This window comes from Sus scrofa, chromosome 7 (genome assembly GCF_000003025.6).
Source record: "Sus scrofa isolate TJ Tabasco breed Duroc chromosome 7, Sscrofa11.1, whole genome shotgun sequence".
In the NCBI taxonomy this organism is placed as follows: Eukaryota; Metazoa; Chordata; class Mammalia; order Artiodactyla; family Suidae; genus Sus; species Sus scrofa.
The window spans coordinates 47,783,440-48,047,577 of NC_010449.5; the positions used below are offsets into that span (position 1 = coordinate 47,783,440).

General features: G+C 49.2%; 5 protein-coding genes, 1 long non-coding RNA gene and 1 other non-coding gene across 11 annotated transcripts; 5 read left to right on the top strand and 2 right to left on the bottom strand.

The window, feature by feature from the left end:
- CIB2 (calcium and integrin binding family member 2) lies at positions 24,367-29,961 on the top strand. Its single transcript, XM_021098837.1, is given in 5 exon segments — positions 24,367-24,415; positions 24,418-24,470; positions 25,896-26,043; positions 28,640-28,835; positions 29,288-29,961. Coding segments are annotated over 5 exon segments (432 nt in total). The 5' UTR covers positions 24,367-24,402; the 3' UTR covers positions 29,310-29,961.
- On the bottom strand, positions 29,557-41,487 carry SH2D7 (SH2 domain containing 7). Of its 2 annotated transcripts, XM_001925115.4 has the most exons (6): positions 41,144-41,486; positions 39,650-39,739; positions 36,185-36,350; positions 35,700-35,909; positions 33,456-34,121; positions 29,557-31,809 (listed from the first exon to the last, which is right to left on the bottom strand). In XM_001925115.4, the coding sequence occupies exons 1-6, from the start codon at positions 41,317-41,319 to the stop codon at positions 31,759-31,761; spliced, it is 1,359 nt and encodes a 452-aa protein (XP_001925150.2). In that variant the 5' UTR covers positions 41,320-41,486; the 3' UTR covers positions 29,557-31,758. The 2 variants fall into 2 exon arrangements, with proteins under 2 accessions (XP_001925150.2, XP_013844437.2); XM_013988983.2 differs by lacking the exon at positions 29,557-31,809 and having other exon boundaries at positions 32,077-34,121; positions 41,144-41,487.
- On the top strand, positions 55,941-143,848 carry TBC1D2B (TBC1 domain family member 2B). 3 transcript variants are annotated; one of them, XM_021098841.1, is made up of 13 exons: positions 55,941-56,337; positions 80,773-80,926; positions 90,741-90,906; positions 112,967-113,130; positions 116,808-117,040; positions 118,822-119,217; positions 122,931-123,041; positions 124,046-124,239; positions 125,966-126,460; positions 129,517-129,634; positions 135,134-135,319; positions 137,077-137,198; positions 140,578-143,848. In XM_021098841.1, the coding sequence occupies exons 1-13, from the start codon at positions 55,978-55,980 to the stop codon at positions 140,771-140,773; spliced, it is 2,895 nt and encodes a 964-aa protein (XP_020954500.1). In that variant the 5' UTR covers positions 55,941-55,977; the 3' UTR covers positions 140,774-143,848. The 3 variants fall into 3 exon arrangements, with proteins under 3 accessions (XP_020954500.1, XP_020954499.1, XP_020954501.1); XM_021098840.1 differs by having other exon boundaries at positions 55,945-56,337; positions 140,108-142,185; XM_021098842.1 differs by lacking the exons at positions 135,134-135,319; positions 137,077-137,198 and having other exon boundaries at positions 55,946-56,337.
- Positions 135,959-211,089, bottom strand: ADAMTS7 (ADAM metallopeptidase with thrombospondin type 1 motif 7). 2 transcript variants are annotated; one of them, XM_021098839.1, is made up of 24 exons: positions 210,699-211,089; positions 200,586-200,941; positions 198,107-198,272; positions 196,853-197,043; positions 189,212-189,295; positions 188,699-188,823; positions 187,461-187,610; positions 186,183-186,326; positions 161,654-161,798; positions 161,015-161,107; positions 160,491-160,636; positions 159,030-159,199; positions 158,640-158,773; positions 157,563-157,683; positions 155,868-156,112; positions 155,439-155,580; positions 153,359-153,485; positions 152,758-152,971; positions 151,110-152,447; positions 149,994-150,146; positions 149,404-149,577; positions 149,176-149,322; positions 148,174-148,336; positions 135,959-145,982 (listed from the first exon to the last, which is right to left on the bottom strand). In XM_021098839.1, exons 1-24 carry the CDS (start codon positions 210,796-210,798, stop codon positions 145,825-145,827), a joined length of 4,986 nt encoding a protein of 1,661 aa, XP_020954498.1. In that variant the 5' UTR covers positions 210,799-211,089; the 3' UTR covers positions 135,959-145,824. The 2 variants fall into 2 exon arrangements, with proteins under 2 accessions (XP_020954498.1, XP_020954497.1); XM_021098838.1 differs by lacking the exon at positions 135,959-145,982 and adding an exon at positions 145,992-147,247 and having other exon boundaries at positions 210,699-211,063.
- Positions 208,056-219,320, top strand: LOC110261542. Its single transcript, XR_002345766.1, has 3 exons — positions 208,056-210,418; positions 217,357-217,415; positions 218,368-219,320. It is a non-coding gene; the product is annotated as an uncharacterized LOC110261542 (long non-coding RNA).
- Positions 227,236-230,099, top strand: LOC100624250 (relaxin-3 receptor 1-like). Its single transcript, XM_005656264.2, has 2 exons — positions 227,236-228,381; positions 230,061-230,099. The coding sequence occupies exons 1-2, from the start codon at positions 227,236-227,238 to the stop codon at positions 230,097-230,099; spliced, it is 1,185 nt and encodes a 394-aa protein (XP_005656321.2).
- On the top strand, positions 260,150-260,222 carry TRNAK-CUU. Its single transcript has one exon. It is a non-coding gene; the product is annotated as a tRNA-Lys (tRNA).

The following is a 264,138-nucleotide window of genomic DNA, read 5'->3' on the forward strand; positions in this document are numbered from 1 at the left end:
AGAGGCATAGGGTGAGGCCTGGGAGGGTCCCAAGCAGATGAGCTTCTGTCCCTGTGGATCTGGGCTGTGTTCACCAAGCTGGTAACTCTGCAAACCCCACACCTTTCAGGGCTTGTAGAGAGGCTTTATATCATAGGCATGATGGACCTATTTACTCCATTTCCAGCCCTTTTCCCTTCCAGAGAATGGGGAGCAGGGCTGAAAAATCCAGCTCTTGGAGTTCCCATCGTGGTGCAGCGGAAACGAATCCGACTAGGAACCACGAGGTTGTGGGTTCCATCTCTGGCCTCACTCAGTGGGTTAAGGATCCGGCGTTGCCATGAGCTGTGGTGTAGGTCACAGATGCGGCTCAGATCTGGTGTTGCTGTGGCTGTGGCATAGGCCAGCAGCCACAGCTCCAATTCAACCCCTAGCCTGGGAGCCTCCATATGCCGCAGGTTCAGCCCTAAAAAGGACATAAAGACAAAAAAAAAAAAAAAAAAATCCACCTCTTGTTATGGGGCCAAATGCACAATTCAGCTGAGTAAACTGGAAGATCTAATTGGCTCTATTCAATGATTCATGAACTGGGCAGCATCTCATCTAGGAAATAGAAGGAAGCGCCACTGCTGATCACTCTGTCAGGTCAGACTAGAGATGGAGTCCTGCTCCCTATGTCAGAGGAGCCCCCACCCCCTGAAGGTTTGGGCAGGTACACATGTCGCCCCGAGACACGCACCTGTACCGTGAGCCTCTCAGCCCCTGTTGATCTGTCCATCCTTCACAGAGATGCTCGCAGTGTTTATGGACCAAACATGCATTGACACTCTGCTGCACTTCCCACTCTTCAGTGGCATTTGGAAAGCAATCTGGGGCTGCAGAGCCACTGCAACTCAAAGCTCCAGGGCTCTCCAAACTTATACAACGAAAATTGAGCTCATCACTCTCTCCCCTAAACTGCCCTCCCTCCCGTGTTCCCCATCTCAGCCAAGGGCCCTAGATGGCTGCCTAAACCTAAATCAGGGTGTTACCTTCAACCCCTTCATCATGCAAAAAAGGTTCTCTGTGCATCTACTATATTCCCTGGCTAGGCACAGGGGAGGAAGCTGAGACAGGGAAGGAAGTCTCTGCTCTCTGCCCTCTAGAATCTTACAGTCTCAACGCTGTCAGGTAGGACCTCCTTCCACCTTTTAATACATTTTTTTTTTGTCTTTTTGGGGCCACACCTGCAGTATATGGAGGTTCCCAGGCTAGGGGTTGAATCAGAGCCACAGCAATGCCAGATCCAAGCTGCATCTCTGACCTACACCACAGCTCATCACAACACTGGATCCTTAACCCACTGAGCAAAGCTAGGGATCAAACCCGCATCCTCATGGATACTAGTCAGATTCATTACCGCTGAGCCACAACGGGAACTCCAATAAATACTTCGAATATCTGGATAATAGAACCTACTTATACATGCAATGAAAAGACTAAATCAATATAACAATTATATCAATCAATATAAAAGGGGGAAAAAGGAACAATTATGTTAAAATAATATGTGTTTCCATCTGCAAATGCTCAGGCCTAAGGCACCAGCAGACATAATAAAGTAGTCACATGCTTGCACTACTTAGAACAAAGACATTTGGATTTAAGAGAGGTAAGATGATATTCAGGCAATACTTCACATTTGACGTTTGGAAATAAAAGCTTAAAAAGTAAAGTTTTATAGGAGTTCACCAGTGGCTCAGTAGGTTCAGGATCCAGTGTTGTCATTGCTGTGGCATGGGTTTGATCCCTGGCCTGGGAACTTCTGCCTGCCACAGGTGCCACCAAAAAAAAAAAGGGTAGAGTTTCATATACCATGAGTCACTGCTGTAGCTCCAGCTGCTGTGGCACAGGTTCAATCTCTGGCCTTAACCCGCTGTGCCACCTGGGAACTCTGAAAGTGTATTCTTTTAAAGACTGTTGATGCAGTATTTGCTAAAGACCTTTCCCTAGAGCCTGGCAGTAGAACCAAATGAAAATGTGGTGCCAGTGTCCTGAATCTTAGTGTATGAGAGGTAATACTCCCTCTGCTTTCAAAAAGCCCCAGCTATGTATTCATTTATCCACCAAATATTCATGAAGAATCCTGGATCTCCTGGAGATCCAGGAAAGTTACCCGACAAGCTGTTCAGTGCCAGAACACAGACTGGATTAAAAAATGGGCTATGAGGCATCTGTGGGTGTAGGAGATGAGGCCAACCAAGTGACAGCTCACAGAATATAAACAGCAGCTGTGTCAGGGGAGAGGCCAAGATAAGCACTCTCTAGGGAAAGATAAGACTTCAGGAAGTACTGATATTAAAATCACCCCTAAGATAGAGAAGACTCAGGTAAGCCAAGATAGCTAGCAGGTCATATTAGCAGGTGGTCTGAAACTGCTTAAAAAAAAAACAAGAGGTAGCTTAGCAAAAGATTTGCGTGTAGAACTGGAGAGTGACTCATTGAGCCCATGGGCCTGCTAGAGGGAAGACTTCCTGTAGGAGGTGTCCCCACCCAGGCCTTGGCCCCAGAGCACTTCATCTCTGCCATCACTTAGGGAGTTCCCACTGTGGCACCTTGGGATCAGCAGTGTCTTAGGAGTGCTGGGACGCTGGTCCAATCCCTGGTCCAACACAGTGGGTTAAGGATCCAGCATTGCCAAAGCTATGTTGTAAGGTGCAACTGCAGCTCAGATCTGATCCCTGGCCTGGGAACTCCATATGCCGCAGGGTGGCCAAACAAATAGAAATAAGTAAAATTTAAATTAAAAAAAATAAAATAAAGGTCAGCTTAGATTCTAAGTCCTAGACTAACAATTTGTAGATCATGATGTTTCAGTGGAGGAGAGAGGGCTTTGAACAGAAATTAACATTTTATTGTATTTACTCAGACTCTTTACCTCCTATCAGATTCAGTCCTTGGGATTTCGGCATCCCCGTGGCACCCTCAGACTACCCCTCGTTGCCACCTCCTGATGTTACATCATTTACAAAGACTGCCACTGCCTAGGAGTTAGCCCCCTTTAAACAGCAGTAACCACATGTTCCCCTGCCCCTAGGCAGTGTGATCAAGACAGCCAGGACCTAGATTTAAATCTGCCCATCTCCGGCTGCGTGACTTTGGGCAAGTCATCTTTTCTATTTCCTCATCTGTGAAAGAGCAAAATAACACCAAACTCCGCAGACTTGAGAGGTGTTCGTGGAATAATCACATTCAGTAAATGTAAAGCATCCAACCCAATCCTGGGCACAGCGTGGGTAAACAACACTTCTTTCTTCTCCCTCTGTCCACCCTCCCTCAGACAAACACACCCAATGTCTGGAAACAGCAGAGCACGATTTGGAATCAGAACGAGGTGAAGAGTTCTGTTTTGGCCCTTCCCTGCTGGGTAGCAGTGGGTAAGTCACTTTGCCTCTCTGAGACCAGGATTTCTCACCTGTAACCTAGGAATTGTACGCCATGCCCCTGTCATGGCATTGTTGTAATAGTTCAAGAGAGAAGGGCTCATGCAGGGCAATGGCAGTAGCAGTCCAAAAGGATCTGGGGGTAGTTCCCGTCGTGGCTCAGTGGTTAACGAATCCGACTAGGAACCATGAGGTTGCAGGTTCAATCCCTGGCCTTGCTCAGTGGGTTAAGGATCTGGTGTTGCCATGAGCTGTGGTGTAGGTCACAGATGCAGCTCGGATCTGGTGTGGTTATGGCTGTGGTGTAGGCTGGCAGCTGTGGCTCTGATTAGACCCCTAGCCTGGGAACCTCCATATGCTGCAGGGGTGGCCCTAGGAAAGGCAAAAAGACAGGGAAAAAAAAAAAAAAAAAAAAAAAGGATCTGGGAAGGGGATATTCCAGTCAGGCTGGTTGCTTCTATTTATTGCTTGTGAGAGGAGGGACTCCCAGAACTGAAAACAGTCTCTTTGTAGAAGTTCTGGCTTTTCTGCCAAGAATACCTTGCATGCAAATGAGCAGCATGTTAGCAACTGTAAAGGAATGTATCAGAGCAGGATCTGAACACACAGAATTCCAGCATATTCATGAGCAATGTGGAACTTAAGGTGTTTGTGGTTAGCAACTGAAGGGTTTGGAGAGGGCTTCAGTTTCCCCAGCTCTAATGTGGGAGAAAGGGCAGGTACAGAATCTTATAAAGACCTGTCTCTTCCCTAAAATTCCACATTCTCACAATCTCTGGTCACATAATGCTGGAAAACCCCAACCTCTGCCAAACTTGGACGCTTGCTCCTACTGAACCCTCACCCTGCAGCCTAAGCCCAGAGGCCAGCAGCATCAGCATCACCTGGGAACTGGTGGGCTGCCCACATTCTGGGAACTTAATCAGAAACTCTGGCAGATGGAGCCATCCCAGAACTAAATCAGAAACTCTGGCGGATGGAGCCTCCCAAGTGATTCTGCTGCATTGCTCTCAGTGGTTAAAGAAACAAGCCACCTATTCTGAAGCATAAAGCCCTGACCAGGTGTGGGCTGAGCCAGTGCCGGAGTCCAGCTCCAGTTCTGCCACTTCCCAGCTGTGTAACCTGGGACAGGTTACAGAACGATTCTCAGCCTCAGTTTCCTCACCTGTAAATGGTGATAATACTTAGAGAATCAGCTGTCCTGGGGTTAGAAATAACAAATACGGGAGCTGGACCCCTAAAAATTATCTAGTGATTGGTGGCCCCCCTTGCTGCATGAATAGCATTTGCTTAAAAGACTTGCCGGAAGACGTCCGGCAAGTCTCTGGACACAGTAAATCATTTAAATGTTCTCAAGTTTGTATCCAAGGGCTCAAAGAAGGCAAGCAAACACTATCCTCCTCTGCAAGAGACCCAGAGGGCCTGAGGTACTCTGCCCAGGTAGCAGTCAAAAGCAGATCAACCTCCCGGGCCTGGCCCGGTAGGGGGGCCTTAGAGGTCATCTTGATTGACCCTCTCCTTTTCCGAGGAGGTCGCGATTGAGACGCTAGCAGAGCTGCCCCGGCTCCATCCCCGCGCTCATAGTCCAGGGCTCTCCCCTTGCTCCTCGCTGACGATCCCCGCCCAGGTCAAGGGGCGCCAAGCATGCCTTAGCCTCCACTGCACCTTTCGAATGGATCTGCCGAGGTGCACACTCTCAGCCCGCGCCAATGGGGCTCTGGCGGCCGGAAGTTCCTGGGTCCGCCCAGCCGACGCAGGCACTGGGCTAGACCGGCCGGGCAGCGCCTCCCGCGCCAGGACGCCCCCTGGCGGTCCCTGGGCGCGCTCCGGGGGGAGCCCGGCGCCCGCCCTCTCCCGCCGCGGGGCGGAGTCGCCGCCGCTCCGGGCGGGCTCCCCGCCTCCCGGCTCCGCCCCGCCCCCTCTGGGTGGGCAGCCGGGCGCGGCGGGGCGGGGTTGCGGGTCCGGCGGCCGTCGAACGCTGCCCGCCGCGGGGCTGGCAGGGCCGCGGGCGCGGGGCTCCGGCGGCCGCTGATGGAAGGCGGCGCCCCGGCGGGCGAGCGACGGCGCCGCGGCCACCATGGGGAACAAGCAGACCATCTTCACCGAAGAGCAGCTGGACAACTACCAGGTGAGCCTGGCTGCCCGGGTCCCCGAAGCGGCGCCCCTCGGCCCCTCCCCTCTTTTCCCGTCGCTTGCCGAGGCCTCCCGAAAGCCAGTTCACGGGGTTCAAACCTTGCTTCTGCCCTCCGCTCCACGCGTGACCTTGGGCCGGTGACTTCTCCGAGCGAGCCTCAGTTTCCCCACCCGAGGAATGAGAGTGCTTTCCAGTTAGAAGATTCTAGCGTGCTTTGTTCTTTTCTCTCTCTCTCCCATTCAGACTACTTGCTCTTGGCCGCAAGCCGGACGCGAACCCCCCCCCCCCACCCACTCATCCCAGCGCCCACCTTGGCGCAGAGATGGAGTCATTACACGTAGGCTGGAGGAAGGACCTCTCCACCCCCCAAAGTCTGGGAAGCAGCCCATGAGCTTGATTCTCTGTAAAGCAGAAATGAGCAGGGTTGGCAGTGAAGTGCATTAGCCCTTCTAGATTGGGGGCATCTTGTTATCCATGGGGGTGTCACCCTCTGGCCCCAGCATGGAAATAATTGGAGCAAGAAGACAAGTCAGGGAGTTCCTGTCATGGCACAGAGGAAACAAATCCGACTAGGAACCATGAGGTTGCGGGTTCGATCCCTGGCTTCGCTCAGTGGGTTAAGAATTTGGCGGTGCCCTGAGCTGTGGCGTAGGTCAGAGACACAGCTCGGATCCCACGTTACTGTGGCTGTAGTGTAGGCTGGCAGCTGTAGCTCCAAGTAAACCCCTAGCCTGGGAATCTCCATATGCCGCGGGTGCTGCCCTAAAAAGCAAAAAAAAAAGACAAGTCAGGTACCAGTCTTACATGGTCACCTCTCCAGGCTCTCTTGGACCCCCAGCAGCCACCCCTTAGACCCTTATAGGTCCCTTTGGCTCCAGAGCCAGGCAGCTGTCCAGACCTCACTGTCCTCCCACCCATATACAGACTCTCTCTGGTTGCAGGATGGAGCCCAACCTCCTGCCCAGACCCCTTCCGTGCACCATTCACTGAGCCACCCCAGAACTGTCTGTGGTCCCTTGACACACAGGCTCTTTGCTCCCTCTCTTTGCTGGTGCTCTGGGAGGCCACTCCTCATTCTCCAAATGATCTCACTTATCCTCCGGGGCCTGACTCTGATGCCTCTTTGTAGACTCTGCCAGGCAGAGGGGCTGGATTATGTTGTCACCCGTGTGGAGGGTGCTCGGGACAGATGAGCACCAGCAGGGTGTCCACAGCTGCCTGTTGCCATTGTGAATATTTATTTTGGAATCAAGCTTGAAGTGTGCGTCCTCTGATGTGGGCACAAGTGAAATAAAGACCCTTCCAGGAGAAAAAGGGCCTCTCGGAAGCCCTGGTTGTCAATAACACAGGTTTCTCAGCTCCACAAGAGGCTCTAAGAAGGAATGGGGGTGCCACATTCACGGAGCGCCTTCTGCATACCCAGCACTGTAACGGGTGCTCTCTATGTGTCAACTCCTTTGATCATTACAGGGAGGTGGATTATTAGCCCCATTTTACAGTACAGTAAACAAAGGCTGAGAAGCCATTCAGTGCTGTGCCCAGGCAAGGTGAATCCGAGGCTCACTCCTTTTGTTGAGCGTGAGGACTGTGTGTGCTCTTTGTCCTCAAGGCTCTCACTGTTTGCAGAGACAGACCCTCATCTCCAGTGAGAGGCAGGGGGTGAGTGTCCTCTAGGGGAGGGTCATGGGGGCAGTGGGTGGCCAGGAGGGAGGGGGCTTTGCTTTGACTGGTAGTTCAGAAACAATGCAGCCGAGTTCCCACTGTGACGAAGGGGGTTAAGAATTCTACTGCAGGAGTTCCCATTATGGCTCAGTGGGTTAAGAACCTGAATAGTATCCATGAGGATGCGGGTTCAATCCCTGGCCTTGCTCGGTGGGTTAAGGATCCAGCTTTGTCCTGAGCTGTGGGGTAGGTTGCAGACACGGTGTTGCTGTGGCTGTGGTGTAGGCCAGCAGTGGCAGCTCCAGTTTGATCCCTAGCCTGGGAACTTCTGTATGCCGCGGGTGCGGCCCTTAAAAGACAAAAAAAAAAAAAAAAAAAAAAAAAGAATTCAACTGTAGCAGCTGAGGAGGTGCGTGTTCCATCCTCAGCCTGGCACAGAAATAATGTAGCACTTGCACAGTGCCTTGAAAGATAGGTAGGATTTTGCCCATCAGGGCCCAGGTCCAGGCGGAAGGGACAGCTTGGATAAAGGCTTGGAGGTGGGCCCAGGCAAGCAGGTAGACCAGGCTCAGAAGTGTAGCCCCGTGTGGGTGGGGAGCCTGGGTTCCCACTCAGACAAGTCTGGCATTGAGTTACCCTTCGGAATCAGGCCCAGTGCTGGGTTCTGATCCTTTGCCAGATGCTGGGCTTGGTGGGAGAAACGAGAGCTGTGAAACCTGAGAGCCTCATGCGTCCCTCCCTGGCACTCTTTAGCCAGCCAGGGCCTTCAGGGGGTGACCCCCCGAGGAATAGCCACCCATTCCCCCAATGATCCCAAGTTTTCTGCCCTCTTCCCCATTTCGCAGGTGCCAGAGATTCTCAGAGTTCAAATTTCTTCCCAGACCATCTCTCTGCCTTCCAGATCCATCCCCTAGACCCCTCAAACTACCAAGGGCTCACTGGCTTCCCCAGGACCCCCCAGCTGCTCTTCCAGCACCCATATTTTCTGTTAAGAACTAGTCCTGTAACTGAGCCTCTCGGGGAGGCTCCCCTGGGGACCCCCTCCTCACCCTCCACAGCCAGGGCTGCAGGCCAGGCCTCCTCTGTTTCAGGTGGACTAAAGGTGTGGCTGCTGCCGCAGTCCTTCTCCCTCTTTCCCATTTGCTTTCAATGGACACAGTGCGCATCACGGTTGTAAAACAACTTCTTTCAAAAGAGAAAGACAGATATCCCAGGATATCACTTATATCTGGAATCTAATATACGGCACAAATGAACCTTTCCACCGAAAAGAAAATCATGGACTTGTGGTTGCCAAGGGGGAGAGGGAGGGAGTGAGATGGACGGGGAGTTGGGGTTAGTAGGGGCAGCCTATTGCCTTTGGAATGGATTAGCAATGAGATCCTGCTGTGTAGCCCTGGGAACTGTGTCTAGTCACTGATGACGGAGCGTGATAATGTGCGAAAAAGAACGTATACATATATGTGTAACTGGGTCAGCATGCTGCACAGTAGAAAAAAATAAAAGGTAAAAATAAAATAACTTTTTTCTTTAAAAAGATCCCTGGACCAGGAGTGGTATTGTGTCTATTAACCAATCCCCTGTTGCTGTGGGAGGCCCTCTGGGAGTTGTCCCTTTGTGGGTCATGAACGCCTGGGGTAGAAATGCAGGATCAAGGACATGAAGGATCTTTCTAAAACATGGGTGTGACCCTCTCCTCTCCCTGTAACTCTGGTGCCATGGGATAAGGGCCCGAGCGGAGTGCAGAGCAGAGCTGGGCTCAGCCAGGCTCCAGCCTCATTCTTTTTTTTTTTTTTTTTTTTTTTTTTTTTTTTTTTTTGTTTTTTTTTCTTGGCCCTCCCGCATATGGTCCAGCCGATCGAGCTGTAGCCCCCTCCCAGAGCCACAGCTGGTCCAGCCGTCCCCACCCCCCCCCCCCCCCACGGCCCCCCGCACCTCATTTCCTAGTCGACGTCCACTGCCCCGGGCCCTCCAGCCTCATCTTAGTCCCCCGTGCACCTCAGCCCCACTGAAGGGCTTCTAGCCAAGCATGGCCTCACCTCGCCCTGGTTCTCCTGGTGCCCTCCCTTCCCTTCTTCAGCAGCCTCGTCTGGCTCATCTCTCTGTTAAGACCAGGCCTCACCTCTTTGGGACAGGCTCCCGATGCCACCGCAAAGTCCCTTCTTGCGGCTACAGCATGGTTTATACCCAGTCATCACTGTCTGTTTACACTCTGTCCCCTTTCCTGTGTGTCTCTGCCCAGGCACAGAAGAGGCAGTGGGGAATATTGTCTGAATGAATGAATGAATACTTGCATGGCTCTAAGGAGGGCAAAGAACTCCAGGGATTTTTAAGCCCTGGGTTCAAGTCATGGTTGGGCCGTTGATACCGTAGGGCTTAGTAAGCCCTGGTTCCTTCTGAGTCTCAGTATGCCCACCTCTGCAATGGGAATAACCACTAACCCTGCTGTGCTTGTGTCACCAAGCCCTTGTGGGGATCACTTTAGCTGTGTGATGGTCAGCCAGGTGGTGCTAAGGCCTGAGCTGGCGCAGCTGGATGGAGGGTCCACTCCAGCTGGGGCGGTTGTGACTCGGCTGGTGACCACGGGCACAGGCAAGTCAGGTGTGTGTGAGATGGGAGGCAGGGAGGCTACCTGGACAGAGTACCCTGGAGTGGAGGTTGGAGCATGGAAAGGGTTTGGACATGCCGCTTGCCATGGAAAGGTGGGGAAGCCACTCCAGGTGAGAGAATAGGATGAACAGGGCCTTGGAGCAGGAACTCCAGCCTTAACTGGCTTAACACCCGAGCTTCTGCTGTAAAAGCACAGCCTGCTAGAATCCCGAGGGCCCACCTCTCGTTGACTAGGCCCCCTCCTTCCCTTTTTCCCAGCCCTCATGACCCTAACCTGAGCTGAGACACTCCCCCGAAGACCTGCCCCTGTGAACTGTCAGGGGCCAGGCAGTGACAAGGCGTTTGTTCTCAGTGGAGTTTAATGAGAGTTTAATGAGGAATTCCTGCAGACCTTGTGGCACCAGCTCCCTGAGAAGCTGAGAATATGGAGAGATACAGGTTTTTCTTTTTTTTTTTAATGATTTTTATTTTTTCTATTATACTTGGTTTACAGTGTTCTGTCAATTTTCTACTATACAGCAAAAGTAACCCGGTCTCTCACACACACACACACACACACACACACACACTGTTTTTCTCACATTATCCTCCATCATGGATGTAGGTTGGTTTTTTTTGTTTTTTGTTTTTTGTTTTTTTGCTTTTTAGGTCTGCTCCCATGGCATATGGAGGTTCCCAGGCTAGGGGTCTAATCAGAGCTTTAGCCACCGGCCTATACCACAGCTCATAGCAACACCAGATCCTTGACCCACTGATCGAGGCCAGGGATCAAATCTGCAACCTCATGGTTCCTAGTTGGATTTGTTTCCACTGCTCCATGACGGGCACTCCTGGATGCAAGGTTTTTATTTGGTGTCTTCAGAGTGGGAGCAGAGGAGCTGTGCACTCTAAAGGAATGCCTCTGGGACCTGGGATGGTGGGTGGAGCTGTTGCACAAAATAGGGAGGGAACCTATAGGCTATAGGGAACCTGTGGCCTATAGGCTTCCTGCTTCTTACCTCATTTGCCCTTGTCACTGCCCCTTTCAGGGAGGCACTATCCCCATTTTATAGATGCTTAAACTGAGGCTCAAAAAGAAGAATGACTTGCCTAAGGGTCCAAAGCAAGATAAGAATTTGAATCTTGACTGCTACACCTTTTCCTCTGCCAAGCCACTCGGAGTCCTGTGAAGCTATTAAGGCACTTGCCATGTCGCTTACTCCCCTGTGAGCTGCCTCCCTAGGGTGGTTCTAGGGAAATAAGTCAGCAGAAGAAAAAGCAAGACATCAGTCAGGGAGCAGGTTCATGGCAGCTTGATTGGTAAAGCTGAAAACCTAGAAACAGCTGTGGCTAAATGTTCAGACATAGGAGAAAGGTGAGGTTATACAGGGCTGATGCTTCAGTAAGATATTCCCCATCCAGGAGTTCCTGTCGTGGCTCAGTGGAAATGAACCTAACTAGCATCCATGAGGACCCAGGTTCGATCCCTGGCCTTGGTCAGTGGGTTAAGGATTCCGCGTTGCTGTGGTGTAGGCCAGCAACTATAGCTCCAATTCAACCCTTAGCCTGGGAACCTCCATATGCCGTGGGTATGACCCTAAAAAGACAGAAAACAAACAAAAAAAAGATATTCCCCAGCCAGTGAAATGATCATGTAACTGCTATGGAAGGTTTATATGGAATGTCTGTTCTCTCATTCCATCAGCCTCTATTGCCCATGCACCATGTACCAGCCATGGGAATACCCAGCAGCAGCAGGACCTGGAGTGGTGGGTGTCCAATGGTCCTGGGTGGACTGCAGCTCGGTTTACGGTCAATGGGCAGTGGTTGCATAGGCCTGAGTTCTAGCCCAGCCCTTTGTTCTGCGTGTGCAGCGTGCAGCTTAGGGTGAGCTATTCAACTTTGCTGACCCTCAGTTTTCCCATCTATAAAATGGGGAGATAATGCCTCCCCCCTCACAATGGCTAGTGATGAGGATTAAACAAAATTGGATATTCAGAGCCCCCATGGACCAGCCCATGGTAATCACAGACTGATCATGGTGTGGTCCTCAGCCTGGGCTGCACGTTGCAAACAATGGTTCTGGAAATGGCTGATGCCCATATCCACCTTTAGGGCTGCTGATGTCATTAATCTGGAGTCCGTCAGTGGTCGTGGGAGGGGGCCCAGGGTGTCTAAGCAGTTGCCCAGGTGATTCTGCTCTGGAGCAGAGGACCTCACACTTTAGCAAGCATCAGCATCTCTGGGAGGACTGTTAAAATGCAGGTTCCTGGGCCCCACCCCCAGCGTTTCTCGTTGTGGGTCCGGAGAGGTGCCTGGGAATCTGAATGTCCACTGAGTTCCCAGGTGAGGCTGATGCTGCTGGTCCAGGAACCACACCTGGAGGACCCTTGATGAGGACAGAGGTAAGGAGTTGGGATAGGAAACTAGGGTCATGTGAGAAGCTTTCGCATCTGTTGCCAGTAGATCCCTTAGGTCAGGACCCAGGTACTTCCTTCCAAACCAGGGGATGGGAGAGGAGAGGAGAGAGGGAAGGGGGGAGAGGGAAGAAGTTAGGGTGGGGAAAGAGCAGAAGCAGGACGTCTCTCCATTCCCAGTTCCTCCGACACCCCGATCACCCGGTTGGGAGCACCCTGGCCCTTCTCGCTGGGCAGCTTTTCAGGCCACAGAACTAGCCGTGAGGCCAGGAGAGGTCTGTACCTGGAAGGCCCAGCTAGGCGGCCTTTGCTGCCTGCTCCTCCGTCCTGAGGCCTGCTGAGAAGTCAGCACACAGGGTCCCCAGCCTGTGAGGCAGGGGGTTCTCTGCCCTGGGTGGGGAGGGGGCACTGCTCCCCCAGCCTGGAGCCTCTTCCAGCTCCTACAAAGAAGCTGTTGCGGAAAGCCTAGCCCCGCAGGAGAAGCCCCTGTGTTTCCAAGAAGGGCAAAGGCAGCAGTGGGGAGGGGTCCTTATTCCGTCTGACTCGCAGCAGTGTGTGTCTACGTGTGTGTGTGTTTGGGGGGGGGGTCCTTATTCTGTCTGACTCCCAACAGTGTGTGTGTGTGGAGGGGGGCGTCTTTAGTCTGTCCTTCTCCCAGCAGTGTGTGTGTATGTATGTGTGTGTGTGTGTTGCGGGGGGAGGTCTTTAGTCTGTCTGACTCCCAGTAGTGTGTGTGTGTGTGTGTGTGTGTGTGTTGGGGGCGGTCTTTAGTCTGTCTGACTCCCAGCAGTGTGTGTGTGTGTTGAGGGGGAGTCCTTAGTCTGTCTGACTCCCACTGAGCAGCACATGGCTCAGTTGCTCACTGAGGCCTGGAAATTGTCACCCACTCTCCTGTCTTTGGCTCCCCTTCCGGAGCGCAGGGAAAACCCTAGACGTGCGTCCTGCAGGTGTCCTTTCTCAGGCCCTCCTCAGTGTGCAGTCCAGGGCTCCGGGGCTCCTCCCCTGCAAGCCTGGCCGTCTGCAAGCTCGTGCCGCAGCCATGAGCCCCTGTCAGAGCCGGTCGGTGGACATACTACCCCAGGAGGCCCCGCCGCCTCTGGCCCTGGGCTCCCTCATGCTGCGACAACAGGCAAAGCAGAAGACCCAAACGGCAGGGATCAGCCCCGAACCCCTGCATGGTTGGACCTTTTACAAAGTGCTGGGTCCTTTTCACCTCCCTCCTTCCCACGAGGCCTGGCACAGCAGCTGTCATCACTAGGCCCGCCGCGCTGTGGGCAGAGCTGTGACCGTGGGAGGCAGGATGAAGGCAGGACCCCCAAGATGCATTTATAACCTGGGTGACCTCAGGACCAAGTGCTGCCCCCACCCAAGTCATGCCTACCTGGAGGTCCCCCTCTGCCCTGATGCTGCCAGTTCCTCCCTCTTCCTCACCCTGTTCCTTCCTCACCCCCAGCCTGTCCACCTTCTCCCTCTGCGACCTCATCTATTCCTGGGGTTTCAGGTGCCAGTTAGATGCTGCTGGTTTCCTAGTCTGTGTACCTGGAGCTCTCAGTCTCTGAGCACAGGGCTGCTGCCCGCAGCCGCTCAGGACACACACCACCCACAGCTCCGCAAGGCACCAGCCTCAGGGGCTGCAACGCGGACAGTGCCCCCTTCAGCTGGGCACGGGGTGGCCTGTCAGTCCTGACTCCTGAGCAAATTGCTTAACATCTCTAAGCCTTAATAAGCCCTTCTGTAAAATATCTATACTTGTTTCATAGAGCTGTTTGAGGATTGGTTCAAATGATGTGAAAGGAACACGCAGAAGGAATACACATCACTTCCCCGTGGTGTCCCCTGGCCCCACCTCTGAACTCCATCTGCCTCCCAGCCCCCCACGCTGTGCGCTCTGTTCCCTGGCTCAGGTCGAAAGCTTCAGGGGCAATTTTGGGACCCATGAGACTGCTACCCACAATGGGCTGGGCTGGGGATCGGTGGTGGTGACTTGGCTGCGCCCAGTCCTGGGCCAGCTGCTCCTGTGCGGTCCTGAGGGAGGAAGGAAGGGGTCTGGGGGCCGTACAACTGACTGCATGTGTGTCTTCCTTCTGCAGGACTGCACCTTCTTCAATAAGAAGGACATCCTCAAGTAAGTGTGGCGTTTGTGCCCCCCCCTCCCCCGCTGGAGCTGGGCCTGGGGGAGGGTGGGGCCGGGGACCCTGGGCTGGGGGCGCTGCAATAGCTGAGGAGGCTGCTGGGTGAACTGAAAATCTTCCCACCCCTCCCTGGCCCGGACCTTTCTGCCAGGAATCGGGACGTCTGCTTAGTGTCAGGAACATTTTTCATTTATTTAATCCTCACTCTCCCCTTGTAACAGGAGATTCCTTTTAGCCGCTTTACACATGGGGGCTTAGCAACTTGGCCATAGTCACCCAGCCGGGGGGCTGAAGACCTGGCCTCTGACTCCAGGCTCCTCGCTGGTTCCTGCACCCTGGGACCTGTCATGCTAGGGGCTCCCTGTCTGTTAGACAAGGGGTCCCTACAAGCCCTCTGGCTCTGGCTCTAAGGTCCGCCCAGTCCTGGGAGCTCCAAAACTCAGGGGCATGACAGGTAGTGCCCCCACTGCCCTGAGTTGTCCACCGGGGGATGTCTTCCCTTTGCAGGACAGTCCATTTCTTGTTGCGGGGGGCGCTTAGACAGGAGAGGTGAAGGGAGTGGGCAGCCTCAGAGTCACCCCAGGACCAGACGCTGAGCAGGACTCACAGAATGCCAGGAAACTTGGTCCCAAGGGCCTTGCCGGGTGCCCCTGCCTGGGCTATCAGGTGGCAGTAAAAGCTAGCAAGGTTTCAGGATCACTTTCCCTGGAGGTCGATGGGCAGGCTGGGGCTAGAGCCCGTTAGAGCTTCCCAAAGGAGCTGTGGTTTGTTGTTGCCTTCATCACTTTGCCCAGACAGTGTCCCTCGGTCTCTCCCCTCTGCCCAAGCTGGTCTTCCTTGCCTGTCCCCTGGGCGGGCAGGGACACCCGCTCCTGTCACCTCGGAGAGGCAGGGTGACAGCCAAAGCCTCCAGGCCTTGGCATCCGCAGACCTGGGCTCCACTCCCACTTCCCAGCTCTGGCCTTGGACACGCTTGGAGCCTTGCTGAGCCTCTGTTTGTTCTATTAAAACCCTCGTAGCATTGCTGAGAGGCAGGAATGCCAAGGTGTGGGGATTGATAAACAGAATTTGGTCTATAGGTTGAGCGAGGTGCGGGGAGGGTTTCCCACTTGGACAGAAAGTTCTCAGAACTGTAATACCACGGCTGTCACCCCTGTTGCCCCTGGCATTCCTGTGGCCCCTCCTACCTTTCAGAGCTCTTGGCACAGATCCTCATTTGTCCTCTGCAGCAGGGAGCTCCTGGCATCCTGACCTCCCACCTTGTGGATGCCGGGCCCGGGCTGCTGGTCCTCTGAGGCCCACCACCATTGCTGCACTGGCGGCGAAAGCTGGCTCCAGGCCTTTGCGCTGGCCGCCCACTGCCTGGAGCGCCCTTTCTCATCTTCCCACTGCATTCCCGTACATCCTCCAGGACCCACTCCAGAGTCATCCATTCTGTAGCCCTCAACTCCCTGCCCCCCAGTTCTCATGCAGCTGCTTTTGCAGGCTTTTAGGGGGCTCTGTGGACTGGACTGGAAGTCCCCCAGCTTCCCCTGGACTGGAAGTCAGGCGAGACAGAGGCTCCCAATGCCTGGCACTGGGCACAGCACCTGTTAGTCACCAGGGAGCACTTAGAGTGTGTGGGTGAAGGATGGGCAGCACTGGCCAAGGGGAGAACGTTCCAGACGAGGAGCAGGGGAATCAAGGACACAGACCCCCTTCCCCCCTACCTCGCCCCACCCCGTGGTCTTCCTGAGAGCAGCAGGAGGAGGGTGGTTCAGAGGCCAGGCCAGGACTTGGATCCAATGCTGTAGGCCTTGGGGGTGACCCTGGTCTCTTGGCAAATGTTCAGTCATAGGCAGGTGGGTGGTCTGAGCAGGGACAGGAGCATTCCTGGCCTCCTACAGCCCTGCCCTGCCCAGCTCAGCATCTTTCAGGGCCCTGGGCTCTGTAGCTCAACCCAGGCCAAGGGTCTAAAGACGGGGGGAAAGCCATGCCCCCCCGGCAGCTGGACACCCTTCCCAAGTCCCCCCTGCCTTGTTCCTGCGGGCCCCACCCCTGTGTTAGGACTACTGGGGACCAAGGGATGGGACTCAGTGCTGTTTCTGTGAAGTGGTCATGTTGGGGGTGCGGAGTGGGGCAAAGCCCCACTGGGGCAGGTTCCAGAGCAGGAACCCTGGGACCTGGTCCCCACTGTATAGCTCCTGCCTTGTCTGAGTTGTCATGTCTGCAACAAGGGGATAGCAGTGGCCCTGGAGCTGTTTTCCCACAGGCCCCCGTGGCTGGGAGGGCCAGAGTGACACAGCACAGGGGGTTGGAGTTTTGTCACCCACTCATCCACCCTCAGAAAGGGTCATAAGGCCAGGTAGCGCGTGGGATCACTTGCCCTGGAGGGACCAGGTGTGGTCACAATTGCTGGGTTCCAGTTTCAACCCCCTCGCTTTTCTCCAACCTTCTCTCTGGGCCCCAGCGAGGGCTGGTGAGGCGGACCATCCCTGCCAGGCATGCCTTCTCCCCTGTTCACACTCAGGTCCAGGCAGGACAGCCAAGGTCCCGAGCCCAGTGAGGGCAAGAAGCGAGGACCTGGCCAGCAACACAGCAGGTCCTCAGCAGGGCCAGGCGCTGGGGCCAGGGCCCTCCTCCCAAGGGCCTCCCAGCGCTGTCACCCCACCCCCACCCAGATGGTTTTCTGGGTGAGCTGCGCCCTGAGTACCGAGCAGATGGCGAGGGGGAAACGTGAGGAGCAGGTTCTTCTTTGCAGCTTGGGGCCCAGCTCGCTGGCAGCCTCGGGTCAGTGACACCAAGTCATAGATACGCACTGGCACCCCCCTACCCCTTGCCACCTGTGGATCCAGTTGCTCCCCAGGGCGCAGCTTTTCCTCCCTGACGCTGAGCCTGAGGGAGGAGTCCCCCATTCAGCCACCTTTTCTGTAGGTAACTCCCCCGGCCCCCAGCTAGCCTGTGCCCCAGGCTTGCCCCCTCAGCACAGACAGGCCCATTTCGCAGCCCTCAGTGTTGGCCTACTTGTTACTTTATTGCATTTTCTCAACCCTTTGAAAACTCTGTATAATCTATTTTCTTTTTTTTTCTTTCTTTTGGGGGGGGGGTCTTTTTGCCTTTTCTAGGGCGGCTCCCGCTGCACATGGAGGTTCCCAGGCTAGGGGTCGAATTAGAGCTGTAGCCGCCAGCCTACACCACAGCCACAGCATTGCCAGATCCAAGCTGTGTCTGTGGCCTACACCACAGCTCACGGCAATGCCAGATCCTTAACCCACTGAGCAAGGCCAGGGATCGAACCCGCAACCTATGCTTCCTAGTCAGATTCGTTAACCACTGAGCCACGATGGGAACTCCTATTTTCATTACTTTTAATGTTTGATTTCACGCATGACACGTGACAGCTGTAGAAAACTTAGAAAATAAAGCTAGCCAAAAGAGAACAAAAAATTATCTGTCATCCTACCACCTAGAAATATCTCAGTATATTTAGCTGTTGGGTATATATCACTCCAGTATTTTTCTTCTGTGTGTGTTTATCGAAAATTTGGATCAGGTTTTCCTGTCATTTGCTTTAAATTGCTTTTCCATAGGCAACTTGTAAAAATAGGTAAGATTTTAAAAATGATCTCACCCCCTCCTCAACTCATGTAACTGGACATTTAGATTTTCAGCATTTCACCGTTATAATTTAGCGCTTCAGTGCACATCCTTGTGACACCATGACATGTAACTCGCAGCTCTGGGATTATGTCTTTAGAATACATTTCTTTTTTTGTCTTTTTAGGGCTGCACCCACAGCATATGAAGGTTCCCAGGCCAGGGTTCACATCGGAGCTACAGCTGCCAGCCTACACCCCAGCCACAGCCACGCCAGATCCAAGCCGCGTCTACGATCTACACCACAGCTCACAGCAACGCCGGATCCTTAAACCACTGAGCAAGGCCAGGGATGGAACCTGCATCCTCGTGGAGGCTAGTCAGATTCTTTTCCACTGAGTCAGATTCATTTCTGTTGTTGTCAGATTGCCCTCCAGAGGTTTTGAACCAGCAGCCGTGGTCTGCATTCCCCTACTTTCTCAATCACATTGGCTGTTACATTATCGCATTGTTTACCGAATATCTGAAGGGCCTCAGACTCAGCTGCCGCAGGGGCCAACATGCACTGCAAATAAATGAAGCCAGGTGGGAATGTTGTAGGACCAGGATCTGTAGAAATAGCTTCTCCGGGGATCCTGCTGGTATGGCCTTTGGGAGATCCAGGCCCAAAGTGGCCAAGAAATCCAGGGTTTTTGTGTACAATCATTGAATTTATTAATGTTGGCAACTAAATTTTAAATACTTACTCTAATTTACTTCAGTTGTTTTATGTGAAAGCTGGACTTGAATGTGGACTTCCCAAAGAATCCATCTGCTCCCACTGATGTCAAATGCTGTTTGTCATGGACTGATTCTCGTTTATATTCAGGTCTGCCTCTTCTACACCAGAGTCCATGTGGTTTTACTTATTCTAGCTTTAAACTATGGTTTAACATTTGATGGGGAGTTCCTGTTGTGGCTCAGTGGTTAATGAAACCGACTAGTATCCGTGAGGACATGGGTTCGATCCCTGGCCTCACTCAGTGGGTTAGGGATCCAGCGTTGCTGTGAGCTGCGGTGTAGGTCACAGACACCGCTGGGATCCCCTGTTGCTGTGGCTGTGGTGTAGGCCAGCAGCTACAGCTCTGATTGGACTCCTAGCCTGGGAACCTCCATATGCCATGGATGCGGCCCTAAAAAGACCAAAAAAAAAAAAAAAAAAAAATTGATGGGGCAAACATCTCCTCAGTTACTCTTTTTATTTTTTTGGCCACTCCACAGCATATGAAATTCCCGGGCCAGGATAAGACCTGAGCCCTGCAGTTATGACCTAAACCACAGCTGTGGCAACACTGGATTCTTTTTTTTTTTTTTTTTTTTTTTTTTTTTTTTTTTTGCTTTTTAGGGCCACACACGCAGCAAATGAAAGTTCCCAGGCTAAGGGTAAAATCGGAGCTACAGTTGCCGACCTACATCCCAGCCACAGCAACACCAGGTCCAAGCCGCTCCTGCAACCTACATCACCGCTCACAGCTGTGCGGGATCTTTAACCTCCTGAGTGGGGCCAGAGATGGAACCCACATCCTCATGGATACCAGTCAGGTTTGTTACTGCTAAGTCGCAATAGGAACTCCCCAACGCTGGATTCTTAACCCACTGTGCCAGGCAGGGGATTGAACCTGTGTCCTAGTGCTCCAGAGATGCCTGATCCTGATGTGCCACAGCAGTAACTCCCCCAGGTACTTTTCAGCATCCCACTACTCCCCCCCACCAAGTCTCCTACATTTATTCTTCCAAACAAACTTTTGAATTAGGTTGGCAAATTCTCAAATCTTTTGCAGATTTAAATTAAGACCATTCATTTTATAGGAAAATGAAGAGAGGATGGCCATCATTATAGTAGTAAGCCTTTCAGGAAAGTTATCTTATTCCCTAAATATTTTCCATCCTTTGGTAAAGTTTTATGGTTTTCTTTGTATACACTTTGTATTTATTTTATATTTAGTGGTTTTGGGTTTTTTTCATGTTGTGAATTAGGTCTTTTTTATATAATTTTTTTTGGTCTTTTGTCTTTTTAGGGCTGCACCTGCAGCATATGGAGGTTCCCAGGCTAGAGGTCCAATTGGAGCTGTAGCTGCCAGCCTACGCCACAGTTTACAGCAACGCCAAATCCGAGCCATGTCTGAGACATACCACAGCTCACGGCAACCGCTGGATCCTTAACCCACTGAGCGAGGCCAGGGATCGAACCTTTCAAAACCTCATGGTTCCTAGTCAGGTTCGTTTCCACTGCGCCACGATGGGAACTCCATATATAACGTTTTTAAATAGGTAGATGCTGATAGAAAAGCTATTGTGTAGAAGGGCTACTGAGCTGTTTCTCATTGAGGCAGTTTTTAAACTGATAATTTTTAGTTTTCCAGCAAATAATAATTTGCCTCCCCCATTCCAGTATTTAAATATATGATTTTATGTTCCTAATTACATTAACGCTCACAGAGGAAATGTTTTATAGTAATGATGATGGTGGGCATCCCACTTCATGGGATAGTACTTTATCATTTAATTATGATAATACTTTATCATTTAGAGTCCTTCATCATTTAATTATAATGTTGGGTGTTGACTGGAGATAGCCTGTGTCCTTTTGTTTCTGTATGACTAAGGATTTTCAGTTTTTATTGACAAGAATTAATGTATACTTTAAAAATACTTTTTATGTTTATTAATAAATACTCTAGGGGTTCCTGTCGTGGTACACCAGAAACTAATCTGACTGGGAACCATGAGGTGTGGGTTCAATCCCTGGCCTCTCTCAGTGGGTTTAGGATCCAGCATTGATGTGAGCTGTGGTGTAGGTTGCAGATGCAGCTCTGATCTGGCGTGGCTGTGGCTGTGGCTGTGGTGTAGGCTGGCAGCTGTAGGTCTGATTTGACCTCTAGCCTGGGAACCTCCATATGCCACAGGTATGGCCCTAAAAAGCAACACAAAAACCCTCTAAAACCTCAAACAATTCAGAAGTAGGTAAAGTAATAAATGAAAGTCATCTCCCTCTTAGCACTCCTCTCCACTCCTGCCTCACAGAGACCATCAGTGTAAACGTGGTGTATACTTTTCAGAGTTTTCTGAAATTTTCCATACAACCATTTTATCATAAATGCAACTATCAAATTGATCAAAGTATTTTTTCCTGCATATTAATGCAATTTATAGTCACAGATTTCCAAACATTGCTCTATCCTTGCGTTCCTGGAATAAGTCCTCCTTGGTCCCAAATGTGTTACTCTTTCAAATGCTGTTGGACCTGACTTACTAATAGGTGCTAGGATTTTTGCATCTGTATGTCTCAGTGCCATTGGTCCATTTGGGGTGTTACCAGCTAAGGTCTGGTAGCAGTGTCTTACTAACTTCCTAAAATAAACTGGGAGGCTTTTACTTTCTCGCCCCATGCTCTGAAACAGTTCAAGTAGCATAGGCATTATTTCTGCTTCTGGGGCTTATGATAGGACTAACATATAAATCTTGAATTCAGTAATGCCCTGTACTGGGCGGAGGGGTAACAGAAATGCAGTTCTCTGACAGTTTTTAGAGTTTCTCCCTTAGTGGTTCATCTTTCCAAATTCTGGAGTTTCCTTAAAAAAAAAAATCCAGAGTTCCTGTTGTGGCGCAGTGGGCTAAGACTCAGGCTGCAGTGGCTCCTGTGGCATCAGAAGTGCGGGTTCAATCCCCAGCCCGGCACAGTGGGTTAAAAAAGATCCAGTGTGCCACAGCTGTGCCATAGGACACGGCTGTGACTTGGATTCAGTCCTTGGCCCTGGGAACTTCCTTATGCTATGGATGCGGCCATAACATTTTTAAAAACAAATCTTAAAAATCCAGTATCACTTTAGACATAGTCTCAGAACAGCTCCTTGTCCCAGGACAGATGCTGGCCTCCCCACCCCAGAAGACACCTACCTCCTCAACTCCACCAGTAGCCCATCCCTTCTCCCAAATCCCCTTCTTCCAGGGAGCCCCTAAGCCAACAGGCAGCAGGCTAATAGCTACCAGTTGAGGGCCAGGTGGTTTTTTTAACCCACCAAGTGTGAGGAGGGTAGGAAATCCCCATTTCACTCATAGGGAAATTTATTTTCCAGGGGGCTCACCCCGTGCCCACAGCCACGCAGCAAAGGAGAGATGTAAACAGGGCCCCAGCCTTAGTCTGACTTCAGGCTCCTGCTGCAGCCACCCCCTTAACTTTGGAGGTGTCAACCAACGCCCCCCCAAACACTCATCGCATTCCAGTATGTCATTGTCGAGTGGGAAATGTTCCCATTGCAGATATGATGGCTCTGTCTAAAGCACATGAAATCAGATGCAGAAATGATGATACAGAGTCTTGGTTCCATGTTTGGGGACAGTGTAAAAAAGGGCAGATTTTCCTTCAATGATGAAAATAAGAGCAAAGTAAGTCCTCGCGCGCCCCCTTGTGGAGGGTTGCAGCCTGATTCTGTCACTCCCTCTGTTATCGGCTGACCCTCTTTCACCCAAAGGACAGGGTTTGGGGTTTTTCTCTCCAGCTCTCTGTTTCCAAGCCTTGGAGCTTCCTTGGGATTTCAGACCCTTTTACAGGGGCCTCGTGACTGGCCGAGTGGGCACGTGGCCTTTGCTTTGCCCAAGGTGCTTTGAACCAGGTTCTCAATGTGCTGGCCTGGGTGGGGATGGCCCCGTCGCTTTTGGCTCTGGAAGCTGGGCAGACACTTAACCCCCTGAGCCTCAGTTTCCTTACCTGAGCAATGGGCAGGGTGGGGAGAGGACTCTCCCCACCTCCTCATGGGTGGTTTGGGGATTCAATTGAGAAAATTAGTACCCAGAGGATTAACCCAAAGTCTGGCACAGAGTGAGCACTCCCTAAACGGTGGCTAACGTCACCTGTGTGAGCTGAGCAAGTAGTTCCATGGTCCACTGGAGAGCACTGGGCAGCAGGGCGACAGGAGTTGGGTGGAACTTGATGGGGGATTGGGTGGCTGTGCCGAAGGGCCTGCTGAGGATGAGCCCGGGAGCACGTCACAGGGTCAGGCTGCTTAGAAGAAGACCAGGATCGATCTGGCCTTGAGGTTGCAGGGCAGGTGGGCCCCAGGAGATATGTGGTCACCTCTCAGTCCAGCCCCCAGTAGCCCTAGGCCTTACCTTGGGCAGATTGCCTACCACAGTGCCCAGTCACTGCCTGGCCACTTGTCCCCCCATCTGGCTGCACTTCATGCACACAGTTTCATCTGAACCTAATTCATACCCGCCTAGAGGTGGGAGGGGAGGGCTGTGCTTTGGGATGTCAGAGACCCAGACAAGGGGACACAGGGCCGGAGAGGACCGACTAATGGAGGAGGGCCTTCCAGCTGAGACGGTGTCATGCCCTTGAGGGTCCACACAGCATGCAGGGGACGGGGGGGAGCCTTGTGTTCCAGGGCCTCCTGAGCAAGGTGGGAGGCAGAAGGGAGCTGTGCACCTGATCCTCCAGCAAAGAGGGCCGGCTCCCAGATGGAAAGAGGTTGCCCATGGGCCATCCGCAGGGGCTTCCCAGGATGTGTGGGCTTCTGGGAGCCCTTCCAGAGACCCAGCCCTCAGGGCCTGGCTTGGGGTCAGGGGCAGCAAACTGAGCCAGAGTTTCAAGAATGTCAGGAGTGGGGAGCCACATGGGGAGGGGTTAAGAGTGTCTGCTCTGGAGTTCCATCACAGCTCAGTGGTAATGAACCCGACTGGGATCCATGAGGATGCGGGTTCAATCCCTGGCCTCATTTAGTAGGTCATGAATATGGCGTTGCCCTGAGCTGTGGTGTAGGTCTCAGATGCCGCTCGGACCCATTTTGCTATGGCTGTGGTGTAGGCTGGCATCTGCAGCTCTGATTGAACCCCTAGCCTGGGAACTTCCATATGCAGCAGGTGTGGCCCTAAAAAGAAAAAAAAAAAAAAAAAAAAAAAGAAAGAAAGAAAGAAAAAGGGTTTCTGCTCTGGATTTCTGATCCTGGCTTCCAGCCTCGATCCCTGAGACTTCCTAGTTCTGTGGTGTTAGAGAAATCACTCTCAACCTCTTCAGGCCTGTTTGCTGAGCTCTAAACTGGGGTCTCAGTGCATCTGTCTGCAGCATCATGGGGAAGAAATTTAAAGAGCTAAAATGCCTGGCACATACAAAGCACTTAATTCAAGCCTAAAGAGGAAGGAATACGGGTTGCAGGCCCACGGGGGTAGGGGGATGGCAGGGGTGGCAGTGGTGGTGGGAATGGCCAGGACACTGCCTGGTTATTAGCACAGAACTTGACTCCCTCGCAAATCCCACACCCTGTGGGCAGAGCAGACGGTCCCCCGAGGCCCCTGGCCAAAGGGGGTCTCCAGCGTGGGAAGCCGAGGTGCAGGCTGGGCGGCACTGGGCCGCAGGGCGAATGGGGAGCCCAGCTTGCACCCCCTCCACACTATTTCTCTGCTTCCCTCGAAGGCTACATGCACGGTTCTATGAGCTGGCCCCCAACCTCGTCCCGATGGACTACAGGAAGAGCCCATCGTCCATGTGCCCATGAGCCTTATCATCCAGATGCCGGAGCTCCGGGTACGTGAGAGGCCGCTGCTGTGGGGCAGAGAAGGGGAAGCAGCTAGAGAAGGGTGGGCCGAGGGTCTGGGGACTCTGCCCCTCCGCATGGGCCGGGCAGCAGAGGTGCCTTACACTCTTCAGGGCTGCTGGCCTGTGCTCAGCCGCTTGCCCCTTTGCTAAGTGGCCAGCCTGCTGTCCTTGGCAGACCTTGTTTGTGTCTGTGTTTTACGGTAATTCTTCAGCCTCCTCCTTGCATGGCTGTGGCCTCTCACAGGCGGGTCAGCCACAGCTTCCCCTCTCAGACAGAAATCACCCATGGATTTCATCAGGTTCAGGTCTGGGGTAGGGTCCAAGATTCAGTTTTTCTAACAAGCTGATGCTGTTAGTTCTCAGACCACAGATATGTTTGACATGAAAGTTTCATGTCACGAGTTCCTCACCTATAATACACATACAGCGCACTCCAAGCAAGAAAGGGTTTGGGCACTGGGGACACAGCCTACCTTGCTATGGGACTTTGCATATAGCCCCTCTCCAGGCCTCAGGTGTGTGACCCTGGGGTCTGGGTATCCACTTGGGATTCACACAGCATCCACTTGGGGCCTGTTTTCCTGTGTGACCTCAGTCTTGAGGGGCAGGGAGCCGCAGGCTCAGCCCTGGACAAGTGGCCAGCCCAGCTAGAGAGGGGCTTGAGCCCAGGCCCAGAGAATTACTGGAGGGTGAGAGGCACTGGGGAGGGAACCATGGGGTTGTCTCTGAGCCCCCTGTGCTGGCCTGGGCTGGGCACAGGGTGGGGTAGCCCAGTGCTGGCCCAGCTGGGGTGGAGGGCATCAGGAGAGTGGGTCCCGCGTGAGCAGCGATCAGAGCAGGGACTTGTTGGCAGGGCCCCCACCTCCCGGGCTGGTCCAAGAGAATGTATAGGAGCAGGGGGACTGCTGGCCTGGGGGCTGCCTCCTGCTGCCGGTCCCAGCCCAGTTATCTAACCTCTGGGGCCCCGCTTCTGTCTCTTGTGAGCTCAGCCTGAGTTGAGGGCAGCCCAGGCGCTGGGCGGTTGTCTTCTCTTCCAGGTCAGGACGGGAGCATCCCTGTGTTTCCTGGGCAATGGGACGAATCCCTGCTGCTGCCTCAAAGAGGGGCTGCCTCCAGGGGGCGCACCTCAGCTCTGCTGAGCTCTCTGCTCGTCTCAACCATGTAACAGGACAGAACACTGGCAGAGCTCTCACTGGTGTCAGGCCTCCGACCAACAGCTTACATACTCTACCTCGTTCACCCCTCTCACAGCCCCGTTCGGCAGGAGCAGTTATTATCCCCATTTTACAGATGGGCAAGCTGAGGCTCAGCGGGATCAGATGCTGATCCAAGGTCACGTAGGGCATAGCCGTCTGGCCCCAGGATCCTCCCAGTAAACTTACACCCATAGTAATGGCTGTGGTTGTTTTTCAGGAGAATCCCTTCAAGGAAAGGATTGTGGAGGCTTTTTCTGAGGACGGGGAGGGGAACCTCACCTTCAACGACTTCGTGGACATGTTTTCTGTGCTCTGTGAGTCGGCTCCCCGCGAGCTCAAGGCCAACTATGCCTTTAAGATCTACGGTAAGGAGGGCCTCGGGGAGGGGCTGCAATGCTGCGGGTGGCATTCCTAGGCCACCTAGTTTCTGCTGGTTCCCACCCTGGGGACGTCGGGGACACCAAGGACACCCTGAAGAGGGCTTGTCCAGCGCAGTGGCCAATGGGGACAGATAGTGCAGCAGAGACACTTGCAGGGTCCTGAGAGCAGAGGAGGGAGGAAGTTAATAGGAGGACAGTCACCCGTGCTGGCATTTCAGCAGGGCCACCCAAGGACAAGAGGAGGAGAATGGGGACAGGCACACCTCTAGGTGGAGCTGCCTGTGGAGAACTCAGGAAGGCAGAAGCACCAAGCTTGGGAGATGAACATGATGGGGTGAGTCTGGAGAGGTTACTGGGGCTGGGCTGTGAGGAGCCAGCCAAGGAGTTGGGGGATCACTGCCAGGTTTCAGGTGAGACCAGGTAGCTCTATGTTCTAGAAAGATCACTTGGCATCCTGGAGGTATGAACTGGAGGAGCTAGACTGGCAGAGGGCAGGGCTGGGAGGGAGGCTCCCAGCCCTGCCCCCCCTGCTGCCAGAGGTAGGGTGGACTCGCCTTGCCCCAGCCCAGCCCAGGGCCAGCTGTCCCAGTGGCCACCAGAGGGCACTGGGCACCCTCAAAGCCCTTGGTTCCTCCTACAGGGATAGGAGGGAAAACTTCACATGCTATAGAGCTCAGGAGTCTGACAGCCAGCTTGACTGCTGTCCCTCAAACAGTGCTCAGATAGGGACCTAAGGCCCAGGGAGAGGCTGGGACCCATCTGAGGCCAGAGGAGCCACAGACAAACCTGCTGTCCCCAACATCTTTGATCAACCAGGGGATCCAAACAACAGGGCCTAATGGGCTTTTTTTTTTTCATTTTGTAGTTGTCACGTTGGTCACCATCTAATTTTTTTTTTTGGCCGCACCCACAGCACGTGAAATTTCCTGGGCCAGGGATCTAACCCAAGTCATAGCAGCGACACCAGATCCTTAACTTGCTGAGCCACCAGGGAACTCCTTGTAGTTACAGGTGTATTTCAGGGGACTTTGATCTGCATACATCTGTGCCCTCACATTGTGTTTGTACCTCTGAAGCACTGTACCCACCTTGTTTACCCTCCACAACACGCCTGCGAGATTCAAGTAAAAAGTTTCTCAAATTCCACGCATCATCCCCCAGTCTTGGACCCCACAGCATCTTGGACCCCACAGCATTGCTCCTGGGAGGGGCTGCAGTCTTCCAGAAAGGGGAATACAGAGCACACAGCTGGGCGGGCATGGGGCCAGGTGAAGAGTGACCAGAGTTCCCCTGCCCCCCCGCCCCGGACTTGAGGGTGGCGTGGAGAAAGGCAACTGGGACCTGAGGTTTGGTGCTAGGGGAACTGGGGCCTGACCTCCAACAAAGGTCACCCACTTGCTTAGTCTCCTCATATAACATGGGCCTAGGGATCCCCATCTTGCCAACGCTACAAGAATGGAAGCAGCCAGCTAGTCAGCCAGCACACCTTTCTGGAGAGCAGAGGTGCCACTGGGAGGACAGAGCTGAATCCTACCTGGTGCCTGCCCAGGGGCATTGACAGGCCAGTGGGGGGATGTTACTTAAGAGCTTGGGCTCTGGGGTCCCACACTGACCAGGGATGTGACTTCAGGTCACTCGTCCTTTCTAAGCCTCTGTTTCCCCATCTGTGCCATTTCCTTGTACCCATTGAATAGGCTTGTGTTGAGAATTAAATGAGATGGTGCATATGCATATTCGCAGTGGCAGTTACGCTCCTCATCACTGCCATGCATGCCAGGGTTTGGCCAGTGGGCAGGAAGAGTGCTTATGTCTACGAAGTGCCGTCACCTGCGTGGCTGTGGCTGTGGCGTAGGCCAGCAGCTGTAGCTCTGATTCAAGCTCTAGCCTGGGAACATCCGTATGCTATGGGTGCGGCCCTAAAAAAAGACAGAAAAAAATTTAAAAATAAGCAAAACACTCAGAAGAGTGTTGGCATCCCTGTGATGAGTCTGTGCGTGGCTCGGCCCTCTGAACATCTTGCTGTGGGCAGTGGTAGTGCCTTTTGCCAAGTAGGATGGAATCAGGTACTCTGTTTTGCATGCACAAAAGCCAGCCACAGGGCTTCTCTAAGGGACATGTAAGTCTCCTGGCTCAGGGACCAGAGGCAGCATGGTGCAGAGTAGGAAACATGGGTCTTGGCATCAAACAGGCCCCGGTCAGAACCCCAGCTTCCCCTCCAGGCAGCCATCTGACCTTGATTTGGTCACTCAGCCTTTCTGGGCCTTGGTTTCCTTAGCTGCAGAGGGAACACAGGGTCCATTGTGGGGCAAGGCCAGGACGTTCCCAGGAAGCCTCAGATTTAGACATTTGTAGTGTCTCTGGCCAAGGCCATGCTTGTGTCATGGTGGGGCTTTGTGCAGGCTGTGAATTTGAATTTGTTAAATGTCGTGTTAAGAGGTGCTTCGTGGGTGAGCCCTCTTGGTCCCTGTGGGCTGGGGACGGGGATCCAGTGTCTTCAGAGTGTGCACAGAGGGGGTAGCAGAAGAGTCTGATGTGACCAGCCCCGGACGAGAGTGGCCTGAGTGTCTGCCCCACCCCGCAGACTTCAACACTGACAACTTCATCTGCAAGGAGGACCTGGAGCTGACGCTGGCCCGGCTCACCAAGTCGGAGCTGGACGAGGACGAGGTGGTGCTCGTGTGCGACAAGGTCATTGAGGAGGCCGATCTAGATGGCGACGGCAAGCTGGGCTTCGCTGACTTCGAGGACATGATCGCCAAGGCCCCTGACTTCCTCAGGTGCCGCCCCAAGGGGCTGGCGTGGGCAGGGCAGGCCTGAGTGGGGGCGGGGGGGCACCACCAGGGGAACCGCGGGGCAGAGGCCCTGTCACTGCTCCTGAGAGCAGTGATGCCCAGCAGGCCCTGGGCGGGTTTGTATGGGCTCCGAGGCAGGAGGTCCCGTTCCAGGCACAGCTCCCCTGGCGTGTGACTGGCACGTCCTCTTTCCCCAGCAGGGCCAGGCTCTCAGGTGAAGACCAAAGATCGGGGCCCTTGGTTCCGTCGGGGTTGGGCTCCCGGCTCCCGTGGTCCTCCAGGCCTCCCTCCCCTTGTGTGGCCAGTGCACATCCACTGCGTCCTCCTTGAGGAACTGTCCAGGGTGGGGCGTGGGGCCTGGGTGCCCTTCCTGCAAGGAGCCTCACCCACCCAGTCCAGGGCCTCTCACCCCTTGCTCGCTCTTTCTTTCTTTCCAGCACTTTCCACATCCGGATCTGAGGACATTGCTGAGGTTGCAGGGGCCCAGAAGCTGACCGTCCAGCTGTGCCGCCTCCACCAGTATGACCTTCAAGCTCCCCAGGAGAGGAGCGGTGGTCTCTGGGGTTGACACCCACCAACATTTCCTCGGCCCTTTCAGCAAAAAATCCTCAACCAGGGCAGGGGGGGCTGTGTGAAGCAGGGCCCTTCCCAGTGCCCCCGTGGTCCAGCCACAGGACCCAAGGCCCGTCCACAGGCCCTGCCACGGTCCCCCGACCTTCCTCACACCCTGGTCCCCTCCCGATCAGAAACAGCCCCACTGAGAGGAGAAGGCAGAACACCTACCAGGCCAGGGCTATTGACGCGTCCGAGCGCTGGGCAGGCACCCCGGCTGCCCAGGGAAAAGTGAAGGGGAAAAAATGGAGAGGACAAGACTTGAAAGAGCTATGCAATCTTTCTCCAAAGCCCACAGCCGGGCTGCGCCCCAGCCCCGCCTGCCTCTTCCCCCGCCCCTTCCCAATGTGAATGGTCAGTCCAAGGGCTCTGTCCCTGTCCCCGTCCCTGTCCAGGTCCCAAGCACCACCCCATCCGCCTCCCCAATGGCGTGGGATCCTCACTGGTGTGTGCTGTCCACCGATTTGTGAATTCCTGGTAGTAAAACACTTTCACATCCCCTTGTTCTCTGTGTTGGCCAAGGCTAGGAAGTGTTCATTGGTCCCTTTGTTGGAAATCCCACCGTGAACGCGTCCCCTCTCTGGATTAAGCTTTGCCTTCCCACTTTAGGCACCAACTTTTATTTCAGGGCTTGTGTCTGAGAGGAAGACACAGCTGTGCCCGAAATCTTCAAGTGAGCCCCACAAAAAGCGGGTGCGAAAATTGCTTCCGTTTGCCTCCTAGTGATGGTCGTTCCAGTGGGCGTTTATGGAGCATGAACCATGTGCTAGGCAAAGGGCTGGACCCAGGGTGACCTGGTCCCACAGGGGTGGCCAGCAAGCGCCCACTGGCTGGCTCCAGAAACTGCCCAGCCATGCCCAGGCTGACCCCAGGCACCAGCCAGGCTTGGGCTTGCCTTAGGAGGGTGAGTGACTGTACAACCTCAAGCAGACTTCTGCTCCACTCCCGATCCCTACACCGCCCCCCCTTGAGATGGGGAGGCTATTAGCCCAGAGGCCGTCTCGGGTAGGATTTCCCCACAAATGGGAACAGAGCCACCTGCCCAGAAGGGGTGGGGAGGGAGGCTGCATGTTCTATCTGTGCATGGTGAGTTGCCTGGGGGAAGTGGGGGCGGGGCGGGGGTGGGGGGCAGCAGGCCAATTGCTCACCGTCAGAGATGGGGACATGTGGGTAAGAAGGAAAGTGGGACAGAATAGGAAGGATGCTGAGGGAAGGGGACCCAGGAAGAGCCAGGCTGCCCTGAGGGAATGGCTGCAGTGAGAAGCCTGAGGGCCCTGCTTGCAGACTGGTGCCTTGGCAAGGCCTAAGGACTCCTTGGAGGGCAGGGCCACCAGGTGGGGCCTGGGTCCCATGGGAGGTGTCTGAGAGCCACCCCTGAAGACCAAGACTGGCTGGAGACAGAGGGCCAATAAGGGTGACCTGGTCATATAGGGATGGCCAGCAAACACCCATTGGTTGGCTCCAGAAACTGCCCAGCAGTGCATCCAGGCTGATTCCACACAGGCAACCAGACTTGGGCCCGCCTTGGAAGGGGTGTCTACCCAGGTTCTGACCGACTGGGCAACCTTAAGCAGGTTGCTGCACCTCTCTGGACCTCAGTTCCCCCCGTGTGCACCAAAGGGGGGTTGGAATCGGGTCTGCCAAGCTTGCACAATGAGGCTACGATGGAAGACAGGGGCCCAGGGGGTGATCCCTGGGAGCCCAACTGCTCCAGGGTCAGAACCATTGCCTCTGAGGCTGGGGCTTTGCTGCCGCTTCCCTGGTTTCTTGTCCCACATCCCAGGAGCAGGGATGTGGCCCTGGGACCTCCCCTCCTTTCTGCTGCGCCAGGAGGAGGGGGACTGGTTTTGGTCTTAAGAGAAACTGTGTGAAGTCACACAGCCTGTTAGGAAAATGCTACGTGTGGCACAGGGCCCGCCCCAAGCTGAGTAAGTGTTCAGTGGTGGGAGGCTGGCTCAGTCCAAAAGCCCGGGCCCCAGGAAGCTCATCTTGGAAGTGGGGTGCTGACCCCTGCCCTTGGCCGGCCCCCACTCCTCTCGGGCCTTGATTTCCTCTGGCTGGGTGGGAGGCAGTGGGGAAGCAGGACACAGCCCTGAGCTGCAGGCACCAGGAGGGTCCCCTCCCACCCTGTCTCCAGTGGGCACCTGGGTTGTGTCTCTCAGCTGGTTCCTGAGCAGGCTGGTTGGGTCTGAGGGTCCACGGGGTGCCTTCAGGGGAGCTGAGGGCTTCCCAGTAACCTCCAGCATAGCCCGGGTACTGGGAAACCCCCTGGTGGGCTGCTGGCAGCCAGGCCTCCTCAGGATTTGTGTTTCTTGTCCGTGAAGAAGAGCCTCCGGAGCTTGTCGGGCTGCAAGGAGAGAGAAGATGCTGGAGCTTGGGTCCCTGGACAGGGAGGGGAGAGCCAGGCTCAGAGGGTCCCTGGCAGTGCTGGGGGCTGGGGCCTAAGGCCAGAGAGAGGCCAAGTTGGAATTTTTTTTTTTTGTCTTTTTTCTTCTTTTTTTTCAGGGCCGCGCCTGCAACCTATGGAGGTTCCCAGGCTAGGGGTTGAATTGGAGGTACAGCTGCCAGCCACAGCCACAGCCACAGCCACAGCCACAGCAATGTGGGATCTCAGCCATGTCTGTGATCTACACTGGAGCTCATAGCAATGCTGAGCGAGGCCAGAGAGTGAACCCACATCCTCATGGATACCAGTCGGGTTCTTAACCTACTGAGCCACAATGGGAACTCCCCCAGTTGGAATACTGATAGTTGCTCCAGGGCCCTCAGTGCCAGGACTTCCACTGCAGCCTCCTGGTTTTGGCTGAAGGATTCGCCCTCCGGCTGAGGAATTTAAGGCAAAGTGGAGAAGAAGGGCCGAGCCTCCCCCTCCCTCACTGGCTCCCCTGGGGCCCACAACCCCAGGGCTCTCTGGCTAGCTATGCCCTGGGGTGGGGCTGGGGTTGTACAAGGTGCTGCCAAGGACCGGAAGGACTTCATAGCCAGGGGAAGAGCAGACTTGGGATGTGGCTTCTATGGTTCTCAGAAAGGCTGTCCGCAGGCAGGATCTGTGGTCCCAGGAGTCAGGACCTCAGAGGCCACCTTGCACTACTGGGGGAGCTCCCTGGCCTGCGGCCTGGGGCCACAGCCCTGCCCTGCGGGAGGAGCTGGCAGAGCTTCTGGTGACAGCCTTCCAGCTGGGAGCTTTGGGTTTGGGGGTCTCGCTGTTCGGGCCTGGAGAGGAGGTCCTAACACGCCAGGAATCTGAGCCTGTCCCCTCAGGACATGCTCTCTCCCAGCTCGCTGGCTTTAGGTGTAGGCAGGCTCGTTGGGGCCCAGAGCTCAGGAGGTTTCCCCTGCGCACCTCCCTCCGCCCTCCTCATCCCTGCTTCCCCTTTTTTCCTTTCTTATCAGAAACCCTCAGCAGTAGCAGCTCTTAACAGACTGCTGTCTGTGGGCTGTGTCCTGAGTTCGCCTCGCACTATCACCTGGGCAGCCATCCCTGGACGCAGCTGTAGGACCAGCCCATTTTACAGACGAGGAAATGGAGATCCTGGATAAGTGCTAAATAAGAATACAGGATGCCTGGTAAAATTTGAACTTCAGGTACATGAGGAATACTCGCAGTATTGGGGACATACTTGGTTGCTGGGGAAACTATCTTGTCCAAAGCCGCGTGGCCAGGAAGTAGCTGTGCCAAGACAAAAGCCAAGGGAAGTCAGACCTGAAGCCAGGACCCTTGTCCACCTCTCTGAGGCTCAAGACCCCTGCAAGAGGGAGGGATAGGGCTCCCGCTCTGCCACAGAGAAGGACCTCAGAAGGGCCTGGAAGCCCCCATCTAAGATCCAAACCTAATAGCTGCCTCTCCCACCATCTCCAAGCAGAAGTTAGGGCTGGAAAGTCCTGGGCAGTGGCAGTGACCGGAACTGCCCCTGCCTGAGGGCCAAGGCTCCCTTCTCCGGCCAAGTGCTCTCTAAGGGCTGGCAGCCACCCCACCCCATCCACAAAGCCCACCTTATGTGTCCGGTTGGCCTCCTTGCTCTTGACTGCTGGGATTTGTTTATAGGTGTTTCTGGGCTCCGGCAGCTCCGGGGCCCCTGAGATCCTCTCGTAGCCACAGTCCATGGGCCCTGAAATCTTGCTGTATGTGGGGCTGGCCCCAGGATAGAGGGGCCTGGGCAGGCCATCCCAGCAGGCTGCGATCTGCTCATAGGTACTGCCGCCTTCTTGGTCCAGCACATCCCTGGCCTCCTCTGGGAGGCCTGCTATCCGGATGAGCTCATAGCTGTCTGCAGAAGCACCCTGGGAGCAGGGCTGAGCCCCGCGACTCAGTTTTGGAGACCCCTGGCTCCAGGTAGCAGCTGAGGATCCTAGGGCCTCAGAACTGGGGGGCAGGAGGAGGCCCCAAGATGTGGGAGACACTCTAGGGCCCTGGTCTGGGCTCACTCCAGAGAGGGCAGGTCCCGGGCTGTCAGGTTTGTTCTGGCTTCCGTCTGAGAGTCCCCGCAGGGCCTCCTTGCCTAGGGAGCAGGCCTGGCTACTGGACACATCTGCGCCCAGGCCTAGCAGTGCCTGGTTCCTCTTCCTCAGGTCTGCATAGACGATGTCATCGGGGCCTCCAAAAGACTCATCCAGAAGGGAGGCACTCCTCTCCGGGAGGGGAGGCACCCTGACGGGGGCCTGGGGAGAAAGGGACAGAGCCGCTTAAAGGTTACCCTGTCACCAAGCTGCCCTCAGGTAAACTGCAGCTCTCTCAAAGCAGCTGAGGCCCTGGGTCTTGGGCTCAGTTTACCTATTCCATGCAGGGCTTGGTTGACATTTGGGGTCCCTGCCAGCTTCATGCTCTTGGACCCTCCACATGGCCTTTATGTTGGCATTCAAGGCCAGGGGCCATGAGCTCTACCTCCCACCTGCAAGCATCCTGCCCTGCTCCTTTCCCCACCCTGCCCTGTCACCCTCTCCCAGGGAAGAGGGGTGCCTTGGCAAGCAGCAGCCAAGGTCTCCCCAAAGGGCTCAAACTGCACCTCCTGGTACTGGTCCACAGGTCCCTCAAAGCCCTCTGAACCCACCCACTCACGGATCCCTCCCCAGTCCATCAATTTTGTATTTATTCGACAAATGTTTAGTAGGCACCATGTAGACACCATCTCAGGTGCCAGAGGCTCAATGATGACTGAGACTAACTCTTGGGAGTTTATATTATAACCTGGAGATGAGCAACATGCTGCTCAGTTATATAGTTTAATGTTGTTGATGTAACAGTGTGATGGATGTAATGATACATTACAAGATAATATACTGTCTTCTCATGATCTGAACTATGAAAAAGAACAAAGCAGGGTAATAGGACAAGGAGACAAGACATGGGAGAGGGGATATTTTCTGTAGTTTAGGTGGTAGGTCTTTCTTTTTTCTTTTTTTTTTTTTTTTTTTTTGCCACACCTACAGCATGGGGAGGTTCCTGGTCCAGGGATCAAACCCTGAGCCACTGCAGTGACAACACTGCATCCTTATCCTTAACCTGCTGTGCCACGAGAGGCCTCCTAGAGCCTTTCTGACAAGATGACCCTTGAGCCGAGAGTGGAAAGCAGTGAGAGTGTAAGCCATGCAGATATCTGGTGGGAAGAGCATTCTTGGCAGAGTGGGTACAGCAGGTGCAAAGGCCCTGAGGTGGGAGCAAGGATGACGCCACAGCCAGTGAGGCCTGAGAAAAGTGAAGAAGGGGGCAAGGCGGCAGGACACCTGGTGAGGCTCTTGTGGATCCTAGTGAAGATTTCAGATTTTCTTCTAAGCATGAGGAGAGGCTCTCGACATTCTGTGATCTGATATATATTAAGAAAAACTCTGAGTCCCTTCTGTGACTTGCCATGGAGGAGAATAAGATCTTGACTCACAGGGACCCCACTCTACAGTTTACAAAGGGGTTTTTCAGACATGTCATATCCATTTCCTGATTCAATCCTCACAGGAACCTCGGGCTTGGTCAGCTGAGGTCCAGAGGGGTCATGCGGCTTGTCCAAAGTCACTCAGCTAGAAAGGCCAAGCCATAGTCTGAACTGAATCCAGCTGGCCAGAGGCCACGGCATGGGTGAACCACTGGATGATTTTAGGCTGGGCTGGCTCTTCTCTGGGCCTGGCACTCACCCTCCACAGCCTGAGGGACTGGCCAGTGTGGCCTCTCAGGGCCTGATGGTAGCTGTGGCACCCACAATCCTGGTCTAGCACCCCTGACCCTAGGTAGCCCAGAGTCCTCCTCACCTCCATGCTTTCTTCCTCAGAGAGGTTCCAGGAACTTGCATCCAGGCTCTTTTTGTGGAGGAAGGAGACCTGGGGCTTTGGAGACAGGCGGGGGCTGGTGGCCTTGTCTGGAACCTCCATGGAAGGCAGTGTAGCAGGTGGGTTTTCCAGGCTCTGAGTAGTCTGATGGAGGCCCAGGGTGATGGCATCGTACAGATCATTGTCCTCTGGCTGGGGGTGGTGGGGACACAGCAGGTGTGCGGTCATATACCCCTGGGTGGCCTCCAGCCGCCTGCCAGAGCCTGCTGGCTAGAGACTCAAACATTCCTACGAGGTCCTGACCTCAGATAGAATGTTGTCTCTGTCTTGCCTTGGCAGATGGGGACCATGACCCTGCACTGAGTGCCCCCGGGCAGCAGGAAATAGGGACAGCAAGGAAGGGTGGCAGATACCCCAGGCCTGGGCACCCTGCCTGCCACCCTCCCCCGGGCAAGAGGGGTGCCTACCCGGGGACAGGCAGCAGCCAGGGTCTCCCCGAAGGGCTCAAACTGTGCCTCCTGATAATGGCGCACGAGTTCGGCCAGGGTGCCGTGGCTTTGGGTGTCCCCAGAGATGAGATAGCGCCGGTTTCGGAGCTGGTTGATGACGAAATGCCGGCAGCGGTCACTGCCCCTGCAACAGAAGCACTTGGTGTCAGCAGCCCCACCTTGGCCCAGGGTTGGAGCCGACCTGGGGCCACACTGCCCACTTAGCCTTGACCTGGTGTTCCTCTGTAAAGCGGGGCTTGGCATCCAACCAGCTCAGCCTGGCAGGTGATGGGAAGCTAGAGAGGGGGTATTTCCACCCCCAGCATCAGTCACGGAGGGCAGGGCGGGGGGCCGGGGGGGTAGGGGGAATAAGCCACCCAGCTCTGAGCTCGGCTGCAAAATACCACAGAACTCAGCAATCAAGATAATAATAATGCAGTATTTTAGAAAATCAAAATTATTACCCAAATATCCATGATGAGCAAACTATCCAAGTCTTAAAGATGAGGTCTGACCTCACACCCGTACAGCTTAGCTTCACTCGCCTCACCTGAATCCTGGCCAGGTTGAAAAGACTGAATTTCAGCTCCTACCTCCATTCCACCCTGTAAAGTCCCACCTCTTCATTTTCCTTTTGTTTTCTTTTTAGGGCCGCACCTACAGTATATGGAGGATCCCAGGATAGGTCTCTAATGGGAGCTACAGCTGCTGGCCTACGCCCACGTCTTTGCTTACACCACAGCTCATGGCAACACCGGATCCTTTAACCCAAGGAGTGAGCCTAGGGATTGAATCCTCGTCCTCATGAATACTAGTCAGGTTTGTTACCGCTGAGCCACAATGGGAGCGCCTCTTTGTTTCCTTTTCATGGGCGAGTAACAGAAACACAGTGACAGTGCACACGTCCTAAATGTGCAGCCCAATGAATTTCCACACCTGCACACCCATGTAATCACCACCTAGAGCAAAACAGAAAGTATGACGGCTCCCCAGGAGATTCCCCCGTAGCCCCTTTCAGTCTATGCCCCCCAAACATAGCCACCACTCTGACCCCCATCCACAGAGATCAGTTTGGCTTGCTACGGAGTTTCACGTAAATGGACTCACACAGAATTTCCTTTGTGTGTCTGGCTTCTTTCACTCATATCTTTACATTTGAGATTGATTCATGTCCATGTAGAATTTGCTTTTTTTTTTTTTCCTCCTATTGTTAAGTAGTACTCCGTTCAGTTTTAAAAATCCACATTTATCCATTCTGCTATGGACATTAGACTACTACCAGATCTGTTATAAATAAAGCTGCTGTGAGCATTCTTATACGTGGCTTTTGCTGAATATCTGTACTCACGGCTGTTGAGAATATCCCCGGGAGGAGAATGGGTGGATCGAGGGTACACCTATGTTTAGCTTTCATAGATTATACCAAATTGTTTGCTAAAATTGTTGCCGAGTGTGAGAGTTCCAGGTGCTCCATGTCCTCAGCAACTATTTGGTGGCCTCTGTCTTCCCATGTAGCCACTCATTGTGATTCTAGTTTCTATTTTCCTGATTGCTAAACCTGTTTTGAGCCCTCTTTTGTGAAGTGACTTTATTTTGCCTGTGTGTGTATATCATCTTAGTTTTACTGATATGTAGGAGTTCTTCATATAGTCCAGATATCAGTCCTTTATTAGATATATATATTACAAGACAAACTGCTCCAGCACTGTGGCCTGTCCTTTTGTTCACTTAATGGTCTCTTTTGATTAACAAAAATTCTTAATTTTAAAGAAATGCAATGTATCAGTCTTCTCTTGGACAATCGATGCTTTTGTGTCTTGTTTAGGAAAATTTTGCCTATCTCAAAGTCATGAAAAATGTTTCCTATGTTTTCTTTCACAAATGTATTGTTTTGGTTTTCTCGGTTGCATCTAAGATTCATCCAGAATTAATTTTTGTGTATGAGTGAGGCGGGGGTCATTTTTTTCCATTTGGATAGCCAGTTGTTCCCACACCACTTATGGAGAAGGCCAGCTTTCCCCTGCTGAATTGCAGTGGCACCTCTGTTGCAAATCAAATAACCAAATGTGGGGGACTGCTTCTGGATTCTGTGGATCTATTTGCATATCTCTGAGCATCCCCATTTTGATCTCTTTAATAAACTGATATGAACAAAAAGCCCTGATGCTGAAAAGACATTTGAAACCTGCTGAGTTTCCAAATGCCTAGGACAGTATCGGGCACATAGAACAATAATCGGTGTTTTAATAATGACTAATATTTATTTAGTCCTTACTATATTCCAGACCATGTACCAAGCACTTTTTCTTTTTCTTTTTTGGCCACCCCATGGCATGTGGAATTCCTGGGCCAGGGATCAGATCCAAACCACAGTTGCAACCTACACCACAGCTGAGACAATGCTGGAGCCTTACCCCACTGTGTCAGACCAGGAGTCGAACCTGCTTCCTGGAGCTGCAGAGACTGATCCTGTTGTGCCATAGCAGGAACTCCCCAAGCACTTTTAAAGGGATAAACTCATTGAACACATTCAACCGTCCTACAAAGTAGATAACTACAATTTTCCCATTTCAGATGAGGAAACGAAGCCCCAGAGAGGCAAAGTGCCTTCGTTGCTCAAGGTCAGGATGTGAACTGGGGCGGTCTGGGCAAGTGATAATTTTGAATCTGCACCTGAAGTTTCTGAGATTCGCCCTGGAGCCCCAGCCTCCCTTCCTAACTAGAGGTAGGGGAGGAACTTCCTTTTTCTGCCTCCCCCACCCAAAGTACTCACGGCCCAGGCTCTGACGTCACCACGTCTGACTTCATCCTGGCTATCTTGTCTCCTCTCTCTATGCCCACGGCCCTACCCTAGTGCAGACTTCATCCTCTAGGCCAGGCCTCACCTCTCAGGGGTCCCAACTTGCCCCACTCCTCCAGCCTCTGTCTTGAGTCCTCCCTGCATCAGCTGCCTGAAGGATTCTTGCAAAACCTAAGTTTAACCAGATGACCCTTCACAGTCTACCGATTAGCCAGGCATCCCAGGCTGTCCTGAGCTGCCTCCCGACCTTCCTCTCCAGGCACTGCTCCCTTCAAAGCAGGCATCCTGCTGCACCAACCAACTTGTGGCTCCTCCATGCCCTAGTCTGCTCTGCCTCTGTTCTTCTGCACATGCAGTTCCATCTACTGGAAATGTCTGCCTAAATCCCAATCACACCTCCTTTTCTGCCTAATAAGTTGCTGTTCTTCCTTCTGTCCTGGGCTCGAAGTTCACCTCTGTGGTGGTTTCACCCCCTTGAAGGCGAGGGCTTCATCCTAGTATATGGCTGGTGCCGCTCAGAAGCTGCCCACGGTGGGACATGGATGGATGAGGGAGGTGGTGAGGGCGTCGGGACCCAGGGAAGGCGCAACAGTGTGGGCTGGTGGAGAAGCTGTCTGCCCTTCGCAGAGGACTTTCTCTCTTACCTGTAGGACAAGATGTAGCCGGTGGCCCGGTCACTGAGGCGGATGAGGAAGGAGCCAAGAGCTTTGTCCCTGAGCAACTGTTCTGTCTGCCTGGGCAGAGGACATGCTGTTAGCTGGGGCGGGGTCCCCCCCACCCAAGCAGCAGAGCAGCTTAACTTAGACCTGCCTCAGAGTCCCTGTTTACCGTGGCTTTGGGTGTCAGACCTGGTGCACAGACATGCAGTCCTTTATAGAGAGCTCCCTTAGACCTTCGGCTAGGTCTGTGGTCTCTCTGGGCTCAGACAAGCAAACCCACGGCTCAACTTGGGACTGGGTTGGAGTCCTGAGGTCACATATACCACCCTCCACTATAGCCTCACCAGGAGGCACAAAAGCCACTGCCTCTCTCCACCTGAGTGGCTCTATAGCAAGAATGTAGCCATATAGCTGGAAAATGTTAGATTCATGGTGTCTTTGCTCAGGACCTCTGTGTACAGTGGTGCAGGATGTGCACTACACAAGAATTTCTGCAGGAAGAAGGTGCCGTTATGCCTGGAGTCTGACTATAGTAGCAACTCGTAAGTTCTCATCCCCCCTGCCTTGCATGTCCCCTTCAGCTGCAGGCAGCTATGGATAGTTCTAAATGATGCCAAGTATTTTGGAAGCATGGTGGAAAATTCCAGCTGTCTTCTCGTTTGGCAGGACATAGACCAGATATTTCCTCACCCACTTACTCACCAAATACTTACGGAGTGCCTGCTCTATGCGGGATCAAATATAAATTCCGCGAGGCTCAGTAAGAGATGAAAATCTGGAGCCCCGTACTCAAAAAGTAAGAATGTGGTTCAAGGTGGTGACAACAGAACAGTCAGCCTAGAATAGGGCCCTTCACAGTCGATGCCCGTGAAGCTGGCCCTGGTTCAATGCCAGATTCTGGGCCAGGAGGACCTACTCACTGGCTGGATTTGTCATTCCTTCATCTCGTGCTTTGGCAGCTGGGAGATCCGGCTCAATCAGAAAGCCAACCCCCGCATCTTGGCTTTAATTCCTAGAGTAACTCTACATTCAGGTTTGCCCAGGACAGTCCCCACTTAGAACAGTTCTCCCAGCCTACTTACTACTCTAATTTTTATGATTTCTTTCCTGCTTCGGGTTTTGTTTGTTCTTCTACTTAATAATAGTGGTCTGGTTTGGATGATAAATGAATCAGTCCCCCTAGTAATTAATTCATCAAGGTATTCAGAGCTGATTTGAGCCCATCCTGCTCCAGCCTGCCCTTCGTTTTTCTGGCAGCCTGGCAGCCCCAGCCACACCAGCCCTGTACTCAGAGTAGGGCCAATGCCTTCACCCACCCTATCCATGGAAGCAAAGCATCCCTAGTCTGTTCCCCTGCCCACCCTTCCAGGGTCCCTACCTAGCCCAGGGAGAAGGCGGGAACCAGTCTTTTCCTGGACCATTTTCTTGGCCCCGAGGGGCTAGGGGCCATGCTGGGCATATGGACAGGGGCAGCCTTACTTGCGGGTGACGAATCCATGAAACCAGGGGGGCAGGGCTCCGTTCTGCAGAATGAGGGGGGCCTGCGTCTCCATGAACCACCGCAGGGCCAGCTCCTGCAGCTCAGCCAGGGCCTGGCTGTCCCCGGCCCCCTCGGGCCCCTTGCCCAGGCTGAGCTGCCTTAGGCTGCCCTCCATTCCGACGAGCACTGAAGTGGAAGCAGCACCCAGACCACCCGCACGCCTCTATATCTGTGAGTGCTCCGCTTCATTTGCCTGAGTCCACGCCTTCTCCAACCGCCGCAGCACACAGGAGCCCTATTGTCACCTCTGAGCTGGTGGCTGGTTCTCATCTCTGATGCTCTGAGGCGGGGACCTTGGCTGGCTGGGGATATTGGGCGGGGGGAGGGTCACATTAGCAGCCTGAGCAGGGCAGGGGAAGGATCTATGACTTCCTGGCTAGGAGATGAGCTGCTCCACTGGCTTTGGCCTCTTCTCCCAACCTCCGGTCTTTGTCTCCGCTAAAGACCAGACTCTGGCTAAAGTCCAGACACGGCCACTGTTAGCAAGGTGGTGAATTAAATTTGGTTTATCCTTCCTTCATGGAAGCCTCTTGTATCTTGGTGAAGTTCTGTGCTGACTAATTCTTCGTTCCGTGCGAGACTTATTGAGTGTCTACTGTCAACATACCAAAATGGCCTTTGCCTCATGGCACATACATTGCATAGAAGGAAACTTATACCTATAGAGAATATGGCATGATAAGCTCTCCGAGAAAAAGGGGGAGGAAGAAGAATACATGGGATGTGTTATTTAGATATGGGGTCAGGGTTGGGGGAGCCTTGCTCAGGAGGTGCCCCTGGAACAGCACAGGAGGACATAGAGATGGTGCTCGGAAGAGCAAGTGGGTGAAGACTGTGAGGTAGAAGCCACTGAAGATCCCAAAGAACAACCCGAATCTTGTGTGGCTGGAGCAGAGGGGGCCCTTTGGAATTGGTGGGTCTCCTAGAAGGGCTGCCATAAGGAAGCGTTGGACCAGTTAGGGCCCAGGGTGTTTGTTCATGCAAACATCCCTGAATCTCGAATGTGCTTCCAAGTTTCACAGCAGGAATCCAGGCTCAGTTGACAGTGGGATATTGCCTACAGTCAGCCTCAAGGATCTGGGTTAGAATCTCGCTTCCATCAAACTGGCACGGGCCTCAGAGAAGTTACTTAGTGGTTGCAGACAGCTCCATTTCTTCCTTCCTTCCTTTCTTTCCTTTTTTTTTTTTTTTTTTTTGTCTTTTTAGGGCCACACCCTTGGCATACAGAGGTTCCCAGGTTAAGGGTTGAATCAAAGCTATAGCCACTGGCCTACACCACAGCCACAGCAATGTGGGATCCGAGCTGCGCCTGTGACCTATATCACAGCTCACGGCAATGCTGGATCCTTAACCCGCTGAGCGAGGCCAGGGATTGAATCCGCAACCTCATGGATACTAGTCAGATTCATTTCCACTGAGACACAGCAGAAACTCCAGTTTCTTCATCTGTAGAATGGGAATGGTAAGAAACAGCTACTTTCTAGACTTTAGGGCTTAGCATAATGGTTAAGAATAAGGGAAGATGTATAAGTTCAAAAACAGGCAGACTGATCAATGGCAATAGCAGTTAGGATAATGGTTACCTTGGGGAGAATATGACTGGGAAAGGGTGAGGGGCTGCTGGGTGCTGACCATGTTCTATTTCCTGATCTGGGGGTTAAATTAGATGAATGTGCTCATTTTGTGAAAATTCATTGAGCTCTCCTGATTTATGCACTTTTTATGTATATGTTCTATTTCAACAAAACAGCTCACTTAAAAAAAAATGAGGCAGCTCCCTTCGTGGCTCAGTGGTTAATGAACCCAACTAGGATCCATGAGGTTTCGGGTTCTCCCTGGCCTCACTCAGTGGGTTAAGGATCTGGTGTTACCATGAGCTGTGGTGTAGGTTGCAGACTCAGCTCAGATCTGGCATTGCTGTGGCTGCGGCGTAGGCCAGCAGCTGCAGCTCCAATTCGACCCCTAGCCTGGGAACTTCCTTATGCCGAGGTTGTGGCCCTAAAAAGAAAAAAAGGGGGGGGGCATGCGATGCCATATCCCCTTGGTTTCAATTCCAGCTGACCAGCTATGGGACCTTGAGAAAACGACTTAATTTTTCTGGGCTTCGGTATCATTATCTTTGAAACAGAGACAATAACACAACCTGTTATGTAGAAGGTTAAATGAGTCAAGCCTTTAGAACAGAGTCTGAAATAACATAAGCTATTAGAATATTATCTGATGATGATGATGATGTAATGACGGAAATACAGTGGGTCCTCCCCTGTTGGTAAGTATTTTCATTATTACTATTATAATTTCATCACAGTCATTGCAAACCAAGGTAAAAATACCAATGGCCAGTGTGTGATACAGAGGCTTTAGAGGAAAGGCAAGGACATGAGTATACCTGCAACACCCCCCGCACCCCCCCGGACCACTTATTCCCTGTCTCAGAGACTCAGGTTCTGCATCTGTAAAAAGGGTTGCAGGGCATCCGCTTGCCTCACCCATGGATGGAGTGAAAGTCAAGTCCTTCACACAGCAAGTGTTCCTGGAGGATCAGCTACTGGAAACATTGCTTTTTATAAACAAATTCCAGCCTCGGCAGAGAGGCATCAACTCCAGACATGGGACACTGGGAGGGATTCACATACTTGCAAAATGGTCTTCCTGCCACAGATGTAAGCCAAGAATATTCTGGGGTCAGAATGGAAATCCCAGGCTCGAACTGGCAAGGGCTGGAATTTCCTAAATTGGAGTGGAGGCGGAGTGGGGGTGGATTACATCTTTATCTTCCCCAATCTCTAACTGAAATTCAGCATGCCCTTCCATGGCGAGTACAGGGAACAAACCTTCTCAGTGTTCAGAGCACCTATGACTTTGTCACCAATGGAAATCACAGATATTTTCCTATCACATCACAGCCGGTGCAGACATCTTGCAATATTGGTTTTGCTCATCCTTAGTTCCAAGTTATAATAATAATTAGACCCAGTGCTGGATGTTTTTATTTGTTTATTTGTTTGTTTTGGGGGCCTCACCTAAGGCATGTGGAAGCTCCCCAGCCGCAGATGGAACCTGTGCCACAGCAGTGACAATGCCAAATCTTTAACTACTAGGCCACCAGGGAACTCCTCGGATCTTGTTATTTAACACGCCAATAAAGGAACACATCATATTACTGCTTTGTAGATATTTGGATGAACTTATTTCAGTATAATTTGATTTCCACTGTAATTCTGTGTATTTTATTTTCATGCACTTAAAAACACCATTCTGACAAGAAGGTCATGAGCTTTGCCAGATACTACAGAAGTTCATGGCCCAAAAAAGGCCAAGGAAGCTGGGGTCTGACCCAGAGTTGGTTTGCTGCCAACGCAAAGTTCTGGAAATATTCAAATACAAAGAAATGTGTTTCTACAATTTTCCATGAGGCATTCTCTCTCCACCTCCTTTTAAGGTGGGGTCCTTTTATGAGCAGAACCTGGCCATTTGCATAAGAAGACAAAGGCTTTGTGTACTAGAAGAGGGAGCCCAGGATGGCTGCGGGCCAGATGTGAAGATTCTGAAGTCAGGCAAATAAAGTGGAGTCTATTTTTATACTCAAAGGAAGTGAGGGTGAGGAGGGGTGAGGCCAGGTTAGGGGGCATCAGGTGAGCTCTGTGAACGACTGGGGGTGGGTTGTCTCTGACGGTGCTTCACATCTCTGTGCCAATCATCACTTGTGGTCACTTACTGGGGGTGACCCTGGGACAAGGAGAGGATTCTGGGGGCAGCTCTGCTCTCCTTCTCCAACCCTCGGTGCCCAGAGGTGTAGAGAAAGAGCTAAGAGGCTTCAGGCTGTGCCGTTAGACGAGCGGCTTAGAATCCTGGTTTTCTCAGTTGCTGGCTGTGTAACTTTGCAGGGAGATACTTACTCTCACTGTGTCTCCATTTCCTTGTGTGTATAAATGGAAGGGAGAGAAAAGTACGTACGTGGCAGGGTTCGGGGGTTCGGTGAGCTGATCCAATGCAGGCGAGTGCATGTACGATAAACATGAGCCCCAGCTCCAAGTCATCCCCTGCTGGGAAGTCCCCAGGAGGCTAAGTGTGTCTCATCGAAACTTCTTGTCCTGGGTTCTGTTCTAGGTCATGCTTCTCCTGTAGGACCCATACATGGTCATGGATAAGCCACTAAATTCCTGACTCCTGAGAGAGCTTGGTCTGCATGGCATCTCGGGAGGAAACCTCTCGGGTTTCTCCAGCAAGATGCTCAGAGGCAGTGTCTTTGCAGCCTTTTTGACCAACGCCCACTGAGTATGGCCAGAACCCCAGCACTAACGCTCCCACTCTTTTCTTGAGCCTGTGCCGTGAAACCTAATACATGGCCAAGCGCTGCCGGCAGCCAGCCTCCCGGATAGAATGCCAAAGGAGACTTTTCACTCAGTTCTAGCAGGTGCTTGTTTTTTTTTATGAACACTGCATTTTCATGCCCCTTAGTTATTCCGTTAGAATTTGTTCCGCAGTAGTAGCAAGTGGAGAATGAATGATCCTATGTCTTTTTTTCTCAAATGGTCTGCCTTATTCTCCACTGTACTTTGTGCCTAGAACAATGCTTGGCACAGTCAGGTGCTCAATAGGTGTATTTAAAATTATCACCCAAATTCATGATACATCCACATGGTTTTTAAAAATAAAAAGTATTAGGAGTTCCTGTTGTGGCTCAGCGGGTTAAGAACCTAAAGTCATCTCCATGAAGATGTGGGTGCCCAGAGGTGGAGAGAGAAGAGCTAAGAGGATTCAGGCTGTGCCCCTCGCTCAGTGGGCTAAGGATCCGGTGTTGCCATGAGCTGCGGTATAGGTCGAAGATACGGCTTGGATCCGGTATTTCTGTGGCCAGCAGCTGCAGTTCCAATTCCACTCCTAACTCAGGAACTTCCATATGCTGCAAGTGCAGCCCTAAAAAGAAAAAAATATATATATTAAAAGGTATCTGTAAAAATATTCCCCCTCCAGGCATTAAACCCAATCTACCAAGCTCCATCTTAGCTCCCATAAGTAACCACTGTCATTCATTGTTCTTCCTGGTTTTTTAAAATGCGTATTTTATGCATATATATACACACACTTATTTTCTCCCTTTCTTATCCGAAGGTAGAATTCTATACTGTGTTCTGCATCTTGCTTTTTAAAACTATTAAAAAATATACCTCAGGAAGTTCCCGGGTCGGTGGTAACAAATCCAACTAGTATCCATGAGAGTGCTATTTCCATCCCTGGCCTTGCTGAATGGGTTAAGGATCTGGCATTGCAGCCTGCAGATGTGGATCGGAGTTGCTGTGGCTGTGGTGTAGGCGGCAGCTATAGCTCTTGTTCCACCCCTAGCCTGGAATTTCCATATGCCACAAGTGCAGCCCTAAAAAGACAAATATATACATATGTACATACATATATACACATACCTTAGAGCTCCTTCCATAAGAGTACAGAGGGATGCCTTTTGTTGTTGTTATTACAGCTGCATGGCTACACTATAATTTTTGTAACCAAACCATATCCTGTTGACTATCATTTGGGTCATTTCCAGTGTTTTTTTGTATTTCCAACAATGTAGCAATGGATAACCTTATACAGATTTGATGAAACATAAGAGAGCACATCCATGGAACATGTTCCCAGAAGTGGGATTGCTCAATCAAAACGGTATTTGCACTTCTCATTTTGATAGATGTCGCCAAAATGCCTTTAGTGGTTGCAGTTAATTATGCTCAGTAAATAGTGAATGAATGAAGAGACAATGGATAATATAGTCAAGCTCAGTCATTTGGGGACCCCCAGTTTGCAAGAAAAACTGGAAGGGGACTGATGCTGGTCCAGAGAGGTCATCAATTTCACTGTGACTCTTTTGCATCCTTGATGTTACTGAGGGAGCTTATCTTTTCATGGATAGAGCATGGCTGTTGTGTTGAGAAGCCAGAACCCACAGCTGTTTCTTACATACGCCTTCCCATCAAATAGGCGGTTCTGTTTTACTTAAAGGAAAATGGCCAGGTCCTGAGAACTTTACAAGGGCTGATAGAAATGTCTGAGGAGTCCCCACTGTAGCTCAGTGGGCTAATGATTCAGCTTGTCTCTTTGGAGGCGCCAGTTTGATACCCACCCTGGTGCAGTGGTTTGAAGGATCCAGTAATCTGCTGTTGCCATGAGCTGTGGTGTAGGTTGCAGATGCAGCTCAGATCCTGCATTGCTGTGACTGTGGTGTAGGCCAGCAGCTGTAGCTCTGACTTGACCCCTAGCCTGGGAACCTCCATATGCTGCTGGTGCAGCCCTAAAAAGCAAATAAATAAATAAAGAGATAAATAAATAAATAAAGGATCTGGCATTGCTGTAATTCCAGCTTGGATTCAACCCCTGGCCTGGGAACTTCCATATGCTGCTAAGGTGTCTGAAAAAAAAAAAAAAAAAAAAAAGAAAAAACAAACAAACAAAAATCTGAGACCTGAAACAACCAACCCACCTTACCAGTACTGGCTCCAAATTCCGAAAAGAGAAAACTGCAAAATCACAACAAATGTGTGTGTAAATGTCTATGCAATGTAACATTGGGTCAGCTTCAAGTATGCATTTAGTATTCATAAGAGTTTCATCATATCTGAAAATGGTTTGGAGGTCAGATTGTCTTACTTCACAAGAATCCCCAAGTGTGCAGGAAAACTGCCAACAAATTGTCAAATTGTCACCAATTGTCAGTTAAATGAATTCTCAAAGCCAGTTCATTCCAAAGCAAAATCCTAAAGTTAATCATTTCCAAAAAGTTCAAAGCAAAGAAAAAATTTTATGTGTATGGTATATATATAAGATATAGTATGCCATATTTAACACATAATATCAATATTATAATTATGTATAACATGAATTAATATTATATGTTGATATAATTTGGGGGCCACACCCACAATACTTGGAAGTTCCTGGGCCAGGGATTGAACCCGTGCCATAGCAGCAACCCAAGCCCCTGCAGTGACAATGCTGAATCCTTAGCCCATTGCACTGCAAGAGAACTCCAGTGTATAATTTTTAAATGTAAAACGTAGCTGTGTCATTAAAATGATTTATTTATTTATTTGCTTGCTTGCTACCTAATGAGATGGGGACACGTTATGAGAAGAGTGCCTTGGACCTACCAAGGTCTTAAAAACACTGCCAGCCCCACCTGCTCCATGGCACCCCTGCTCTGAGCCTGTGGGCTCCTGACAACCCCAAAGGAAAGAGAAACCACTCCCAGATCAGAGGGGCTCCCCTGTTGGTGTACCTCTCAGTTTTAGCAGCAAGAACGAGATGTCAGTTTATTTCTCTGTAGATGCCGGCCTCACCAGTGAGTAGTTCTGAGTCCCCCATGAAAATGAAAATCTACAGAATTGTGTGACGTTTGCTCATGAGAACTGGAGAAGGTCAGGTATGTAGGGATCGGTTTAGGGCCTCTTGGGAAAATCAGGTGGCCTGGCGCTCCTGACAGCTCGGACAGTGGGGGCCCCTGGGGCTGCCCCCCACTTAAACCTGTCCCCACCTTCCCTGGCCTCACTGCACAGCTGAAAAAATGGAGGCCCCAGTAGATCTCTGATGATGTTGATGGCCATTGATGCCAAGCACCTCAAATACATTTAGGTTCTTCCCATTACCTTTATGACAGGTAGACAAGGTGACAGTGATACCATCTCCATGTGTCTCCTTTGTAAAGTTGGGAAACTGAGACTTAGGACTGGAAATGGCCTGTTTAAGGCCAAGAGCAAGTCTGTGGCAGGGCCAAGACCAGATCCTGTGTGTCCCATCCCACTTCCCCATATATACGCTGCATCCACTTTCCATGCCTTTGCTGTTGACATCTTCCCTACCTGGGGTTCCTTTCCTTGCTACTCAAATTCTGGAAGTATCTTAAGATACTTTGACTTAAGATACATTGACTCAAAATGAGTAGGAGTTCCCATTGTGGTGCCCTGGAAACGAATCTGACTAGGAGCCATGAGATTGTGGTTCGATCCCTGGCCTCACTTAGTGGATTAAGGATCCGGCATTGCTGTGAGCTGTGGTGTAGGTCACAGACTCGGCTCGGATCTGGCATTGCTGTGGCTGTGGTGTAGGCCAGCGGCTATCACTCTGATTAGACCTTTAACCTGGGAACCTCCATATGCCGCGGGTGTGGCCCTAAAACCACAAAAAGACAAAAATAAATAAATAAATATTTAGTCAATATATTCTAACTTCAAAATACAGAGCAAAGCTTAAACCTCTCCCCTCTTCCCTCCAAGATCAGCTCTTTCTGGGTCTCCTCCCTGCCCAGTATCTCCTGACTGCCTTCTGGGACCTTCCCTCCAAGGTCTTGTCCTGTCATTGCTTTGCTTTGCACGAGCACCTTTGAAACTCCTTTGGAGATCTCTTTACCCAACCAGGAGATTGTCTACCATTAGAATGGAGTCTCTTCAAATGAAAAAAATAAAAACAAAAAACAAAACCAAGAATGGCCTCTCTTCAAGCAAGTTAAAACAGCGCTACCTCCCAGACTGGCTGCAGTCCTAGTGCCTGTGTGGGCAGCACGGAAGCATCTGAGGTCAGGTTTAGCTGAGGGATGGGGGTACTGAGAAGTGGATGCCAAGAGGGCTCCTGGGAAAGGTGAGTGAAAAGGCAGAGGACCTTATGGTGTCCTGGGCACAGTGCCAGGCCCAGAAACAGGACAGTGACCACAGAGGACACTGCAGCTACAGCCCCATTGCCTCTCCTGGGGTCCAGTCCTCACCTGCTCCCTGGGCAATGTGGTTCTCCCTTACACCTATGCGAGTTTTCCCTGCCTGGCTCGCAGCTCCTGCAAACCTTGTATCCTCCATCAGCTCCTCCATCACGGCTCTACCTGTCTGAGCCCTGGCTCCGTGGTCCCCTGGGCTGGGAACTTGGCCAGCACCCCAGATGCCTTCCCTCTAAAAAAGAGAACCACAGGTGTGTAGATTTGCCTGCCAATTTGGTAGGGAAATGAGGCCTCCTGGATGCTGGGGACTGCAAATCAAGGCGGATAGGGTCCCCTGGCAGGGCTCCCCTCTCTGAAGCTCCCCTCATCTGGCTGGACCAAGACCTTCCTGCAGCAAGGGCCAGATCCAGTCCTTTTCAGAGTTTCAGCATCACTCAACACCAGGCGGAGGCAAAGAGCAGGGCCAGGGTGTTTGTCGAATGAATCGGCTGCCATTCTAAGGACGCGCCTCATCAGGGAGTGTGCCAAATGCTTTGCATGTGTTACCTCGTTTAAACCTCACAACAGCTCTAGGAGCTCAATGCTATTATTAGGCCCCATTCTACAGATGAGGAAACTGAGGCACAGAGAGGCTGGGTGATCCACGCACTGTCACATAGCCCCTCCCCCCCGACACACAGTGAACTGCCACAGCTTCCAGGAGCCCTGTCCCTTCCTCCCAGTGACCCTCTATCAGTGCAGGCGGCTTGGCCCTGCCTCTGTGGAAGCACACAGACAGCCCTCTCTCCGGTGGTGGTGGCGCCTCCCCGTGGGAGCTGTTCACCCTGGTTAATGCAACCTCTGTTCTGAAGCCATCTGGCTCGCCCCGTTCCATCTCCCACCCTCCAGTGCTCAGCCCATCCGAGCTCCCGTTCCCCAACCTCACCCCACAAACTCCAATCCCCTCCCTATCCAGGCCAACTCCCTCCAGAGTTGACAAGGCCCCATCAAGCTTGCCTTGTGTCCCTCTCCCCCAAATAATGGAAACACCTCTTCCAGCACGCTCTGCCTCAGGCTCAGAAGGCCTCCACCAGGGCCATTTTTGTGTGGCAAGAATGGTTAGGGCAGCTTCTCCAGTACCGAGAAAGATGCAGCGTGGCAATGCTTGCGCTAACCAGAGTGGGCCAGCCAAGCCTGCAGGATGAAATAGAACCCTGAAGGGGGAAGTGTTAGGTCAGTTGTAACGCCTGGAAAAATCAAGAGGTTTTTTTTTTTTTTTTTTTTTTTTTTTTTTTGGTCTTTTCTATGGCTGCACCCTCAGCGTATGGAAGGAAGTTCCCAGGCTAGGAGTCAAATCAGAGCTGTAGCTGCCGGCCTACACCACACCCACAGCAACGCCAGATCCGAGCCGCATCTGCAACCTACATCACAGCTCACGGCAATGCCAGATCCTTAACCCACTGAGAGAGGCCAGGGATCGAACCCACAACCTCATGGTTCCTAGTTGGATTCATTTCCACTGTGCCACGATGGGAACTCCTCAAGAGGTCTTTGAGCAGGGAAGCTCAAAAAAAATCTGGGAGTTCCTGTCATGGCTCAGTGGTACAGCGGTAATGAACTCAACAAGTATCCATGAGGATGCGGGTTTGATCCCCAGCCTCACTCAGTGGGTTGGGGATCTAGCATGAGCTGTGGTGTAGGTCACAGATGCGGCTCGGATCTGATGTTGCTGTGGCTGTGGCGTAGGGTGGCAGCTGCAGCTCCATTTGGACCCCTAGCCTGGGGACTTCCATATATCGTAGGTGTGGCCCTAAACAAAACAAAACAAAACAAAAAAAAAGCAGAACCTTTGCTGGCCTGGGGATCTAGAAAGAATGGCCACAGCCCCTTCTAGCTATGCCTCATGTCACTGATCCATTTCAGATCAGGCAGGGCAAGGCCCTTGGAGATCACCTCACTCATCCATTCCCTCGTGGTACAGGTGGGAAACTGCAGCCCAGAGAGGGCACAGACATGCCGAAGGGCACACAGCATGTCAGGGTAAGGTCTTCTCTGGGCTCCCGCGGGACTGTGGGATCCTCCTGCAGCAGGTCAGTGTCTCAGCCAGCTCTGGGGTCTGGGAGATGTGAAGCAGTGTGTGCGGCTGGTGCTTCATCAGAGGCCTCTCACCCTGCCCCACTCTGGGGAAACTGGACTAGGATGAGTCATTGGCTCTGTGTTCCCCGGGGTTTGCCCAGTGGCTGACCATGTGGCAGCCAGTTCACTGCCCAAATTTCCTCTTTTAAGTAAACAGCAGCCACTTCCTCCTGGGTTGGCCACTTCCTTCTTGTCACTGGGTTCCTGAGAGGCTCGAAGGGGCAGGGGATCACATGGACATGCATGCAAGACCCTCTGGCACCAAGCTCACCCGTGCCGGCCTCGGGAGAGGCACCACAGGACACTGACCTTTAATCTAAGGCACTTTGCAAGTGGCAAAACGTCAATAAGCCATTGAGGAAGGGTTCCAAGGAATTAGACGCCACCAGAGGCAGGCCCAGAATGTTCCTGCAGGAGGGCCTTGGGGCGGCGGGATCTGGCTAGGAAAGGGGAGGGGGACTAAAACTGCATTTGTTGAGCATTTTACAAACACTATAAAAATTGTCCAAATTGAAGATAGAGAGAGGTGCTAAGAAAGATGAGATAAAGTCCATGGTTTAACCCCCTTTAGCTTGAGGCCCTAGGAATGGGGGTGGGGAGGGGTGAGACAATGCAGAGCTTATTCAGGAAACACCCAGCATCCCGGAGTGGCCTGGAGGGAACTGGCAGGGAGGTGGGCCTGGAGGGTCCAGAGGGTACTGGGCTTGGTTCTGGATGCTCTATGGGGACTTAGAAGACTTGGGCTACTTCTGCTTGGCTCTGCCTGTGGGCAGAGATGCAGAGCCCTCCAGGGGCCCCTTCTGCAATGTCACCACCAGCTTTGAGGCCTCCACACTTTGCCCCTCTCATCATAGTCTCCCAGCTTGTGGCTGAGCAGCCTCCTCAGAGGGCCACTTCTGGGCCCGGCCAGAGCCAGGAAAGGCCAGCCAGGAGAGTTTGTTCCTTAGATACTGTAGGTCAGCCCTGGGTCTGCCAGCTTTCAAAGGCCCTAGGAAATGTATGTAGCCTAAGAAAAATATAGTGGCTCCAAAACCCAAGAAAAAGAGGAAAATCAAAATTAACAAATATTTCATGAAATGTCTACAAAGGGTAACATTGTGTCAACTTCATATCATCATAAAAATGATACTCCCTTTAGGGAATTTCCCTTGTGGCTCGGCAGGTTAAGAATCTGACTAGTATCCATGAGGATGCGTGTTCGATCCTTGTCCTCCCTCAGTGGGTTAAGGATCTGGCGTTGCTGTGAGCTGTGGTGTCGGTCTCAGATGCGGTCTGGATCCTGTGTTGCTGTGGCTGTGGTGTAGGCCAACAGCTGCAGCTCCAATTTGACCCCTAGCCTGGGAACTTTCATGTGCCACAGTTGCGGCCCTAAAAAAATAAATAAATAAAAAATAGAAAAAAAGGTCCTTCCCTTTTAAAACAATCTATAGGTTGGGCTTTTCTCACTCAGCCAGGATCCCCACCTAGACAAGATGATTGCCAAGACATTGTAGTCAAACATAAATTAAAATGAAACTCTCATAGTCAGATACCATCCAGAGCATAATGCCAGAAAATCCTTCAAACATTTTTAGAGAAAAAATTATGACCATGTTTACTATGGGATGTAGGGCATTTTAATATATTTGATAGGATGTGGGGTGTGGCCTCCATAAGGAGGAGGGCAGGGCCCTCGAGCATGTGACAATGACAGAGAGATTGGAAGTTCATGTGCAGGAAGGTCAGGTTTAAGGCCAGCCTGAGAAGCACAAGGAGGGACTGCAGATGTTTCTCGCCCAGTACTGTCTGCCGGCCCCGGCCAGCCAGGCCAAACCCTCATCGCAGAGCCAGGGCTTCACTCCTGGGCCTGTGAAGGATGCCTTCCAGGTGCCCAGCAGATCCCTGCCTCCACCGGATATGCCATGGGGCTTAGTTCTGTCCTCTGGGATGCCAGGCTCCGGCCACCCCCACTTTCACGAGACACACTGACAGAGCTGAGGACGGAGGTGGGCTGCGCCCTCCTCCCCTTTGGCCCTCTGCTCGCGCTGTGTACTGAAGACTCAGCTCTCCCAGCTCTTCCCCTTTCCATAGGATTTCCTGCTCACACCCTACACTGGCTGCCGCCCCCACTAGCAATTCATCGGCATCCGCTTGCCCGTGGGAAGGCCCAAATTAAACACGGTTCCCTCACTCCTGAGGGTGGTCCATCCAACTCCTGCAGTGCATTCTCTGGCCTCCCATGTGTGGGGGCTGCTAGAGCCCCTTTGCCCCTTTTCAGAATCTGTGCTAACTGTATAATAATAATAATAATAATAATAATAATAATAGGAGGAGGAGGAGGTGGTATGTATTGAGTGCTTCCTATGTGCCAGGCAGCATGTTAAACACTTTCCACATGATCTTGTAATCTTTACAAGAACAATGGGATGAGGTAGCTACTTGTATTATCCCCATTTTATGCATGAAGAGACTGAGGCTCAGCGAGGTAAAGGAACTTGCCCAAAGACACACTTCTGGTTAGTGGCAGAGTTAGGAGACAAATCCAGAGCCCAGCCCTTAACACGACGCTGTACTGCTCTCAAAGAGAACCTAACGGCACTAAGGCGGAGGCACTCTTGCTATGGTCACCCAGCCAGACCCTTGCCTGGCCGGGAAAGGGGTGGTCATGTGGCAGCTAACATAGGACCTGTAGCTGCCTGGCTGCCTAGGTGAGCCCTTGGGAGCTCACTCTTGAAGCCTGTCTCCAGTGAAGCAGACTAATTTGGTGTCCCTGTTCATCTCAGAGTGTAGGATTTTCCGCTTGTGTCTGTTAGCGTGTTTGTAAGAACATTCAAAATGGAGAAGGTGGGATGTTCTGATTTGGCTCTTTCACAAAGGTAGCTATAACCTTTTTTCTTTGAGTAAAATTTTGTATTCAACAGTTCCATCTCCTCATCCTATTCTGTTTTTTTTTTCTCCCCAGAGCTGCAGCTGAGGCCTATGCCATAGCCACCATAGGAATGCCAGATCAGAGTGGCATCTTCGACCTATGCCTCACCTTGTGGCAAGGCCCTATCTTTAAGCCACTGATCTATGGAGACCAGGGATGGAACCCGCAACCTCAAAGACTCTATGTCAGGCTCTTAACCTGCTGAGCCATCTCCTTATCCTCTTACTTTGCTTTATTGTGAAACAATAGTATTTGCCTCTTGCAGTTCTTGTGTGAGTTCAAATGTGTTAATACATAAAGCACTGGTAAGTGATAAGTGCTATTTAATTGGTAATCATTTTTAATAACTTCATCACAGCATATATACAACATAGCTTATATTTATCTGTCTTTTTATGAATTATCTCTCTGTCTTATCAGACTATTATCTCCATGATTGGAGAAATGATTGGCGTGTTCACTGCTGTATCCTCCAGGGTGTGGAACTGTACCTGGCACACAGTAAATATTTAATTCAGCAAACAACTGAGTTCTGGAGAGGTGCGAAATGCTTTGTCTTTCATTTATGCATTCTATAAATATTTACTGAGCATCCCCTCAGCGCCAAGCAATAGGCTTTCCCATTTTTGCAATGTAAGCCTGCCAATGTGGCAGCGCAGAGATTTAAAAACTACGTTTTAAAGTAATTTACCTAGATTGAAATACAGTTTTAAGGGGATACTGGATGGGTTTTGAGAAATTCATGCTCCCGTGTAACCCACACTCTCACAAAGAAATAGAGCACCCGCAGTGAGGTGCTTTGAAAACCACATTACACGAAGGCCCAGATGGCACGGCTGACCTTCCAGGACCTGGCCTCTGGGGAGCTCGAAGGGGCAACCCCGGTAGGGGCTGGAGCTCCCGGGGGCGGGCGGGGGCGGGACTACAAGTCCCAGGCTGCTTTGCGCTCCCGCAAGTCGTGAGGAGTGGCTGGGCTGAGGGGAGGGGGCGCAGCGGCGGCGGCGCGGAGGCGCTGGGGGCCGGGGCGCCGGCGGTTGGCGCGCGGGCTGGCAATGCCGGGGCCCGGGACCCGGGCGGAGGAGGGCAGCGGCGGCGGCGAGGGCGCGGCCCCGGGAGCCACGGCGGAGCCTGGGGTAGGGCCCGGGCGGGAGCCAGCGCGGCTGTGCGGCTACCTGCAGAAGCTGTCCGGCAAGGGCCCGCTGCGCGGCTACCGCAGTCGCTGGTTCGTGTTCGACTCGCGCCGCTGCTACCTCTACTACTTCAAGAGCCCGCAGGACGCTCTGCCGCTCGGTCACCTGGATATTGCGGACGCCTGCTTTAGCTACACCGGCCCCGACGAGGCGGCCGAGCCCGGCGCCGAGCCGCCCGCGCACTTCCAGGTGCACAGCGCGGGAGCCGTCACGGTGCTCAAGGTGGGACTTCTCGCCCCGCACCTGCCTCCCGGGGAGCCGCCCATACGCCCTTCCGCCGCTCCTCCTGCTTAACCTCCTTGCTCAGCCTAGCTCCTCTGTCCATTGGGATTTCTGCATCCACCCTCCTTTCTCTGGAGCCCGTCTGCTTTCCTTTCCCCATTTCTTCCTTAGACTCTGTCCGTGTCCTCACCTCGAGCCCTTTCCTGGGTTTAGGTCAGAGTGGCTGGGGGCTACTCAGTCCCCTGACCCGTTATCTCCCTCTGCGCCTTCCCTCGGGCCCTTCTCTGTCCCTCCCCCCACCCCCATCCTGTGGATGTCCTGAGTAACCCTCCCAGTTATTCATGACTGTAGGCATCTTGCCCTTGGGTAAGTTATTAACCTGTCTGTGCTTCAGCTACCTCTTCTGTAAAATGGGTCTAACAATAGTATCTACTGCGTGGGGGTGTTGGGATTGCATGAAATATACTCTATCGGCGGGTAAATGTTTCTGCTTTCAGTGCTGTGGACAGTCAGAGATGTCAGGGCCCTTAGAGATAACCTACTGCAGTCCCCTCCAGAGTAGGCAGGGATGCTCCAGCTAAGGTCTTGCAGCCAGTAAGTGGCAGAGCCCATTTGCTTGCTCCCTATTTTGGTTGGCAGAGGTGGGAAAGATTTGCTTCAGCCAATTCTGCCTTGCCCATTTGAGGCTTCCTTAATCTTCTGGCAGAGAAAACATCATGGGACTAGAGTCAGGAGCCTTGGTCCTGGTGCCGAGAAGGCTCCTCTGTGCCTGGGGGGCGGGGGGGGGCATCATCTTCTAGGGGCCCTCCTGGGTGTCTGGGCCCTGGCCTGGAGCCTGGTCTCTCTGCCAGCCCTGCTCCCTGCTGGTTCCTGTGAGCCTCCGCCCTCACTCCTCTTTCTCGCTTCTCTTCCGTATTGCAAGCTGGGCTTTCTCCAGAGCAGCTGGGCTGGGCTGGGCTGGGATGTGTGAAGACTCTGCAAAGCTGGCCAAGTGGAGAGCAGAGTGGGCTGTGCCTAGCACCCTTGGCCTTGTAAGCACAGGGCTGTTCCCAGGATCTCTAAAGCCAGCAGCAGTTGGAGCTGCTCCTCGAGGTCGTTCTTAGAGCTTTGTCAACTCAGCTCTTGCCATTTCAAGTGGATTCTGATTCCCGTATTCTTTTAGGCTCCTCCATCCCTTCCTTAAGTGGGTGCAGACAGTCTGTTTCTCCAAAGGAAGCCAAGCAGAATTGCAGTCCAGCTCGTACTTACTTAGAAAGCAATCGTGTAAACTTAGGAATGATCCCAGTTAGTACACAGCGACTGTTGCCAAAGAAAGGCTTGTCCTAACTGTACACATGGACTGTCCTTGGGTACAGCTGAATTTCCTGTGTAATTGTTTGTTAAAAAAGAAAACAGAGCATCCTGTTTCAGGTTTTCTCAGATGATTTTGGAGCTCTCTATCAGGTTTTTTCATTAGATTTTTTTTTTTTTTTTGAAAAATAGAAGTATCTACATAAGCAGGGCTGCAGGATGCAGTGTCAGGAGTTTAGCTTTAGAGTTGGATGGACTTGAACTTGCAGCCTGAATCTGCAAGTTACAGATGTTGAGCAAGTTACACCACCTCTCTGTCTTAATTTCTTCTTCGGTCTAGTGGGAATCTTACCTTCCTCATTGGTTAGTTTTGAGAATTCTGGGAAATATTATGGAAAATGGCTGACCCAGAATGGGTACTACCTGGCAGCCATATGAAACAAGTAGTGTCTTTGGTCAATTATCTAATGCATTCATACCATGGAATATTATGCAGTAGTGAACATAAGGGAGTGAGAGCCTTGGTGTCACCGTGGATAACATTCCTAAAATTGAGAAAGAAAAACTAAGTTACAGAGTGATTGCATATAGAATGGTACCATTTATATGAAGATTAAGAAGACCATGCCAATGTGTATGCTGCATGGGTGGTGGGAAGGCTGTGTGGGGGTGAGGGGCCCTGGATTCAGGATGGTGGTTCCCACTTGGAAAGAGAGGGGAATGTAAAGTGGGACTGTGTGTCCAGGGGCTTCCAGTGTCTTTGCGGTATTTTATTTCTAGGACTGGATGGTAGGGACGCCCATGTGGGTTGTGTTATTCTATCCGTCCTTATGTTCAGAATATTTCCTTAGGAAAAAAGAAAAGGGAAATCTATCCTCATATGGGTTAACTGACTATGGAATATTTTGGTCTGTAATGTTGAATTAGTCACAGAATAAGACAGTGCCGAGTCCAAGGGTCTGCTTTATAAAAACAATGGAAAAGGAAACACAGGCAAAACTTTTAAAAAGAAGGGAGCAGTCAGAATGAAGGGTTTCCAAGTAGGGGTGTATTTAAAGGATGAGTTTAGTGTATGGTGATTCCTTCTGAACAGTGGAAGGAAAAATTTTTATGGTGGTAAAAGTAAAAATTAGCAATGTATCTTCCTTCTCATTTTTCAGATCCAAAAACTGATTCCCATAAACTTTATTTATTTATTTTTATTTTTTTTTGTCTTTTTTCCATTTCCTGGGCCGCTTCCATGGCATATGGAGGTTCCCAGGCTAGGGGTCAAATTAGAGCCGCAGCTGCTGGTCTACGCCATGGCCACAGCAACACAGGATCCGAGCCACATCTGCAACCTACACCACAGCTCACGGCAACACCGGATCCTTAACCCACTGAGCAAGGCCAGGGATTGAACCCGCAACCTCATGGTTCCTGGTCGGATTCATTAACCACTGAGCCACGACGGACGGGAACTCCTCCCATAAACTTTAATGCTTCCCTTGAGGGCTGCTCAGCTGTGGGGTAGACCCTGATTTCCAGGGGGGATTGTAGGTTAGTGAGGATTAAGCCCTGCTCAAGCTCCAGCTAGTTGTATATACTTTTATACATATCATTTCTTTTGATGGGTTAAAAAGAAAAGAAAAAAAATCAGCAATTTGCTTATTCTATTATCATATGGTTCTTATTTTAAAGTGACTTTCTGCCTTCTCTGGAGAAGCTGTGGTTTTGTTGAACTTTTCCAAAATGTTTTACTGCTTGAGTCTTAATGAAAGCCGATATTGGAATTTCTTGGTAAACTTCTCTAGTCCTAAACTCAGGGATGTGGTCCAGTGCCTTATTTTACAGATGAGGGAATAGAGGCCAGAGAGAGGATATGATTTGTCTGAGATCATGAAGGTAGACTCAGACCCTCTGATAGTAGAGACTCCAGGAACAAAATGTTGACTCCAGTGGCCAAAATGTTGAGTATCTAATTCTCCTAACTGTTTTGACAAGTCTCCCTTTTTTGACTTTGGATTTCAGTGGTTTTGGATTAGATAAGATGTTGTGGTTTTTTGGGGTTTTTTTTTGTCTTTTTGCCATTTCTTGGGCTGCTCTCTCGGCATATGGAGATTCCCAGGCTAGGGGTCCAGTTGGAGCCATAGCCCTGGCCTTTGCCAGAGCCACAGCAACACGGAATCCGAGTGCATCTGCGACCTACACTACAGCTCACAGCAATGCCGGATCCTTAACACACTGAGCAAGGCTAGGGATCGAACGTGCAACCTCATGGTTCCTAGTCGGATTCGTTAACCACTGAGCCACGATGTGAACTCTGTGGTTTTCTCTTATTGCATTTGATTTCTATCATGCAGAAAGAAAGCACCAGGGACATTTTGCCTACTGATTCTTGTCTTTTTTTTCTTTCTTTTTAGGGCCACATCTACGGCACATGGAGATTCCCAGGCTAGAGGTCTATTGGAGCTGTAGCCACCGGCCCTACAACACAGCAACACAAGACATGAGCCACATCTGCGACCCACATAACAGCTCACAGCAATGCCGGATCCCTAACCCACTGAGCCAGGCCAGGGATCGAACCTGCACCCCCATGGATGCTAGTCAGGTTCGTTGACCGCTGAGCCACGACAGGAACTCCTGCCTGCTGATTCTTTACCAGGAGTTATGGTACCTGTTACTAGACATTTGGAAACTGCCACATCAGGCAGATGGGTACAGGGTGTGGTGTGTGTGTGTGTAGGGGTGCTGGCTGCTTCTCTCTGAGCTTTAGTGGGTTCTGAGGCACAGGGGGCGGTTCTGGGTGAGCTGGCCCTTAGGGAAGAAGAGCATGTGACTGACTGGAGGGAAAGCTTGAATGAGCCTGTGCTGCCAGATCTCCACAGTCTTGGGGCAAGGACTGTCATCAGACCATCAGCAGATGAGCCCCTCTCCCTCCACTCCTTTTCCTGAAGGCATGTGGTGCTCAAACGGACATGTGTGTTGGTTTCCGAGTCACACCATAACTGAATAATCATGCATCCCTGTTCTTAACCCACTTTTGTGGGAAGGGCGCACATTCTCTGGTGTTGAAACTGCTCTCAGCTTAATGACAACCATTTGTTAGCTTGGGTAATCATAGCATGTTCTGTACAAAATAGATGTGGTGAACCAGCCTTCTTGGCTAAATGGCTCTGCTAAGCTATTCTTCCCTGGGGCGTCTGCTCAGGGGTCTTGAAGTCTTTTTTAAATCTTTTCGAGGCATCACTTATCATGGGTTTGTCCTAGCTTCCTAATGCGTAAGTTCCTTAAAGCAGGCACAGTCTCATGTGTGATATCACAGTGGCTTTCTGTCCACCCCTGCCTGTCGCACAGTCCTCACTGCAGTATCGTCTCCACCCTGTTTCCTGCTCAAGAGAAGCCCCAAGGACTGCAGTTTGTATCCTCACCTCCCAGAACCGCGCCTGCGCAAAGGAGGTGCCCACCCCAGGTGGACATTTGTTGAATGAGTGAGTAGAAGGTGGTTACCCACTAAGCATTGGTTTTGGTGTAAGCTCCAACCCTTTAGAAGTGATCAGCCAGACTTCTCAAATGTATTAAATGACATTCTCACCACATGTCCTGGAGGTGGCTGCCATTCAGTGAATGCCCACTAAATGTAACAGGCCACCAGGGATCCCAAAGAGGGATTAGTGTCTGCCCTTAATTCTCAGGTCTCTTGTATTTCATGTTCACAGTCTAGACTCTGAGGGCACTGCTGTAGCAGTGAGCGAATGTTTTATGCAAAAGGTCACTTAATAAAGATTTTAGGTCTTGTACCCATGCCAGCTCTGTAACTTCTTTACTCTGCTGTGGTAGTACAGAAATTATAGAATGAATGTCACTGTGTTCCCATAATTTTTGTTCATGGACTCTGAAATTGAAATTTCATTTTATTTTCACGTGTCACAAAATGTTGTTCTTCTGATTTTTTTTTTTTTTTTCCAACCATCTGAAAGTGTAAAGACCATTTTTGGCTCAGGGCTATGTATGCAAACATAGGCAGTAGGCTGGATGTGGCCTTCGGGTGGGGCTGCAGTTCACTGACTCTGGGGTTTGAGGAACGGCCTGAGCACTTCTCACTCATTCATTCACACACTCATTCTGGGTGCTTAGGCACTGGGGACACAGACTGAATAAGAGGAACACAGTTCATGTCCTTGGGAAGCTTTCTGTGTAGCCTAGAGGCAGACATTTCAAAAAAACCAATACTAACCAGTGCTGTGAACTTTAAAAGAAAAGAGATGGGGAGTTCCTGTTGTGGCGCAGCAGAAACAAATCTGACTAGGGACCTTGAGATTGCAGGTTCGATCCCTGGCCTCGCTCAGTGGGTTCAGGATCCGGCGTTGCTGTGAGCTGTGGTGTAGGTTGCAGACGTGGCTCGGATCTGGTGTTGCTGTGGCTGTGGCGTAGGCCGGCAGCTACAGCTCTAATTAGACTCCTCGCCTGGGAACCTCCATGTGCTGCAGGTGCGGCCCTAAAAAGACAAAAAAAAAAAAAAAAAAAAAAAGGAAAAGAAAAGAGATGGGATGTATTTATATCAGGTCATCCTGATCTAGATTGGAGGGCTGGACTTTCTGAGGAAGTGACCTTGGAGCTGAGGTGTGAAGGACACTTTGGTGTTGACTGGAGGAATGGAGAGGAAATGCAGGAGCAGAGCCCTTAGGCGTGTGGGGGACTCAAGGTGTGCTGGGGGACTGGGGCCTTTGGAAGGGGAGGGCTTTGGGCCCCAGCTGTAGGAATCAGTGAAGAATTTTCAGCAGGGTTTAACAAATAGTTGGGTTTTGTTTTTTTTTTTCCCCTCCCAAACTGATGATTGGGTTATGTCCGGTATTTTCATCTAATTCTGTTGGAGGATTGTCTTGTCCTGTGTATTCAGAGTTGAAATATTAATATATTCTGCAATGGCAAACAGGTTTTAAAGTAGATAATGCAGAATTGAAGATCTCATGGTCCATTGCTTCTTTAGCACCACTGTCTCTAAGCCGGGGCTGCCGTAGTGCCCTGTGAAGCTGGCCCGGGGGCTGTGTGACCTTGGTCTGCCCGCCCGCTCTGCTGGGTGGACTGCCTTTCCTGAAGCGTTCTCATGGCCACTTTTCCTGGTTTCTCCTGTCCCACTTGCTTTGCTGTGTGCACATTGCCAGTTTCCTTCCCCTTTGGTGCGAACTGTTGCTTGAGAAATGGAGGGGTCAGAGGCATTAAGGGTTGAGACGTGAATCCCAGCTGTCCTATCTCACTGAGGCCTCTGGGGGTGGACAGGTCTCCTTCTTCAGGTACCTTCGCCCATCAGCCTCTGAGTTACAGCCATCCCATCTCTGGGCAGAACAAAATATAGATAATAACCCTCCCTCCAAAGAAAGAAAAGAACCCTGTTATTGTAGAAGTGACTTTCCAACTGGGGGAGTGGAAGGGGTTTGGATTAGGAATTTTCAGTTCTTTAGAGGTTTATGTCATAGGGTCTTAATGACATTTGAGTGGCTGTTTAGCTACGTCCTAGCAGGCCCAGTCCTCTGTGGATTTTGTTTGCTTTCACAGAACGAATGCAACATTGGACCATGAATTAAGAAGCAGTGATGCTTCTAACTCGTGTTCTGCTAAATACTCTACCTGGAGAATGCGGTGAAGTGAACACACTGGGCACTTGTACGTGCGAGGCCCTGAGGGGCAGGAGGCCGAGATGGTCCCTGGAGAGGCTGCAGGTTTCACAATCACGCAATAGACAGAAGTTCACCAACAGCACAGGAAACCCTTGACCTGTGAGATTCAGGATGCTGTTGCTCCCTAAATTGAATCTAGCCCTCTCCTTGTTTTTGAGCGTCTGATGCTATGCCCTACTAGAGCATAAGCTCCATGAGGGCAGAGTTTTCTGTGTGGTTCACCAGTTCAGCCTCAACGCTTAGGGGAGTGTCACGCACGGATGTGATGTTCAGTATATACAGGCTGACCACTTCAGACCCTCGTGTCCTCTTAGGGTGAATGTTATGTTCTTGTGGCACAGTCACAAGGAGATCCGTGGTGTCCATTGCTTCTTCCTTTAGCAAATATTTTTTGAGCATCCGCCATGTTGTAAGCATTATACTTTTTTCTGCAGTAAATATAGCAGTGAAAACTTTCCACTCATTTAAGAAACTACAGTGCTAAGACTTTAAAAATAGATTAGCACCTGAGAGCTTTAAAAAAAAAAAAAAACTTTTGTAGTATTCAGCGTTGGGAATAAATATCAAATGTCAGCAAGTATTTGGATTCTGAGGGAGGTCTGGCCTCTTTCCATAGTAAATAAAGAGGGGGCGGGGAATCCTACATGTAAGTACTGATTTGGATATTGCCCAGAGCCAGAAATCTGTGGTTCGCATGATGATCTCTGTGGGCATGAAATTGGAGAGATCTGTAGAACTGATGACCGGGAAAGAGGCGGGGGAGTTGGTTAGCTTTGGGTATAGCTGTGTAGCTGTTCAAAGAATTTGTTCCTTTTGGATCAGCAAGAAGTGTTCCCTTTGGATGGGACTCAAGCGTCTTTTCGTGCGTGTGCCTGCTTGGCCATTTGCTTCACTTTCTCAGATTGTGTGGGAGACCAGGAATCTAGGGGAGAAGGGGAGGGTCAGGGGCTGGGATCCTTTGGCCTCCTCTCTGGCCCTTTCCAGGGCCAGCCCTACTGGAAAGAGCAGACTTCCCTTGAGCAGTCTGCCCTCAGGCAAGCGCTTGTCTAAGTGTTGGATGGCAGCAGGCCTGGTGGTGGGCTGGAAGCAGACAGGCCAGTGTTATCAGAGATGTTGATCTTGGATTTTAGGAATTATTTCTAGGCAGCGAGCCCAGTTTTCATTTCCTGTTCCAGCCCTGTGATGTCCCAGGGAAGACTAGGCTTGCAGAGAGGGGGCCAGCCAGCCAGCCTTTCATCTAACAGTCTTGGTTGAGCAAGGGCCTGATGGGCATCTAGCGGGAGTCAGGTGTTGCCTCTGGCCTCAGGGAGCTTGTCCTGTCCTGTTCTGGGGTGTCTGACAGTGTTCATAGGGCACTGACATCAAGTGTCTCTATGAGGTGGAGGAAGTCACTGGGTGTGTTTGTTCCCAGGGTCATTATCTCTGAGTTAGAACTGAAGAGGTCCTCACATCAGCCCGCCCTGCCGCCTGCGTGACTCAGAGAGAAACCGAGTCCCACAGCTAGTTAGCAGCAACTCTGGCACCAAAGCCTCCTCCAGATGCCCAAGTGATATTTCGCTATTTTTAAATCCAGCAGTTTGATGCTGTTTGCGTCATGTTTCCATCTTAATCCATTGGTAGGAAATTAGGCTTATTCTGTTTTTAATTGTTGTATACAGATACTAAAATTGTACATTTACCTTTGGTGCTGCAGCATAGATGTAAGATTTTAGTCACGTAAAAATTGGAAATTAACAGGCTACGTGATCAACTTCTGGTGGATGTTGATTGGTAGTAGACACTGGTGCTGCTTCCCTGTTGAGGAGCCTTCTCCTTGGAGGTGTGGAGAGGAAAACTGGGCCTGTGTGTGCTTTCTCTTGCTGCTCTGGAAGCCACGCCCTCCAGCCTCCCAAGTGAACCCCTTTTTTAAGCTTCCCGGTTTACACAGCTCTCTCACGTATACTGTCCCAGGAGTATCATGCTGATGAGGTTTACTTTCGTTTCTGTCCTTTAAAGGGAAGCCCCTCCTTGAGAATTGTGGTTCTCAAATTTATCGCAAGGAAGGCGCCTCCTGGGGTCCTGTTAAAGTGCAGGTTGTGGGGAGATCCTGCTTGGTCAGTAGGCCAGGGCGGACCTCGGGAATCTGCATCCTTGTGCATCATCCTGACCCTTGTGCTGCAGGCCTCTGTGGCCCTCTCTCTGAGAAACACTGCTGTCCTCCAGATCGTGAATGACTGTTCTCTTTGTGAAGTAAAGACTGGCCCTGTTGAAGGATGGTTTTCTAAGTGGACTAGAAATAACTAGACTGCGTGGGTGGAGACCAGTCGAGCGCTGTGAGCCCTTTATCCTTAGGTTGACACTGTGGTTTGTGTCTGCTAGCTTCTTTGCCTTCTGAGTTTCTATGCTCCAGAGCAATGGTTTGGGGCCTGTGAGGTTTCTGTCTCCTGTGCTGATCCCTTAGTCACTGGTACTCCACCATGCACCAGAATTCCTCCAGGGCCATTCAGTAGGGAGCTCCTGGAGGGCAATGGTGTCCGCCTGGCATCCTTACAGGAGTGTCATCTGGGAGAGAGAGTTTTAATGATTACCACCACCAAATAGCTGGCAAGGGCTTTTAGAGCCCCTGCCTTTTCACCCAGAGGGGTGAATAACCGAATGATGTAGAACCATCTGACGGTTTTCTGAGATACCAGTTCTATCTTAAAAGATGTTAGAAATCAACGTGCTCCCCCTCCCGTCCTGTAAATTCACCAAAAGTTTGGCAGATTTCCAGTGCCAGGCTCCCAGGTGCCCCCTAATCTCCGATGGGCGGAGCCTGGGAATCTGCCCCTCCCAAACCCCAGTTCTTAACACTGCGTATTCAGTCAGCCGTTCCTGTGTCCTACTTTTAAGTTAAAAACCATCAAGCCAGAACATTGCTGTGTTGCATGGTGTGGGGAAACCATCACAGGCAGAGGTGGGGTGTGGCTGTCCACCAATCTGCTGGCTGTCACTGAAGGAGTTTTTATTTATCCTAAGCTCATAAAACCCTGGCGCTCTCTTATTGTGCAACGGTAGAGCTGATAGGGAGCCATAGGAATGCAGCCCTGTGGTCACTCAGAGGCCACATGCTCCGCTTCCCCCTGAAACAGAAAGTATTTTGACAGGCTTTCACATTTCCTGCAGGGAAGAGCAGGCCCAGAGAGTGGCCTGTCCTTGCCCTTGTCTTGGTGAAATCTGTCATCCTAGTTATGTTTGTTGTCCTCTTTACTGGAACACGTGTTTGCCTTTGTTCAGTTGGTAGGCTCTCTTCTCTTGGTCCGTTGCCTTCAGTTCATGATCTCCATTAGATTGTTAAAGATGGGTTTAAGGAATGGCTATTCCTTCAGGTTGTTTGCTTTTTAAAAGCAGAAGCTTGAGCATTAGAGAGGGCAAAACTCCTTGCTTCCAGAGTGGGCGAGGAGCAGGGTACCTTCCCAAGGAGAGTCTGCCCCCCTCCCTCTCAGACAGGGAAAATGAGGGGATGGGCGCCTAGATTCTTGCTCAGTCTTTGAAAAGCATTTAGATTAGAATTCATGTAATTATTTTGCATAATAAAGTATATGAAAATGCTGACCTTTGGGTCGCCGTTTAAAAAGACAAAGTTAGTGGAGTTCCCTTCATGGCGTAGCAGAAACAAATCTGACTAGCATCCATGAGGACAAAGGTTTGATCCCTGGCCTCACTCAGTGGGCTAAGGATCTGGCATGGGCACGAGCTGTGGTGTAGGTTGCAGATGAGGCTTGGATCCTGCATTGCTGTGGTGTAGGCCAGCAGCTTCAGCTCTGGTTTGACCCCTAGCCTGGGAGCCTCCATATGCCACGGGTGTGGCCCTAAAAAGACAAAAAAAAAAAAAAAAAAAAAAGGAAAAGGCAGGGAGTTCCTGCTGTGGCGCAGTGGGGTCAGCAGCATCTCTGCAGTGCTAGGACACAGGTTCGATCCCCAGTCTGGCACAGTGGGTTAGAGGATCCAGCATAGGTTGCAATGGCGACTCAGATCTGATCCCTGGACCAGGAAGCCTGAGACAGCCAAAAAAAAAAAAGAAGAGGAAGAAGAAGAAGAAGAAGACAAAGAACTTACCTAGAACTTACCATGTTCCCTAGAGGAGCAGAGGTCTTTGCAGTTGCATCCTTCATCCCAGGGACTGGGAAATCCAGTATTATTTGCTTGTCAGCCTCAGTCATTGGGCCAATGGGCTGAAACAGAAGATTTCAAAACCCTTCCAAGGAAAAATTACTTTTTATTTTTTCCATTGGTACTGGGCCAGATCCCTTGAGATTGTTTCCAGGCTCATGATTTTGAAATGTTCAGAAGAAAATTTGGAACCTAGAGTTATTTATCAGATATGGGATTGTAGTCTGTTTTTCATCTGAGTTTTGTTTTGTACTATCAGGCTATTTACAATACTCTTGTGCTTTTTATTGCTATGAAAGAACTACCTTGGAAATCTAGATATCCTTCTTTAGATTCAAGAAACAAAAATGCCTTCGTCAAGATCAGGCTTTGCATCCTCTTAAGAAGTATGACTGAATCAAACTATCCATGCAGTTTGAATTGCTTTCTCTGACATGCAAACTTCGCACATCTGTATTCTCCTTCTAGCAGCTCCATTGTGACCACACTTATGTTGTTCTTCTGGCTTGTAAACCCGGTAGGCCCTGACCCTCTGGGGAGGAGACCAGAGTTTACACCCTAAGGGGTGACTGAAGTGCTGTGTCATTACATCTAACATGATTGGTTCTGTAAGAGATGTCAGATGACCTCCTAGATGGGATGTTTGAACTGGGTGTTGAGGAGTTCGCAAGTGGGTTCAGAGTAGTAAGAGCAGGGGTCGTTGAAGCTGACTTCCATGTGCCTGTTGTGTGGCGGAGAGGCTATGGTCTCGCAGAGTGTGGAACAGTGCAGGCCAGATTACCATGCCAGGTTGCTCGGCACTTGGAAGCCATCAGAGTTTTAAGCATGGAATACATATGCCCTTGTTGGCTACATGTCAGAAGAGGGTTGGAGAGGGGAGAATGAGGTAGAACGTTCTTTCAGAGGCCCAAAGTTGATGAATCAGGACAATGTCTGGGAACTTGATTCTGAGAAACTGACAAAGGGGTTCGTTGGACTTGGAGACCAGGCAGTCCTATTATGCTGGAGAACAGTTTCTTTCTTCTTCTCCATGTTTTGCTTGTGGTCTTATTATTACTCGCTGCAGTCTATTTTTAAAGAAAAGTCCTTAGAGCAGAATTGTGAGCATCCAGTGGGAGCACCTCATAGTCTGATTAATGGTCATGCTCTCAACTCAGTGAAGCTGTGCTGACCCTCCTTTGTCCAGAGCATCTTCTGTACTGTCAGAATCTGAGGAAGACCATAGAGGAACTTTTTTTTTTTTTTTTTTGGCCTTTTTAGGGTCATATCTGCGGCATATGGAGGTTCCCAGCTAGGGGTTGAGTCAGAGCTGTAGCTGCTGGCCTATACCACAGCCACAGCTGCTCCAGATCTGAGCCGCATCTGCGACCACACCACAGCAACGCCACATCCTTTAACCCACTGAGCAAGGCCAGGGGTTGAACCTACATCCTCATGGATACTAGTCAGATTCATTTCTGCTGAGCCACGACAGGAACTCCCATAGAGGAACTTCTGATTCCTGCTGAAATGCTGAGAGGATGGATTTTGTCTTGGACATGTTCTTCTCCTTCCTCCCTTTGATAGCAAGGAACACAGGCCCAGATTTGAATTTTGGCCGGGCCAACTGCTGTGAGATCTCGGGTGATCATGAGAATATGGATAGTTGATGCCTAATGAGCAGTTACTGTGTGCCAAGCAGTGTTCTGAGCTTAACATGCATTAACTCATTTAATCCTCATAACAACATGACAGGAAGCAGATTCCTATTATTCCCGTTTAACCAATGAGGAATCCCAGTCACCTCAAGTAACTTGCCTAATACAGCCAGCAAGTGATGGAGCTGGGATGTGAACTCACAGTTAGGTTCCAAAGTCCAAGTAGATAATACTGTCCTGTGAGATTGTTATGAGCTTTAAATGAGAGTGTGTATAAAATGTTTAGCACAATGTCTGGCATATAGTAATTGTTTACTTAATGGTATTTAATAGTATTACTTTTTTGTTTGTTTGATTGAGGTTATTACTGGTGATATGGTTATTATGTTCATTTTATTGTCTTTTCCTTTGTGTTTTCCAGATTTTCTGCAGCAAACATGGGTTATTATTATTTGAAATAAGGGTCTAAAATGTGTTGCTGTTAGGCTTTGTTTTTGTTTTTTGTTTGATTTCTTAAAGTTGAGTAGGCGCTCCCAGGCAGACAGGGTTTCTCTAAGTGCTGGCAGAGTGAGGTGCCGCTGCAGAACTATGGTGGCATGAAACTCCACACCACGTTCAGTGACTCACAAGTCATTTGCGCTCTTTCTTACTTTATCTTTTGTCTTTTAATTTTGCTTATGGTGATTTTTGGACACATAGACATCTTCTCTGCTGTCTTTCTTTCTTTTTCTTTCTCTGCTGTCTTTCCTTTACATTCCAAGAGAACAGAAATATTACAGGGGAAGTTTCTTCCATGTTGTTGGGGAGAATAATCAACCCCATGAATATCCATGTGTGATTGTTCCTGCTCGGCCTGGAGTCAGCTCCCTAGAGTTGTCCCTGCAAGAAGCAGCTCTGGGGCTTACAGTGTGAAAATCAGCCCTTCGAGCTTTCATTCTGGGGCTCAGTCCTGAAAGGGTGTTGCTTTTCCTCGTCCACAGCGTCAGGGTGCACATGGCTTTCGTCATGGCCACTGATGGTGCTTGGTGTTAGCTGTTCAGGAGATCTCTGCACATATCTTCCGTGTGAATTTCTGCCATGCCAATGTCTGGATTTAAAGTCAGATCATCCCTTGCACACCTTCAAAATTTGGCAGAAATCCATGCCACTGTTGTTATAAGGTACAGAGACAGAAACTCAATTTTAATTACATAGGTATCTTCTACTATTTTAAAGACTTTTTATTTTACATTCAAATCTTGAATCAAATTTGAATTTATTTTTTATTTTATATTGTGACATAAGTTTCATACCTAGGTCATAATTCATAATACTTTTATTTCTTTTCAAATTTTTAGTCAGTTGTCCTAATACCATTGTTCAATAATACATATCTCACTGATTTAATTTGCAATGCTGTATAAATATTTTATATATTTTTATCCCTGTATTTTGATTCTCTGCCAGTAGAGTGCTGTTTTAATTATTGTGGCTGTATAATATACTTCCTGGAGTTCCCTTCATGGGGTATCGGAAACAAATCCGACTAGGAACCTTGAGGTTGTGAGTTCTATCCCTGGCCTCGATCAGTGGGTTTAGGATCCAGCGTTGCCATGCTCTGTGGTTTAGGTCAGCTGTGGTGATGCGGATTGGATCCTGCGTTGCTGTGGCTGTGGTGAAGGCTGGCAGTTGTAGCTCCAATTGGACCCTTAGCCTGGGAACCTCCATGTGCTGTGGGTGTGGCCCTAAAAGGCAAAAAAAAAAAAAAAAAAAAAAAGTGTGTGTGTGTGTGTATATATGTATGTATGTGTGTATGTATATACCTATTGGTAGGGCAAAGCCTCATGCCTTTTTTTTTCACAGTTCTCAAAAGTTAAACTTCAGGAGTTCCAGTCGTGGCTAAATGGAAACAAATCTAAGAACCATGAGGTTGCAGGTTCAATCCCTGGCCTCGCTCTGTGGGTTCAGGATCTGGCATTGCCATGAGCTGTGGTGTAGGTCGCAGACACAGCTCAGATCTGATGTTGCTATGGCTCTGGCGTAGGCCGGCAGCTCCAGCTCGATTAGACCCCTAGCCTGGGAACCTCCATGTGCCGCGGGTGTGGTCCTAAAAAGACGAAAAGACAAAAAAAACCAAGTAAAACTTCAGATGAATTTTATAATCTCTTTGCCATACTATGAAGAACTTTTTAGAATTTTGCCTGTTTTTTTTTTTTTTTTTTTTTTTTCTTTTTAGGGCCACATTTGCAGCACATGGAAGTTCCCAGGCTGGGTGTCCAGTCAGAGCTACAGTTGCTGGCCTATACCACAGCCATAGCAACACAGGATTGTGAGCCCCACCACAGCCCACGGCAATGCCAGATCCCCAACCCACTGAGTGAGGCCAGAGATCAAACATGCATCCTCATGGATCCTAGTTGGGTTCGCCAACCACTGAGCCATGATGGGAACTCCATTGCCTGGATTTTTTAAAGTTCCTGTAATGAATCCTCTAGGAGAGGAACTGAGGGGTCAGGATGCATGCCTTCTTCAGGCTTCCTAGATGAAGCCAGAGCCTTTCCCTCATGGCTTGTCAGGACACCTCCTTGTCTGCAGTGAATGAGAGTTGCTGAGGCTCCACCCTCTGGCTTACTGTCAGTGTTAGCAGTGTGGCAGGAGTGAGGTTGTACCTCCCATGGATGTCTCACATTTTTCTGATGGTTCGCAAAGTAAAGAATCCTTTCTGATGAAAAATAAAAAATAAAAATAAAATTCCTGTAATGCATAAGGGCTTCTTAAATGCATATGCATTTTATATTTTGATTATAATTGTGAACACATTTCTGTCTATCGCTAGGGTAAAGGAAACCGCTTGCTCTCTGGGAGTGTCTCAGAGGCAAGATTTGACCAGGTCTTACGCAATTCTGTACCCCTGGTGTTGACTGCTGTGTTGGCCTGAGTCAACTCTTAATAAATATTTGCCAAGTAAATGAACAAACATTTTTCTGTATGTGGTATTTCCCCCTTTTCCTTCTTTTGAATTACTTTAGATTCTGAGGAATGGAGTTTTAGGTGAAAGGAGATGAGCATTATTACAGCTGCTAAAATGTGCTGAGTCTTGGTAGATGGAGATTCTTTACCAAAGGGCTGGAGACCCAGGGAGTAAGAGAGTTTGGTTCAGTTGGTGGTGTCGCAAGAATGTGGTTGGGGGATGAGTCCTGACTCCCTGTGTGTGTTGCTAGATTGCTGCTCCCCAAGTAATGCACCTGCCTGCAAGAGTGGGCCCTTAGTAAATGTGTCAAGATGAATTAACTTTATTGTGAGGCTGCTTGAGCACCAAGGAAAGGGCTGGGCTCAGAGGAAGGAAAGTCCCTGGGGTTCAAGAGAAGGGCAGGTGTCTGGGGCTCCCCAGTGTGAGCTTCTGGGTTTCGGCTACTTGAGATCTGGGAAGAGCAGAGGCATCACATGGTTCTTCTCAGGGACCGAATTCCAGGACAAGCTGGATGAGGCATGGCCTGGCTTTCATTCTCTGAACTGGCACCACCTGTCATGGCACCTAAATGCAGCAGATATGTGTCATATCAGGACTGTACCCACCCAGTCCTTGTGTGCCGTTAACTCTCAGGACATTCATGCAGCTCTGTAGGGAACAGCCAGAATGGCTTTCCAAGATGTTTGACTTGGTCTCTCATGTTGGGCTTGGTGCCATATTTGAAGTAAAATTTTAGCAATCTTGAGGCAGTAGGCAGTAGCTGAATATAGGAGAGAGTGAGTCAGATATTAGAGTGCTTAACTGTGTTCCAGGCATTGTGCTAGGGATATTGAGGCCAGCAGGTTTTGTCTCTGTCTTTAAGGAACTTAGTGAAGAATTCACAGGGAATGCCCCCATCACCATGGGAAGCTGTCCTGGGCTACAAGGTGCAGTGAGCTCCCTGTTCTGAGAGTGGGGAGAACATGCATGCTCAGGACAGGGAAATCTTATTTGGAGGTGCATTTGCATAGGGTTTTGAAGAATGAGTAGGAGTTGGAGAGACTGGAGTGAGGGGAGACTCAGGATATGGCCCTGTTGAGCCTTCAGACAGCAGCTGCTGACATCTGGCCTGTAGGATGTTTACCTGGCATTGGCTCTCACTCTGCTGGGCCGTGAAGCTTTCCTCATCTCCACTCCTTCTAGCATGATTGGAATGTCCATCTGGTTCCCTAGAATGGGGGACTAAAGCATTTAAGATGGTCATTTGGGGTAGGGTGGGGCAGATACTGAGTCTCTCCAGGTTGTGCTGCTGGAGGTGATAAGCTTCAGCATCGACTGGCTCATGTGTCACCAGCTGGGCTGGAGCTCAGTGAAGGGAGCTCCATGATCCACCCATGGAGGACTTCCCATGTGGCTTACAACATGGTAGACCCGTTGAGGTGCTCTCTGTGAAGCCAGATCCTTGAGGGTCCTACTTGCCCTCTTTTGGGAGGGGGCAGTGAAGGTACCAACACTGTGAGCCATCAGCCAGGCCAGCCAGATCTATTCTTTTTGGTCCCTAAATAATGCTGGCATCTCGGATTTCCTATGTGGCTCAGCAGGTTACGTATCTGGTGTGGTCACCACAGTGGCGCAGGTTGCTGCTGTGGTGCAGGTTCGATCCCTGGCTCAGAATTTTCTACATGCTGCAGGTGTGGCCAAATAGTAATAATGAGAATGATGATGATGATGATGATGATAATGTTGGCATCTCCATGGATGTTAGCAGAGCATGGGGTAGTTGGAGACATGGAGGTGCCTAGACCTTGAGTCATAGTGTCCTGTGGGAGGTGAATAAGGTTGGCTGCCCCACACTCTCAAGATCCCCATGCCCTTGGCCATCCCTGTAACCGTTTCCCACCTAGCCAGCTCTCCCCCACCCTTAGCTATCAAAATGGAATTGGTTTGCCATCATGATCTGTTCAGTACAAATATAATGTGAGCCAGATATATACTTTTAAATTTTGGGATACTCACATTAAGTAGGTGAAATTAATTTTAATAAACATATTTTATTGAACCCAGTGTATCTATAATTATTTCATCATGTGATACTGGCCGTATTTCCCATGCTCACCAGCCATGTGTGGCTAGTAGCTACTGTGTTGGTTGCGGCAGATCTAGACTAACTTTACATTACTAACCGAGATTGGGCAACCAAGAGACTGGTTTGTGATTCTACATCTATTTAGGACCGAGTAAGGCCAAACCTCAAGTCAGTCTCTGTTTAAAAGATATCAAGTGAAGAGTTCCCGCTGTGGCTCAGCAGAAACGAATCTGACTACTATCCATGAGGATGTAGGTTCGATTCCAGGCCTCACTAAGTGGGTAAGGATCTGGCGTTGCTGTGAGGTGTGGTATAGGTTGCAGATGAGGCTCAGATCCCATGTAGGCTATGGTGTAGGCTGGCATCTGCAGATCCGATTCGACCCCTAGCCTGGGAACCTCCATATGCTGAAGGTGTGGCCCTAAAAAGCAAAAAAAAAAAAAAAAAAAAAAAAAAGATATCAAATGGGGAACACAGAGGCTTTGTGGATTTCTGCTGATTTTGCTGTGTTTTACTTTTAATTCTGCCCTATCTTATAATGGATGTGCCCTCCTGTCTTTGGGTTTTAGCTCCCTTGAGGGAAGGACCTTTGGGGACTTTTCTGCCTCCTTGATCGTAGCACATGCCCCACATCCATGTGCTCCCAGCAGCCTTTCACAGCTGTTCGGGGATTGACATTGAGATGATTTTAGTGATTGCTATGTTTTTTTAAAAGAAATGAATGAACCCCAGTTAATCACTGTTTTGAGGTAGTATTTGCCTGCCTTATTGACCAGATTTCTATGATATGAATAATATGTCAGACACTGAAAGCATATGATCCAAAAGTTTTCCTGCCCCAGGAATTTAGGGAGAGATGATTGAGAGGTTACTAATTGTTCCCCAGTCAGATTTAATTTCCCCAGAAATTTGAAGGAAAAAGTCTTCCTTGTAAAAAGTGAATTTCTTGTCGGTTGCAACATTTGCAAATATTTTCTTCCATTCCGTAGATTGTCTTTCCATTTTTTTTTTTTTATGGTTTCCTTTGCTGTGCAAAAGCTTGTAAGTTTGATTAGGTTCCATTTGTTTATTTTTGTTTTTATTTCTATTGTGTTGGGAGACTGACCTAAAACATTTGTGCAATGTGTGTCAGAAAATGTTTTGCCTGTGTTCTCTTCTAGGAGTTTTATGGTGCCATGTCTTATGTTTAAGTCTTTAAGCCATTTTGAGTTTATTTTTATACATGGTGGGAGGGTGTGTTCTAATTTCATTGATTTACATGCAGCTGTCCAACTTTCCCAGTACTACTTGTTTGAGGCTGTCTTTTTTCCCATTTTATATAGACAGCTCATACAGCTCAACAACAACAACAAAAAAACAAACAATCCATTAAAAAATAAGCAGAAGACCTAAATAGACATTTCTCCAAAGAAGACATATGGATGGCCAATAGGCACATGAAAAGATGTTCAACATCACTAATTATTAGAGAAATACAATCAAAACTACAGGGAGGTAACCACCTCACACCAGTCAGAATGGCCGTTATTAATAAGTCTATAAATAACAAATGCTGGAGAGGATGTGGAGAAGAGGGAACCCTCCTGCACTGTTGGTGGTAATGTAAATTGGTGCAACCACTATGGAAAACAGTATGGAGGTTCCTCACAAAACTAAATATAGAACTACCATATGATCCAGCAATCCCACGCTTGGGCATATATCCAGACAAAACTATAATTCAGAAAGACATATCCTGGAGTTCCTGCTGTGGCACAGTGGGTTAAGAGTCCGATTGCAATGGCTCAGGTCACTGTGGAGGTGTAGGTTTGATTCTCGGCCCAGTGCAGCAGGTTAAAGGATCCAGTGTTGCCACAGCTGTGGCATAGGTCACAGATGTGGCTTGGATTCAGTCCCTTGCCCAAGGAACTTCCATATGCGTGGATGCAGCCGTAAAATTGAAGAAAAAAAAAATTCCCATCATGGTTCAGCTTCAGGTTAAGAATCGAGTAGTATCCATGAGGATGCTAGTTCATTTCCCGGCCTTGATCTGGCATTGCTGCAAGCTGCAGTGTAGGTTGCAGATGTGCCTTGGATTTGGCATTGCTGTGGCTGTGGCATAGACCAGCAGCTGCAGCTCCAATTCAACCCCTAGGCCAGGAATTTCCATATGCTACACTTGTTGCTATTAAAAAATAGTAATAATAATAGTAACTTAAAAAAGAAAGGAAAAGAAAAAGATACATGCACCATTCACAGTAGTCAAGACATGGAAACAACCTAAATATCCATTGACAGATGACTGGATTAAGAAGATGTGGTACATATATACAATGAAATACTACTCAGCCGTTAAAAAAAACGGAATAGGAGTTCCTATTGTGGTGCAGTGGAAACAAATCTGACTAGGAACCATGAGGTTGCAGGTTCCATCCCTAGCCTTGCTCAGTGGGTTAAGGATCCAGCTTTGCTGTGAGCTGTGGTGTTGGTCGCAGATGCCACTCGGATCCAACATTGCTGTGGCTGTGTTGTAGGCCGGTGGCTATAGCTCCAATTGGACCCCTAGCCTGGGAACCTCCATATGCCGTGGGTGTGGCCCTAAAAAGACAAAAAGACAAAAAACCCCACAAAAAGTGAAATAATGCCATTTGCAGCAACATGGATGCAACTAGAGATTATACTAAGTGAAGTCAATTAGAAAGACAAATACCATATGATGTCACTTATATGTAGAATCTAAAATATGTAAATGAACCTATCTGCAAAACAGGAACAGACTCACAGACATAAAGAACAGACCTGTGGTTGCCAAGGGGGAGTGGGTAAGGAGAGGGAATGATTAGGAGTTAGGGGTTAGTAGATGCAAATTACTACATTTAGAATGGGTAGGTAGGCAGTTCCCATCGTGGCTCAGTGGTAGCAAGTCCAACCAGTATCCATGAGGACTCAGGTTCGATCCCTGGCCTCACTCAGTGGGGTCAAGGATCTGGCGTTGCCATGAGCTGTGGTGTAGGTTGTAGAGGTGGCTTGGATCCTGTATTGCTGTGACTGTGGTGTAGGCCTGCAGCTGCAGCTCCAATTCGACCCCCAGCCTGGGAACTTCCATATGCTGTGGGTGCAGCCCTACAAAGATTAAAAAAGAATAGAATGGATAAGTAGTAAGGTCCTACTGTGTAGCTCAGGGAACTGTATCCAATCTCCTGGGATAGGCCATGATGGAAAGGAATATAAAAAAAGAATGTGTGTGTGTGTGTGTGTATATATATATATGTATATGTATATATGTGTGTGTGTGTAGGTATATATATGTATGTAAGTATATATCTGAGTTGCTTTGCTGTATAGCAGAAATTGGCACAACATTATAAATCAACTATAATTAAAAAAAAAAGAACTAACTGAAAAAAAAAAAGCACATTTCTCATGGTGCCTGCCTTGCAGGAGACAGCTAGGGACAGCTAGTGACAGATCTGACAGCTCTTCTGACTGGGATGGGGATGGGGGCCAGGCAGGAGAGCTGGTGCAAGGACTAGAACACATGCACACATATGCACACACATGCACACACTGCCCCCACACACACTTTCCTCTAAGTTGGGGTTTGGGAGTCGGGGGGCTCAATATGGAGTCTGTAGAAGGAGGGTGGGGGAGGGACTAGGTGGGCTTTGGACTCCCATGGCTGTGTCTCCAAGCGCCTTACACTTCTAGCCAGTCTCCCCTTCTCTTTGTCCTGCCTTGGAGCCAGGCCAAGACCTAACTGTCCCTCTGTCCACCCTGCAACCCAGCTGCCCCTCAGACTCCAGCTATGCTTCAGGGCTCCTGGGCCTGCTCGAGTCCCTTCTGCCACCTGACCTCTGCTTCTTCCCAATTCTCCCCTACTCCCCCGCCCCGAAACTGCTTTTAAGAGCAGTGACTTTGAGCTCCTCATTGTCCTGCCAAGAATCCAGGAAGGCACTTTAGTCCCTTTGGGCATGGCCCGTGCTGTCGTGCCTCTGGCCGTGGCACACACTCTCTTCTCTGCCTGGATCCTCCTCTTTCTGTCTTGTCCATCAGGCCACCACCTTTGTCCCCTTTAAGACCAAGCTCCTGCATCACTTCATGATTTTTTGTTCATTTACTTCTTCACTTCTGTATTGAACAGATGTGTGTCTGGCATTGAGCTTGATGCTAGAGAAATGGAGACTTCTCCAGTAAGTCTGTCTTATTGGAGAAGGTAGACATTAAGCCAATACTGTGAACTTTTGAACCTCTAGGTAGCAGTTTTCTTAAACTTTCAGGACCTTGCCCTGTCCCTTCTCCTCTGCATGGTTAGATTCCTTTCCTCAGTGCCCTCTGGTCACATCAGCCCCACCTTGCCCACTCGGACCTCTGTCATAATACTTAACACACTGTTTTTTTTGTTTGTTTTTTTAGGGCTGCACCCATGGCATATGGAGGTTCCCAGGCTAGGGGTCCAATTGGAGCTGTAGCCACCGGCCTACAACACAGCCACAGCAATGCCAGATCCAAGCTGCGTCTGCGAACTACACCACAGCTCATGGCAACGCCAGATCCCTAACCCACTGAGCAAGACCAGGGATCAAACCTGCGTCCTCATGGATGCTAGTCACATTTAGGACTCCACTGAACCACGACAGGAACTCCTTAACACACTCTTGAAATTACTGATTTATTTTTCCTATCTTTCTCACAAGCCCTGATTCCAGGTACCTGATAAATACATGTTAATAGTAAATGTTGGAGTTCGTGTTGTGGCAGGGGAAACAAATCTGACCAGTATCCATTAATAGTAAATGTTGGTTAAATGCATAGATAAAATGATGGTTTGGGTGATAAATGGAAGAATTTTCTGCAGGATACCCAGAGATCCTGTAGTGAGTAATTTTCCTTACTGGGGCTCAGTATGCAAGTGTCAGTAAAAAAGAGTCCAGGTTGTAGCCAGAGCACCAGGAGGTCGTCCTTTGCTTGTGGACAGTAGAGGTTTGGTCTCTGGCTTGCCACTTTCCATCAGGCCTGTGAAGCAGTTTTCCTGATTGCCTCTAACCTGGGAACCACCATGTCTGATGTTTGCACACCACACTAGACGCTGTTGATGATAAGGCTCCCATGGTCATGCCATGACATCCTTCTCTTTGGGACCCCTTTGTGGTGGGAGGCGGGGGCGGCAGCCCTGTGACCCACAATTGCTATCTAGCTTGTTTGAACCTACATCTAGGTTCATTGTTTGGGGTTTCCTCCACATCTTGGTTGTTTTTGTTTGTTTGTTTGTTTTGTTTTTTTAATGTATATAGTGAAACTTACTCTTTGTGGCATATAGTTCTTTGAGTTTGGACAGATGCATAGTCTTGTGTATTTACCACCATGGTCATGATGCAGAATAAATCAATTACCCCAAATCCTCTTGTGCTGCCCTTTTGTGGTCAGCCACTTGCTTCACTCAAGCCGTGGCAGCAACAGATTTGTTTTCTGTCCCTATAGTTTTGCCTTTTCAGAAAGTCACATAAAAGGAATCATACATATGTAGCCTTTGGGGACTTGCTTCTTTCACATAGGCATGTAATATTCATCCATGCTGTGTGAATCACTGGTTTTCTCCTTTTCATAGCTGAATAGTACTCCATTGTATGGACATGCCACAGTTTGTTGAGCTCTTCACCAGATGAAGGACATTTGGCTTGTTTTTAATTTTTGGTCATTATGAATAAATCCTCTGAACTCTTGCATGCAGGCTTTTGCATTAATATATGTTTTTATTCCTCTTGGCTGAAAACCTAGAAGTGGGATTGCTAGGTCACTTAGTATGTGTTTATAAGGAACTGCCAGACTGTTTTCCAAAGAGCTGCACCATTTTACACCCCCAGCAGCAGTGAATGCAAGTTCCAGTTGTCCTATACCCTTTCCAGCCCTTGGTATTGTCCATTTGTAAAAAGTTTGGCCATTGTAATAAATGTTCCCTCTAGTTTTTAATCCACATTTCCTTTACACACTTTCGCAGATGCTGACAGAATTTAAATACCATTACTTGATTTGATTTGACAAGGGTATCCTCCATACCTATGTGAGATTTGATTTCTTAAGATGGAATTTGTAGATACTCAGAGTTGAGAGAGCACTAGGAATATCAAGCTTTCCTAAAACCTTTGAGGAAAATGTTATAAATCATTCTGTAATTTTAGAATTTAAAAAGATTTCTTATTATTAAGGTTAAATCCTTTATATAAAAATTGCTGTTTCCTTGACCCAATTGTAGTGAACAAAAGCTACTAGTCTTGAAATTGACATTTCTTTGACCTGTGGCAAAGAGAACTCCCCCTTTCATGTGATAAAGTGTCCTGTCTGTCCTCACAAAACATACACACACATATATGTGTGTGTGTATGTGTATATATATATATATATATATATTTTTTTTTTTTTAATAGTTGCATCTGTAGCATGTGGAAGTCCCTGGGCTAGGCATCGAATGAGAGCTGCAGATGCTGGCCTGTGCCACAGCCACAGCCACACCAGATCCTACTGCATCTGTGCCCTACACTGCAGCTTGTGGCAGCACTGGATCTTTAACCCACCGAGGGAGGCCAGGGATTGAACCTGCATCCTCATGGACACTGTCTCTGCTTCTTAACCTGCTGAGCCACAATGGGAACTCTGTAAACATAATTAATTTTTTAAGTTCTTCATCTTATCGGTGCCCATGACGCTTTCTTCCTTCCTTCTTTTTAGGCCCCTAATCGTCAACTCATGACTTACTGGTTACAAGAGCTTCAGCAGAAGAGATGGGAATATTGCAACAGTCTCGACCTGGTAAAGTGGGACAGCAGGACCTCCCCGACTCCTGGGGATTTTTCTAAGGGTCTTGTGGCCAGAGATAACACAGGTAGGTCAGACGCGGAAGGGAACTGTGTCACTGCTTGTGTATCAACATTTGACATAGCCAGTCAGCTTAGCAGGGAAATACTGGTGATGATCCCTTTTGAATAGGCAGCATTGCACAGTCACTCAGGGCTTCTGCTTCCATGTACAAGATTGCATTTAAACCTAATGACAACCTCAGGAGTCAGGCACAACATGTACCAAGCCCCCTGAAGAGGTGGTAGGCTGAGGGCAGAGGGAGCAGGCCGCGGTGCTGAGGTCCAGTCTGACTGTGGGGCCAGCCTGCTCTCCACCCTCTGTGCAGGTGAAGCCCCCAGGCCCACAGTCCCTCCGGGGAGGAGTGGTAGAGTCCCAGGTGCTTGTGCAGGTGGGGAAGGTGCTCCAGGGCGCTCACTACGGCTCAGGGATGCCCACTGGGAGGGCCTTACCTCTCAGACTCAGTCAGATTCCCTCTAACCTGGAGCTGTGGCATTTCCACAACTCATGCTAATCCTGGCCAGGTGCAGTGTAGCCATGATGTGGTTTTATATTTGAATATCAAAAATTAAACCCCCTGTGACTGTCGCTTGTGCCGAGCCCTGTCAGACAAAAAACAGGATGATAGTTATTCACAGACCATCCCCCACCCCGCCTCCTGCAGACTGCAGAGGTGGGGCTCTATTTGTGGAGAACCCTTTCTTCACACAAGAAAGAAAGCAAGCCCAGAAAAAGCAGCCCCTGAGGCTGGAAGTAAGGTGTGAAAGGGCCAGGCCATCACACCAACATTTCTTAAGGATCAAAGGAGTTCATAGTGGAATTTAGCCAGTACAGGCCAGTTCTCGCGCCTGTAAAGAGGTGTGGTCCCAACTTCCCAGCCCCTGGGGACCTTTGCCCAGAACACTGGCTGCACTTGAGCTCTCGGTAAATCAGTGGTAGCACTGGCACATGTGCAGCCGACTTGGTTTGCAAGCAAACACCTTCTTGGACTTTTAAAATAATTTTTTCCCTCCACATCCCCTGTGTTTCCTGCCAACCTTGTTTTTTTACCAATCACCATATTTTTTATCATGTTACCCCCTCTGGTCAGACCATGAGAAATTACTGTGGGTACTTCATTCCTGTTGATCTGTTGCGCCGTGAAAATTCTAGGTCATTTTCATGAATGTCCTAAACACTAATGATACCAAGAGCTCAGGGGATGCCTCCATTTTTCAAGCCAGAACCCCCTCTATGTTTAGTTCACACTCCTGCTCATTGATGACTGAGTTTTTCAAAAATGCCGCTCTTCTGGAACTTTTGATCCAGAGAAGTTCTATAAGTCAGTATCAGTCATTTGCAATGTTGGCAACCTGCCAGGAAACTCCAGTATTCAAGGTGGTAGCTGGTGCCTTTGGCACAGACGATGCTCATTTTGTCTCATTTCCTTTGTTCTGAGGACCCCAAGTACTTCTCTCTAAGATACACTCAGGCATTAGACCAAAAGAGGGGCAGGGAGTGGCGACTAGCGCCGTGGTCTCTTTATAACATGTATCTTTCCATTTTTAAGCCAAAGTGCTGAAGCTGGGGAGCTGGAGAAAACACCTGTAGCCCACATTTGGCTTTGGGACTCTGGTGTGGGGCTTGAGGGTCTGCACCCTGGGCATTTATTTACTCATCCATTCAGCAAGTAAATGCCTTATAGGCTTGGATCCTCCCCTCGTGGAATTTCAAGTCTAGCCGAGTGTGAAGAAGTAAGATAACATGACAGGGAAGGCACAGGGTCCCAAGAGCTGTGCCTGGTTGAGCACAACTTTAGGGTAGGTGGGGACCCCCTCTGAGACCTGAGGATGCCCAGGAGTCAGGGTGGGTAAGAGGAGCAGAGTGCCCTCCAGTAACCTAAAGAGGAGTGTATGGAAGGACCAAAACCCAGGGGCCGTGAGCTGAGCTGGGGAGGGCCTGAACCTCTGCACTTGGGACTCTGGACTTTTCTAAGACCTGTGGAATGCCTTTGAAGATTTTATGTACAGAAAACGTTTGAACTTCTGCTGATTTTTAGATAGCTTTTAAGAACAAATAATGAAACTTGGCACCGTCAGGCAATCAGAAAATCGACAAAGAAGGAAGTCAAGAAGAAAAAGCTAGATTGTAGCCCTTTCGTTTTATCGTCATTTTAGATAAAAATTGGTTAAAGTAGGTTTAGCTTAGCCTAAACCATGCTGACTCTAGCTAGGATTGAAGACATGTCTTTCTAACTCTGATTTGCATTAAAAAGTAAAAACGTTTCTTACTCTCCTCTCCTTGTTATCCAGTTTTTGGTAACATTTTCATCTGTCTAATGGGTGTCATCCATCGGTACCCTCCTAGCACCTAAAGTCAACGTGGGGAAACACAAGGGGAATAAACATCCCCATTGACAAGCAGCTGTGTCTTGGAAGGCAGCTCATCTGGTGGAAGAAGCCATGTGGGCCTGGGTTTGAATCTTGGATCTGATATTTACTATCTGTCAGACTGAGTGAGTCATTTTCTCTCTAGTAAAGGGTAGCAAACTGCAGCCTGTGGAAATGAAGTTTTATTGGAATAAAGCACCACTCATTTATTTGCATGTTGTCTGTGGCTGCCTTTGCACACCAGGGGTAGAGTTGAATAGTTGAGACAGAAACCATTTGGCTCAGAAGTTTAAAGAATCTCTTACTATCTGTCCCTTTAAGGAAAACTCTGCTGATCTGTGCTGTAGTATCTTGAGCATACTTCTCTTTTTGAGCCTCTGTTTCTTCATCTGTCACGTGGAGATTGTTCATTGAGTCTTTCACGCTAGGCATTCCTGCATCGAGGCGTGGTGCCAGATATAAAGATAAATAAATCACAGTCCATGTTCTCAAGGCATGTATGGTCTAGTGAGGGATCCAGACAGGCACAGAGGCCGGTGCAATGCCATCTTGTAAGCACTGGGCCAGAATGAGCACAGGAGCCCGACCTGCACATCAGCGTTGAAGGGTAGAGTCTTGGCGGTATCAGAGCAGGCTTCCTGGACTAGGAGGTGGCCGAACTGGGGCCCGAAGATGAGGTCAGACCTGGCCGAGTGAGTCAGGAAGGAAAGGCCTGGAGACCCTAGAGACCCTAGAGACCAGGGCGTGACTCGAAGGTAGAGGGGGTGGGCAGGAGTGACACAGAGAAAGCAGAGAGATGATCAGGGACCAGACCTAAGATAAGCACAGTGATAGGGTCAAATGTGCATTTGAGAAGATTACCATAGCCGAGTGGGAGAGAATGGATTCCTTGGCAGGGAGACCGGTGGTCCAGCCTAGAAATCCTAGTGGCCTTGACTAGAGTTGCAGCAGGGAGGATGGAAAAAAATGGGAAGAGTTGGGAGATTTATGGTGGAAGAACTGGAGGATTAAAAGATGGGATTAGCTTTGAGGGAGAAGGAGGGCAGAGGGCACCATGCAGGCCCCAGGCCAGGCACTTGGCTGGAGGGGATTGGAAGGAACACTAACAACAACCTTGTCCACCCCCGGTCCTGTGTCCCCTCAGTATGAGGATCAGACAGGAAACCACATGTTCAGTGTAAAGGTGTCTGTGTCTCACATATATGTACACATGTATTATCCTTTTTTTGTTGTTGTAGTTGTCTTTTTGCTTTTTCAAGGGCCACTCCTGCGGCATATGGAGGTTCCCAGGCTAGGGGTCCAATTGGAGCTGTAGCCACCGGCCTATGCCAGAGCCACAGCAACGTGGATCCGAGCCACGTCTGCGGTCTACACCACAGCTCATGGCAACGCTGGATCCTTAACCCACTGAGCAAGGCCAGCTACCAAACCTGCAACCTCATGGTTCCTAGTCGGATTCGTTAACCACTGAGCCATGATGGGAACTCCATGTATTATCCTTTTGAATCTGTTAGGATTACCCCCAGCTACAATTAACAGGGAACCTACTAGGGATTTACAAATAGAGGTCATCTCTTGACAGGCAGTTCATAGCTGGCTATGTTACTCGCCAGGGCCATGCAGGGACCCATTCTGTAGCTCGACCTTAGAATATTAGTTTTCCTACTAATTTGAGCTGCCTTTGGGAGTGGCACCTATATATGAAAAAGCAGAAAGCTTTCCCAGAAACTCTTGATTTACGCCTCATTGCTAGAACTGTGCCACAGAGCCATTTCTAGCTGGATTGGAGTTTGAGGAGGCGGGCGTTTTAGCTGAGCCCAATGTGGCCACCATCAAAACCAGGGTCTGCGAGTACTGGACAGGCAGCTAGCACTGTCACGTAATTGCCTACCTAGAGTTTGTGTGACAGAGTAAGAGTCCGTTCATCTGTGTGATTGGAATTCGCAGCTTTGTATTAGTCAGTCAGGTCTTAGAAAGTGGAATGACTTTGTCACCTTTTTGTCTGATCCGTTTGCCTTCCATCTGCAGCCTGGCCTCTGAAAGTATGCCTGGCCTCAGACAGCACTCTGCTATCTTCCTTGCTTGGAGAGATAAAGACCTAGTTTCAACACAAAGGAATAATTTGCACAGATAAAATCTAGAGAATGCAGACTGTTTTGCTGTTGGGAATGAGCAGCCAGAACCTACAGGAGGCCTGTGAGGAGCCAATAGCCTCATTACAAAATGTACGTCCAGCCCAGTCTGCTTACCTCACATCCCATATCAGCTAATAAGCAAGCAAGCCAGGAAGGACAAGACGTTGTTCTTTTAAGACTTCTGGAGAGTTCAGGAGTCCAGAAGCCACATGCACACAGGAGGCTTCAGTGCCTAAGTGCATGTTTGAGTTTGGGGGCATTTCTTGCTGAAAATGGTACGGTGAAGATGGTTTAAGGGATGACTGCACATTTCCTCCTCTGAAGCAGCCCTGACCGTAACTGCTGTGCTCTGGCAGCTTGTGGGGGGGAGGGGAGGGGAAGTGGCCATGCCTTGCAGCCGCCTCCTGTCTGGTGCAAGCTCTAGAACTGGCAGGGGGGAGCCAGGAGGATGGGACACCATCTGCTTTAGCACTGCTGTAGGAATTCCACGGAATCGTGTCATGTCACGGTTCCCTAGAGTCATCAAAGCAGCTGTGCTTTTATGTAATCCTGTTTGTAAAATGCTACAAAATGCCATGTGTCGTTTTAAAGCATAAGTCATGGTCATTGTCGGTGTCGTATCTGAGAGGCAGCCTGATCTAGTGGAGAAAGCTTCTGGAACCTCGGGCACACACTACTTCCCCCATCTGCAAACAAGATGCTCTGTGAGGTCCCTTCTAGATCGAAGGCGCTGTGGTTCCTAGTGTCAGGCTTTGAAAGGAGGGAGATGGTGAGGGGGTTAGATCTGGCCATATCTGGTGGAGCCTATGGGAGCCTCCTGGAAAAGAGCTGAGGAGACTGTCCACTGAAGGCTGGGGTGTGGTGCCCGTGGGGACAGGCTGGCCTGGCTCTGTGTGGCATCGGGTGCAGTGAATGCAGGGTAACAGGGCAACTGCACCGGATGCAGGGAAGCAGGGAGCAGGAAACCCCGGAGTCAGGGGTGCTCCCCCACTCCCAGTTCAGGGGGTCTCTCAGAGGTGAGGTCGCAGGAGCCGGGGAGTCAGGAGGGATGGCGAGTGTGGCCCCTAAGAGAGCAATGGCAGGCTCCGGCTGCTGCCCGCAGTTGGCTGTTATTCATCTCTGCAGCCTTTCACTCGGGTCTAGTGAGCCCCTCTGTGCCTGCTGTTGGGCACACGGCTCTTAGAAGGTCAGACTAGGGTCCAGCTCTCCTCACAGGATTTATAGCCGTTGTGAGAAGAGAGCAGATGGACAGGTGGTCCCAGATATGTGGACTGTCCCCCAGGGGGGCTCTCACACCCGGGGGCTGGGCTGCTTCTTCGTTTTGGGCTTAGATGCACATGGGGCCTCATTTGGAAGGTGACTACAGCCCCTGACCAACCCTCACAAGCTGGATTAAACTCATTTCCGTAAAGGGGGAACGAAGCTTTTTCAGGTTAAAAAGTCCTCCAGCTGGGTCCCAGCGGGGACTTGCAGACTCTCTTGCATGTTTTGTGACACACGTGTAACGGCCTTTCCTCAGTGCTCTTCCCTTCCCTCTGGGCTGCCGCCTCCGCCGCCACATCATTGGTTTTATGGGAGGTCTCCTGTGGCAGGGGTCCTGGGCCTGATTGAGGCAGCGGTCCAGGAGCGGGGGTGGGGTGGGGGTGTTCACAGAGGTACCAGATGTGCACAGGATCCTTCCCCGTGTGGATCCTGGCAGGAGACTCTGGGCCCCTGGTGTTAGAAAGTGTCCAGCGAGAAGGACTCCTGGAGATCCGGGGATGGCCACGCTGGAATCAGAAGCCAGGAAATGTAAATTTTCGTACTCTAAAGCTCTCTCAGCAGTGTCATTTAGGCATTTGAGAAATTTTTAAAATAATGGAGACGGTCTCAACACCAAAACTCTTTAAGCACACAGATTTTTCTCTCCCCACTGAAGCTGCAAGATAAAGCATACATTCATAAATCCACTCCATCTGCTTAAGGACTTCAAGGAAATGCTGCCTTGTCCTAGTTTGTGTCCTCGTTAAGGCAGTTCCCTGAATGCTAATGATAGGACGTGAATTGAGGAGAAGCCAGCAGCTCCACTTTTAATTTAGGACATCTCACGTGGTCTTTTGAAAACAGAAAACCAGACAAAACAATAATAGCTAAAACTGGGAAATGGCTTCTTTTTCACATCAAATAATGACTTTGAGAAATAGTCTGTTGTGCCAACATCCTCCCTGGCCTCCAGTCCCCTTTTCGCACCCCACCCCCAGGGCCCGAGTTCCTCAGGAAGCGTTTCCAGTGTGGGCCTAGGGCTGCCGCAAGGCCTGGGCAGCTTGGTAACAGGCGCAGGGCCCTGTGAGAGCACTTGACAGCCTCACCCACAGAGGGGCCGCTGCTCTCCTTGCTGGCAGCCCACACAGGAAGGAGGGGCCGGACTCGGCTTGCAGTGCTTTGTGTTTATTTCCTGGCTCAGCGTAGAGTTGTAAGGCTTTGCCTGTGAGGGTACTGCACCTGCCCTTTGACAGTTGTCACCGCGGGGGCAGGTGACTGCCTTCTAGCCCTGACTGTAGGCCTTCCTGTCCTGACAAATGAAGTCAGTAGAGGAGACGAGACCTGATTAGTGGTGTTCGAGCTTATTTTTTATGTGTTTATTAGAACTCTTTAGCCAAGTGAAAGCTCAAGTGGAACTCTGGTGTATAGAGGAAAGAGGAACCAAAGAGTGAGGCTGAGGGTAGACCCTCTCCTTTTCTCCCTCTGAAAATCCCTGAGGTTTCTCCTAAACCCTAAATAAGCCTCAGAAGATCAGGGACTCGATGCTTTCAGAGGTGACTTGGAGCTTACATTTACTCATTTGATGTCTCTCTCCTAGATGTGTTTCTCTTTAGAGCAAGAACTCTGTCTCATTGTTGCTGCCTAGGTACCTCGTGCTTTGTACATGGTGGTAATTTGAACCAAGAATCAGGAATCAGGAGTTCCCTTTGTGTCTCAGCAGTAACGAATCTGACTAGGATCCATGAGGATGCAGGGTTGATCCCTGGCCTCCATCAGTGGGTTGAGGATCCAGCATTGTCGTTAGCTGTGGTGTTGGTCACAAACTCTCCTCGGATCTGGCATTGCTGGGGCTGTGGCATAGGCCAGTGGCTGTAGCTCCGATTGGATCCCTAGCCCGGGAACCTCCATATGCCCTAAAAAGACAAAAAAAAAAAAAAAAAAAAAAAAGGAAGCATCAATGGTGATTTGTAATTACAGGCCTTCTGGACCTACTCTTGTAATCCATTGCCATCCCTGTAATTCTTCTGGCACTCAGCACACCCTCTTGCTTTTCCTACTCAGAATCCTACTATGAGCCAGGTATTGACTCTCCTGGCCAGGCCCCAGATCCTCTGGTGGATACACAGCCATGGCTTTGTGTCGCCCCCAGCGTTTCTTTCCCCATTGTGTTCCTGGAGCCCTTCCCACACTGACTGTGGTCAAGTTAGTGAGCTTCCAACAATGTGTGAGCCTGTCATAAGGTGTTCTCTTTTGGAACATCAGTTTTCCAGGGCCCCTGAGTCCAGGATTCCACTGACTTTCACAGTGACCTGGCCTAAGTGGCTCAGGTTATGTGCTCATCTGATTAGAAAGCAATTTTTTTCTTGAATATCAGTGTTCAGCATTCCACTTTGATTCTGTTTCTCCTAAAAGATTGATGGTTGATGTTGCCAGTGTAGGAATGCTTAATTAAAGGGAGGTATATGGATCAAATGGATAATTGTGAAACAATATTAAATTCTGTTTACAAACATGTATATTCTCAGAGAGATTATATCATGTGGAAGAGTACAAAGTATTATTGCATACATCTTAACCAAATGTTAGAAAAGTAAGTTTGTATTATGGGAAATTTTAAGCATACGCAAAGAGAGAATAATATAATATTATCCGCATGTTTATTAGGTGGTATCAACAACTAGTATTTTATGACCCATATTGTTTCATTGATATAGCTACCCATTTAATTTTGTTGTTTGGAAGCAAATACATGTTATTTGAGACAGTTATTATTTGTTAAATAACAATATTATTTTGAAGCAAATCTTGGGCATCGTATTGCAACTTAAATATTTCAGACATTTACATTTTAAAAATATATTCTGAAATTTGATCATGCTCTAGCATCAATACATTTGCCTGTGAATTTACTAAACTGCCATCCTTTGTATGCAAACTTTTTTTTATCTGTCACTCTTTGTAATTAGTAAGTATGTATATATTTTATTCCCTCACTTTCTTATACAAAAGAGCATTAGCGTAATCTGGTCTGCACTTTGCTTTTTTTTACCTAATAATTTATTCTAGGAATTATTCCTTGTCTGTGAGAGGGCCATGATCTCAGCTTCATGCTGGGTTTACTGATTAACAAGACAGCAGAGAAGAGCCCTAGCCTCTTTCCCTGGGCTGATGCTATTAACATTTGATGGTTTGAGACATATACAACTTTCCTTTGAGAAACATGGACCCACTTTAGATGAAAATGGTTGCAGAACACCGTAGCCACCTGTAGACTGTATTTTTATGTAGTATGCATTAAAAATATACTGTAAGAAACTGGGTCAGGAGTTCCCGTCGTGGCGCAGTGGTTAACGAATCCGACTAGGAACCATGAGGTTGCGGGTTCGGTCCCTGCCCTTGCTCAATGGGTTAATGATCCGGCGTTGCCGTGAGCTGCGGTGTAGGTTGCAGACGAGGCTCGGATCCCACGTTGCTGTGGCTCTGGCGTAGGCCGGTGGCTACAGCTCCGATTCAACCCCTAGCCTGGGAACCTCCATATGCCGCGGGAGCGGCCCAAGAAATAGCAACAACAGCAATAACAAAAGACAAAAAGACAAAAAAGACAAAAAAAAAAAAAAAAAAAGAAACTGGGTCACCATGCTGTACAGTAGAAAAAATATGTATATAAATAAATGAAAAAAAAAAAAAGAGAGAAAAGAAAAAGAAATAAAAATATACTATAAGAGTTCCCGTCGTGGCTCAGGGGTAATGAACCCTACTGGTATCCATGAGGACATGGATTTGATCCCTGGCCACGCTCAGTGGGTTAAGGATCCTGCGTTGTCATGAGCTGTGGTGTAGGTCCCAGATGCGGCTCGGATCCCAAGTTGCTGTGGCTATGGCTGTGGTTTAGGCTGGCAGCTGTAGCTCTGATTCAACCCCTAGCTTTTGAAAATTCCATATGCCGCAGGCATGGCCCTAAAAAGATTAAAAAAAAAAAACAAACCTAGAATATATATTATGTAGATTTTTATATATCAAGATAGTATGTTATGTAGGATATCAAATTCCCTATGTAAGCTTTGAGTAACTGACACTTGTTTGTTTGTTTTTTCAGATTTAATTAACCCACACGCAAATGCTTCTGCGGAAAAAGCCAGAAATGTCCTAGCTGTGGAAACTGCCCCTGGAGAGCTGGTGGGAGAGCAAGCTGCAAATCAGCCCGCCCCAGGACATCCAAATTCCATCAACTTCTCTTTGAAACAATGGGGCACTGAGCTCAAGTGAGTCTTTGGAAAGCGACACGTGAAACTGAAAATGGATTATTTCTGATAATATAGTTATAGTTTTAAATGTGAAATTATAAAACCACCTGACATTTGTGAAGGTATTCATCATTCGCAAGGTACTTTTGTATACTTCGTTGTTTTTTTAGCTTGTACGGAACACCTATTGTGTGCCTGATACTGTGAAACACGTTCACATTCATGGTTTAATTTAATTGTTTGACTCTGTGAGGTAGGTTGTACCGTTGATATTTTATAGAGCTAGCCATCATTGCAGTCAATTTTAGAACATTTTCATTACCCCAAAAAGAAACCCCAGAACCTATTAGCAGTCCCTTCCCTTTTCCTCTAAACTCCTCCCAATCCGGCCCTCAGTAACGACTAATCTACTTTCTATCTCAATGGATTTGCCTGTTCTGGATGTTTCACATAAATGACATCATACAGAATGTGGTCCTTTGTGTCTTGCTTCTTCCACTTTGCATAATGTTTTGAGGATTCATCTATGTGGTGGCATGTATTATAGTTCATTTCTTTTTATTGCGGAATAATATTCTGTTATGTGGATATACCATATTTTGTGTATCTATTCTTCAGTTGATGGACATTAGGGTTCTTTCCACTTTTTGGCTGCTATGAATAAAGCTGCTGTACACATCCATGTGCAGGTTTTACGTGGATATAATTTTTCAACTTCTGTGGGTAAATACCAAGGAGTACGATTGCTGGATCATATGTAATAATATGTTTAGTTTTGTAAGGAACTGCCAAAATGTCTTGCGAAGTGGCTGTACAGCCCTGCCTTCATTTCTACCAGCAGTGAATTAGAGTTCCTGTTGCTCCACATCCTTGCCAGCATTCCGTGTTGTCAGTGTTCCAGATTTTGGCCATCTTAATAGGTGTAACATAAATGATGCTGTATTTTTAATTTTAAAGTCCATTTGTTCACTGTTGATATATAGGAAACCAAATGAATTTTGTGGAGTAATCTTGTATTCTGCAGTCTTGTTATAATCACATATTAGTTCCAAGAGATTTTTGATCATTTTTTATTATCTGCATAGACGGTTTATATCTTCCTTCCCAACATTTTAAATTTCTTTTCCTTGCCTTTTTGCATTAGCAAGGACTTCCAATACAGAGTTGAAAAGGAGTGGTAAGAGATGACATCTTTGCCTTGTACTTGATCCTAGTGGGAACACTTTGAGTTTCTTACCATTAAGTCTGATATTAGCCATAGTTTTTTTGTAGATAGTCTTTATCAGGTTGAGAAAGTTTCCTCTGTTTCTAGTTTACTGAGAGTTTGTATCATGAATGGGTGTTGGGTTTTGTCAGATACATTTTCTTCACCTCTTGGTTTGATCATGGAATTTCCCTCTTCTCGTCTGTCGCTGTGATGGATCACATTAACTGATTTTCAAATGTTGAATGAGTCTTCCATACCTCAGATAAATCCCACTTTGTTGTGGAGTGTAGTTCGTCTTATACATTGTTGAATTTGGTTTGCTAATGTTTTGTTGAGGATTTTTGCACCTATGTTCATAAGAGACATTGGTCTATAGTTTTTTTTTTTTTTTCTTATAATGTCTTTGGTTTTGGCATTCAGGGAATGCTGGCCTCACAGAATGAGTTAGGAAGTATTCTCTCTGCTTTTATCCTCTGAAAGAGATTGTAGATAATTAATACAGCTTCTTCCTTAAATGTTTGGTAGAATTCATCAGTGAATGCATCTGGGCCTATGTTTTCTGTTTTGGAAGGTTATTATTGATTCCATTTTAAAAATAGATGTAGGTCTGTTGTTCTTGTGTGAGTTTTGGCAGATTGTGTCTTTCAAGGACCATTTCCTATGTAGGTTAGCAAGCTTATGGGCATTAGCTTTTCATTATATTTCTTGCTTATCCTGTTAGTTTCCAGGAAATCTATAATCATTTTCCCTTTTTAATGATACTAGTAATTAGTATCCTCTCTTTTTTCCATCGTTAGTCTGGCTAGAGGCTTATCTAATTGATTGATCTTTTCCAAGAAACAGCTTTGGTTTCATTTTGTTGGTATTGATTTCCTATTTAAATTTTATTGATTTCTGCTTGAATGCTTAGTATTTCTTTTCTTCTGTTTACTTTGGATTTAATTTTCTCTTCTTTTTCGTTTCCTAAGCTAGAAACTTAGAATGATTTTAGATCTTTTTCCTTTTCTAATATATGCATTTGATGCTCTAAATTTCGCTCTAAGCACTTGACTCATGTGTTAGTTGGAAATGTGTTGTTTAATCTCTGCATACTTGGGGGTTTTCCAGTTACTTTTATGTTATGGATTTCTGGTTTAATCCCATTGTCTGAAAACAGACATTGTATGATTTCTAGTCTTAAGACTTGTTAAGGTGTGGTTTATGGCCCAGAATGTGGTCTGTCTTGAGGCATGTCCCACGTGAGGAAAATGTATATTCTCTCTTGTTGGATGGAATAATTTATAGATGTCATTTACATCATGTTGATTGATGGTGCTGTTGAGTTCAGCTATGTCCTTATTGATTTTTTGCCTGCTGAATTCGTCTCTTTCAGGCAGAGAGTGTTGAAGTCTCCATCTGTGATAGTGGATTCATCTATTCATCCTTTCATTTCTGTCAGTTTTTGCCTCACATAGTTTAATCTCTGTTGTTAGGCATGTACACATTGAGTGGTTATGTTTTAGGAGTCCCCTGATGGCTTAGCAGTTAAGGATTTGGCATTGTCACTGCTGTGGCTCAGGTTCAGTCCCTGGCTCAAGAACTTCTGCATGCCATGGGCGCAGCCAAAAAGAATTGTCTTCTTAGAGAATTGACCCCTTTATCCCTTACTTTGAAGTCCATTCTGTCTGAATCTAATCTAGCTCTCCTGCTTTCTTTTGATGTTTTTCTCCATTTACTTTTAATCTATTTGTGTCTTTATTTTAAAGTGGGTTTCTTGTAGACAACATATAGTTGCATGCTGATTTTTGATCTATTCTGACAGTTTCTGTCTTTTAATTGGTACATTTATTTTAAGTTCCCAGGCTGGGGATTGAACCGCACACAGCAGCAACCCAAGCCACTGCAGCAACAATGCCAGATCCTTAACCTACTACACCACAAGAGAACTCCTTAATTGGTGCATTTATACCATCCATATTGAAAGTGATTATTGATATAGTTGGATTAATATATACTGTATTCATTACTGTTTTCTATCTGTTGTCCTTGTTCTTTGTTTCTGTTTTTGTCTCTCACTCTCTTACTGCCTTTCGTGGTTTTGTGTGTGTGTGTGTGTGTGTGTGTGTGTGTGTGTGTGTTTTGTCCTTTGTCTTTTTAGGGCCATACCCGAGGCATATGGAGGTTCCCAGGCTAGGGGTTTAGTTGGAGCTGTAGCTGTCGGCCTACGCCAGAGCCACAGCAACTCAGGATCCGAGCCGCGTCTGTGACCTGCACCACAGCTCACGGCAACGCCGGATCCTCAACTCACTGAGCGAGACCAGGGATCGAGCCTGCAACCTCATGGTTCCTAGTCGGATTCGTTTCCACTGTGCCATGACGGGAACTCCCTTTCGTGGTTTTAATTGAGCATTTTATATGATTCTGTTTTCTCTGCTTTCTTGGTATATCAGTTAGTTGTACCTTTTTTTTTTTTTTTTTTTTACTTTTTTTAGTGGTTGCTCTGGAGTTTCCAATATACATTTACAACTAATCCAAGTCTACTTTGAAATAACACTATTCCACTTCTCAGGTTGTGTGAGTGCCTTATAACAACAAAATAGTCCTCATTTCCCCCTCCTGGCCCTTGAATCATTGCTGTCATTCATTTCACTACATACAAAGTATACATAGCACATGTATACAGAAGCATACATAATATTGCACAATATGAGCTCATGCATCTATAAAGCATACATCAGCATAACATATATAACATGTATACATAGGTATACGTTGTTGGTATTATTGTTTGAATAAACTATTATCTGTGAGATCAATTGAAATAAGAAAATGAACATTTTTATTTTACTTTCATTTATTCCTTCTTAGTACTCTTTCTTTCTTTATGTTGGATCTGAGTTTCTGACCTGCATTATTTTTCTTCCCTTTAAAGAACCTAATGTTTTTTGCAACAGATTCCCTCAGGTTTTTTTGTTTGTTTGTTTGTGTGTTTCGTTTTTTGTTTTTGGTCTGAGAAAGTCCTTTTTTTTTAAATTCTCCTTCACGTCTTTCTTTCTCTCTCTCTATCTCTTTGGCCGCACCTGCTGCATATGGAACAAGTTCCCAGATTGGGGATTGAACCCATGCCGTAGCAGCAATCCAGGCCACTGCAGTGACTACACTGGATTCTTAACCTGCTGTGCCACAAGGGAACTCCCTTTCCTTCAATATGGAAAGATAATTTCAGAATTCCAGGTTGGTGGGATTTTTTTTTTCCTATCAACACTTTAAATATTTCAGTCTATTTTCATTTCCATGGTTTCTGAGGAGAGGTGGGATATAATTCTTATCTTTATTCCTCTACAGGTAAGGTAGGTTTTTTTCCTCTGATTTCTTTAAGAATATTTTATCTTTGATTTTTCTGTAGTTTGAAAATGGTATGCCAGGGTACGGGTCTTTGGCGTTTATCTAAACTACTTGTGTTCTCTGAGCTTCCTGGAGCTGTGGTTTGGTGTCTGATGTTAATTTGTGGGAATAATCCATCCTTATCCTTTCAAATACTTCTTCATTTCCTCTCTCTTCTAATATTCCCATTAAATGCTTATGTTATACCTTTTGTGGTTATCTCATAGTCTTCAGCTATTCTGTTCTTTTTCCCTTCCTGCCCCGCTTCCACCCCACCCCAGTCTTTGATCTCGTAGTCTTTTAGTTTTGGAGGATTTTATTGAGATGTCCTTATGTTCAGAGATTCTTTCCTCAGCTGTGTCCAGTCTACTAATAAGCCCGCTGAAGGCATTCTTCATTTCTGTTGCAGTGTTTTCTGTCTCTAGTATCTTTCCTAGGACTTCACTGTCCGTGCTGTCTACCTTGTCCTTCAGAGCCCTGAGCATATTAATCATAATAGTTTTAAATCCCCAGTCTGATAATTCCGACATCCCTGCCATGTCTGGTTCTGATGATTGTTTGACTCTTCAAGCTTTGGGGTTTTTTTGCCTTTTGGTATACCTTGTCAGTTTTTTCTTGGTAGCTGGACATGATGTTTTAAGTAAAAGGAGCTGCTGCCAATGGGCTTTTAGTAACATGGTGATGAGCTCGCGGGGAGGGGAAGAGTTGTATCCTTGTGTGATGAGGGCTCAGTCTTCCAGTGAGCCTGTATCTCTGGAGTTTGAAATTCAGAAGTAGTTCTCAGTATTTGGTTTTTTTTTATGTATTTGGACTTTTTTTTTTGTCTTTTGTCCTTTTTTGGGCCACACCCGCGGCATATGGAGGTTCCCAGGCTAGAGGTCTAATTGGAGTTGCAGCCGCCACCCTACACCACAGCCACAGCAACGCCATACCCGAGCCGCACCTGCCACCTACACCACAACACAGCTCACAGCTACACCAGATCCGTAACCCACTGAACGAGGCCAGGGATCCAACCTGCAACCTCGTGGTTCCTAGTCAGATTTGTTTCTGCTGTGCCATAATGGGAACTCCATTTCTCAGTATTTTTATTTGCCCTTATGTGGGACAGGATGGCTAGAATGGGCTAGAGTTCCCCCAGCTCAGTTAGCTCTGAGGATACCCAGCTTGGGCTCTGGTTTATAGTTTTCTCTGTTGAGAACAGAGTGCTTGTTAGTATTTAAAAATGATTTCTGGAATTCTCTTGTGGCACAGCGGGTTAAAGATCTGGCATTGTCACTGCAGCAGCTTGGGTTGCTGCTGTGGCACGAGTTCAATCCCTGGCCCGGGAACTTGCACATGCTGTGGGTGCAGTCCTCCAAAAATTCCTTCTCCCCTCTCTCTGCCAGAAACCAGAGGGGGATTTTCTCTGGTATTGTCTATGGGAACCTGATCATCTCACAGTACTGGAGGTATATCTCACAATACTGTGGGGGCTCCTCTAGGATGGGGCCCCCTGGAGTTTTTAACTGCAGCCTTGTCTATACTGAGCCTCCAGCAATTCATCAGTTATGGTAGGTTTTCCTACCATGGCACTGGTTCCGCAGATGAGTCTTTGCTCCAGGAAGCCACAGCTCCCGGTATTGGCCTGTCTCTCCCACATTTGGGGTAGCAGTTTGCCCTGTGTCCTCCCCTCTCTTACGGGTCCAAGAAGTGGCTTGTTCCTTAGACCGCTGTTTCCCATGTTCCCCTGAGCCACTGTGTTCCAGCCATTCCATACCTTGCTCTTCACCCAGGACTCATGGTGTGTCCTTCTGCCCAGTTGGGCCCATCTCATCTGAGTCAGTCCCATTCATGGGCCAGCACCCAGGGAAGGGAGGAGGGAGGCGGCCAGAGGGGCTCTCTTCCTGGGTGCCTGCAACTAGAGCAGCACCACTTTGAGGGATTTCAACCTGTTGGGGTTCTGCGCTCCTAAAAATGTTAGAAAGCCGCCATGAGGCTGTTCCTTTATTTTACAGGTTAAAAAGCTGAGGCTTAAGAGGGATAAGGAGACTTGCTCAAGACATAGCAGGTGTGTGGCAGATCTGAAAGGCATAGTCGGTGCCTTGATTGGAGCCCAGTGATCCTTCCACCTTGCATCATAACATATTTGGGAAATGATTGATTTGTCAGATATTCATGCCTAACTAGGCTCATCTGCTCCCAAAGTTAGATAATGGAACGAGGGGAGACAGACCTGTAACACAGAGGGCTTTCCGATTATGGTGCATATCTTACCTAGGAAAGTAAGTGTGTGTTACCCTGCTTCTAACAACTGATGGTTCATGTTCAGGGTTAAATGTCACTAGGAGTTATCTTCTTTTTTAAAAGTTTTATGGGAGTATAGTTGTCTTACAATGTTGTATTAGTTTCAGATGTACAGCAAGGTGAATCAGTTATACATGTATACTACATACCTATATATGTATGTATATCTATCTATATATATATCTCCATTTGTTTCCCGTATATGTTATTACAAACTGTTGAGTAAATTTCCCTGTGCTGTATAGTAGGTTCTTGTATATTATCTGTTTTATACAGTAGTGTGTATATGTTATTCTTATCCTTATAATTCTTCCCTCCCCCGAAAGGTTTCCCCTGTGGTAACCATAAGATTGGTTTTGAAATCTGAGTTTGTTTTGGTTTTATAAATAAGTTCTTTTGTATCATTTTTTATTAGATTCCACATATAAGTGATATCATATGATATCTGTCTTTATCTGATTTACTTCACTCAGTATGATAATCTCTAGGTCCCTCCATGTTGCTGCAAATGGCATTATTTCCTTCTTTTTATGGCTGAAAAATGTTCCATTGTGTATATGTACCACATCTTTTTTGTCTACCGTGGCTGGACATTTAAATTGCTTCCATATCTTGGGCTGTTGTAAATAGTGCTCGAATGAACATAGGGATGCATGTGTCTTTTTGAATTATGTTTATCTCCAGATATAGTCCAGGAGTGGAATTGCAGGGTCATATGGTAGTAATATATTTAGTTTTTAAAGGAACCTCCATAGCAGTTGCACCAATGTACATTTCCACCAACCACGTAGGAGGGTTCCCTTTTCTCCATACCCTCTCCAGCATTTAGTGTTTGCTGACTTTTTGGAGTTATCTTCTATCAGATGTGCCTTCCCAGTGATTAAGAGCCAGGCTCTGTTCCCAGCTTTAGGACTTAATAGCTGGACAACAGGCAAATTACTCAACTTTCATCAGTAAAATGGGGGTAATGATCACGCATACTCCAGGAGAGCGACATGGCGATGATGGTTTTATGAGTATAAGCTACTTTGAGCAGCACTTGACCCTCAGTGAGCACTAGACGAGGGCTAGTTGCTGCATCATTGAGGGAGACACAGCTCACGGCAGCAACCCTGATGCTTATTGATTGGCATAGTGATCTTAAGTGTTTATGGTTCTTGTTTTCTTTTTTCTCTTTTTAACGTACGGAGTGCTTAATGAGGGTTTAAATAAAATGCTTTAGGTGCATAGAGAGATTTAATGACCATGGAAATAGTAAAGGAGTATTTCTGTATTATAAATTCATGGCTCAAAAATTATGTGTATTTTATATAAATTTAAAATGGCATTTAAATTAGAGTGTAGTCAAGGCTTAAGGAATAATCGAATGCTTGTCTGCTGTGCTTTTTTTCTGTTTATCAATACAGGTGAAACTCTCTTAGCCAGCTTCCACCAGCTCCCCTGTCTAACAGGCATTTTTTTTATAATGATTTTTATTTTTTTCGTTACAGCTGGTTTACAGTGTTCTGTCAATTTTCTACTGCAGAGCAAGGTGACCCAGTCACACATACATGTATACATTCTTTTTTCTCATACTGTCATGCTCCATCACAAGTGACCAGACATATTTCCCAGTGCTACACAGCAGGATCCCATTGTTTATCCACTCCAAAGGTAATTAACTGGCATTTTAAGTTCCCTCTGTAGAGCCTTGGTCCACGATGACTGCATGAGACTAATGGGCTGCTGCAGGCCATCCTGCCCTCTCCCCCCAGCCAGCTGCAGACTTACCAAGAGTTGGCTCAGTCTGCTCCCAACTAGTTAACGCCTGTTGTACTTATTTTTGCAATTGTGTTATTCAATGAAATACTTAGTAAACTCATAACATATTAAAAGAAATTGTTTTTTTTCTGTGGAAAAATAAGTTGAACGCTTGGGGGAAATTTGATGAAGGTGAGTCACTAAAAAATTACCAGGATGTGGGTGACACAGTTGTGAAAGATAGGAAAAAAATTGTTCAAACTTTGTAAAGATTGTATACTTAGAATATTTCACAATTGTAAGTACCAATTCTCCTTTTTTTTTAAGAAGAAGGAAAACAAATTTGGAAAAGTTAGATGATGTCTTCTGGGTGTGATTTATCCAAGAAAGATACCAGCAAACTGTGGTCAGTAGCCCCAGACTCAAGAAGAAGCCCTGGCTGGCCTACATCAGGAGGCTGGCACACCAGAGCACACACTGTGTATGGCTTTATCGGTACATTTGTTTGAAGTTACTGGTCAATGGTTTCCTGCTTTAATGAACATTTTCATTAATCTGCTAACAGTCCAGGTCACTTCAGGTAAAAGAATTAGCTCTCAGGGTGCAATTCTGGCTGGTCCAAGGGTGAATACACGTGCTCGGGGGTGGGAGCATGAGTGTGTGCTCTGGGGCCGGTGCAGAATTTTAGTGAGACGGGTGTGCGTGGGAGGTGTGCTTAGGCTGCAGGTTCTGTGATAGCAGTGAGCTCTGTCCTGTGGTTATGTGGTCCCCTGAGTCCATTGCTGGGTACGCAGCTGTGCCTACCACGAGAGCGGCAGCTCCCAGGGTCTAGCTCTGCCTGTCCCTCTGTTCAGGAGTGGGGTCATGCCACAGCTAGTGCTCTGTGTGGTCAGACTAGGTTTTGGAACCACAGCCCTGCTACTCATTAGCTGTGTGATGTTGAGCCAGTTATTTAACTTCTCTCAGCTTTGTATTCTCCATTAGCAGTAAATTGGGGTGTGTATGTGTGTGTGTGTCTCCCTCTGTGTGTCCTTTCTCCACTGGGTGTGACTGTTAACATTGTGAATAAGAACTGCCTAGGTTGGTATCTGGCTCATTGTAAGTGCTCAGTGAAGAGTGGTTACACAATCCATTCCTGCTGATATTGCTGTCCTTTCTCCGCTGAGCCAGTAAGTGAAGTGGATCTTTTTTTTTTTTTTTTTTTTGTCTTTTTGCTATTTCTTGGGCCGCTCCCGCGGCATATGGAGGTTCCCAGGCTAGGGGTCCAATCGGAGCTGTAGCCACCGGCCTACGCCAGAGCCACAGCAACACAGGATCCGAGCCGCGTCTGCAACCTACATCACAGCTCACGGCAACGCCGGATCATTAACCCACTGAGCAAGGGCAGGGACCAAACCCGCAACCTCATGGTTCCTAGTCGGATTCGTTAACCACTGCGCCACAACGGGAACTCCCTGAAGTGGATCTTTATTATCCATCAGTGGAGAGGGTGCCTTCCTGGAGGATGGGTATGAAGACCGAACTGGCTGGGAAAATGCGCTCATGCATCTGGGCTTGCCTCTGATAGGTCTTCGGCTGGCCCTGCCACTGGCCCTGCTCTGAGCTTTTGTTTTGTTTTCCTCTTGACCCCTCAGGCCGGGTAGATAGAGTTATTTGTGTGCATGGCTGATGTTCTCAGGAGACTGTTCTGGTTTTGCTGGCTAGGGCCATGCCTGGTGGCTCATGTCTTCAGCCCCAGTTTGTAGCAAAGGGCCTGACTCTGCCCGAAGCAAGTGGATATTTGGTGAATTTGGGGAAGTCATTCATGCCCAGTAGCTGTGACATGGTATTTATTTGTGGTTTTCCTTGTAAGGCAGAGCTCGCTCTATACCAAAAAAGAAGTTAGTCACCGTGCTGCTGCCCACACTGATGTTTTAAAGCCAGGCCTCCTGGAAAGGGAAGCCTGGACGAAGGTGACTGGTTCCCTGGCCAGTGGCTTTGCAGTGGTTGGGGGAGTTGGCGTGTAGCCTCTCTGACAGTCACACACTTCTGGGGCCCACACATCACAAGGGCCATGGGGGTGTGATGCCATCCATGAAAATCGCTGTGGTCGTGAGAGGGGCAGTGGCTTAACCCTGGCTGGGGGTGTGGTCATCTGACCGGACATGGGAAACTGAGGCCCAGAGAACTTTGGTGCCTTGTTCAGGGCCACCGAGGGAGGGAGTGATTGGCCCACATCTGCCATTGTGTGTAGAGTTGGGGGCTGGCAAGGGGAGGCTGCCTGCACCCTGTAGGTCTGCCAGTCCTGGGCCAGCAAATCACTAGCCCAAGCCTTTCAGAGGCGTCTCCTGGCCTTGGGCTGAAGGCCATGTGGCTGAACATGGCCTTGGAGGTCCAGTGGGCTCATCTGTCCTGTCATAGACCTGCTTGGCCTCTTGCAGCTCTTCACACTGTCTTCCCTGCAGGCCCTGCCCCAGGCTGACCCTTGCCTGGAAGGGCTCTCTCCTGGTGACTCCCGGTCCCCTTCAGGGGAGCCTCGTTCCACCCACCCTCCACCCCATGCTTTTCCTTCACAGCCTTTACTACCACTTTACTGTTTCTTTGCATGCCTGTCCGTGGCCCACTGCCCGGGGAGGGGAGGGGGACTCACGGGGAGCAGGGCTCACGGGGGCAGGGGCCCAGTCTGTCCTGGCCGGTGTATCCCCAGCACCTCACACACACCTGGCATGTGGTGGGTGTCTGCATCCTGCTTGAGGACGGGGTGGTGAACGAGGGGCCCAGGGCCCTTCTTCCGGAGTGGAGACTCCCTGTTTCTGTTGCTCAGGGCGTGTCTTCCCTTGGCCCATGCAGGCGTGTGGGTGGCCCTGTCCACATCTTCCAGCTAGGGGCTGTAGTTCCTGGGGTGCTGCCTTTTCTGTTTGGCCTCCTGGGAAGGGATTTCCTTCTAATGAAGTGTTGTTCACATTTCTGACTAGAAATCTACAGCAAATACTATGCATTCATACATAAGTGTATATTTTTGTAAGCCCGTGAAACTGAAATTTCATAAAATTTTCACTCTTCCATCTAGAAAAGCTAAGTACTATTTTCTCTTCCAGTGTGTTAAAAAAAACTAATCGTGGCGTTCCCTTGTGGCAAAGTGGGTTAAGGATCCGGCGTTGTCACCACAGTGGCCTGGGTCGCTGCTGTGGCACGGATTTGATGCCTGGCCCGGGATCTTCCACATGCTGCAGGTGCTGCCAAAAAAAAAAAAAAATTCTCATCATGACCCTAAAAATTAATTTCATGACTCTAATTTTATCTCCTGGCTTGCCAATGGGTTGCCACCCACAGTTTGAGAAGCACTGCTCTGAAGGCTGCCCCTGGGTGTGTAGCCTGTCCCGTCCCTACCCCAGTTACCTTCACATCTTTCTACCTGCACCCCCTGCCTCTGTGGCACAAGTGCTCCCTTGGATAAGAGGTAGTCTCTCCCTGCTTTCAAGATGCTCACAGTCTTTAGGGGAGATGGACAGGCAGGTAAGGAGCCCTGTCACCAGGTGCCATAGGGTGCAGTTGAGAGCCAAACCCAGCATGTTGCTGCCTCCGAGGATGCACTAGGGGTGGGAGTGGGGTGGGGAGGGCAGGCTTTGTCATGAAGGTGTTTCAACCTAGGACTTGAAGTATGAGGCAGGACTTGCCAAAGGGACAGGCAATTGCAGAGACTCACCTGTGCAAAGGTATGGAAGTCAGAAGGGTTTCATGCATTCACAAGTTCATGTGCTGGGAGCTTAGGGCGCTGAGTGCAGGTGATGATCAAAGAGTCTCTGAAGAGCCCCAGGGTGAAGGGATGGGGTTGTGTCTTTGCTTTGGGCAACAGGAAACCTGTAGAGCAGTACCTGCCCGAAAATTCTACAATGAGATGTCTTTATTTTAATTTTTTTTTGAGGCAGTGCACACTTTATAAGATGTGCGTTCTGACGACTTTAGAATTGGTGGACTCGAATTACCTCTGTTAAATGTATAGGATGTTTTGGAAAGGGCCTTTCTGATGACACTTATTTCCCAGGTCATTATATCAACAGTAATCTATTTTAACTTAACACATGAAGCTCCAAACTTGAATGCCTGTTGAAGTTTGGACCGTAATAAAAAGTGTTCTCCCACAGCGCATGGTTTGAAGGGCAGTGTCTTCCTGGTGAGTGGTTGTATTCATTTGCTCTGGCTGCTGTAACAAACTGCCATAAACTTGGTGGCTTAAAACAACACAAATTCATTTTCTTACGGTTCTGGAAGCCAGAAGTCCAAATCAGTCTCACTGGGCTAAAGTCAAAGTACCAACAGGGCCGGTTCTTCCTGGAGGTTCCATGGGAGAAAGTGTCTCTGGCCTCTTCCAGCCCCTGGTGACTGCCGGCATTCCTTGGCCTGTGGCCACATCACTCTGATCTGCCTTCCTGGTCATGCCATCTGCTCCTGTTTTATGATGACATTTCCCTCTGCCTCCCTCTTACAAAACCACTTGTGCGCCATTTAAGGCCCACTCAGATAATTCAGGATGATCTCCTCATCTCAAGATTTTAATTTAATCACATCTGCAAGTCCCTTATAGTTATTTCTGCTCTTTTTATTGTTGTTTGTTTGTTTCTTTGTTTATTTTTTAGGGCCGCACCTGCAGCATACGAAAGTTCCCAGGCCAAGTGTTGAAGGGGAACTACAGCTCCTGGCCTGCATCACAATCAGAGCAACACCAGATCCAAGCCGTATCTTCAACCTACACCACAGCTCCTGGCAACTCCAGATCCTTAACCCACTGAGCAAGGCCAGGGATGGAACCTGCATCCTCATGGATACTAGTTGGGTTCTTAACCCGCTGGGAACTCATTTCAAATAACATCATCCTGATATCCTTGTACATATATCTCATGTCCTTGTGAAAATATATCTGAAGAATTGATTTATACAAAAGGAAACACAGCATTATCTTTATTGGGTTAGCTGTTGCCAATAAGAGCCCCCTCCCCCTTTTTTGTTTCTCTTGATGGGGCTTTTAGTCGTGTGGGGTGGAGCTGATTGGCTGCCTCAGAGGTAATCTACTTCCATCTGCCCGTGTCTTCCTGCCACGGATGAAGTGGTGGTAGTGCCCAAAACCTGGCTGTGCAGGGTGTTTGTGGAGCCGTGAGCTCTGGAAGGATTTGATAGGGGCATCTCCCGGCAATTCTATCAACTTCTTAAGTCTGGCTGATTATCAGAGTTGAAATGAATATTAAATTAATTATTACTACTTTAGTTGGACATTTTAAACTTTTATGTGGAGAAATCAATCTGAAATCAATCTGGAAAAAAAAAACCTCTGGAAACAGATTATCTTATTAACTATATAAATTGCTAGTATTTGTTTTTAAAAGGTTCAGGCTGAACACTGCAGCTTTGAGAGTGACATTTGGCTGCCTGGTGGTCTCTGACTTCAGATCACAGTGGCTGAGTATTTACTGAACAAAACAGCAGGCATTTAGCACAGTGCCTGGAAGGACACAGAAATTCCTCTCAAAGTTTTGTCAGATGACATTGGCTTCTTTAAAGAGCAAGCACTGTACAAGAACAGCCTCAAGGATAGCTAGGAGACCCCGCAAATTTAAACTGGCCGTGAACTCTTGAGTAGTCAGTGCAGAGGCCTCTGCTGGCCAGAGCGGATAGGTTCGAGAAGCCGGGGCTCTACTGAGCCCGTTTTTGCACTGTCACAGAATTGGATTTTGCCAGGTAAAATCTAAAGCAGGGATTGGCTATGTAGTGTTTCAGCTTAAAGAGGCTTTTCCCTTTGAACCCGAACCCATCACCTAAGGCTTGGCAGGTGGTACCACTCCCAACCAAGGCTCAGTCCCTCAGCTGCAGGTGAGAGCCTGGCTTTTGTGCAAATGAACCTTGCGTTAGTGTGCAGGTGTGAGACCATGTCGAGGGGAAGTCTAAGTTTGTTCTCCCCAGGCATGTTTGGTTCTTCCCCACCCTCTCATTCCACCATCCTGCATCCTCCGCTTTGAGGACCAGGGCCAAATAGCAGTTTGAAGGTTGGGCCAAAGGAGCAGGGAGAATTTAAGTCCTCAAATCGATGGTGATGGTAGTAACATGCCACCTGGGAGTGAAGGCTTCCTTGAGACCCTTGCCATAAGCAGGGCCACTGAAACTCGAGTGCAGTGGATCCCGAGGTGCCTGTACTCAGCCATTTGTATCAAAGAAACCAGCAAAAGTACGTGCAGCATTTGTGAGAGTTTCTTTTTCTCCTGAGCAGCTGTTTTAAAATAGCTTTCTCCACAGTCCTATAGTTTTTATAAAATCTGACTTTACTGTGACATTGTTTGTTGGGTTGCAGTGGGGAATTGCCTGGAATCCCTTTATGCAGTTGTCTGTGAAGATGTGTAGCACAGTTGCCAGGCACTAGAGAGACTCGGGGAATAAAGAGCATGTGTAACATGCTTTATTTACCTTGTTTATTTGCCAACTCACTCTTGGTCCCAGGTAAATGACCTGTAAGAAGACTTTTATCAGACATAAACATATAAACAAGTGTAATGGCCAGGTTTCTGGTGACTCCTTGTTAGAAACAGTTTGCAAAAGGTTGTGCAGTCTTGTATTTCATAGAGTGATGGGAACGCAAGTGTTTCGGGTAGTTTCTCTGCATTCTTCTAAATTTTTAAAGCACTTCAATGAAATTTAAATAAAGCAAAAAAAAAAATCATGCTTTCCAAAACATAGAACATTGAAAAATGACGATTTTACGTGAGAATGTCATTGGATTCACACTAGAGATGAAGCTACCTTTCCCCCCTCACGTTTAATCTACCTCAGGAAACACCAAATAATGCACATTTATTTTAATAAGCTTATTGGAGTATAATTTACCTATGGTAAGTTTACTTATGTTGAGTGTACAGGCTGATGGAGTTTAGAAATTATACGTAGTCATGTAAACACCTCCTTAATTATGATATAGAGAATTTCCACCACCCTACATAGATGCCGCTTTACGGGAAGAATTTCATATAAATGGAGTCATATTCTATGTAGTCTTTTTAAAATTAAAGTGTTGTTGATTTATAATGTGGTGATTATAGTCTTTGGTATTTGTCTTCTTTCACTTAGCATAATCTTTTTGTAGAATCCTCTGTGTCGTTGAGTGTTTTCGTCCCTCATTCCTTTTCTGTTGCCGAATAGTATGTAGTAAGTGTGGATATGGCACGAATTTGGCTATCTGTTCACCAGTGGAAGGATTTTTGTTTTTTTTTTTTTTTTTTTTTTTTTTTTTTTTGTCTTTTGTCTTTTTGTCTTTTGTTGTTGTTGTTGTTGTTGCTATTTCTTGGAGTTCCAGGCTAGGGTTGATTGGAGTGTAGCCCGGCCTACGCCAGAGGCAGCACGCAGGATCGGCGCGTCTGCAACCTACACCACAGCTCCGGCACGCCGGATCGTTACCACTGAGCAGGCGGGACCGAACCGCACTCATGGTTCCTAGTCGGATTCGTTAACACTGCGCCACGACGGGAACTCCAGGATTTTTGGTTTATATGCAGTTTGTGGCTATTGTGACTAATGCTTGCTCTGAGTTTTCACACCCAAGTTCTATATGTAGACATGTTTTCATTTCTTTGGGGTAAATGTATGAGACTGGGATTCCCGGCCGTTGAGTTAAGCAGATGCTCAGCTCTGTTAAGCAGATGCTCAGCTCTGTAAGATACGCCTTCCCCTCCTTCAGGGCGGGTGCACCGTCTGTTCCCATTAGCAGTGCTTACCGTTGGCAGTGCTCCACCTCCTTCCCAACCCATGGCTTGCCTGTTTTTTTGACGTTAGCCGTTGGGGTGGGTGTGGTTTGCTGTGGTGTTAAGTTGCATTTCCCTGATGATTAATAACGTTGAGTCTCATGTGCTTGCTGGCCATTTATGACTATTCAAGTCCTCCACTCGCTGTTTAATTGAGTTGTTTATTCTCCTGTTACTGAGTTGTAAGAGTTTTTTTATTTTTTCTGGATATAAGCGTTTTGTAAGGTACAGGTTTCGAAAATACTTACTAAAGAAGAAAAACTTTCTAATCTTGTTAAAGTTCATTTTATCACTTTAATCTTTTATACATTGTGCTTTTTTGTATGTTCTGTGTAGGAAACCTTTGCTTGACTCAATGTTATAAATATTTTCTCCCTTATTTTCTTCCAGACTTTTAATGATTTTAATTCTTACTCATTTATACATTTTAAGTTAATTTTTATGTGTGGCGTGAGGTGGGCGTTGAAGTTCATTCTTTCCCATATTAGATAACCATATCTAGTACTAGTTTTTAAAAAGATTGTCTTTTCGTCCTTGAACTTCTGGGCACCCTTGCTGAACATCAGTTAACATTGTCCTGTGGCTTGTTGGTTTTTCCTTCCTTCATTTCTTTTGTCTGTCTTCTGTTTCATTTTGGATAATTTCTGTTGCACTATCATCACATTCACAAAGCTTTCCTTCTGCAGTGTATATCATCTCCTGTTAATCCCATCTAATGTATTTTTATCATAGATATTGTACTTTTATCTCTAGGAGTTTTTTTTTTTAATTGAGGTATGATTGATATACAATGTTGTATTTTGGTTTCAGGTGCACAACAAAGTGATTCAGATACACATATATATTCTTTTTAGATTCTTTTCCATTGTAGGTGATTACAAGATACTGGATATAGTTCCTTGTGCTTTATCTATTTTGGCCCTTGTCGTTTATCTCTTTTGTATATAGTAGTGCGTATCTGTTAATCTCAAACTCCTAATTTATTCCTCCCCACCCTCCTTCTCCTTTGTTAACCGTAAATTTGCTTTCTATGTCTGTGAATCTGTTTCTCTTTCATAGGTAAGTTCACATGTATGTTTCTTAGATTACACATGTAAAGTGTTGTCATATATTTGTCTTTCTCTGTCTTACTCACGTCACTTAGTATAGATAACCTCTCTGTCCATCCATGTTGCTGTAAGTGGTACTACTTCATTCTTTTTTATGGCTGAGTAATATTCCATTGTATATAAGTACAACATCTTCTTTTTTTTTTTTTTTTTTTTTTTTTTTTGTCTTTTGTTGTTGTTGTTGCTATTTCTTGGCCGCTCCGGCGGCATATGAGGTTCCAGGCTAGGGTCGAATCGGAGCTGTAGCACCAGCCTACGCCAGAGCCACAGCAACGCGGATCCGAGCCGTGTCTGCACCTACACCACAGCTCACGGCAAGCCGGATCGTTAACCACTGAGCAAGGCAGGACGAACCGCAACTCATGGTTCCTAGTCGGATTCGTTAACCACTGCGCCACGACGGGAACTCCAACATCTTCTTAATCCATTCCTCTGTCAGTGGACATTTAGGTTGTTTCCATGTCTTGGCTATTGTGAATAGTGCTGCTGTGAACATGGGGGTGCATTATCTTTTTGAATTAGAGTTTTCAGCTTTTATGGCTACATGCCCAGGGGTGGGATTGCTGCATCATATGGTAGTTCTAAATTTAGTTTTTTAAGGAACCTCCATAGTGTTCTCCATAGTGACTGCACCAACTTACACTCCCATAAACAGCATAAGGGGGTGTTCCCTTTTCTCTATACACTCTCCATCAGTTATCATCTGTTGACTTTTTGTTGATGGCCATTCTGATGAGTGTGAGGTGATCCTTCATTATACTTTTGATTTGCATTTCTTTAATAATTAGTGATATTCAGCGTCTTTTCATGTGCCTATTGGCCATCTGTATGTCTTCTTTGAAAAATGCCTTATTTAGGTCTTCTGCCCATTTTTATTGAGTTGTTTGTTCTTTTTTAATTTTGAGCTGTATGAACTATTTGTATATTTTGGAAATTAATCCCTTGTCAGTCACATTGCTGACATATGTTCTCCCATTCTGTAGGTTGTCTTTTCATTTTTTTTTTAATATATTTTCCTTTGCTGTGCAAAAGCTTTTAAGTTTAATTAGGTCTTATTCATTTACTTTTGCTTTTATTTTTTCCATTACTCTAGGAGGTGGATCTAAAACATATTGCTGCAATTATGTCAAAAAGTGTTCTGCCTATGTTTTCCTCTACCTCTAGAACTTTTGAGTTGGATTTTTACAAAACATCTTCCACATCTCTATTTAACATATTCAGTTTTTCTTCTAACTTCTTAAACATGGGGAAACAGTTATAATTTTTAAAGTCCTTGTCTGCTAATTTTATCATTTGTAATTTCTGAGTCTGTTTCTGTTTATTGATTTATCTCTCTCTCTTTTTTTTTTTTTTTTTGGCTTTTCTAGGGCTGCTTCCCACGGCATATGGAGGTGCCCAGGCTAGGGGTCGAATCAGAGCCGTAGCCTCCAGCCTTTACCAGAGCAACAGCAACGCGGGATCTGAGCCGCGTCTGCGATCTACACCACAGCTCACGGCAATGCTGGATCCCCAACCCACTGAGCAAGGCCAGGGATCGAACCCGCAACCTCATGGTTCCTAGTCGGATTCGTTAACCACTGCGCCACGATGGGAACTCCTGATTTATCTCCTTATAATGGGTGTATTCTCCTGCTTCTTTGCATGCCTGGCAGTTTTTTATTGGATGCCTGATATTATGAGATTTACCTTTCTAGGTGCTAGATTTTTTATTATTCCCACACATATATTCTCGAGCTTTGTTGGGGAATGTGGTTTAATTACTCAGAAACAGTTTGGTATTTTTGAAGTTCAATTTTTCTGTGTTTGTGTCTTTTTAGGGCCATACCTGTGGCATATGGAGGTTTCCAGGCTCGGGGTCTAATCGGAGCTATAGCTGCCGGCCTACACCACAGCCACAGCAATGCCAGATCCGAGCTGCATCTGCGACCTACACCACAGCTCACAGCAACGCTGGGTCCTTAACCCACTGAGCAAGGCCAGGGATCAAACCTGTGTCCTCATGGCTGCTAGTCAGATTTGTTTCCTCTGAGCCATGACAGGAACTTCTAAAGTTCAATTTTAAGACCTTTCGGTAGTATGAGAACAGCCTTTAGTGGTACATCCCAACCTTTTCCTGAGTACCCTCCCTGATGCCCCATGACATGTGAGGTTTTCCAGTCTGGCTGGTGGGACTGGATGCTGTTCCTGGCCATGGGAGACTCAGGGATGCTTCTCTCTGGGTGCTCTTACCCCATCTGGGGTTGCCTTCTTACAGGTCGGCTTGGTACTCAGCTGGGCATGTGGGGAGCCCTCTGCCATCTCGGCAGCGCTCTTTGCCGTGTTCTCTCTGTCCTGTGAGTGCCAGCTGCCCAGGGGGTCCCAGCTCTGCCTTATCTGTTCACGAGAGGGCTCTGCCTGCCTTCCCTTTGCCTGTACCATAGCCTGGAAAGGCTCCAGGCAGTAAGCATAGGCCAGGCGGGCTCACCCTGTTTGTTTTCCCTCTCTCAGGGTCACTGCCCTGTGCCGCCTGATGTCCAGTATCAGGAATGTCATTGTTTCCTATATTTTGTTCAAGTTTGTAGTTGTTTGACATGACTGTAAACCCTGTCCCTGTTAGTCCAGCTTCACTGGAAGTAGAAACCTCAACCTAGTTTTTAAACGTTTTAATGAAATAATTTTAGCACGCAGGCATGTGTAGAATGTAGTAAATTGATTCCCTGGGTAGCCTTACCCAGCTATATAATTTTGCCATAATTCTGCTGTACTTTTAAAAACACAAATTAAAATATTATAGACAAAGTTCAAATCCTCTCTCATCTCTGTGACCCCATTTTTTTCTTGCCCTTCTCAGAGGTAACCAGTATTCTGCAGTTGATAGTTATCATTCTTGTGTGGATTTTTAATAGTTTTACTACATATTTATGTATCTGTAAATAGTATCTATTAGTATTATCTTGAATATTTAAAACAATATAATGTTCTTCCATGTCATTCTTCACTTTTCTTTCTTTTTCTCATTCAGCATTTAAAAAATATTTGTCCATGGAGTTCCCATCATGGCACAGCAGAAACGAATCCAACTAGGAACCATGAGGTTGCGGGTTCGATCCCTGGCCTTGCTCAGTGGGTTGAGGATCCGGCGTTGTCGTGAGCTGTGGTGTACGTTGCAGACACGGCTCGGATCCCGTGTTGCTGTGGCTCTGGTGTAGGCCGGTGGCTACAGCTCCTATTAGACCCCTAGCCTCCATATGCCGCAGGACCAGCCCAAGAAATGGCAAAAAAGACAAAAAAAAAAAAAAAAAAAAAAAAAAGAAAGAAAGAAAAAGAAATAAATAAAAAATATTTGTCCATATGATCCATGTAGCTTTAGCTAGAATGTTCCATAAAAACAAGATTGTTTGTTCACTAGTATATTCCAAACACCTAAATAGTGCCTGGCACATAATAGGCACTTAACGCTTGTTAAATGAGTGAATTCACTTTAAGAGATGTACAGTATTTGTATGAATATGCTACAGTTTATTTATCTATTCTGTCAGTGGATGTTGAGGTTGTTGGGAGGGTTGCTGATATGAACAGTGCTGCCATGAATGTTCTTGTTTGTATCTCCTTGTGCACATGTCCAAGAGTTTAAGAAATACTGGGTTCCTGAGTCTTAGGGTAAAAAGCTTTTCGACTTTTTAATTTTATTATATTTTTTGTCTTTTGTCCTTTTAAGGCCACACCCTCGGCATATGGAGGTTCCCAGGCTAGGGGTCTAATCGGAGCTGTTGCTGCTGGACTACAGCAATGCCCACAGCAATGCCAGATCCTTAACCTACTGGGCGAGGCCAGGGGCCGAACCCACAACCTCATGGTTCCTAGTCGGATTCGTTAACCACTGAACCATGAGGGTAACTCTGTATTTATTTTAATTTTTTTTTTTTTGCTTTTTAGGGCCACACATGCTGCATATGGAGGTTCCCAGGCTCAGGGTCCAATCAGAGCGATAGCCGCTGGCCTACACCACAGTCACAGCAACTTGGGATCCAAGCCACGTCTGCAACCTACACCATAGCTCCCAGCAACGCTGGATCCTTAACCCTCTGAGCAGGGCCAGGGATCAAACCCGCAACCTCATGGTTCCTAGTTGGATTCGTTTCCACTGCGCCACAGTGGGAACTCCACTTTTCAACTTTAGCTGGGTGTTGCTGAATTACCCTCCATGGTAATAGTTCTGACGTATACTCACTCCAGCAGTGTATGAGGGTTTTCGGGAGTTCCCCTCATGGCTCGGAAACGAACCTGACTAGCATCCATGAGGACGCAGATTCGATCCCTGGCCTCCCTCAGTGGGTAAAGGATCCGTGAGCTGTGGTGTAGGTCGCAGACGTGGCTCGGATTCCATGTTTCTGTGGCTGTGTGGTAGGCTGGTGGCTACAGCTCCGATTCAACCCCTAGCCTGGGAACCTCCATATGTCGTGGGTGTGGCCCTAAGAAGACTGGGAGAAAAAAAAGGGGGGGGGGATTCTGATTGCTCCAAACCCTTGCCAACATTGGATATTAGATTTTAGTTTTTGTCAGCTGTATGAATGTGACATTACATTTTGCTGTACCATTTTTAAAGAGATAAAACATTTCATTTTTCCCAATAGAAATTCAATGTCTTCTTTTCGTCCTGGAAGAGGGAATAATGACAGTCGGAAGAGTGTGTTTTATACCAGTGAAGAGTGGGAGCTTTTAGAGCCAAGCCCTAAGGACCTGGAGGAGTCCATGGTACAGGAGGAAAGGAAGAAGCCAATCGCCGAAGGGAACAAAGGTATCCATGTGGTTCCTGTTGTCTGTCATTCTCTCCACCCCCATCTGTAATCCTCCGGTGGTGTGAGAGGCCCTTTAGTAGCAGGTAATCACTAGGAGTGTGGGGCCCATTAGGAGCTGTGTCCTCTTTGTGGCAGATAAAACACACAGGCTTGAAAGTTAAATGTCACAAGAAATAAATAACTGTCTAGTCCTATGGTTCTGAAACTTTTTTAGGAGATAGCGATCCAGAAGTCCACAAGGTGCTCTTTATAGAAATACTGATTTAAAAAAAAAAAGAAGCTTTTTTAGAAAGTTATTCATGCACACAAAAGTAGACTACGTAGTGTCCTTTTCCACAGTTTCGAACTGATGGCCTCTCTTATTTCCTCTGTACTCTGAGCTCCCAGCCCTTCCAGCACCCACCACCAGCTGGATTATTTAAAAGTAAATTCTAGATATTAATTCATTGCATCGGTAGACATTTTAGTATGTATCTCTCAGAGATGACTCTTTAAAAAGAATCAAGAAGTTCTCGTTGTGGCTCAGCCATTTGAGGACCCCAACATTGTCTCTGTGAGGATGTGGGTTCGTTCCCTGACCTCGCTCCGTGGGTTAAGGATCCAGCGCTGCCACCATCTGCGGCATAGGTTGCAGATGTGGCTTGGATCCGGTGTTTCTGTGGCTATGGTGTAGGCCAGCAGCTGCAGCTCCACTTTGACCTCTAGCCCAGGAACTTCCATAGGCTGTAGGTGAGGCTGTGAAAAGAAAAAAATCATAACCGCGGCTTCATAATTATACCTAAAGACAGTTACAGTAAATCCTTCTTGTATACTTCCCTGGTTGTTCTGCTTGCAGTCGGCCTGTGCAAATGAAGTGCTACCAAGGCCCCCCAGTGTGTTTAGCTGCTTGTCGTCTTAGATCTCTTTGAGTCTGCACAGCTGCTGGTTTTGTCTTCCGTTCCCCTTGCTGTGCTTGTTGAAGGACAGGGTCCTCACGCCCAGGAACGTGAGGATTTTGCTAATGGTACTCCCTTGAGGCTCTGTCACATGCTTCTCTGTCCCTGTATTTTCTGTGCACTGGTCGCTAGAGCAGAGGCCTCCCCAGGTTCAGGGTTGACTTTTAATTATGATAAAAATGTTTTGCTGGGAAGGGGGGTTGGGGGTGCTACTTATTTCCTGTTGCATCACATCTGGAACCACATCATGTTGTTTCCCCTTTTTTGTGATATTAAGGTTGGTCAGGATTTAGGGTGTCAGCCTCACATCATGTTGTTTCCCCTTTTTTGTGATATTAAGGTTGGTCAGGATTTAGGGTGTCAGCATGACCCATTCCTATGTTTCTTCATCAGCCTTTTGCCTAATCTATCAAGCAGCCCCTCATGATCCTACATGTATCGATCCACTGAGGAAATGTGGATGTTTTCAATGTAAAATAACAATAAATACTTTTGAGTCTCTGCCTTATGCTTGATTCTAGCATGAGCTGGCAGGAATAGAAGGCAGGCTTTCAGGAGATTTTTACTGAGAGCAAGTATTTACTAAAGGAAATATGTTTTCTGTCCCCTGAGAAAGGACCACCATGGCTTGCTTCAATGGGGACTTGACTTGTGAGCCACAAGATGGTAACATGGAACCCTGTGGCCCAGTGTGGTGTGGTGGAGATGTGGCCAAGCCTTGTGACGCATGCACGGCCCAGTCACTGGGGACACCCAGGAGAGGGGCTCCTTGTGAACTGGGAATACCTCCTGGAGGAACAAGGATTTGGGCTGGAGGATTGGATTGCTGAAGATGACCGTGTTGGCTCTGACTTCCCGCAGAGATTCTAGGAATGAAATGGAAGGGGCGTGGGAGCAAGACTGGGAAGGAAGTCCGTCAGGCTCAGTGACTCAGTAGCTTGGCAGACACTCCCGGCAGCCTGGAGAGGAGCTCCTACTGGGGGCATCCTTCCCAGCCGCTGTCCAGCGCCTGATGCCTTTGGGGGAGCCTATGGAGGACACATGAGTCCCTGTGTTTTATTTATTTATATATTTGTTTTTGCCTTTTCTAGGGCCTCTCCTGAGGCATATGGAGGTTCCCAGGCTAGGGGTCTAACAGAGCTGTAGCCTCCCGCCTACACCAGAGCCAGCAACTCGGGATCCGAGCCGTGTCTGCAACCTACATCACAGCTCACGGCAATGCCAGATCCCCAACCCCCTGAGCAAGGCCAGGGATCGAACCCGCAACCTCATGGTTCCTAGTCAGATTTGTTAACCACTGAGCCACGATGGGAACTCCGAGTCCCTGGGTTTTAATCTTACTGATTCGTGGATATTTCCTAATGGCTCCAGTTATCAGCCCACCAGCATCTTGCCCATGTTATTCATGAGACGTAAGCTATTCTTCCTTGTCTTTCCCCCCCATTTTAAGGTAAATTTTAAATCAAAGTATTAAAAAGTAACATACAGAAAAGCCCCACATCAAAAATGCCTAATAGGTCAATGGATTTTTACAAAGTGAACATATCCTTGTAGCCAGCATTTAACGTGAAGGAAGAGGACAGTATCAGGAGCCAGCCCGGTCCCCAAGTCTCTGCCAGTCACTACCTCGGACCCTATGCCCCTGCCCCTGGCCCCAGAACCACTGTCCTGACTCCTAACATCATAGATTGTTTAGCCTGTTTCTTAAATTTATGTAAATGAAATCTATGTAGTATGTACTCTTTTGTAACTCTTTATTTTTTTGAATATATATTTGAATCCATTTACACTAAAATTAATTTGGATCCCTCAGTATTTTTAAATACTCATTTTTAAGGAAGAGAGAAAATGTGTTTACATTTAAGAACACATAAATGGTGGGGGAGGGGGGATTTTTTTCTCCTAATGACAGACTAGCAAAAAATAAGAAGCCAAGGATCCCTAGTATGTCTCTAAGCCCTACCCTCGAACTTTGTAGATGGGCCCTGTCCTCACTGAGGTGCCTGGGGAGGGAGGGACACCGTGTCCTCAGGATGCTGTAGGGACTTGGTGCACCCATGTTCACCCTTTCCCTGTGTCTCTGTGCTCTTTGGTCCTGCAAGTACCTGAAATAGGAAAATGGTGATGTGAACATATGGGCTTAGCCCTGATCTTTAACAAATAAACCTAACATTCAAGACTCTTGAAAGACGTATAGTTTTGTCATCAGTTCCTCATTAATGCCCACGTACATTAATGCCTTTGCTTTTTTTTTTTTTTTTTTTAAGGTCCTCACCTGAGATTTATGGAGGTTCCCAGGCTAAGGGTCAAATCAGAGCTGCCGGCCTACACCACAACCACAGCAACGCCAGATCCAAGCTGTGTCTGTGACCTACACCATAGCTCATGGCAACACTGGATCCTTAACCCACTGAGCGAGGCCAGGGATCAGACCCGCATCTTCCTGGTTACTAGTTGGGTACGTTTCCACTGCGCCACAACAGGAGCTCCCAGTCAGCCCTTTCATGGGTCTTAACTGAGCAGTCAGGTAGGGAACGCTTTCTTTAAAGTGATCATGTGAAGGATCCAGTGAGGGAACCATCTTCGGTTTTACGCTGGGTTATTATCCAGAACGAGGCCCAAGCAGAAAGTGATGAATGTAGAACTCCGTGGAGGGTGATAGGTGAGACTCGAATGTCATTTTACTGGAATTTCCGCAAGATGATTTGGCCTTCTCTTAAAAACCTTTTGTTTTTGTGTAGGAGTAACGGGCTCAGGATTTCCCTTTGATTTTGGACGTATTCCCTACAAAGGAAGGCGCCCTTTGAAAGACATGATTGGATCATACAAAAATCGTCACAGCAGTGTTGACCCTTCAACTGAGGGGACATGGGGCAGTGGTGGTGCCAACAAGTTGGCCTCTGAGATGCAGCTGCAGGTCCAGAACCAGCAGGAAGAGCTGGAGAGGTTAAGAAAAGATTTGTCCAGTCAGAAGGTAATTATTCTTCCTCACGTTCTATCTCATCTCACATCAGCAGACCAGGGATCAGAGAAGCAAAGCCTGGCTTTCTAGTTTCTCTGACTCTGTTATTTTCCAGAAGATGCTTTTCCCCCAAGAGTTGTATGTTGCCATGGCCGCCATCCTAGGCACTGCTGCTTTGCTTGATCATTTGTTCAGAGACATTTGAATTTCTGAGGAGAACGAAGACCCAGGGTGGGTGGTGTCTGCACCTCGCCCACTCCTTCTCTGTCTTTGTATCTCTGAGCATAGCTTCAACCCGAGGTCCGTGAACACTTGTTAAAACAGTTTCCACATCCTGTGAAACAACAGTTTCCGTCTAAGCTAATCACACCTAATTATACTTAATTCCTCAGCAGGTCCATGAATTTATTTATTTATTTATTTATTTAGTCTTTTTGCTATTTCTTTGGGCTGCTCCCACGGCATATGGAGGTTCCCAGGCTAGGGGTCGAATCGGAGCTGTAGCCACTGGCCTATGCCAGAGCCACAGCAACGCGGGATCCGAGCCGTGTCTGCAACCTACACCACAGCTCATGGCAACGCCGGATTGTTAACCCACTGAGCAAGGGCAGGGACCAAACCCGCAACCTCATGGTTCCTAGTTGGATTCGTTAACCACTGCGCCACGACGGGAACTCCGGGTCCATGAATTTAGATTTTTAAGATGGATGAACATTTACTGGGAACCATTGCTAAGTACAGTCTGCCTGTCCACTCTGTCCTATTTTCTATTATTGTTCTCTACAGACAGGCTTTATAGAATAAATGTTTTTCATTCTCTATTTTTAAGGTCCTTCAAGGGGAAGTTGGGTATTAAAATGTTTCCAGTAGAGTGTCTGGGTTTGCTCAGATTCCGATGGCCGCTCCATGTAGAGTTGTCATGGCTTATGCTCCCTTCCTGTCCCGCTCCTCACTCTGTCCCCTCACTCCATCCCCGTCACTCCGTCCTCCTCACTTTGTCCCCCTCACTCCCTTCTCCTCACTCTGTCCCCCTCACTCCGTGTCCTCCTCACTCCGTCCCCCTCACTCCATCCCCCTCACTCCGTCCTCCTCACTCCGTCCCCCTCACTCCGTCCCCCTCACTCCGTCCTCCTCACTCCGTCCCCCTCACTCCGTCCTCCTCACTCCGTCCCCCTCACTCCGTGTCCCCCTCACTCCGTCCCCCTCACTCCGTCCTCCTCACTCCGTCCCCCTCACTCTGTCCCCCTCACTCCCTTCTCCTCACTCCGTCCTCCTCACTCCGTGTCCTCCTCACTCCGTCCCCCTCACTCCATCCCCCTCACTCCGTCCTCCTTACTCCGTCCCCCTCACTCCCTTCTCCTCACTCCGTCCCCCTCACTCCGTCCCCCTCACTCCCTCCTCCTCACTCCGTCCCCCTCACTCCGTCCCCCTCACTCTGTCCCCCTCACTCCGTCCCCCTCACTCCGTCCCCCTCACTCCCTTCTCCTCACTCCGTCCCCCTCACTCCGTGTCCTCCTCACTCCGTCCCCCTCACTCCGTCCTCCTCACTCCGTCCCCCTCACTCCGTCCCCCTCACTCTGTCCCCCTCACTCCGTCCCCCTCACTCTGTCCCCCTCACTCCGTCCCCCTCACTCTGTCCTCCTCACTCCGTCCTCCTCACTCCCTTCTCCATACTCCGTCCCCCTCACTCCGTCCCCCTCACTCCCTCCCCCTCACTCCGTCCTCCATACTCCGTCCCCCTCACTCCGTCCTCCTCGCTCCCTTCTCCTCACTCCCTCCTCCTCTGGCTCCAGGAGCTTGTGCGGCTGCTGCAGCAGACGGTGAGGTCCTCCCAGTATGACAAGTACTTCACGAGCAGCCGCTTCTGCGAGGGGGTCCCGCAGGACAAGCTGGGGCTTCTGCACCAGAAGGACGACCAGATCCTGGGCCTCAGCAGCCAACTGGAGAGGTTCACCCTGGACAAGGAGAGCCTTCAGCAGGAAGTGAAGACACTGAAGAGCAAAGTGGGCGAGCTCAGCGAGCAGCTGGGGATGCTGATGGAGACCATCCAGGCCAAGGACGAGGTCATCATGAAGCTCTCCCGGCAGCTCAGCGAGTGCGAGGGCAGCGTGTCTTCTCCCACGTCCACGCCCAGCTCTCCCGTGGCCGCCCCCTCCGGCCGGGACCAGTTGGAGCTGGACAAGCTGAAAGTAAGAGCAGGGCGTGGGCTCCCATTATCGGGGCAAGAAATCCAGCCGCCTGTCCGTTGATGTCACTCCAGAGCCGCTGGCCTCAATGAGCTCATCTGGCATGACAGCAGGGCAGCTGCGCCTCCTCCCACCCCAAAACAAGTGTCGCAGGACTTACAGTCAGATAATTATTAGTTTTCTAAGAAGCTTACTTGGAAAATGAAAGTCTCAGTCCACCCATGTTGCCATAGGTCAGACCAGTTTCCAATCTTTCCCCTCCCTGCTTTCAGGCAGCTGAGACTTCTCTTTCTATTCATACCCCCTCAGAACACCATTATTCCGTGTAACCTACAGAGGCTGTGTCTTGTCCCCTCTGTGCATGGATGCACACGCCGACATCAGGGGCACAGCCTGCCTCAGGACCTGACGGAGGCCGGGTGAGGGAGCACGCTCCCCACAGCTAGTGTGGGCTCAGGTGCGGAAGCAAAACCTGGGCAGAGAGCCTGCTCAGAGCCAGTGCCCCCCCCCCCCCCCGCACCGAAGCCAGGAGGGTCCTGCCACTCAGAAGGGAGGGCAGAGCTCTCTTCCCAGTGTCCCTCTCTGGGCTGGCCCTGGGAATGGGAGGCTGGTTCCTGAGCAGAGGGGACTCTCCCAGTCAGACCTGGGGTGGTGGCCAGCTGTCGAGGTGGGAAGAGCACACAGCATTAGTGGGAGGCAGGGGCATTCTCATTGGGCCTGCAAGGAAGCTGCTGGTTCCTGGGGAGAGCTGAATGGTAGTCAGGCCACAGAGAGGGTCCCCAAAGTTTTGCTGCCACCTGTTCTTTTTTTTTTATTCTCTGGGGCCACAGCTGTGGCATATGGAGGCTCCCAGGCTAGGGGCCTAATCAGAGCTACAGTTGCCAGCCTGCGCCATAGCCACAGCAATGCAGGGTACGAGCCGTGTCTGCCACCTACACCACAGCTCACGGCAACGCCAGATCCTTAACCCACTGATGGAAGCTAGGGATCAAACCTGCACAGTCATGGATACTAGTTGGTTTTTAACCTGCTGAACCTCAGCAAGAACTCCATACCAGTTCTCCATTTGGTAAAGCTTAAGGTGGAGAATCGTCTGCAGGATATGAGGCATTGGTTATAGTGCACTTGACCCCAGCTGACCCCAGACAGGGCTATAGCTGTGATCCCACCTGGAGCCCCAAAGTCTCCCTCACCTGGCTCCTCTCTTTTTACAAATGGTGTGGCACCAAGGATGTTTTGTCCCAGATGCAGTTTGTCCTTGAAGGGTGAAGATTTGCCACCATAGAGGTTGTTCCTGAGGCTTTGCTTCAGGCCTAGCAGTAGCTGCCACACAGTGTCAGTGGATTGGATAACATGCCTGGGCCTTAAGGGCAAATCCAAACTGAAAGTTAAAACACTGGAACGGTGACGACTTGATTGGAATGTGTATGTGGTCTCCTGTAGTGACCACTTCTCAGTAGCCACACCCAGTAGGTGTGAGGAGAGAAGGATTTATTGGTGAGAAAAACCAAAAGGGTGGAGTTCCCGTCGTGGCTCAGTGGTTAACAAACCTGAGTAGTGTCCATGAGGATGTGGGTTCCATCCCTGGCCTCGCTCAGTGGGTTAAGGATCCGGCGTTACCATGAGCTATGGTGTAGGTCGCAGACGGGGCTCAGATCCCGCATGGCTGTGGCTGTGGTGTAGGCCAGCAGCTGCAGCTCAGATTCAACCCCTAGCCTGGGGACCTCCATATGCTGTGGGTGCAGCCCTAAAAAGACAGAAAAAAAAAAAAAGGAGGAGAACCAAAAGGCACCACCAAAACCCTCAATTTCATATTTAAAAAATTTTATCTACTATAAAAATAGCCCTGTTTAAAAAAAAAAAGGTCTCGGTTAGTGTTGCCAGTAAAAGTCGGTTTTGCTCACGTACACAACCTAGAGTATCCCTGACCCTAAATACACATCCCATTGGTAATACATATTTTATGACCTGTTACTTAATGTCAACTGAATTTTGTATTTTGCAAGCGTGTTTACTTTTGTGGTGTTTAGAGAATAACACCAGGGCGTTTGGTTTCCAGGTCACAGCGAGCAGTGCTGGGCTGTGGGGCATGCTCGGGGAGCTCATTTTCCTGGGAAGCTGACCAGGGTGTGTGGGGGCATGTTTGGCTTTGTTGTTGTGGCGCTACACAACTCCTTTTGGAAACAGCTGACAGAGTTTATCAGAATTGGACTCCCCTCCCCCCTTTTTTTGCAGCATAGCAGGTGAAATTTTTTCCCCCACTATTTCTCAATATATAAATCCCCTGGGTCCAGAGTGCCACAGCAGTCAGGTTAAGTGGTGACATAGCTTAAGGAGAGGCAAAATGGTTGTTAAGGGAACTCCCTGTGGCCTGTGCATTCTGAGTGAGTCCTGTCCGGCTTGGCAACCTCATGTTTTCTGACATTGCTCTGCCTAGGTCGGTTATTGCCAGGGCATCCCCTGTACCATGCAGAAGACTGTCACATCCATGCCTCTACTGCGGTGGCACTGCAAGAACTGCAGTGAAGGAGCTTATTGTCCTTCAGTTCTATATACTGCGTAGTTTCCACATTGATTTCTAACCTGGACCCCAGATTTAAAATGTCTAGGTGGGGTGTGGCTGGGTCACTTTGCTATACAGCAGAAATTGACAGACCATTGTAATTCAACTGTAATAGAAAAAATAAAAATCTCACAGAAAAATGAAGAATAAAAAATAAATAATAAAAATAAAATAAAAATAAAAAAATAAAATGTCTAGGTGGGGAAAAATTTTGTTTTGGAGGAAGCTATCTTTTTTTTTTTTTTTTTTTCAATTGTTACTGTTAACATCCACTTTCTTGCTTTGTAGTCAGTGTGTGTATGTGGCCTGAAAAAATTTCTGCTTTTTGGAATATGCTAACATTTCTTCTTTGGTCTAATACAGGGTCTCTTTCTGTTCCTGTAGTATTTGGAAGCAGAAGCAAATATTGGTCTTAAAGGGCTTTTACCACCCTAATGATTTTTTTGGGGGGGGGTGTCGAGGCATATGGAAGTTTCCAGGCTAAGGGGTCAGCTTGGAGCTGTAGCTGCCAGCCTATGCCACTGCTGCAGCAATGCCAGATCCAAGCTGCGTCTGCAACCTGCACCACAGCTCACAGCAACGCTGGATCCTTAACTCACTGAGCGAGGCCAAGGATTGAACCTATGTCCACATGAATACTAGTCAGATTTGTTTCCCTGGAGCCAGGACAGGAACTCCCAAGTGTAATTCTTTAGTTAAGGGCATTGTATATATGTGTAGCCATTTCTACATAAACTGGATAAGTAAAAAATGAAAATTTACAGAAAATTTGTTCAATTTGTCTAGTTAAAAAATGAATATAAGATACTGCCTTTTGTACCAGCTCAGTGAATGTGGATAGATAAAATATTTGCATAGATGTGGGATATAAGTCCTACTCATTTCCCCTGAGGTAATTTGAGAATAATCGCCACCACTAGAAAAATTTATTTCCTCATCTCCTTCGTTACAACAGGAGTTCCTGCCTTCCTTCTACTGCCAAGGGTGGCCACAGAGTTTAATCAGAAAATGCGTGATAATCAGCTTTCAGTTCCTTAGAGCTTGTTTTAGCTTAACAGGGCTATTTGATTGGTGAAGCAGCAAAATATTAATTATCTAGAATGATTAGTCAACATTCAATCAACATGAATTGATGGACTTTTTTTTTCAACAGGATAATCTGCAGGGGTACAAAACCCAAAATAAATTTCTAAATAAGGAAATTTTAGAACTCTCAGCTCTACGGAGAAATGCAGAAAGAAGAGAGAGGGATTTGATGGCAAAGGTGGGTCCAGATGGATATATTCTGTTATCTGGTGGGAGGTACGATTCAGGAACCATACGAGAATGGACATGCTTTAAAATCAGTTGACTCCCATGCTTGCAGGGATGTGGTTACTGATGCCAAAGTATATTTAAAATATATATAGTGCATAGGGCTGTGTTTCGTCTCCTTTGTCTGTGATAAAGACACAGAAATGCCCTGAAATGCGGCCTTTATTCACATGTACAATGCAGTTTACAGGAAAAACATTATATACAATCCTAAGGTCCTCCCAATTATGGTTATTAGGATTTTGATTTAGGCCATTGAGCTGTGTGCATCAGTGTCTTATCTGTCAATGGGGCAGTGAGAATGATTGATGCCTCCTCTGTGAACCTGATGGTGGTGGTGTGAGACAGTGTGATTGTGGCTAAGTGCAAAGTGTTGGCAATGTCACAGATACAACAAACGAAATAATGAAAATTATTCAAATGAAATTCTGTGACACTGTCAGCAGCTGATATATACCCCATTGACCTTTTGAACGGTCCTGGAAACATCTTCCCAGACCTTATTCCCACGTTCTCCAGGGGTGTGTTGATTTGTCTCATAAGGTGGCAGGTGGGAGCTAGTCCTGGGTCACAGTGTCCTAAGTATTGCTGTAGCATGAGGTGGCTACTTAGGGCCTGTGGGCCAAATAGCACTCAGCCTGACCTCCATAATGGGTGTGTGGCCTGGTTGCTGCTGCTCACCTCAACCCTGTCCAGAACTGAGATATGGGTTGACACCCAGAGGCCTTATTATCAGTACCTTTTCTGTACCAGACCCCCTAGAAGGAAGAGGGGGCCCACTGCAGGCCTTTAAACAAGGCAGGCCTCCGGCGTCATCTCCTGTCTTTGATGTTGTCTCTCTCTGGCTCACTTCCTGGTGGTATTTGGCTTGTCACTCATTGATTACCTGAGGGACTTGAAATTGCTTTTCCTGTGTCTCTGTCTGGATGGAAGTAACCACCCCGTTGTCTGCAGTATTCTAGCCTGGAAGCCAAGCTCTGCCAGATAGAAAGCAAATATTTGATACTGCTCCAAGAAATGAAGACCCCAGTTTGCTCAGAAGAACAGGGGCCGGCTCGGGATGTCATAGCGCAGTTGCTGGAGGACGCTCTGCAGGTCGAGAGCCCCGAGCATCCGGAGCAGGCGTTCGTGAAACCTCATCTTGTCAGGTAAAGTTGCTAGCGAGGGTAGGGGCAGTGGGCCCTGTGCTCAAGCCCCTCTTTTAAGAGCAATAGCCCTTTTCAGAGAACTTTATACAACTCACTGTATCTTGTTTGATGCTCAGGAGAAGGACTGTCCAGTTAGTAGAACAGAAAATTTCATCATTCTGGCTATAAGAAGCAAGTATGAGAGCTGGGATTCAGCCCAGGCTTTGGATTCCAAAACCTTTGTCCTGTGTGCCCATGTGCCTGTGTGGGCAATACCAGGTCCTGCATGAGAGGAGCCAGTCTTCCGGGAGGAGGGCCCTGTCCTGAGACACAGCTGTACCCAGGGGTGGTTTGAAAGCAATGGGGTCATGGGGAACTGGGCCTTCTCTGAATAGGAATGACCCTTGAGTAGCCTGAATCAGTGGTTCAGAATTCACTGGGGGTCCAACACAAGCCGTGGACACGCTTGGCCCTGAAATGCACTTGGACACACACACACATGCACACACATACACACAGTATTACATATATTTTTCAGAAAATCACAGAGTCTGGGAGCCTGTGATGGATCTTGGATTAATAACCTTCATATCCTAGCATCTGAAAAACGAGGTCCATGAAATATTGGAGTGAGGGGAAATCTGCAAATTCACTGAGCCCAACTCCTCCTGTTTCCGTCCCCTTGCTGCTCAGGCAGCCAGTGCCCCGGCGCTGCTGGCCGCCATGGCTTGGCTGCCCCTACCCCACCCCTGCACCAGGGGCAGCCTTGCTTCAGCTTAACCTGCTCTCTCCCTTCTCTGTGCTTAGCGCACTGGTCAGCCTTGTTCATGCTACTCAAATGGCAACAAAAATCTGCTGTCAGAATTTGACTGGCACCATTGTTACAGAACTTTTACTGAGGTCTGTGTGCCTGGAGGTGTGCCAAGGGCTGTACACGTACCTGTACCCAATGCTCAGTACAATGGGTGTTTTTTATCCTCCTTAGCAAATGTAGGCACTGGGATTAGGGAGGTTATGTAGCTTGTCCAGAGTCATAGGGCTGGTGAGTGGGAAGGACAGGACCCCAGCGGGGCAGCCAGGTTCTCAGGGTGTTGCCGTGAACTGTGGTGTAGGTTGCAGGCGCGGCTCGGATCCTGAGTTGCTGTTACAGCTCCAGTTGGACCCCTAGCCTGGGAACCTCCATATGCTGTGGGAGCGGCCCAAGAAATGGCAAAAAGACAAAAAAAGCAAAAGTTTCTAACATAAGTGTTATGTGTGTGTGTATGGTATATAAACATACATGCGCACATGTATTAATGTAGCCAATATATCAGCTTTACGTTTGTAGTATTGCTTGTATTTTCTGTGCTTTTCCCATTTAGCACCTCAAACATCTAAAGTTGATCTTTTTCCCCTGTATGCTATCAAGAAGAGGACTTTCCTGGAGGCCTAGCAGTTAAGGATTCGGCCTTGTCACTGCTGTGGTGCAGGTTAATCCCTGGCCCAGGAACTTTCACATGCTCTGGGTGCAGCCAAAAAAAGAAAAAAAGAAAAGAAAAAGAGCTATAACATAATGTTTTTCAATTTAGGTAGCCAGCTACCCTCCCCTGTGTGTTGAAAGTTTATTGTTTCCTCACTGAGTTGAAATGCCTGGTCAAATGCTATTTACACAGGTCGATTTCTAGGCTCTCTTTTCTTGTTTCATTAGCCTTTTTTTTCTTTTGCCCAGATGGCATCATTTAATTTTTCCTTTTGTTTTTCTCAACAGTGAATATGACATTTATGGGTTTAGGACCGTCCCAGAGGATGACGAGGAAGAGAAGTTGGTCGCCAAAGTCCGGGCATTGGACCTGAAGACTCTCTACCTCACAGAAAACCAGGAGGTCTCCACAGGGGTCAAGTGGGAAAACTACTTTGCGAGCACAATGAACAGGGAAATGATGTGCTCCCCGGAACTAAAAAACCTGATCCGAGCAGGCATTCCCCACGAGCACCGTTCCAAGGTGTGGAAGTGGTGTGTGGACCTTCACACCAGGAAGTTCAAGGACAGCACTCAGCCTGGTTACTTCCAGAACTTGCTCCAGAAGGCGCTGGAGAAACAGAACCCGGCCTCCAAACAGATCGAGCTGGATCTGCTGCGGACTCTGCCCAACAACAAACATTACTCGTGCCCCACCTCAGAAGGCATACAGAAGTTACGCAACGTCCTGCTCGCCTTCTCCTGGCGGAATCCAGATATCGGCTACTGCCAAGGTCTAAACAGGTGGGTGCTGGGCCCACACCGGGTTCCTGTTTGCCATTGAAGACGGCTTATAGCCCCAGGGCCTGACAGTGCCTCCCCTCCTGGGGAGCCAGGCAAAGCCAGTCTTTTAAGGGAAAGAAGTAGCTGCAGTAAGCTAGTTTTAATTATGTAGCATCCCCAATTCTAGAGTAATTGAGAGAAACAAACATGCTTTCGAAAAGTATGAAGAATACCAAAGTCAAACTGTTTGAAACAACTATGTTCCTCATTTTGATTCCTTGTTGTTCAGATTACCCTCAGGGTATTTTTGGTTTTTGTTTCTTCTTGGTTGTCCTGTGGTATATGGAGTTCCCAGACCAGCGATCAGATCTGAGCCGCAGTGGCGAACTACACCGCAGCAGCCTTTAACGCACTGTGCTGGGCTAGGAATTGAACCTGCATCCTGGTGCCACAGAGATATTGCCAATGCCATGGTGCCACTGTGCCATAGTGGGAACTCCTCTCACTCAGTTTTTTTTTTTTTTTTTTTTTTTTTCGTCCTTTTGTCTTTTCTAGGGCCGCACCTGCAGCATATGGATCCCAAGCTGGGTCTAATTGGAGCTGTAGCCGCCAGCCTACACCACAGCCACAGCAACATGAGATCCAAGCCGCGTCTTTGACCTACACCACATCTCACGGCAACGCCAGATCCTTAACCCACTGAGCAAGGCCAGGGATCGAACCCACAACCTCATGGTTCCTAGTTGGATTCGTTAACCATTGAGCCACAGTGGGAAGTGCTCACTCAGGTTTTGATCGGAAGTTTGATTTTATTTGTTTATAATGCATGTTGTGAAAACAAGGCCACTCCTTATTTATACAGGATCTTTATGAATCAAGAGGTTGCCCCCAATAGTTCTTCAGTTGGTTGAAACCTAGCCCTCGAAGAGCCCAAACTTATTTTCTTTTGGACTAGAACCTTCTATAATGTTTGGCATACTTGCCTGCTTCCGTAGGCAAAGGACACGGAAAAGCCTCTCACTTCTAACGATCTGGGCTCCTCATTCTGAGCTGAGCTACCTCAGGATGAGTTCACAGGTCGGGGGCGGGGTGCTGAGATCTTGTCTCCAGGAAGCTGCTCCCATCACTGCACTTTGAGTGCTATGCTGCCTTTTACCTCCCGGCCATCTCTTACCTGGCTGACATGCTTCTGCTCACCACTGTCATTACAGCGTCCATTTATATTCCTCTGTGTAGTCAAAGTAGGGAACAAGCTTATCAGAAATATGGATAAAGTTCCCTGATGGCTGAACGGGTTAAGGATCTGGCACTGTCACTGCTATGGTGCAGGTTCAGTCCCTGGCCTGGGAGCTTTTACATGCTGCAGGTGCAGCCAAAAGAAAAAAAAAAAAAAAAAAGAAAATGGACAAAGTAAGAATGAAGAAACTCTGTGTACAGTCTTAGCAGTTCTCCTGTAAGTCAAGTGCATACCTTGAGTTCTGAATGCTTTTTATTTATCCTGGCTGCTCAGGGGTCTTTTTAATCCTCTTTGGTGCCGGATCCTGACCTCCAGATAAGGGCTTTTGTTTGCATCTGAAATGATAGTATTGCAGGAAGAAAGGTGTTTACACTGGAATGTGACTTGGTTAAGACCCGTAACCAGTGGTTTCCGGGGAGTCACTGCCTCTGTGGTCAGGACAGGGTGGCCTCTCTGAGCCCTGAAAGTAAAAGGACTTTGGTGCTCCTCAGTGGTCCCCATTAAAAAAGAAAAAAAGAGAGCCTGTAAATAAGATACTGCCTAACAAAGCAGTCTTGTTTTGCTTAAATCTGCAGTTCACAAGATATACTTGGTTTAAAAATTCTTGGAAGCTGAAAACCTCCCTAACTTTAGGACTTGAGGATGCCAGCTGGGAGGGTCACATAACACCCCATCTGTCTGACATTGTCATGGAATCAGTTCTTCCACACAAAGTACAACTTTCAGAAAATTAAAGCTTTCTCTCCACCCGATCACCATTAGGGCCTCTAAATTTTAACCATTTTACTGGACTTTTTTTTTTTTTCCTTTGAAATATTTCGTACGTACATTCTGAGAACCCAGGAGAGCTCCAACTTTTTCTAAGCGATTCAAGCCTGTCATCCTGAGCATGGGTTAACTGCAAGTGCTATCCTCAGAGGCTCAGCTGGTTTCAGACCCGGCCCCTTCCCCTGGCGTCCTCGGTGCTGCATGTGTCCCATTTTTCTGTCCTTGTCCCTCCCCACCCAGTGCTACCTTTCTCCCCTCCATTCCATTCGTGCCTCCTGGGGCATCCGCTTCCCAGTTCTCTTTTCTTTTTAAACTTTTAAATTGAGACTTCATTATTTCATCAAAGGGATTAAAAAAAAATTCTGAGAAGTAGTTTTAGGGTTTTCCCATAAGTGATGCCCAGAAGCTTCATGGCGTGAGCAGAGGTCCTTGGATGTGTAGAGCGGGCTTTCCTCTCCCCCTCCCTTTGTATCCTTCTGCCCTGAAGGCCTGCTCAGAGCTGACCTGGGGTACTAGATGAGGAAACTCTCAGTGGTGACGGTGTAAACAGCCAGACCCAATTTTCCGGTCGCCATGAGTGACATGACAGGTGATACATCGGGCCCCCTCTCCCAGCCCACCTGCAAGCTGGGAGAAAGCCAGTTTCTGGGGGCAGTTCTTGGAGAAAGCCCCCCACGTGCTTCATTCATCCAAACCCCCATTTCAAGCAGGCTGGTATTAGGAAAGGTGTTTTTAAACCATCCTGTGCTCTTTGTCCCGTATATTCACCTCTGGATTTTTTGTGCATAAAAGGATTAGCTGGAACTTCTTGAACAATAAACTCCAAGAATTAGCTGCATTAGCAAAAATCTGACCATGAAAACATTTTTAAAAATGAGGCTGCCTGATTGTCGGGAAACAATTTCATCATCTTTAAATAAAAACTAAGTGAAGGGGAGGGTGGATGTAGCTTTGCTGCTCAAACTAGGAAATGCCTTTCTCTCTGAGGAGAGCATGGCACCCTGCGGACGGCCACGGTGCCTGGGGCTGGGCCGGGAGGCTGGCGCTTACCTTGTTCTCCGTTTGCTTTTAGATTGGTGGCCGTGGCCCTCCTGTACCTGGAGCAAGAGGACGCTTTCTGGTGTCTAGTCACCATAGTGGAAGTTTTCATGCCTCGAGACTATTACACAAAGACTCTTTTAGGATCCCAGGTACTTCTAAAAATATTGTGTGTCAACTTGTAGAATTTAGAGCTGAAGTGTGACCTGAGTTAAGATTTGGTGGGGGCGGCTTCGTATGCGTGGCCTCAGCAGCTGACCAGGAGGCACACCAGGGTTGGGCCCCACCCCAGACTGGGCCAGGCTGTTCTCAAGTGAGTGAGTGAGTGCCAGGTTGGGCTCACTCGGCACTCTGGCAGCCAGCAGAGCGAGGACTGCATCCAGAGAGAAATAGACCAGGCCTGCAGACCACACGCTGTGTGGTCACTGCTCAGCGCTCTCTCTCTGGCTTGGCCTGCCTGGCTGGCTAAGCTACGATCCAGGGGTGCTTGGGGAGTCTGATGTGTTAGCTCAACTTCTCCAAGCAGCAGAGGCCAAGGCAGAAGCAGACGTGCCAGAGATTTATGAGGGGAACCCCTGCGAAGGACCGAGGGGCGGGGAAGGCTCCGAGAAATCCCCAGACCTGGGGAAGGAAGGAGGTTTGGGTGGGTGGGGAAGATCCCAGCCTGCTGTGCGGTTCTGAGAAAGTTTTGGCCAGGCCAGTGCGGACTCCTCAAGCCAAGGTCACCTGTTAAAGGCGCACACGTCTCACAGGAACGAAGCATGGCTTCTGTAAGCAAATGAGGTGATGGATCTGGAGTGGGCAGCCCTGGGGCCGTCAGTCACCGCCTGCAGCAGGAGATCTCAGTGGCACAGTTCATGCCCGCCACTCCTGGAGTCTGAAGCCAGGGGCAGGGTAGGATGATGTGGGCTGCGAGAGGCCAGGGGTTCTGTCCCCGCTTGGCACAGTCCTGGTTTTGACCAGACCCTTGGCCCTTGCAGCTCAGGACATCTCTTCCTTGTGCTGGGCTAAGGCTGCTGCCATCACTGGCTTCTGTAGCGGCCTTTCCCTGCTTCGCCGCCGGCAGCCCTCCTCCTTGTCTGACCTTTGGCCCGGTCCTGCCCATGAGCCCTCTGTCTCTTGACCTTAGCTCTGCTGGTGTCCGAGCTCCACTGCGTCATCTTCTCCACACTCGTACCACACTCCACACTTGGCCTGCCTGCCCACAGCCACTTCTCGCCTCCCCTGCTCTACTCTTGTCCCCACAGCTGGGCCCGTACGCTGGTACCCAGCTCCTGGTCAGCTGCTGGAGCCACTGGCAGGACTGGGGAGGGAGCTGAAGGCAGGTCTCTCCCTCTAGGTCAGGGCACTGCCTCTGCCAGTGACTGTCTCCTCCGAGGCACTGCCACCTGACCAATGGGTTCTCGGTGCCAGTAGGGACCCCCTACTCCATCCTGGCCATGGCCTCCCCACCATGCCCTCTGGGCTGCCTCACCGTCAGCTGTCTGGCTGCTCAGCTTTTCTGTTACCAGTGTGCCCATATCCCTGGGAAGCCCAGTTATAAATGTTTGGTGTGGCTTCTGTTTCCTGGTTGGGCCTTGAGTTTTATGTTCTGTTTGCATTTCTGCCTCTGGAAGGACCCCTGTTACTGTCCTCTCTTAGCGCCTATGCTGCTCCCTCAGTGCTAGTCCTCCAGGCTTGGAACTGAGTCAGCCTGAGTCCTGAGTCCTCCTCCCTCTCTGTCCGTGGAGTTGCTCTTTCTGATCACTGCCACCTGCCCGGCAGATCTGTTCCCCTGGTCCCCTCACTACTGTTAGGTCGCCCTCCCCTCTCCTGCATCACTGTGGTTGCCTCCTGTCCTCTCTTCCTGCCTTCGCCCCCCCCCCCCCAAATATTTTTAGGTACCCAAATTGAGAGACTGATTTTCCTGGCTGTTTCCCATGACAGCCTGAGCATTTTCTCCTATCATTATATTGTTTTCAACCATCATATTTGGTGGCTGTAATATTCAGTCGGGTAAATGGGCATGATGTATTTCACTTTCTCCTATGATGGAATTGCATAAGGCCACTCTTAAAACAGGGGTAGCTTTGTGTGTGCACTCAGCCCCTAGGGCTGTGCTTTGCAGACCACCTCCTGCCAGAGCCCAGGGCCCAAGGCCCTTGCATGCTGTGCTGCAGTCCAGATGCTCGGCAGCCTCTCCGTCTGTCCCCTCAGCTGAGCGCACATTGTGTGCCAGGACCTCACTAGGCACTGAACACAGAGAGATGAATAGTCTTTCCATGTCCTCTTAAGCTCAGGGGGGCTGAACAGAGGCCCCAGCCAGCATCCCCTGGCAGTATGCTCCCCACCAGCCCTCTGCCATCACTGGGCAGCCTCAAGAACCAGCACCATCTGCCACCTACCTGGGAGGACAGGTGTGTGCCTGGTCTCCCATTTCAAGGCCAGCTGACTGGTTCCTTCCTCTCAGGCACCTTCAGCCTGGACCCTCCGTGCAGAATGGATCACATCACCATCACTTGGTCCAGTGGTCAGTGGTCCATCTCCCTTGCCAGTTTATAGCCCCTTCAATGCAGCACCTGATCCCCAGCACTGGCCAGGGCCAAGCTGGAAGTGTATGCACATCCGCAGTCATTGTTTAAATGCCAAGGGATGGAATAGCCCTGGCAGGAAAGAAGTCCCATCACTAGGAAGTGAGGCAGACCCACTTCCAGGGAAACTGAGCAAAGAGAATGTCCAGGCATGGCTTGTCATTACGGCTACCCAAGGGCACAATGGGCCGCTTTTATAACTTGCTTTTCAGTAGGTGGTGCAGGGGTGGGGAGTGGTTGGGGGTGAGAAGGTGAGAGGCTGATACTTTTTGTACACCCTGGGGTGGTTTTATAACTTTAATGTCTTTCTGGGTTTTTTTAAGTCTTCTAAGAAAAGTTAATTATAATTCATTTCAGCCAATTTGGATCTTTGAAATTTTGTCTCTCCTAGTTAGAAAGCAAAATGGTCAAAAATGTTTGTTTCCAATATTTGTTATCCTCTCTGGATCACAGGATGACTTTACAATGCTTTAGAATCATTTCTGTAAAAAATAATATGTTTTTGTTTTTTATGTTACTTTGCCTTTTAAAAATTTAAATTTTAGCCAATAACAACTCCTTAAATCTATGAAACATTCTTTTTATTTTTTATTTATTTATTTTTTGGTTGCGCCCACAGCATGTGGAAGTTCTTGGGCCAGGGATCAAACCCATGCCACAGCAGTGACCCAAGCTACTGTAGTGACAATGCCAGGTCCTTAACCTACCACACTACAAGAGACCTCCAACATTCTTTAAAAAAAAACTTTTTTATTGTCAAGATGTCTTAAAAAAAAACAAAAACAAAAACACTTCCCCAAAGGATAAACAATTGAATTTCTCAGAGTTTTGGAGTGTCCTGAAAAGGACATTTTAATGTCCTTTTAACATTTATCTTGGAGTTCCCATCGTGGCATGTGGAAACAAATCTGACTAGGATCCATGAGGATGCAAGTTCGATCCCTGGCTTGCTCAGTGGGTTAAGGATCCGGCATTGCCATGAGCTGTGGTGTAAGTCGCAGATGCGGCTCAGGTCTGGCGTTGCTGTGGCTGGGGCGTAGGCCAGCAGCTGCAGCTCCAATTTGACCCCTAGCCTGGGAACCTCCATATGCTACAGGTGCAGACCTAAAAAAAAAAAAAAAAAAAAAAAATTATCTAGATTGTTTCTCGTTATTTTAGTATCCCAGTAATCCCAAAAATTATCACACCTTTGGTCTTGACCGATTGGCAACCGGAAGTTTTGCATGTTTTTCTGGGATTCAGTCCCAAGCATAGACCTGGGGAAGTTTTGCATGTTTTTTCTGAGATTCAGTCCCAAGCGTAGACCTGCTGTAGTGTCTTCACATTTTCTGGGTGTTGCCGGATTGTTCTCCCAAATGGTTGTACCACTTCATCCTCGCGCCACAGTGTACCTGCCGTTTGGGTGGTGGGTGCCCTTCACCAGCGCCGGCACTTCCTCACCGCTGCCCTCATTCCGGGACGGCCTGGCTCTGGCCCGTGGGGCATTTGCAGCTCACTCTCCCTCAGTTGGTCTCTTTCTTCCTCGAAGTTTCACCACCCAGGTGGTGACCTCACTCCACCCAGCGGAGGCCCCCGAGGGAGCCCCAGCCTCAGTCTCTGGTGGGCTGCGCTTACCCTGCTAGAGATGCCCCTTGGGCACCACCTTGTCCCACGCTCCCCCCAACCGCCCAGCCCTGGTACCTGTGATCCAGCCTTTCCCGCGCACCAGCTGGAAAGCCTAGGTGTGCTGAGCGGCCTCCCTCTGGCAGCAGCGGGGCCGTAGGTTCTACAGAACCATGTAATTCTGTTCCCTGTGCTCCTGGCCTCCCACCCCCTCTCCTTAGTTCAGGTTTTCATCACTTCTGCCCTGGGTGCTGGGGCAGGGCTCCGGGGAGCCTTGCTTCCCCTCCAGCTCAGCCCCCCTTTGCAAGTGGAGAAACAGATCTAAAGCACACATCCAGCTGCATCACTCTTCTGCTTAAAGCCTCTTAATGCTTCTCATTCATTGCCTGCTACGGTTTCCACATGCGGGTAGAGAAATCAGTGTAGTGGGTTGGCACTACCTTTTTTTTTTTTTTTCGCACCAAATTAAGTTGAATAGACTAGAATTGAAGCATCAAAGTGTGCCCTGCAATGTGGGCTAAGTATTGTTTGTGAAACATTTGTTTCTGTTTTGTGCACATAGACTGGGTGATGGTTGATCCATTTTTTCTGTGGGTCACACACAAAGGCTGGAAAAGCCCCTGGCCTGTGGGCGACGTCTACTCAGTGACTGGGAGCCTGCCAGGTGGGGCTGCCTCCCTCACACCCTCTCTGCCCAGAGTCCCGTGCTCCCAGCACAGGGCTGTCCTCCAGGCGTGGCTGGCACCCGTCCAGGGCTCTGTAAAGCTCTGGGAACATATCTTTCCCAGGCCCCAGCCACCTCTGTCCTAACAGTCCCTACGCCTGGCTTCCCACTGTCTTTTAGCTCCTTGAGTTCAGGGATGAACCTGATTTAACTCTGGGCCTGGGTGAGTAACAGCCACCTGTTTTGGTTGGTGGTTCACCGAAGCCTCATGCAACCTTCACAGTAGCCCTGGTGAAAGATCATTAACTGTCGTCCAGCTGAGGCGCAGAGCTGTCCAGAACACAGTCTGCCTGAGGCCACCCAGCTAGAAAGTGGTGGAGCTGACATTCACACTGGGGCAGCTCACTCTGGAGTCCTGGTTCCCTCGCTGCCCCACGCAGCCCAGTACATACCTGATGAGCATTCATGGTGATACTCACCCTTCCTCTGGCCCGGGACTCGGGTGTAGGGCCCTTTGTAGCTGCGCTGATTAGCAAGGGTGGCTCCCCACTGGCTCTGCAGCAGCCTGTTTTCAAGGGCCTCTGGAGGATAGAAGCGGCTTTTAGGCCATGGGACCCATGGCCAGTCAGCGGGCGCTTGATGAGCACCTATGGTATGCAGGGTCACCTGCTTCTGGGGTGCAGAACAGCCCGCCCTGGAGTGAGGCTACCGCGTGTGGGGTGTTGCGGTGGGCCAGCAGCCCCGCTGGGGCCCCAGATGGCCTACTTGGTGCCATGGCAGACCCCCTAAACTTCTTGCCTTGGCTCCCTCTCCAGGTGGACCAGCGGGTGTTCAGAGACCTCATGAGTGAGAAGCTGCCTCGACTGCACACCCACTTTGAACAGTACAAAGTCGACTACACCCTCATCACGTTCAACTGGTTTCTGGTGGTGTTTGTGGACAGTGTCGTTAGTGACATCCTCTTTAAAATATGGGACTCTTTCCTTTATGAGGGACCAAAGGTGGGTCTGCTTGCTGGCTGACTATGGGCAGTGGCCAGGGCAGCAGCAGGGCCAGCTCAGCAGCCAGGCTGGGGTTGCAGGAAACAGCAGTCATTTGCTGGTTCATCAGAAACATGGAATTGCAGTCTGAGCCTCAACCTCTGTCACACAGATGGCAGTGTTATCCCCATTGTCCGGACGAGGAGGTGGAGGCCCAGAGTAAGCAGAGGACTGGGGCAAACTCAGGGGTCAGCTTCAGAGCCCTCCTGCCCACAAGCTTCCCACCCAGTATATTTTGTTGTGAGCCACATGGGAAGTCCACCACCCAGTCTACTTTGTATTAAAAAAAAAAATTGTGAATAAAATACATGGTAAATTCAGCTCATGTAACAGGGTATGCCTGCTCCTCTCCATGTATTATATCTTGTTTTGAAGGGTTTTTAATGTATATCTGAAATATGTTTTTCAGATTATTTCTTGGAGACAGTTTCATGTTGAGGCATATAGATCTGGCTCCTCTTCTTTTTTAAACTCTGTACAGTGTCTCCTACAGATGAACCAGAAATGTACACAACAGTCCCCTGAGGATGGACACTTACGTTGTTTCCTGTCCTTTGCCACTTCAAACTGTGTTGCAATGACTGCTTTTTTTTTTTTTGCTTTTTAGGGCTGCACCTGCGGCATATGGAGGTTCCCAGGCTAGGGATGGAATTGGAGCTGCAGCCCCCGGCCTAGACCACAGCCACAGCAAGATGGGATCCTTAACCCACTGAGCAAGGTCAGGGATCAAACCTGCATCCTCATGGATCCTAGTCGAGTTTGTTACCACTGAGCCACGACAAGAACTCCTGCAGTGACTCCTTATAATTGTCTCTTACACATGTGCAAGTGTATCTGTAGGTGTAGTCCTAGAAGTGGGAGTGCTGGGTCCAGGGTAAACCCAGAACCCAAGGACCCTGTGGTTTTCATCGAGAATGTGCCAAATTGCGCTGCAGAAGGGCCCCACCAGTTCCTGCTCCCACCCAAAGTTTGAGTGCGTGTATCTCCCCATACTCTGCCCAACACAGTCTGTTTTAATTTGTAAATCTAGTCTGTCATTATTAAAAAGAGTTCTCAACTAGGGCTTAAACAGTGTTTCCTATTGGGGCCTAAGTAGGGATGTTAAGAGAAAGACAACTTACTTAAACTCTGTAGATATTGCTTTCTAGATAAGAGGAAGTGCAGGCTGGTACAGGCCAGCCTGTGCCCTCAGATGTTGGACAAAGCGGTTTGTCCCAAAGCTGCTTGAACTTGTGGGGCCCCCCAGGCGTCCAGTCCCTCTAGCCTGAAAGTGGTGCCCCCCTACCCAAGAATCAGTAAAACAAAAATTTGACTTCGTCACCATATTCAGAAGTCAGTCATTCTGAGCCCAGTTTCAGTAGTTGAGATAAAAACTTCCCCTGGAGGTAGGGCTCTCTAAGAGCTTCAGAATCCAAGGACCCTTAATTTTGATTTTTAAAATTATTTGCAGTTCTTTATAGCTTGTTGACTGGAAGTGTGAGCTGAATGTGGAAGGATTCCACAAAGATTCTAGTCCTTAGGGGAATTTTTGGTTTGGGTTGAAGTGTTGTTGAAAATGGTTTTCTATTAAGATTCGCATCAGCAGAAGCTGTGTATCAGGTCAGGTGTCTGCTGCGAGGGGCCACTCCCAGGGCCCCAGGGAGGCCTGTCCACCCCCAGAGCTGGCACCTGCGGCCGCGCTGCTTCTCTCCTCACAGGCTCCTCCGTCCTTTGCACAGGTTATCTTCCGCTTTGCCCTGGCACTTTTTAAGTACAAGGAAGAGGAGATCCTGAAATTGCAAGATTCCATGTCCATATTCAAGTATCTCCGGTACTTCACGCGCACCATCCTGGATGCTAGGTGAGCCCTTGGAATCCCCAGACCTCAGGGAGGCAGGAATCCTGACCCTTGCCTCCTCGAGCCTGTCCCTGCCATCATAAAGCCAGAGCCTTCCCAGACATGCAGCAGTGAGCGAGGGCGCCTCCTTCCAGGGAGAAAGGGGAGAGGAGTGGGAACGGCTGGTGGCCTCCAAAGATTCAGGAGGAACTAAGGTGAAAGATGCTTTTATTCTTCATCCAGCAAACAGGGGTCCCAGCAACCAGAGTAACATTCTCATCTGTCTACAAGCACTTACTGTCGACGATGCGTAGGCCCCCTGCCAGGCACTGAGGCGCAGGCCCTGTCATTGAACTTGGGGGGCAGTGTGACGGTCTGATTTGCTCAGCTGTGGCAGAGGAAGCCCAGGGAAGGGGTCAATGCAGGAGGAAGCTGGGTGCACCCGGCTGGGAAGGGGCGGCAAGACGTGGCACCATGTGCAGAGGGTGGGAGCACAGCGTGTTTGGGGAACCGCAGGGGTGGCGTGGCCAGGGTGGGGCCAATGTGGCGAGGCTGAAGGCTGGGAGGGAACAGAGCTGGACTGTTCAGGCCTTGTGGACAATGCCCAGGGCCTTGTGCTTCATCCTGAGAGGTTGGGAAGTCCCTGCAGGGTGAGACAGGAGATGGGCCTGTCAGGTGGGAGCAGGACTGGCGGTGGAAGACCAGGGGGTGCAGGCGAGAGAGGGGGTAGCCTGGAGAGCGATGCCCCGGAGGTAGCAAAGGGGGCAGACTGAAGAGAGTGGAGGAGAAGTTTGAACTTGGGAGGCCCCCGGCTTTCTGGCCCTGATAACCAAGGGTTCAGGGGTCGCTTGGCCCCCTTGGTCCCCAGCACAGTTACTGCCTGTTCTGGGCCACCCTCATTGTCCGTACAGGCCCTGGACCACTGGTGGCGGCTGCTCTGGCCCTGGTGGCCGAGGCCGTGTTCTCCGAGGGGATTTCTGTGGCCCTGCTGCTGACTAGGCGGTGCAGCGCCCTCCGCCCGAGGCGCTGAGGCCACCTTAACCTTGGCTGTGCCCTGGGGCTGAGCTGCCTCTCCTGCATGGGAGTGGACCCCCGCATCAGGCTGGGCACCTTGTGAAAACCACGGGAGTCCTTTCACTGAGAGGCATTTGGAGCTTATTCATGTTTCTCAAACTCTGTGGACTGCCACCCATAATAAGAATATTTTATCTCATAACCTAGGGCACACATCCTGGAGCGTTGTAGCTGGGAGCTGCAGGGCACCGTTGCTGCGGGGGTCTTGGGGCAGGAGAGTGTGCAGGGCCAGAGAGGGGATGGAGGACCGGGCTGGAAAACCACACTCTAGTTCTCTTGAGTGAGGCCACGGGGACCAGGGACGTGGACGTCGGGAGGAGATGGGGGCTGAGGCTGTACCCAGCTTCCTCGAAAGTTGTCACTGTTGTTAGGATCTTTTACTTGGGAAGTGGATTTTTAAGAGGTTTTCAGGCTTATTGCTATGTCAGCAACAATAGTATATCTAAGAACACCGTTTGCCTGTGAAAGACTGAGTCTGGGGTGAGCCTTGAGAGCGTTTTCTTCATCTTACATCAGGTCACATGACAAGAATGGTCTTAAGTAAACTTGACTCTGACAGCTAACGCCTGGGAGGGAGGGCATCCTGCTGGGCCCCTGGCAGTTTTGTGCGGGTGTCATTGTCAGCATGGCAGGCGGCTCCGTGGCCGGCAGGGCAGGGCTGCCTTCTGTCTTGCGATCCTGCAGCGCCACCTGGTGAGAGGCTCTCATGCAGCGTTTCTGTCTCTGCCGCCAGAAGTCAAGGTCCAACAAGGCCTGGAGCTTCCGGATGCAGCAGCATCACCTGGGGTGTCCTTAGCACTGCAGGTGCTCTGGCCCTCCCTCTGGACTGGGGCCCAGTATTTTAGTAAGTTCCCCAGACCAGCGGCTCCAAGGAACATTGATCCTGCCTCCATGGATTGGTTCTGCCAAGGAGGAGGTAGGGCATTCTGAGTCAGATGTGGTCAGGGGTGTGGGTGAGAAAAGCTTAGACCAATCTGTGAATCAAGACTTCGAGGCACCTTTCACGTGCTGAGCGTCATCTTCTGAACTTGGCGGGCACAGGGCACTTTCTCATCTCTAGACTGGACCTTCCAGGCCCAGGCAGAGGCGGTGTGTCATCTCCCGTGCTGCCCAGCCTGCGCTGATAGGCCTCAATCGGCAGTGACCGGTATCAGTTTGATTCGGTGCTTTCTGCAGCAGAGAAGGGCCTGGGGCACCTCCATCCCAGGTATACGGAGCCTGTGACTGACGGCTGTCGGAGAAAAGGGGCTGGTCTTACGGCCCGGTTCCCAGTCCCCGGCCAGTGTTGTTTTTCACAGAGACCCACGCTGAGTGATGGCTGGGCTCCAGCCTCTCTCACTCACGAGTTCTAGAACATGCTCCGGGGAGCCGGGCCTTAAAGCCAGCCTTTCTGGCCCTTTCCCTTCTTGCAGGAGCACCCCCTGGCTTGGAGTGAGGCCCGAGGAGAGGGTGGTTAAAAGCATGAGAGGAAGGAATGCCAAGGGCGTGTGACCTTTCTTATGTATGCATCATGGTAAAGCAGCCCGAGTGACTGAGGAGTAGCAGGAGCAAATGTTTGTTTTCTGACAGAGGCAGGAGGAAGTCCTGTGACATTTCTGTTTCATCACAGCTTCTCCTGGGGTTTGTAAGTGTATAGGGCCTTCCTTCCCTGCTGCTTAGTGCTGGAGGAGCTGGCTTCTGCAGTGGCCCGAGACAGCTGGAAGCCATTGCCACGCCTCAGGGCACGTTTTAGCCCTGTTTTTATTAAACCATTGGCCAGTGGTTAGGGGCAAATTACCATGATTTTTAAATGTTTATTGTAGCTGGGTGCCTTGATCTGGGGGAAGTACAAAACCCATAAACCACCCTTTTCTCCATAGACTGCATCTTGCCACGCCACTGACTGGTCTGCCAGTTACCCCCAGGCTTGCCCAGGCATCGTGCATCCGTTCACTCCCCAGCCATCAGCTTGGCAAGTCTTCCCAAGCACACCCTGCGCAAGGCTTCCTGCTGGTTCCAAAGAGTCAGAGGCATGTGGCCCCCACCGTCACTGAGCAAGTGCCAGACACCGTCCTAGTGCCCACGGTAGCAACCCAAGGAACCCATTAATTATGCGATGTACAGATATGGAATTGGAGGCTGTAAAGAGGGCACTTCACCTGCTCTGTGTCACACAGGAAGTGCCTGGTGGAGCTGGTGTCTGGATTCAGGCCACCACGTGAGCCTGCCCCTGCAAGAGCACAGCCCTCCGAGCTGGACTCCCCGTGCCCTCAGGCCTCTGGGCTGAAATGAGGGCTGAGGGTGAGCACTGCCTGAGCCTCCCTGACGTGCTCCGTCTGTGTCTTGCCAGGAAGCTGATCAGCATCTCCTTTGGGGACCTGAACCCATTCCCCCTGCGCCAGATCCGGAACCGGCGTGCCTACCACTTGGAGAAGGTCCGGCTGGAGCTGACAGAGCTGGAGGCCATTCGGGAGGACTTCCTGCGTGAACGGGACACCAGCCCTGACAAGGGCGAGCTGGTCAGCGACGAGGAAGAGGACACCTGAGCGCCACCCAACCCCCACCCACCCCGACGCTGCTCTTCTTGCCTTCACAACCAAAGTGTGCCAAAAAGGTGAATAGCGGGGACGTGTCTGCTCGTTTCAAAGCCCGAATGTCACATCCGTGGTCTCTGGACGTCTGCTGGGCAGATGTCAGAGCCACACTGCACTTTCTCATTCCCACTCGGGGTGGGGGCTCGTCTGTTTACAGCCATCCCCACGCCGCGGCCTCTGGCGCTCGCATTGCCCTGCTTTCTGCCTGGTGGGTCATCACCAGCTTACAGTCAGCTGCTTCCAAGAGTCTGTTTACAGCATCTGTCGGCTGTGTTGCTGTGTCTTGCTTAGAAAACCTTACCTCGGCCATCTCCCCCTTGGTGTCCTGTACCTGGTGGGCGGCCGTGGGTGTTTTTTGAATGGCTGCCAGGGAGGATGCCCACTGCACTTCAGACACTCCTGAGCCAGAGTCTGACTGCTTCCGGTGGCATAAAGGTTGGTGGGAAAAAACCTTAGGAAAGCAAGCACATCCCGTGTGCCGAAGCAGCCTGTGGAAATTCTGTCCACAGGCCTTCTTTCTGCTGGCGGCTCCACACGGCCAGCCATGCCCCCGTTTCTGGCGCAGCGTTTCCCCTCTCATGCACAGCCTCCAGACACCCCCACCCCGCAACTCACTCCGCCCACACGGGCCACGAGGCTCTGTGCAAAGCTCCCCTTTCCATCTGAGTGTTGACTCTTGGCTCCTTCTTCACATGTGGATGGGATTCCAAGGAACCTGTGGGTCATGAGCCTACAAAGCAGCCCCCTACCCCCCCACCCCGACCCCTGCCAGGCTTGGCTGAGGGAGGAAGCTTCTCTGGGGGCGCTCTGCAGGGCAGTGGTACAGTGGCAGTGTGAACGCTGCTGGACTGCTGGACCCCACGGCTTCCTCGGGAAGAGCCCGTGCTCAGTGTCTCCGCCAGGCCAGGGTGGCAGGGAGGCCACTGCCAGGACCTGCAGCTGGGAAGACTTTGCTTGGGGTCAGAGCTTTGCAGAGCCCTCCCGGACGTGTCCCCTTCCCACCACCACACAGAAGCATCCTGTTCTCGGCAGCTGTCCTCCCCTCCCTGAGGCAAGGCAGCCCTCCCCTGTGGGGCGCCTGTTGTCCCCAGCAAGTCAGGCTGCCCAGGTAGTGCTGGGACTTTGAGCACCACCTTTCTGAAGGCCTGGCAGGGGCTTTGTGCAGTGGAGGTTGTTCTTGCTTAATCACTCTGTGGACCAGCCTGATGTGTGAGAGCACGATTCCTGGACAGTATTACTCAATAGGAAAGAATAGGAAAGAAACGATTTTAAATGGGTTTTTTTGTTTGTTTGTTTTTACACTACCTGGAAAAACTTGGAAATAATCCTTAGCTGATATTAAACATGCGTAGACTATTGAAACAGTGTAATCTGAAGAAGTGCCTTTTTCAGAGCATGGTTCTTAAGTGTCGGTCTTCTAGCAGTTAGCATAGTAAGGATTGAGCTTAGCTTTTCTGTTTGGTTAAGCTGGTTAATTGGGTTTTTCACTGTATAGAGGGAGTTGGCCTCTATATGTAGCCAAAAGCTTTAGTCTCTTTTCGAATATCAGAAATGTGTTTTCTCATTGTTTTGGTCTCTGGGAGTAGCTGTCTGAGGTTGTCAGGAGGAAGCTGCCTTGGGAGTTGGGTCGCTCCAAGGCAGATGTTGCAGCCTCACTTCTATGCGCAGACCCCCGCAGGACCACTGGGCTGCAGCCCACCTCCCACAGCTGCCGTCAGCCTAGGGGACAGTAGCCCAGGAGGTGCAGGAAGAGTGGAGCTGGGGTCCCACAGATCAGCTCCATCTTCCTTGAGACTTTAGTTCCCAAGTTGATTTTCCCCCTGGGACTGCCACGTCCTGGGGGCTGAACGGCTGCCCATAGGAACAGAACCGCCTTAAACGCACCTGAATTGGGCCCAGGAGCCTGCCGTGTATGGCTAGAGCCCAGTGTGTGGCCATTCCCTGAGTGGTGGTGGGGTGTTACCCAGGCGATTACTATCAGTGACCAGGCAGCTGGCAAGGGTGAGTGGAGAGATGGGGGAGGAAAGGGGCCAGGAACGCTTTCCTGGAGGGTCTCCTCTGGAATGAAGCACTGGGTGTCCAGGGGGCGGGAATGCTTGGCCCTACTCCACTCGGGGGAATAGGATGGAGCCCACTCCTTCCTCTAGAACCGTAGGGCTTGCTCCCCCTCCCCTTGTGCCGCTGAGGAACGAGCTGCTCGGTACCCTTCGTGCGCCCGTCGGGGGCCCTCTGACAGGGGCTGCCTCAGCCCGGGGCCCCTGCAAGGTGGGCCTTGCAGCCCACAGCCTGCTTCCCAGATGCACACTCCATGCCCAAGGGGAGCCGCCCTCATCACACCAGGTGGGCACCTCCAGCTTTCCTCTTGGTGGGTTTTTGTTTTTTATGGGTTGAACATTTGTTAATACTTTTTACTTTTGTATATTTTCACTACAGTTTATTTTTTTATAGGCTATTTTTATCAAAGTTTTCTAGATTATGTACGTCTATTTTATATAACAAATTCTTCTGTGTGCACGACTCCCTCATATGTATTTATGTAAACCTGAGCCTCTGGAATGCGCTTCACCTCTGTGCAGTCTCTGGCCTCTAGCTGGACCGTCACTGACGTCCCCTTTTGTGTGTGGGGGCCCACTTCGTACCCCAGGTAGCCGTGGGCTACTTGCAGTCATGCTGACAGCGGTCCGGCAGCAGCCAAGACTGTTGATTGCTGGGAACAATCCTGGTTTCAACTACATTATATCGATATAGGAAGTATTCCAGGCAAATAGCCAGTCTGGGTTTAACTAAATGTTTGTATTATTGCACAAATCCCTCCTCGCTTTGCACAGTGCTGCCTTCCTGCTTGCGTGCTGGGCAGCTGGGTCTGCCTGGGGCTGTCCTCGCAGGCAGGAGGCTGGGTGCGGCACTGGAGGCCTCGGGGCATTGCCAAGTGACCCTTTCCTTCTTGTCACAGCAGCTTCTGTGCTTACCTTCAGGTTAAATTTTGGAATTGTCATACTAAAAGGCAAAATAAACTACTAATTTGTATAATGTTCTGGTTTGAAGTGCAGCTAGAACTTGTGATGAGACTCAGCCCCCAGGGCTCAGAGGTGGGACAGGCTTTTTTGGGGGGGGGCGCTCTCCACCTTCCAGCTGGGTGTCTCTGCGTCCCTGTTCTTGGCTGCTCTGGGGGGGGGGGGGGACGGACACAGTGTGCCTTTGTCAGCAGTGGTAGCCCTGGGAGGCCCTGAGACCATGTCCAGGCTGCAGGTGAGGGCTGGGGGCTCTGGGTGGGCGGGGAGCCAGGAGCTGAAGCAGCCACAGGGAGGCGGGCACCCCCCTCCCACCAGCTGTGACGAGCTCTGCCTGAGTCATGGGTTGTTTGCCTCCTGCCTGGGCTGACAGCTCAGGCCCAGCTGCCACCGGGGACACCACTCCCCTCACCCCCTATTGTTGGAAAAACACATGAGAATGATTAAGACCCAGTGTCTTTCCGCAGTGTGACGACGGTGGGGGGAGCCAGTGAGGACTCCCAGACAGAGCAGGGAGGAGATGGGGAAGCTGTGGATGCCTGAGGTCACAGCACAACAGCAATGGCATAGCTGGAACTGGTAGCCCCTGCTGGCTGTGTGGGTCAGGGGCCCTGCTCCTGTCCCTTGTAAGGGGTTGCGCTTGTGACCTTGGAAAGCTCTGGGAAGCCATTTCTCAGAGCATGGGTCCCCAGGGCCTCCTTGGGCCAGCCGGCTGCTGCAAACACAGACAGGAAGCAAGCCTGACACCCCTCCACCCTCGGACAGTGCAGTGCTGCTGGGACTCTCTGTGCAGACTTACCCTGGGGCTGCTCAGGGCCACCTTCCCACCTAGTCACAGCGGGAGGTGGGCGCTCAAGGCCTACGGTCCGGGCGCATGGCTTTGGGCCAGACCCCTCCCTCTCAGAGCCTTGGGCTTCTCATCTCAAAGTAGGGTACTCACTCCAGCCCCGTAGAATGTGCTCATGACTAAATAGGGTGTGATGTGGGATCAGAGACAGCACCTTTCTAACTCCAGTCCTGTCCTGGGAGACACTTGTCAACTGCTTCAGCCTCTGATACTATTTCTTGGTCTCTGTCCCCAAGGAGTGATTTTCAGGGTCCCCCCAACCCCCACCCCACTCTCAGAACACACAGCAAGCCACGAGGAGCCATGGGGCCCAGGGCAAGTGCCCTCATGCCCCCCACACTCAGCTCCAGGACCACCAGTTCCCATCACGCTCTGCGAGTGGCCGACACCCGAGAACAGAACATGAGTGGTGTTTCCCCATCTGGAGAAGGGGGCGAACCCTGTCCAGGAGTAGAACTTGGGAGGACATGGTAAAACGGTCAAGTCCAAGGCACAGGGCCAGAGGTAAGGGCCAGGGAGCCTGCACAGGCCACTTTATGGAGCTAGTGGCAGGCCTTCCCCAGCCTCCTCGCCAAGGCCCCGGGTGGGGCGCATGAAGTTAAGGGGTGTGGAAGGATGGTGAGTAGGGACCATCCCCCCAGGCCTCTGAAAACTGCTCCCAGTGCCTAGAAAAGCTTCCCACCACCCCTCATCCAACCCACCGAGGCCCTGAGCACACCTGTCTGGGAAGCAGCCCTCAGCTCACAAGGCCTCGGCCTTCCCTTTGGGCCTTCCTGCCCCCAGGGCCCTGTCCTGCGGGCTTCTCAGCCGCCCTCTCCCCCTGGTGGAGATGAAAAGGCGGTGTCTCTGCTGCGGCAGAGCTGGAGTTTCTGACCTCAAATCCCCCCGCCCAAGAGGAAGCCAAGCTGCACTTCAAAACAGTAGATGCTCGTTTATGTATAATAATAATATAATAATAAATTGTTACACAAACTGTTAGAATAAAAAAATACCTTTTCTGAGGGGAGGGGTCCCCAGCCTGCCGCTGGCAGGGGCGGGTTAGCACCATGAGGGCGCGAGGGACAGGGGCTCCGCCGCGGCCCGTGCTGGGCGCTGAGGTCTGTGTGTCTGTCGATCTGGGAATCCTGGCTGGGCTGGGCCGTGGGTCAGCGGCGGGCGACCCGCTGATGGCCACGGGAGGGGGCGCCGTGGCCGGGCAGGGGGCAGGAGCGACAGCACTGGGAGCGGACGGTGGGCAGCTGGCAGCGGCCCAGCAGGCGCAGAGTCTCGCAGAAACCAAACGACAGGCGATCGCGCTCACAGCCTGGGGGCAGAGGGAGGGTCAAGACACCAGAACAGCCCCGTTCCTGCCTGTACCCAAGTGGCATGGCTTCCCTGAGATTTGACCAAGGCCCTCTCCTTGCCCCTCAGCAGCCTTAAGGGGACCTGCAGCCACCACCGAAGCATCGGCCTGCTGTTTCCAGAGGGGCTCCCCTGGACCTGAGTTGCAGATCTCCAGCTGTTAGTCTGTCCCACTTGGCCTTGGCCCCCACCTTCAGGGCTGGAGCACTGGCACTGCTGGGCTCAGGTTTCCAGAGGAAAGTGCTCATGAGAAGTCAAGGGGCCTGCCACCCCTCTCTGTCCCCGCAGGCTCCAGCAACCTGACATGTCAACTAAGGTCCCAGGTGCCTCAGGCCAGCCTACAGCGGCCTCTGCCCTCCAGCCCTGCCACCTCCCTCTGCCCAAAGGCACCTGTCAGGCCTCCCTGACCCCCTGCAGCCACATGGGTGATACTCAGCTTCAGTTGTGGGTCACATACCAGGTCTCATCAGCCAGGCCAAGCACTGAGGCCCAGAGAGAGCAGGTGTGACCTGGACCATAGAGCCCATCAGCGGAACCCAGGCCTCCTGAGGGTGGCCAGAGGAAGGCTGCAGGCCGGCTGTGCCTGTCCGGGGCTGAGGCTTGGCAGGCTCTCCTGCCCTGTGCTTATCAAAGCTATTTTGGGACGCGGCTTGCTTCCAGCCTCCTGGCCTTGCGCCCGCCGCCTCTGACAGCCCCCAGCTGCCGCCTGGCCCTGCTCACTCCAGCTGACACCCCAGGGGAAGAGAAGCAGGAAGGCAACTGGCAGCCCTGGGACATTCCTGGGTCCCAGCAGAGGGCACAAGGCAGCAGGCTGGCTCCTCCACTGTGGCTCTGGGGAGCAGCTCTAACATACGCAGCTGCAGACCTGTTCCTGCTGTGTGACCTCAGGCCAGTTTCTTAACCTCTCCAGAGCCCCACCTCCACAGGCCAACGGATGTGGCCAAGCTGTGTCCGCTGCCTCAGCACGATGACTACACACCCTGGAGTTAACAGGCTTTCCAAACGTCCTGCCACACAGCCCCACAGAGCATCAAAACATCCTGGGGACTCCAGGGTCTCAACATGCAGTCACTTCCTTGGCTGGTCTCCGCCCCTGACTCCTCACCTGGGCACCAGCAGCCAGCCTGAGGCTGTGCGCGGGAGGCGCTGAGGCGCTCGGTGGATGGATGCTGAGGGCAGGGTGCTCAGGGTGGGTGGGATTTCTGCTGGGCCTCGAGGTAAGGAGACCTGGGCAGGAAGACCACACTGGCCAGTGGCATGGGCAGCAAAGCACAGCAGTAGCTAGGCTGGGCCTGTCCAAGGACTGCCAAGGAGCCAGTCTGGGGGGACCTTGTCCTGGGGGGACCTTGTCCTAGGAGCAGGGGTCAGACGTGATAAGCACAGAAGCTGCTGGGTTCTCATGACTTTCAGAGGTAGCTCGAGGCGCTCTTCCTAACCTCATGAGGGGCGATGCGGTGACCACGAGGGAAAGGAAGCAGCCAGCCTTCTCTGAGCACGTCCCGGGCCCTTCCCCTTAAGACCTGACTTAGGAGAACAGGGGTCGTCTGTGCCTTTACACTCTAAGAGTGGCGGCCTGGACAGGGATGTGGGGTGGCCAGGAGTGACTCCAGGACCACAGTTTCTGTGCTCAGCACCGCTGGATGGGGCCAGCGGGGGTGCTATGCTGCAGGAAGGAAGTGTGTGTGTGTGTCCAGAGCCCCCTCTGGCAGAGGCTCTTCCTCCAGGAGGACCCAGCTGGCCAGGAAGCCACCCGCTGCTGGGAGCTCGCAGGACCCCAGGAGGGAGGCCCTTTCCTGCGGCTCCTCTGCTCATTCCGGGCAGCCCTCCCCTGGCCAGGAAGCGGACAGGCCAGAGCCTGGGCTGGGCTCACCCCGGCCTGCGGCCCTGTCTCAGGGACATCCCAGCCTTATTCTGGGGGCAGGCGCGTAACTGAGACCAGAAGGGAAAAGAGCTTGCCTGGGGTCACACACAGACTAGGGGCTGAGGCTGCAACCTCCATGCCTCCCCTGCACTCAACAAAGCTGCCCGCGGGGGGACGACTCCCCTGGGGCCCCACCCCAGCACAGCCCCAGTTGCTCCGAGGCTCCCCCTCAGCTGGTGCCCAATGGCCTGAGGACCCCCATCTCCCCACTGAGAGCCGTCGGGGCACTCACGTGGCAGCTCTGTGAGCTCGCAGTCCTGGATGCCACAAGGCCGGGAGCTCTCGGGCCAGGCCTCGTGGCCGCACTGGTCGCTGTCTTCCTCGGGCAGCCCACTCTGGGTATTAACGCACTTGACCAGGCGCCGCTGGACGCCGCCACCGCAGGGGGCTGAGCACTGCAGGGAGCGGGGCAGGGGTGAGCCTCCCCTTGGCCTGCCCTGCAGGGGGGCATCCGGGCAGCCACTGCCTTCGCTAGGAGGCTGGGCTCCTTAGAAGGTCAGTCCTGACCTGGAGGAGGGCCCAAGGACGGGGGGAAGCTGCCAGCCCCCCACAAGACGGGACATGCCTGAGAGGTCTGGGAGGGGCTGCAGGGCAGTGGACACGAGGCCCACCATCCTGAGTCAGGCCCTTGTGTTACCAATTGGGGTCTGATGTTGTTTAAAATCTCCTAAAGATAAATTTAACCTGTGCCCAACATTGTGCCAGGCCATGTGCTAAGTTCCTTGTTACATGACTCAATTTAATCCTCGAAGCCCCGTTTTACAGATGAGAAGACCAAGGCCTGCCAAAGCGGCCTTCCCGGGGTCCCTCAGCAGCCAGTGGGACAAGGACTGAGATTTCTAAACCTGTGAGCTCCAAACAGGCCTGGCAGGAAGAGGTCCTGCCCACCCGAGGCCTCACTGGCCACACTCATCCCCCCTTGGCCAGCCTGGCCTTTCTTTGTTTAGTCCCCTGAGCACCTGTCACTCCTGCCCCAGGACCCTGCACACCCCTCCCTCACATCACTGACCCTTTGGTCTCGCTCTAAAGTCCCCTCCTCCGAAGACCTTCCCCGACACCATGGCGCACGTCTCTTGTTTTCAGTCTGCCTCCTTGGCAGCCATCAGCCATAGCAGGGTGGGGACCTCGTCGGGCCACCACTGGTCACCCCACTGATCACAGAGAGCCGGGCACACAGTGCACACTCAACTCCTCAGGTGAACAAAGGTGCCCCCCTCCTACCCTGCCTGCTCACCTGGCCCCAGGGCCCCACCACCCACTGTGTGCAGGGGTGGGTGTTGCAGGGTCGTGTGCTGTTGGGTCTTAGCGCTTCCTCGCAGAGGCCCGGCTCTGGGCAGGTGACCAAACGCTGCTGCTCGCCCCCGCCGCAGGCCTCAGAACACTGGGAGGGCAGGGAAAGGGGTGTGGGCGCTGCCCGGGTCTGAGGACACCCCCACCCCCATCCCAGAGCCCCAGGCCTCACCTCCCTCCAGGAAGAGGTGTACCAGCTGAGGCAGGGCTGGGCCCCACAGGGCCGGCGGGCAGGCGGCTTGGCAGGCCCCGGCTGGCAGTGGAAGGGCCGCAGTGGCCGGAAGTCCCGCGTGTCCACGCACTGCACGTCCCGCGTGGAAGAACCCCCGCCACAACTGCGGGAGCACTGAAGGCCAAGGGTCACGCGTGTGGACCCCGTGAGGGCTGTGGCTAGGCGGGCATTGGGCCCCCAACCCCCTCCAGGGCAAGTCCCTTAAGAATCCCAGTGAGAGGTCAGAGCTGGTCAGCCTTGGGCGGCAGGCGGCCTGGCCAGGGGCTGCCCCAGGAGGGGACAGATGGAGGAGAGGAACAAGGAGAAAGTGAAACCCCAAAGACAACGGAGAAGGCTTGGGGTGGGCCAAGCCTCACGAAGGTGCAATGACTGGAAAGAGACTAGAAATTCAAGTACGAAGGTACGCGGCACAGAGCCCTCCCCACCTCCCCAGTCCTCACTGGTGGCTGTGGCTGATCCCAAGACAGGCCATGGGCCCCAGGGCTCCACCCTGCAGCCTGAGGCCGCCCACCTTCTCCGTGCCCACGCACCTTGCTCCAGTTGCCTGTATGCCAGGCAGCACAGGGCCGCAGGTGGCAGCGGCGGGCAGGCTGGGGCCGGCCAGCGGGGATGCAGTCCTCCTCCCGGCCGGAGCTGCAGCGCACGGGCCTCCAGACAGCACCCAGGCCACACGTGGTGGAGCACTGGGGGCAGAGGACGCAGAGGCCATGAGGAGACAGATCACTGCTCCCTCCGGCTCCTCCGACAGGGGGCTGCCCATCAAGTGGACCTAGTGCCTTAGTTTCCTCATCTGCAGAGTGGACTCCTCCATCCATCTCCCAAGGGAACCATGAAGATAGAAAGTCAAATCCCCTAGCAATTAACAACAGTCCCTGCTCACAGGACACACATGTGCAGTGGCCCTGATGTCCCACTGCTTCCCAGAAGCACTGGGAAGGAAGTGTGCTTCCTCAGTGGGCCTCAGCCTGTCCCTCCAACACCAAAACCAGGGATCTGAACAGAGGCAGCTCACTTCCCCTACGGTGACAATCTGGGGCTGTCTGGGTGGGAGAGGGGCTGCAGGACACAGGCTGGCTCTTTTCCATGCAGTTCAGGCCCTCACAGCCCCTGATGGAGCAAGTGGAGCCACTGAGGGGACAGCCAGGTGGCAAGGATGGAGCTGAACCTGGAGGAGCCAGGCAGAGCCCTGGCAAACCCTGGTGGGACCACTGAGCAGGACCGGGCCTGGGGGCTGTGGGAGGCTTCCCTGTCAACACAGCTGTCTGGGGTGAGCTCCCTGCTCCTGGGAGCATGCAAGCCATAGCACAAGAGCAACATTCCTCCTGGCTGCCCCTCATTTGTGCCTGCCGTGCCTGCCCTGCCCTCCCAGCCGCCCCCTGTGCTGCTCAGGATTGAGCTCTGGGCATCCAGGGCCACATACCCCTGCCTGCCCTGCTGCTCAGAAGGGAAACTGAGGCTTGATGGGCAGACTGGCCCCAGGAGGACACAGAGGGCAGGATGACCGAGCCGGGCAACGTTCCTCCCTGTTTACAGAGCCTGTGGCCACCAGAGGCAGTCAGTTCCCTGGGAGGCAGACAGACAAGGCTCTGCTCACCTCCAGGGTCCTGCTCACCCCCCCACCCGCACCCTGCCCCCGCACCACTTGCCTCGCTCCAGTTTCCTACTTCCCAGCTGGCGTTCCTGGCGGCTGGCAGGTACACAGGGGCCTCCGCCTCAGTCGGGCTGGGGACCAGCGGGGCAGGGGCTCTGCTGCTGTTGGCCAGACTGTCCTGAGCTGGTATGGACAGGAGCACAGGGCCTGGGGACTCATCAGAGTTGGGGGACTCAGGCTGGCCCAAGGGTCCTGGGCTAAGGGCAGTCACCCAAGGTGTGTTTCCTAGGCCAGTTGGGGCCGTCCGAAGGAAAGTTCCTGGCACTGCCCCTGTCTGCAGATCTTGTAGAGCCATTCTCGGGGTTGAAAGGGTGGGACTCCCTGGCTCCAGGGGGCTGTCCGTGCCCCATGTGTCTGGCAGAGCGGCTGTGGGAGGAGGTTGGGGCCCCAGGCCACTGTCCAGGGCTGGGTCCCAGGCCACAACCTTGCCTGTCCACAGCTCTACCATGTTGGGACCTGAAGAGTGGGTGGTGCTGATGGAGGGCAAAGAGGGCGACGTGGGGCTGGGCTTCTGGGGAAGGTACGGTGCTTTGTGGCCTGTGGCTTCGTCATTATCCTCGGAAACCTCATTGGTCCTCTCCCCCTGGGGTGGGGGCAGGGGTGGCTGGCCCTGGCTGTGCTCCCCTCCGGGGAAGCTGGTCTGGTTGCCAGGGGGCATGGGCGTCTCCAGGCTGACTGGAGTTGGGGGCCAAAGTAAGCTGGGGAGGCCAGGGTCCGGGGCTCCAATGGGGGCATCCTCCTCAGACAAGAAATTGAGCTGGGGGTTCCCAGGGGTCTGCTCCGAGGGCGGGGGAGGGGAGTGACCAGCCCAGCGGGGCCCGGGGACAGCCCCCTCCTTCTCAGCCCCAGGAGGCTCTGTGGCAGGCACGGGAGTGCCCGTGGGGGGCTCAGGAGGACTGCTCAGGGGTGGGGGCATCCAATCCCCTGTCAGGTCTGTGTCAGGCTCCTCGAAGATTCCGTAGGACAAGTCCTCATGGAAGTTAATGAAATTGTAGTCATAGTAGAAGTCATCCACAAACACAGGCCCAGGCAGGCCCATCTTGGGGTCCTCCTCCCCGATGGCATTGCCCATGCCAGCTGGCTCGGGGGGTGAGGGGGGCAGAGGGCGTGGGGCCGGGCGCCGAGGGATGAAGTCAACCTCATTGAAGAGCTCGTGGCTGGAAGAGCCACTGCCTGAGCCTTCAGGGCCCGGCGTGTCCACGGCCTGCAGGCAGGGTGGCAGAAGGCAGGCAGCCTCGCTTGCTGGCCGCTGGGCCTCATCGCAGGGGACACCGGTGTCATTGGTGCAGAGGATGCTTCGGTGCTGAGTGCCTGGCCCACACGTCACTGAACACTAAAGGGAACGCCAGGTGAGGGACTCAGGCCAGGAGAAGCTGGGGCCTGGCAAGGAGCCCTGCCCACTGCTAAATGTTACTGCACAGGGCCTTGCCAGCCCTTTCTGGCCCTAACCAGCTCAAGGCCATGACTTGTGGCCTGTGACCTCCCAGGGCATCCTAGCCCCTTTGGGGACAGGGCTGAACCTGAAATGTGCCAGCCTCCCTCCCACGAGAGTACCTGGCAGCAAGAGCTCTCCAGAGGCTGCCTCAGCTTCCCTATAGCCCAAGACTGAGAGGCAGACCTGGGGACACCATCCTGATGCTCACCTGAGACCAGTTCCCTACGGCCCAAGTGGCCGGACAGGGCACGTCACGGTTGCAAGGGGTTTCAGCAGGGGGCCGGGGTAGGTGTTCGCAGGCGGGAGGCTCCAGGGCGCTCTGCTCATCCAGCCCCACACTGCGGATGCAGAGCACAGCCCGCCGGGAGAACCCCCCAGGCCCGCAGGAGCGGGAGCACAGCTGCCACTCGCCTGCCCACCACCTGCAGGGGGCACACAGGCGGCATCAGCATGGACTAGGCCCTTGGGATCCAAGCAAGGTCAGGTCCAAGCCCAACGGATTATTCCCCAGGGCTCCAAGTCCAGGTCAGCGCCCTGGCCCCCAAAGCCCAGTGACAGGGCACAGCCCCCTTTGCTCCTGCCACCTTCAACCCTGGGGCAGGGGAGCAAGACCAGTGGCCAGGATCCCTATCCAGGGACCCAAACACCAGTGACCAGGGATGCCCCTAGCTGATGCTGGCTGCAGAGGGGAGCCCAGGTGCTGGTTGGGAAGAAAGGCCAAGAGCCCAGCTCCCTCTGCTCCTCCCAGGGACCCCCATGAGGGACCTGGGCGTCAGGACCTGGTGGGCACAGGGGTGGGGGGAGCTCACCGGGCAGGGCAGGGCTCCTCGCTGCACTTCCTCTGCCGGTCGTCGGGCCGGTCCAGGGGGTCACAGTGCCTCTCGTCCACAGGCCCCGCCTGCCGCTCTGTGCAGTGCACGCTCTGCCGCTGCATGCCTGGGAGGCCACAGGGGCTCAACCTGGGCCCGGCACCCAAGGTGCCCCCTGCCTGAGCCCCACTGCACCCAAAGCCACAGCTATACCCACTCTGCTCAGAACCCTTCCAGAACAGGGCCTCACTGCCTCTGACATGAGGAAGGCAGGCCCTCCCCACACTGAGTCCTCCCGCCATCATCCCGCCCCTGGGAAGACAGTGGAGTGTGGAGGTTCTAGCACCTTCCTAGCTGGGAGGCCTTGGGCAGCTCACTCCACCTCTTGGAACCTCCATGTTTTCATCTCTAAGTGGGAGTGACGAGACCTGCTTGAAGCCCATGTATGAAGAGATCATGTGGTCACGGAGGTGCAGGCTCAGCCTGTGCCTGGTACCCGGTAAGAGCACCACCAGTGCCACATCTGACCACAGCCCAGCGCCAGCCCCGTGACTGCACCCTCCCGCAGGTGAGGCGCCCAGCAAGTGTGGAGAAGAAACCGCTCAGAGTGCCCGGCGAGGCCTCCTCTCCGGGCCCCACAGGCCCCTGCTCCCTGCACCACACTAGCTTTGTCACTGCTCACACCGTCTGCCTCTTCCTGCCGCTGGGCCTTTGCACGGCTGTGCTTGTCCCCACACACACAGCCAGCTGAGGCCCAGTGGTGGAACCAACTCCAGCAGGTTCTGCCTTCACCCTGCCTCCCCCCACAAGCCTAGAGGAGGGACTAGCCCCTGCCCTGAGCCTCCAGTGTCCCATCCACACCTCTCCTCCCTCCCTGGTGGAATTCTGGGTCTGTTCAGATTTCCCTTGCAGCCAGGGGGTCTGGGACACAGTCGTGCCAGGAGAAAAACATACAAGTCCCTCCCCAGAGTCGGCCCCCTTACCCCTTTGGCTTCCTGCCTGGACTGATGATGCCACCTCATGCTACACAAGGGGCGGCGGGGCTGAGAGAGGGAGTCTGGGGCCCTCCAGCCAGCTTGGACTGTGCACCCTGGGGCTTCTGTCCGTGAAGACAGATAAACCCTTATCTGCTCCAGCCACCACTCATCAGGACCCTGCCACTCGACACGCGCCTAATCTGTCCACTTGGGAAGCCACCAATTTGTGAAAGACAATTCCCCAGTGTCTGGCTCATCAAATGTACTTGTGTTCACACTTGTAAATTCAATACTTCTATGGGGTAGGACACTTTTAGCAGCTTTTGAAGATTTTGACCTTGCTTTAGTGGTTCGGTGGTCATTTTGTCATCATAATAGCACTTTAAGGAATGTTCTAATGCCTCTGTCCCCAGACGCCTGATACTGAGACCCCTCGACACTGAGGGTCAGGAGACTGACGGAGCCACAGGGAGGGGAGTGTGAGAGTTAAGTCAGATTGTTATACTTCTTATAAAAAATTAAAAAGGAGTAAGCGAACAAGGAGCACAGGCCACGGGGCTCAGAGGGAGGTGGGAAGACCCGTGTCTCATGCCGGCTCCCTCCCTCTCTCCCCCTTTCCCTCCCCTCCCCTGCTCTGGGGACACTCCTCCTGGGGCAGCAGCCCAGGGACTGTCAGGCTTTGGACCTCCCAGGAAGGGTGGGAGGGCACCAAGGAGGAAGGGGCTCTCAGGGAAGCCCATCTGAGGCAGGAGCTGGAGGAGGGGAAGGAGCCCACCCTGACCGGGTTGCAGGTTAAGGCTTTGCAGCACGAATGGATCAGGTATGGAGCAGACCTACAGGCACAGGACCTGCAGAGCCGAGCAATGAGAAGAGGGAGGCCATCTACTGTGCCTGCCTCATACCTCGGTTACTCTCCCAGGGAACCCATGAGATGAGATGGCCTATTGCTGGCCCATTTGATAGCTGGGGGAACGGAGGTCTGGAAGCAGGTTCCCAGCTCAGGCAGCCCAGCAAATAACCAATGAGCCAGAAGCTGAAGCCGAGCATTGCTGCCCGAGACAAAGGCCTTGCCGGGCAGCAGCCATGCCCACCCCTCGCCTCACCTGTGCCACAGGTGACTGTGCACTTGGTCCAGGGCCCATAGTGCCAGGAGAATTCGGGCGGCTGGATGTGGCCGTGGCCATCCGCCTCCCTGTGGATGGTGTACTCGTAGCGCACCCCGGGATTGCTCTCCTGGAACAGAAGCTGGGGCAGGCAGCAGGGGGCCCATGAGCACGAGACACCCTCTCCCCCAGCCCAGACCTGCCGCCCATCCTAAAAGAGCCAACCCCAGCCGCCTCTGCAACTTGGGGCTACATCACAGGGCCATTTGAGAGACAGGGAAACCGAGGCAGAGGCGGAGCCCCCAGCAACAAGGCTGGGCCAAGGACCAGGCCCCATGACTGCCCTAAGTTTCGCTTGCTCTTGCCGGGGGCTGGGTCCCATGGACCCCACGTGTGCTCCCCTCGACCTGGGCCCCAGGAGGCAGTCACCTGGATCCAGACAGGCTCGTCGGTGGGACCAGGGGATGTGAGGTTCTCCCAGTTGCCAGTGCGTGCGTACGTGAAGGTGGTGCCTGCCACCTGGTAGTCCCCGTTCCACTGGATGGTCCACCCGCCGTTGAGGAAGTACTTATCCGGGTCCTCGCCACGCAGGGCCAGGAAGTTGGCAGCCTCGGCCACCTCCTCAATGCGGATTTCGCGAGCCCCAGCCGGTATCAGCCCCACGTCCACATACCCTGTTGGCGGGGCCGTGTGGAGGTAAGAGGGTCAGCTTCCCTCACCCGATCTCTCTTCCCACCTGCCCCTGCGTTAACTTAAGAGTCTGAATTTCCTGGAGTTCCCATCATGGCACAGTAGAAACGAATCCAACTAGGAACCATGAGGTTGCGGGTTCGATCACTGGCCTCGCTCAGTGGGTTCAGGATCTGGCGTTGCCGTAAGCTGTGGTATAGATCACAGACACGGCTTGGACCCCACATCACTGTGGCTACAGCTCCAATTGGACCCCAAGCCTGGGAACCCCCACATGCCGTGGGTGTGGTCCTAAAAAGCAGAAAAAAGAAATAGTCTGAGTTTCCCCAAAGACAGATGCTCAGATGTGCCCTACATCCTACATCTCCAAAGCCTCAAAAGGGTTCAAGTCCTGCCCCCATGATCCACACCCCCCCACCCTCTCCAGGAGCCCTTAGCTGGTCCCCCTGTCCCAAGGGGGGGCCGCCCCCTATACCTGGGTTCAGCACGCCCTTTCTAAAACCCCACCTGACCGGGCCCATTCCTGGGGCATCCTCCTCATGCCCACAGAATCTGTTTTTGTTCTTTCACCAAGTAATACCTATCACAGGCCTGGCATTATCCTGAGGATTTTACACACGTCACAACCCCATGAGACAGGTACTACTGTCATCCCCATTTCACAGATGAGGACACTGAGGCACAGAGAGGTTAAGCGACGTGCAAGAGGGTTCTTCGGGGCTATCAATCAGACTCTGAGGTCTGAGGGTCACCTTCCATGCTGCACTGCATCTCTGGGATGCAATCAAAGCTTCTTGGCCTACTAGCCAAAGCCCCACAGCAGCCCCACCCTTACACACAGGCCTCTAGACGGCGTGTGCTCCTTTCCTGCCTCCATACTTTGTGGGGCACAAGCTCTTTTTCCATGGCTAATGCCTCTTCCCCTTTCACGTGAGTCTTTTATAGTTCAGCTGATTCCACCTCCTACAGGAAGTCTTCCCTGACTGCTGCAGACCAGGACCTTCCTCCTCAGGGCTCTTGCAGCCCCCCAGGCCTCCCTCCACTGCCCCTGTCACTCTAAAAGATCAGACGGAGCTCTTCACCTCCGTGTCTCCCTCACAGAGGGAAGAGCTGGCACTTCCCAATGTAGGTGAAACAGGCTGGGAGTGGAGCTGGGGGACCTCGGACGCTTCATAAGGCCATGCATTACCCTGATGGCCAGCCTGGGCTCCCTGGGCAGGAGGACTCCCTGTGAGGACAGGTCCCTGCACCTGGCCCTGGGTGCTCTGACCCCTGGCAGGATCCTGGACATAGCAAGGCAGCTTCCTGCTTCCCATCCATCACTAGCCTGGGTGGGGTGGGGACTTTGAGGGCTGCGGGCAAGGGCTCAAGGGAGACGAGGAAGGGCCACTAGGTCAAGAGCACCCTGCGCCCACCAGCAGTCCCACCCCATACCCAGGCCCTCAGCCTCCTCGAAGGTCCCGCTCACGGTGTGGCAGGTGGAGCCGTTGCCGTGGCACACGCCGCAGCGGTCCTCAACGGCTCCCGAGTCGATCTCGAAGTCGCAGCCCACATTCTGCAACACATGGGGAGGGAGGCGGCTGGTACCGGGCCGTGGGCTGCCAGCGCTCTCTGGCCCAGTCTCAGGGGCCCGCCGGGGTGGGGAGGAGGGAGCTCAAGACAGGGGGTGGGGGCCCCACACAGCTGTGCCCTCTGACCCCAGGTAAAGCCTCCTACTTCTCTGAGCCTCAGCTGCCTCAGACATGAAACAGGGAGAACCACCTGCTCCACCTGCTGTGAGACCGGAAAAGCTTCATGAAAGGCCACCCAGGCTTCGGACCAGTGTAGACAAGAGCTTCCCCCAAACAGGAGTCAACATCAAAGGCCTGGGGGTTCCCCGCTGGTCCTGCTCTGAACCCAGGCCTCTGCCCCCAGGGGCTTCCCTACCTCGGAGCAAGGGCAAGACCACACTGAGGACACGGGCAGGGGAACAGGCCACTGCTGCTGCTGGAAATAAGTCTAAGTACTGTTAGCAAACTCTGCCGCTCTCTCTGCCAGGCCCTGAGCCCTGCACGGCCCTGCAACGCCCTGTTAAATGACTGCATTTAACCCGGTGATACATGGACAGTCCCTTCCTATCACAGAGGAAACTGTTGCCTGAGGTCATCCAACCAACAGGAGGTCGAGCAACCGCCTGAGCTCTGGTGTCCGGGCTGGGGCTGGCCTGGTGCAGGCCAGCATCCAGAAGCCATGGGCAGCCAGCAGGGGGGAGGCAGGAGGGCCGAAGTGCAGAGGCAGAAGCTGAGGGGTGGGGGTGAGGCTCGATGGTGCGTGGGGCTCCAGTCCCAGGAGGAGTGGTGGGGGCTCTGCTAAGAGGCGACAGGAGACCATGAAAGGGCTTCACTGGCAGAGCAGGGGAGCCCAATGGTACAGCCTGGGAGGGTGGCCAGAGGGGACCAGGAAAGAGCCAGAGGTGGCCCAGCAGGGGGTTGGGCGGGCAGTGCTGCAGACCCTCCTCCTAGCCTGGCACACCTTGCAGATGCCATTGATGCAGAGGTCACGGCTGGCCTGGCCCTGGTAGCAGGGGGTGCCGTCGATCACGGCGTCCCGCAGCTTCTCGGCAAAGTACTCGTTCGAGGGCCGGCAGTGCAGCTCACAGGGATTCACTGGGGGCCCAAGCAGAGGAGCCATGAGGGGACAGCCAGGGCAGAAGCACGGAGGCCCCCAGGAAGCCCCCCTCCACAACACGCATCAGTGGCAGCCTGGAGGCTCCCGAGCAGCACACACATGCCCGAGGCTCCTTGGGGACGGGACCTTGGAGAGAGCAGAAGCCCCAGCAGAGTGCCTATATCCCTGGGCCATCCTAGCCTCTCCATCTCTGCCCCTCCAGGGCTCAGTGTCCCCACGGATGGCAGGACTCACCATCATTGACCACGGGCACCCAGGTGTGCAGTTGCCCTTTGTAGAGCATAGCATCAAAGTGGCTGCACTGGACTTGGCGGAAGGAGGGGCGACCGGCGGGGCAGGCCTGCAGGTTGCAGAGGCGGAAGCGCTTCCGCTCACCCACGCAGTATTTGCCCTTGTATTTGGGCCTGTGGGGAGAGTTGGGGTTCGGGGGGGACGGAGGGGTGAGTGCACCATGACAGTGAGCACCGACTGCATACCTGGACCCCGAAGGAGCCCTCAGCAGGAGCAGCCACTCCTGCATCCCAGACCCAGAGGCTCCCGCCGCCCCCTCTGCTCCCGGCACACCGCCCACTCTCAAGCCCAGATACAGTCTCCCTGCTTGAAAGGATCTCAGGGAAGGTGGCAGCAGGAAGCCTGAGCTCTGCCCTCAACCTACTATGTGACCATGGCCAAGTCTCTGGACCCCTCTGGGCCTCGGTTTTCTCACCTATGCCTCAGTCTTCTCATCTATAAAATGGGATTGGGGTTGCCTCTACAGAGGGTTGGTGACAGAGGGGGCCAAGCTGCAGGTGTGACCAGCACTGGCTACTCCAAGTGTCCAGCCCATGAGACCCAGTGTCCTGACAGCCCCATGTCAGCAGGCATGTTCCTGGTGGTGGCACCACCAGCCCAGTCAAGAGGGCTGTTCCCAGCACAGAGCCTGAACCTCAACCCTAACCCAGCTCAGACCTGGAGGTCCAGAGGCAGGAGGGGCACCGCCGCCGACAGGGGCAGCCTAGGGAAGAGGGCTCTGCTGTCTCTGAATCCTCACACCACCCCACCTACATGGAGAAACTGAGGCCCAGAGAAATGAGGTCACTTGCCCTAGGTCACACAAATCTCCCAGCTGTCCCCAACTGCACCTTGGACCCATGTGTATCTCAGATGCCACGATTGGCTGTATTTACTGAGCGCTTACTAAAGACCAGCTGCAGCGTGCCAGGCTTTACCTGCATGCACTGCATTTGTCCTCAACCCCTCTACTGGATGGGCACTGCTGTGGCCCCATCATACACTTTCATCATACACTTTCTCGGACCTGGAAACTGCGGCCCAAGAAGGGGAAGAGAGGGTCCTACCCAAGGAGAGGAAAGGGGATAGACTCTGATCCATCTAAGGCTCAGGGTCTAAGCTCTTAGCCACTGTCTTCCCTGCCTCCCTCCCTCCAGCTGTTGCTTTGTTATGTGGCTTCTGATGAATCCCTCTGGTCTCTAGGCTTGGTGTTCCCCTCTCCACCAGGGGCTCAGCCGTGGTGATTGAGCCAGCCTCAAAGGCACCCCTAAAAGTGACTCAAGGTGGCTTCAGACAACCCAGGCTTGGCCTCTATGGGGACACTTATGAGAATGGGAGGCTGGGACAGAGCCGGGGTCCCTGCCATCGCTGACTGTTCAGGGTGTTGGATTCCCCCTGGCCCGGCGGGCCCAGGCGCACACTCACGCAGGCTGTGTGCACTGCCGCTCAGCACTCTGCACACCCACGCCGCAGCTCCGCGAGCAGACGGACCAGGCGCTCCAGCCAGACCAGCCGCCGTGCACAGCCTCAGGCCGGAAGCCCACAGGAACACACTCCCCGTTCAGACACCACTACCGAGACAGGCAGAGGTAGAGCCAGCCCGCCCCGAATGCCTCGCCCCAGGGAGAGTGATGCAGGGGGCGGGGAAGGCCCAAGGGGGTGGGGGAGGCCCCCTTCCAGCCACCCAAGACCCAGGCCCCACAGTGGAGCTGAGCAAGGAATAAAATACAGCCTGCATGCTGACTCTCCACGCCAAAGGCACCTTGGAGGACTGCCCCAGCAAGCTCTGTCCCCAGGCTCCCACTCTGCCGATGGGGACGCGGGCCAGGGAGGGCTGGGGGTCTGCTGAGAGCAGGAGCAAGTCTGTGAGTCAAGTCCAAGCCGGGAGCACAGACCCAGCCGGGAATCTCACCTCTCACCGCCTCCACGCTGGACGGGGGCACCCCTACCTTGCTCTCCCCACACCTGGTACCATCCACAGCTGCATCCAGCTTGGAGTGACAGGTGGTCCCCACAGAGCACCAGAGTGTGTGGCAGACATTCTGCAAAGAGGATGGAAAGGGCTGCACCCTCGCCTCCTCCCTGGTACCACACCCTGCCCTGCCCCTGGCTACCCCGCCAATCCCCTGGGAATCCCTTCTGGTGGGGTCTGTAGACTGAAGCCCCAGAGGTCTTCACTTATCTTCCCGGGACCCTGTGATGTGGGGGGCCCTGGGCTGGGGCCCAAGGCTCGAGGTGGCGGCTCAGCACAGTCCCTAGCCCAGCCACACCTCCCCAGCCCCAGCCTACTTGAAGGGAAACACCCCAGTTGGAAGCTGCGGGCTCTGACATGCCTGCAGCCATCACTCCGGATGACCTTCCCCAGGACCCCGCAGGAGAGGTTTTATTTTACCTCCTATGATCCAGCTCCAGGAGGTGAGGGCCTTCACCAAAGTCCCACAGTTGGTAAAAGGTCCCCCCAGGATGCAGACCTGGGTCTACAGCCTCTCCCACAGGCCACTTTCTGTATCCTGGGCCCAGACCAGGGGGGTTCTGCACACTGCTGGGGGCTGCCCCCTCCCTCATGTCCATACATGTCCCACACTCACATCCATGTCATCGCAGAAGGCAGAGTAGGCCCCGTACTGGAGGCGACACTGGTGGCCCACATCGTACAGGACGCCAGGCGGCACTGAGGGGAAGTCGATGACATCCTTGGCGGGAGAGTCGTCCAGGCAGAGGCCCCACCCACGGCTGCACAGATGGGACAGAAGGACAGAGTGAGGGGCCGCCTGTCCTCTGGGGCAAAGGAGGCAGCCTGAGAGACCCATGAGGGAGGCCTCAGCTGGGCTGGGGGGCCAGGGGGCATAAGAAGGGGCTTAAAGTCCTAAGCTTATAGGAAAACTCCAGCCCCCCTGCTCACCTGGCTTAGTCTATGACCCGAGCGAGCACTAAAGGCCCTCCCAGCTGCTCCATCACCTTCAGGGCACTCCAGCTGCCAAGTAGCTCACCCAGGCTCCCCAGAGCCAGGCCTCTCCATAAAGTGCTCCTTCTGCCCCCAACACTCTCCCCACTCCTCCGCCAGTGAAGCCTCTCCCGCAAGATCATGCCCTTCCCCCTGAAGCCTCCTGGACCACTAAGCCCTTACATGACCCTGCTCTGAGTTCCTGCAGCCTCCGCCCCTCAGCCTGGGATCTGGAGAGCATCATCTCACAGCTGATACAACGGCAGGCCTCTGACGGTGCCGCCCCGGATCACAGCCTGAAGGCTGCCCCTGCCCTGCCGGCAACCTGGGAGAGAGCCCAGGGGCAGCCCTGCATGCCAGCCTGCCTTCCACTGTCACTCCCTTACTTACTCCTGCCGGCCTTCCACCAGGATTCCCTGGCAGCGGCAGGAGGGAGGCAGCACCTGCGAGACATGGGGTCCCAGGCTAAGCAGGGTAGGGGGAGGCAGAAGCCCTTAGTTTTCCAATGAGGGTGGCTTGTGCTGGTCAGGAAGCCAGGATGAGCAGAGGGTCCTGGTGAGGGATGAGGGACGCATGGGAAAGATGGGCAGTGGTGATGGATGCTGGGGTCTGGCCAGGAGAGAGAGACAGAGAGGGACTAGGGGCCAAGGAAGAGATGGCAAAAACAGAGGGTCAAGACACAGGCCAACGTGCAGACCCTCGTGGGGAGAGGCTGAGGGCAGCCAGCCACGGGGATCCAGGGGGCTAGATTTCAGAGGCAGAAGTCCGAGAGCTGTGACCCCAGGCCAAGGTAGGTGGTCTGTGGGGTCTCCTAAGTCCCCAGGCTGGTGGCAGGGCCCAGGCTCCACCTAGAGCTGCAGGGCTCGGAGACTAGACTCCTGCTGAGGACCCTGGGGACCCCTCCCCACCCAGAATCACCTGGACCACCTGTGCTAGCTGGACCACCACCTCTAAAATGGGCATGGGCCAAATAAGCAGGCACGGGACCCGGTGCCCTGCTCCAGATGACCGCAGGCCAGGCACTCTCCCCCCTGCTGCACAACCCTCAGGCAGCAAACTCTACCACCCCTGTCTCCTCACACACACACTTGTCCCGAGATGGTCAGGGTGGGACGCTGGGCTGCCAGTGCCCATGTGTCCGCTCGTTGGGCTGCCCTTGGCGCAGGGCTCCTCCCATCCGACTGCGAGCCTGCCTCAACACTGCGCCCCAAGTTTAAGTTTAAGATCATGGCAGCTGAGGCCTGGCAGGGAGAAAGGAATTTTCTGATTGCAGGCCTCAGCCTGGGGTCTCCCTGGGCCTGCACACTGGGGCAGAGCTTCCGCAGAGGCAAGGAGGAGGCAGGTGAAGGGTCAAGCCGGGCCCTGGGGCTCCTCCTTTTCATCTGCCAGGATGCAACTCAGGATGTGCCTGAGAGGTTCGTCCACTCCTCTGACTCAGACCCAGCCAGGGAGCTCCTCCGACTGGGGTCCAACGTGCCTCAGCTTCACACCAACAGGTCCCACCCAGCCACATCCAGCTCCTCAGTTTCCTGGCCAGGACGCAGGGCTGATGTGCCATGTATCAAGCTCCTGTGCATCTGCTGCTGGGCAGCCAGAACCACCACCACCATCAGGGCCATCCTATATGTGTGTGAGGTTGGGGCGCCTGAGGAGCCCTCAGAGGGCCATATTCTAGACCATATTCAGGTCTAGAATACAGGGAATCAGAAATCCAAGTTCTACTCTGCCCAGCTATAGCTGCTCTGTGGCCTTGGGCCATCCCTCACCCTCTCTGGGCCTGCATGACCTCATCTACAAGAGGCTGAGACAGCCTATGTGACCCCAAGCAACAGAGGTATAAATAGCAGCATCTACTCGGGAGAAGTCACACGGGTGGCCAGCAGCCAGCCCTTCCTTCCTCTGTTCGGCTCACCGCCAGGATCCCCGTGCTGCTGACACACGTCAGCCCTTCCCCTCAGGGCCCCTCCTCACTCTAATTATAGTGGAGCTGGGCTGCCCCAATGGGGTCAGAACAGAGAGGGTGGCTCCAGTTGGAAGTGTCAGTCCCACTTCGAGGACTGCTAAGAGCGTTTCATCACCTCCAGGACCTGTGTGTCCCCTGTCCTCACCACCTCCCAGGGCCGGGCTGGATGGTGGAGGCACGGGGTGAAGCCAGGCCTGCCTCTCTCCCTGAAGAAAGCCTGGCTGCCAGGGCATATGAGCGAACCGGGCCTTCCTTCCCTGGCCTCAGGTCCAAATAGCAGCTCGTGAAACAAGAGGTCCCTTATGAGACAGCAGAGTCCCTTAAAACAGCTCTCAGCCCAGAAAGGCTCTTCAAGTCCTTCAGGTTGACCTCTTGGACTGGCTAATGACCATGGAGGCTCCAGAAACGTTCCTCCAGCCCACGCCATGCTCCCGCACAGGCAGCCCTTGACCACACCACACACCACGCCGAGAGCACCCTTCTTGCTCAGGATGCTCCTTCATCCTTAGAGGGCAGCTCCAAGCCTCCTCCTCACAAACAATGTCCCTGAGCCCAGGAGAGGCTGATGCCCCTTCTCCAGATTTCTACAAACCCCACAGGGCTGTCTGCCACAGTGCTAAGCACCTGGAGCGCATGCCTGTCCCCCACCCCCGCCCAGGACGGTGCGGGTCTTGAGGACAGGGACACTGTCTCCTCTACCACTGTCCTCCTGACCACAGGGCACTTTAGCATTTGTTGGCACAGCAAGAGAACGAGTTTGAGACCAAGTGGAGTCGCTAACATCTGGGTCTCTGAGGCCCGATAAACATCTATTTGCAGGGAGCCGAAGAGCCTCTGGTCCAGTGGGGATAGGGAGGTGATCTGAGTGCCTCTAAGACTCCCCCACACCCCAGAAACAATGCCTAACCCCACTGGGCACCTCCTTCTATGGATCGTGCTCTCCCCAGCCCCCAGCCTGTCTAGGTGGGCACAGCCTGTCTTCTGTCCCACCCCCAACAGGGAGATAGAGGGCAGAAGGGCTTGAGGATCGACTGGTAGCATGTGCCCCATCTGAGCACACCCCCTGCACCTGTTCTGAGCCTTGGGATCCCCTCCTGCCTGACCCTCCAGGATGGAGAGGTGAGGGAGTGGCCACCTTGGGGAGATGACCTCTCCTCTCTCCCCAGCTCCCCTCCGTCAGCCGCACATCTATCTCCATCTTCCTGCCTCCATCCAGCTCTTCTCGCTGCCAAGGCTCTTGGGAGGCCCTGGCTTGCTCAGGCTCTCGCCCTCTCCTCCCACCCCTGCCCCAGGCCCGCAGCCAAGTCCCTCATGCATTCCAGCAGCTGAACGAAGACAGAAGCATCTGTGTCTGTCTGTCTGTCCTGAAGCCAGGGTGCTGGGCGGCACCCAGGGTGGGGGCAGCTGGGAAAAGCCTGAGGGTACTGCAGGGGGGCAGCTGCTCTTCTGATTTCCCAGCCATTCTCTCATTCTCATCCCCCCCTGTGGGGGAGGGGACAGGCCCCTGGGACTGTTTTCAGGCCTGCTTTCCCTGCCCGGGGCCACTTACTTCCCTGGTTCAGCTCCTTATCCCTTATCACTGGGTAGTGGTGATAACAGTCACCAAGCATGAATGCTAAATAAACACGTGGCAGTACCTTCCTACACACCCCACGTGTCTGCTCCTTTAAGCCTCAGAGCAGCCCAGGAGGCAGTTCCATCCTTATCCGTGGTCTCTGAGGCTCAAGGGCTAATGTAACCTGTCTGTCAACACAGGTAGAAGCCTGGGTCAGAGGCCAGGGTCTTAACCATCAAACTCAACTCTCCCCCCCCCCTTTTTTTTTTGTCTTTTTAGGGCCACATGGAGGTTCCTAGGCTAGGGGTCCAATCAGAGATGTAGCTGTCGGCTTACACCACAGCCACAGCAATGCCAGATCTGAGCCGTATCTGTGACCTACACTACAGCTCACAGCAATGCCGGATCCTCAACCCACTGAACAAGGCCAGGGATCAAACCCGCAACCTCACGGTTCCTAATCAGATTCATTTCCACTGTGCCACGTGGGGAACGCCCGCGACTCTTCTCTGCTTCTAGTACCACTCTCCACCTGGTAATCCCAAGTCTATCCGAGGCCGGAGTCTTTGCTCTCACAGGCATGACAGACCTGGTCACATCTCTGCTTAAACCTTGGACTTCTAGAAAAATATGGCCCATTAAGCAGACACAGATAAATTTCTACTCCCTTCCAGAACCCAATTAAGATGACAGGAAAGGAATAAACAAGGCATTAATCCATAAGGACAAAGGGCAAGGGAGACGTGATGATGGGATATGAAAGATGTCAGCAAAATTCTACAAGCTAGAAAGCAGATGGTCGAGTAGCAGCTGACTGTGAAATGCTGAGAGCCAGTCCTGCAGGGAAAAACTAGCCAAAAGTGAGATGCTGGAAGGGCTCAGGAATTAGGGGGTCCCAGGAACCTCTGGAGGCCTGGGTGCCAGGAGGACTGAGGACAAGAGTCTGGCTGAAAGCCTACAAGGCCCCATCAGACCCTACATCCCCTCCTCAACCCTGTGTGACCAGGCGATGGCCACCTCTCAGCCTGGCAGAGGACAGGGGACACTCCCTGGAGAGACGGGTCCAGAGCTGGCCCAGAAACACCAAAGTAAAAAGGCCCAAGGCAGAGGGACCTACAGAGAAAAGGGGACAAGCCAAAGTCTATGCAAGGAATGTTTTTGTTTGTTTTTTGTCTTTTTACCATGTCTTGGGTTGCTCCCGCAGCATATGGAGGTTCCCAGGCTAAGGATCAAATCAGAGCTGTAGCCGCCAGCCTATGCCAGAGCCACAGCAACATGGGACCCGAGGCGCGTCTGCAACCTACACCACAGCTCACGGCAATGCCGGATCCTTAACCCGCTGAGCAAGGCCAGGGATCAAACCCGCAACCTCATGGTTCCTAGTCGGATTCATCAACCACTGAGCTACACAGGAACTCCTATGCAAGTAATGTTGATCTAACCTCCAAAGCTCCTTGTCTGGGTGCTGAAACGCCACAGCCAGACTTATACCTTCCCAGGAAAAGACTAGAGAATGCCTCTCTAAGGAGAAGTCGATCAGAAAAATGACCCTAGAGACCAACATCTGAAGATCTCCCAAAGAAATAGCCTTGCGCCAACCAGTCCCTCAGCAGTGACTTGAAAAGTGCTGCCTGGTCACAGGCCTTCCAAGTGGCAGCCCAGGGCCTCCTTCCACACAGTCAAGGCATTTTAAGAAAACCTTTAACATGAAAGATTTTTTTTTTTCCTTTGGCTGTTCCATGGCACATGGAGTTCCCAGGCCAGGGATCAGCCTGAGCCACAGTTGCATTCTAAGCTGCAGTTTGCGGCCATGCCAGACCCTTAACCCACTGTAGTGGGCCAGGAATCGAACCCATGTCCCAGCACTTCCAAGACACCACCAATCCCATAGCCCCAGTGGGAACTCTAAAAGATTTTTTTTCATAAATAACTCAAAGGAAAGAAAGATATGGCAGGGAGCTAAAGAAAAAAATAAAATCCAAATAAATATAACCTCAGAAAGAAAAGAAAATATACTGTACTCTTGAAACTAGAACAGGCTAATAAAAAGGAGAAAGTTTTGGAAGTTGAAAGTACAATAGGAAAAAATTAAAAGTCTAATAGAAAAGTTGTAAGGTAAAGATAAAGCTGTCCTCCAGAGAAATGAAAGAAAAGTAAAAAATGTAAAAAATAAGAAAATGAAGGAAAACGCTGAGACTCCTGAGGTGGACACAGCCCACCACCACTAAAGGTCCCACAAATGGGCCTCCCTGCAGCCCCAGTCACCTCAGAGGTCACTGCCGAAGAGGGCCCTGCAAATGAGTGTCACCTTTGCCCTGGGAATGCCTATGCTCCACCACTGACACTGCCAGTGGCTCTGGACACCATACCCACTTCCCTGAGGGTCACTGGCACTGCCCAGAGCCCTGCAACCAGGAGCAGCCTACAGGTGCTGCCAATAGCTCTGATCTCCCCAGAAGCACATGCTGGCCATACACCTGCACACACCCCCATCAAGGACATATTGAGGAAAGGGACAGCAAACATCCAAACCAAAAGCAGCCCTCAGGCAAAAAAAAAAAAAAAAAAAAAAAAAAAAAAAAAAAAAAAAAAGTAAGCCCTCACAAGCTACCCAGGGATGCTCCCGCATATAAACACCCCTCTAAGACTACAGTAGATAATTGTTTGCCCTAAACACACAGAGTAAGAAAAATATAAGCAAAATGAAGAAGCTCAAGAACCACTCCCAGTTAAAAAGAACAGGAGAATTCCCCTGAAGCAGCAAACAATGAAACAGACCTCTGTAGTCTAACAGACACCAAGTTCAAAAAGGAGGTAATGAAAATACTGAAGAAATTAAGAATGGACATCAACAGTAACTAAGATTACTTTAAAAAGGAATTAAAAATAAAATTTTAAATTTTAAAAAGGAACTAGAAACTATAAGGAGCCAAGAAAAATTAGAAAATTCATTTACAGAGACAAAAGCTGAGTTAAAGGCACTGAACAGCAGAGTGAATAATACAGAGGAATGACCCAATCAGGACGGAAGAAAGAAAACCAAAGGAAAAAAAAAAAGAAAGCAATATAAGACATCTATGAGCTAATATAAAGTGTGCCATCTACATATAATAGGGATTCCAGAAGGAAAACATAAAGAAAAGGGGATTGAAAATATATTTGAAGAAATGGCAGAAAAATTTATGGCAGAAAAAATTCCAACTCTAAAGATGGAAACAGTTATCAAGATACAGGAAGCACAGAGAGCCCCAAACAAATTGAATCCAAACAGATCTACACTAAGACATATCATAATAAAAACAGTAAAAGTTAAAGATAAGGAGAGGATTCTAAAGGCAGCCAAGAGGAAAACCAGGAGTTAATTATCAGGGAGTCCCCATAAGGCTATCAGCTGATTTCTCATCAGAAACACTACAGGCCATGAGAGTAGCAAGTTAGATTCAAAATCCTAAAAGAGAAAAATATACAACCTAGAATTTTCTACCCAGCAAGATTATCATTTAAAATAGAAGGAGAAATGAATTTTGCAGACCAACAAAAACTAAAAGAATATAGCAATGCTAAACTCATTCTAAAAGAAATATTGAAAGGTTTCCTCTAAATAGGAAAGAAGTAAGAAGATAGAGGATGAAGTACCTCGTAACTAGAAAGTTATCACTCAAGCCAGTATACAGATCAAAAAGGAGAAATAACTTACATGGGAAAGCAATGATAAACACAAGGAAGAGCAAAAGGATAGACAAGAAGATGTAAAAAGGGACATTGAAAGCATAAAATGTGGGAAAGGAGAGTAAGAAAATGTACACCTTTTTTTTTTAGAATGTGTTTGAGCCTATATGACTATCAGTCTAAAGCAAGGAGGAAGAGGTTACTACACTTGAAAAACAGGGCAACCACAAATTAAAAGCAATATGAGTTCCCATTGTGGCTCAGCATGTTACGAATCAACATGGTGTTTGTGAGGACAAAGGTTTGATCCCTGGCCTCACTCAGTGGGTTAAGATCCAGTGTTGCCACAAGCTGCAGTGTAGGTTGCAGGAGGGGGTCTGATTCAGCGCTGCTGTGGCTGTAGCGGAGGCCTCAGCCATAGATCTGATTGGACCACTAACCTGGAAACTTTCATATGGCACAGGTGTGGCCATAAAACAACAACAACAAAAACCTAAAACAATACACTCACAAAAAACCAAAAAGAGGACATAAGCATAAAATAAAAGAAAATCAGGAGTTCCTGTCATGGTACAGTGGAAACAAATCTGACTAGGAACCGTGAGGTTACAGGTTCAATCCCTGGCCTTGCTCAGTGATCCTACATTGCCATAAGCTGTGGTGTAGGTCACAGATGGGGCTCAGATCTGGCGTTGCTGTGGCTGTGGTGTAGGCCAGTGGCTATAGGTCCGATTAGACCCCCTAGCCTGGGAACCTCCATATGCAGTGGGTGCAGCCCTAAAAAGACAATAAATAAATATCATCCAACCAACAAAAGAAAAAGGAACAAAGGAGAAATACAGAATCAACTGGAAAACAAGGTTTAAAATAACAATAAATGTATATCAATAATTATCTTAATTGTCAATGGACTGAATGCTCCAATCAAAAGACACAGAGTAAGGAGTTCCTGCTGTGGCACAACAAGATCAGCGGCATCTCTGCAGCTCTAGGACACAGGTTCAATTCCCAGTCCAGCATAGGGGTTAAAGGACCCGGTGTTGCCACAGCTGCAGTGTAGGTCGCAACTGTGGCTTGGATCTGATTCCTGGCCCAGGAACTCCATATGCCACAGGGCGGACAAAAAAGAAAAAAAAGAGACAAAGTGGCAGATTGGATAAAAAAAAAAAAAAAAAAGAGCCTACAATATGCTGCCTACAAGAGACCCATCTTAGGACAAAGGATACATGGAAATTCAAAGTGAGGGATGGAAAAAGATACTTCACATGAATGGAAAAGACAGGAAAGTGGGAGTTACAATACTCAGACAAAACAGACTTTAAAACAAAGGCCATAAAGAAAGATAAAGGACGACATTATTTAGTGATAAAAGGATCAATTCAAGAAGAGGATATTACACTCGTCAATATATATGCCCCAATAAAGGATAATCCATATACATAAAACAAATACAGACATGAAAAGAGAAATGGATGGGAATACAGTCATAGTAGGAGACTTTAACACCCTGCTCACATCAATGGACAGATCCTCTAGACAGAAAATCAATAAGGCAACAGCGATCCTAAATGACAACAGTCAGACTTAATTGATATTTTCAGGACATCACATTCAAAAAAATCAGAATATACATCCTTTTCAGGTACATACGGAACATTCTCAAGGACTGATCACATATGGGGGAACAAAAGTAACAAATTTAAGAGTACAAAAATTATTTCAAGCCATCTTCTCAAACTAGAAATCAACCAAAGGAAAAGAAATGAGGAAAAAAAAAAAAAAACTGACTTCATGGAGACTAAACAACATGCTACTAAAAAACCAAGGCGTCAATGAGGAAATCAAAAAGGAAATTAATAAAGATCTTGAGACAAATGACAGTGAAAATACAACCCTGCAAAATCTATGGATGCCACAAAAGCAGTTCTTAGAGGGAAGTTCATAGTGATAGAGGCCTTCCTCAAAAAATAAGAAAAATCTCAAATCAACAACTTACCACTTGCAAGAATTAGAAGAATAAATAAAACCTGAAGTCAACAGAAGAAAGGAAATCTTAAAGATCAGAGAAGAAATCAATAAAATAAAGATAAGGAAGGGAAGGAGGAAGGGCTGAATATGAATGATTCCAGAACGAAGGATGGAGGGAGGGAGGGAGGGGAGGGGAGAGGGGGGGAGGAGGAATAGCTGAATATGAAGGATTCCAGAAGAAAATAAAAGAGAGATGGCAGGAGTTCTCGTCATGGCTCAATGGTTAACGAATCCGACTAGGAACCATGAGGTTTTGGGTTCGATCCCTGGCCTTGCTCAGTGGGTTGAGGATCCTGCGTTGCTGTGGCTCTGGTGTAGGCCGGTGGCTACAGCTCCAATTAGACCCCTAGCCTGGGAACCTCCATATGCTGCAGGAGCGGCCTAAGAAAATGGCAAAAAGACAAAAAAAAAAAAAAAAAAAAAAGAGAGAGAGATGGCACAAAGGCTCCAATCAAGATGGTGGAGTAGGAAGTTCCCACTGTGGCTCAGTGGTGAGGAGGCCTATTAGCAACCATAAGGACACGGGTACGATCCCTGGCCTCACCGTGAGCTGTGGTGTATGTCACAGAAAAGACTCGGATCCTGTGTTGGCGTGGCTGTGGTGTAGGCCAGCAGCTGCAGTTGATTCAACCCCTAGCCTGGGAACGTCCATATGCCCCAGGTGCAGTCCTAATAAAAAAAATTTTTTTTTTTAATGGAGTAGGAAAACACAGAGTTCTCCTCCCACAAGTATATTTCTGATATAAACATCTACAAGATGGAACAGTTGTAGCAGAACACCCACTGAACACTAGCTGAAGACTTCAAACACCTTTAGATACAGGAAAGGTCTCCACATAACTGGGTAAGACAAAAGGAAAAAAAAAAAAAAAGAGGAAGCAGGACAGGACCTGTGCCCTTGGGAGGGAGCTGAAAAAGAGGAAAGGTTCCTATACCCTGGGAAGCCCCCTCACCAGCGGGGATTTCAGCCGGGACAGAAAGGGGGCTTCAGAGGCTCAGAGGAGAATGCAACAACTGGTTTGTGGAAGGCAGAGAGAGACCTACGTAGACGGTCGTGCCAGCGTCCCACATGCCCCAGCCTATGCACACGTCTGCTGGTATGGGTGGGGGTTGGGTGCTGGAAATTAGGGTTTAGAGGACGGACGAAGGTGAGGACTGCTGTGGGCTGCTTGGGGCTAGCTGAAGGGCCTAGACCATGGTACGGCTGCAACCGGGAGTATGCATGGAAGAAGCCTGGGCCTGCCAGAGAAGCAATGTGCCCTTGTAAGTGGCACACCACAGATGGGGCCACCACAGCAGCCTCTTTCTCCACATGGCAGCCCCTGCTCTGTGGGCCCCAGGAGAGTGCACCCAGCCACCACCTCAGCAGGCTCCCACGCCCCAGCCACCACCTTGGTGGGCTCCACAGGCAGAGGCGGGGCTGAAACCACAGCTGAGCTCAGGCGCTGCACAATTTAGGAAGCAAGGCTAAAATCTCCCCTCGTGGCTACGCGAGCCATGGATTTACACCTCTGCCTCAGGCCTCATAAATTCAGGGTCTGCAAGACATCCAAGTGGACAATGCGTCCTCCTGCGGCCAGGATGGGTCTGGCCTAAGCAGCTGTGGGCTTTGTGGGCATGTGCTCGCAGAGGCTGAGCCAGGCCAGGGTGGGAGCCTCCACAGCTCCCACCGTGGGTCCAGATGCACCACCACGGCAGCCCTGGAACCTGACTTCAGTAGACCTGCACTAGTGGTATTGTGAAAGCAACACCTGAGGGACACCAAGACCAACTGCTGGCATTCCCAAAGTTGGGACTGGGCCGTGGGCAGTGCCAACAACAGTGTACTTTGTAAGCCTGCACAACAACTGACAGGTAACATGACAGAGCACACTCACTGATGCACAGCTCTAACGCAGGACTACTCAGTGGCTCCTCTCCCAGTGGGAATACTGCAATCCAATCTATCTTGTGCCATAGCTCAGAAACAGATCTGGGGGTCTCTACTCCAACAACCAGGAAACAGACCTGGCCCCTGACAGAGCAGTGACCACCACAGACCAAAGAGGAGGTCCAACTCAATATCCAGGGCAGGCTCTGATCACAACACCAATCACATCTCTTATCAACAGGGTAACAACCAGAACATGCTGAGGAAAGAGACAGCAAACTTCCACACTAAGAACAGCCCTCACACCAGAAAATTCAAATCCACATAAGGTACACAGGGATGCTCCCACAGAAAAATAACCCTCCAAGGAGTTCTCTTGTGGTGCAATCAATGTGATATAGACCACATCAGCAAAAGAGAAAAACCACATGATCACATCAATAGATGCAAAAAAATCATTTGATAAATTTCAATATCCATGCATGATAAAAACTCTTACCAAAGGGGGCATAGAGGGAACATAACTCACATAATAAAAGCTATTTACGACAAACTAGCAGCCAATAGAATACTGAATGGTGAAAAGCTGAAAGACTTCCACTAAAATCTGGAACGAGATAAGGATGCCCCCTCTCACCACTTTTTTTTTTTCTTTTTATGGCCGTACTTGTAGCATATGGAAATTCCCAGGCCAGGGGTTGAGGCAGAGCTGCAGTTGTGGCCTATGCCAAAGCTTGCAGCAATGCAAGATCCTTAACCCACTGATGGAGGCCAGAGATCAAACCTGTATCCTTGTGGAGACAACGCTGGGTCCTTCACCCACTGAGACCCAACAGGAACTCCTATCACCACTTCTTTCAACATAGTACTGCAAGTCCGAGCCAAAGCTATCAGACAAGGAAAAGAAATAAAAGATTCAAATTGGTAGGGAAGAGGTAAAACTGTCATTATATGCAGATGACATGATACTGTATATAGAAAACCTTAAAAGACTCCACACAAAAACTACTAAAACTGATAAATGAATTTAGCAAAGTCACAGGACACAAGATTAACATACAGAAATTGGTTGCATTTCTTTACACTAACAATGAAATATCAGAAAGGGAATGTCAACAATCCCTTTTGAAATCACATCTAAAAAAATGAAATACTTAGGAATAAACCTCACCAAGGAGGGAAATACATGCTGAGAACAAAACACTAATAAAGGTAACTGAAGATGAATCAAAGAAATAGAAACATAGCTCATGCTCTTAGAATGGAAGAATTAATATTAGAATGGCCACACTACCCAAAGCAAAACATACAGATTTAATGTGATCCCTATCAAATTACCCAGGACAGTTTTTCACAGAACTAGAACAAATAATCCTGAAGTATATATGGAACCATAAAAGATCCAGAATTGCCAAAGCAATGCTGAAGAAAAAGAACAGAGCAGGAGGCATAACACTCCCAGACTTCAGACAATACTATAGAGCTACAGTAATCAAAACATCACAGATATTAATAATGGGAAGGTGATTAAGATGGCAGAATATAAGGACTGGAGCTCAATTACTCTCATAATAACAAAATTACAACCAAATGCCTAACAACCTTCAACCAAACAGACTGGAAACTTTCAAAAAGATATCCTACTCCAGAAGACAAAGAAGAGCCACATTGAGATGGTAGGAGGGGGGATTATGCGACATAAGCAACCCCATACCTGATGGGTGGGAAGCCCCCCCAGACTGGAAAGTAACTGTATCATATAGACTCACCTACAGGAGTGAGAGTTCTGAGCCCCACATCAGGTCACATGCCTGGGGATCTGGCATTGGGAGAAAGAGCCCCCAGAGCATCTGGCATTGAAGGGCAGTGGGGCTTGTGTGCAGGAGCTCCACAGGACTGGGGAAATGGAGACCCCATTCTTGAAAGGTGCACACAGGCTTTCATGTGCACTGGGTCACAGGGCAAAGCAGAGGCTCCATGGGAGTCTGGGTCGGACTTGAATGAAGTTCTTGGAGGATTTCCTGGGAAAACAGGGGGTGACTGTGGCTTGTGGGAGAAGGACATTGGAGGCAAAGCTCTCGGGAATATTCACCAGGGTGCGCCTCTAGAGGTGGCTATTTTGGGAAAATCTGGCCCACCCATCACCACTGAGAAGCCCCAGGCCAAACAAAAATTCAGGTGGGATCACAGCCCCACCCATCAGTAAACAGGCTGCCTAAAGACTACCCCCCTACAGGCATATAGCCACCTCTAATCTCACCCAGAGACAAACGCACACTCACCACAGGGATAGGAATCAGCCCCACCTACCAGTGAGAGGGCACCAGCAGCTCCCACCAGGAAGCCACAGCAAGCCCCTGTAGCAACTTCAACCACAAGGGGGTCAGACACCAGAACTAAGAGAGGCAGAGTTCCCGTCCCAGCACAGCAGAAACGAATCTGATTAGGAACCATGAGGTTGTGGGTTCAATCCCTAGCCTTGCTCAGTGGGTTAAGGATTGGGCGTTGCCATGAGCTATGGTGTAGGTTACAGACACGGCTTGGATCTGGCATTGCTGTGGCTCAGGTGTAGGTCGCAGCAACAGCTCTGATTTGACCCCTAGCCTGGGAACCTCAATATGATGCCACAGGTGTGGCACTCAATGGACAAAAAAAAAAAAAAAAAGAGAGAGGCTGCAAACTCTTTTGCCTGCAGAAAGGACACCACCTCAAAAACCTATAAAAATGAAAAGGCAGAGAACTATAACCAGGATAAGGAAGAAAGAAGAAAAAAAAAAAAAACCCAGAGAAACAGCTAAGTGATTTGGAGATTATCAGCCTCCAGGAAAAAGAATTTAGACTGATGATAGTAAAGATGATGCAGGACACTGGAAATAGAGTAGACTGGAGGCAAAGATTGATAATTTAGAGCAAACACTGAGCAAAGAAATACTAGATTTAAAACTTACATAAGCAGAAATACAAAATACAATAACTGAAATAAAAAATTCATGAGAAGCACCCAACAGCAGAATAAGGAGGCAGAAGAATGAATAAGTGAAGTGAAGACAGACTAGCAGAAATCACTGACACACAACGGAAAAAAGAAAAATGATGAAAAGAAATGAAGATGGTCTCAGAGAACTCTGGGACAACATTAAATGTACCAACATCCATGCCAGAAGGATGTTATTATAGGGGTGCCAGAAGGAGAAGAGAGAGAAAGAGACAGAAAAAAATATTTAAAGAGATAATAGCCACAAACTTCCCTAACATGGAAAAGGAACCACTCACTCAAATCCAGGAAATGCAATGAGCACCACATAAAATAAACCCAAGGAGGAACACCCTGAGACACGTATTAATCAAACTGACCAAAATTAAGTCAAAGAGAAAATTAAAGACAAAGTGAAAATCCTGAAAGCAGCTAGAGACAAGAAAAATTACAAGGGAACCCCAATAAGTTTACTGGCAGATTTTTCAGCAGAAACTCTGCAGGCCAGAAGGGAGTGGCATGATACGCTTAACGTGATGAAAGGAAAAAATCTCCAACCAAGATTACTTTACCCAGCAAGGCTCTCATTCAGATTTGAAGGAGAAACCAAAAGCTTTACAGACAAGCAAAAGCTAAGAGAATTCAGCACCTCTAAACCAGCTTTACGACAAATACTAAAGGAACTTCTCTAGATGTAAAAGAAAAGGCCACAACTTGAAACAAAAATACCACAAATGACAAGGCTCACCAGTAAAGGCATACATATTATAAAGGTAGATCATCCACACACAAATATGCTACCAAAACCAGAAAATGTGAGAAGAGCGTACAAATGCAGGACACTGCAGATGCACTTGTAATTAAGAGACCAACACTTAAAACAATCTTGTATACATATAGACTCCTATATCAGAACTTCAGAGGATTTCCTGTTGTGGCACAGCAGAAACGAATCTGAATAGCATCCATGAGGATGCATGTTCAACACCTGGCCTTGCCCAGTGGGTCAGGGATCTGGCATTGCACTGAGCTGTGATGTAGGTCACAGAGCTGGCTTGGATCCTGTGTGGCTGTGGCCAGCAGCTACAGCTCCAATTCGACCCCTAGCCTGGAAACTTCCATATACCACAGATGTGGCCCTAAAAAGCAAAAACAAAAACAAAAACTTCATGGTAAGTGCAAACCAAAAATCGACAACAGATACACAAATAAGAAAAAGCTATCCAAATATAACACTAAAGATAGTCATCAAACCACAGGAGAAGGGAAAAGACCAACAAAAACAAATCCAAAACAGGTAACAAAATGGAAATAAGAACATACATATCAATAATTACCTTAAATGTAAATGGATTAAATGCCCCAACCAAAAGACACAGACTGGCGAATGGATACAAAAAACAAAACTTGTGGGAGTTCCCACCATGGATCAGTGGAAACAAATGGGACTAGCATTCATGAGGATACAGGTTCAATCCTGGCCTCACTCAGCAGGTAAAGGATCTGGCATTGCCATGAGCTGTGGTATAGGTCGCAGATGTGGCTCAGATCTAGTGTTTCTGTGGCTGTGGTGTAGGCCAGTGGCTATAGCTCCGATTCGACCCCTAGCATGATAACCTCCATATGCTGCAAGTGCAGCCCTTTGAAAAAAAAAAAGCCATGACCCATATATATGCTGTCTTCAAGAGACCCACTTCAGTTCTAAGGACACATACAAATTGCAAGTGAGAGGATGGAAAAAATATTCCATGTGTATGCAACTCAAAAGAAAGCTGGAGTAGCAACACTCAGAAAAAATAGACCTTAAAATAAAGAATTTTGTAAGAGACTAAGAAGGGCATTACATAACGATCAAAGGATCAATCCAAGAAGATATAACAATTACAAATATATATGCACTCAACATATAAAGCAATTGCTAACAACCCTAAAACGAGAAATTGACAGTAACACAGTAATAGTGGGGGACTTTAACACTCCACTTGGAGCAATGAACAGATCATTCAGACAGAAAAATCAACAAGGAAACACAGGCCTTAAATGATGCATGAGACCAGACGGACTTAATATACATTTATAGAACATTCCATCCAAAAGCAGCAGAATATACATTCTTCTCAAGTGCACATGGAACACTCTCTAGAATAGGTCACATTTTAGGCCACAAATCAAGACTCAGTAAATTTAAGAAAATTGAAATCATATCAAGCATCTTTTCTGATCACAATGCTATACAACTGGAAATCACCACCTGACAAAGGCTGCAAAAAAAAGCATGTGGAGAGTAGACAACATGCTACTAAACAACCAATGGACCACTGAAGAAATAAGAGGAAATTAAAAAATACTTAGAAGCAAATGACAACAAAGACACAACAATCCAAAACCAATTTCCGAATGCAGCAAAAGCAGTTCTAAGAGGAGAGTTTATAGCAATACAAGCCTACCCCAGGAAACAGGAAAAAGCTCAAATAAACAACCTAACTTTACACTTAAAGCAACTAGAGAGAGAAGAATAGACAAAACCAAAGTTAGCAGAAGGAAAGAAATCATAAAGATCAGAACAGAAATAAATGAAATAGAAACAAAGAAAACCATAGAAAAGATCAATGAAACGAAAAGCTGGTTCTTTGAAAAGATCAACAAAATTGATAAACCCTTAGCCAGAATCATCAAGAAAAAGAGGACTGAAATCAATAAAATGAGAAATGAAAAAGAAGTTACAATGGATGTCATAGAAATACAAAGGATCATAAGGGACTACTACAAGCAACTATATGCCAATAAAATGGACAACTAGAAGAAATGGACAAAATCTTAGAAAAGTACAATCTTCCAAGACTAACCCAAGATGAAATAGAAAAGATGAATGGACTGATCACAAGTACTGAAATTGAAACTGTAATTTAAAAATGTCCAACAAACAAAAGTCTAGGACCAGATGGTGTCACAGGTGAATTCTATAAAACAATTATTTAATTTTTTTATTGTTATTTCCCCAATACAATTTTTTTCCTACTATACAGCATGGTCACCCAGTTACACATACATGTATACATTCTTTTTTCTCCCATTATCATGCTCCATCATAAGTGTCTAACATAGTTCTCAGTGCTACACAGCAGGATCTCATTGCTAATCCATTCTACTAAACATTTAAAGAAAGCTAACACCCATCCTTCTGAAACTATTCCAAAATACTGCAGAGAAGGAACACTCCCAAACTCATTCGATGAGGCCACCATCACCCTGATACCAAGACCAGACAAAAAACACCACAAAAAGAAAGAAAATTCCAGGCCAGTATCACTGATGAACATAGATGCAAAAATCCTCAACAAAATTCTAGCAATACATTAAAAGGACTGTATATCATGATCAACTGGGATTTATCCCAGGGATGCAAGGATTCTTCAATATCCACAAATCAATCAGTGTGATACACCACATTAATAAACTGAAGAATAAAAACCTGCGATACCCTCAATAGATACAGAAAAAGCCTTTGACAAAATCCAACACCCATTTCTGACAAAAGCCCTCCAGAGAGTGGGCATAGAGGGAACCTACCTCAACATAACAAGGCCATATATGACAAACCCACAGCTAACATCATTCTCAATGGTGAAAACTGAAAGATTTCTTGCTAAGATCAGAAACGAGACAAAGACGTCTGCTCTTGCCACCACCATTCAACATAGTTTTGGAAGTCCTAGCCATGGCAACCAGAGAAAAGAAATAAAAGGAATCCAAATTGGAAAGGAAGAAGTAAAACTACCACTATTTGCAGATAACATGATACTATACCTAGAAAATCCTAAAGATGCTACCAGAAAACTTTTAGAGCTCATCAATGAATCTGGCACATCACAGGATACAAAATTAATACACAGAAATCAACTGCATTTCTATATATTAACAACAAAAGATCAGAAAGAGAAATTAGTGAAACAATACCATTTACCATCTCATCAAAAAGAATAAAATACCTGGAGTTCCCGTCGTGGCGCAGTGGTTAACGAATCCGACTAGGAACCATGAGGTTGCGGGTTCGGTCCCTGCCCTTGCTCAGCGGGCTAACGATCCGGCGTTGCCGTGAGCTGTGGTGTAGGTTGCAGACGCAGCTCAGATCCAGTGTTGCTGTGGCTCTGGCGTAGGCTGGTGGCTGCAGCTCGATTCAACCCCTAGCCTGGGAACCTCCATATGCCGTGGGAGCCGCCCAAGAAATAGCAAAAAAAAAAAAAAAGAATAAAATACCTAGGACTAAACCTAGAGACAAAAGACATGTACTCTGAAAACTCTAAGATGCTGATGAAAGAAATCAAAGGTGACATAAACAGATGGAAAGATACACCATGCTCTTGGATTAGAAGAATCAATACTGTCAAAATGACTCTACTACTCAAAGCAATCTACAGATTCAAGGCAATCCCTATCAAAGTACCAAGGACATTTTTCACAGAACTTGAACAAAATATTTTAAAGTTTGTTTGGAAGCACAAAAGACCCAGAATAGCCAAAGCCATCCTGAGAAATTAAAATGGAGCTAGAAGAATCAGGCTCCCTTGACTTCAGGCTATACTACAAAGCTACAGTCATTAAAACAGTATGGTGCTAGCACAAAATAAAAAATATGGGAATCTCATCGTGGTGCAGCGGAAATGAAACCTGACTAGTATGCATGAGTATGCAGGTTCGATCCCTGGCCTCATTCAGTGAATTGGTGATCCGGCATTGCCCTGAGCTATAGTGTAGGCTGCAGACACAGCTCGGATCCTGTGTTGCTGTGGTGGCTGTAGCTCTGATTAGACCCCTACCCTGGGAACCTCCATATGCCCAGAGTGCGGCCCTAAAAAGCAGAAGGAAAGAAGGAAGGGGGGGAGGGATGGAGGGAGAGAGAGAGAGACAAAGAAAGAGCGAGAGAGAGAAAGAAACAGAAAGAGAAAAAGTAAGAGAGGGAAGAAGAGAGGGAGGGAGATCAGTGAACAGGATAGAAAGCCCAGAATTAAACCCATGTACCTATGGTCAACTAATTTATGACAAAGAAGGTAAGAATATATGATGGAGAAAAGACAGTCCCTTTAATAATTGGTGCTGAGAAAACTAGACAGCCACATGTAAAAGAATGAAATTAGAACACTTTCTAACAACACACAAATATAAACTCAAAATGGATTAAAGACCTAAATATAAGACCAGATACTATAAAACTCTTAGAGGAAAACATAAGCCAAACACTCTCTGACATAAACCACAGCAGTATCTTCTCAGATCCACCTCCTAGAGTAATGACAATAAAAACAAAAATAAACAAATGGGAGCTAATTAAGTTTTTGCACAGACAAAACTAAAAGACAACCCACAGAATGGGAGAAAATATTTGCAAATCACGCAACTGACAAGAGATTAAGCTCCAAAATATTATTTTGGAGCTCAATACCAAAAAAAGCAAACAGCCCCATCAAAAAAATGGGCACAAGATCTAAACAGACAATTCTCCAAATACAACATAGAGACAGCCAAAAAACACATGAAAAGATGTTCAACATCACTCATTATTAGAGAAATGCAAATCAAAACCACTATGAGGAACCACCTAGCCAGAATGGCCACCATCAAAAAGTCTACAAACAAATGCTGGAGAGGGTGTGGAGAAATGGGAACCCTATTACACTGTTGGTGGAAAATGTAAATTGGTGCAACCATTATGGAAAACAGAATGGAGATTCCTCAAAAAACTAAAAATTACCTTTTGGTCTAGCAATCACACTCCTGGGCATCTATCCAGAGAAAACCATGACTTGAAAAGACACACGTAGTCCAATGTTCATTCCAGCACTATATAGAACAGCCAAGACATGGAAGCATCAACAGAGGAGTGGATAAAGAAGATGTAGTACATATACACAATGGAGTATTACTCAGCCATAAAAAGGAATGAAATAATGGCATTTGCAGTAACATGGATGGACCTAGAAATTATCACGCTAAATGAAGTTAGACAGCGAGACACAAACCTCATATGCTAACATTTACTATGTGGAAGCTAAAAAAAGGACACAATGAGCTTCTTTGGAGAATAAATACTGACTCACAGACTTTGAAACCCTTATGGTTTCCAAAGGAGACAGCTTGTGGGAGAGGGATGGGCTGGGGGTTTGCCATGGAAATGCTGTAAAATTGGGTTGTGATGATCATTGTGCAACTGTAAATATAATAAAATCCATTGAGTTAAAAAAGTCAGTTGCATTTGTATATATTAACAATGAAATATTAGAAAAGGAATATAAAAATATCTTTTAAAGTTGTACCCCCAAAAATTAAATACCTAGGAATAAAACCTGACCAAGGAGGTGAAAGACTTACATGCTGAGAACTATAAAACATTAATCGAGGAAATTGAAGAGGATGCAAAGAAATGGAAAGATTTCTCCAATCCATGCTCCTGGATTGAGGAAATTAATACCGCTAAAATGGCCACACTACCCAAAGCAGATTCAATGCAGTTACTATCCAATTACCCATGACATTTTCCACAGAACTAGAACAAACAATCCAAAAGTTTATATGGAACCACAAAAGACCCAGAATTGCTAAAACAATCCTGAGGAAAAAACACCAAGCAGGAGGCAACTCTCCAAGACTTCAGAAAGCTACAGTAATCAAGACAGTGTGGTACTGGCAGAAGAACAGACATACAGACCAATGGAACAGAATAGAGAATCCAGAAACACACCCAGTCACCTATGGTCAATTAATTTTTGACAAAGGAGGCAAGAATATAAAATGGGAAAAAGACAAGTCTCTTCAGCAAGTGGTGCTAGGAAAACTAGACAACTGCATGTAAATCAATGAAACTAGACCATGCACAAAAATAAACTCAAAATGGCTTAACGACTTAAACATAAGACAAGACACCATAAACTCCTAGAAGAGAACATAGGCAAAACATTCTCTGACGTAAATCATACCAGTGTTTTCCTAGGTCAGTCTCCCAAGGGAATAGAAATAAAAGCAAAAATAAATCAATGGGACCTAATCAAACTGACAAGCTTTTGCACACCAAAGGAAACCATAAACACACACACACACACACAAAGATAATCTATGAAATGGGAGAAAATAGTTTCAAATGATGCAACCAACAAGAACTTACTCTCTAAAATATACAAACAACTTACACAACAGAAAAAAAAAAAAAAAAAAAACAAACAATCCAACTGAAAAATGGGCAGAAGACTTAAATAGACATTTCTCCAAAGACATACAGATAGCCAACAGGCACACGAAAAAATGCTCAGCATCACTAATTATTAGAGAAATGCAAATCAAAACTGCCATGAGGTACCACTCTCACACCAGTCAGAATGTCCATCATTACCAAGTCCACAAATAACAAATGATGGAGAGGGCGTGGAGAAAAGGGCAGCCTTCTTCACTGTTGGTGGGAATGTAAACTGGTACAACCACTATGGAAAACAGTATGGCGGTACCTCAGAAAACAAAATACAGACTTAATACGATCCAGCAATCCCACTCTTTGGCATATATCTGAACAAAATTTCATTGAAAAAGATGCATGAACCTCTACGTTCACTGCAGCACCATTCACAACAGCCAAGACATGGAAACAACCTAAATGTCCATTGACAGATGAATGCATTAAGATGATATGGTAGGGAGTTCCCGTCATGGCTCAGTGGTTAATGAATCCAACTAGGAACCATGAGGTTGTGGGTTCAATCCCTGGCCTTGCTCAGTAGTTCCATCCCTGGCATTGCCGTGAGCTGTGGTGTAGGTTGCAGGCGCGGCTCAGATCCCGCGTTTCTGTGGCTCTGGTGTAAGCCAGCAGCTACAGCTCTGATTAGACCCCTAGCCTGGGAACCTCCATATGCTGCAGGAGCAGCCCTAGAAATGGCCAAAAAAAAAAAAAAAAAATGATGATGTGGTATACTGGAGTTACCACTGTGGCTCAATATCCATGTAGTATCCTAACTAGTATCCATAAGGATGTGGGTTCAGTCTGGCCTCACTCAGCAGTTTAAGGATCCGGCATTGCCATGAGCTGTGGTGTAGGTCGAAGACTGGCTCAGATCTGGCATTGCTTTAGCTGTGGTGTAGGCTGGTAGCTGCAGCTCCAATTCAACCACTAGCCTGGGAACTTCTATATGCTGTAGGCATAGTACTAAAAAGACAAAAAAAAAAAAAAAAAAAAAAAAAAAAAGAAAAGAAGTGGTATATATACACAATGGAATACTATTCAGTCATAAAAAAGAACAAAATAATGCCATTTGCAGCCACATGGATGGAACTAGAGACTCTCATACTGAGTGAAGTCAATCAGAAAAAGAAAGACAAAGACCATATGATATCACTTATATCTGGAACCTAATCTATGGCACAAACGAACCTATCTACAGAAAAGAAACAAACTCATGGACATGGAGATCAGACTTGTGGTTACCAAGGAGGAGGGGAAGGGAGTGGTGTGGACTGGGAGTTTGGGGTTAGTACAGGCAAACCATTGCATTTGGAGCGAATAAGCAATGAGACCCTGCTGTATAGCACAGAGAACTATATCTAAACGGTTGTGATGGAACATGATGGAGGATAATGTGAGAAAAAATTTATATGTATGTATGACTGGGTCACTTTGCTGCACAGCAGAAACTAACACAACATTGTAAATCAACAGTAATTTTTTAAAAAAATTTTTAAATAGAACTACTATATAACCCATCAATTCCACTCCTGGGTATACATGTGAAAAAATGAAAATAAAAATTCAAAAGGTGCACAGCGACATTATGTACAATAGCCAAGATATGGAAGCAACCTAAGTGTCCTTCAACAGCTGAATAAAGAAGATACATACATACGCACTCTCTCTCTCTCTCAATGGATTACGACTCAGCCATAAAAAAGAAAGAAATTTTGCCATTTGCAACAACATGGATGGACTTAGCAGGTTATTATGCTTAAAGAAAAAGCAAGACAGAGAAAGACAAACACTGTATAATACCACTTATATGTGGAATATAAAAAATGAAATAAACTAGTGAAGACAGTAAAAAACAAAAACAAACAAAAACAAAAAAACAAAAAAAAACCCACAGACTCAGAGAAACTACTGATTACCAGTGGGGAGGGGGTCAAGACAGGGGTAGGATATTAAGAAGTACAAATTACTGTATATAAAATAAACTACAAGGATATATCGTATGGCATAGAGAATACCAATATTTTATAATACTATACACGGAGTAAAACCTTTAAAAATTCTGAGTTACTATGTTGTACACCTAAAACGTATATAATGTTGTACATCAACTATACCTCAATTTTAAAAAACTGCTAACCTTTCAAATTTTAAATGTATCTTTACTTAGAACATTAAATAGCAAATAAAAAACACCACAGCAAATCAAAAGAACTTGAAAGAAAGGCAAAGCTTTGTATTTCAGCAGCATTTTTTTTTTTTTTCTTTCTTGGGCCTCTCCCAAGGCATATGGAGGTTCCCAGGCTAGGGGTCCAATCGGAGCTGTAGCCACGGCCTACGCCAGAGCCGCAGCAACTCAGGATCCGAGCCGCGTCTGCAACCTACACCACAGATCACAGCAATGCTGGATCCTTAACCCACTGAGTGAGGCCAGGGATCGAACCTGCAACCTCATGGTTCCTAGTCAGATTCAATAACCACTGAGCCATGATGGGAACTCCCTTCATCTTTAATGGCCCTTCTTTCCCTGCTTTTCACTGGACTCTGCCGTCCACGTGGCCAGCCCTGCACTTCCTCCCGCTTCCTTTCCTATCATGCTCTGGCTCCTATAGCCTCACTCAATATCCTGCCATCCCCTGAAACTCTCCTGCTTCTCATGAATGTCTCCTCTACCAGGAACGCCATTCTTCCCCCTACTATGCATACATCTGTGAACCCCTGCACACCCCCCAAGGTGCAGCTTGGGGGCCCTTACAGGAGGGCACTGGGGACCCAGCCCATCTTTATCTGCGGCCCCCTGTGCTTTGCTCTACCCTGGCACTGAGGGCTGCTGCCAGCATCTCCCGGGTTAAACCTTGACCTCAGGGACGCGGACAGGCTGGGGGAGGGTCTTACTCGAGGAACCTGGTGATGTACTGGCGGCTGCAGCGGGACCAGGTGAGAGGCGCAGCGTCGTACAGGAGCTGTGGAGACATGATGAAAGGCCGTTTCCCAACGGGCTCACAGTCATTGCCGCTTCCGTCATGCTGAATGCCAAAACTGTGTGAGAGCACAGGCCCCAGGGGCGGGTGAGCTGGAGGGAAGCCACCAGCACGCCCCTCCCTCAGTGGTCTGCAAGGTGCCGAATCCTGGCTCCCAGGCCTGACCCTGACTCCAAATCCCTGTGTGGCCTGGGGAAAGTCACATTCCATCTCTGGGCCTCGGTTTCCTTAAGGTTAAACTTGGGTGTGATAACCAGTATCCCCCAGGACCCTCCTCCAGGAGCACCAGCCTGAGCCTGAACTGAGCGCCAGGGAAAGCACTCCTGCTTCTGCCCTGAGCTGGCCAACAAGGGCCAGGCTGGGGCCCCTGAAACTCGCTGGCACCAAGAACAGTCTGACAGAGTTCACCCCACCCCTCGGTTCCTGTCCCAAGGCTGTGCAGTGGAGTTAGGGAGTCTCAGCTCTTGTGCCACAGAAAAGGTCTCAGGAGATCGCCCTTGGGAAAGACGTGAGAAAAACTGTATTTGCTGAGCACTTCCTATGTGCCAGGCAGCATATTAAGCACTTTCAGAAACACTATCTCACTCAATCCTCAGGGAGGGCCCCACACCTCAGACCAGACGGCCATCACTGGCTCCCAGGCTGCCTAAAATGCTGTGAGATTCATGACTACACAGTCCAGGCACAGCTGGTGGATGGCATGGGCCATGCTTAGGCATAGCAGCCTCAGGCAGGTGTCCAACACAGGGAGCCTTGGACATCACAGAATCTAACCCCTTCAACCAACATGGACCACACAGGCCCAGAGAGGGCAGGGAACCTGCCTGAGGTCCCAGAGCAATTAGGAATAGGGACATGGTAGGGACCAAGAGTCAAAAATGCAAGCGCTGAGGGCAATACAAGGGACAAAGACCTATGGTGACTTTCTGGCCCATCTCAACCCCACCGCAAGTAAGACTCACTCCAGTCCAGGTGGGCCCTTCTCCTGTCTAACCGTGAAGCAGCCTGGCTATGGGGCTGGGGACACTGCAGGGACAGCATAGGGCCAGGCTGGCTCATTCCTTAAGGCAGGGCTCCCTTCCCTGGGATTGTGTGGGCCATCAGCTTGGCTGTCTGGTTCCCTCAGGTTGGAAGGTGAGGCCGGGCTCTTAGTGTAGCAGGCAGCAGTAGGGAGTGGGGAGATTGAGGGTACCTGTGCCCAAGCTCATGGGCCACGGTGAAGGCCAGGGGCAGGCCTGTGTCCTCATTGATGTTGCAGCTGCGGTGCGGCTGGCACATGCCCGCCACATGGGACAGGCCCAGGGTCTCGCAGGGTCGGTTCATGGCCGCACACAGGTCCTTCCTGCACATGCAGAGAGAAGGGGTCCTCAGGCTGACCTGGCCAGGAGCCAAGCCCACCCAAGCTGAGGGGGCCAGGGGAGGGGCCCTGCTGACTCCGAGGGAGGGTGGGAGTGAGAAGGATACCCCTCCCGCCGCTCTGAATCCAGCACGGGAGCATCTGGGAACAGGTACCCACGTTCACACAGGACACTTATCGGGGCTTGGAGAACAGACAATTTGGATTACTTCCCCAGAAAGGGTGCTGAGAGAAGTTGCCGGAACCCAGCGGAGGGAAGTAACTCCACCTCATGTTAAAAAATACTGCCTTGGAACAGACTGGTAGTCACCAGAGGCTGGAGTCGTATTGGGGGTGGGGACAGCTATGAGAGCAGCACGAGAGATCCTTCTAACAGAACCTTTATCTAGACTGTGGCAGTGATAAAACTGCACAGAACTCAAGACACACACACAAATATGTGCGTGTAAAACTGGCAAAACCTGAGTTTGGTCTGTGGATTGTATGAGTATCAGTTTCCTGGTTGGGCTGTTGCACTACACTTACACCAGATGTTATCACAGGGGAAACTGGGGGAAAGGTGAACAGTATCTTCCCGCATTATTTCTGACAACTGCATGAAATAGTTATCCCAAAATAAACACATCACCCCAAGTGCTGCTGGAATCCAGTCTTAGGTCAAAAGAGCACAAACTCTCCTCAAAATGAGGCTCCCTGAGGAGTTCCCATCATGGCTCAGTGGTTAACGAAGCCAACTAGGATCCATTAGGATGTGGGTTCAATCCCCAGCCCTGCTCAGTGGGTTAAGGATCCGGCATTGCCATGAGCTGTGGTGTAGGTCACAGACACGGCTCAGATCTGGTGTGGCTGTGGCTGGCAGCTGTAGCTCCAATTGGACCCCTAGGCTGGGAACCTCCATATGCTACAGATGCAACCCTAAAAAGACTAAAGACCAAAAAAAAAAAAAAAAAGATGAGGCTCCCTGAGAGCAGGGCCATGTCACCCCTCATCCTGGGACTTCTCAAGGGTCACCTCTCTGCGACGCAGGCTCTGCCGGGTGCACCCATGGCCCACCCCCTCACAGCTGGCAGTACCTGGTGAGCAGGATGGCAGTGTCATGGTGCAGAGGGTGAGCGTCCCCTTTCATGTTGATGCTTTTCTGCCACTTGCAAAAGCTCCGCAGGGTATTGTCTGCATGGTGAGTGATCTTTAGGTCCTCCTAGGAGCAGAGAGAGCAGCTACTACTCAAGCCTCCCCCGAGCTCTGAAGGATCAGGTCAATTCTCCACACCCCTCCCCTGGGCACCATCCAGAGGAGACCTAGGAAGGGAAGGGAGGGACAGCACAGAGGCCCAGAGGTGACAGCAAACAAGCAGCCAGGCCTGTGGGCCCCAGTCCAGCCTCCAGTCTAGCCAACCCTCCCACGGGCACCATCCAAAGGGGACTTAAGAGAGGGTCAGCCAGGGACCAGGGGCAACATGTGATACTGCTTGGGCCAAGGAGGCCCTCACAGTGTCCTTCCACACAAAGCAGCTCAGTAAATGGCAGGAGGGCTCTGGGAGATGATACCTAACCCAGGGGGCAGCGTGAGGCCATGTGACTTCTCACCTCCTCATCTTCCAACAGGATCAGGCGCACGATGGTGATATGGATGGGGTTCCCGATGCTGGGGTCATGGAACAGGCCAGCCACCTGCCCAAGAGGTAACAGTCAGGCTGTCACCCTAGATACAAGATATGGGCAACCCCTGCCCCCCTCCAACCTACCTGGAGGATGCACACCCAGATTCACATCCAGGCTAGCTCACCCAGTGCACACATCTCATCAAAGTGCCCATACCTGTACATGCACTTCCCTAATCCTGCATTGGCAGAACCAGGGGAGGACAGAAGGGCCTCCCAAGCCCCGCCCTGTCCCAAGCAAATCCTGAGTACCAGCTCAGGATCCTACGCCTCAGCTCACATCTCCAAAGGCTGGCTTTTGGCCCATCACAGGGCCCTACTCTGCCCTGGGCTGGGACAGCCCTGCAGTCCCTCCCACCCTGGGAACACCAGGGCCAGATTTCCTGGAGTAAGCCCTCCCATGAGGCATGTCCTAAGCAGGGCCTGGGGAGGGTGGAGGCAGGCCAAGGCCCTCCTTCCCTGGGGCTGAGAGCCACGGGCCTAAGAGGGCAGGTGTGCATGTCTCTTCAACACCCCTATAGCTACACAGGTAGATCCCCACTCAACCCAAAGACAGAAGGCCACCCCCAAAGGTAGACTGTGGGCCATGTTGCAGGAAGTGAGGGGTAAAGCTATCTGCTCTTTTAAAGCTCCCTCAGAACAAGAGGCCAGCCAACAACTGGGGAGAGATGTCAGGTTCCCAGCAGGCAGAAATGTTAGGACATGCCAGCTGTGAGTTGCCTTCTAGCAATTCCATAGAGAAAAATAATATTCAAATAGGAACAGACAAAACACAGTTAAGAGGGAACAAAAATCACTGATAATGGAGATGAATGACACTACAGAACCCAAGGTCAGGAATGGTGAAGACGGGAATGCAATGAGCCTGCCACCTCCCTCCACGGGCTGGAGCCTGGCACCTCCCCTCCGCACTGCCCTCCTCCTTCACATCAGCCAATTTTGCCTCCTAAATTTTGCCTTGCAGCCCAGTCATCTGTGGTGAAATGCAAATCCAATCCCATTATGCCCTGGCTTAGAGCAATGACTGGGTCTTCACTGTCCACAGGCTAAAGACAAAAGTCCTAGGTCTGGGGCACACAGGCTTGGGTGGTCTGGCCCCTGCCCGCCTCTCCGGCTTTACTCCCCCTCCCCACACCCCCTGGATTTCTCTCAGAATTCCCTGATGCTTCCTATCACAGGGCCTTTGAAAATGCTGTGCCCTCAGCCTGGGACAACTTCCCTCTCAAGTGACCTCTTACCCTCTCTCCAGCTCCCCAGCCCTCCATCCTGTTTTCTGGGGAGCCTTTACTCTACACGACACTCCCAAACCACCATGAATCTGTCCATCACAGCTTCGTATTCATCAGGGTGACTGTTTCATTAACGTCTCTCTTCCAAACCATAAGCTCCGTGAGGGCAGTGTCTGTGTGGGCTCCCTCTGACAGCCACAGGGCTCTGTCAAGTACCTCGCACATTATGGACTCAAGAAGTAGTTGTTGAAGCCACATGTAAAAGAATGAAATTAGAACACTCCCCAACACCATACACAAAAATAAACTCAGAATGGATTAAGGACCCAGACATAAGACCAGACACTATAAAACTCTTAGAGGAAAACATAGGCCAAACACTCTCTGACAGAAACAACAGCAACATCTTCTCAGATCCACCTCTTAGGGATTATTGACAATAAAAACAAAAATAAAATGGGACCTAATCAAACTTCAAAGTTTCTGCACAGCAAAGGAAACCCCTAAACAAAACGAAAAGACAACCCACAGAATGGGAGAAAATCTTTGCACGTGAATCAACTGACAAGGATTCACCTCCAAAATTTATAAACACCTTCTGCAGCTCCATACCAAAAAAAACAAACAACCCCATCAAAAAATGGGCAGAAGATCTAAACAGACAGTTCTCCAAAAAAGACATACAGATGGCCAAGAAACACATGAAAAGATGTTCAACATCACTCATTATTAGAGAAATGCAAATCAAAACCACTATGAAGTACCACCTTACACCAGCCAGAATGGCCATCATCCAAAGTCTACAAAGAATAAGTGCTGCAGAGGGTGTGGAGAAAAAGGAACCCTATCACACTGATGGTAGGATTGTCAATTGGTGCAACCACTGTGGAAAACAGTACGGAGATGCCTCAGAAAACTAAAAATAGAACTACCATTTGATCTAGCAATCCCACTCCTGGGCATCATCAATCCAGAGAAAACCACGACTCACAAAGACACATGTACTCCAATGTTCATTGCAGCACTATTTGCAATAGCCAAGACATGGAAACAACCTAAATGTCCATCGACAGAGGAGTGGATCAAGAAGTTGTGGTACATATACACAATGGAATATTACTCAGCCATTAAAAGGAATGAAATGCCAGCATTTTCAGCAACATGGATGGACCTAGAAATTATCATGCTAAGTGAAGTCAGTCATACAATGAGACACCAACACCAAATGCTTTCACTGATATGCAGAATCTGAAAAAAGGACAGACTGAACTTGTTTGCAGAACAGACGCTGACTCATTGAAACACTTATGGTCTCCGGAGGAGACAATTCAGGGGGTGGGGGGATGTGCTTGGGTTATGGGATGGAAATCCCGTGAAATTGGATTGTTAGGATCATTATACAACTACAGATGTGATAAATTCGTTCGAGTAATAAAAAATTAAATTAAAAAAAGAAATAGTTGTTGAATGAATGAATCTATCTCGGGCACTTGCTAAGTTTTTCCAGTTTTCCCTGATTTAAAAAAAAAAAAAGCAAGGCGTTCCAGTCATGGCACAGCAGAAACGTATCCAACTAGGAACCATGAGGTTGCAGGTTCGATCCCTGGCCTCGCTCAGTGGGTTAAGGATCCAGCATTGCTGTGAGCTGTGGTGTAGGTCACAGACGTGGCTCGGATCTGCCATGGCTATGGCTGTGGTGTAGGCCGGCAGCTACAGCTCTGATTGGACCCCTAGCCTAGGAACCTCCATATGCTGCGGGTACAGCCCTAAAAAGACAAAAGACCAAAAAAGAAAAATTTTTTTTAATTAAAAAGTGAAAATGGAAACAATACACTGGAGAAAGTCAGATTAAAAGAACAAGTCTTTCCTAGATGACATGCAGGTAAACTCTCACAGCAGCCCCCAACAAAGAGACGCCTTAGGATGACAAGACCCTGAGGGTCCCAACATCCAGCACCCCCCCCCATGTCCTATATCAGGGCTGGGACAGTTTCCCGATACCACAAAGCCGCCCCCCACCCCCCAGAGTATACAACACTTCTCACTGTCCCCCAAGAAGTATGGAGGTGAAACAGATGCAGAGAGGCACCAGAGGGAGGCAGTGGTTTTTTGTTTGTCTTTTTAGGGCCGCACAAGCAGCACATGGAGGTTCCCAGGCTAGGGGGCAAATGGGAGCTGGGGCTGCCAGCCTATACCACAGCCACAGCAACTCAGAATCTGATCCGTGTCTATAACCTCCACAACAGCTCACAGCAACGCTAGGTCCTTAACCCACTGAGCAAGGCCAGGGATCGAACCCTCGTCCTCATGGATCCTAGTCAGGTTCATTAACCACTGAGCCACAACGGGAACTCCCAGAGTGGTTACTTCTTGACCAAATCAACCGAGCATCTATAGCCTGAGTTCAGCATGGTGGTTCCAACTGGATAAACAATAAGCAGGGAAGATAAGCCCTGTTCTGGTGCAGGTCCAGAGAGCAAGCAGGGGTGGGTGGTGTTCCTGAAAGTAAGATCTGGGGGTTACAGGAAGCCATGAGCTCCCAGTGAGCTGGCAGTATGACATGAGCCACTCAAAAAGGGCCTGTGATTGGTGTACTCACTACAGAGATCAGTTAAGGACATTCCTTAAAATACTAAAGACAGAACTACCGTATGATCCAGCGATCCCAGTCCCGGGCATGTATCCAGAGAAAGCTCTAATTTTAAAAGATACATGCACCCTAATGTTCACTGCAGCACTAGTCATAATAGCCAAGATATGGAAGCAACCTAAATGTCCATTGACAGATGAATGGATAAAGACAACATAGGATATACACACAATGGAATATTTCTCAGCCATTAAAAAAATGAAATAATGCCATTTGCAGCAATATGGATAGATCTAGAGATTATAATGAGTGAAGTAAGTCAAACAGCATATGATATCATTTACATGTAAAACCTTAAATGATATAAATGGACTTATTTACAAAACATAGACTCGCATACATAGAAAACTTATGGTTACCAGAGTGGATAGCGGGCTCGGCAGAAGGGGGATAAATAGGACTTTGGGATTAGGATGTATACACTACTATGTACAAAACAGATAAACAACAAGGACCCACTACAGAGCATAAGGAACTATATTCAAGATCTTGTAATAACCTATAATGGAAAAGAATTAAAAAAAAATAGATAACTGAATCACTGTGCTGGATACCTGAAGCTAACACAACATTGTAAATTATACTTCAACTTGAAAAAAATGGTTATTGAAAAAAGGGGGGCTGTGAGCTCAGAGGACATGAACAGAATTGGGGGCACAAAACAGGGGATGGGACTTCTCCTGCTATGCTTGGAATAGACCCAGCTGGGCTCCCAGACTTAGACTGGGTCTGGCACAGAGAGGACACTGACAAACTGGAAACTGTAAGAGGCCCCAGTAAAGAGAAGTGAGACTGTCCTGAAGGTGGCTGTGGGGCTGAAGGGCAGGTGCTTCAGCAGCCACAACAGCAGCAGCCAACACTGACCGAGCCTAAGGCACACAGGCTTTGTGCTGGGAGTTTCACATGCTCATTGCACTTAAACTTTTTTTTAGTGGGGGAGTGCTTTTTAGGGCCACACCTGCAGCATATCGAAGTTTCCAGGCTAGGGGTCGAACTGGAGCTATAGCTGCCGGCCTATGCCACAGCCACGCCAGATCCGAGCCATGTCTACAACCTACATTTCAGCTCACGGCAATGCCAGATCCTTAACCCACCGAGCAGGGCTGGGGATCCAACCCACTCTCATTACCACTGAGCCACAATGGGAACTCCTCCCCTGCCCCCCACCCCACACTTAACCTTTTTACTGCCCAGACAGGCACCAATTATCCCCATTTTACAGATGGAGTAACTGAGGCTCAAAAAGAGGCTGAATATGGGCTCAGAATCCAGATCTGACTGCAATAAAGCTTCTGCTCTTACTTCCTAAGTTTGGAAAGTGCTGCCTGCCTCCTATCTTTGGGGGCTCTGAGAAGTCCTGCAATAAAGAAGTCTGTGTTACTTTAAAACAAACAAAACAAAAAAGCCCGAGTTGCCAGACTTTTTCAACAGCAGCATCTTTCCCCACAGAACACTTATTAGCTTCCCTTGGAACAAGTACTGCCTGGAATATTCTTTGAGAAATGCTATAGTGAGGCAGAGTTTCCTGAGCGCCAGATCCTCTTCTTATGCATCCATCACCTTATCCTTGGTACCAAGCTGGCACTCAGCTTGTCAGCTTCGATGAACAAACATCTGCTCCAGAGGGGGAAAAGGGAGTAAGTTCTCCCCATCCCCATCATTCCAGTCCACCACTGTGCTACCCAGCTGTCCTGCTCTGGAGCAGCCTGTGGTGCAGAGAGAACAGAGCAGGACTTTGGAAGCAGATGAATCTGAGCTCCCGTCCCAGCTCTGCCACTTACTGTGTGACCCTGGGCAAGTCCCTTGGCCTCTCTGAACCTCAAGTGAATGGGGCTGAGGCTTAGAGGAACCAGTGAGTATGGACAACTAGACAAGTAACAGGTGTTCCCAAGCTCCAGCCCTAACACATAGTCCAGGCATCCTGAGAGGCTGGCTGCATGCCACCAGTGCCCCTGCCATCTCCTGGGGTCTCCCCTTGGTGTCTAGCACTGTTAGGCTCATAGGTGTCCCCACTGTGTCCTAACCGGTGCTGGACTGGCCAGCTCAGGAAAACCTGATGCTGTCCAGAGCAGGTGAATATGAGAGCCAGACCGCCCTCCCAGGGTGGGGCTCATAACATGAATGCATGTGTCCTACGAGCCTGGACAGGGAGACAGGAAGGAGCCAGGCTCTGGGACCAAATCCCTAATCCGCTACCCAGGGGATGGCCCAGGGAGCCTGGAGGGCTCAGTACCTGGGCACCCAGAACACTGAGCAAAATTGAGGCAAGTGAACCCAGCCAACCATCAGTGGCTCCAGCCAAGCTCAAGGTTTCTTTCAGGCTGAGCCTCTGAGAAGGGAGAATGGAAGGAAAGGACTTCATGGCCTGGGAACCCGACCTTGCCCACTTCCCAGCCCAGGAACCAGGCCCTGCTCTTCAGCAGCAGCCCCCACTCTGAACCCTGGCCTTTAGTCATTCCTCTTCCTGGACAGACAAAGCTAAATGGAGACTTGGCTGGTCCTTAGAGGCCTCAAGTGCCAGGCAGAAGGCCATGGCTTTTATTCTATAAGGAGCAGGGAGCCATCAAGGGTGGCCAAGTCGGGTAGAAACCGGCCTAGAGCTGAGCTTGCCCATGGGGACTCAAGCAGTGAGGGTCTAATGGCTACGTACAGAGACCCCGCCTTTCTCCGAGCCCAGGCTCCACGGCTTTAAAAGGGGTAACTAGACCTTAAACGGTCCAGAGGTTGCCGGAGATCAAAGGCTGGCACAGGGGGGAAGTCGGGGCATGTAACACAGGCCACATCAGCTGCAGAGCACACCCCCCCATGCTCTTAGCCACCCAACCCAGAGGGAAACAGAGCTGGGCAGTGGGTGACCTGCTAAGAAAGCCAGGGGCAGAGGTCTTTTCTGCAGGGGCCGCAGGAAGCAGCCTGGCTGCCTGAGGCCTCCCACCTGCACACCTGGGTAGCAGCAGCAGGGAGGGAGTGGCTGGCACTACAGGCAGCTCGGAGAATCACCAGCTCCAACCTGCCATGGTGCCCTATGTGGGACCTGGGCTCCTGTTCGGCTCTGTCCTGCCTTGCTGTGTGACCTGGGCAAGTCACTCACCCTCTCAGTGCCTAGGTTAGCTCAACCGTCCTGTGGGGTCCAGAGGAGTATGCCATCCTGTAAGGTAGTACTGTCACCCCCAGTCCACAGATGAGCAGAAACCGAGGCTAAGAGAAGGAGCGTGGCTTGCCCCAAGGCACCAGCTAGTAGACCCCAGAACTGAACAGATCTAACGCTCACGTGTGCTGACGTCTCAGCCAGGGGCTGGTCTGACTGGGCCCTTCTGTGTCCCCAGCACAGGTCCCAGCACACAGAGGAAGGAGGTCTTTGTTCAGAGCCGTGTGGATGAGCCAACCAGTCTACAAGCTCCCCCAGGGCGGGCACAGGGTTGAGGCTGCCTCGGCCTCCTCTCCCCCAGCTCTAGTCCCTGCAGTGCATGGAGGTTGCTGAGCCAGCAGGTGACATGACACCCAAAGGTGTTTCCCCAACAGCAGCCCCAAGGGCCCCACCTGAGTCCAGGCTCTCTCCCAGTGACGGACTCCCTGTGGGGAACCCCCCATCCTCTCCAGTCCTCAGGAGCGTGGAGCCTGTACGTCCCACATGAGGCCTGGGCCACACGCCCCCTTCGCACCTCCCCGACACCACCCCTGGCAGCCTTACCATGTTCATAATGGTCAGCACGTAGTTCTCGACGTTGGGCTGCCCGTGGTACTCCACCATCTTGGGGTCGGCCACCACCAGGGTCTCCACCCACTTCTCTCTGCTCACCGAGCGCTGCTGTAGACGCCTCGGCCGCTGACACTGCTGCCGCTGCTCCCAACGCTCCCGCCGGAACTCCAGCTCTGGGGACCCTGTGGGCCCCAGACGGGGTGCAGGTCAGCTGCCAGTAGGCCGGCCCAGGGCACACATTGGAAGGGCCTCTCACCCGGTCAGCAGAACAATGCTGGGTGACCTTGACCTGGTCCCTTCCCTTCTCTGACCCTGGGGAGCCCTTACTACAAAGGGCTAAGCTAATCAGCCTCGCAGAGTGACCTCAGGGACCAATGAAACCAATGAAATCAGTGAAATGGTGGATATGAACACAGAGAGGCACTGTGCTGGTGAGGTGAGCTCCGGGGTCCCAACCTGCCCATACTGTTCCCTCCCCACTAGGGTGGGGTGGGGTAGGGTAGGGGGAGCACCTCCCAGAACATGCAAATCCCCCATCCTGTGGAGGCTGGCCAAGCCCCAAGCCAGCTGACCCCACTAGAGACCTGCCCCGCTGTCCCAGGCTGCCCCCAGGTCAGAAGAGAAAGGTCATCCACGAAGCTGGAGAAACTGAGGCCAAAGAGTGCATCTCTGTGGATATCTGTTCCAGCAAACAGAGTCCCTGAGCTATGGGCAGCTTGTGAAGTCGGTACAGGCCCCACACCCTGGCCGCCCTGAGCAGGTAGCTCCTTCCCAGGACTGGCAAGCACCGGGGGCACTCTATAGAGGAGATGCTGGTGCCACATTCTAGGTACCCAGTAACAGAAGTCCCTTACTCTGAGGTGGGACCTGACTATCTCTCCTGCGGGGGGCTGGGTGTGGTGCCGCCTCCCCGGGACACAGAAGAAGGTTGGCAGAGGTGGAAGTGCTGCAGGCGGTGAGTGAGAAGTGGGTAGGGCGAGACGGAGCCCCGAGGTGGGGGAAGAAGGTGAGGGGCAGGAAGAGCAGTCAGTCCGGGGATGAGCTAGGGCAGGCCTGAAAGGCAGAGGCCTCAGCACCGTGGCACATTTGGAGGGCACAGGCTATGATGATGTGTCTGTTGGTCTGTCTGCAACCCTTTGGTCCAACAGGAGACGAGCATGGTGGTGTTGATAGAGCCTTCTAGAAAGGACTGTCCATGCCCCCAGGCCCATCCCCTAGCCCAGAGCTGGCAGTAGAGATGCTCACCTTCCACCCCACAGGTGCCTGGAGCCCTGGAGTCGTCCTGCTCTGCTCGCTTCTCAGGGGCTTGGCGCTTGTACACCACGTGGGGCTGGGGACGGCCAGTCCGGGCTGGGACACCATCTAGGGGCTCAATGAAGTAGTCCTCGTTGGAAAGCTGGAACACACCTTTCTGCGGAAGAAGCACCAGAGTCACACAGGAAAGGCTGGCACTAGGCTGCTCTTCCCACCCATCCCAAAAGACTGTCCTGCCCAGCAGAGCCCACCACCCCTTCTGACCCCAGACACACTGCCATTCTCCCTCTGGGCTTTGGTTCGCTTTGTACCCTCTGCCTGGAATGCCCTTCCCCGCCATTTCACAGAACCAAAGGCTTCTAGGCTGAGCTCAGAAGCCACCTCCCCGAGGAAGCTGCTCCTTACGCCCAGCCCACCCCTTAGCCCATGAGAAGCAAGAAATCCTCAGAGATAAGCAGGAATTATAATTCAAAGTTGAACATCAGGAGTTCCCTTTGTGGCTCAGCGGGTTAAGAACCCGATATTATCTCTGTGAGGTTCAATTCCTGGCCTCACAGATCCCTGGATCCAGCACTAGCACAAGCTGCAGCTTGGATCCGGCTTGGATCCAGTGTTGCTGTGGCTGCGGTGCAGGCCAGTGGCTACAGTTCTGATTAAACCCCTAGCCCAGGAACTTCCATATGCTACAGGTGCAGCCATAAAAAAGAAAAAAAAAATCAAAACATTTTAAGTCAATTATACTTTAAAAAAAAAAAAGAAAGAAAGAAAGCAGCTTAACATCAAGAAGGGGGAAAAAAAAAGTCCTGGGGATGTAATGTACAGCATGGTGACTACAGTTAATAATACTATGTTGTATTGATCCAGGGTTGCCACAGCTGCAGCTTGGATTCACTCCCTGGCTAGAAACTTCCATATGTTGCAGATGCGGCCATTAAAAAAAAAAAAAAAAAAAAAGTTCCCATTGTGGCTCAGTCAGAGGTAATGAACCCAACTAATATCCATGAGGATCCAGGTTCAATTCCTGGCCTCACTCAGTGAGTTAAGGATCTGGCGTTGCCGTGAGCTTTGGTGTGGGTAGTTCGCAGATGCAGCTCGGATATGGTACTGCTGTGGCGTAGGTAGGCAGCTGCAGTTCCAATTCAACTCCCAGCCTAGAAATGCCCATATACCATGGGTGAAAAAAACAGACAAAAAGAAAAAGAAATCTTATCACAAAAAAAAAAAAGAAGAAGAAAGAAAGAAAGAAACGAGCCTGCATCCAAATCTAACAAGATGCCCACTGCCAGCAAGACATCCTATTCCCTGGTCCCAGGGTCCGCCAAAGAAGGGAAGCTAGCAAAGGGAGTTTTGGGCATGTCCACTGGCACTAAGGCCAGGGGAGGGAAGTGCCTTGGAAAGTATCTTTGTGCAACCCACCACCTCCCTCGGACCTCCCTCACTGGCTCCAAGTCTGCCAGTTGGGTCACGTAGGGTCTGGAATGCTAGACAGTGTATCATCAGCTCTAGGGGCTGGAGACCTAGTTTAAATGGACTCCATAACTGAGTGACCTTGTCCAAGTTCCTCTCTGAGCCTGTTTCCTCATCTATAAAGTGGGAATGATGCCCATATATGTGGCTGTCACACAGCCTCAACAAGATTAATTAACTGTATGGAAAGGAAGGAGCACAGGCTCTGTACGTAAATGACACTTTCCCAGGCAAATGAGCTCAAAGGCCAAGATACCCTAAACTCTGTGCTGTGTGCTGTCATTAGGCCCTGTCCTGCCACAGCCCATGGTTTTTCCCAAGCAATCTGAGCTGAGGCTGCCCCCTGGGAACAGTGGATGTCTGAGAATGTACACCCATCCCCCCTAGTTCTCCCACACCTCTTGCTCTGGAGCTGGGAGCAGAAAGGGGCCCTAACCTGCCTGGAGCAGAGCTGCTTAAAGCAGGCACCCAAGCAGAAGAAGGCAATTAGGGCCCCACGCAAGAGTGGGCATCACCTGAACCTGGAAAAACCTGGAGGCTGAGGCCTGGGAGGAGGCTTCATCACCTCCTGTCCTGGAGAAGAGAAGCCTAAAGGAGTGGAGGGGGGGAAACCAAAGTCATAACTGACACTCCACCCCTCACCCCAATCAAGAAAAGGGACTTAGCTGCTTTCTGAGTTACAAACAGTCATTCTCCAAGTTGGGCATCTGGACCTGCAGCTTCAACACTATCTGAGAAACTGCCAGAAATTTAAGATTTCCTACCCCCCCCCACCCCGTCCCAACACACTTGGTTTTAAGGAGGCCTGGATGATTCTAATTCATAATAAAGTTTAAGAATTGCTGTCCTAGAGGACAAGGAGACCTGTGATGCCCACTCCATTTTACAGGTGTGAATACGGAAGCTGGGAGAGAAACAGCCAGGGGGCCAAAGCCAGCAGACGCGCCCCAGGCCAGGGAGGAGGCAGCCCTGCATCCCTCCGGGGCACCTTGCGCACACTCACCAGGCCGTCGCAGGCACTGATGGCCGCCAGGCCGCCCTCGAGCTCGGGGTCCTGCACCTCGCCGAGCAGATGACAGGCCGGGGCGCTGGCCCGGATGTGCGCTCGGCCCAGGCCGCCGTGCCGCCGCGTCTCGCTCACGAAGCCGGGCGCCAGCAAGTGCGGGTTGGCGGTCAGGTTGAAGCGCAGCTCGCGGCCTCGGTACTGCAGCTCGTAGAAGGCAGGAGCGGTGGGGCGCGCAGACACGTCCCTCTTCCGCAGCGCACGGGGCCACAGCTCGTAGGACAGGAAGGAGCCTCCCGCGTCCACACGCACAGGGTGCACGATGTCCAGCGCCGCCCGACCCTGGGCCGCGTGCCCTGTGGGGAGAACCCCCAAGACAGAGTGAGGAGTTGCCAGTACGGCGGCTAAGGTCTGAGCGTGGAGATGCACGGCCTCACCAGCCACCCAGCACCTCTACGCCACATCTCGTTGGAGCAGGCGGCGCCTTCTAAGTTATCGCGAGAACCTCTTAATTGGTCCCTCCTGGTAGATGGGTCCCTGGGCTGAGAACAGCTGGGTCTTCTTGGGCCCAGTAAATTGGGCCTTGTTTCTCTTTGACGCCTGGAAGAGAAAGTTAATTGCAGGAGCTGAGCTCTGCTGGATTAGAAAGATAAGATGACCACTTCAAGCCCTTCTGCGGTCAAGGAGAGCTCGCCAATTACACATGCGCAGTAAGACTCCTACTTACTTTCAGTGAGGGGTTGAAAAGTGAGGGGGTGCCAGGCCATAGTAAATCCTGATACCTTCCCCACACCCTTTGCTTTGAAATCCATGTTTGCCAAAAGATATGCACGCATATTGGGGAGGGTCTTGTGTCCAGTTAGGTGTGAGAAATAAACAAGATAATTGGCTAAAGATAAAGACCCAGAAGAACTATCCCATATAAGTGATTTAGATCACCTCTCTGGCGCCCTTCTCAGGGGGACACCTGCACCCACACTCCTCTTTAGGGTGTGTATTACTTGCGACTTAAATAAACTACTTCTCTGTGTACTCTCCCATATGTTGTACTGTGTCTCTAACAAATTTTATACCTATTTTCACAGTCTTTGCCTCCATGAAACATTCTTGCTTTCAGCAGGTGGCAAGAATCAAGGCAATTCTGCTTTTAGCCACTAGTCTAGTGGCTAGGATTCCCGGTTTTCAACCAGGCTCTCTAGGTTCAATTCCTGAGCAGAGAATTAAGATCTTGCTGCAACAGTAGAAACTGACAGAACATGGTAAATCAGCTATAATGGAAAAAATAAAAATCATAAGAAAAAAAAGATCTCGCTGCAAGCCATCACTCACTGGGGCCTCCCCCAGGTCATCCCTGCTTCCACTGTTGTCCATCCATCTTGGGTCCTCCTCGCCTAGTCTGCCCTCAACAAAGCAGTCAAGGACGTTCCAAACCAGCTGGCTCAGGGCCCTTCTCTGCCGAACACCCTGAAGTGGCTCCCAGATCACATACAGCAAAAGACAGAGTTGTGGCAATGACCTGTGAGACCCAAGGCAAGGTTACCTCCCTAATCTCACTTCTGCTACACCTCCCAAAGTTCCCTTCCCCAGGCCCACTGGCCTCCTTGCTGTTCCTCCAACAAGTCAGACATGCTCCTGCTTCAAGATTTTGCACTGCTGTTTCCTCCACCTGGAACACACTTCCCTTGGTTTTCCACCTAACTATACCTCTCACCTCCTTTTCAAGTCCTTCCTCAAAGCTCTCCTCACTTTATTTTAAAATTGCAACTCCTGGAGTTCCCATCCGTGGCTCAGAGGTTAACAAACCTGACTAGTATCCATGAGGATGTGGATTCGAGCCCTGGCCTCAGTGGGTTAAGAATCCGGTGTTGCCCTGAGCTGTGGTGTAGGTCACAGACACGTCTCAGACCCAGCGTTGCTGTGGCTGTGGTGCAGGCTGGAAGCTGTAGCTCCAATTCAACCCCAAGCCTGGGAACTTCCATGTGCCAGGGTGCAGCCCTAAAAAGCCAAAAACAAACAAAAAAATTTGCAACTCCCTGGCTTGCCCTACCCACTCTTCCCTGCTTTATTTCTCCCCATAGCATTTCTCATACTGTATCACTTAACATCTTCATTATGTTATTTTTCCTCCTCCAACTCCTCCCAACGTGAACTCTAGGAGGGCAATTTTGCTGAAGATTTTAAGTGCCAGAAGAGTGTCTGGAAACTAGTAGTTTCTCAGTAAATATTTGTGTAAAATCTGTAGAGTGGAGATAATAACTTACATGTCGGGGGCTGCTGGATTAAATGAACTGAACTACTCCACCTGGCCCATTGGCTGAACATGATGGCAATTATGGTGATTATGACTTTTTTTTCTTTTTACTGCTGCACCTGCGGCTTATGGAAGTTTCTGGGCAAAGGGTTAAAGTGGAGGTGCTGCTGGGGCCTACGCCACAGCCACGGCAACACTGGATCTGTGGCTATAATGACTATTATTAGCCTGAAGGGTTTCTTAAAAAGTGCCTGGGGGTCCTGCAGGCATCTCCAGGCCTCCTGAGATGGAGAATCAGAGATGGACCACCCAGGTAGGGCTCCCTGGCCCCTCACCACTACCACTTCAGCAGGGCTGCTCTGGTTTCTTTCTTTCACATGCAAGAGTTCATTTGAAGAATAGGTTCTAGGGCTGGAAAATAGTTGCAGATTTCTGCTCAGGCCCTTGCCAGTTGCAGAATTCTCTCCGAGTCATTCTGCTACTATTTCCCAGTAAGGCTTGATTTGTAACCTTTTTTTTTTTTTTTTTGCCATGGATTCCTTCTCAGAGTATTTTTGGGATTTGGGGTTTTTTGTTGTGGGGGGTTAGCTACACCCAGGGCATGCACAAGTTCCCAGGTCAGGGATGGAACCCGAACCGTGATTCTTAACCACTGGGCCACCAGAGAACTCTGAAAGGAATTTTTTTTTTTTTTTTTTTTTTTTTTGGCTGCACCTGAAGAATACAAAATTTCTCAGGCCAGGGATCAAACCCACACCACAACAGCAACAATGCTAGATCCTTAACCTGCTGTGCCAATGGGAATTCCTCATAATGTTTCTTTTTCTTTTTTTTTTTTTTTTTTTTTTTTTGCCTACCCTGTAGCATATGGACTTCCTGGGCTAAGGGTCAGACCTGAGCTACAGCTTCAGTAACGTTATCCTTTAACCCTCTGTGCCAGGCCGGGGATCGAACCTGCGTCTTGGTGCTGCAGAGATGCCACCGATCCTGTTGTGCCACAGAGGGAACTCCCTCACAATGTTTTTAAATGCACAAGATAAAATATATAGGAAACTGATTGTGGTGAAATACAGTTGTCAGAATAATTTAAAAAGAAGCCGTGGCATTATGTGCACCTTTATTAATACATTAAACAAGATCTAATGGCAAATTTAACAACTATGGTGATTTTGAAGTCATGATGAGCATCAACCTTAGTTCAAGATACCTGCAACTGTATTAAGATAAAATTTTTTTTTTGCTTTTCCTACTGGTAGCAAAAGCACAGATGCTATGAGCACTATTGTGATCTGTTGCTAATATTTACAATTGAAGAAAATGCTAAATTTCACTTCAAGGTTAGATAAATTAAAGATGTATCCCATCCAAGTTCATGGATCCTCTGGATTCCACCCATGTCCCTGCAGCTGCAGATTCCAAGTTAGGACACCTGCAGTAAAGTCTCCAGTTTGCTTCTGGAGAAAGCAAAGGGACATTCAGAGAAGTACAGAGACTGGCCCTTAGTCACAGGGAGAGTAACAAAGTCTCCCAAATGGCTTCAATCTTTCAGTAACATTTTTCCACATTCTCAGCAGCCTGCCCCTTGCTCAGCTGCCTCATTGCTAACATTAAGGAGATGGACTAGATCAAGATTTTCAAACCATTTTTGCCACCAGACCTAGTCTTCAAAAGACATCTCGTGTGGACCCACACACATAAGAGCAGCACTGCTGGGGGTGGGCAGGAACCCCAAGGCTGATGCTCTTGTCCCCCTTTCTCCTCCTCAGTTCCCCAGCTCTGAGGACCAGGTACAAAACTGGCCCATCTGAGGTTTCTCCCAGCCCTCAGTCCTTCCCAGATCAACTGGCTTTATGCCCAGCTCCTGGGATCCTGGCTGCTTGTGACAGTGACTCGTCATGCCCACAAGAATGCCTGAGTGTGTTGCAGCTGTCCCACACGGCCCCCCGTGTGGCTGCTGCTGGGGCTCAAAGGGAAGCCAAGCCCAGCTTGAAGCTCCATCCAGGCCAGGCTGCAGAAACCCACCTCACCCTCCAACCTGTCTCCTGATGAACCACACACAGGAGCACCCTACACACCTCTGTGCTAGCCCCCCTGCAGAGGAAACCCCCACCACCCACAACTGTCCCAGCAGGCCAGCCATCAGGGCACAACCCTCTCTGAACATGCTCTGAGGGGCAGGAGGCAGGAGGCAGGGTGGGCTGGGGTGGCTTACTGTGTACCTCTGGGCAAAGCTTCCCTGTCTCTGATTTTCAAGAGGGCACCAGTGCAAGGATTTCCCAGACTTCTTGGCTGAGAATTTGTTAAAAACAAATTCCCAGGCCCTGTCCCAGACCCACTGAATCAGCATCTCCAGGAAACGGGACTAGGAAGCTGTTTATCCCAAAAGCCTCAGGGGACTGGGATCATCAGGGAAGTTAGGAAATTCCTCACTGGAAGTGAACCTGGCTGGACACCAGCAGTACCTGGAGAGCTTAGGAAAACTGCAGCTGCCCAGGGCCCAGCCCAGAGGTTCTGATTCCATAGACCCAGGGCTCCGAGGTCCCATCATCTATAGTTTTCTAAACCTTCTGGGGATTCTGAGGTAACCATTTCAGGGCTGGATCATTTAAGGAGACTTCTTGCCCTGACATCATATTATGGACATTTGGATGGCAACTCCACAACCATAGCCTGCAGACTTGCTTTTTGTTTGTCAGTTTATTGATCTGGGAAGACGGAGTGGTTTGTTGGGCTAGCACAAATATTGAAAAGTAATTAGTTGACAGAGTTTAAAAAAAACACACACACACATGATTTTGTATAAAAATCTCAATTTCTCAGCCTAAAATCATCCATCCATGTCAGGCCTAAATTCCCACTGGTCAGGAGCAGCCCTTGAAAGAGGAGCCCTCATCTGCCTCAGTCTCCACCACTCCCCATGGTGTTCCCCATGCTGTAGCTAAATAGAAGCTGTCCTCAGCATCACACGTGTATGCTCTTTCATTGAGTAAAGAACAAAAATGGGAAAACAACAGATGGGCCAGAAGGCCCCATGTTTCAGGAAAAATGTCTTCCCATGAGCCTTGTTGTGTTACCTGCCTGATCCCTGGCATTTAGTGTTATGAGGCACAGTTAGGTGCCCCAAACTCCAGGAAAACTTACAAGACACCATCCATCCATTGCCCTCAGAGCAATGGGTGCAGGGCACTCTCAATCCTTACCCCTGGCACAGTGCTCAGGAGGTCCAGGAGAGGGGAGTGAACTACCGCCTCCCCACAGATGGATGGGGATGAAGAAAAGTCGTCAAAGGGGGCTCGTGTGAAGTGTCCTTGACATAGGGGTGCATATTTAAGGATGAAGATGAGGAGGGCATCTTGGTGGTGGACACCATATGGCGGGCCCCCAGAGAAGCAGGACAAAGCCAGGAGGAAGGGGAACAAGCAGCAAGAAGTTAAGCTTGGTCCCGGCATTCTTTTGTGAAATGAGAGACAGTGGGGTGACAAAATAATGCGTAGTCAAAAAAGCCCAAAGTACGGGCTTTGAATATAAGGCCCAGCTTAGGGTCTCAACTCAGCCATATAATAGTTGTGGTCTGGACAGTCACTTCATCTTGCTAAGCTTCAGTTTCCTCATCTGCTCAGAGAATCCAAGTCAGAAAATATGAGGGTCACAGGGCAAAGAGCTGAAGAATGAGACAACGGCTACACTCCAAGGCTTTGTTTCAAATGAGTACTTCCAGCAGCTCCAGAGCATGAATCGCTGCAACCAAGGCTGCTAAAGATGAGCTGAAGTCTAGGGCTGCTGATGCCAACCAGCCCTGAAGTGCTCAGTATACTAGAAAAAAGAAGCTCCAAGGCACACTTCTAGGCACAGCAGTGTCCTCAAACATGGGTGTGGCATTCCGGTCATGGCTTAGTGGTTCACGAACCCAACTAGTATCCATGAGGATGCAGGTTTGATTCCTGGCCTCACTGAGTAGGTCAGGGATCCGGCGTTGCCGTGAGCTGTGGTGGTCACAGGTGTGGCTCAGATCCCGCATTGCTATGGCTGTGGTGTAGGCTGGCAGCTACAGCTCCAATTAGACCCCTAGTCTGGGAACCTCTATATGTCGAGGATGGGGCCCTAAAAAGACAAAAGACAAAAAAAGGGGAGGGATGGGAGAGGGCAGAATGTATGTGACTGGGGAATCTGAACTCCTAGAGAGAAATGGCCCCAAGAGCTCAAAAGTGTCCCTGGGGAGGGGTCCAGGACCTTGGGGATATACAGTCCTTTTGAGAATCCCTGCTCTAGACCTTGGGAAATTATTGCAAGACAAATTCAAGTGTTATAAAGAAGCATCTTCTTAAGTTCAAAAATGTGATGGAGCTAAGTAGAAATATGCTGCAGGTGAAAGGCGTTAGAATTAGTCTGCTCTCAGGCCAGAGTGCCTGGGTGTGCATCACAGCTCTGCCACGCACAGCTGTGGGGCTGTGGGTACAGACTCCACCACTCGGTCTCACTTTTTCCATCTGTAAAATGGGTCTGATAATAATTGAATTCTCACACAATGAGAATTCAATGAGCCAATATGTAAATGCTTAGAAGAGTAGATGACATGGCAAATGTCAACTAAGTTACAGACTGAAAATTAGTAAGAGAGGTTCAAAGTATACTTAGCTATTTTTTTTTAAAAAACTTGTCTTATCTCTTTGCCTAATGGCTTAATAAGATGTTTTTCAAATCAAAAAGAAAAAATACAGGATGTGACCACTTTAACTGCAATAGTTTTATTTTCTTGTTTTGTTCTACATTCATTTTTAATAACCAAATTTGTACTGTTTGCCATAAAATATTTTTAAAGGAGAACACAGCGAGTTAAAAAATAAACTCTTGGAATTCCCACTGTGGCTCAGCAGTAATGAACCTAACCAGCATCCACGAAGTTGTGGGTTCAATCCCTGGCCCTGCTCAGTGGGTTAAGGATCCAGTGTTGCCATGAGCTGTGGTGTAGATTGCAGACTCACCTTGGATGTGGCATTGCTGTGGCTGTGGCATAAGCTGGCAGCTGTAGCTCCGATTAGACCCCTAGCCTGGGAATTTCCCATGTGCCGCAGGTGCAGCCCTTAAAAAAAAAAAACAAAAAACAAAAAAACAACTTTCATGGAGTTCCTGTTGTGACTCAGTAGGTTAAGAACCCAACAGTGTCTGTGAGGATTTGGGTTTGATCTCTGGCCTCATTCAATGGGTTAAGGAACTGATGTTGCTTCAAGGTATGGCAGCTGTAGCCCTGGCCTGGGAGTTTCCATATGCCACAGGCGCAGCTGTAAAAACAAAAATAAACTCTCTCAATGTCACTTACATCTCACAAGGTCTAGTAGAGACCTTGGTGGCCAAAACTACCACCACCCAGTGCCAGCAAGGGGTAATTGCAGGTTCCAGTCGGGCTTGTGGTTGCAGTGGAGCTGAGCCAGCAGAGCTCAAGCTACAGTGGGATGGGGGCAGGTGCCATTCTGAGGGACTGCCAGTGGTTCATGGCTGAGTCTGTCCCTCCAGGGAGGTTGGTCAGTTGTGACTGGACTGAGCTCCTGCCACACTGGGTGTTAAATACTTTGAATATCACTCTGAGGTGACAGAACTGTCACGCTGGAGCATCTCTCAGAGAGATGCCAACATGGTGTTTACCCTGACGCTCTTATCAAGTACCTGGGTTACAATCCAGCCCTTCAAATGACCCGTAACTCATGCCGAAAGGAAAAAATGACTAGGGTGTGTGCATGTGTGCGTGTGTCACAACCTCCTCCCTGAGTCCATCTGCACTTGCTTGTGTGCATGTGGGAGTTCTGCATGTGTGTGCTCACAGGTGCGACACAGCATTTTGGTGAGCCCCTGCCTCAGTCCAGCAATCCCAAATCCCTTGGTTTGTCATATTTCCCTAAAGGTAAGCCCAGGGTGTGCTCTTTGGCCTCAAAGAAGGTGGCATTCAGTGGGCGGAGCCCCCAGTTTAGGTCGCCCAGGCAGCTCCAAGAAAAATGCAGAGAACTTAGTAGCCTCAGGTCAGGGATCCTGAGTGGGAGAAGAATGCTACGTGTCTCTGGGGACACTAGAGACAGACACCCTAAAGGGGGGCCCAGATTAGATAGGAGTGCCTGCCCTGCCTCCACCCCAAATGGCAGGCTCAAGTTACAGGATACACAAGCACTCCCTAATCTTACTGGGTCTGCCTGGCAGATTAATAAAAATAATGGCCACTACATGGTCGTCTCTCTGCCCCGTGCTAAGCGATCACGTTCAGCATTTCACTTAATTCTCACAAAATCCCTTTGAGGTAGACACCATTATACCCATTTAGCACATGGATGAGCTTGTACATAGGTCTGGCCTGCAGGGGAAGTGAAAGGGACCCCGACCACAGAGGACTCCCCCCAACCTTTCTCCCACAGCTGCCAGGGGGCCTGGACCCAAGATCAAGCTCAGGAGAAGTTCCTTGGGACAAGCACTTTCCTGCTTTCTCATCCCAGTCACCTGGTTCATCTCCATGGGTCCTCAGCTCTGGACAGTGGGAAAACACAGGCTTCACGCCGGTAGCCCAGGAGTCCAAACTAGCAGGTCACTCTCCCTTCTGAACCTGTTCCCTCACCCATAAAAGGATTTTGTACCACCCACCTTGAAGGGCTGCTGTGGAGATGAGAAATAAGAACTCCGGAGGCTGGCACAAAACAGGTCTATTAAATGTTTGCTCTATTTCCTACACATACAGTGAACCCCCTCCCTAAAACACTGCTCTCAACAGCTGCTTCCCTCAACAGCTCCCCAAACCTCTAAGATTTGGTTTAAATATTCCGTACATTCCAACCCATATGCTTTTCTGGCCTCACAACCACAATCCCCCTGCTGGAGAGGCAGGTCTCCCCGATGCCCAGCAAACAGGCCAAATCCAGCCACCCCATCCCCCGACCCCCCCCTACACACACTCTTCCAGCCCATCCAAAGTTCATCCATCTTTCCAGTTCTTCCAAGCTCAGCGCCCCCCCCCTACCCCGTCCCCACAAAGCCTGCAAGGCTCTCCCCATTATCCGGCCCGCCTCCATCAGACCAGGAGATCCCTGAGCGTTGGGCCAGGGGTCCCCTACACCCTCTGAGCCTAAATTCCCAGGCCCGCCGTTCCGGACGCTACAAGAGCTCCGCCGCCCAGCCGACAGCGGCGGAGCAAGATTCTGGACGTGAGCCAGAGACTCGTCGGAGGCCGGCCGGCCGGCTGGCCGGGCGGGGCGGGGAGAGCCAAGCCCAGGGCCGTGGAAAGAAGCTCCTTCTCCCCGCTCCACTCCGGGCGCCTTCACACTTGGGGGAGGGGGAGGCAGGAAGTGCAAGGGCCGCGCGAGACCCGGCCCCGGGGAGCCGCCGAGGGCCGGGCAGGCAGCGCAGAGGCGGTGGGCAGGGGCCGGGACGCAGAGGGGGACGGCGTAGACTTGCGACCCCGCGCCCTGCCCGCAGCGTCCCGGTCAGCTTGCTTTCCAGACGAGGCACACTGAGAGCGAGAAACCGACTCCATCGCGTGTGAGCCGCGCTCCGTCCAGCCCCTCGGACGAGAGATCGAGAGAGACAGACGCGCTCTGCTGCACCCGAGGTAGAGAATCTGGAGCCCGAAGAGTGTAAAAGACTGATTTCGGCTGCAGGCAGGGGGGTAGCGGAGTCGGGGGCTGAGAAAGGCTCCCTGGCGGCGCCGTTTCGCTGCCCTGGCCCCACCCCGGTCCCTCGCACCAGGGGAGAGGGGGGCGCGACAGCTCCAGGCAGAGGCCGGCGAGCGCGGGGTCTGCAGAGGTGAAAAGGGGCTAAACCGAGGCTCGGGGAACAAGGGAGGGCGGCAGGGCCGGCCGGCCGGGGCGGTGGTGGGGGCGGCCACCCACCTGGTGCGGATCCGTGGGCGCCGGGCGCCAGAGCGCTGAGGAGCAGGAGGAGGGGGCGCAGCAGCGGCGTGGGGCTGCGGGGACTCGGGCCACCGAGCATGGCCGGGGCCGGGCGGCCGCTGGGCGACCCCACGCGCACGCTCTCGTCCGTCCCGTCCACTCGCTGCCGGGTCCTGGGTCCGGCTCAGGACATACCCGAGCCGCGTGCAGCTCTAGGTTCCCGGGCCCGAACTCTGGTCCGGCGGGCGGCTGCGCACGGTCCTTGGGCAACAAAGACTGCAGGGCCCGCCCCCTCGGCCGGCTGCGGAGGCAAAGACCAGAGAGTGAGAAGGAGAGAAAGAAAGAAAGGGAGGCAGGGAGGGAGGGGGAGAGGGAGAGAGCGCAGCCGCCCGCCCCCCGCTCCGCCCCTCCCCGCCCCTCGGACTCCTTCCCCCGCCCCCAGCCCGGCCCTCCCTGTCCCGCCCGGTCCGGCCTCGCACCGCCCATGCGGGCCACTCCGGGCGCATGCCGGCGGCCCACCCGCTCAGCTGTCCGGCCGGCCGGGAGCGAGTGGCGCCCCCCGACGGCCGCCCGGCCGCCCACTGGGCCGAGGGCGCCCTCTGGCGGGCGGTGGAGCCCAGCAGGGCCCTGCCGACATCAGAGCGCTCTCGACAGGAGCCCACCAGGGTCCTCCAATGAATCTAGAATTTCTGCCTCGTCCCTAAACTGTGCTCGAGGAGGCGCCCCTCGGTGTGCTCCCTGGGCCAGGCAGGCCTGCCTCTCTAAGGAAAAGGGACACAGAGGCCTCCCGAGGGTCCAGGGTCTCACACCCGAGCCCACAGGGGCTGCGGGTCTCAAGGTAGATTCTGCTCCAAAGCCAGCAGGGAAAGTGGCCCAGACACTTCCCCAGGGGCGGCCATTTCCCACTTAGGGCGAGGTCCCACAATTCCTCACGTCCAGACTCCTTTCCAAGTGTGTTTGCCTGGAGCGAAGCACACCGCTGGGCCCACAGGCTGAAGCCCACACTCTCAGCAGGGGCCCCCTGGGAGCTTGGAGGCAGGCCAACCCCAGCCTCACATCCTCCGCCTCAAACACGGGCCATCTGTCCTTCCAAGGCCCCAGCCCCGAGGCTGGCTTCCTGCTCCCTTCCCCCTGTGCTCCCAGGAGCCCCCGCCCCCGTCAAGGAATACTCCTGTTCTTTCCCTCCTGCCTTCACTCAACCCGGTCCTAACTGGAAGATGCCCCCTCTCCTTCCCTAAAACCCGGTGGCCGGCTTTCTTCCCCTGGACAGCCTTTATGTAGCCCCCTGCTGCCCACATACCTCCTCCCTGTCCAATCGCACATGCACTTTCCCTCATTCCTGGAGGCTTCCTTCTGGGTCCTTCACCCCAAGCCTTCTGCGGGTCCCATGCAGAAGGTCCCATGGCTCCACAATTCCTTGACCTCCTCACCTCCAATGACCCTTCCCGCCACCTTAGCCACCAGCTCTCACGGTCACAGCCTAGGCCATGTCATGCCCAACTGCCCGCTCTGAAATGGGAAGATCAGATGCTCCACTCTCAGACCACGCCCTGCTGTCTTGCCCAGCCTCCCTGAACCTTCACCAGCACTCTATGTATTTTTCTTTCTCCAGTTTCTTGTCATCTCCCTCTTGTCCCCCACTCACCAGCCTCTCCTGGTTCACCTACTTCCCTTCCCAGCTACACTCACTGCTCAACCCCTGGCCCCCACCCAACCACCTTCCACTTCTCCCCCACCCCTAACAGCAGTGGGCCTTGCCACCAGTGACAGGGTCACATCCTGTCCCCCAAACTCCCACCCCAGATACTCAGGCCATGTCTTTTTTTTGTTTGGGGATCCCAGCCCCAGCTCAGTAAGCCCCAGAGAGGGAGAGGATCTGAGGAGGGGCCACGCATCCCTCCCTGGCCAGCACAGCGATCCACTGTCCTCACTCCTCTGGTGAGCTGCCAAGGCCAAGCACAGATTAGAGGCTTTTCTGAAAGGCGCCTAGGAAGTTTGTGTTTTCAGACCATCAGCTGACAACAGTCTGCACCTGTTTCCATTAGTGTCCCAGGTCCTGGCTTTTCCTCTGTCCATACCCTGCTGGGCTGCCTTCATTTTAAACCTCCTCGGGAACCAGGCTGGACACCACAGGACACAAAAGAACGGCGGTTTCGTCCTGCCTTCATGACACAAATAATAATCCAGCTGGAAGAATAAGGCCAGCCAATTCCAAATTTTGGGGGTAAAACATCCATTTCGAACAAAGCAAAAGATTTGATATTTCAACATGTTTGGTATAATTGTTAAGAATGTCAGGTATCTGATTAGACAGTCCCTCCATACACACACAAACCCTGATAGAGATTATTTATTTATCTTTTTTTTTTACTTACTTTTTTTAGGGCCCCATTTGCGGCAAATGGAAGTTCCCAGGCTAGGGGGTCTAATCTGAGCTACAGCTGTCAGCCTATACCACAGCAATACCAGATTCAAGCCACATCTGCGACCTACACCAGAGTTCACAGCAACGCTGGATCCTCAACCCACTGAGCAAGGCCAGAGATCAAACCCGAATCCTCATGGATACTAGTCAAATTAGTTATTGCTGAGCCCTAACGGGAACTCCCTATTTTATTCTTTAAATGATTATTAATGCTATGTAGTCCAACATCTCAAGTGAGATTTAACTTAGCTAAAACACTACCAGAAACTAATCAAACTCAGTAAGAAATTAGATTCATTCTGCTTCTATATATACACTTGTATATTGCGATTCCTTAAAAAGTAGTGAGTACAGTAGAGCACTGTGAATTTAAAATCACGAATGAATATATGACAATGAAAAAAGGAGGCATATAATTTTTTAATATACTATAAAACCAGTGCTCCTACTGTGGTGCAATGGGATTGGCGGTGTCTCTCCAGCACCAGGATGCAGGTTCTATCCCCAGCCTGGCACAGGGGGCTAAAGGATCCAACACTGCCATAGCTTCAGTGTAGGTCACAACTGTGGCTTAGACCCAGTCCCTGGCCTGGAAACGCCATATGCTGTGGGGTAGCAAAAAAAGAAGAAAAAAAAAAGCACTATACAACTTCTTTGGGCCTCAACTTTCTTATCTGTCTAATGGAGACAGTGGTTCCCACTTCCCTATTTTTCCTTTTTTTTTAGGGCCACACCTGGAGGTTCCCAGGCTAGGTGTAGAATCACAGCTACAGCTGCTGGCCTACACCACAGCCACAGCCATGTCAGATCCAAGCCTCATCTTCAACCTACACGACAGCTCACGGCAACACCGAATCCTCAACCCACTGAGCAAGGCCAGGGATCGAACCTGTGTCCTCATGGATGCTAGTCAGATTCATTTCCCCTGAGCCATAAAGGGAACTCCTCCCACTCCCCTATTTCACAGTGTTTCTAGAGCAGTGGTTCTCAACCAGGGGTGATTTTGCCTCCATGGAATTTTGCAATGTCTGGAGGCATTTGTTAGTTGTCACAACTAGGGGAAGGTGCTACTGGCATCTGGTGGGTAGAGAGGCCAGAGATGCTGCTAAACATCCTACGATGGACAGGCCAGCCCCGCAATAGCAAAGAATTATCCAGCCGCACATGACAAGAGTGCCAAGGTTGAGAAACTCTGAAGGATTAAGTAGTTTGAAGGCACTTGGCAGAGTGAAAGGCCTTTTGTTTTAATATTTTGTTTTGTGTTTTTGGTTAAGGCAAGCACAGGAAAAACATTCAAAATTTACAAGTAAAGTAACTCTTTCCTCCCAAAGCTGACCCCTAGTCAGTGCTCCTTCCCAGGGGCCATTGCTATCTCAGTTTCTCCTGGGTCTTCTAGAAAAATTCAAAGCAAACATGAAGTTACATTGTACACACATGGTAGCACATATACACTCTATACCTGGCTTTTTTCACTTAACAATAGAGCTGGGAGATGTTTCACTATCCTTACTTATGGACCTGCTGCAGCCTTTCAATAGCTTCTTAGCATGTGGCCCATAAACCAGAACTAAGCTCAAGGGGGAAGGAAATCTTTGTTTTGCTCACTAATGTATCCTAGGCACTTAGAACAATAGCTGGCATATAATACATGTTCAGGATATATTTTCAATTACTCAAATAAATGTTGGATGGTTGATACTGGATTATATGCAATTATACCCATCTCCTACTGGTAAGTTTTTAGATTGGTTCTAGTCTCTTGATGTGACTATTTCTCTCTGCAAGATAAAGTTCTGGATCTGGGATTGCTGTCCAGGGCATGTGCATTTGCAACTTTGATAGAGAAGTATTGACAAATTAATTTGGCATTATTTTTGATGGGTCCCTTCCACCCTAGTAAATTGCAAAAAGTGCAAAAAATAATTTTAAATGTTAATTGAAGGTACAGACTGCTAAAGAGGGATGCCCAAAAGGAACTGGGCTGAGTAAGAGCTGGCCTTGAGGTAGGAACTGGGCTGAGTAAGAGCTGGCCTTGGAAATGTGCAAGATGATTGACTTGGAATGAGTTGCTGAGCTGCCGCCATGGGCCTGATGAGCCATTGTTCTGGAAGCCCTGGAGATATGGATGCTCTCAATATATTCCTATACTTTGAAGCACTGTGGCCTTCACCTGCCGACTACCCAACCTTAGAAGGGGGGCTGCCCTTACACCGCCATGAGAGACAATACCGCGGGCATCACAGATGCTACTCACATGGAGATTTCAGAGCCATCAGTCATCTCAGGGACAAAGGTCCTACAATGGCATTCACTGACTCACCCGCTGCCACCTGGGCAATGAGAATGATGATTAGGCAGAGGCAAATTGTGACATGGAGTGAATGCTGTATCCCACAGGTTGGCACTTAAGCTTTACATGTGGTGTCTCATGTAATCCTCCTCCCAACATGAAGTAGACATTATTATTACCCTTATTTATGGATAGAGAAACTGAAGCACAGAGAGGGTATGTAGTTTGCCAAAGACCCCAGCACCTGAGTCCTTGATCACTACACACCCCTGTCTTCCAGATTGCCCGTTTCAGCTTCCTTGCATCAAAGGGTCTGTTTCTTCCCCGTTCCTCCTCTGAGAGTTGTTTCTGTCTGTTAGACAGATAGATGTGTGGGAAATGGGCCCCTTCCCCTTCCCTGGGGAACCACTGAGGCTTTCATGTTGGAACACCTCCCAAGTGCCCATTGCCAAGAGCCATGCTGATTTCCAAAGGGACCCGTAGCATGGCCACCACGTTATTTCCTGCAGTCAGATCTTGTCTTCACATCTAGCCCATGAACTCACAGAGGGCCTGGGCCATGTCTGATGGGCTGAAGAAGACTGCTGTATGGAGAGTCTTTGGGTCTAGCCTCACCCTGGCACAAAGCTAACCATCCTTAGATCTCTTACTGTCCCACACTCTGCAGCCTGATGGTTGCCTTGGTTATTTTCTTCCTTCCATCCGTCCTTCCTTCATTCTTTCTCTTTTTCTTTTTATGGCTGCACCTGTGACATGTGGATGGTCCCAGGCTAGGGGTCGAATTGGAGCTGCAGCTGCAGGCCTACACCACAGCCATGGCAACACCAGATCCGAGCCACATCTGTGACCTGTGCCACGCCTTATGGCAACACCAAATTCTTAACCCACCAAACAAGGCCAGGGATCCTTAACCCACAGAACCATAATGGGAACTCCTCTTTTTTTTTAATTGTGTTTTTTTTCCCCTTTTTCATGCTATTGTTTCAGCAATGGGTATTCCATATCCTCATGTCTGGAAATAATTTGAAAACTTTTTATGCTTTTTCTACTGTATTTACTGAGCGTTTGGGAGCTCTTTTTGTTCATTATTTCCTACAACATTCTTTTTCAGGAATTTTATTAACTTTTGTAAAGAAAACACTTGTTTCAACATTTAAAAAACAGAATCAATGCTGGTAATAAGATCCTAGATGAAATAAATTACATGGATCGTTTTTCTTTTTCTATTTTTTTAATCAATAAATCATTTCACTTCTTTATTTAGCCAACAGATACTCACTTGTGCTGCCTGCAGTGGAGCTTAAATGAATAAAAACAGCATGAACCTTATTGTGAAATTGCTATTGCCAACATTAAAAATGGAGTTGGTTATATAATTTGGGGGTTGGGGAAGGATATTTTAAAGATGAAATCACCAGCAAAATATGTAGGGAAAAAAAGTTAATAGATGTGCCTCCATGAAAAGCAAACACTTCTCCATATTGTAAAACTCCCTAAGTCCAACATCCAGAAAATAAGGGATCAGAAAAAAACAAGACAGAAAATTATCACATAAATGATACAAGAATCCTTCTCAGAACTGAAGCACATGAGTTTCAGGTTGAAAGAGTTTGCTGGCATCCTGCACAATGGATAATAAAGACCCACATCAAGACACATCTTGATGTACCAGAATTCTTAGGTACTAGAGAAAATTGTTTCCAGAATTTCCAGAGAAGGGGAGAAAATGGTCACATAGACTCTGTAATCAGAATGGCACCCAAATTCTCTCCAGCAATCCTATAAGTTAAAAGCCAACAGAGCAATGCCTTCAAAATTCTGAGGAAGTGGTTTCTAACATAGACTTCAATTCCCAGACTCTCAATCAAGTGTGAGCATAGAATAGGGTCATTTTAAGATATACAATGTCTCAAAACATTTACCTTTTATGCTCCTTTTTTCAGAAAGTTACTGGAAGATATGCCCACCAAAATTAGGAGGGAAGCTGGGAACTAAACAACAGGTAATCCAACACAAATGTAAGGTAAAGAGAGTCTCCAAAATAATAAAGGAAAATCTCAGAATCACAACTGTTTAGAAGGCCAAAAGCACCACAAGTTCACACTGGAACAGGAAGTCAGAAATCCAGACGGGAGGTCTCAAAAGAAACGAATGAAAAATAAAGCAGTAGATGTTACCTGATCTACGTGCAGGAAAAAACTGCAAACCATCTGAATGACCAATTCCAACACTTAGTGGTAAAGATAAGACCCACAGGCTTGGCTCCACTTAGCTACTACTCTGTGCTGACTGGGTTCAGGATCTGGAGATGTTCTCATGGTGAGCTCCACGTAGTGATAGAATATGACAGGTCTGTGGTTGGAGTGCTTGGGTATAAGTCTCAGCTCTGCCTAGAACTAGCTGCATGCCCCTGGGCAAATTGCGTGATCCTTCCAAGTCTTATAACCCTAGCAAATATTAAAGATTAAACAACGGCCCATTGTTAAGAGATTAAAACAATGATCCATGACACTGGGAAAATTAAGATGCCATATGTGAAAATGCTTTGTAAACTAGTATTAGTCACCGTGGACGTTATATAGCAACCTCTGCCAATCCAGCTCACCAAAACTTTGCCATTGCTATGAAATGAAACATTCATTGGTCTGAATGTGTCTGTCCCTCCAAAATTCAGATTTTGAAATTCTAACCCCCAAAGGTGATGGTGTTAGGAGGTGCGGCCTTTGGGAGGTGATTAGGTGGTGAGAGTGGAGCCCTCCTGAAATATATAAAAGAGTCCCAGAGAGTTCCCTGGCCCCTTATACCTGAGCGGTCACAACCATAACAAGAAGCCTGGAAGAAGACCCTCATCTGGCCATGCTGGCACCCTGATATGAAGACTCCCTGCCTCCAGAGCTGTGAGAAAGAAATTTCTGTTGTTTATAAGCCACCCAGTCTGTGATATTTTGTTTCAGCAGCCCGACTGGACTCAGCAGCCATCCTCCTGGTAAAACATAGAGACTAATGCCCATGGCATGCTCATCTCTTGCTGCTAATCGAACACACTCTCCCACCCTACATCAAGGGCAGCCCTTCAGACCAACAGCACGAGCAATGCCTGAGAGCTGGGGAGAAAGACTACATCTCAGCCTGCCCTCAACCTGCTGCATCAGAATGTGCACTTTCACCAGCTCCCCAGGGGATGGATGGGCATCTTAAACATGGGTCTAGCCAGCCTCAAACATTTCTCTTCCCACCAAATAAGCTGCAGGCTTTCCGAGACCTACCTGGATTTGTTCCCAAACCAGTTTATACTGTTGCTTCTGCTGTTATATTATGAAACGTAATTAAATAAATAAGCCCATGTCTGAGGACAAAGGGAGAGTTGTTTCTATGAAAATTAGGTTGGACGTGTTTAGGAAGACATGATAAAGGGGAGTGGCCTGGAATTAAAGTTCAGTACTGCAGGCTTCTGGGAAGCGTCTGATACTTGGAGCTATTGCCAGCCAGCGTGCCCTGGGGGCCAAGCCTGGGGACAGCAAGTTCTCCCCCCCCCCCCCCCCCCGTTACCCTGAGTCAAGCCTGTACCGCCTGTACTACCCCTGCCCCTGGCATTACAGCTATTCCTTGTTTAATCCAAGTGTTCTTTATTCCTGAACTGATACTGGCATACTCACATGAGTGATGCTTTACATGAATTTCCTCATTAACCCTCAAGCAACCCTATGCGGGAAGTTATTACTATCCAATTTACGGGCAAGCAAAATGGAGATTAGGTCACTTGTGTGAGGTCACACAGTAACTAGCAGAGCAGGACGTGAAAGGAGGTCTGCCCTCAAGTGCCAGGCTCCAACCATAGCACTGTTCCTGGCAAGAGATACCAAGCATTTAGAAAAAACACAAATGGTGCACAAACATTTGAGAAATGTACTTTCCTGTCAGCAATTAAAGAGCTATAGATCCAAGCTGCTGCAGTGCACTTCTTACTGGTTAAATTTGCAAAGGTTTTTGTTCTTTTGAAATTTAATGTGCATTTATGTCAAAGTAATTCAAGTTGATGGTTTAAAAGAGTTAAACAGTACTACAGACACACAAGCTGAAAAACAGCCACCTCTGTCCTGGCCCGTCACACACACGCCCAGGCACCCTCTGTGGGAGGAGGGGACACAATTCCAAGAGGATGCCTGACCCTGGCTGTTCCAGCCATGGCTTCTGCCTTCCTTCCCCTGCCTTCCAACCTCCGCATTTCCTCTAGGCTCTTCAGGGCCCCTGGGAATGTTGCCCTGAGGTTCCTGTGATCTTCCTATTGCAGCAAAGCAAATGGCCAGAGTGGGAGTGGAAATGGGGAACCGGAAGAACCCCAAATAACCCACACCCTTTGACACAGCCACCTATGATCTCACTGAGGGAAAATATCACCCAAAGGGAAAACCCAACACTGGCCACATCATTTGTAGAAAATTCTGTGGAAGGAAATGCTATTGGTCATTTTAGTAACAATAGTAAAAAGTTTGTTTTTTTTTTTAAGAAAGGAAAAAATAGGAGCTCCCTCTGTGGTGCAACAGGATCAGCAGTGTCTTGGGAGCACTGGGACGAGGGTTCCATCCCCAGCCCAGCACAGTGGATTAAGGATCCAGTGTTGCCACAGCTGCAGCTTGGATCTGATCCCTGGCCCAGGAGTTCCATATGCTGTGAGGCGGCCAATAATAATAATAATTAAAATAAAATAAAATAAAATAGGGAGAGTGGTATTTCAAAAAAAAAAACAAAAAAAAAACAGAAAAGAAAGGGGTTCCTATCATGACTCAGGGGTTAGCGAACCCAGCTGGCAACCATGAGGACACAGGTTTGATTCCTGGCCTCACTCGGTGGGTTGGGGATCTGGTGGTGTAGGTCACAGACGCAGCTCAGATCCCGTGTTGCTGGGGCTGTGGTGTAGGCTGGGAACTACAGCTCCGATTTGACTCTAGCCTGGGAACTTTCATATGCTGTGGGCACGGCCCTAAAAAGACAAAAAAATAATAATAATAATAGTAAAATTTAAAAAAGGAAAGAAAAATAAATATATCCTCAGCCCATCACCCTCTCCCAGCAATGCCACTTTGGGTGGACCCCCAAAGTGCAGATTTTCGGAGCCTTGTCATCATAGCGCCCCAGGGAAATTGACAGGCTCTTCAGAGGAAGGCTTGGTGAGCTCCTGATTCTGCTGTGGCACATGAGGCAAGTCCCCTCTCTGACCTCAGTCCCCTCCCATGTGAATGAAGATCACATTCCCTGCCTCTTAGAGGAGTTGTAGGATTGGAGAGATGGTACTTGTAAAATGCCTGGCACTGGGCCTGGCACACAGTGCCGCTCAACTAAGGAGAGGGTAGCTGCCTCCCAGAAATGGGCTCAGCTCCCCTGGCCTCAGTGCCGTCCCCTCCCCTGGCTCCAACTGTCCTTTCTGAGACATTCCCTGAAACCCCGCCTGAGTGAATCCACTTTCCAGCACTTGTGCTCACTGGCCTTCTAGCTCTGGCCTTCCTGAAGACCCAGATAAGGTCTCCCCATAAAGAGAACGCATCCCACGATGTGCTCACAAGTGCTCATGGAATGAATCTTTACCGTCTGCTCAGAGCTCACGGCCCCCAGCCCTCCCTTCCTGCCCCCTCCAGGTGACTTCTGCCCCCAACACTGTCCTAATAGCCCTCACCCAGGGCTGGCTCTCCCCATCAGAGCTCTCCTAGGCCCTGTGAGCTCCTGAGGGTGGGACTGATGCTGGTCCAGCTCCAACTCCATTGCAGTGCCAACCAAATGCTGAGCCCAGACCAGGCAGTATCCTGCAGGCCTTCATCCCATGTGCTTTTTATTGTTTTTTTGTTTTGTCTTTTTTTTTGTTGTTTTTTATTTTTTTAGGGCCGTACTAGCAGGATATGGAGGTTCCCAGGCTAAGGGTCGAATTGGAGCTGCAGCTGCCAGGCTACACCACAGCCATCACAACACAGGATCTGATCTGTGTCTTCAACCTACACCACAGCTCACGGCAATGCCAGATCCTTAACCCAATGAGTGATGCTAGCAATCAAACCTGTGTCATAACGGATACTATTCAGATTCGTTTCCACTGAGTCATGATGGGAACTCCTTTTTGTTTGTTTTTTGCTTTTTTTCCCCCATGCTTCTTTATTGACCTCTCAACATGGGGGGTGAACAGAACAAACATCATCCGTGGAACTAGCCTTCTGGTGGAGGCAGATTTTAAAAATGCCAACAAATACATAAATTCTGATTGTGACAAGTGCTGTGAATAAAACAAGGTGAAGGAGTTCCCTGATGGCCTAGTGGTTAAGGATTTGGCATTGTCACTGCTGTGGCTCAGGCTTAATCCTTTTTTTTTTTTTTCTCTCCTGTCTTTTCTAGGGCCACACTCGCAGCATATGGAGGTTCCCAGGCTAGGGGTCTAATTGGAGCTATAGCTGTCACCCTACGTCAGAGCCACAACAATGCCAGATCCAAGTTGCATCTGTGTCCTACACCACAGCTCACTGCAACACCGGATCTTTAACCCACTGAGCAAGGCCAGGGATCGAACCTGCAACTTCATGGTTCTTAGTTGGATTCATCACCTGCTGAGCCATGACGGGAACTCCCATCAGGCTCAATCCTTGACCCAAGCACTTTTGCATGCCTCAGAACCAGCCCCCGAAAAAGCAAAAAACAACAAATAAAAACCAGGGTGATCATACAGCAGTGAGGACAAATGAGCTACTGCTACAGTCTACAACACAGCTGAACTTCTCAGATCCATGCAGCCAGAACCTGAAGTGTATACATGTATGTTTCCTTTCATATGAAATACGAAAGTAGGCTGTGCTATCAGAAGTAAGGACACTGATTACCCTGGAAGGGGGCAGAGCAGCTAAAGGGACATGAAGGGGCTTCTGGGGAGGCTGCTCATGTTCTGTTCCTTGATGTGGGTGCTGGTTACATGGGTGTGTTTGGTCTGTGACAATTCATCAACCTGGACACTTACGATACATGGGCAGGTGCGTGTGGATATTACATTTCATTTAAAACTTTTTTTTTTCATTTTATGGCTACACTTGTGGCATATGGAAGTTCCCAGGCCAGGGACTGAATCCAAGCTACAGCTACGGCAATGCCAGATCCTTTAAACCACTGCACCAGGCCAGGGACCTAAGGTGCTCCAGTCAGATTCCAAACCCAATGCACCACAGTAGGAACTCCTAGGGAGATTTTTTTTTTTTTTTTAATCCTAGTGGGATAGGAGGGGGACTTGAAGGCAGAGGTGGGGGTCTGGTGACAGGAGTAGGCTAGTCAGGGAGGACTTCTCGAAAGAAGTAACATTTGTTTTGAGACCTATTGCTTAAGAAGAAGTCAGCCTTGAGAAAAGATAGTCTCTTCAATAAGTGGTGCCAAGGGGGTTCTCTTGTGATGCAGCAGGTTAAGGAGCTAGCGTTGTCCCTGCAGTGGCTGGGTCACTGCTATGGTACAGGTTTGACCCCTGGTCTGGGAACTTCCACATCCTGTGGGTGTGGCTCCACCCCCAAAAAAATTGTAAAAGTGTTGCTGGGAAAACTAGACAACTACATGTAAAAGAGTGAAGTTAGAACATTCTCTAACATCATATACAAAAATAAATTCAAAATGGATTAAAGACCTAAATTTAAGGCCAGATACTATAAAACTCCTAAAGAAAACATAGGCAGAACACTCTTTGACGTAAGACAGCAATATTTTTTTGGATTTGTCCTCTAGAGTAATGGAAACAAAAGCAAAAATAAACAAATGGGACCTAATCAAACTTAAAAGCTTTTGCACAGCAAAGGAAACCATAAACAAAATGAAAAGACAACACTTGCGATGGGAGAAAATATTGCAAACAATGGCAACTGACAAAAGATTAATTTCCAAAACATACAAACAGCTTATACAAAAAAAAAAACACACAAATAACCTAATCAAAAATGCACAAGTGACCAAAATAAAAGAAAAAAAACCCACAAATAACCTAATCAAAAAATGGGTAAGCGACCAAAATAGACATTTTCCCAAAGAAGACATAAAGATGGCCAACTGGCACATGGAAAGATGCTCTACATCACTAACTATTAGAGAAATGTAAATCAAAACTACAATGATTTCACACTGGTCAGAATGGCCATCAACAAAAAGTCAATAAATAGCAAATGCTGGAGAGGGTTAGGAGAAAAGGGAACCCTCCTCCACTGTTGGTGGGAATGTAAATTGGTACAACCACTGTGGAAAACAGAATGGGGATTCCTTAAAAAGCTAAAACAGGAGTTCCTACACTGGTGTAACAGGATCTGTGGCTTCTCTGCAGTGCCAGGACTCAGGTTTGATCCCCAGCCTGGCACAGTGGGTTAAGGATCTGGTGTTGCCACAGCTGCGACGTAGGTGGCAAATGTGGCTCAGATCTGATCCCTGGCTCAGGAACTCCATATACAACAGGGTGGCCAAATAAAATAAAATAAAAAGAGAAAGTTAAAAAAAAAAAAAAACTAAAACAGAGGAGTTCCCATCGTGGCCCAGCAGTAACGAATCTGACTAGGATCCATGATGATGCAGGTTCGATCCCTGGCCTCACTCAGCGGGTTAAGGATCTGGCATTTCTGTGGCTATGGTGTAGGCTGGCAGCTAGAGCTCCAATTTGACCCTTAGCCTGGGAACTTCCATATGCCATGGTTATGGCCCTAAAAATACAAAACAAACAAACAAGCAAAAAAACTAAAATGGAATTACCATATGATCCAGCAATCCTACTTCTTGGCACATATATCTAGAAAAGATGAAAACTCTAAATAAAAAAGATACATTCACCCAAATTTTCATAGCAGCACTATTTACAATAGCCAAGACATGGAAGCAAATTAAATGTCTATTGACAGAGGAATGGATGAAGAACATGTGATAAACACACACACACACACACACACACACACACACACACACACACACAATGGAATATTACTCAGCCATAAAAAGAATGAAATAATGTCATTTGTAACAACATGGGTGGACCTAAAGATTATCATACTAAGTGAAGTCGGATGAAAAAAGACAAACGTCATATGATATCACTTCTATGCAGAACCTAAAAAAAATGATACAAATGAACTTATTTACAAAACAGAAATAGACTCACAGACATAGAAAACAAACTTATGCTTACTAAAAGGGGGGAAGATAAATAAGAAATTTGGGGTTAACAGATACATGCTATTATATATATAAACTAGATAAAGAAAAAGGACCGGAGTTCCTGTCATGGCTCAGTGGTTAAGGAATCTGACTAAGAATCATGAGGTTGTGGGTTCGATCCCTGGCCTTGCTCAGTGGGTTAAGGATCCGACGTTGCCGTGAGCTGTGGCAGATGAGGCTCAGATCCCGCGTTGCTGTGGCTCTGGTGTAGGCCAGCGGCTACAGCTCTGATTAGACCCCTAGCCTGGGAACCTCCCAGGAGCAGCCCTAGAAAAGGCAAAAAGACAAAGAAAAAAAAAGAAAGAAAGAAAGAAAGAAAAAGAAAGAAAAAGGACCTACTATAGCACAGGAAACTATATTCAATACCTTCTAATAACTTATAATGGAAAAGAATTTGAAACAGAACACATAAATAAGTATAATTGAATCACTTTTCTGTACATCTGAAACAATGCAAATCAATTATATTTCAATAAACTAGTTTTTTTAATTGAATTTTTTTTTTTTTTAAAGAAAGAGCCCATCTTGGGATACACTGGGGGAAAGCACACCAAGGAGAGCAAGTCCTGGAGGCTGGAAATCATGTGGCACCCTGGAGGGACAGCAGAGGTCAATGCAGGTGGAGCCTAGCACAGAGCAGGGTGGGGGCTGGAGGGCTACCAGATGAGATTAGAGAGGTGAGTCGGCATCAGATCAGGCAAGAGGCCTGGTGGTCAAGAGGGAGTGAAGAGTTTATTCTAAACAGGATAAGATGACATGGAGGGTTTTATTCAGGAGCTTGCTGTGATCTGACTCACCTTCTGACTGCTGAGGGGAGAAGAGATCCTGGGCTGAAGCATCCCAAAAGACATGAATGAATAAAGATGAGACGTACATAGAGAACTCAAAATGTGAGAACAACAAGAGCCATTTTATAGATGAGAAAACTGAGACCAGAGAGAGTAAGTCACTTGCCCCAAATCACACAGCAAGCTAGTGACCAGGGCACAGAGACTAGCAACCCAGACTACCCAGCACTCACTGACAACTCTCATTAGGAAGAAAAACAACTGGGCCATGTGGGCCCACTGGGAAATCCTGGGAAAATACGACTAATTTTTCAAACTTTCTATCACATTACCAGTTCATCTGGGTTCTGGCCCAGACTAGAGCTGGGTAATTGGGTTAATTCCTCTTTTCTGGCCACTAGACAGAGAATCCCACTTATTGCTGATTCTCTGTCTCCTGGGCAAGGGAGGCCTGGAAATGAATATGCCTGTGGTCATTGATCAAAGATAAGAGACTCTGGGGACCAGCTCCCGGGGGGAATGCTGCGCCAATGTTCCCCATGAAGATAGGAAAGAGGGAATGGACTCCGGAGAGTGGGCTCTCCAATGGGGACTTGCTGAGAGGGGCTTCAGCAAAACAGGAGGTCAGCTGGCCTCTCAGTAAGGAGGAGGAGGAAAAGGAGGAGGAAGGTTCCACAGCAGGCAGAGCTGAGGGCTTTCCCTCATTAGCTTGATGAATTCTCCCATGACCTTGGCCAGAGGTTGTCATTATCATCCTTTACAGACCGCCACAGTTAATAAATTAGCCCCAGGACACACAACTGGTAAGTAACATAAAGGGGACAATGATCTCCTCTCTCCCTGGGAAGCCGCTCATCCTTAAACCCCCTCCCTTGCACCTCCTGCTTTATCACTCACTGAGTTATTATCCTGGTGATAATACTGTCCTCTTTATGAGTTCATCTTATTTATTTATTTATGTATTTATTTATTTATTTATTTATTTATCTTTCTCTCCCAGCAGAAAATATATTCCATGTGCATAACTGCATCCCCAGTACTTAGCAAGGTGCCTAGCACGTAGAAGGTATACAATAAATATTTTCGGAGGTAAAGAAGGAGGTGTTTGAGCGAAGGATTTTCTGAGGAGGTGACATTTGATTTCAAAAATCTGGCCTTGGGAAGTAGATCTCTGGCACGAAGAGAACAGAACAGAATGGGAGTGGGGATGAGGGGTACCCAATGCTAAAGCACAGTTAGAGAAATGCCCTTATCAAGAGAAGCCGGGGACTGGGCGGGGGGTCCAAAGGAGAAGGACTGGAGGCCAGAGGGTCCGCCAGGCCCTGCTGTCGGGTGTCGGAACCCTCCGCGGTCTCCTGCTGTGTATCTCAGGGTGAGGTGGGGGGGGCCCATAGGGTAAATGTGGAGGTGTGCGCTGCCTCTGGAGGCGAAATCTGTCTGAACCCCTCTCCTCCAGCCCTGAGTGTGAGCAGCTGCCGGAGGCGCTCTGTTGCTAGGGTTGCCTCTTCACGCACCTACCCACAGCGGCGGCCGTGTGCCCACCTGAATCTCAGAAGCCTTTTTTCTGGCGGAGATTTTCCAGCCTGCAGGTCTCGGTACCCAGCCTCCATCCTGCCGGAGTGTCCTCAGTTCTCCAGGAAATCGAAGGCGAATAAGTAGCCAATAGAAATGCGGCTTGGAAGCTCTTAGGGTGCAACTGGCCAATCGCTGGCCAGCGGGACGCCCCCCAGCTCTTTAAAAATGCTGCCGCGAGGACCTAAACACTCCTAGCTCTCAGCCGGGCTACTGGCCTCGGGGTGGACCTAAGCAGACCACTGCGCACCACCAAGGGCGATGGCATCAGCCCGAGGCAGCTGCCGCATCGCCCGCGCCGTCGGGGCTGTGCTCCCCCTCAACTGGCTGGGAGACGCGCCGCTGGGGCTGCCTACTAACAGTTCGGCGGACAACGGATCTGAGAGCACCCGCCTGGCCTGGGGTCCCGGCAGCCTGGACCGCCTCGAGGGAGTGACAGGGGCCGGAGCGACGCTGGCGCTGCGCGCCCTGATCGCAGGCGCCTACCTAGCCCTGTGCGCTGTTGGGCTGGTGGGCAACACGCTGGTGCTGGTCCTGGTGCGGGCCCAACAGTGGCGCCGCCGCTCCCTGCTCAATTGCTTCATCCTCAACCTTGCAGCCACTGACCTGCAGTTCGTCCTGACGCTGCCCTTCTGGGCCGCGGACACGGTGCGCGACTTCAGTTGGCCCTTCGGGGGTGCCATGTGCAAGGTGGTGCTGACCCTCACCGTGCTCAACATGTACGCCAGCAGCTTCTTCCTCAGCGCCATGAGCATGGACCGTTACCGCACGGTGGCAAATGCGCTGCGTCCTCGCCAGCCCGGAACCCCATGGGCTGTCTGCGTGTGCTGCCTGCTCTGGGCCATCGCAGTCCTGGCTACCGCGCCCACCGCCCTGTTTGCCACAGCGGCCAGAGTGGGAGATGAACGCTTGTGCCTGCTGCGCTTCCCCGACGGAGGTCCCGACTGGCTAGCCTTCTACCACCTGCAAAAGATCGCCGTGGCCTTCGTGTTGCCACTGGCCACTCTGGGCATCTGCTCACTGCTGCTCCTGCGCTTCCTGCGGCGGCGGGTCTGGCCCAGACGACGCTCCCAGGTTACCCGGGTGCTGGCCTGCGTGCTGTTGAGCTTCGTGCTCTGCTGGCTGCCCAACCAAGCACTCACACTCTGGGGAGTGCTGATCAAGCTGAATGCCGTGCCCTGGGACCGTGCCTACTTCCTGGCGCAGGCCTACCTCTTCCCGGTGTCCATCTGCTTGGCGCACTCCAACAGCTGCCTCAACCCGCTGCTCTACTGCCTGTTGCGCAGCGACTTCCGCCAGAGCCTGCGAAAGCTGTGCGGCTGGGCCAAGCCCCCCGCAGACCTCCGACCTGGTCGGACAGCCGTGCCCCAGCTACTGCGCTCTCCCACCAGGCCTGAGGACAGAGAGGTACACCTCTCAGTAAGAACCACCCTCCGCTCTATTGTACCAAGAGTCGTGGGGCAGATTATGTCACTTGGGACTGGGCCAATGAAGTCAAGCAGCAGTGTCTGCCTTCAGAGTCTGTGTTCTGGGGTCTATTGGAGGGGCTGTATTGGCCCTTTGGCAGTGGAGACTGAGAGTTGCCACTAACCTTCTGCATGACCCAGGGTGAATCCCTTCCTCCCTGGGCTCAGTTTCCTCATTCCTTCAAGGAGAGGTGGGGATTCGATCAACTGTGGGGACCTCGCTACATCCAGCCCTTTCATCCTCCTGGCACAACCTCTTCAAACAGTGTGAGCTCCATTTAAGGACTTAATCTGACTCCTGCTTTATGTTTCCCTTTTCATTTTTATAAGGAAGCTATAAGAGAGGGGTCTCGGCTGTTTTTGGAAACCTAGGTGGAGGAACTTCAGGGATAGCAGGCGGCCCTTGATGGCTCCAGATTTCTGAGCCTTTGTCTGCAAGCCCTGCCTGCTACTTGCTTCTCTAGACCCTGGGGACTTGGCTGACCCCAACCTCACTCATGCAGAAGTATGCTATGAAATCTGAGCATGCTAGAGCTAGCTACTGCATGAAGACTGGCTGCAAGGAGTAGCCAGAAAGCCTGGAGTTGTGCAGCTTGATGGGGGTCAGGGGGCAGTAGTGGCCTAAGTGGCCACATAGGGCAGAACTGGGACCTGTGGGAGATAAGTCACGAGAAGCAGATTTCCATCCCTCATTATTACAGACTTTTCCCATTTTTGAGCACCTGAGCATCATGAAATAGCGAGCTCCCTGTCCGTGGAGTTATTATGACAGAGACTGATGGGAACAGGACTGATGGCATCAGAAGTGGCTGTGGAGCTGCTAGATGATTTCAGCAATCCCTTTGAGTCTGGAGGCCCTGTAACTGATATGGGACAGGTGAGAGTGTAGCTTCAGAGTTGGCATGATGTAGACATTAGCAGTCGGCATCTATTCCCCCTGCTCCCCAAATGCACCCTAAAGATAAATCACAGGGTGACTGATTTAAATCCCTTCTCTGGTAGGAAGCACTTCACACTCATATCAATGCAGAGCCACCACCATAAAGCATTCTCAGCACATATGAGTTGAGATTAGATGGTCAGAGGTCAGAATTCGTATTTGCATCCTTGCAAAGACTTGCTCATCAATTTCACGCCAGATGCCACTGATAGAGGAAGACTTGATGCTTGAAGATAGAGGGGGGAAAAAGCCTATCCTGCACTGCCTGATGTCCAAGCCAGGCGCCCACGCAGGACTTTGGGTCAACTCAAATGTCTCCAGATTTGTCATCCCAGAGCAACCAGAAGAGGGGGGTGAAACCCACAGGGAGCACCTGATGGAATGAGAGTCCCTAGGCCTGGTGCAGGTGATACTATTATTCCTCTAAAGTACCACAACACAAAGAATCTATTCCTCAGAGTACCTGTCCACTTAGAAAGAAAATAAGGCTTTGGAAAGCAAAGAACTGCAGTGATTCATTGGTAGCTCCAAGCCTTGATTATTTTTCTCAGTGTTATTTTAAAAATGGGTCATTTTTTAAAATGCAGCTCATTTCTCCTTCATGTGCAGAGGAATGTGTTTTGTGGGAGCAACAGGAGGGAAAAGGAGCCTCTAGAGCATTTTCACCTCTCTTCCTGCAGCCCATCCCTGTTGTCCACAAGACCAACCCTAAGAACTAAAGGATGGGACGCAGGGGTGCTCTCCCAAGAGAACATGAGACCTGTGTGCTCTAAATCAGAAATAATAGCTTATTAAATAGAACCTAAGGACAATGTTCATTTCATTCTGTTAAAAGAATCTTTTATGGAGTTCTCTTCGTGGCTCAGTGGTTAAGGAATCCGACTAGGAACCATGAGGTTGCGGGTTTGATCCCTGGCCTCGCTCAGTGGGTTAAGGATCCGGTGTTGCCGTGAGCTGTGGTGTAGGTTACAGACTCGGCTCAGATCCCGCATTGCTGTGGCTTTGGCATAGTGCAGCCCTAGAAAAAGGCAAAAAGACCAAAAAAAAAAAAAAAAGTATTTTAGGAAAGTTACACTAATGACTCCATAAATACTATAGAGTGGACCATGGAATGTGGGAGAAAGACATTCAACTTGGAGTCAGCCTGGTCAGAAGCCCCTGCTCCAGCTTGCTGTGTGACCTTAAGCAAGTCACTTTGCCTCTCTGAGCCTCAATTTCTTCATCTATAAAATGAGTGGGTTGATAATTCAATGATTAGTTTTTACCCCCTCTCTGTTCTTTTCTAATCACTCTTCACTTGTAAACTGTTTTTAGGGTCATTTCTTATCACGACGCAGTTCATATGACTCTTTGTTCTTATGAACTATTTCCTGGCTCAGGATAAACTTTCACTGGCTCATGCCGTAAAAGTATGTTGCTCACCCAGAATGGGACTGTGACTCCTGTGGAGGAGCAGATAAAATACCTGTATTGGTAGTCTTGGACCGTGTGCTCAGCTCTCAGCCAGCACTTTTTTTTTTTTTTTTTTTGGACTCTTTAGGGCTGCACCCATGTAATATGAAAGTTCCCAGGCTAGGGGTTGAATCAGAGCTACAGCTGCTGGCCTACACCACAGCCATAGCAACGCAGGACCCGAGCCGAGTCTGCGACATACACCACAGCTCACGGCAACGACGGATCCTTAACCCACTGAGCGAGGCCAGGGATCGAACCTGTGTCCTCATGGTTACTAGTCAGATTCATTTCCACTGAGCCATGAAGGGAACTCCTCAGCCAGTACTCCTGAGGCTTCCCTCGCAACTGTCTTGTGTGTGGAATCAGGACTCAGATGTGCCCCAGAAAGACAGCTCCCCAGGGTGCATTCATCAGGGTCCTGACCTCCTTGCTGAGGGGACAGGAGGAGGAAGACACAGGGACAGGAAACTGAGAAAACTGTCTGGAAAAGGTGAGCGAGAAGAATCATCATTGATGTCGAGAAGAGGGGAAATGAGGGAAATGCACACACGGAAGTGCGGAATAAGTGAAAATTCTGAGGAAAAGAACAAGCCCCAGAGCTTGTACTCAAGAAGACCAACGAGCTTGCCCTTGGGGAGCACTTGGCAATGAGGCATGCACAGTGCTCTGTGTGTGCTGGGTCCTCACAAAGGATTTTGAGGTGTGCAGTGTTTTTCACATTGTGAGGAGGAAATGAAGGCTCTCATAAGTGAAGTAACTGCCCGAGGTCACACAGCCTGTGAGGTGGCACAGCAAGCATTTCAAACTGCAGCTCCTCAATGCCAATGCCCAAACTCTTAATTTTTTTGCTTTTGGAGTTCCCATCGTGGCTCAGAGGTTAATGAATCTGACTAGCATCCATGAGGACACAGGTTCAATCCCTGACCTTGCTCAGTGGGTTAGGGATCTGGCATTGCTGTGGTGTAGGTTAAAGACACGGCTCAGATCCTGTGTTGTTGCTGTGGCTGTGGTGTAGGCCGGCAGCTACAGCTCCGATTAGACCCTTAGCCTGGGAATCTCTATATGCTGTGGGTGCGGCCCTAAAAAAAAAAAAAAAAAGGAAAAATTTTTTTTGCTTTTTGGGTCTGCACCCGTGGCAACACCACAGCCATAGCAACGCCAGATCCTTAACCCAGGGATCAAACCTGTGTCCTCATGGATGCTAGTCAGATTCTTTAACCACTGAGCCATGACGGAACTCCTCAATGCCCAAACTCTTAACCACTATTGGCTAATCTGCCTTATGCCAAGAAAGATGTTAAAGTGCTCAAAGAGGCCAAATGACAACTTGTGTCCTGGACACAGAGGGGACAGAGGAGCCAAGCGCTTGCAGAAGAAGAGGTGCTCTGAATGGGTGAACGGAGGCTGGGTTGGCTGCGGTGTCAGATGCTAGAGAGGAGGGGAGGAGAGGGGACAGATTGCCTGGATGAATCCTGAGGACATCTGATACTGTCGTGATCCCAGCACATCCCAGCCCCCTAAATGGCACATAGGGGAGAGGGATGAGGGATTGCTCAGACCTCTGAAACCGCTCCAAGTGGGCAGAGATGTACAGCCGTGGACCCTGTGCCAGGAGGGTGTGGCTGGCTGGTTGAAAGACATCCTCAGCTTACAGAAATGACCCACTGCCCACCCCACCCCCCGCCCATTTTCACAGCACATGGAGATCCCAGGCCAGGGATTGAATCTGAGCCACAGCTGTGACCCAAGCCACAGCTACTGCAACGCCAGATCCTTTAACCTATGGCACTAGGCCAGGGATCAAGCCCATGCCTCTGCAGCAGTCAGAGCTGCTGCAGTCAGATTCTTAGCCCGCTATACCATATCGGGAACTCCCAACCCACTGGCCTTTATAGCAGCAGGGCCCTGGCACCTCAGCCTCAGCAAGCTTTCCTGCTGAATTCTTCCCTGAGGAGGGCAAGTTGCCTCTCTGCACCCCACCCTGAGCCACACAGCCCAGCTGGTCTACTCCCTCCTGACCCAGGCCACCTTCCTCTCTTCCCTTTAAGATAGTTCCCATCGTGGCACAGTGGTCAACGAATCTGACTAGGAACCATGAGGTTGCAGGTTCAATCCCTGACCTTGCTCAGTGGGTTAAGAATCCAGCGTTGCTGTGAGCTGTGGTATAGGTCGCAGACACGGTTCGGATCCTGAGTTGCTGTGGCTCTGGTGTAGGCTGGCGGCTACAGCTCCAATTGGACCCCTTAGCCTGGGAAGCTCCATATGCCGCAGGAGCAGCCCTAGAAAAGGCAAAAAGACAAAAAAAAAAAAAAAAAAAAAAAAAAAAAGAAAAAAGAAAAAGAGGGGCAGCTGAGCTTTTCTTTCTCTTCCAAGTCCCCTCACTCCCAGGGCCTCCACGGAGCCTTCTTCCAAGGGTTGGAACCCCAGGAAGATGTTCTAGATCTCTCCTCAACCCCAGCCTACTCTGTGAACGTTCTGGAGACCCTTGTGTAGACTCTGCACCCCTCCCTTGTGTGCTCCAAGCCCCTTGTCTGTCTGTTTTGGCTCTTAGTTCTCCACTCTGCTGACATTCCTGCAGCTCCTCTGCCCACCCTGGAGGATGAGGGAGGGCACACAGGACTCCCTGGTCCCCTACACAGTGCTCTGCCCATGAAGGACAGCAAACTCATGCTTAGTAGGTCTGCATTTCTTCTTCAGTTACAAATTGTAAATATCCTTGTCTGAGGTGTGCTTGTATTGCTTATACAGTAGGTTGTCAATAAATGCCCGCTGACTGCGTGAGCACTGCTGCGCAGGCCTTCACTCTCCTATTTGCCTATTTCGTCTCTTTCCCCCTTCCCTCAGCCTGAGCAGAGTCTTCCAAGCTCTGTGCGTTCCAGGAGACCACTCCTAAAATCCAGGTCTGTGGACTGGGCCAGCTAGCCTGGGCCTTTTCTGGAACCCACCTTTGTCCAATCTATTACATTTTCCAGACCTCCTTTAGGTCATCATCTCCATTCATTCTCACAGCATCCTTGGGAGCCAATCACATTATGCCCATTTCATGGAGGAGCAAACTGAGGCTCCATGTAGACAAGTGGCATAGAGTCAATCAGCAACAGAGTTGACATCATCCCAGGCCTGCCCCCCTGCCTGCCTCTACTATGAGTTATCAGACTGGAGTTAAGCAAGACAGAAATGAGGAGTTCCCACTGTGATGCAACAGGATTGGCGGCATCTTGAAACACTGGGATGCAGGTTTGATCCCCAGTCTGGAACAGTGGGTTAAGGATCCAGCGTTGTTGCAGCTGCAGCTTAGGTCGCAACTGCATCTCGGATCTGATCCCTGACCAGGGAACTCCATGTGCCACTGGGCAGCCAAAAAGAGGGGGGAAAAAGGCAGAAATTATATGAGTGAATGTGGAGGCAGCTCAGGGCTCACTGCCTTCCACAACATCTGTTTTATCTTAATAGGAGCTGAGAGGGTAACTATTCCATAAGCCTTTGTAGGTGTGGGGTTTGCAAAGGAGGGTGGCCTTGGGCTAAAGCAGACACTTCAAGACATTGTACGAGAAATGAAGGCTGACCATTGAACTATGCAAGGCTGCCCTTGGCTGAATTCCAACTCCTGAGAGATGGAAGAGGCTGGCTGAAGAAAGTCAGATTCTAGCAGCTAGAGGGAGAGGGAGAAGCTAGAAACTGAAAATGTGGACAGCTCTTTCAAAGTGGCCTGTGATGGGAGTTCCCATTGTGGTACATCAGAAATGAATCCAACCAGTAACCATGGGTTGCAGTTCAATCCCTGGCCTCACTCAGTGGGTTAAGGATCCAGCATTGCCATGACCTGTGGTGTAGGTCCCAGACACAACTCAGATCCTGTGTTGCTGTGGCTGTGGTGTAGACCGGCAGCTGCAGCTCCAATTAGCCCCCAGCCTGGGAACCTCCATATGCCGCAATGAAGCCCTAAAAAGCCAAAAAAAAAAAAGTGGCTTGTGATAAGGCAAGAAGCCAGGAAGTCACAAGGGCTATAAGGCTATGAGGGAAACTGGTGGTTGTTTAGATGCAGGTGGGAAGGAGCCAGGAGAGCAGTGGAGGCTGAACATGGAGGAAAGATGGGGTGTTGGAGGAGCAAGAGTTTGTGGGGATAAGAGCATCCAGAGTCACTGTGGTTGGGGATTGGTTATAGACAGCATGACCTTCAAGGTTGACAACCATATTTGAAAACAGATGCCGAAATGGATTGAGTTGTGTTCTCCCGAAAGATATATACATATATATATATATATATATATATATTTTTTTTTTTTTTTTTTCCTTTTTTGGTGCACCCACGGCATATGGAAGTTCCTAGGCCAGGAACTAAATCTGAGTCAGAGCTGTGACCTACACCACAGCTGCAGCAACTCCAGATCTTTAACTCACTGTGTGAGGCCGGGGATCAAACCTGTACCTCCACAGAGACAAGCTGGATCATTAACCCACTGTGTCACAGTGGGAACTCCCAAAAAGACATATTGACATCCAACCCTGGTACCTGTAAATGTAACATTATTTGGAAATAGGATCCTTGCAGATGGACTCAAGTTAAGATGAAATCATCCTGGATCAGGCTGGCCCTTAATCCAATGATTGATGTCCTTACAAGAAGGTCACATGAAGACAGAGAAACCTACAGACAGGAGAACAGTGTACGAAGATGGAGATGACTAGAGTGACGCCTTCCAAAGGAGCAGGGCCCTGCTGACACCATGATCTCAGACTTCTAGCCTCCAGAACTATGAGAGAATAAATTTCTGGGTTTTGTTTGTTTGTTTGCTTTTTAGGGTCGCACCTGTGGCATATGGAGGTTTCCAGGCTAGGGGTGGAAGTGCAGCTGCAGCTGCTGGCCTATGCCACAGCCACAGCCATGTCAGATCCAAGCCACATCTGCAAACCTAAACCACAGCTTTCAGCAATGCCAGATCCTTAACCCACTAAGCAAGGCCAGGGATTGACCTCATGGATATTATGTCAGGTTCTTAACCTGCTGAGCCACATGCCCAAATTTTTGTTGTTTTAAGCACCCTATGTGCGATTCATTACAGCAGCCCTAGGGAACTGAAGCCGATATCCTGCAGGCTGAGCTTGCCTGAGGAGGAGGGCTGGGGAGAAGTGTCACCCTTGGCTAAAGTCTGCAGCCCCATACTCCTCTGGGCCATAAGCCACAAAGCTGATCTTGCCACTTCTCTGCTTTTTAAACCCTTCTCTGGGTCCCTGCTGCCTGGCAGCCCTCCCCCAAAACTTCTCCACTGAAATAGCCTCAAAGGCTCTGCATTCAGTTGTAAGTGAAGTGTTCCTTAAAACCTAGAGTTTTATCTTCAACTTCATCCAGTTTGCAGTCTGCTCCATACTAAATCCATATTTATTCCACAATAAAAATAATATCCCTATCCTCAAGTGACTGATGCTCCCAACATACCCCATGTGGCACCATGGAAAACCCCAGGGTGAGAAGCAAAAATTTACAAGGTGAAGCCCAGAATCCCAGAATCCTGTCCCTGCACCATAAGCTCCCTCTCCAGCCTTCTCTGGACCCTGGACCCCACGCAAATCCATTCACGCTGTCCCCCTCTGCCTGGGGTGTCAGCCCCTCTGGATGGGACGTTTGCTTGTGCACCCACAGCCCTTGCTGTTCTGTGCTGTGCTGCTCTGCTGGCCTGGCCGCTGCCCCCTGGCCTCCAAACATCCTGAGTCAGAAGCCCTTGTCCTTACTTCCCCACCTCTCAAAGCATTTTCAGTTACCTCTGTTAAAGCATTCAAGGACCACAGACAGTTATTTGGGCCTGGTTGAAAGAACAGTTCTGGCCCTCTAGTTATGGCAGGTTTACGCTGATAAGTCATGCCATCCAACCTTCTTCTCCAGCTTCCCCTACTTCCTGAGGACCCTCAGGACACCTTGAGTTCAGTCCCTTATGAGTATGGCCCTCTCGCTGGGTTGAGCAGGTACTCCTCCAAGCCAGAGCCGTTGCTCCTCTGACCTGTGTCACCCTCAAGATAGCCTCTGGCCAAGTGTACGTGTTGGAAGATTCTTTGCTGAAATGAAAAGGCCTGTGGCCGACTTTAGACCCTTCCATTTCAAGTTTCTCTGCCCTTAACACACTGATTAAAATGTCAAGTGGCCAGAACGGCCATCCTCAAAAAGTCTACAAACAATAAGTGCTGGAAAGGGTGTTCCTTGTTGGTGGGAATGTAAATTGGTGCAACCACTGTGGAAAATAGTACAGAGATCCTCAGAAAACTAAAAACAGAATTACCATTTGATCCAGCAATCCCACTCCTGGACGTCTATCCAGAGAAAACCATGACTCGAAAAGATACATGTACTCCAATGTTCACTGCAGAACTGTACACAATAGCCAAGACATGGAAACAACCTAAATGCCCATCGACAGAGGAGTGGATAAAGATGTGGTACATATACACAATGGAAGATTACTTAGCCATGAAAAGGAAAGAAATAACAGCATTCACAGCAACATGGATGGACCTAGAAATTATCATGCTAAGTGAAGATAGTCAGACAGTGAGACACTAGCATCAAATGCTATCACTGACATGTGGAATATAAAAAAGGGACACAATGAACTTCTTTGCAGAACAGATACTGACTCACAGACTTTGAAAAACCTACGGTTTCCCAATGAGATGGGTTGAGGGGTGGGGGATACACTGGGGGTTTGGGATGGAAATGCTATAAAATTGGGTTGTGATGATCACTGTACAACTATAAATGTAATAAAAATAAAATTAAATCAAAAAGTCAAGGAAGCAGGAATCCGTAAACCCACTTTCAATTCCCAGAGGGTGGAGTGGGCCCCATTTTAGGTGCTCTTCTGCTGCAGGTAAGATGCATAATCACCTCCTAATTGACATACCTATGAACAGACGAAGGGTGTGGGGTGGGGAACGGTCACTCCAGCAGGGATCCAGTTGTCACCTTGGATTATTGCAGTTGGTTTCTCAGCACTGCCCCAAGGGAGGTGGCAATATGGGGACCGAAAGATGCTGTTAATTTGGTCAGCAAGACATATATTCATAAACTGAGGAATGCGTAAGCTAGAAACACCCTCCTCAGAGGTCCTAGCTAAAGCCTCTGATTTAGAGATGAGTAAACTGAGGTCCAGGGAAAGGAGGCCACTGTCCAAGGTCACCTAGAGAGCTCATGTCACAGCCTGGCTTTCTCAGTGTGACAAGGTCCCAGGAGGAAAATTAGGCCACCCTGACGCAGGGTGAGCAACATGCACTTTGCTGGTTTCCTGGTAGCTGAACTTTCTTTCTTTCTTTTTTTATAGATAATTCTCAGGCTTTATTTTTATTTATTTTTTTATTTTTTGCTTGTTAGGGCCACATCTCCACACACATATGGATGTTCCCAGGCTAGAGGTCAAATTTGAGCTACAGCTGCCAGCCTACACCACAGCCACACAACGCCAGATCCGAGCCACATCTTTGACCTACACCACAGCTCACGGCAATGCTGGATCCTTAACCCACTGAGCAAGGCCAGAGATCGAACCCACAACCTCATGGTTCCCAGTGGGATTAGTTTCCACTGCACCATGACGGGAACTTTCACCATGAAGACTAGGCAGGAGTTCCCTGGCGTTTCACTGCTGTGACGTGGGTTGGATTCCTGGGCTGGGAACTTCCTCATGTTGTGGGTCCAGAAAAGAAATTAAAAAAAAAAAAAAAAAAAAAAAAAAAAGACTAGGCTGGAGTTCCCGTCGTGGCGCAGTGGTTAATGAATCCGACTAGGAACCATGAGGTTGTGGGTTCGATCTCTGGCCTTGCTCAGTGGGTTAAGGATTCGGTGTTGCCGTGAGCTGTGGTGTAGGTTACAGACTCGGCTCGGATCCTGAGTTGCTGTGGCTCTGGTGTAGGCCGGTGGTTACAGCTCCAATTCGACCTCTAGCCTGGGAACCTCCATATGCCGTGGGAGCGGCCCAAGAAAATGGCAAAAAAAAGACAAAAAAAAAAAAAAAAAAAAGACTAGGCAAACTGACTGGTGATCATCCACCCCTTGTAGGTCATGGTTTCTCTCTCCTCCCTGTTTACAGAGTCTCCCAGAGAGCTCCTAGGGAAAGAATGAAAAAAGTAGATATCTGCTGCAGCTTGTCACTTGGTCCCATCGGGACTGATGGCTCAGCCTGGGAGCAGGGTGGGCATGGGGAACCGAAGGGGGCTGGAACACTAACACTGTCTAGGCCTTGCTTGCCATGAGCACTTCCTCTGCGTCTCCAGCTTGGCCAGTCCTTGGCTGCTTTGCTCTATTGTGCAAAAGACAATTTAAAAGCTCTCTTGGAGCTGTTTAACTTCGATCTCTATAAACATTTCTTTTGATAAATGCCAGGATCCACATGGTATGTATTCTGAGAGATTCTGTTTACCAATGTGCTGGCATGTCTTTCTGTTGCTTTGTAGTTTGGGGGGAGGGTCCAGACAGCTCTGGCCCTAACTCTCTGTGACCTTGAGCAAATTTCCATATCATTCTGAGGCTTGGTTTCCCCATGTGTGAAGTGGGAAACGCTTCTGTCTGCCTGGCTGAGCTGCTCTGAGAAGTAAAGGAGAAATGACTAGAAATTCCTTAGCATACACTAAGCACTCAATAAAAGGTTGCTACTGTTACCTCCAGTCCCTGATGGCTCTGGGTCAAGTCTGTTCCTTCCTCCAAGGTTTAGGGAAGTCAGCCAGGGGTCTGTGAAGACATTTGAATTCTCTGTGGATGAAAATTGAAAGATATATGCACCCCAATGTTCACTGCAGCACTAAGGTAGATGAGACATGGAAGCAAATGTCTATTGACAAAAGAAGGGATAAAGAAGATGTGGCACATACCTACAGTGGAAAACTACTCAGCCATAAAAAGGAACAAAGTAATGCCATTTGCAGCAACAACATAGATGGACCTAAAGATTATCACACTAAGTGAAATAAGCCAAAGACAAATAACATAATAGCACCTATATGTGGAATCTTAAAAAAAAAAAAAAAGATACAAATGCACTTATCCACAAAGCAGAAAGAGACCTACAGATGTGGTTACCAAAGGGGAAATTTGGAGGGCAGGCATAAATTAGGAGGTTGGGATTAACATATACACACTACTGAATATAAATGAGATAACTGACAAGAACTCACTGCATAGCACAGTAATAACCTATAAGGAAAATAATCTGAAAGAGAATATATATATAAAAACTTAATCACTATGCTGTACACCTGAAACTAATACAATATTGTAAACCGACTATACTTCAAAAAAACTTTTAAACTCGGCTGTTAAATATTTATGTTCCATCCAGAGCATCTTTTCTCCTTAAATTATCAGATCAGGGAGTTCCCAATATGGCTCAGTGGTTAACGAACCCAACTAGCATCCATGAGGACTTGATCCCTGGCCTCGCTCAGTGGGTTAAGGATCCTGCATTGCCATGAGCTGTGGTGTAGGCTGCAGACATGGCTCAGATCCTGCACTGCTGTGGCTGTGGTGTAGGCTGGAGGCTACAGGTTCAATTGGACCCTACACTGGGAACCTCCATATGCCGCGGGTGTGGCCCTAAAAACGACAAAAAAAAAAAAAAAAAGACCAGACCTGAAGTTCTGAAAGGCACTCACATTTTCCAAATAGAGAGCTACAATTATATAACAAGAGAGGAAACTGGACGTGGCTGAATGGAGATGGAGTAGACAGAGGGCTGGGGCTAGCAAAAAGGGCACAGGCCTGGGCAGCAGGAAACCTAGGACCTGCTCCCAAGTCTGCTCCCCATTTGCTGTGTGGCATAAGAAAGGCCCTTTTCTCTCTGGGACTCTCTGGCTCCCTGTCCATGAAATAAGCAGATCAGAGTCAGTGATTTCCAAGGCTCTTTCCAGGTCTTAATTCTTTGAGTTTAGGTGCCTGAACCTGATGGTGCTAGGCACACAGGAGGCATTAATAAATGCAGCATTTAATGAATGTTTGTTTAATAAATTAATGTATGAGGGAGGTACCGACACTGGATGAGGACTCCGACTCTTGCCATTCTCTTCCAGGAAAAGGGCTGGCCCCAGGGTGGTATTTGCTGGTCTGCTGTTTAGCCCCCAGCAGCACCGTCTTAAGGGAAAGAAGGGCTGAGGGCCAGGATGTCCATCTCCCTCCCTGGATCCCAACTCTGACTTCCTCCTTCTAGGGCAGCAAATCTCCCTTCCAATTCGACTCCTTCCTGAAAGTATCCAAGAGACCCCAGCCCCTTTTATCAAAACAAACTGGCCTAGAGACCAGGACTGCCCTGCCTGATGGGACGAGCCAGGCAAGCCCTCATCTCTAAGGTACCTGTAGGGGTGACTCAGGCCCGGGCAGCCCTTGAGCTAAGGATGCTCAAGGCCCTGATGGCAAGGATGATTTGGACAAAAAGCAGCTCAGAGGCTCTGCAGTTCTTGGGACTGATGGGATGACCTCTCTCCAATACAGGCTTCCCTGCATGAGCTCGTGTTTAACTTCTTACCATTGTTCCAAAAGAAAAGGCTACGCTCTCAACTCCCAGAACAGCGAAGGTTGGATGATGACAATCAGTGGTTCTATAGGGAAGGAAAAGGATTATCCATCCTCACTCCCCAGCCACAGCCACTCTAATCTTCTTCCCAACAACCTTCTCTTCCAATAATCAGTTCTCCCACACTCAGAGCTCTTATTCTTAGAATTAACTCTGACTCTTCAGGATACTCTGTCCCCACCCCATGCTCCAACTGGCAACCTTCAGGGGTCTGCTAGAATAGCACTTCTTCCAAAAGTTCTGTTCTGGAATTCCCTAGTGCCTCAGCAGGTTAAGGACATAGCATTGTCACTGCTGTGACTTGGGTTGCTGCTGTGGCACAGGTTCAGTCTTGGGTTGAGAATGTCTGCATGCCATGGGAGTGGCCAAAAAAAAAAAAAAAGTTTTTATCTGACCTCTAAAGTGGATGTTCCTGCCACATTTGCTTTTACAGGTTTTTGTTTGTTTTGCTCTTTCAAAAGAGCACTCATTGACTTTTCTTTCCTTTCCTTTTTTTCTTTTTCTTTCTCTTTTTCCTTCTTTCTCTTTCTCCCTTTCTTCCTCCCGCCCTTCCTTCCATATGTGTCTATTACAGGTCTCCCCTTCTATATTCAAATACCCATGGGATGATGGCCTGTCTATTCCATCACTATAATCCTAATGCCTAGTAATCTTTTCATTTCTTACAGTCTTTTTTTTTTTCTTTCTGGTTTTAATATAGACTCATCAGCTTTCTTTTGATTAGTATTTGCCTGGTGTATCCTTTTTTGGGGGGCCTATTTTAGGTGTATGTCTTATAAACAATTATGGCTAGATTTTATTTTTAATCCAACCTGATAATCTTCCTGAACCTGAGGACTTCGTATCTGTGATAGAATCCGAAAAATGTTTATAATGATCCCTTCATGTATTGTTTCTCTCCCATTTTCTCTTTACATCTTCTGGAACACTGATCAGATGTTGGTTACACCTCTCACTCTATCCTCCCTATTTCAGAATCTCTTTATTATATTTTCCATCACTTTCCTCTTGGAACTATATTCTGGATAATTTCCTCAGACCTATCTTCCAGTTCACTCATTCTCTATTTAGCTGTTTTTAATTTTCTGTCTAACTCCTCATAGACTTATTCTTTTATCTTTTATAAGTGTTCTATTTTTTCTTTTTCTAGCTTGTCTTTGATAATCTTTCATTCCTCACTCATACTTTCAGGTAGGTTTTTATGTCTTCAAACATATTAAACGTAATTGTTTTATACTTTGTATCTTATAAAAGCTTAAGTGTTTGTAGGCATGGTTCAGCTATTATTTGTGTCTCCTGATTTTTAGCTTAAGATACACTTTCTATGCCCTGTATTATGTCATTTCTGATGGCAAGCTCATTTCAGAGACACTTCACATGGAGGAACTCCTTGCAATCTGGATTGAAGGTGCTCTTCTCCAGAGAGATTTGCATTTGCTCTGCCGGTTAAAATTGAAAGACAGATTGGATTGTCTTGGACCATATGTTTAGCACATGAGGTATATACTTTAGGCCCCCAAACCATGGGGAAAGCCATACTATCATTATGAATTCTCCAGAGGAGACTTTCCCTCACTCTGTCCACAGTTAAGATTTTATTATTATTATTATTATTTTTATTTTCCCACTGTACAGCAAGGGGGTCAGGTTATCCTTACACGTATACATTACAATTATATTTTTCCCCCACCCTTTCTTCTATTGCAACATGAGTATCTAGACAAAGTTCTCAATGCTATTCAGCAGGATCTCCTTGTATATCTCTTCTAAGTTGTGTCTGATAAGCCCAAGCTCCCGATCCCTCCCACTTCCTCCCCCTCCCATCAGGCAGCCACAAGTCTCTTCTCCAAGTCCATGATTTTCTTTTCTGAGGAGATGTTCATTTGTGCTGGATATTACATTCCAGTTATAAGTGATATCATATGGTATTTGTCTTTGTCTTTCGGGCTCATTTCACTCAGTATGAGATTCTCTAGTTCCATCCATGTTGCTGCAAATGGCATTAGGTCATTCTTTTTTATGGCTGAGTAGGATTCCATTGTGTATATATACCACCTCTTCCGAATCCAATCATCTGTCGATGGACATTTGGGTTGTTTCCATGTCCTGGCTATTGTGAATAGTGCTGCAATGAACATGCGGGTGCATGTGTCTCTTTTAAGTAGAGTTTTGTCCGGATAGATGCCCAAGAGTGGGATTGTGGGGTCATATGGAAGTTCTATGTATAGATTTCTAAGGTATCTCCAAACTGTTCTCCATAGTGGTTGTACCAGTTTACATTCCCACCAACAGTGCAGGAGGGTTCCCTTTTCTCCACAGCCCCTCCAGCACTTGTTATTTGTGGATTTATTAATGATGGCCATTCTGACTGGTGTGAGGTGATATCTCATGGTAGTTTTGATTTGCATTTCTCTTATACTCAGTGATGTTGAGCATTTTTTCATGTGTTTGTTGGCCATCTGTATATCTTCCTTGGAGAAATGTCTATTCAGGTCTTTTGCCCATTTTTCCATTGATTGATTGGTTTTTTTGCTGTTGGGTTGTATAAGTTGTTTATATATATTCTAGAGATTAAGCCCTTGTCAGTTGCATCATTTGAAACTATTTTCTCCCATTCTGTAAGTTGTCTTTTTGTTTTCTTTTTAGTTTCCTTTGCTGTGCAAAAGCTTTTCAGTTTGATGAGGTCCCATGGGTTTATTTTTGCTCTAATTTCTATTGCTTTGGGAGACTGCCCTGAGAAAATATTCATGATGTTGATGTCAGAGAGTGTTTTGCCTATGTTTTCTTCTAGGAGTTTGATGGTGTCCTGTCTTCTATTTAAGTCTTTCAGCCATTTGGAGTTTATTTTTGTGCATGGTGTGAGGGTGTGTTCTAGTTTCATTGCTTTGCATGCAGCTGTCCAGGTTTCCCAGCAATGCTTGCTGAATAGACTTTCTTTTTCCCATTTTATGTTCTTGCCTCCCTTGTCAAAAATTAATTGACCCTAGGTGTCAGGGTTTATTTCCGGGTTCTCTATTCTGTTCCATGGGTCTGTCTGTCTGTTTTGCTACCAGTACCACACTGTTTTGATGACTGTGGCTTTGTAGTACTTCTTGAAGTCTGGGAGAGTGATGCCTCCTGCTTGGTTTTTGTTTCTCAGGATTGCTTTGGCGATTCTGGGTCTTTTGTGGTTCCATATAAATGTTTGGATTGTTTGTTCTAGTTCTGTGAAAAATGTCATGGGTAATTTGATAGAGATTGCATTGAATCTGTAGATTGCTTTGGGTAGTATGGCCATGTTTATAATATTGATTTTCCCAATCCAGGAACATGGAATATCTTTCCATTTCTTTACATCTTCTTTGATTTCTTTGATTAAAGTTTTATAGTTCTCGGCATATAGGTCCTTTACCTCCTTGGTCAGGTGTATTCCGAGGTATTTGATTTTGTGAGGTGCAATTTAAAAAGGTATCGTATTTTTGTATTCCTTTTCTAATATTTCATTGCTGGTATATAGAAATGCAACTGACTTCTGAATGTTAATCTTATATCCTGCTACTTTGCTGAATTTATTAATCAGTTCAAGTAGTTTTGGGGTTGAGTCCTTAGGGTTTTCTATGTATAGTATCATGTCATCTGCATACAGTGACAGTTTGATATCTTCTCTTCCTATATGGATGCCTTTTATTTCTTTTGTTTGTCTAATTGCTGTGGCTAGGACTTCCAAAACTATGTTGAAGAGCAGTGGTGAGAGTGGGCATCCCTGTCTTGTTCCAGATTTGAGTGAGAAGGCTTTCAGTTTTTCCCCATTGAGGATTATATTTGCTGTGGGTTTATCATAAATGGCTTTGATTATATTCAGGAATGTTCCCTCTATACCCACTTTGGCGAGGGTCTTGATCACGAATGGATGTTGGACTTTGTCAAATGCTTTTTCTGCGTCTATTGAGATGATCATATGATTTTTGACTTTTTTTTTGTTAATGTGGTGTATGATGCTGATTGATTTGCATATGTTGAACCATCCTTGTGAACCTGGGATGAACCCAACCTGGTCATGGTGTATAATTTTTTTGGTATGTTGTTGGATTCGGTTGGCTAAGATTTTGTTGAGAATTTTTGCATCTATATTCATCAATGATACTGGCCGATGGTTTCTTTTTTGGTGGTATCTCTGCCTGGTTTTGGAATGAGGGTGATGGTGGCCTCATAGAATGTCTTTGGGAGTATTCCTTCTTCTTCAACCTTTTGAAAGAGTTTAAGGAGGATGGGCACCAATTCCTCTTTATATGTTTGATAGAATTCACCTGTGAAGCCATCTGGTCCTGGACTTTTATTTGTAGGGAGTGATTTTATGACCTCTTCAATTTCATTTCTAGTGATCAGTCTGTTCAGTTGGTCTGTTTCTACTTGATTCAGTTTTGGCAGGCTGTAAGATTCTAGAAAATTGTCCATTTCTTCCAGATTGTCAAACTTGTTGCCATATAGTTGTTCATCGTATTCTCTTATCGTTTTTTGTATTTCTGCTGTATCCATTGTGATTTCTCCTTTTTCATTTATAATTTTGGTTATTTGGGTTCTTTCTCTCCTCTTTTTAGTGAGTCTGGCCAGGGGTTTGTCAATTTTGTTCATCTTTTCAAAGAACCAGCTCTTGGTTTTATTAATTTTCTCTATTGTTTTTTGAGTCTCTATTTTATTGATTTCTTCTTTGATCTTTATAATTTCCTTCCTTCTGCTGACTTTAGGACTTTTTTGTTCTTCTTTTTCTAATTCGTTTAGGTGGAGGGTTAAGTTGTCAATTTGGGATCTTTCTTCTTTTTTGAGAAAGGCCTGTATTGCTATTAATTTCCCTCTGAGCACTGCTTTCGCAGCATCCCATAGATTTTGAGAGGTTGTGTCTTCATTATCATTTGTTTCAAGGTAGTTTTTAATTTCCTTCTTGATTTCCTCATTGACCCATTGGTTTTTTAGTAGCATGTTGTTTAGTCTCCATGTAGTAGGTTTTTTCTCTTTCCTTTTCCCATGGTTGGTTTCTAATTTCAAGGCATTGTGGTCAGAGAAGATACTTGAGATAATTTCTATGCTCCTAAATTTATTGAGATTAGCTTTGTGTCCCAATATGTGGTCAATTCTTGAGAGTGTTCCATGAGCATTTGAGAAGAATGTATATTCTGCTTTTTTTGGATGTAGTGTCCTGAAGATATCAATTAAGTCTAACTTTTCTATTGTTTCCTTTAGGATCTCTGTTGCTTTATTGGTTTTCTATCTAGAGGATCTGTCCATTGATGTGAGGGGGGTATTAAGGTCTCCTACTATGATTGTATTCTCATCAATATCTCCCTTTATGTCTGTTAATATTTGTTGTATGTATCTGGGTGCTCCTATATTTGGGGCATATATGTTGACGATAGTAACATCCTCTCCTTGGATGGATCTCTTAATCATTATGTAGTGTCCTTCTTTGTCTTTCTTTATGTCTTTTGTTTTAAAGTCTATTTTGTCTGATATGAGCGTTGTGACTCCTGCTTTTCTGTCATGTCTATTGGCGTGAAATATTTTCCCCCACCCTTTCACTTTCAATCTATATGTATCTTTTGTCCTAAGGTGAGTTTCTTGTAGGCAGCATATTGAAGGTTTTTGCCTTTTTATCCACTCAGCCACTCTGTGTCTTTTGATTGGGGCATTCAGTCCATTGACATTTAAGGTGATAATTGATAGATGATTATTTATTGCCATTTGAACCTCGTGTTCCAGTTGATTCTATCGTTCTCCATTCTTCCTTTCTTTTTTTTTTTTTTTTTTTTTTTTGGTTGGATGGTCTCCTGTTATTACCTGTTATTATCTGCTTGAGTGTATTTTTTTTTCATTTTTTGCAAATGCAATATTTGCTTTTGGCTTGTGGTTGCCCTGTTTTTTAAGTATGCTAACCCCTTCCCATAATTGTGTGTTTTAGCCTGATGGTCCTGTAAGTGCAAACACTTCATTACTATATTAAAATTAAGAAGAGAAACATACAAACAAACAAACTAAAAGGGTTATTTACTTCCTAACATCCCTTGCCCACATTTTATGGTTTTGATGACTCTTTTTTATTTTTTTCTTTTTAATTTTATTTTGTTTGAAGCATGTTCATGATTAAATCTGTATGCTGGCTTATTTGAGTGACTGCTCTCTGATTGCGGTTTCCTCAGTCCTAGTTCTTCCTCTTCTTTTTTTTTTTTTTTCTTTTCTTTTTCCTTCCCTTTCCTTCCTTTCTTTTTGGTTTAGAGAAGCCCTTTCAATATTTCCTTTAACCTGGGTTTTGTGTTGCTGTATTCTTTAAGTTTTTGTTTGTTGGAAAAAATTTTTATTTCCCCTTCTATTTTAAATGATATTCTTGCTGGATAGAGTATTCTAGGTTGCATATTTTTTCCTTTTAGCACTTTAAATATCTCTTGCCATTCCCTCCTGGCCTGTAGTGTTTCTGTAGAGAAATCAGCTGATATTCTTATGGGGGTTCCCTTGTAGATAACATTCTGTTTTTCTCTTGCTGCCTTTAGGATCCTCTCTTTATCACTAACTTTTGCCATTTTTATTATGATGTGTCTTGGTGTGGGTCTATTTGGGTTCAGTTTGTTTGGCGCCCTCTGTGCTTCTTGTATCTTGAATCCAGTATCCTTTAGATTTGGGAAGTTTCCATCGATAATTTCTTCAAATATATTTTCCATTCCCTTATCTTTTTCTAGTCCTTCTGGAATTCCTATTATGCGTAAATTGGCCCGCTTTATATTATCCCATAGGTCTCTTATATTGCTTTCCAGTTTTTTGATTCAGTTTTCTGTCTGTTGACCAGATTGAGTGATTTCCATTATTCTATCTTCCATATCACTGATTCGTTCTTCTGCATTATTCATTCTGGTTTTTACTGCCCCTAGTTCAGTTTGCATCTCTGCAAATGAATGTTCTAGTTTTTCTTGGCTCCTTCTTATATTTTCTAGTTCCTTTCTGAGGGTATCTGCATTACTGTTCATATCTTCTCTTAATTCCTTCAGTATTTTCACTATTTCTCTTTTGAACTCCAGGTCTGTCAGACTGCAGAGATCTGTTTCATTGTGACTGTTTTAGGTGAGTTCTCCTGTTGGTTTGACTGGGGGTGGTTTCTCTGCTTCTTCATCTTACTTGTTGTTTTCTTTTTCCTGAGGGAGTTGTACTCTCCGTTATCGGGCAGTGTTTGCCTTGTCACTGCCGTGGAATATTTCCTGAGGGCTGGCGTTGTTGGTCAATCTTTTTTGAGGCAGTGTGGTTTTTATGGAGTGTTGATGGAGCTAACAGTGTTTCTTTGAAGCAAAGGAGGACTTCCTGAGGGCAGACAGGACTGGGAGGTCCACACCACGATGGTAGCAGATTTCACTTGGTCATGCAGAGCTTGCTGTTTTTAGGCTGTGGGGTTCTTGCAGGGGGTTGGCGGTGTTGGGCAGCTGTTCCTCAGGAGTGCAGCACCCCCTGGGGGCTGGAGCAGCTATCTGGGTCACTGAGAACCTAAGAGGCTCTTCCCTAGGGCAGCCCAACTCAGAAGGACGGCCTGCGAATGTAGGCGGATCTTTTCACAGCCTGGCCAAGCTTGTTGCAGCTTTTCTAGGCTGCAGGGGGTCCTCCAGGGGGCTGGTGGTGCTGAGCAGCTATTTCTCGGGGGTGGGGCACCCCCTGGGGGCTTGGGTGGGTAGCAGGGCCGTTGGAAACCCAAGAGGCTCCTCCCCGGGGCAGCCTGACTCAGAAAAACCGTCCGAGAATTAGGCAGATCTATTCACGGCCTGGCTAGGCTTGTTCTAGCTTTTCTGGGCTGCAGGCCTTTTCTCGGGGGCTGGTGGTGTTTGGTGCTGCTCTGCAGAAGTGTAGCCCCTCCAAAGGGCAAGCAGGACTGTGCAGGGACAGCCCCTGCGGTGGTAGGCTTCAGGCAATTGTTGAGGCCAGCCCTCCTGGATGGCAGGCAACCCCAGGTTTGGCGAGAGCGTAGGGGGTGGTGGGGGTGGGGGGAGGGGATGCACTGGGAAGCACAGCTTTCTGCTAGCTAGCGGGCCTGTAAGCTTGCTGCAGCGTGGGGGGTATTCTATGGGGACCCACCCCTTCTTCTCTCCCCTCCCCAGCACGGGCGCAGACCAGGCTCTTCTCCCAGGTTCCCTCTGATGTGGCTTTCCACTTCCCCGCCCCTAGAGTATTGCTCCCTTTCTCTGTGACAGCTTTGTTTTCTAGTCTCCCAGGCAGTCTCTGCCCCGTCAAATGGTTTCTAGACCTCCCAAGCAGTTTCCGATCCGCCTCGCCCCCCCAACCTGTTCTCGCGGACTAACCTCTGGAGCCGAGGTCTCGGTGCCCAGCCCCCACCCAGGCGTCTCAGTTTTTGGTGACTGTGCCCGTAGTTCAGATGGTCCGTTCGGTTCTTGTTTTTTTTGTTTGTTTGTTTGTTTGTTTGTTTTTTAAGGGTTGCTCTCATGGTATATGGAGGTTCCCAGGCTAGAGGTCAAATCGGAACTGTAGCTGCCAGCCTATGCCACAGCTGATGGCAACGCCGGATCCTCAACCTACTGAGTGAGGTCAGGAATCGAACCCACAACCTCATGGTTCCTAGTCGGATTCATTTCCACTGTGCCACAATGGGAACTCCTCTGTTCGGTTCTTGATCGGCTTTTCCGTATTCCAACTTACTGCTACACTCTTCTCTGCATCTGGAGATTCCTCCGGTTGGTTTGATCTTCCCCCGTGTAGGTGACTTTCCAGGGTGCAGGATCCCTTTCTCCTCCGCAGTTCCCTTTTGGGAGCGCCCATCCGCTCGGATTCACCTTCTCTCACTCTCCTCTTTTCTCCCGTTCTGCCCAGTAATGTCACAAACTTCTTGCCGTTATTGGAGTTTAGGTTCCTCTGCCAGCGATTGGTTGCTGTTCTGTGCGAGTCATTTATTCTGTAGATGTGCTTTTTTTGTTGTGTTTGTGGGAGAGGGCGAGCGTGTCTCCCTCCTCCTCCACCATCTTGTCCTCTCTCCCTTCCACAGTTAAGATTTTAAAAGGACATTTCCTAGAGTTCCCGTTGTGATGCAGTGGAAATGAATCCGATTAGTATCCAAGAGGAGGTGGGTTGGATCCCTGGTCTCACTCAATGGTTAGGTATCCAGTACTGCCATGAGCTGCAGTATATAGGTTGCAGACATGGCTCAGATCTATCATTGCTGTGACTGTGGTGTAGGCTGGCAGCTGCAGCTCTGATTCAACCCCTAGTCTAGCCTAGGAACTTATATATGCTGTGGATGCAGCCCTTAAAAGCAAAAAAAAAAAAAAAAAAAAAAAAAAAAGAAAGAAAGAAAAGGACATTTCAATCCCTGGCCTGGGAACTTCCGCATGCTGTGGAAGTGGCCCCCAAAAAGGGCACATTTCTTTGCTCTCTGCCTAAGTAAAAAACTAAAATTTTTCTTAGTTACCCTTTCACTGAGAGTATGATATTTTGGAGATTCCAGTCTTGTTCCTCGACTACACTTTTGCCCTGGCCCTAGGCTTTGCTTCCCCAGCTCAGCCATGAATTTTAAAGGATATATATTCCAGCATTTTTAAAGTTCTGGCATCAAGGAATGTTTTTCAGGCTGTCTACTCTACCGTATTGCCAGAAAAGGAAGTATATTTCCAGTTTTTAGCATAGTAATTAACACAAAATAGTCCAACAAAGATTTAAGTAACGAAATAAGTTTTAGATATTAGGATTCTGTAAGTGTAAGAGGAGATGTGGCTTGAGCAACAGTACAAAGCAACATTGTTTGGGGGCAGGGAGGATGGCAGATGGGGTCTATTTGCTCTTCTCCCTGAACTGTGCTAGCTTTGCTATGTCTGCCACATTCAACCATGTGGCTCTTGGGAGAAAATGACAGAGTGCGGCTTGAGGGGGCTCTGAATTCTAGTCCTAGGTCTGTCCAGTCCAACCTTCTGAGAGAAGCATGTGCCCTCTCCATCACTTCTCTAGACCAGGGACATTTTTTTCCTTTAGACACAGTGCCAAGGGCTTGTAAAAATAGTTTTTAAAAAGCTTATGGGAGTTCCCTCGTGGCCAAGTAGTTAAGGACTCTGTTGTCACCGGTGTGGCTTGGGTCACTGGTGTGGTGCAGGTTTCATCCCTGGCTCAGGTATTTCCCATGCCATGGGCATGGCCAAAAAAAAAAAAAAAAAAAAAAATTAAAAACCAAAAAACAAAACAAAACCAAAACAAAAAAACCTTTATGCATTAATGCATGACTGCATAAAAGTCTAAAGGCATAATACTACACCAAGTCAACTCAGATAGGATTTTTTTTTTTTTTTTTTGGTCTTTTTAGGGCTGCACCCACAGCATATGGAAGTTCCCAGGCTAGGGGTACAATCGGAGCTACAACTGCCAGCGTACCCCACAGCCACAGAAATGCCATATCCAAGCCACCAGAGATCTACACCACAGCTCACAGCAATACCAGACCCTTTAACCTACTAAGCAAGGCCAGGGATCGAACCCGAATCCTCATGGATACTAGTTGGGTTCTTAACCCACTGGGCCACAACAGGAACTCCACAGATAGAATCTTTGATAAACTTTTGTATTAAAGTATAATGTTAACATAAAAAACCCCACAAACATCATAAATGTTTAACTCAATGTTCACAGAGTGAACACACTCAGGAAACCACACCCAAAGCAAGAAAGAAAACATGACCAACATCCCTGAAGGCCCTCTCATGCTCTCTCCCATCACTACTTCCCCAAAATGTAACTACTATTCTGTCTCTTATCACAGATGCTTTTTGTGTTTTATCCAGCTTTCCTAATAGATCTTGGCAAGACAGCTATCTGCTACAACATAGTACAACACAGCCAGAAACAGAAATCCTTGCCTTCCTCAACTCACACGTTTTTCTTTTTTTTAATTTTTTTTTTCCTTTGGCCCACCTGCAGCATGTAGAAATCCTTGAGTTAGGGATCAAACCTGTGCCAAAGCAGTGACCTAAGCCACTGCAGTGAGAAAGCCAGATTCTTTTTTTTTTTTTTTTTTTTTTTTTTTTGCTTTTTAGGGCCGCACTTGCGGCACATGGAGGTTCCCAGGCTGGGGGTTGAATCAGAGCTACAGCTACCAGCCTATGCCACAGCCACAGCAAGATCCAAGCCACGTCTGTGACCTAAACCACAGCTCACAGCAATTCCAGATCCTTAACCCAATGAGTAAGACCAGGGTTTGAACCCACAACCTCATGGTTACCAATCAGATTCATTTCCACTGCGCCATGATGGGAACTACACAATGCCAGATTCTTTTTTTTTTTTTCGTCTTTTTAGGGCCCCACCCACAGCATATGGAGGTTCGCAGGCTAGGGATCTAATTGGAGATGTAGCCACCGGCCTATGCCACAGCCACAGCCACGCGGGATCCAAACCACGTCTGTAACCTACAGCACAGCTCACGGCAACACCAGATCCTTAACCCACTGAGCGAGGCCAGGGATCGAAATCAAAACCTCATGGTTCCTAGTCGGATTCGTTAACCACTGAGCCACGATGGGAACTCCAACAATGCCAGATTCTTAACCCACTGTGCCACAAGGGAACTTCTCATACAGTTTCCTAAAATGTTAAAATGTTTGATATGGTGTTTGAGTGGGGACTCTAGTAATAATTGTAGTGAGGGTTTCAAATATTTTTTTATTCTGGTAAAAATATATATAACATAATATTTATCACTTTGACCATTTGTAAGCATAAATGACGATAAATTCGCAGTGTTGTATAACTGTTACGACTGTCTATACCTGAACTTTTTCATCATCCCCAACCAAACTGCATACTCATTATACAATACTCCCTTTCCTTCTTCCCCCAGCTCCTGGTAACCTCTATTCTACTTTCCATCTCTATTAATTTGACTATTCTAGGTATTTCATATAAGTGGAATCATGCAATATTTACAATATTGTGTCTGGCTTATTTCATTTGGCATGATTTTTAAGGCCCATCTATGTTGTAGCATATGTCAAAATCTCACTCCTTTTTATGATTGAGTACTATTCCATTATATGCATGGACTATATTTCATTTATCCATTGATCCGTTGCTAGGCAATGGAGCATCCTTTGGCTATTGTGAATAATGCTGCTATGAACCGTGATGTACAAATATCTGTTCAAGTCTGAGATTCTAAAACGGCCCTATGGGGACCCATTTCCTCCTTCGTAAATGAGCAATTAGGCAACTTCCAGCGCTAATGTTCATGAAATGAATTGTCTCCCAAAAGGATTAAGGGAGCTGGAAGGTCGAAGATACATCATGCCAGTGTCCTGCCCCCTGCCCCAAGAACATCAAAGTGTCTCATGTGCCTGTTTTCTTGGGCCCAGGGCACTGTGTGTGGCACGGCTGGAGAAGGGCATAGCTGGAGCAGCCCTTCCCCCCACAGCTGCAGTCCTAGGGAGACAGAGCACAATCTCTGGGGAGCAAGTGTTCCAACTGAGCCTCGCATCCTGGTCTGACCCACCAAATCACATGCTAATTCCCTGAGGACTGGGGTCTCAGGTGGGGGGTTCTGGTCCAAGAGGGGATATGTTTGATGGAGAGGCCTGGGGCATCTGCTCTCAGTCCTGGTGGCAGGAGCCTCTCCCCCACGGTGCCTGAGAAGGCAGGAGGGCAGGAAGGCCTGTCTCCACCACTTCACCAATCCTGGGAAGTTAGGGGGTCTGAATCAATCTATTCCTGAGTGTGAAGACTAGCAGCCTACAGGTTACAAGTGACCCACAGGTGGCATTTGTTCAGCCAGCACAATTTGGCATTGTAAAAAAGTTAATTGTCAACATTGAAAATCAGGCATTTTTGCTTAAAGTCCAGATTTCTGGTTCCTTTTTAACTAAAGTTGGAAGATCTGGGGGTGCTGGGCCTGCATGCCTGGCAGGGGCTGCCCCTTTGGATCAGACCTCTAATCTCAAAGGCATCCTTAGCCCCTTCATTCATCTGCCTGATCCCGTAGTCCCAGTGGATATCAGACTTGGGCACCAGAGCTCTTTCAACTGTACTTTAATCCCTTTTCAACCCACCAAGAAATGCTTCGTAAACCCCAGAAAATGAAAGGTCAGATTTAAGAATTTGTTAGCTGACTGGTGCATAATGGCAAAAGCGTAGGTGCTGGAGCCAGACCGCCTTATCCAAGTTCCAACTCTATGACACGTCGGGCTGCTCCCTACGCCTGCAAGTCTTGTCACTACCCAGCTGCAAGACTGAAGGAAGAGCCGGTAGGGAGCAACGCAGACATCAATGATATGGAATTCTTATCTGACTGGAAGCAAAAGGTCCAGGAACCACAAATCACCACGTATAGCAGAAGGTCATGGCAGCAATCTTTGCTCCTTTAGAGAGAAGGAGACTATCATTTATTGGAGGCAGGGCAGGACTGACATCAGGTTGAGCTCATCGGTTACCAGGGAAAGCAGCAGCTGGGGCAGGGGGCCAGCACAGAGGTAGTTACTGATGAAGCCCTATGGTTACAAGGATTGGATGGTCATGTGCATGAACAGGAACTGGTCAAGAGGATATACAGAGAGCAGAAGAACAGCCATGTTGAGCAGGCTAATCATACAGATTCATTAGCTGTGTGTCCTTGAGCAAGTTACTTAACTACTCTGTGCCTCAGTTTCTTTATCCTTATGATGATAATAACAACACTTTCCCACCAGAATTGTTATGAGGGTGAAATGAGTTAACACACACACAGTACTTTAGAAAATGCCTGGGTGACAGCAAATGAGAAAGGATACAAGAGGAAGTAGTTATGGCATGTTTGCACCACAGGTGTGCGTCAGGCTCAGCTCTTCTACTAGTTGGATGTGTGGTCTTAGACAAGTCTTTAACTTAGCTAAAGGTCCTTTGGGAACTAGGAGGCACTTCACAGAGTGGAGACTCCACAAATGGCAGCTATTACTATTAAGCACTTGCTAAATGCTCTTGGCTCACTTCCACAGCATTAATGAGCCCTGCTGCCCACCCCGTTCATGGCTGGGAAATGGATATTGATCTGGAAGACTGGGAGATTGCGCTGAAAAGAATAAGGAGGCTCTGCTGGGTACAATGGCACCATTGTGAACACAGAGGGATCACAATTTCCTTTCTGTCCCTTCAACCTGCAGGGATGCCATTTGGGTCCTGAGTGGGAAGGGTGTGGGAGCCGTCCTGAGTCAACCAGCTGGTCTCAGGGAAGATCAAAGAAGCATAGGAACTCAGAGGAGAGACAGCCTTGCAAGGTCCTTTCGTAGCTGTCCCCTTGTTATGTAGGTGAAGAAACTGGGGCCCAGAGTGGGAAAGAGATTTGCCTGACCTCACAGAGCAAATCAAGGGCAGAAATCAGAGCTGCACACAAGGGGCAGCAGGAAGCCCCTCATCTCCAGGTCTTATATTCCTAAGGGCATCTTAGTCATTAGACATTGCTCAGGCATTTGACTTTTCTCCAAAGCAAGTTGTATATGCCATCACTAAACACACTGATAAGCTGCCAGAAGCAAACATTTACTTTCAACTTAAATATTTAGAAGAAGTCCACTTGGCATTCTAGAAGCTTGAAAGTCCATGGCTTTGTTCTTTTTTTTCCTCTCTTTGTTTTTTGCCTTTTCTAGGCCAGCACCGGGGGCATATGGAGGTTCCCAGGCCAGGGGTCTAATCAGAGCTGTGGCCATCAGCCTACGCCAGGGCCATAGCAACGCCAGATCCAAGCCCTGTCTGCGACATACACCACAGCTCACGGCAACACCAGATCCTTAACCCACTGAGCAAGGCCAGGGATCGGAACCCGCAACCTCATGCTTCCTAGTTGGATTCATTAACCACTGAGCCACGACAGGAACTCCGCTTTGTTCTTTCCAGTCCACTGTGGTTGGCGCATCTGCTGCAGGTTGGGGGGTGGCAATCAAGGCCAGAGAGAGAGGTTGAAACAAGGTCAGGCAGGACAGGCTTTGTTAAGGAGTCTGTACTCTGGGCTTCATCCTGAGGCAGAAAGATCGTGCTGGCTGCAAAGATCTTCCCAGATCACTGAGGACTGCGATTTAACTTCAGCTGGTACCCAGAGGGAGGAGGGAAGCTATACTGGGTCTTGACAGTGCTCATCTCAGCCGTCTCCATGGTGACACTGGAAGATGTGTACAGTTCCTTTTAAGGAAATTTCCTTACTAAAATTTCAAGTGCTTTTGTGTCAGGTTGGCCTAGGCCCTGGCTTGACCGCCTTCTCTCTGAACACAGACAGGCAAACTGAGATGTTGAAGGAGGAGAGAAGGAAATGCTGGGTTGAGATGGTGTGAGGCAGAGGGACCCCAGCTGTGCCACCAGCCTGTGCAGTCTTGGCTACCTGTCCTCCATCCTTTACCTCTATGCCTCCCCAGGCCCAGCATCTAGTAGAAATCAAATTGTGCCTCTTGAGAATAAAAAAAGCTTTTCTCCTTATTCAGTGAGATTCTAGGGAGGGGACTTTTGTCCAGGGGTCTAGATGGTCACTAATTCGTGAGCTCCTTAGAGACCCTCTTGAGCTCTTCCTTGTCTTAGCCTTCCCTCTTACTCTCATCTCGTCTCTCCCCACCCACTCACATTTTGTAGATAAAGAAAGAGAGACCCACATTAGGGAGGTGACTTACATCGAGGTTAAAATTCTGAAGGAACTTCCTCAAAAAGATTACATGCGGAATAACCATACGGTCCAGCAATTCCATTTCTGGATTACACCCAAAAGAACTAAAAGCAGGGAATCAAAAAGATATTTGTACACCAACATTCAGAGCAGCATTACATACAATAGCCAAAAGGGGGAAGCAACCCAAATGCCCATCAATGAATGAATGGATAAACAAAATGTGGTATATTCATGAAATGGAACATTTGTTCAGCCTTAAAAAGAAAGGAAAGTCTGATACATTCTATAACATGGATGCACTTGTTGAAGACATTATGCTAAGTGAAATAAGCTAGACACAAAAAGATAAATACTGTGTGATTTCACTTATATGAGGCACCTAAATAGAGTAGAATGGGGGTTACTGGGGGCTGAGGGGAGAACAGGATACCATTGAATGGGTACAGAGGTTCAGTTTGGGAATATAAAATAGTTCCAGAGTTTCTGTTGTGGCACAGTGGTTAACGAACCCAACTGGTATCCATGAGGATGCAGGTTCAATCCCTGGCCTTGCTCAGTGGGTTAAGGATCTGGCCTTGCCATGAGCTGTGGTGCAGGTTGCAGATGTGGCTCAGATCCTGCATTGCTGTGGCTGTGGTGTAGGCTGGCAGCTGCAGCTTGGATTGACCCCTAGCCTGGGAATCTCCACCTGCCGCAGATGCAGCCCTAAAAAAAAAAAAATAGTTCTGAGGTTGGATGGTAGTGATGGTTGCATAACTATGTGAATGTACTAATGTCACTAAAAACACTTAAAAATGGTTAAAATAGTAAATTTTGTTATGTTTAGGTAACCACAATTAAAAAAGAAACAACCACAATCCAGAATGGTATCCAATCCAGGATCACCTATTGCAAATGATTATCATGGCCCCTGTATTGTCTCTTTCAATCTAGCAAAAGTCATTTTTACAAACACAATACTCACTTGTTTAAAGACACTGGACTGCAGAATTTCCCATTTTCTAATTTTGTGTATTTGCTTCCTTGTGTCATTCATCTGGTTCCTCATCTCTCTTCATTTCCTATAAACTGGAATTAAAATCTAATGATTAATAGATCCATGTAAAACATTTTTTGGCTAGAATAAATAATTACAATTGATCTCCTGCATTTCAGATTATATCACCATTGAAGACACACAATCTTATTGAAGATTAGTGAACCACTAGCAAAACTCAGATTAATTTCTCAGGGTGGTCACAATCTGATACCTCCGTTATACAGTTACAGTTAAATTGTCCCCTGCATCTAGGAAGTAACCTGTGTAGTGCTGCTCTGACCTTCTATGACCCCTGTCAACTATTCACATAAGGATTTAACCCTAATTCATAAGGGTTTCCCCAACAATCCCACTCTTTTTTTTTTTTTTTTTTGTTTTGTTGTTATTTCTTGGGCCGCTCCCTCCGCATATGGAGGTTCCCAGGCTAGGGGTCTAATCGGAGCTGTAGCCACCAGCCTACACCAGAGCCACAGCAACGCAGGATCCAAGCCGCATCTGCAACCTACACCACAGCTCACGGCAACGCCGGATCGTTAACCCGCTGAGCGGGGGCAGGGACCGAACCCGCAACCTCATGGTTCCTAGTCGGATTCGTTAACCACTGCGCCACGACGGGAACTCCAACAATCCCACTCTTGGGCATATATCCGGACAAAACTTTCCTTGAAAAAGACACATGTACCCGTATGTTCACTGCAGCACTATTCACAATAGCCAAGACATGGTAACAACCTAAAATGTCCATTGACAGATGATTGGATTAAGACAATGTGGTACATATACACAATGGAAAACTACTCAGCCATAAAAAGGAACAAAATAATGCCATTTGCAGGAAGATGGATGGAACTAGGGACTCTCATACTAAGTGAAGTCAGTCAGAGAAAGACAAATAACATATGATATCACTTATATCTGGACTCTAATATAAGGCATAAATGAACTTTTCCACAGAAAAGAAAATCATGGACTTGGAGAACAGACTCATCATTGCCAAGGGAGAGGGGGAAGGAATGGGATGGATTGGGAATTTGGGGTCAGCAGACGCAAACTATTGCCTTTGGAACGGATAAGCAATGAGATCCTGCTGTATAGCCCTGGGAATTATATCTAGTCACTTATGATAGAACATGATAATGTGAGAAAAAAAGAATATATACATGTATGTGTAACTGGGTCACCTTGCTGTACAGTGGAAAATTGACAGAACACTGTAAACCAGCTATAATGGAAAAAGTAAAAATCATTATTAAAAAATAATAATTTATAAGGGTTTTCCAATTTATGCCTTTTCTCATCTTATATTTTCCCCTCACCCTACAGTAGAACACTCCCTCATCAGCTGGGACTATTTGGTTACTGGCAACTACATTTCTACTAGAAAAGCAGGACAAATCTTTAATTTTTTTCGTTTTAGTGGTGAAAGACTTGAAACAAAGTTCCTTTCCCACATAGAGGTGCTATTACATACTACAGGATAAATGTCTTTATCTTTTACTTCTGTGCGTGAACAAACACCATAATAAATTCAATTAATTTCTGACACTGCATTAGCTTTTTAATAATCTGCTATTACGTGAACAACGGGGCACGGCTTAGGGGAACCAATGCTGTGCCATAGAGAAATGTCAGAAACCTCAAAGCCGCACCCGGGCTGCGAAAGGGAGGCCGGATCTACAGCTGTGCTTTGGATGCTGACCTTTTCTAAAGGTACGCAGGACGCTCCTTCTGAGCCAGCTGTTGTAGTTGGCCACACAGGTGTGGAGAACATTCTCGGTCCGCTGAGCGGCAGCGAGTGAGCGCTCTGCCGGCAGATAAACCGGAGGCGCCCCACGCTCACTTCCGTTCTCTCGGCGGGAGTTGGGGATCGCCGGCCTCAGCCCGCTTTACCGCTCGCCGCTAGAGGGCCGTTTATACATTTTTATTAAAAGATAAAAGTTTGCGCACAAAATCAGAAATGAAACACAATTTTAAGAATAGTTTTTTAAAAAGCACAAAAACTTTACCAAAAAAAAAAACTATGAGGAAAAAAAATCAAATGCAAAAGGCAAGTCTTGAAACAAATCCAAATAATCTCATTACTTTGAAGAGACCTAGGAAAGCACTAGTTTCTCAGCTGCCCGGCTAGCTCAGTCGGTAGAGCATGGGACTCTTAATCCCAGGGTCGTGGGTTCGAGCCCCACGTTGGGCGCGCTTTGTTTTCTTTTCTCACATTTACTGTCAGTTCTCACTAACGGTAGTAGTTGATCTCAATCCGGAGGTTCTTATTTTCAAACAATTCAACACATTAAAAACTACTAAAACACGTAGTTTGAACACGTTAAAAAGGAATAATAAAACTAGAAAACGATTTCATATTATAAATACACAGTTAAAGGTTACCGATCTAGAAAAATATTTATTACTGAGTGGTATACTTGAAAGGCAGTAGAATGCCAAAGGATAGGAGATCGAAGACATGAAAAATTAATGAAGTTATTCATAATTCATAATTAACATTGCTTCAGTGATCTTTGTCAAAATGTCTGAAACTAGTGATTATTAAGGGCTAGTGATTACTAAGGGCTGTTTAAGCTGCTGTTAGATTGTTTTGGTGATTAGCCAATCAGGTAGCTATTGTGAACAGACACGGGACTTAATCCTTTTATTTCTAAGTTAGAGATTCAAAGCGAAATTTTTTTCTGCAGCCACTTTGGAGTCTCAAAACATATCTCAAAGCAAGTAATTAAATTTTCTTTCATATGTTTTACTAAAAGAACTCAATTTCTTAGGGCAAAACTTTGCTTTTATATTCACAGTTGCAAATTCTTTCTTTGTCTTAAATATTTTCTGTCATTCCCAGTGATTCTCAAACATTCTCCACAATTACCGTATGCTAGTGTCCTCAATTCAAAATATAATTTCAGACTTTGGAAGAAACACATGGAAAATTTCACAATCAAAAATGAAGCTTCCCTAAATACTCCTATCATTATGAAGGAATAGGAGGTGATAGGAGGTAAGTAGAATTTTTCAAAAGGCAAACTTCTATCAGAGAAAAAGCAAACTGGTAAATTGATGAGAAGTCAATGAAGACACATTTACTTTTATTTAAATACATATCCATTTGAGTTATTCCCCTCCTGGCGCAGCGGAAATGAATCCATCTAGGAACCATGAGCTTGCTGCTTTGATCCCTGGCCTTGCTCAGTGGGTTAAGGTTCCATATTGCCTTGAGCTGTGGTGTAGGTCGCAGACGTGGCTCAGATCTGGCGTTGCTGTGGCTGTGGTGTAGGCCAGCGGCTACAGCTCTGACTCGACCCCTAGCCTGGGAATCCCCATATGCTGCAGGTGCAGCCCTAAAAAGACAATAAATAAATAAATAAATAAATAAATAAATAAAAATACATATCCATTTTAAATTTAAGACTAGTATTATGGGTTGAATTTGTGTCCACTTGATATTCATATGTTGAAGTCCTAACAACTAATACTTCAGAATGTGACCTTATTTGGAAATAGAGTTATTGCAGGTGTAATTAGTTAAAATGAGGTCATATCAGAGTAGAATGTGCCTTAATCCAAAATGACTGGTGTCTTTATAAAAAAAGGGAACCATGGACACAGGCATATACCTAGAAATACATATTTGGACACATGGGAGAATGCCATGTGAAATGAAGGCAGAGATCATGGTGATGTGTTTATAAGTCAAGGAATGCCAAAGACTGCCAGCAGACAACCAAAAGCTAGGGGAAATCCTATTGGGAGGTGATTTTGGTTTTAAATTTATTTTAGCATACATTATATTAAACAGTTGTCATCATCTTCATTTCATTTCTTTTTTAATTTTTTTTCCTTTTTAGGGCTGCATGTGCGGCGTATGGAGGGTCCCAGGTTAGGGGTCGAATGGGAGTGGCAGTTGCTGGCCTACACCACAGCCACAGCAATGCCAGATCCAAGCCGCATCTGGACCTGCACCACAACTCATGGCAATGCTGGATTCTTAACCCACTGAGTGAGGCCAGGGATTGAACCCACATTTTCACAGACACTATGTCGGGTTCTTAATGCAGTGAGCTACAACGGGAGCTCCCTCATTTCTAAAGCCGTAGAAAAAGCAATTGTTTGTTAAGATGTGGTCCTAAATTCAGCTCAGGTGAGTACATTATAATCACAGCTCCTTCAAGAGTAACATTTAGAAATAAGCATGCTCTCAGAGTTCCCGTTGTGGCACAGAAGTCAATGAACCTGACCAGGAACCATGAGGTTGCGGGTTCGATCCCTGGCCTTGCTCAGTGGGTTAAGGATCCAGCATTGCCGTGAGCTGTAGTGTAGGTCACAGATGCGGCTCGGATCCAGAGTTGCTGTGGGCAGCTACAGCTCCGATTGGACCCCTAGCCTGGGAACCTCCATATGCCACAGGTGTGGCCCTATAGAAAAGGCAAAAAAAAAAAAAAAGCCAAAAAAAAAAAAAGAAATAAGCATGATTTCAAACTATACTTTCTCCTTATTGTTGGCTGGTAATTTATTATTTTAGCTAATGATTTCTTACTATTTGTACTAAAAGAATACATTCAAAGATATACTAAGCTAAACACAATTTATTCTCCCATGGAACTCATATTTGAAGATTTTACATTCAGTTATTTCAAAAGTGAATCCTTTTAGGAAAGTATGCTAGAGTTCCTGCTGTGGCACACAGATGCAGCCAAAAAAAAAAGAGAAAGTATGCTAGGAGTTCTAGCAATGAGTACACAGCAGTGCATTGTCTGATCCTCTTTGTTTTTGTATATAGTTTTCAATTTTCATAAATTTAAGTACTGTTTGATTATGCAGATATCAAAAGTATCTTAACCTCTTTAGCCCATTGATCAAATTTAGCATCACTAATGAGACAACCACACATCACATGGCTCCTGGTGTGATGCAATGAGAAGTGCACAGCATCACCTATGAAATATTCTTGTCAAAAACATCCAACTTAGGAACTCCCACTGTGGTGCAATGGCATCCTCTCGGGAGACCTGGGACTCAGGTTCCAATCCCTGGCCGGCACAGGGGGTTAAGGATCTGGCTTTGCAACAGCTGTGGCTTTAAGTTTAGAGGAATTACAGAGAAAAGAGAGAAGAGTTATGTAACACCATGAGTAAACAACCAGACAAATGCAGATTGTCAGGCATTTAAAAGAATCAGGCTCTTCGAAAAGCAAATGACATGAACCAATACTAACACCACTAATAATGAAGTGCATGTATATGTGTGGACAGTTTTGTGCCACGGGGTCCCCTATCATTCCTGTGGCAGTCCAGTGAAGCCAATGAATTGTTTTCCCAGAATGTTTTTAAATGTATAAAACAAAAAACATAAATCATAAAGGAAAACAATTATACTGAATTATAGTTTTCAAAATATCTTAATTTAGGAGTTCCCATTGTGGCTCAGTGGTTGTGATCCCAACTAGTATTCATGAGGACATGGTTCGATCCCTGGCTCTGCTCAGTGGATTAAGGATCCGGCATTGCCATGTGGTATAGGTTGAAGACACAGCTCAGATCTGGCATTGCTGTGGCTGTGGTGTAGGCCAGCAACTGCAGCTCCAAATAGACCCTTCACCTGGGGACTTTTATATGCCACGGGTGTGGCCCTAAAAAAAAAACAACTTAATTTATAATATGGTAATGTATGTTCTTCATCTTTAATGTATTAAGTAAGATCTTGTAGCAGGTCTAATAAGTACAGCAATTTCAAAGTAATGACTATACATGATATCTCTGAGATACATGCAAGAACTGTAATATGATACGAAGACACCTTTTTTTTTTGGTCTTTTGTGTTTTGTGTTTTTAGGGCTGCACCCAAGGCACATGGAGGTTCCCAGGCTGGGGGTCGAATTGGAGCTACAGCTGCTGGCCTACACAACAGCAACGCGGGATCTGAGCCGTGTCTGTGACCTACACCACAGCTCATGGCAAAGCGGATCCTTAACCCACTGAGCGAGGCCAGGGATCAAACCTGTGTCCTCATGGATACTAGTAGGTTTTGTTAACCAGTGAGTCACAACGGGAACTCTAAGACATCTAATTTTTATTGTGATAAAGCCACCAGTACTGCTATTATCACAGTTT

Coding starts and splice junctions, on each gene's coding strand:
- LOC100624250 (XM_005656264.2), top strand. CDS start 227,236: ATGGCATCAGCCCGAGGCAGCTGCCGCATCGCCCGCGCCGTCGGGGCT. Junction 228,382..230,060: donor CCAGGCCTGAGGACAGAGAG/GTACACCTCTCA, acceptor CTCTTCCTGCAG/CCCATCCCTGTTGTCCACAA.
- ADAMTS7 (XM_021098838.1), bottom strand. CDS start 210,798: ATGCTCGGTGGCCCGAGTCCCCGCAGCCCCACGCCGCTGCTGCGCCCC. Junction 153,486..155,438: donor CACAGTCACCTGTGGCACAG/GTGAGGCGAGGG, acceptor GTGGCCTCCCAG/GCATGCAGCGGCAGAGCGTG. Junction 152,448..152,757: donor CCGTAGGGAACTGGTCTCAG/GTGAGCATCAGG, acceptor CGTTCCCTTTAG/TGTTCAGTGACGTGTGGGCC.
- SH2D7 (XM_013988983.2), bottom strand. CDS start 41,319: ATGGAGGGCAGCCTAAGGCAGCTCAGCCTGGGCAAGGGGCCCGAGGGG. Junction 35,910..36,184: donor TGGCTGCTGCCTGTCCCCGG/GTAGGCACCCCT, acceptor CACCACCCCCAG/CCAGAGGACAATGATCTGTA. Junction 34,122..35,699: donor CTGAGGAAGAAAGCATGGAG/GTGAGGAGGACT, acceptor CTTTCTCCCCAG/GCCCCCGTCAGGGTGCCTCC.
- TBC1D2B (XM_021098840.1), top strand. CDS start 55,978: ATGCCGGGGCCCGGGACCCGGGCGGAGGAGGGCAGCGGCGGCGGCGAG. Junction 90,907..112,966: donor CAATGGGGCACTGAGCTCAA/GTGAGTCTTTGG, acceptor TTTTCCCAATAG/AAATTCAATGTCTTCTTTTC. Junction 119,218..122,930: donor TGGAGCTGGACAAGCTGAAA/GTAAGAGCAGGG, acceptor TTTTTTCAACAG/GATAATCTGCAGGGGTACAA.